This window comes from Cryptomeria japonica, chromosome 9 (assembly GCF_030272615.1).
Source record: "Cryptomeria japonica chromosome 9, Sugi_1.0, whole genome shotgun sequence".
NCBI lineage: Eukaryota > Viridiplantae > Streptophyta > Pinopsida > Cupressales > Cupressaceae > Cryptomeria > Cryptomeria japonica.
Window position 1 is genome coordinate 494,462,045 of NC_081413.1, and position 288,358 is coordinate 494,750,402.

A 288,358-nucleotide genomic window follows, 5' to 3' on the forward strand; every position below is an offset into this window, starting at 1 on the left:
GTCAAAAGTGAAGTGATCTAGAATTTAAGGCATGCTCCGATACAATCATTTCAGAGTAAGGCCACACGAATGAAGTGTAAGGGAGACAGTTTGTGGTAATGATGGGTAAGATTTTCTTGGCTTTAAAACTGAGTAGGTGTCATGTCGATATTATTATTTTCTTGAGAAGGTTTTGAGAAGGAGTTTTGGAGCGGGAGAAATAGACTACGATAGGGGTTTTCAAAGGACAGAGGAAGGTATGTTCAACAACTTTCTAAAATGTTGCAGTTTGTTTTAAAGATCTGGGTATTCTGTTAGTTGTTTGTTTCTGTTGCCACTTTCCTTCTTTGCCTGGGATTAATTGGAGAAAATCACGAGCTAAACATGAGGCCTATCTTGCCCAAATTTATGAGCTCGTCTTCCCTTGTAAGCTCTTTACTGGAATTAGGTGATACAACATTAGTCCAACTGGATTTAGATGATTTTCTAGAAAGAGCCTGGAACCCAGCCACAGATCTTATGATGAGAGATGTTGCATAGAGCGGGTTATTGGCCGCATTTCCCGCAGCTTCTCCTTGCCCTGAATTAGTTTTAGAATGTATGAATCACTATGACAAGGGTAATAGATGCATAAGGCAAAACAATGGTGAGGTTTTGTTATCCATAGATAGACAGACAGTAATGGCAGCTATGGGTATCCCACATCGGGAACCCTATGAAGATTGGATGATTAGAAAATCCTATGGAATTTTCTCCGAGAAAAAGCAGTATTACAGAACTGTTATTGCACGGAATTGGCTTCTAAAATTCCAGAAAGGAGGTTCAAGGCTTCCGAGACCTCTAACCCGTGGACATTTAATTCCCGCAATCCGGGACTTGGTAATATTGTTGAGCAAAGTAAAGGGTAATTCCCACTCCTTTTATTGGGAGGACTGGATGTATTTCTTCATCCAGGTCACTCTAGATAAAAATCGATTCCTTGATTGGGGAACTGTTATAGCGGAAAGGTTGCACGAAGGTTTGAGTAATTTCCCTGGGATGGCAAACTTCCATATATCATCGTACCTGTTATATATGCTTGCTTGTGTGAGAGAATGGTCTGGACTGTCCCATGCAAAATGGATTCAAGGCATAAAGATTTATGAGTATCATCCTAATTTGAATTTAAAAGGGCATGTTAATGACTATCTACACTAGAATGATATTTTTGTTGGGAGGTTGACCTGTGAATTACAGGGTACCTTGCATAGGAGGATGTCTGCAGAAGCCATTGAACTTGTTAACATTTATGGCAGTTTCTTTACATAGTTTAGTCACTTCACTTACCTAAGGGTTGGAGGATTTAAAGGTGAACCCTTTAGGCTACCCAGGTATGTTTCAGACTCCTGTATTTTGATCGAAGTTTCCAGGCGGCTTGCTTATGTCGCAAAGGATTATGGTGAGGACTCAGACACAAGTGGGATTTTCCCCATTGATTTAGGCCATTACAATTGCAGGTCTGTCTCTGATGCGCTGAATCTTGAGCTCGAATTTAAAAGGTTTCATTTGAAGACCTTTGTGAAAAGAGATAATTTTGATAGTAAAGGTTTCATTGCTCAATATGTGAAGAAGATGGTGCCTGATCAGCATGTTCCTCAGTTGGAGGATTATTGGGAGGGTTGCCAGGATGAATTTGAAGTAAGGAAAAGGAGTTGGTCCAAGTTAACCTTGAAGCAAATTCATGACATGAAATTACCATTGGATACTTCAGGTGTCACTACTGATGATGAGGATATACTTGACTCTGAGTTTCTGAAGTGGGTACATAATGAGCCTCTTCGAGAGGTGGATTGGAGTAAAACGATGGAGGATAGTATTCAGACACGCACTTTCAACATAATTCGAAGGACAAAAAATTGGCTTAGGAGTTGCCGATTCCAACTGGCAAGAGCAACCAGTTCAAGAAGCAAAAGTGGGAAGAGGAATACCGCAAGCAAAACTTCTATTTTAACTAACATTCCCGTTTCTGTTGCAGGAAAAAGGCATGCAAGGATTAAAGAAGAGAAACTTGACACCGAGGTTGAGCTTGCTATTGGTGGTCGAACTACCAGGTCAAGGTCCAAGAAGAGCTTTCAGCTGCTGGCTCCCCATCTCATTCTTGATCTAGACACAAAGGAAGCACTGTATGATATGGCATCCCCTGTTTCTGATACAGACAAGGTTTCAATTGGCGTAGACACTACTTGCCAGGATCCAAGGACACTTGATATCCAGTCTCATGCAGACAGTGCCACATTGCCACCCTCAGCAGGATTTCCACCCATGCCATCTAAGGAACTGACTTTGGCACCCAAGTTGTTGAGTGATTCAATCACCAGGAAAAGGAATGTGGTTCCTATTTCGGTATCAATGGAGGATGCTATGAGTAAATGTCTGGGAAAATCTACAAAGCCCAAAAAACTAAAAATGGAGGTCATGCTTGATTTCGACGAAGGCACGAAGCATTGGACCACAGACATTGCCAAACCCGCATCCGACAAAGATGCTATTATTGCTTCAGAAGCAGACTATGCTATTGAACGAGTTGATTTGGGGGTCGGAACCAGAGCCGTAGATGTGAAACATCTGGAGACTTTGACTAAATGAATTATCTCTCATACTTGGAAAGATGAAAGAGATAAGGCTGAGTTAAAGCAAAATTTAACGCAAATGGCTCAGTATATTCATACTCTGCAGAACAGCCCATTACCATTGTCTCAAAGTTCAGGACCATTTAGCCCAAAATCACCTAGTAATTAGAAATTCTTTGATGAGGTTCAACGAAATAGGTTGATTGCCAAAGTTTTCTCAAAATGGCTCACCTCGATCATGCATCAAGCGACCAATTACATAACGGATTTAGTCCAAATCTTCAAAGATGCTAATGAAGTCACCAAGGCATTGGATTCCAACTTAATCTCATGACAAAAAGAGAAAACTAAGTGGGCAATGATTTCAAAACAGATGCGCGATATTCAGCGTTATGTTCTGATGAGTTTTCTTGCTGAAAATCAAGTGCTAGGGTTAAATGAAGATGTAATGTTTATTTGCAAAGAGAGTATTGAATGGCACAACTAGATTATTGAACAGGGTCATAATGAATCAGCCAGTTTGTGTGGTGAATTAACAACTTTAAGGGCGACCATGCAGAAGGATTTGCACTACGTGGATGTTCAATTGCTTAAAGAAGATAGCAAAACCCTGGAAGATACCACAGAGATGATTAACCAGTTCAGTAGCCACATTAAACAAATCAAAGTGGAGAAATCCTTGGCTGTGGAAGATTTCATGAGGATTTCCAAAGTGGAGTCGATGCTCACAGTTTGTCTTGATCACCTGGATTCCCACAGAGACAAAGTGCAGATGGTGAAGAGAAAGAAGGAGCTCTGAAAATAGAGAGTAATTCACATCTGTTTGCCACACGTAACTGTAATTCAAGAATTTTCAAAGGTGCAGCGAGAGTGGAGTGCGGCGAAGGCGATGATGGTGTCTGTCCAAAACCCCAACCCAAGCGATCACATCAGGACCGAGCAGACGGCATGACTAGCATTGTTATCAGTTGTTTGCCAGCGAGTCTAGTCATTTCCCTTAGTTTCGGTTATACAGTTAGGGTTGTTTTCTATTAACTCGTATGAGTTAATTTTACTTTGGCTAAAAACTATTGGTCTGGCGACCTATATATATATTTTGTAACGACTTTGAAAGGGTACACTAAGTTTTTTAAAAGACTATCTTTTAAATTAGCTAAAAATATTATGTATGTAGAAGGTGGATATTCATCAATGAATGAAAATCTTGTTAACAGTTCTCTTTGATTTCAAATTTGTGCGTTTGTTGTTTTGGAATTTGATTTCTGTGAAAATCTATTTCAAGGAAGAAGTTGTTATACTTTCTATGTGTGCAGAAGATTATTACCGAATTTCAACTTTAAAGGCTTTTCATTTTGTTTTAGTGTATGTGTGAAGTTTGTCGACTTTATATAAAGAGTTATATATGGATTAGTGTTTGCATTCATTTTGTATTGACTAGTGAATGCAATTACCTTTTAGTGCTTTCTAGTGAAAAGCATTCTATTAATTGTGTGTAATTCGGAGTTGATTGAATATTTATTAGAGGGAGATGTACCTTAATTCAGAGGTTAATCAAATATTATGATTTTCCAACTGATTGGTAGGGAATTTGTCTTTCTTTTCGTGAGCCATAATGTGCAAGGTTAAATAAATAAAGAGAGACAAATCTGTTTACCAACAGATTTTTGGCGACTCTGCTGGGGAGAGATAAGAACAATTAATTTTAAAACAAGGTCGTCATTATAGTTATGCTTTGTTCTTCATAAATGGTATTGCCTCTTGAAGGGTTTTTGCCTATTCTACAACCAAATTTAAACTGGGTACAAGAAGAACAAAGTAACATTACCTCTGAGCTGGATACTCTAGCCTGGAGGCATAGAGGAAGTTGAGCCGAGTATGACAAAATAAGTGCTCTTCTTAGCACAATTGAAAGACAAGCGGATCGACCTATGTTAGTCTTTGAAAGGGTAGTTGTTCCTAGGGTTTTCTTTATTCATGTCCCTGATAATCAATTATAGAATCCCAGATGTTTGTTACCCTCATTGTTCCACACCGGACTCCAGGCCATATACTAGATCGCAAAGAAGGGAGGGTGTTTCTGACCCCGTCTTTGAAGAACTACAGAATTTAACTTACCAACCTACCTTCTCGTCTCAACGAAGGGCAAGAAGTAGACCTCCATCCTCATTACCATCATCACTTGCATCTCCAGTTTGCCAAGCTTTGGTCCTGCATGGTGTTGCCTTACCAATTTCATTTAACCTTACCCCTCATAATATCACGCTCCCAATGGCAGCCAGTAACCCATGGGGGGTAGCCGTAGACCCATTGAATTTAGGTTTGAACCTTAACCCCTTGCCAAAAGCTGCTAGGGATCATTTACCTAAATTTAGTGGGGATGGGACAGTCACTATAGATGAGCACCTGAATGCTTTCAGTGTAGCCTGTGGAGTAATAGCAGTTCAACATAAAGACGTGGCTATCAGGCTGTTTATTCAGACATTGACAGGAGTGGCGACTGACTGGTTTTATCACTTGTCGAATAGTGTGATAACAAACTAGTAGGATCTAAGGACAAGATTTGAAGCTAGATTTAAGGTAGCTGAAGACGAACACTCCCTCCTAGCTTAGTTATCCCAGTTGAAAAAGGAGCTTTCTGAATCCATGAGGGACTTCGTAGCAAGATTCGATAAGATCCTACACAAGATCCCGGTTAACCAAAAACCATCAGATGATAATCTCAAATGTTTCTTTATCAATTCTATGCCCTCTGAAATAAGTTTCCTGATTCGTAGGCAAAGGGTTGCAGATTTGAATGTCGCGAAAACTCTCACAGTTGAATTAGAGGACGATTTGATCACTATGGGCAAATGGAAAAGAGAAGTGCAAACATCTAATGCCCAACCAACTACTTCCTGAGATCCTATTATCCAACGGTTAATGAATGATGTAATTGCCCTTAAGAGGCAAACTCTTAAAGCAAGTACTTCCTATTCCCAACCATATCAAGACATTCCTAGGAGATATCCTAATCAACGGGGAGGAGGTGGAGGAAGACAATTACAACTACCCCTTGTACAGCAAAGACTTGCTATTGAAGCACCACCCCCCAAGGTAAACTCTTGTGTGTTTCATTTAACTGACGAACATGATGGTTCTTCGTGTCCAGAGATGGTTCATTTTTCCCAAATGATCAGAAAAGGAGAGACAATCTTAGAAGCTGATGAAGGAAGTTCCCAAAGTATGCCTAGCGACTCTGAAATTCATTATATGGAATATGTCTCCGACTCAGAAAGGGGAGGAAACATGTTGGTCTCTTTGGAAGATTCCTCATACGCAATTCTTACAAGAACTCAATAGAATTTGAAATCTCAAGATGTTGTAACACCCATCCACAACACTGTGAAAGGAAAGGAAATTTTGACCCGTCATGGAGGTATATCAAAGGTTGTTCAAGAGGTTGCTTCTTCGAGTTCTGATTCTTTTACTAACCCTTTTGATATCACTAAATTTTGCAAGACATCTTGTGTTCAGATTACTCCGGCTGAGTATTTGAAATTAAACCTGAAGGAGCTAGATAGATTGGTTGAATTTGTCAAAGGGAATGATGCCCATGCCTTAGAAAGTGAAACCCAAACACTCGTGAGTAGTGATTCTCAAGCACATGATAATGTTAGTCCTGCTTTAGTAATCCCTGAAGGCTCATCAGAGACTATTCCTATACAATCTGATTTCCTTGAACCCAATTTTGAAAATAAACAGAACCTTTCTATGTGTCCTTATATATTAATGGGCACAAGTTGAGTAACTGTATAATAGATTCAGGAGCATTTGACAATGTCATGCCCTCAGCCATAGCAAAGGCTTTAGGTTTAACCCTAACAAAGACCTTTGGCAAGTGTTACTCCATGGACTCCAAGCAGGCTCCTTTATTAGGGCAAATTAAGGATGCGCAGGTCGCTTTAGTAGCACACCCTGACAAGAGAATCAAGTTGACAATCCTAGTGGCTGACATCCCTGCTAGCTATGGCATGTTGTTGAGTCGCACCTTCTGTAAAGACATGGGAGGGGAAATTAGGATGGATTGGTCACAAGAAATGATCACAGTTGGAAAACAGAGAGTCCTTTTGCACCCTGAAACAAAGGCCAAATACACAGTTTTTCCCTCAGATGATCCGAAAGCTCAAATTTTGTACCAGGATTGTGGCTTTGGTAATTACATGATATCAACTGATCCTCAAGACGAGAGTATGTTAACGGATTCAGGTATGTCTGATGCACTTTGGTCTATGGAATTTGATGGGAGTTGTTCATCTTCTGGATCAGGGGCCGGAGTCATATTGATACCTCCCCACGGAAAGGTCATTCCTTATTCTTTCAAATTGGAATTCCAAAACACGAATAATACGGCTAAATATGAGGCCTTGTTATTAGGTCTAGCTGAAGCGAGGAGATTGCAAATCAAAAAGTTGAAGGTGAGAGGTGACGTTGAACTTATTGTTAAACAAGTGAGGGGCCTATTTGTTGTCAAAAATGAGAGATTGAGACATTATAGGAATCATGTTTGGGATGAGATCGAAGCCTTCGATGCTTTTTCAATTGAGGCCATTCCCAGGGAGTTTAACTCGAAGGCTAATTCTTTGGGGGTATATGCAGCCTTGTTGGTACCACACTCAGATTTCACAACCGACACTTACTTTGGTTAAGAACTATTGGTCTGGCGACCTATATATATGTTTTGTAATGACTTTGAAAGGGTTCACTAAGTTTTTGAAAAGACTATCTTTTAAATTAGCTAAAAATGTTATGTATGTAGAAGGTGGATATTCATCAATGAATGAAAATGTCGTTAACAGTTCTCTTTGATTTCAAATTTGTGCATTTGTTATTTTGGAATTTGATTTCTGTGAAATTCCGTTTCAAGGAAGAAGCTATTATACTTTCTATGTGTGCAGAAGATTATTAGCGAATTTCAACTTTAAAGGATTTTCATTTTGTTTTAGTGTACGTGTGAAGTCTGTCGGCTTTATATAAAGAGTTATATATGGATCAGTGTTTGCATTCATTTTGTGTTGACTGGTGAATGCAATTACCTTTTAGTGCTTTCTGGTGAAAAGCATTCTATTGATTGTGTGTAATTTGGAGTTGATTGAATATTTATTAGAGGGAGTTGTACCTTAATTCAGAGGTTAATCAAATATTATGATTTTCCAACTGATTGGTAGGGAATTTGTCTTTCTTTTCATGAGCCATACTGTGCAAGGTTAAATAAATAAAGAGAGACAAATCTATTTACCAACAAAGCCCAAAACTCAAACATCCAAATTGACCTTGAAAAGCTGGCAGGGAATTATGAGAGTCTCGATCCAAGCTGGATAGATTCATTTATCAAAGCTCTAAGTGGTACTGGTATTGTGTTGGATCAGAATCATAAGCCTCCTTATGATTCTAACATTTTTGTTCCATGGGTTGGGGATACTATTTCCTTGCTGTCATTTTGCCTGGGATTGGAAAATGATAGGGAAGTGGGTGCAAGCCTTCTTGAAATGATTTATAATATCCATTGTGCAGGTCAGCCAGTAAGATATAATTTTATTGAGCACATTGTAAAATCCATGCAAAAATGACTACTAATGATAAAAAAAGGATCCTGTAAGACATTTAGGTTCTCATCCTACTTGTGCTATCTCCTTCTATCCAAGTATCGTGCAATATTCGAGACCAACAAGCTTCAAATTATGAGCTATAAGATTGATGAGAAGACTGGGAAGAGAACAGAGTGTCCAATATATGATTGGACACAAAAGATAAGGATGCATGATAACAGAAAGAACTACAACCTTTTTGTAGACTTCTTTTTGGCACCAATGTATAATGAAATTACAAGCACTCCAATGCCTAGGTTGTTTGTGTCTTGTAGAGATTACATTCAACTCGGAAGTCAAATATAATTAGCTGACTGGTTCTTCATGGAAGAATTCACTGTGTTAAGGTTTTATGGATCGGTAGTAAAATCATACAGACTTCCAATACATGTGACATAGAGGGTATTTGCATTAGAGTATGTACGGAAATTGGAGAGCACAGATAGGCACTTCCATGGTCAGCAAAAGAAGAGAATATTCCCTTCCTTGCCTTTCTCATGTGGAGGGTTCACATTTGAGAGAAAAGCATTCAATGTGGCACATGATTTTTTGACAGTTTTTAACTTTGGTTATGAGGGTCTTTGGCAGTGTGATCCAATCGGTGTAGTTCAAGCAAGGCTTAAGAAAAAGGGGAACTCTTTAGCATTATGTCAACACGAAAGTAAACCATTGCTAGAAAAGCTTATAAACATGGACTCCTAGGATGAGGTTAAAAAAGAGATGGAGGAAATTGCAGCTGACCATAACATTTCAACAAAAGAAATTTCATCACAAATTATGGCCTTGCACACACAGAGGACAACAGAGGAGGGCCAGGGCATCCAAAATAGGAGATCCTACAATTTCTACCTAAAATCTGCTAATCCATCTAAGAAAATTATTCCCAGATTAATTCTGCACGAATGTAAAGAGAATAATTGGACTCAAACCAAAATAAATGATTTTTGGACTATGAGGAGGAATCTCGGTGAACCAAAGACAAGTACAAAATTTGAGAGCATCGATGAGGATGCAGAGTTTAGAAAATTGTGGAATATGGAGCATGGCATGACTAAAGATGATGATGAGCATGAGGTTGAGCCCCCTCCAACAACTACTACAGTCCCAAAAATATTAGGTGGAGTCAATGAGTCCATGAAAGAAAAATATAGCAAAGGGGCAAACATTGTGGAAAAAATGGGTTTTGAAGGTGGTGGTCTAGGTGCCAAAGGAGAGGGAATTTGGTATCCAATTCAGGTACAACTTCCATCACAGTCAAAATCAAAAGGTCATATTAAACCATTCATTGGAATTGATTCTTAAGATTCATCACGGATAAGTACTACTCATTACCCTCAGGGTCCACTTACATTTGTTTCAGGTTCAAATCCACAACCACCACCACATCATGGTATTCCTATTGGTGGTGAATCAAGTGCCACTGCCACTGGTGGTGAATCTGGGGATAGTATTCCTATTATTGTTCAGTCAAGTGCCGTTGTAATTGGTGGGGTTGGCATGGGTACTACTACTGATACTAGTTGTCTTGGTGTTGGACAAGGGCAACCATAAAATATCTCTCGCAAGAGGCCACTAGAGGTAGATACTCAATCTCATACTATTGAGAATCCTATATCAAGTGCCATTGACACTACAAATCAATCATTTGCAGCTTCAGATCACACACCTCAAAATTTTATGAAAACTACACATGAAAGTGTCAGTGGGAGTGGGACATGATCATGAACTGTTGTTGGTAATCCTAGTCAAGCATTAGTTAAAACCACAGGAATAAGTGGAACTGGAGCCTATGGTATTCCTATGTCACCTTTCAAACATTCAATTGTTTCAGCAAGCCCAGATTTTCAATTTCATGATTACTATGAAAAATATGAACACACAACAGAAGCAAATAAAGAAAAAAAGAAAGCATTTCATAGGGTTTCCATGTTTGAAGTTGTAAACAAATAGCCTGCAAGGAATAGGGTATTTCCAACATATGACCCACAGAAAGATATGATGGCATGGTTGTTATGCCCCTGGCCCCATCTAAAGATAAAAATCCACCACACAGTTAGATAGATCCCTCTCAATTTCAAGTTAGCACCCTCCAAATGGATTTTTCCAAAGTACATAATGTGGACAAAATTAGTGTGTCAAAAAGAACTAACGAAGTGGTCTACACTTCACTGCTAAAGGTGGAGAGAGAAAAAAATAAACTGGAGAAACAAATAGAAAAGTTACAAGCAGACCTGGAAAATGAAAAATCAAGGAGGAAAGCAGCAGATAGCAAGTGCAATGATTTATAGAAAAGGATAAAAAATTTGGGCTCTGCAGTAGAAATTGCAGAGCAGGAGAAGATAGATGCAGAATTGAAGGACCTGACAGAAAAACTGGCTAAAAGCAGTAAAAAAATTGTTGAGGAAAAAGCCAGTTTTCAAAAATTATACAAAAGTTATGAGTCTACTGCCGCCGAAATGAGAAAATTACAGGACCTATTGGATCATGGGAAGGAAAAAGAAAAACATTTGCAAGAGGAAGTATAGGAAGAAAGAAAGAAATGTGCACAAATGAAAGAAGACCCGCACAATGCAAATGATAAAATAAAAATTTTGGAGGATAGATTGAAAGATAATATGAAAAATACAACGAAGTATATACAAGAAAACATTTGGCGACAAATAATGCAGAGGAGTGACAAGTTGTGTGAATGGTTTCAATTGAATGAAAGTATGAGACTAATTTATATAAAAATCAAAGGGCACTATGAGAAGAGCACACATGTTTATTCAAAAGAGGATATGGCAAAAAAGATTCTGAAAGTAGTCTACAGTTCTAGTGACAGCTACTTGGCATCCAAGGGAATTAAGAGTTGCATTGATGCTATAGTTAAGACATCATCTATCATTCAAAAATGCCAGAAGCTAAGGGAAACAATAGAAGTTATGGAAAGTTGTGGAAAAAAGATAGTGAAGCTGCAAGAAAAGAACAATTATTTGATTAAACTTGGTTTGCCTAAGCTTGTTGACACATCAAATAAATTCATTGGAGAAGAAGCTTACAAAAAAAACATGGAGATAAAAATGAAGTCTGATTTAGACTTGCTTCCAAAGGACACAACTTCCCAAATCTTTCTGGAATTCATCCAACCATTTACAACTCTAAATTCGGTATTGGATGTGTAGACACCTAAAAATGGTCAACGCTTGCGGAATCGTACTTTAACATTTGCGCATTGCCTTATTTTAGGGTTTTTTGCGTCGCATTAACATTTCTCCTATGTCACGCACTTGGTCTTTATCATTTGCGAGCATTGAGTCCTTCTGCATTCTTCAGTTGTCTTGCTTTCGAATTTGGTCTTGTCGATAACAATCTTCAGTCATGATTTTGGTCAATCTTATCCTGTCGCATCTATGTGCGTATTCATTTGTCATCATTTTGGACATCGTCAATCCTAATTAGGGTTTTGTCCTCTTATCAATCTTGTCATCATGCGATCGATTTGTCATCGATTCTTGTCTTTTGATCAATTTGTCATCAATCTTGTCGTCTTGTGATCTATTTTGTCATCGATCCTTGTCTTCTTGTCAATTTTGTCATTTTGTGATCGATTTGTCATCGATCGTCATCTTTCTCAATTTGGATCAATTAGTCACTGTCCCTCATCAATTGGCGCATTTATCAATCACATCATTTATCAGCATTGGTGTTTTATCAAGTCAGAATCATGATCAAATCGAATCGATATCAATTATCCTTTGTCAAGACCTAATTGTCATCCTTGCATTTCTAATTCATCTTTTAGGGTTTCATGATTTTATTCATTTAACCCTGTTTGTCATTTCTCCCTCTAGGTTAAATAATTTATTTATTTATCCTAGGTCTTCGTGTCACAATTAAATGTTTAATTTAATTGGCTAACTAATTATTCCTCTTTTTGCGAATTAATTAATAAATGACAAATTATTAATTGATTTACCTAATTTCTCCTAATTCCTAATTTTTCATCAATTTCTAAATTCCCTCTTTGTGAATTAATTAATAAATGAAAAATTATTAATTAATTCAGTAAATTCCTAATTTCCTCATTTTCTAATTTCCTAATTCCTATTTTCCAATTTTCTAATTTTCCTAATTTCCAATTCAATTTCCTCCTATTTCTCTCCTAATTTCATGGGAATGACATTTCAATTTGTCATAATTTGTCATAATTGACAATCAATCAATTTTGACATAGAAATTTGTCATAATCTTGTCATGAATTATCAATCAATCAATTTTGCATAGAAAGTGCAAATTTGTCATAATTTGTCATAATTGACATTCTTGATTTGCAATTTCCATTTGAATCTCTTCATGCTAATTTGATCTTTCCTCCAATTTGTCTATAAATTGGATGATTTTCTTCAATCCCAACTAATCACTTTGTCGAATCAATCATGCTTCGAGTATTCTTGCGCTACTATCTTGTCTACTTGCTTTCATCTCATGTGTATGCACTTGTAGGTGAGATCCACAAACAAAGCTATTTGAAGAAGAAAGAAGGACAATGGAGCCACATGAAGGAGACATTCAAGTCTGCATTTGGTTTGCTTAAGTTTTCAATCTTGAATATCTTGTTTTCATATCTCTATTGGATGTAATTAGGATTGTTATCATTGCAATTGAGTTTTCGTGATTGAACGAGTCCAGTTTGCTATTGCTTGTGATGATTTCCGATTTCCTAGCTACAGGATGAAAGAGTGATGTCAAGTAAATCTTCTAAATATGGAATGTTGACGAAGTTGGAGTTGACTTTACATAGTTTACAGAATATTGACCTTCCATCAGACGAAGAGTGGAGCACCCTACAAAAACTAGCATAGAATTCTTAAGAATCATAGCATGTATTGCACAATTTTCTTCTTTTACTCTTAATTTCAAGGTTTTATGTTTTTTCTGTTTGCTATTTTGCTAATCCAGCCTATGAATCTATGATGCACTCGCTATTGCTATTTTGCTAATCCAGCCTATGAATCTATTTTATGAATAGGAAAAAAACAACACTTGCTATTGCTATTTTGCTAATCTAGCCTATGAATCTATGATGCACAGTGCAAAACTTCAGCCAGTAAATTTGTATTCTCAAATTCTCCCTTGCTTTAACATTTATGCATTTCTCTATTTTTGATTAGTAGGCTTTAGGCATTTCTATTATCTATGTTTAATTTGTCATGGCGTGAATTAATATTTAATTTTGAACTCTGTTTTTTGAACAGGAGACATCAAACATGTAGCAGATGTTAAATTGCTAATACGGTCTGTGATGGCCATATAAATCTGTGTTGAGTTTGTGATTTTGATGTTCAGTCTTCATATGTTGCAAACTTGCAATTCGACCTGAAGCTATTGTTGCTCCCTTGTTTCTATAAAAGGGAATTCAAGGTCATTTGCAAAGGGTTCTAAAACTTTTTATTCACTTTTGCATGGACATTGGAGAATCACACAGGAGTTGTTGTTTCTCTCTTGTTTCTATAAAAGGGAATTCAGGGTCATTTGCAAAGGGTTCTAAAACTTTGTATTTAGTTTTGCAATTTGCATGGAGAATCACACAAATTGGTGTATTACTATTGAATGAATTGTATCATATGGCTACATTTTGAAAGAATTAATGAAAATCTTAAGTTCTCGACATGTGTATTACTATTGGATGAATTGTATCATATGGTTCCAAAATGTATCACACAGATTTAAGAATCAAACATGTATAAATAAACAATAAACATCTTTGTATCAATAAACACATTATGGTTTTTTTTTTATTATGCTATTTTAAATCTGGAAATAGAAAGTTGAAAAATACAATTACAAATCAATATTAAATTCTAATTGCAAAAAGTAATATGCTTTTGTAATATGAATGATGAGATACAGTAATAAGATTAATAAATACCACTCTCTTACAGTTGCCATTCATCCTCATCAAATTCAGAGTTTTCTTGATTCTTGTCTGTGGTTTGAGTTTCTTCACTCTGAGTCTGCATACCTTCGCCGAACTGCATCTCAATGCTACCAGTAGGTCCAGTACATGGGGCAATAGTCCCACTGACACTTTGGTTTGAAGTGTTGCCCAAACCTCTTCTTTCACATTTGGACCTCCAGATTTGCAGTGCCCTATCATAAGGAAAAGTGTGGACGTCATACCTAGATGTATAGAGCCTCAAGCAATTTTCCAAATTTTTGTCTAGTTTGTTTCTTAGCTTTGATTTCAGGAACCCCAAAGCACTGAAAACTCTCTCATCTTCCACTGAACCCAATATCATGGTAAGACATAAATCAACAAGCTTCACATATTTTGGCATTGAATCACGTAACATTTTGTTCTCAGGTATAGTTTTCCAAAGCCTTGTTACTGATCCCTCTTCACGGGGGTTCTCCATTTTGGCATATTGTTCTGTCATAGTGTATGCAAAACGAGATGATTGCTCTCGAAGATGAGTTTCGTCTAATATTCCATTTATAGTTACTCCATTCAATTCTTTGGATGTGCAAAATTGTTTTATCAAAATCAATGGCTTACTTCAAAAATTAGATGCAATGTTGAGGCTCCAATAATGAGGAAACATAATAGACATGGCTTTGAGAAGGTTGTCAGGAGGGAATATGCTTCTAATTTGTGAGGAAAGATCATATTCAATTTTATTCACAGAAGTAGTTACAGTCTCAACAATCTTGTCGAAATCTTCCCTTGTAACTATTGCTAGTTGCTTCCTGGGGCGCTTTCCTAGTTCCTCGAGGCTGACCATGGCATAGAAGTGCATTGGTATCTCAACTCCCCGTACATTGGCACATACCTCCCCATCTGCACCGATTTATAAAAAGTTATCAGGATTGTTCAAATCTATGAGTGTCCGCCATTTAAATTTTTTTTCATCAGATAGTGTTTGTTTGATTTCGATAGAGATTGTTGAGGGTCATGCATGCCATCTTACGCAACGTAGCATATTCTGCAATATATAGAATTCTTTTTTGGGCATCCTTCATAATATTCCTCATTTCCTCTAGCATGGGCTGCTAAAGTTAAGAGTGTCTCTAAATTACTTAATCTGCGAAGAAGTTCAGGAAATTCCGGTTGATATGATTCGTCACGAGTTGTGTGAAATAGTCCAATCAAGGATAGATATTCTAAAAGAACTCGATGCGCTGGACCATCCAAAGAGATCCATTTGGTATCTTTATCCTTGAGAAGCTTGTTCCCATCAGTTATTCCATCAACAAAGTGTTGAAATTCCATAAATCGCTTGGGACTTCGACATAAGTGTGAGTAGAGCTCTTTGATTAAAATTTCAATTTTTTTAACCGAAGGAAACTTGCTCACAATTCCAAAAGATAGATTCATTCTGTGAGCCATGCAGTGAATTGCAGTAATGTATGGTGCAAATGAAGTTTCAATCTTTGTACAAAGACCATTCATGTGACCTTGCATTACTGAAGCTCCATATGCTCCAACACAAACCAATTTTTTGGCTACCATCATGTCATCCATACCTCCATATTCAATTAAACTTCTCTTTACTAGTTGAAATAAATTTTCTGCTATCGCACTCTCCTTCATTTTAACAATAGATAGTAGATGAGGTTGGCGAGTATGATTCTCTACAGTATAAACATGCATGGATACCCATGAAGTATTGTCTATTGCCATAACTTCGTATAAAGAAAATGCAATAAAGTTTGACTCTCTTATTTTTTCCTTTACATCTTCTTTTTCAACCTCAGCAAGACAACTTGCCCATTCCCATCCACTGTTTACTGACCAGTGTCTATTAGGATAGTTAGGAACTTTCAAAAAGTGTAATAAACCACTAATTGATGGGAAATCTGTCATAGCACGCCCTCTGCTCAAAATATAAAAAGCAACGCTTAACTGAACAACTTTTCCTAGTTGTTCTATTTGCATTGCTTTTCCAAAAAAAACTCCAATAAAACCTTTAACTTCATCAGGCTTCGTCTGTATTTTCTCATGAAAATAATAATCTTCGGCATTCCTCACATGCTTACATTCCTCCTTTGTTTTCCATCTTATCACTGATTTTTCAACCCCGTCTATCATTTGTTTTTCATAAACTTTACTCATATGCTTTTCTATGCTGTCAAATTTTAGCTACAACCTAATTTCCTTGTTATGTTTCCAAGTGCAAATCTTACACCTGCATTCTATTGGAGGCTAGCCTTCAAATGGATTCTCCATTGGTTCAATGAATGGATACTTTGATGCCCGATTAATTTGAAAATTCCTCACTGACATATCCCACTCCCGATCCTTTTTTGATTGTGGTTCACCCTTTTTTGATGTGGCTTTTCTTTTCCCCTTCCGTGCATTACCATCAATGGCATTATCACCCAAGTCGATTATATCATTCCGACTAACTTGGGTATCTACTAGATAATCTTCTTCATGATCATCCTGATTTGAGATATCAGGTTCGCCGCCGTCTTCAACATGCAGTGCAGGTGGCGAATTTTGTACTTGTACTTGTGATGATGTACCTTCCTGATTTTCACCACAATCTTTTCCAATGCCAAAGTATGAAGACAACATTCTGCTTTTTGTTGGCCTCTCCTGGCCTTCTCCACATTCAGATTTCCTACCCCTCTTCCTGTTCGACATCTCCAATGAAATAAAGGTTGCCAAAAAAATATCAATTTGTTGAAGAAGTAATAATAGACTATAATGTATAATATACCACTTCAAAAATATGATTGCTCACCTTTAGGCTTCAGGTCACTAGCAGTCGCCAATGCAGTCAACAACAATGATTTTCCTTGGTCTGAAACTTCGCTATTGATCAGAATTCAGAGCCTAGAACCCACCAGATTGTGTTGAGGTAGATATGATCTTTGCATGTATTTATACCAATCCTTATATGGTGAATTCCGCGGGAATTTTATATGGTATACAAATATTTGGCGAATCCCGCGTAACTATAACACTACTTATGTAATTTTTGAGGTGATTATAGGTCGTCCAAATACAACTTATGTAATTTTTGAGTTGATTATAGGTCGTCCAAATAATAGGCAAATACAATATAGTTGGCGAAAGTTGGGGTGAATGGAGACATGCGTCGGCAAGATGTCGGGCGAATTGGGTCCCCCTGGCTAATAAATCTTCACATGCCTATAGGCGAATTAAGGTCATCTATTAAGGCAACCTCAGAGAGTGTAGGCGAAACAATTAAATTTACCGTGTGTCCACCATATATTGTATTGGCGAAATCATCGCATAGAAACATTTAATTGCATAAAACACATGGCAATCGAGCCGTGACTTTGACGGAAATTGATAATGTTCTGGCGACATAGCCACCCCCAGTTGGTACAAAATATTTGCCATTTCCGACATGGCCGACGTGAAAAATTTTCCATTGGTGAATATTTGCCACTAAAGTAATCTTTGGTTTTCCTATCACTGTTGTTAAAGGCACTGCTTCAATCCATTTAGTGAAATATTCAGTAGCAGTCAAAATAAACTTATGTCCATTAGAAGATGAGGGATTTATCTTTCCTACCAAATCAAGGCCCCATTGGGAAAATGACCATGATCATGTCATAGGATATAATTCTTATGATGGTGCATGAATGAGATTCCCATGGATCTAACATTGTTTGCATTTCCTAGCATATGTGAATGAATCTCTCTCCATAGTAGGCCAATAGTAACCCATATGAAGAAGTTTCTTAGCCAATGTTAAACCACTCGAGTGTGTTGCACACATACCTGCATGAAATTTGTTTAGAACTTTCTCAGATTCTTCTTGTTCAAGACATCTCAACAAAGTACCATCTAGACCATGCCTATATGGGATATCTGCAATAATAGTATAGTGAGAGGACTGACAGATAAAATTCCTTCTCTGATTGTGGGATAAGTCAAGAGGAAGGATATTCTCTTTTAAATACTGATAAGTTTGACCATATAAGGATTGACAGGTTCCTAATATATGGCAAATTCTGTAGATATGTTGGGTTTGAATGGTAGGGGTTAAGATATCTTCCACGAGAAATTTGTAACGATGTTGATTCTCCTTATTTTGCAAGAGAGATGCTATTGTAGCCATCACATCTACTACTTTATTTTGATTTCTTGGAATATGGGTGAATGCTATTTCTTTAATTTGTTCTTTAAACTCCTCTACCAGTTGTTTGTATGGCATGAGCTTATCATCCTTAGTTTGATAATTATCATTTATTTGGTTGATGATAAGCTGTGAATCACCATAGACATGTAGTTCTTTGGCATTCCATTCAATGGCCATTTTGAGCCCAATAGCCAATGCTTCATATTCTGTAGTATTGTTAGTGCATGGAAACCACAGTCTATATGATTTCGGAATTGTGTGTCCCTGAGGTGTGCTGAAAAAGATTCTTGCACCTGATCGATATTGTGTATAAGAACCATCAAAGTACAATTCCCAAAAGTTTGTACTTACTGTCAAAATATCTGCATCAGGAAATTCAATGTGCAAAGGCATGTCGTGTTGTAAAGGTGCATCAACCAATTGATCAACGACGACCTATCCCTTGATAGTTTTTTGGTCAACATACTCTATATCAAATTCACTCAGTATCATAACCCATTTGGCTAATCTTCCTGTCAAGGTTGACTTGCTCAACAAATATTTGAGTGGATCTATCTTTGCTATTAGTTTCATAGAATGAATCAACATATAATGTCGCAACTTCTCAGTTGCAAATACAACTGCTAGACATGTCTTTTCTATTGAGAAATAATTTAATTCATAGCCAACAAGTGTTCTACCGATATAATACACTGCTCTTTCTTTTCCTTCTTCACCATGTTGAGCTAGGAGAGCTCCTAATTTTACATTTGTTGCTGAGATATAGAGCAACAATGGTTTCCCTTTGGTTGGTGATACCAATACTGGAGAACTCATAAGATATTCTTTTATTTGCAAAAAATCTTCTTCACAGTTTAGATCCAATTTAAATGGAATATTCTTATGTAGAAGATGGGTGAATGGAAGACATCTATCTGCTAACTGAGAGACAAATCTCCTAATTGATTGCAATATTCCTTGTAAAGATCACAATTGACTTATGTTCCTAGGTGACCCGATCTCAATGATGGCTTTGACCTTTTTAGGATCTACTTCAATTCCACGAGCTGATATAATGTACCCAAGAAGTTTTCTAGAGGTTACCCCAAATGCACATTTCTTTGGATTTAATCTCAAATGATACCTTTCCATCCTATCAAAAATCTTGCTTAAGATGTTCAAATGTTCTTGTCTTGTATGAGATTTTGCAAGTATATCATCTACATAATCTTCCATAAATGTATACATCATATCATGAAAAATTGTTGTCATATCCCTTTGATAAGTCGCTTCTGCATTCTTAAGCCCAAATGGCATAACATTCCAGCAATAAGTTCCCCATGCACAGGTGAAAGCTATTTTTTCTTGATCTTCAGGTGCAATTCTTATTTGATTATATCCCGAAAAACCATCCATTAATGAAAACATCTCATGCCCGGCTAATAAGTCCATAATTATATCAACGTTTGGTAGTGGGAAATCATCTTTTGGACATGCTTTATTCAGATCTCTGAAATCCGTACAAACTCTTATGCTTTTATCTGGCTTTGAAACTGGTACAATACTTGAAACCCATTCTGGATAAGCAACAGGTCTTATTAAACCCACATCTAATAGTTTCTTCAGCTCGATTTTTACAAGAAGAGCAATGTGTGGATGCATCTTTCTTAGCTTTTGCTTAAATAGTTTTGCTTTTAAATCCACATTAAGATGATGCATGATAAGATCTGGATTAAGTCCTGGCATGTTTGCATAGGACCAAGCAAAATTTATTTGTCTTTGCTTAAAGAATTCCATATATTCTTTCCTCTCTTCATCTGATAATGAGGCAGCATAATGAAGTATTTTAGGATCCTTTGATGTACCAATGTTTATTGCTTCTGTTGGTTCTATCAGAATAGCAGATCTCTCCTGAAAATATGCAGGAAAAATGTCAAACTTTCCATCTTCTGGCGCCTCAAAGCGGTTTTCACTATCAGATACGTCCTTTATTTTCCCTTTTGATTGATCTAGTGTTGCCATGAAATGGTTTTCAACAGTAGGTCTCTTTCCTTGTTTTATTTCAATTTTGTGACTCGAAAGTTTGGCATTCTCTTGACTACAAGAAACATTACTTGATTCTGCAATGAAAGATATCTTAGGTGTGATGGGTTCGATAACATTAATATACACGACTAAGTCATGATCATTGGAAAAGATATTTAGTTCAAGGTTTTCTAAATTATCCCACTCAATTAGTTCAGGATGAAGAAGGGGTAAATCATAATTAGTGTCATCATTAGGTGCTTCAAAGTTCATGACATAATGATCATAATTTGGCATAGAGCAGGTAATGTCATAGATTAAATGATTTTGAGAATTGTCTCTCCCAAGCGTCTTCCAATTAGTTCTAACAAAATCAGTATTAGTATTTTGTGGTTCACACTCAAATAGTTCTTCAACTGACGTTTGTCCCTTAAACGAATGGATTATATCAACACACACCTCTTTAATACTGCAAATTCCTTCTTGATTGACCTCATTTGCATTTTGGAGTTGACATACTTGTGTACATGATAAAGAGGATTCTTTTGCTAGATTTTGTCTCCTTTCAAACTCAACTTCTTTTGGACTAATAGTCAATCCTACTTGACTATCTCTTAATTCTTCTATGGTTCTACCACATCTTAATGCATCTCGTTCCTCATTTGATGAAAATCTTATATTTCTAGATGCTTGATCTATCCTTGTTGGTACTTCTTGTGGTGTTACTTCTTTGTCTTTGTCATTCCCTTTCCTTTGTTGTTTTGCATACGCCTCTTTTCTCTGAACTTTGAATTCTTCCCGTCTTCTTTCTAATTATATCTTTTGTTTTGTATTAAATAAGTCTTCTTCTATAATAGTTGTTTGTTCTTCATTGTTTTCCTTACTTGACGTACTAGATAAGACATCTGGACCCCATTAATACTCATTTGAATATGTCTCTGAACCATGATCTAGGACTACTCCACTATACCATACAGGAATGTTGCATGGTGCAAAAAGTTCTCTAATTTCTGCCATCTCTATTTTTACTGCTTCTGGAATATCTTGTTCAGATTTTGCATTTGTTTGTATTTCCAGAACTTGTTGACAAGATTCTTCTTTACCTTTGATGGTAGTCTCCTCTTCTTGTTTTTCTTGTTCTTCTTGCTTCTTTTGTTTATTGGTTACTATTTCTACTACTTGATGTAGCTTTTCTTGCCATTGTTCTTCTTTAGAGACTGATTTCTTTCTCCACTTTTGTTGTTGATGATTATGTTGCTTTTGATTGGATTTTAGATATCCAATCCTTGATTTATCTTCTTTGGATTGCGAGTGTGGATAAATAGGTTCTGAAATACCTTGATGTCACTTACCAATTGGTCCTTTTCCTTCATATCCCATTTTTTGCATGATTTCATAACCTTTGCCATATTGTTTTATGGGAATATTAACTTCTGCTACTACTGCTATAGTTTTATCTTCATCCTTGTACAACCAACCAAGAATGTCTTTGTCTTCATTTTCTTCTTCAAGAGTTCCAATGCTAACAAATGTTCCTTTAAACATATCTTTTGATCTTTCTGATGTCTTTGATTGAATATTTGTAGGCTTTCCATATGACTTAGGGGAAAGTGGAAAATTATGCAAAGAATATTTTCCCATTCCTTCATCATTTAATTTGAGCTTTTCCTCAAAGGTTTCCCATAACTTTTCTTGAATTTCTTTGGTATGATATACCGATTCTCTGTTATGGGGAACTCTTGTATCTTGTGTTGGCTTCAAATTATTGCAATATTGACTAGAATCTGCAATTATAGTGATCTCTTGTCCTTCATGAGGAAATTTTACACATTGATGATATGTTGAAGGAACTACTTGCATTTTGTGAATCCATGGTCTTCCTAGAAGAATGTTGTAAGAGAGGTTCAAATCTAGAACCTGACACAATGTATTCCTTTCCACACGTCCTATGTTGATTAGTAACACAATAGTTCCTTTAGAAGAACGTTCTACTTCATAATAAGCCTTAATGGTTATTTTCTTCTTCAGGTCCACTGCATTTTCTGAATATCCCAAAGCTTTTATCAAACTTAATGCACAAATGTTTAAGCCAGCTCCACCATCTATGAGTACACGTTTGACACAAGTTTTATTAATGGTGACTTCAACATGTAAGGGAGAATTGTGAGGATGTTGTAAGGATGTGTCATCATTTTCAGAAAATGATAAGCAATGAGGAGCTATAAGGTGTCCTACCATGTTTTGGAACTGATCTATACTGTTGTTTCCACTAAAGCTTTCTCCAATATTTCCTTATGCATAGGTGAAACCTGGAGAAGTTCCAAAATTGATATTTGAGTGGGTATTCTTTGTAATTTCTCTAGTAAATTGTATTGTTGTGAAGTGGATGTTGGGTCTTTTGTTATACCTGGAAAGGTAACCTTTTCTTTGCTTCTCATAATAACATTGATTGGCTCTGAAGATGGATTATCTATAACAATGATAACATTTACCACATCATCATACGTATAAGTGTAATTCACTTTGGCTTTTCCTTTGTCATCTTTTAATTGGGATGGTTCACCTTTGTCATAATTCGGAAGTGGAGTTTTGAAAGCTAGGTGTGATTCATTTGTCTTGTGGCTATCCACTGTGATAGTTCCATTATCAATTAGATCTTGGATAAGGTGCTTCAATCTTTGACAATCATTTGTTTGGTGTCCTTTATTCCGATGGTAATTGCAAAAATGATTTTCATTCCACCAATTTGGCTTGACTGGTGGTTCATAACTTCTTGCTTCTGGTAAAACAATCAATTTGTTGGCAAGCAGAGTTTTTAAAGCTGATTCCAATGGCTCTCCAATGTTTGTGAATTTCCTCCGAGGATTGGAGAAGAAGGATTTGGTTTTATTATTTTCTGGATTGCTATTGCTTGGGAATTGACTTGATAGATTAAAAATTGGTTGTTGTTGTTTTGTAGCACTATTATCATCATTTCCTCCATTGCTGACATTTCTATTCTTTGACCAGAACTTAGGTTTGCCATTGTTGTTGGAATTATTGTAAAGTTTTAGCTCTTCTTTCTTTACCATCGCGTTCTCTATTTTTAGACCATTCTCAATCATCTTGGCAAAGGAGGGAGGACATTGCATTCTTAGTCGATAACTCATTTCACTAATAATATTATCAATGAATATGTCCATTTTTTCTTGATCAGGCACATCTCTTGGATACCTATTAAACATGCATTTCCATTGTTGTAAGAAGATCATAAAAGATTCACCATTCTTTTGTTTAACATTGCATAGATCCAGCATTGTTATCTCATTCCTTATATTGTAGGAGTATTGTGAAACAAATCTATTCACAAGTTCTTCAAAAGATTTGATTCCGGATGGTAATCTTGAAAACCACTCCATTGATTGTCCATTTAAACTCCTAGGAAAAAGACGCATAAGGTAAGTTTCATCGTGGGCAAATTCCATGCTCATAGTACAAAACTCCCTAATGTGATCTCGAGGATTGGATTTTCCATTGTATTTGTCATATTTAGGGATCTCGCAATGTTGCGGAAATGGTAACATATTCAATTTTTTATCGAAAGGATACGGGCATATATCTTCAATGAATACTTCTTGGAGTTTGTTCCATTTTGCATATCTTGCATCTGTTGTTGTAGAGTTTGTATTTGTTGAGTAAGGTTTAACAACGAATTATCCACATAATTTCTCCTTGTTTTTTCGTAAGTTCTTTTATCACTGCGCTCTTTTCTTGTGTCATCCCTTTATTTTCTTGTCTCTTCATGACTTTATTTTTTCACACCTTCGTTATTTGGATCATCTATGTTTTGGGTGTTACTTGCCTCTGCATCTTGTTTCAAGCTTTCTATGTTAAAGTCTTGTGGTAGTTTAGCTCCATATTTTGCCAACATCAAGAGATATTTCTCTTTTTGCTTTGCCAACAATTTTTCCATTAGCCTATCAAATTTGAAATCTTTCTCAAGGTCTCTAATGGTGCTATTGACTGCTTCTTCGTCAACAATGGTATACCCAAAAGTTTGGAATACAGGATTATCTTCTTCCTCCATTTGTTTTTGTTGTTTTCTCAGTTGTTTGTATTGAACTCTAGTCCAAACTAGCATGTGATTATTTCAAAAAAATTGAAATTTCCAAAGAACAAAGTCAATAGGTGATTATTGGTTTAGGAAGATATGCTTTGTTATTTTTATTGCTATTGTTTGTTCATTGTGATAAAGCGTCTCTTTGTTGAAAAGCACGTCCTTGCAAAATTTCTCCGTCAAACTCTGTACCGCAGCCATGTAAGTAGTGACGAAAATGGTGTAGGAATGTCCTATGTTTTAATAAGATCTTGCGATTGATATACAAGAATCTTATTCTTTTCTAAGTAGCTTTATAACTGGGTTTTCTTTTCTTAAGGTGATACTTAAAAGTAATATAAGCATCTGACAATTTACAAGTTTGTTTGATTCCAATGTTGGTGCATTTCTGATTTTGATATAACCTAGGTTCAAAATAGGAAAGATATATCCATAATTATGAACACATGATAAATTGATCAAGCTTCGTGATAGAGGATTTGATTATCCTGATGAGAGACTTGACAATGATGTTGATTTTTTTTGCACTTAAGATGTTTGAATCAATAGCTTGTTGAATGTTTATGTTTATAGAAACCTTTTGGGAATAGCCTGTTGGATTAGTGATCTAGTTGTTGAGCTAGTTTGAAAATACATGATGGTTTAGAGACAAATCTACTGAAGAAGTATTTTGATACTGATGTTTGGACACTTTAGTTTGATCTGGTGTTTCACATATTGGAAAGCATTTGTATTACCCTTTTGATCAATTTTTCCAAAAATTTGTTGGATTTTTCCTCACTCGTAGATGATAATTTTCTTCAAATTTTGACCATTTGGAACATGTTACAGGCATATAAGAGACAATGTTTAATAAACAAAATGCACAAGCAAGTACAAATCTTATGGCAGGCTGAGACAATAGTTGTTGAATCTCACATGGAGTTTCCCACAAGGCTACGCTATTCAAAGAGGATATTTAGATGCTTGACCCCACTGGCTCCACCCTCGGCACTCACTTCTCTCGGGCAGCCAAGCACCAGTTTCCATGAAAACTCCCCATGGCAAACTTTATATCTCTACTAAGAATCGTATGTGTGTGAGCCACTTTAGAGGTCCGACCTCCTGCGCCAACAACAATAAGGATTTTGGCAACTAGTACAAGTGGTTTTTAGTAAAGGCTTCCGATCATGTGGCCATGCATGTGGCACTTTCAGCTCTGTAAATACAAAAGGTTCCCAACCTATAGAGGTTATGCTCCATAGGTTTTATGGGGAAACATAGTGTCGGTATGAACTTATCAACACATGTTGTTTGGAACTTTCGTCACAAAGACGATTTATTTAGAGTGGATTGGAAGGACTTGATATTAGCCCGTTTCTACTTTAGGCCGTTCCCCTCTCACTAGCCCCCTCAAGGCAGCTCGGGAAGGCAAGCCCTCTAAATGATTCAATTGTTTGAAAGTAAAGAAAGCATAAAAGAGTGGGTTTGGCTTTTTGATCACCCAATTAACGGGAGATCATATACCTACCACTTTCAAGACACAAAATATAAGTGTTCTTTTTAACTTTCTATAGCAATGTGATCTATCCTCTATTTGGAGATGTTGCTCCAACAAGCATGGTGTTTATTTTAGCCTTTTTAAAAGTCTACGTGCAATTATTCTAGAGAAGGTACTCAAAATGCAAGTTGCATGCTATCAATTTATCCCCTTAGTTAGACTAAATGAGCAAGACATTATATATTACTTTCCAAAATAGGGCTTTTCATTAACTAGGTGAGGAAATGCATTAAATTTGCCTTAAACACAAATCCTGCACATGCATGTCAGTAGTTTGAATTTTTTTAGCTCTCAGACATTCAGACCTGCAAGAAAATTATGTCAGTTGCAAACAAAAGCGCTATTCTAAAAAATGCGTTATCTTTCACCTCAAAAGTGCTAATATTTAGAGCAAAAGCGCTAACCTGCCCTACAAAAGCGCTGCTCCGTGGACTCAAAAGCGTGACTTCTTTAACAAGTGCGCTAACTTAGAGGACAAAAGCGTTAACTTGTAATGCAAATGCGTATATTTTCAGAAAAAAACGCTAACCTACATGACATATGCGTTAACCTGCAATGCAAATGCGCTAACCTGTGATGCAAATGCGCTAACCTGTGATGCAAATGCGCTAACCTATTGAACAAAAGCACTATCAAAATTCACACATACGTGAATCTGCATTACAAATGTGTTAATTTTACTTTTGTGAGATTTTTAAAGGTATATGTGAAGTCCATGAGCCCCACAATGGGCGCCAAAATGTGTCGACTTGAATTTCATCCTCAGAATGCTACCTGTAACAAGTTAGTTTCACAAAATACCAATGGAAATGCTACAAGAAATCCAAATTCAACTAATGAAACTACATGAAATAAAAATACTAATATTACCTTCATGGTTAATGTCGCATTGTGTCCTAACTCCAATGTTTCTGGTTGTAGATGGTGTGCTCTCAGACAAGCACTGATAGCTTCCAAGATGACATATGTAGAATGGACTGATAAATCGATAGTTCACAAATGCTATGATATGCAATACTACATGATTATACTAAAATGATTATCCTAAAATGCTAATTGCTATTTGCTTCAAGATTAAAACTCACAGATGCATAAGTTTTACACATGATTTGACTTGCAAATTCACTTAAAGTCTAACTCTCTCTCAACTGAAGCTCTTGATTTTATAGACCTTGAGAGGATAAGATGATGTGGCTCAGATCAACGGTCATGATCAGATCTACAGATTTGGATGGCTATGAGCAAAGGTGAAGGTTGAGAAAAAGGGGGAAGGAGAAGACAAGTGTCACTCATCTCACCTTGACTGAGTTACTAACTGAGGGAATCTAGGGATGGTTGGAGAATATTTAGGCATGAGAGGACAAGTGGATTCAAGTCCTTCCTAAGATGTAGGGGGTGTTGGAGAGAATATAGAAGGAGGTTATGAAATATGTGTACGTACACAATATTTCATTAAGTTTGGAGGTTGGAGATAAATGATGAATTAATATTTAAGAAATATTAATTTCCTTAGCCACATGATGGATGAGTTGGCAAAGGGAAGATGAAGTGGAGATGGAGGGTGAGTTGGATTAGAAAGATTAAATAATTTAAGAAATTATTTAATATTTGAGACTATAGGATAGGAGAATAACCATTAAATATTAGATATTTAATTGATTGAAGGACATAATTAAATATTAGATATTTAATTAACTTGATTAGAAGGATAATTAAATATTAGATATTTAATTAATTAGAGGAGTAGGATAGATGAATTAATTAATAAAATATTTCAATTAAATTAATTAATAGAAAGACACGAAATGAATTAAATAAATTAATCTTTTCAAATTAACTATTTAATAGAAGAAGAATTATTAAATAAATATATATAATATTTATTTAATTGGTCATAGCCAATTTTATGTGTATACAGAAATAATAGTTGATAGGATAACCTCATGGATGGGGCCATGGTTATCCTGGGCTGGTAGGTTAATGATGACAAAGGTTGTGATCTATATCATCCCAATTTACTTGATGTCTTGTCTCCCACTTGCAGTTGAGGCAACAAGAAGATGAACCAATAAATGAGAATATTTTTGTCAAGGGAATGAGGATAAAATCAAAATTTATTAAATAGCTTAGAATAAATTCTACCAATCTAGAGAAGCAGGAGGATACAAAATAAAAACTACAAAATAGATCTTTAGGGGCCAAACTAAAGTGGAGAATGCACAAAGAACTAGAAGGCAAGTGGGTGAAAATTCCTCAGCATCATTATCTAGAGAGTAATGAGGAGTCTAATATCCTCACGACCATAAATTCTCTAAGAGGATCAAGGATTTGGAACTTCATGCATGAATGTCAATCACTAATAATTGATTATCTCACTTGGGATGTGCATGATGGGTAGACTGCATTATTATAGGAAGACTCTTGGCCAATTCAGAATAGTTTGGACAAGATTTTGAGGGTAGATCATGTAACCAAACAAGCATTGCAACAGAGGTGGGGCAAACATGTCAAAGATTATGTTTCTAAAGAGTGGAAAGATGAAGTGAGATATTGATCATGAAAACCATTAGATAATTTAGGTTTTCTTATGGAGGAAGTGAATTTGAGAGAAGGTAGAGATTTCATCTTGTGGAATGGCTCAAAATAAAGACAATGTAATGTAAGAGATTAATACAATTGTTTGGAGGGAGAGAGAATAATTTGAGGAAACAAAAATTCTGATCAAACTTTTCTGGAACCTACCCAAAGCTAGGACTTTCATATGGGTTTCCCTTTAGAAGAAAATATTGACAACAAAAAAATTTAAGAGGATGGGCATTAGTGGAGCTTCCAAATGCCCTTTATGCAAGAATAATGAAGCATTTGTGGATCATTTATTGTTAAAATGTCCTTTCTCTCAAGATTTTTGGAGATGGTTATATGCAATATTACGGTCAATAAGTGCTCTTTTGAATGACATCATGAGTTTACTCAAATATTGGCCATTATTGAAAGGACAAGTTATGTTTGTTGGTCTTTGGTTCTAATATTTGAAATATGGAAAGAGAGAAATAAAATAATGTTTTAGGACAAAGAGATGGATTTCGTGTCTTTGTTAAATAAGGTCGAAGCTACAATTGTTGTGGTGATCAATGATAGGGTTAGGGAACAAAACCTCAAGGACCTTTGGCTCATAGAATGGGATGTATATATAAGAAAATAATGATTTAGGCTGAAAGGTTCATAAGGCAGTGGGTCCTAGGGATAAGACACTCAACACTTAAGGAAGCGGGCAATTTGGCAAGCTCCTCTCGAAGGGTGGTATAATCTAAACTTTGACAGGGCGTTACGAGGCAATCCAAGGGTATTTTGGAGCAAGATGTATAATCAGGAATTGAAGAGAAGAAAATATCTATAGGATAGAAATCTCTTGGATTAGACTCTAATAATGAAGTGGAAATATAGTCTCTAATCAAGGGGCTTAGAAAATGTTGGGATTTGAAATTAGGTAAAGTAATGGTGGAAGGATACTCATGCGCTATCATAAATGCGATAGAAAAGGGAACAACGCAAAATTAGAAATTGAATGCTCAAGTAGCAGTTACTTTGGAAATATAAAATGTTAGATATTGGCTGATGTGTTGTAATTGATGTGTTGTCATTGATGTCAACATATGTAGAGATTGTTGATGAGGAGATTGTTGGAAAGTTTTCTGTTTATTCTAGTGTTGCAGTTTGATTGGATGAGTTGGTTTAGCCTGTGTATTGTAGATGAGTTGATGTGGTTTAAAGGGTTTCTGGTATGTTGTTAGTAGATGGTTCATTCCCATTTGTAGTGGTATGGATGATGATTTGATCAAGTTATGAGATCCAGTATTGAGGATGTTATGTAGTTATTTGTGTTATTTGGTATTCTGGTTTGTGCTATGCATTGGTCCAAAATTGCTATATCTTTGGTTGTGGATGTGTGGAATATGTTATGGACATTGATGTGTGTCCTTAGTTAGCTTGGTTCATGATTTGGATACCCACAAGTGAATCTTTCAGGTTGACAGTTAGTTATGTTGATGTTCTTGAGCTCCAGTAGAGAGATGATGATGGTTCTAGTGATCTGAGTTGTTTCAGTTGTTGTGATGCAATTCACATTGCTTGTGAGTGTATTTTGATCATGTTCTATGTGTATTGGTGGTCCACATTGATTATTGTGTGTGTTATTGAATAATTTCCTTGTCTGGGGATGTTCTTCATATTATGCGATATTCTTGATGGTTGTAGCATGTTGCGAATGATCGAGGTGTAATTGTTGTAGATGTTTCTTATTTGCAGTATTGATTTGGGTCCAAACTATGTCTTAGTTGACATTGCTTTGGTCCGCATGTATTGTTTTAGCATGTGAATATATTATTTTGTAATTTGTATTGAGGGTTTAGTTGACCTTGAAATACAGGTTGAAGGGTTTGTATAAATAGATGAATAATCATTGAAAGTGATTATGCTATGTGTGAATATTGTATCAATCATTCAGTAGCAGGGAAGATGTGTGAAGTCATGCGAAGAAGTGTGTTGTAGTAAAGATTTGACTATGTGCTTAACCAGAACTGTACTCAAGCATATGGAGATTCTATTTTCATAGTTCGTGTAATTTGGATTGTAGTTCGAATATTTTTGTAAGTCAGCGAGTCTTTTTGTAAGGCAATGAGCCTTCCCTTAAGGTTGTAGCCTTTCTAGGTTTCTTATTTTGAGTAGTGAGCTCTAGGCAGTGTGCCTAAATGCACGTGTATTCCCATTGTGATATTCACATTTATACCTAATAGGGTATTAACTCATTATGGGTAGGTTCCTACCGTGGTTTTTCCCTTAATCGGGTTCTCTATGTCAAAATTCTTGGTGTTATGTGTGGTAATGATGTGGTGTTGTTTCATGCTTTAATTGTTAATCATCATATCTATTTTATGGTTTAAGTTGTTGAAGTTTTGGTGAAAATTGACTCACCCCCCCTCTTAGTTTGCTCCATTGTTGCCAACAATTGATATTAGAGCTAGATCCTCTGGAAGAAGCTTGACTGCTTGAGGAGATCCGGGATAGCAACCTTTGCTTTCAAGAAGGATAGTTTGAGATTTGATGGAAATAACTACACTCTTTGGAAGAGCCAGATGCAAGTTCATTTGAGATGCATTGGAGAAGAGTATTGGAAGATCACTAAGAATGTTTATAATGTTCTGCATAATGGTCCTACTACTCTAGATGAGATAAAGGAAGAAAAATACAATATTAGAGCCATGGAAGCATTGTTGAGTGCCTTGTCAGATTTTGAGATGACTAATTTGATGGATCTTGAAATCGCTCATGAAATTTGGATAAAGTTGTAAACCTTGCATGAAGGTGACAGTCATGTGAAAGTTGCTAAGTTGCAGAGCTTGAAAGGAAACTATGAGAACCTGAAGGTGGGTGAAGATGAGAATATTACTTCTTTTATATAGAAAGTGAATAAGCTTGTGTGCAGAATCAGATTTGCCTGTGGAGTCCTTCAAGAGTCTGAGATTGTTGCTAAAGTGTTGAGATCCTTACCTCTTGCTTACAAGCATAAAGCCACTGCTATTGATGAGATCTGGACTGTGACAAATGTGACAAGAGATATGTTGGTTGGTAGGCTTGTTGCTTTTGAGTTGAGTGAATTTGGAGACTCTCTTCCTAAGACTGAATTTGCATTCAAAGCTACTATATTTGGGAAGCAAAGATATGATCTAGGATAAAGTTCTACAAGAGTATCTAGATATGAGAAAGAGATGAAAGAGATGGAAGATGAAGAAAGAGAGCTTGAGGAGCTTGAAGCACTTATTTCTAGAAGATTGCCTAAAGGTGTTGGTAAGTATGAAGGGAATTACCTATTAAATGTTTTTCATGTAATAAGATAGGACATTTTGCATCAAGGTGTCCAGAAAGAGATAGAAATCCTAAGAAGCCATTTAAGTCGTATATGCCTAAATATTAGAAGAAGTGTTATTATATTGTTGATGAAGGTGTGACAGATGATGAGTTGGATAAGGGCAAGTCAAGAGATGAATTTGTGTTCATTGATATCAAGGAAGATGATTCTATAACTACAGATTCTATAGGATGCACTAATAAAGAGAAAGCTTTAGTTGCTAAAGTTGAGGAGAAAGATGAATGGTTAATTGATAGTGGTTTCTCTCATCATATCACAGGTGATAACAGTAAATTTGTGAACTTGGAAAGGTATGACGGTGATATAGTAAGATTCGGAGATAACAAAGCTTATGTAATTTGTGGTAGAGGTTCTATTTCTCTTGATGGTAAGCATAATACGGATGATGTGTTGTATGTTGAAGGTTTAAATCATAATCTTTTGAGTGTTGGTCAGTTGGTTGATAAGGGATATAACTTGCAATTTAAGAATGGCAAATGTGAGATCTTGAATGGCTCTGGAATTGAGATTGTATCAGGTACAAAGACTAAAGGTAACATCTTTCACTTGAATGTTGGTGGTAAAAGTTGTTTGATTATTTATATTGACGATAGTTGGTTATGCCATAAAAGGATGTGTCATGTAAATTTAGATTGCATAGTTGAGATAAGTTCTACTTAGGCAGTGAGAGATCTACTGAAGTTAATAAAGCCTTCTATCCTGTATGTAAGGAATGGAAATTAGGAAAATAGACAAGAGTTACTTATAAGAGAAAATAGTATAATTCTAATGGATTATTGGATCTTGTGCATACTGATCTGTGCGGTCCTTCTAGAGTGAGAAGCTTGCAGGGTGACATGTATTTCATGTTGTTGATTGATGATTATTCAAGGATTATGTGGGTTACCTTCTTAAGGGAGAAGTCTAAAGTGTTGGAGAAGTTCAAAATTTTCAAAGCTAGAGTTGAAACTGAGATTAGAATGAAGCTGAAGTGTCTAAGATTTGATAGAGGTGGAGAATTCACTTCCAGTGAGTTTAATGCATAATGTGAATAGCATGGAGTTAAGAGATAGTTATTTGCTCCTAGGACACCATAGCAAAACGGTGTTGTGGAGAGGAAGAATATAACAATTAAAGAAGCTTCTAGAACCATGATGATTGAAGGAAATGTTCAACATGTGTTTTGGAGAGAAGCTATGAGTACTGCAGTATACACTCTTGACCAAGTAAACGTCAAAAGCGATACTGGTAAGACTCCTTATGAATTATGGTTTGGTCATGCTCCTACTGTTAGATATTTTAGAATTTTTTGGTAGTAAATGCTATATCAAAAGAGATAAAGATCTTGGAAAGTTCAATGCTAGATGTGATGAAGGAATATTTCTTGGTTATTCTACTAAAAGAAAGGTCTATCGGTGTAACAATAAAAATTTGAGAAAGATGGTTGAAAGTGCTAATGTGAAGTTTGATGAAGGAAATATAAGAAAGATTAGATCTTGCAGATATGATTCTAATGATCGGGATACCAATTCAGATAAAGGAAAGCCAATGAAGACCCTAAGTCAAGTTTAAAAGATAGAGAATCAAGGAGAAGTTGCAGATGTTAATGCAGAAGAAAGAGTTCAAGAACCTGGAATTCAAGAAAATCCTAAAACTCCCAGGTATGTAAGTTTGAATCATTTAGAGAATTAAATTATTGGTGATAAGAACAAAGGTGTGATGACTAGAATAAGAGTTGTTGAAGAAATTTGTTTGATTTCTAAGATTCGGCCTAAGAATGTTGATGAAGCTTGCAAATTGTTAGGGTTTAGGCAGATCCAGAGCAAATACAAATTAACAATTATATGCAGATACAAACACAAAAAAAGAAGAAAAATGCATAACACAGATAACACAGAGATTTAATATGGTTCACCCAATATGGGTTACATCCACCAAATAGAGTCGTCCAATCTTTTTTTATTATCCAGTAAATCAGTACAACATCATTACAATGCCTTTACATTCCAGCCACTTATAATAAGTGATTTTTAGGGCAACACTCAAAGGCAGTTATTTTTAGGGTTTTCTTACAACGTCGGTTTTTCAACAAAAAAATGATGTTAACTTGAAAGCTTCAAACAAGGTAAAATGAGGTTTCTTTTTAAGCTCCCAAATGAAAGACGAGGTTCATTTTAATGAGCACCAAAGGAAAGTGATGTTCAATTTTAACCCCTTTGCAAAAATTGAAAAATTGTGTTGTTCTTTTTTTAGAGCCCAAATGACAAATGATCCTAATCTTGCAAAAAGAAAGGTTTGATTTTGTTGTTCTTTTTATAACCTTGAGAGAAGGAAAAATGTGGTTCTTTTTATAGCCCCAATGAAATGTGAAGTTCTTTTTAGGTGCACCAAAAGAAGGTTGTGTTCTTTTTAACTTTGCAAAAGAAAGAAGAGATGAATTCTTTTTAAACCAAATTTGAAAAGCAAGTAAAAAAACAAAACTATTTCTCTTAAAACCTGCAAAACCACTATTAAAACCTGCAAGAAAGATCAGTTAGCAACTTGCAAAAACCAAATGGTGGGCTAGACAAGCCTAAATTTTAAACCCTGTTACAAATTTCTTTCCTATTTTGTATGCGCCACATGAATCTACAAACGCGCCACATGAAACAATGTGTGTACCATAAAAATCTACAGACATGCCATAGAAAATACCGTATGAACCACAAGAAACAACATATGCACCACAAGAAACAACATATGCGCCACAAGAAACAACATATGCACCACAGGAAACAACAAATGCACCACAAGAAACAACATATGCGCCACAAGAAACAACAAATATGCCACAAGAAATAGCATATGTGCCAGAATAGGTTGCTTATGCGCTACACAACAAAATATATGCGCTATAGAAAAGAACAAATGCGTTAGAAGAAAGTGTATATGCGCTAATCCAAGGTAATGCGTGTTCAAAATTTTTTGTAGATCATCCTGCAAAAAATAAAGTTAGAAATGGGGTTCGGGCCCCACGGCGGGCTCCAAAAATGTATGCTCAGATTGTGGTACCTGAAAGAGAGACACAAACAACACAAACACACCAATGAAACATTGCATTAGAGATTAGAATCAACAAAACAAGTTAGTCAATCAAAAACTCTCAAAATCATCTCATTGTCCTCTATCTCCAAGGATCCTTTAGATTCAATGTGGCTCTCAGCTTGGAAGAGAACTTGATCTTAGGATGACTACTCAAAGAATGAGAGATAGTGTATGATCTAAGATCTAAATGAATGCAACTAAGATCCTAGTGGTGATTTTGATATGGATATGAAACTATGATATTGAGATGGTGCAAGATGATGAGATTGATATAAAACTAAACTAGCATGAAAATGATATATTAAGATGATATTAGGCTATCGTGGAAATGAAACTAACATGATATATTACTAACATGATATGCAAAACATGATAAATCTAGGCTATGATGCTACTAAATGATCTAATTACTACTTTCAAAGAGAGGCTAAAATGCTAAATGTTATGTGACTATAGTGTAGATGCACAAAACTTGGATGATGTGTAATGGAGGAAATGGGCTCTATTTATAGAAGAAATGATCAAATGGATGGTCAAGATTGAGTAATCTTAACAAGGGTCGGGATTAAAAGTTATCCATCCATGTGAGTTTTTCAATCCAATCTCAGGTTGACAAGTGTCACCATGGGGAGGCTTGAGGGGATGTTAAGTAAGCATTAGATTCTTATTAAGCTTTGAGGGTTAACCTTAAGAGGATAAGCCATTGCATAAAGCTATTATCCAAGGATGAAGGTTGTTGTCCAAGAGTTAAACTCTTGTGCAAAGTTGGAAGATGCCCAAAGGGATAACCATCATGGGCTAGGGTGATGTCTTGTAAGAGGCATTAAATTCTCTTTGAAGACTTTGGAGGTTAACTTGTTGGAAGGTAGACAAGTGTCAAGGCTTTTGTAAGAGCCTTACAAGTTTGGAAGACTCAACAAGTTAACTTGTTGAAAAATGTAAAGTCTTCAACACATTTTGAAGACTTTCCCCAAATTTAGAGAAGTGACTCCCTCAAATTTAGGGACGTGACATGATTGGAGGAATTTAGGCTAGTTAAGTGGGATTTGAGGACTTCTAGTAGAATGATAAGGAGGCTAATGGAAAATGTAGGAGAATGCAAGTGGGATAAATAGGAATTTTATATAAAAAGATTTATTTCAACTAAAATTAATGCAAGTGAGGGGATTTTACAAATAAATATTGATTTATTTATTTGCAGAAAGGATTTTAATTAAATGTAAATTCATTTAAAATGGTGGAAGGGAATTTAATTAAATAAATAGAATTTATTCAATTAATGGAAGAAAGGGGATTTAATCAAATAAATAGAATTTATTCAATTAATGGAATAAAGGGGATATTAATTAAATGTTGTATTTAATTAATGGTTAGATAGAAGAAAAGGGGATATTAATTAAACCTTAGTTTAACTAATAGGGTGGATAAATGATAATTAAATAAATAAAATTGATTTAATTAAGTGTACAAGTTTTAGACGTCTACAAATAATTTTGAGTATCTCAGAGTGAAGTTAGGGGTAATTGCCCCTCCTGATGAGAAATAAGGTGCATGGATTTGCATCAGTCCAGTGAACTTCATAGAGATATTTTTTGCTCTGGATTGATGAGTGTGACTGCTACTCAGTTGGAGTAGTTAGTGTTAGTGTTGGAGATTCAGATGTTCAAATTTGTGGGGAGAGAAGCCTCATTCCTAAGCCTTTCTTATTGATGTCAAAGGGGGAGAGAAGCATGTGAAAAAGTCTGTAAGAGTGTAGAGCATTTTTGAGATTTGATTTGTTTGTCAAAGGGGGAGCTGATCCTTGTGATTTTGAGGGAAATTGCTGAGAGTTGATTTCTTTCTTTGCATTGATTGTTTCTCACATTCATATGTTGTCATCAATGCCAAAGGGGGAGATTTTTAGATATTGGTTGATATGTTGTCATTGATGTCAACATATGTGGAAATTGTTGATGAGAAGATTGTTGGAAAGTTTCCTGTGTATTCTAGTGTTGCAGTTTGATTGGATGAGTTGGTTCAGCCTGTGTATTGCAAACGAGCTGATGCAATTTAAAGGGTTTCGGGTATGTTGTACGTAAATGGTTCATTCCCATTTACAGTGGTTTGCATGATTATTTGATCGAGTTATGATATCCGATATTGAGGATGTTATGCAGGTGTTCGTGTTATTTGGTATTCTAGTTTGTGCTCCGTATTTCTCTAAAATTTCTTTATCTTTGGTTGTGGATGTGTGGAATATGTTATGGATATTGATGCGTGTCCTCAATTGCTTGGTTCATGATTTGGATATCTACAAGCGAATCTTTCAAGTTGACAGTTAGTTATGTTGATGTTCTTGAGCTTCGATAGAGAGATGATGATGATTCTGGTGATCCGAGTTGTTGCAGTTGTTGTGATGCAATTCATGTTGCTTGTGAATGTCTTTTTATCATGTTCTATGTGTATTTGTGGTCCACATTGATTATTATGTGCGTTATTGAATATTTTCCTTGTCCGGTGATGTTCTTCGTGTTATGCAATATTCTTGATGGTTGTAGTGTATTGTGAATGATCGAGGCATAATTGTTGGATATGTTTCTTATTTGCGATATTGATTTAGGTCCAGACTATGTCTTAGCCGACATTGTTTTGGTCTGCATGTATTGTTGTAGTGTGTGAAGATATTATTTTATAATTTGTATTGAGGGTTTAGCCGACCTTGAAATACAAGTTGAATGGTTTGTATAAATAGATGTAATAATCATTGAAAGTGATTATGCTATGTGCAAATATTGTATCAATTATTTAGTAGCAGGGAAGATGTGTGAAGTCATGCGAAGAAGTATGTTGTAGTAAAGATTTGACTCTGTGCTTAACCAAAACTATACTCAAGTATATGGAGATGCTATTTTCATAGTTCATGTAATCTGGATAGTAGTCTGAATGTTTTTGTAAGTCAATGAGACTCCCTATAAGGTAGTGAGCCTTTCCTGAAGGTTGTAGCCTTTTTTGGTTTCTTATATTGAGCAGTGAGCTCTAGGCAGTGTGCCTGGATGCATGTGCATTCCCATTGTAATATTCACATTTACTCCTAACAGGGTATTATCTCATTGTGGGTAGGTTCCCACCGTGGTTTTTCCATTAACTAGATTTTCTACATTAAAATTATTGGCACCATTATGTGTGTTATAAATGTGGTGTTGTTTCATGCTTTAATTGTTAATTACCATATTTGTTTTATGGTTTAAGTTGCTGAAGTTTTGGTGCAAATTGATTCACCCCCCCCCCCCCCTCTCATTTTGCTGCATTGTTGCCAACATAAAAGAAATTCAATATTATTACGTTGGATCATGTTCATAAGGAGGGAAACAAAGAGGTAGACAACCTTGCCAATTTGGGTGTAGATGGGGTAGAATTGTATGTAGACACCCTAAATTCAACTACTCAAATTTATTAAATAAATGTTCTAATCAATTCGAGTTCATATTAAACTTTATTCTTTTCACTATAATAATTAATAAAATTATATTTAATTAATTATTACCTCCTACATAATTAATTATGTTTCCAAATATTCTTCTAAATTTTGATTAAATTTAATTAATTAAAGTCAACTTTAGCCAAAATTCCTCTAAACTCAATTAGTTAATTAATTCCTTAATTAATTAAATAATTCCTTGATTTCTAACCTCATTAACATTTCTTCTAATTTTTAATTTATCCCAAGCTCCTAAATTTATATGTGACAAGCCTTCATATATGCTTGCATGCACATGTCACTTTCCAACTGAAAGTCACCATTTGACCAAATATTTTATTTGGTGCTCTCATATGTGTGATATTGTTCTTCCGAAACTCTTTCCTCTTTTCTCCATTTGTCTCATTTCCTCTTCTACACCTCTTTCACTTTGCCACTTGTGTTTACAATTATCATCTCCTTGTTCTTCCTAAGATGTGCAAGCACACCTCACCCTCTTCTCGACGACAAGTGTTCTTCTCAATGTCTCCACCTTGTGACACTTGTCACAAGGCTAAGCCTTCATTCCATGTCATCTCCTCTCATACAATCTTAGCCCTTCATGTCACTTTGAATTTTAGCCCTCCATTTCTCCACCAAAATTCTATAAATGATCACTTGCAATTATACTCTTATTATGACCAAATTTCCATTCTATAATAATTATTCTTATGTTATTTTCAGAGCAATATGAAATCCTATAAACGAAAAGAGAAAATCAAGTGGAGTAGGGTGCCTTCACTTTATCTCATTATGGAGGAATGAAGGTATATAGCTTGTGTATTTGTCTTTTGATTCCATGTTTTATGCACTAGCTGTAAGTATATTTTCATTAGATTTATTTTGGCATGCCCAATGGGACCCACATGCCTTTGAATCTAACTAGGAATTTGAGTTTTTGTGAAGGTTTTACACTAAATGTTGCAATTCAATGATTCCACTTGCGCATTGGTCCATGTGTTTCTAGTTCGACATTTGCGCCTGATTTTTATTAACTATTTTGTTTGCAAGTTTATTGATCATTAAGACAACTACCATAACATTAAAAATTGTTGTTTGTTGTCTTAGGTTTTATAGCAGGTTCAAGTAAATTAGTTTTCTTTAGTTTTTCATTTTATACAAAAATTTGTGGTTGTAGGTTTGATTGGTTTTCTTGTAACTGTTGTGCTTCAACGATTGTGACTACACTTCGGTGCTTATGATTGTGGTTCAACACATACGCCCTTTGTAGAGTTTGGTTTTTTGTTTTAACATTTCTAATCACATTTCAAAATAGTTTAAAACAAGAAAATGTAATCTGCTATTTATTGTTTCTAATTTTTTGTTGTTTTTATTATTTATTTCTGCTATACATTTCTATTTTGGTACATGAGCCTTTCAGTGCATGAGCCTGCACTTTGGTGCCTTCGTGTGTGCTATTTTACTTTCTAATTTGTGGGTCACTAATGATATGTGTAGCCTATCTATGTTGGCCAATGCAATATTTGAAAAACTACTGGCCTTTGGTTTTGCAAGTTCATTTGTCTAAGATATTGTTTTTTCCACTAGCATTGTTGTACTAAAGTTAGAGTAATGGGTAAATTAAGTTTGTTTGTCGTGTTTGGAAAGTAGTAGGCTTATGCTCTCCACTTGGGAAAACTTGGGTGACCAAAAGCATTACTTACTTTCCACTTTATGTTTAGATTAGATTATAGGTGTTGTGTATCCTCTCCCCTCACCTTCGTGGATCTTGGGTGAAGGAGAAATACCAACACCTTTTTTTTTGAATTAGGAGGCCTTCTTGGAGATTTCATCACCCTAAGGGATGACCTTAACCACACAAACTAACAAGTATATAAATGGGTGAGAATGAAAGTTGTAACCCAATCTATGTCACATTGTAATTAGTGCAATCTTGAAGCTTGGGTGATACCAAGATAGGGGTATAGTGATGGTCTGAGGACCTTAACTTATGTTCCCAGCCCACACTTGTGATGGACTAGTGTTCACATTTTGGGCCTCATGTGCCTTTGTATATAGAGGACCCCCTAGAGAACTTATACAAACCTAGAGCCTTCGCTTGTTATTCTTGTTGTGCACCATCATTGGGAAGGGAAAGTGCTCACATTATGTCTCTATGTGATTGAGATAGAGTTTACTGTGGGCAAGGCTTGGCCTCCAAGGTAAGAGGTCTATGATGTTCCATGACCATGCATTCTCTAGCTATCCTTCACATGGTAATATGGAACTAAGGGGATGAATGTTACCATTCTTCTAGAGTGGGGGCAGATATTAGCCTTGTGAGTCTACAAGAATACACATGCCCACTTGAGCTTAGGGAAATGAAAAGTGTTTGGCATGTCTTCATGTGTGAAACCAATATAAGTCAACCAAGTATTACCTTTTAAACAATCAAGAGTTGACCATTATGTTTGTTTTTTAAATCTCTTGCCAAGAGAAGACACCAATTTTTCCTCCAAACTAGTCTAAATTGTCAAGTATGTACTTTGACATTTATGTCTATATTTTGGTGCATATGCTTGTAAAACCTCGCCTGTGCTTTTTTATGCAAGATCTGGGATTCAACACTCGTGCATTTGATTTTTTATGCCTGTACTTTGACAAACTTGACAATCATTGTCCCTCAATTTTTTTGAGAATTTACAATCCTTGACGTCAAACATAACCATCAATGACCCTAGGAAGACCTATCAGACCTATAACCACCCAAAACCTTAGGATAAATCTTCATTAGCCAAATCTCCCAAATCTACCCTAAAAAAATTGTTACCCCAAAATTATTTTACATTGTTAACTACATTCCTCCATACCCCTAGAATATTCTTAGACACCATAATACCAAAGTCTCCCTAGAACATCCTTAGGAATCCATAACCTATTTGCAGCAAAATCCTCTTTTTCCCAACCTTCATTTTGAACATAAAGATACCAACCAAATCAAAATCAATCCTTTCATCAATCAATCATCCAAAAATCCCGAATCCACCAAGGTCAAAATTTAGCAAAAGTTTGGTTAGACCCTTATCCCTTATAATCTCTAGCTAGTATAGTGCTTGAGAACTTGCCTATCTTAAGTATTATATTTAGTTAGCCCTAATATTTTGGATTAATTAGCTTAGGAATTTGACTCTCCTAAGCTAGTGACATTCAAATGTCTCCTATCCTATTTTTCTTGGGAACTTTCCTATCCCAAGTAGAAGAAGATAAAATCCCAAAACAATCCCCTTTACTAAGTATCTAGACATTATCGATCTTATTTTAAGCTTGGTTTATCCAAATTCAATCCCAAAATCATGCATCCATAAAAATTCCTAAAAGTCCCAAAACAATAAAAATCCTAAAAATCCACAAATCTATATTCCTAGTCCAAGAGTTTATGTTATCAACCAAAATCCAATCCTTAGTTAGCATCCAACCCCAACCAAACCTAACTTAGTTACCCCCAACCCCAACATAACCAATCCATATTCACCTCCACCTTGACTTAGACCTTCAACCTTTCAAAAAACCTCAACATTAATTTAACCTTAAATTATATCCATTTCCAACCAAGACAAACCATTCACACACCTTAACCCTCCAAAAAATTTAACCAACCATAAATCCAACATCCAAACACATCCCTCAACCATAACACACTAGGGTCATCATGTATGGCATACACAAATGCTCAAAAGAAAAGACTCATGAAATAGACAAGACAAATGAACTCCCTTTTAGGATGCCTAGCATTCCAAGTCCACCCCAATCACCTCACAGAGACCAAGCTTTTGTAGATCAACATGAAGTCTCCCCTACATTAGCCACATTATTACAAGATGAGTATAACCAAGAAATAATAGAAAAGTGTATAATTATCAACCAAGATGCATTCCTATTATAACTCATCCAAAATGGGTCTAGACTTCCACAAGGTTTTGACATGTCACAACTCACTAACACATGTCAACCATCCAACATAGAAGGTAAATCTAACACTCCCCACCCATTAACTCATAACACAATCCACAACATCCCCAACCCACCTTTACATAGCAACATATCTTTAAACACCACACATACAAGTACTCATCCAACCATACCTTCTACACCTTCAAACAACACAACCAACTTCATTCACACTAGTCTCCCACCCATAACTACTACACATACATCACAAACTTCCCATACTAACACCAATGCCAACACAAACACAAATGCAAACACTCGCACATATTCCTACCAATATATACCATCCTCACAACCCACTTCAATTCATACCCATAAAAATGTCCAACCAACAAAACACCCATAACACATACATACCCCTTCCTTATCAACAACATATCAACATTCGCACACCAAACCTTTCCCAAGAATTGTAAGACATGAAGAATTTACAACCTACAAGAAGGACATTCAAATAACAACTATTCATTCGAAGAAATATGTCCTTACCCTTTTGACAAATCAATCACCACGGTCCCTTTTCCTCCAAACTTTGAAATTCCCAAATTTGATTAATACAAAGGAAACAGTGATCCCAAAGAACATGTCAATAATTTTTTTCATAGCATGCCAAGAAGTCTCCTACAATGACGTATACTTAAAGAGACTTATCCCAAAAAGCTTAGGAGGACAAACACTATAATGGTTTACCAACCTCCTACATAGCTCAATATCCACATTACATGGCTTAGTAGAAAAATTTATTGCACATTTTTCATACAATATCAAACATGACGTATCCATGCAATGCCTGTGCAACACAAAACAACAAAATAAGGAAACCTTTGCCAATGTATTACAAAGATGGAGACATCTTGCTATTAGTTTCCCTTGGCCTATTCTTGAACAACACTTGGTGACTATATTTATCCAAAATCTAACTCTAGAGTTATCCTTTCAACTAAAAATGCAATGTCTTGACAACTTTGAGGAAGTCATAAAAAATGGAGTACATATGGAAAGAGCCCTAATTGTCAAATGATTAATTAAACCTTATCACAAAGACAACAATAGTTTCTCATTCAATTTCAAACATAAGATTTGGGATAAATGTTGTTAATTATTGTATGATTGATGTCAAACATGTTCAAACCATACACATACCATCTAATCCACCAAACAAACCCAATCAACAATGCAACTCCACCCTACTAACCCATCAAAACAAAAACAACACTAACATCACCATCCCATGTAGACAACCTTGACAAAACAACAAACCAAAACATGAATAAACTTATCTTGCCAAACCTATTCAAGTTGTTTTTGGAAAACTAGTCCAAGTAAACCTAGTCCAATATCCAATCACCAAACCATACGATGAAAACCAACCAAAATCCACATGGTACAAAGATACCAAATTTTATGAATACCATTACATTAAAGTTCATGATATAAAGAAGTGTACAAATCTCAAAAACTACAGTCAAGAACTTATTAATAAAGGTGAAATCAAAGTTGAGTGACACACATCAAATACAACTTTAATGGCCAACTTAAGATTTACAACAATCCATTTCCTAAGCATGGTAAATAAAAAGTCTCATCATCTTAATCGTCCATACATTATGATTATGTGAACACCATTTCGTCCTTTAATTTCCTTATAGGCCATGTTGAATAAGTTGATAATCATGTGGCCACCCTCACCATCAAAATAACCAATTGCTATTTCACCACCTGAAGAGGGAAAGTAATTGTCCAAGGGGCTTCCTCTCGTTCTTCCACAAGACCAAAATCCCAATACAATCTCCTTGATCACCTTGGTAATACTTCTACACAAATATCCATCCTCAAACTATTTTGAACATCTCCCGTTGATAAAGAAATTCTTTAAAAGGATTTACTTGAGTCTCGTGTTGTTGATAATATAAATGCTTCCCAATTCCAAGCCCTCATAGGGAACCTTGCCGCACAACACCACATTGTCTTTACCAACAAAGATATTCAAGCCACCAATCCATCCCACAATAAACCTTTTCATATCAAATCCCTCATTCAAAAACATAAGATCAAATGAGTCCTTATAGATGGTGTATTAGGCCTAAACTCATGTACATTGAGATTAAAAAACAATTGGGATACCCCGATGTTATCATTGATCCATAGAAAAATATAGCAATAAAGGCTTATGATGATGCTGAGAGATTCCAAGGGAACTATCACGTTGTCGCTCCAAGTTGATCTAGTTGTGGTTGAAAATACTTGTCAAGTATTATACCTTGATCTCCCCTATAGTATACTCCTTGGAAGACCATGGGTTCATTCCATGCAAGACATCCCCTCCACTTAACATCAATGCCTAAAATTCCCTTATAATGGAAGATAAATCACCATTCCTACTAATCTCGACCGCTTCCAATATTGAAAACACCTTGAAGGAAATCACATCAATCATTGTCCACTTAATACTCCTGCTTCAACATCCTCCATTGATCCCACAAAATTTGCCTCATCCACCCAATCAACCCAGCCCAAGATTAAGGCTAAGATAGTTGACAAAGGATGTAGAGAGTACGATCTTCAAAATGCAGTATATGTCTATCATCTTCCACTTTCTCCAAAATCCTATTGTCACCCTAAATAATTGGACATCCAGAAAAATCTAATGGTACAATTCAAAGACACTAACTTTCAGCAATGGGGTCCTTTAGATGAAGAAAATATTGAAGAAGGTGTCACCTCTAGGCTTTATAGCTAAGAAAATGAAGAACTAGTTAATATCCCTAAGGAAAAATATCCCAAAGTATTTCCTATTGTTGAACAAATGGGATATCAAGGAAAAATATTAGGAGCTAAAGACCAAGGCATAAAGGAACCAATCACACCTATATCAAATCCAAATATTAGAGGCTTGGTTTATACCCTAGAACCTAAGTTGATCCTCGCTAGTTCTCCACAAGCTTCTTTCAATGTTGACGATGTTACAAGCTAGGGTTGTCATTGCACCAAAAGATTGGCCTGTCAATGCCCGATACAACCACTAGACTTATAGAATCCACACGAGGTTGTTAAACCATGTCATGAATCCCCGTGAGGGACCCTGGACCACTGCCAACAATCCCCCTCCTAGCGTCACTCGTCGCGGCCTGCGTGATTTGAACCTATGACCAAGATTTGATACCACTTATTACAAGCTAGGGTTGTCGTTGCACCAAAAGATTGACTTTTCAATGCCCGATACAACCACTAGACTTATAGAATCCACAGGAGGCTGCTAAACCATGTCGCGAATCCCCGCGAGGGATGCTGGCCCATTGCCAACAAACGATACCAAAGAGGAGTTTTACAAAGAACCTTTTGAATACCTCATTGAAATATTTTCCTCCATCCCCATTTGCACTATCATGCCATCCACCCCATCTAAGTTCCAATTTGTATACCCTAAGCTAATTGATTGGGATCAACAAGGACCACCTGCTTTAAACATATGTGAAAATGACAAAGCCATATTATAATTGATGGAAATCTGAAATTTAGTTGATTGCAACAAAGAATACATAATCCAACTCAATGAGGATGCATACTTTGGCAATCAGATCAACTCCCTTAGACACACAAAAAAAATTCAAATAAAGATGAAGAGGTTCGTAGTGAAAACCTCAAAGAGGAATATCAAACACACAAAAAAGTAAAAAAAAAAGATGTATCTTCTAGTAAAAACCTAACTCGGGCACTAAAATGAGGAAGTTGACTTGCCTCTCATAGTATCTCCACAATAAGAAAGGTCATCCATACTAATTGAAGAAACTGAAGAGGTCAACTTAGGCACCAATCTCGAGAATCCTAAGATCACGTTTATTGACAAATCTCTTAGTGATCAAGAAAAAAAAATGATTGAATTTGTTGAAAGTGCACAATAAAATTTTGCATAGTCTTATTCTGATATGCTAGGACTAGGTTTTGAAGTTGCGGTTGACCATGTTCCAGTCTATCCAAATGCAAAACCATTTAAGCATAAATTGAGAAAGATGCATCCACACATAGCTCTATTGGTTAAAGAAAAAATTCAAAAATTATTGGATGTAGGATTCATATGCCCTGCTGATTAGCTAGAATGAGTCTCTAATATTGTATTAGTTGGTAAACCAACTAGGGGCATCCACATCTGGACAGATTTCAAGGACCTTAATAAAGCATTTCCTAAAGATTATTTACCATTGTCTAATATAAACATCATTGTTGACTTAACAATAGGACATGAGATGCTTTCACTTATGGATGGATTCTCTGAATATAACCAGATAAAAATTGAACCTAAATATCAACATAATTAGCTTTCACAATACCATGGGGAGCCTTTTGCTATCAAGTCATGCCTTTGGATTAAAAAATGATGGGGCCGCATATCAACGTGCAATGATTGTCATATTTTATAACCTCATTCATGATATCGTGGAAGACTATGTGGATGGCCTCTGGTAAATCTAAAACAAGAGGACACATTCACTTACTCAAGAAATTCTTTGAGAGACTTGAGAAATATTAAGTATTTGCTTAATCCTAAGAAATGTGTCTTTTGGGTCACTTCTAGAAATATTCTATGTCTCATTGTATCAAAATGAGGCATTGAGGTGGATCTTGCCTCCTAAAAATCCTCAAGCAATTACACAATCTACAAGGAAATCTTCAGGTGATCCATCGATTCATCGCCTAGCTAGCAGATAAGTGTCAACCATTCACCCATCTACTTCAAAAGGATACTAAGTTTTAGTGGGATTGTTTATGTCAAAAGGATTTTGAAGGAATATCTTGCATCACCACTTATTTTTATGCCTCTTGTTCAAGGACAATCACTCCTTTTATATATTTCAGAAACAACCATCACATTGGGGCCACTTTTAGCACAAACATATGAACATGGCAAAGAAAGAGATATCTATTACATCAGTCACACTTTACAGGGATATGAGCTAAATTATACACCTCTAGAATGAGGATGCCTTACAGATGTATTTAATACTTAAAAACTCAAACACTACATGCTCAATCATAAGAAAAAATTGATTGCCAAAATAGACCCAGGACCATCCATTAATCAGAGAATTCCCTGATGATGCCATTTTGCCCATCACACGAACAACTCAATATAGAAATTATACTTTGACGGATCTTACATTCAACATGGCTTGAGGGAAGGTATCATATTTGTCACATCTCAAGGGGATTATATACCAAAGTCCTACAAGATCACATTCCCTTGGACCAACAACATAGCCGAATATAAGGTTATCAACACAAAACTCATCATAGCTATAAAATGGAAAAAAAAATGATCAATATATCTATGGTGATTCCCGATTAGTCATTAAGTAGATCAATGATGAGTATCAAACTACCGATGATAAACTGCTCCCCTATAAAAAAAAATAGTGGAGGATTTCAAGCAATATTTCACTTCAATAAAAATTTTGCAAGCAAATAACAAACTAGTAGATGCCATGGTAACCATTGGGTCTTTATTAGAAATACCTTACAATAGTCATAAGTGTGAATTCCTAGTTGAGCATCTCTTAATTTCAACATATGACATTCCAAAAATAAAAATGGTATGCAAAATTGTTGGTCCTAATTCTCCTCAGTATCAAGACATCTTTCCTACTTGTGTGAAAACACCATCATGCCCAACCTTACCAAAAAAAATCAAAAAAATATTATTCAGATTGTTCCTCTCACTACACTATCCTTGGTGATACCCTCTATCAAAATAAATTTGATGGATCCCTCTTCAGTATCTAGATAAGGATGAGACTCAAATAGCAATACGCGAGGTACATGAAGGTATTTGTAGGGCACACTCTAGTAGTATTACTCTTGCAAAGAAACTCCTTAGAATGGGGTTAGTATTGGGCTACAATGGAACAACATTCCTACTACTTTGTAGGGAAGTTCTTCCCATGTCAACATCATGACAATTTGATACATGCACCCTCTTGATCATTGCAACCAATTATTGCAGTTTGATCCTTATCTCAATGGGGGCTTGATCTCATTATTAAAATCTACTCTGCTTCATCCAACAACCATAAATTTATAATAACTATGATCGAATATTTTACAAAATGGGTAGAAACCATCCATATTACCTTATAACTAGCAAACAAATAATAAAATTTAACCTTAATTATATCATAGGGCGTTATGACATTCCTTTGTCTATCATAACTAATAATGGTAAACCTTTTAAAAATCAATATGTCCATGAGACTTGCCAACAATTCAATATCCAACATCGCTTATCCACCCCTCATTATTGACAAAGAAATAATCAAGGCGAGGCTTCACATAAAACCCTTATTAAAACCCTAAAAAATACAGTTAATGAAGTACTAGCACCAATATCTTAATCCTACTCTATGGGCTTACCATACCAACATCCACACCCCTATCGAAGCCATACCATACTATTTTTTGGTTCCAAAGTCATCCTTCACTAAGGGTTTCACTTCATCATATCCTCCCTAAGGAATAATATCAGGTTGCAGGACTCCAAGAGCTACAATATGAAAGGTGCCTCAATACCTTAAACCATCTACATGCATATTAAAATCACCTTCATCTTAGCTACAACAAAAATGTCAAAAATAATTAGTTTTAAGTTGGGGATGTTTTGCTTAAATAAAACCAAATAAATCTTCAGGATCAAGAAAAGAAAGGCAAATTTGAGCCTAATAGGTTACGACCCTTCATTGTCACCGCCAAGTATGGATCAAGGGCCTATCATATTTCTACACTAGAAGGAGAATCCTTGGATGAGATTATGAACATCATCCACCTCAAAAGATTTTATGCATCATCCTTGGGGCACCCTAGTCGAGTGAACATCCTCTAAAATTCAAGATTACCAAATTGAGTCAATACATTGTGGATGAATTTAAGAAGCTGAAAGTTAATTTCTCTAATAGAAATGATGAAGTCTCTCAGAATAAAATAAGTGATATTCAATAGTATGAAGAATTCTCTAGTGACGAGTGAAAAGAAAGCCGATTAAGGTGCTGGTCAAAAACCAGCGAAATGAAAATATTGGTAAATCCAAGGTGAATGATAAGGTTCAAACTAAGGAGAAATACAAAGATATGAGACATGTAGGTTGGAAGTAGACAACCCTATTACTTTTATAAAGGAGAAATTTGAGACTCCTCCTTTCCTGTTCATGCTTAGAATCTTCAGTAAAAAATTGCACAACTATTTGATTGATTTTGGAGCATACACTAATGTCATGCCTTTATCTATCTGCAAGGATTTGGGACTTACCCTAGCTAAATCAAGTAGGAAAGTGACTTAGATAATATTTAGGTGGTAGTCATAGGAGAATTGAATAATATTCATATGCAACTATATTTAGATCCACATGTGCAATTATACATAGATATACAAGCTATGGATGTTCTAGATGGGGAATGGATGTTACTAAGAAGAAATTAGACAAAGTTCCTCAATGGATACCTTGTAATTAACTTTTCACACATGTGGCTCCCTTGGAGAGGAGTTTCAAATCAAACAAGGATTGATAGCAAACCAAGGATGAAGCACAAATCACATAGTACAAATAGCATAATGAGATCCTTTATGCGAATGCTAATCAAGGATTGTACAAGCTCGAGATGAACAAGATTGAAGAAGTTATATTAGTACATTTCTCCAAGCCAGTTTGAGACTTGGAGAAAATCCCTAAAAGTACATAAGTATATGTAGAGGAAGAATATTATGACCTCTCTCCTAAGGAAGAGGAGAGAATGTTCAAAAAATTTAGAGATTGTTTTCTTGTGTATAGAACAAGGCAAGAAGCTAGGTAGGTTGATTTTAATTTAAGGTTTAGTATTACCTAATTGGTGTAGGGTACATGATGCTGCACATTCAAAACTATTATGCTTACTATGTAAAATCATTGAAGAAATATGTCTTGATATCTTGAAAAATTAGAATGGTATAACGAGAATCTAAGGACTTTTTGATTGAGATAAAATAAGACAAATTGTACAATTTACAAGGAGAATGGTACAATTACGAATACTATTACAAGGAGAATGGTACACAATTGGAAAGACTTTTTGATTGAGATAAAATAAGATCAAATAGGAATAGAAGTATAGAAGGAGGTAGGTGCAAAAAGATAAATTTGGAAACTTCTAACAAGGAAAATAATATTTTCATTGGGAAAGTATATACACTGCAGAAGAAAGATGGCATCATAAAAAATATGGAGTTTCCAGATGTAATAGCATAAAGTTGTGAAAACTCGAAAACTTATGACACATTGATTATTACACATACCATCCCACTCAAGCTGGGAGCAAAACGTTTCAGGCAAAGACAAAGGCTTGTTAATGCTTTATTAGAGCCTCTAATTTATCAAGGAGAAAATAAGATAATAACAATTCTAATTATATTCCTAGTCAGATATTCAACATGGGTCTAACCTAGTTCCAGTAAGGAATAAAAATGTAGAAATTAGATTATGTGTTGATTTTTGAAACTTAAATCGAGCTTCAGAAAAGGACAACTACCTCTTGCCATCACTAGATGAAGTGCTACAGATTGTTAATGGATCTCAAGTGATGTCTTTCCTAGATGGATATTCAGGTTATAGGAAGGTGATGGTAGAACAAGAGGACAAACTTAAGACATGACCTTCACTGCCAAATGCAGAGTATTCTCTTATTAAATAATGCCTTTTATATTGATCAATGTTGAAACCACATTTCAAAGAGTCACGGATATTGCTTTCAGAGATCTAGTTGGGAAGTGTATCATCATTTACATGGATGACTTAACAATATTTTCCAAGACCATGTAAATGATTTAAGGAAAGTATTTCAAAGGTACAAACAATATGGTATTTCTTTGAAACCTAAGAAATGCATCCTTGGAGTTACAAAAGGAAAGTTGCTTGGACATGTTATATTCGAGAAAGGGATTTAAATTAATTCTGATAGAATCCAAGATATCCTCAAGATCTATCCACATGTGAGAAACAAATAATTGAAGTTGTATTTTAGAAAGATCAATTTTGTAAGGAAATTTATCATTAGACTCATAGAGATGGTAAAAAATTTGAGCAACATGCTAAAGAAGGGTGCAAAAATTGAGTGAACTCTACAAACAAAGAAATCATTTGAAGAGATCAAGCAAGCTATTTATTAGGCCCCGTTAAACATCATGTCATGCTTATTAACACAAAATTATGTGAACTTACAACAATAATAAATAATTCATAACATCACCATAGGATAGTAGCAAAGATGCACAAATCAGCAACATGAGAGAATCATGTAGCACAAGATTTATGTGTAGAAATTCTTGCAGCAAATAACTCCACTAAGAAGAGAGGCCAAGTATGCATTATCCAAAAATAAATGTGAATAAATTCACTTCTATTCTCCTTTTTTCTTCCAACATGGAAGCGCATGTGTACCTATGAACAACCTCTTTATGTCTTTACCTATCTTTGTTCCTACAGAGCACCTCTACATGCAATTGTTCCTAGATAACTTTCTACATCCAAAGAGTTATTTATAGACATGACAAGAGAACTCAAATTCCAAACAAGATGTAAAAAAAACACTATATATTCCAAACATCCCCAAACCTTGGATTGCCTCTGTGAAATGGAAAAGGCACTGTTTTGGCTCCAATAATTTCCCTCTTACTTGGGTACCCAAACATGAAAAATAAACATTACATTAAATATAATTAATGAAGGAATACCAAGAGAATTTTGCTGCCTCCTCCAAGTGCCCACTTGGGTAATCCTAATGGTAATTCATTTTTCCTCTTCACATGTCATTAATTATCATATTATAGATTCTCCACATGTGGGGAAAATAACATTAAATAACTAGGTTCACAATCAAGGTTAACTACTGCTAGTGGAACCTATCACCCCTTACAAATGTATGACAAACAATAGTGAGAATAAATATTACAAATTATTTTCCCAGTACACACTAAGTGCCTTAAGAAACTATTGAAGGATGTTGAAGTTTCATGACATAATATTTACAAGGTAGATGACACATTTCTTAATCCTAATAGGTATAATCTTACTACTATGAGGGGCGGATTATGTAGATGCATGAATTAAAGGGATTTGATGGGGGAGGTATCTAGGATAAGGGATGAGGTTTTGGAAAGTATTTTGATGAGAGTATGATTGGGGGATGTTTTTAGGACCAACATTGGCACACATCGTGATGGATGTTGAATGATTGGAGGAGGATTGGATGGATGTTGTGGGGGTGATGGAGGAGTGAGGATAGTGAATTTTTGCCAAAATGGATTTAGGAGATGGAGGATGGGGTTGTGTGGTTTTATTATTGGAAACTATGGATGCCACATTGGATTTTTCTTTTAGATGCAAGGCAACCTTTTGTTTTGAGATCCACATGGGTTTTTATTTTTTCCAGAGTAGGCCTTTGTGACCTTTGGGATTCATTTCACTGTTGGGTCATCTTTTTATTATATTATCATGTATTTTTTTATGGGAAATGAAAATATTTAGAGTTTTGTGGATGTTTGGCTCTAGGAAAAAAATATTTTTCATCCAAATTGCTTCCAATACCAATGATATAGGTGTGAAAAGATTGATCGGGTGGAAAGAATATAAATAAAGTGATGGGTATGAGATGTTAGATGGGTGTGCCTTTTTTTATTTTAGTTTGGGATTATGGGAACAATATGTTTAGGGTGTTTAATAGGGATAGGGGATGGTTGGATAAGTAAATGAGTGGAATAAGATGAAGGATGGCATTTTGAGATATAACGGTCCAAAATTTAGCATGGAGGATATGTGATGTTGTATTTTGGGATAAAGTGTCCCAAGATGGACTTAGAGGATGAAGGAGGGATAGTAATAATGGGTTTAAGTTGGTATGTTGGGGGAGGAGGGGAGGCGCTAAATGGTATGGAGGAGTGATGGGAATAATCCATGGTGGTTTGGAAGACGTGCTCTTGGGTTTCACAAAGGTTGTACCAATATTTTTATATTGTGAGCCTTCAGATATGTATCCAAGTCCTTGTGAAAATGGATTTTATTTTATATGGATGACCTCCAAGATTCCATGCTCAAGTAGGTTTAATCATTGTCCTCGATATTTCATGTTTTTGAGTATTCAATTTAAAGTAGGATGTTTATTATATTGGAAGCAAGATGTGAGTCTAGTATTAGGTTTAGGAGGATGCGTAGTAGATATGAGTCATTATTTTATTGCAATAGAACCACCATGGGTCAAGGTAAGAGGACCAAGAGGATAAGGTGATGGTATTGGTATAGTTTGGATAGGAGGAGGAAAGGTACCATGGAGTGGATAAGATGGGATTATAGATATTTATTTGGATGTGGGGGTGTTAAGGGATCACAAGAGGGGTTAGGTGAGGTAGTAGGATCATATTTTGGTTGAGGGGATGATAAGGGGATTCCATGGGATGCTAAAATAGATTTGGATGGGGGGATATTTTTTAATGTTGTGGAATAAGTTATTAGCATGTTTGGACTTATGAGGATGTGTAAAGTGGAAAATTGAACCCTAGTGATTCCCAACCTAGGAGAGAGAAAGGAAATCACTAGGATGATTTTTACTTGGGAGATACTTTACATTTAAAAGAGGGGTTGAATTCACTATATCCAAACCTTAGAGTGAATAAGGATCTGAATACTAAGTGAATTGCAAGGGTGCAATGCAATTTACCCTCTTTTATAAGTGGAAGAGTTGACTTGTTGACTATGCAGATAATGAAGACAAGATGGGTGAAATAAGGAGCTATCGATTCAGGATAGCATTGTAACTTTGGATTTGAGGTATTTAGACTAATATGGAGCTACCCTACAAATTTGGGGAAAATTCGTCGAGACCGGGTTGAATTTGAACCTAGTACTTCAAAAAAATCCGTGAGTCGAAAAGGTTTTTTCTGTCTCTGCAAATGAAGCCTAAATCTACAATTATAGTTGTGCACCTACAACCTACACATAGAAAAGAAGGGAAGAAGGGTTGTGGATAGGGGTTTGCCTTATTCAAACCCTGATTGAGGACTCAACCTTGAAAGAAATTAATTGCAAATGCTTAAATGTAAATAATAAAAATGTATACCTTGTAGATATATAATTGTTGATGATGGTTGCTTTGCTTCTTAAATGTAATCACAAGTGTTGCATGAAATGACATGTAACATGAGAAAACCCTAACACACACATGCTTGCAAATGAATGTTGTAATGTTTCTCCAATGGATGAATGAAGAATACACGTGAAGAAGAGGACTTGATGGATGCTTGAAGACTTGAATGCTTGATGATGATAATGAAGGCCTCCTCTTGAATTTTGCCTATGCAAATGAGAGGACTAAATCCCTTTTTATACTTGCCTAGGAGAATAATTTTCATCTCACTGAAGGTTGACATGGGGGAGATTAAATCCCGAAGAGAAAAATAGGGTCAAGGGTCAGATGGGCCCATTTTGGGGCCACACAAAGAGGGAGGACAAGGGTGCCACACCCTTGTCCTAAGGAGGACCAGGGTGCCATGCCCTGGTCTTGCCATTTTTGGGGCCTAAAACAGGGTCTAAACAAGTTATAAAGTGTGGAAATGAGGCCCAGTTCCATGGTGGAGGCATAGATGGGTCCTGATCAAGCATGGGAGATGATATCGCCAAGGTAAGGGGCCTAAAACATAGTAAAAATTGCAAGGGGTGTAATTTTATGACACTACATTTAGCCCCCACTATAGCGGGAGTATGGCTTATGCCAATACTATTGGTAAAGTAGAAGAAAGAGAGATGAAGATGAGAGATGCAGAGCAAGATCACAAGGAGTATAGGACATCACTAATCTTGAGGAACAAAGTCCCCAATCTTAGGATCTTAACTCACTCAAACATATGAAAGAGTGCACAAAACAAAAAGAACAAGACAAACAAAACAAGACAAAGCACAAAAGACACACGACAAAAACAAAACACAAAACCACAAACCAACTAGCTAAAGAGACCTCGATACTCAAATGTATCAACAACTAATTGAAACATAAAGACAAATGCCATCACATAAACACAAATAATCACATAAAAGAGCAAAGCTAGCATCATCCATGAACCATCAATAGTAAAACTATAAGTTCATGGGAGGAAGAAGAGAGAGAACATGAATACACACTTTGGTGATCCATGAGAAGAAAGGCGAACAAAAGGAACCATGGATATATTGCCCCTAGAATTAGGTGATCCATAGAGAAAAGAGGACATGGAAAACTAGCCCCTAAATTTTGTCTAGGTGATCCATGGAAGGGAGGAGGGTGAGAACACTGTTAGTTCCACTCAACCTTGTGCATGTGTGTGCAAGTGAGGTTTGAAGCACCTCATAGGAGTCTATGCCTGAGTATGCTACAACCTGTATAAGATGTATAGTACAAATGTTAAGAAAGGTGTGACATCTTGTTCTAAGAGACTATGCTCTAGTTCCAAGAATAATCACCTTGTATAAGAGAAAAGTGGCGACATCTCGCTCTAAAAGGTTGCCCTCTGGTTATGAGAATATCCCACTATATACAACAGAAAAGTGGAAACATCTCTCTCTAAGAGGTTTCCCTCTAGTTCCGAGAATATCCCACTATATGAGATAAAAGTGGCGACATCTCGCTCTAAGAGGCTGCCCTTTGGTTTTGAGAATGACCCATTGTATAAGGGAAAAGTGGTGACATCTCGCTCTAAGCGGTTGCCCTTTGGTTCTGACAATGACCCAATGTATAAGGGAAAAGTGGTGACATCTCACTCTAAGAGGCTTCCCTCTGGTTCCGAGAATGACCCACTGTATAAGGGAAAAGTGGCAACATCTCGCTCTAAGAGGCTGCCCTCTGGTTCTGAGAATGACCCACTGTATAAGAGATACAATGCGCGAGAGAAATATAATATAAAAGGAGAAGTGTGGGTGCTCCCCCCTTAAGATGTCAACACAATTAAATGTTGATGTCTTAAGGAAAGTAGAACAAGGATACCTTCTTTCGACAACAAGAAGATTTCCAACATGTAACAACGTCCTAAATCCAAGCAAGAGAGGAAATTCTCTTCAAGCAAGGGTAAGTTAGTTGAAAATAAATATGTTGCTATAAGTGTAAAGGAGATCCTTGGAGAAGAAGAGATCTTTGTGCAAAAGACATCTACCTCCAAGAGGAGTTGTCTTAGACAAATACAACATATTCTAGAATAAAGCAAAGAAGAGAGCAAGAATTCAATCCTTCCTCCTATTTCTAAGTGAAAGGGATTCTTGATGAAGGATGACTCACTTTTATCCCAATGGGGATGGGTGAATTTATTATAGATGTACATTACCAAGTGTGAAAGATATTGTAATCAAGGACTTACACCTCTTGTATAAGAGAGAACCCTTGAGAAAATAACAACAATGTCACACAAGGAATGACATCAAGTAATAAAACTCGCACCATTTACAAAATAGGAAAGAGTGGATCCGTAGAGAAAGAGAGAGGGAGAGAGATCATTGCCCCCAAAGTGTAGGAAAATGAGAAGAATTACATAAATTCTAGAGAGAGATTTCTCATAAGAGATGTACTGTTTCAAGCAAGGAATACATTCTAACCAAGGAATATACATGCACTCGCATGAAGGATAAATCCATTCAAGAAAGGACATAAAGTTATGAATAACACAATAGAAGAGGTAATTTGCAAAGAGGGGGAAAGAAAGAGGTTCACAAAAGTTCTCCAAGGAGAGATTGTTCATAATAGACGTACCGTTTCAAGTAAGGAGAAGATCCCACTCATGGAACAGACATGCGCTCGCATGAAGGAGAACTCCATGCAAGAAAGGACATCAAGTTTATGAATAATGTACTCCATAAAGAAAATAGTGAAACCTTAGAAAGAGGAAAAGGAATATTCTTTCCCCCCAAGCATAGAGGCAAGAATAAATAGACTATTACGTTGCTCACTAAGTATGATTGCACCTGAAATTGTACCACCATAAATGACAAGGAGCCCCCAATAGGTAGGCTAACTGTGTCACATAGTGAGGAGAAACATAATAAGAACTTGAATGTTATTTCAAATGATCATGATGAATATGCCATTCATTGTCAGATGTTATTTTTAACATGCCTGAATCAATATAATGTTGTATTTGTGTTTTCAAAGCTTGACACTCATTTGTAGAATGGCCATGGGTTTGATGATATTTACAAAAAGAAGAATTTTAAGAATGTTTTTTATGTTTTCTTCTTCATTTAGGACAAAGAGGAGATATTAATTTGGAATTTAGAAGATTAGTCAACACATTTTCTTGTTGTAACTCAAAATTAGAATGAGAAGGTGTGGATTTACAAGACAATGGAGAAGAAGATGTTGCCAAAGGAAATTGTGATTTCTCATGACTTTGTCGCTCACATTCAAGCATTTGTCCATTGCATCCATGTGTATGTTCAAAAGAGGGCTCACTCTTAGGGGGAATTGGATTGAAGTTTAAATAGGCCCAATCAATTTCAAGATTTGTGTTAAGAGAAAAATTTGGAATATGAAATTCAGGCATCTTAGACTTTCTAGAAAAGGTAGGAGTGAAATCTAAGGACCCCCAATCATCCTCTAAGAGTCCTTGTTTAGGAACTTATTTGGTAGGAGATTGTGTATTTGAGTGAATTGAAGAGAGGATTGTAGGAACTAAGAAAGCATATGATTCTTCACTTATGTTCTCATCAACTACCTCATTAGTATATGTGTAAGGCACAACATGATAATCAAGAAGAATTTTTGGTTTCCTAGGAACATGAATGGAAGTGATTTGATTTTTGTTAGGCTCTTAATTTTTGGGAGAGAGAGCATTATGATGAGAAATAATATCATCCTCTTGTTCTAAGGTATCTTTATGTTCAAGACAGTCATTAGGAAAAGGAATATCATATGTAATTAATGCTTCATCTTTAGAGGGAAGATCATGAAAAGAAGGTATGGTATCACTAGGATAAGTAGCCATAATATCATCCTCTTGTACCAAATAATCTTTATGAGGGAGGTACTTTTTAGGAGAAGAAGGAATACAATTCTCCAAGGTTCACCTTTAGGAGGGAGATCTTTGAAAGAAGTGTCCATATTCCCTTTTTGCACCAATGTGACCTCATTAATAAGATCAATTTTGGGAGAGGGTAAATCATAGGTGTGAATGAAAGGGAGAACTAAACTATCATCATATGCATGAAAGGGAACATCATGAACATCTTTAATGTAACTTGAAATTGAATTAGCAAAATAAGATAAGAACTCCATATGCACTTATGATCAAACAAAAAACTCATATGTTATTTAACCATAATAATGTTCACCCCATACATGCATAGAAAATTGAATAAAGGAGGGAAAATTATACGAAAAATGATTATTCAATTAAATGAACAAATTGATTGAAAGAAGAATAATGCAACCTCCTAGGAAATTGAAATTTAAAAAAAGGATTATGTAAAAAAAATAACCTCTTAATTTAAAATTATCCAAAAGAGATTGAATTTTTAAAATTAGGGCCTATGGGATACCACTTAATTTCAAATTTAAAATGGACACAATTAGGGCAGATTATAATGAACCACTTAGTTCTAAATGTTTCCTTGAAAGTTGCAATGTTGAAATTGGGAAATGTTTTCGATTTTAGAGGGATCAAAACTTGACAAAATCAACCAATTTTCTTGATTTAAGCAATTAAATACAATCATAACAATCTCCCGAAATTTCAGGAAAAAAGCTAGGGGGTTGAAAGTGCACCTAGTCCTCCCAACTTTTTCGGAAATTTTTAGGGATCAAAATTCGACAAAATCAACCAATTTTCTAGATTTAAGCAATTAAATATAGTCATAATAGTCTCTCGAAATTTGGGGAAAAAAGCTAGGGACCAGGTTGAAAATGCACTCAATCCTCCCAATTTTTTCGAAAATTTTCAGGGATGAAAGCTACGATGATTTGAGAGCTAACCCCAATAAATTGATTGGTTTTACAATCTCTAGATAGGTGAAATTAAGGTTTGAATGTCAAAACTGGACCCTATTAGGGTTTTGAAAAAGATAAGAAATTGAATTGCAATTTTGAAAAAGGTCAAACCTAATGAATAGGGCCACCTTATATAATATTTAGAAAACTAAAATTGGTTGAGATTGATTGAAATTTGCACAAAATCCAATTAAATTTGAAAATTAGGGTTTTAGGACCTAACCATTAACTTTTGAAATTTGTAATTTTGGGAAAAGGAGGGAAATTAAAAATTTGAATTTTAGGCAAGAAAATAAGTATGAAAATAGTCACAAATCTGAAAATTAAATGTAAATCCAATTTTTGCACAAGTTCAAGTTGATGCTTGAAAATCAGGGTTTTGACAATTAACCACTTAATTTTGTAAATTTGGTTTGTAAATTGAACGAGACAATGAAATAATTGAATTTTATAAGCAATGTAATTTTCAGATCTAAGACAATAAAGAGTAACTTTAAAAAATACAAGCATGTAAGACGTCGGGTTCACTAAAATGTAAAGTGGAAAATTGAACCCTAGTAATTCCCCACCTAGGAGAGAGAAAGGAAATCACTAGGACGATTTTCACTTGGGAGATACTTTACATTCAAAAGAGGGGTTGAATTCACTAGATCCAAAGCTTAGAGTGAATAAGGATCTGAATACTAAGTGAATTGCAAGGTTGCAATGTAATTTACCCTCTTTTGTAAGTGGAAGAGTTGACTTGTTGACTATGCAGAAAATGAAGACAAGATGGGTGAAATAAGGAGCTATTGTTTTGAGATCGCGTTGTAACTTCAGATCTAAGGTATTTAGACTGATACGGACTTTCCCTGCAAATTTGGGGAAAAGTTGTCAAGACCGGGTTGAAGTTGCACTCGGTCCTCCGAAAAATCGGCGAGTTGAAAATGATTTTTCCGTCTCTGCAAATGAAGCCTAAATCTGCAATTACAGCTGTGCACCTGCAACCTACACACAAAAAGGAAGGGAAGAAGGATTGTGGATAGGGGTTTGCCTTAGTCAAACCTCGGTTGAGGAATCAACCTTCAAAGAAAGTAATTTCAAATGCTTAAATGTAAATAATGAAAATGTATACCTTGTAGATCTGCAATTTGTTGATGATGGTTGCTTTGCTTCTTGAATGTAATCACAACTATTGCATGAAATGGCATGTAACATGACAAAACCCTAACACACACACATGCTTGCAAATGAATGTTTTAATGTTGGTCCAATGGATGAATGAAGAAGACACATGAAGAAGAAGATTTGATGGATGCTTGAAGACTTGAATGCTTGATGACGATAATGAAGGCCTCATCCTGAATTATGCCTATGCAAATAAGAGGACTAAATCCCTTTTTATACTTGCTTAGGAGGATAATTTTTATCTCATTGAAGGCCGACATGGGGGAGATTAAATCCCAAAGAGAAAAATAGGGTCAAGGGTCATATGGGCCATTTTGGGGCCACACAAAGAGGGAGGAAAAGGGTGCCACACCCCTATCCTAAGGATGACCAGGGCACCACGCCCTGGTCCTGCCCATTTTTGGGGTCTGAAACAGGATCTAAACAAGTTATAAGGTGTAGAAATGAGGCCCGGTTCCATGGTGGAGGCATAGATGGGTCCCGATCAAGCGTGGGAGATGATATCACCAAGGTAAGGGGCCTATAACACGGTCAAAATTGCAAGGGGTGCAATTTTATGATGCTACAGAATGATGCTATGGGAGATGAGTGTTGGTTATAATCCTCTAATGGAATGGATGGAGGTATGGGGGATTCATGAGGTTCATAGGATTGATGTTAGATAATGCCAAGTCTATGAAAATGTGATTTGAGTTGTATGCCTTTAATGAGTTTGATGGTGTTAGGATTTGGGAGAGGAAGGATAGGTGTGGGATTGAGAAGAGTCTCATTGGTGGTAGCCTTACATGGTTGACTGAGGTGACATGAATTCACAACTTTAGGATGTGGACATTGTGCTCAATTCTTTGTAACCAGTACTTAAAGGAATCATAGAGTGAAAATTGTAAAAGGTTTAGGCTTAGATGAAGGATTAAAATTATATAGAGGATTCAGATTATAGTTTGGAGGATTAGAAATAATTAGGAGATTAGGATTGTGAATTGGAGGATAAGGACTATATAGAGGATTAGGAGTAGATAGAGGATAATTATGAGGGATTGTAAATTGGATTGAGGTAGGAGGGAGTGTATGACAGATTAATGTTAGTAGGAGAATTAGGATTATATGAAGGATTAGGATTAACTAGATGATTGAGATCAAATGGAAGATTAAGAATAACCAATGTTGATGCCTAAATTTTAACTACCTAATGAAACTTTACTCTACCCCATTCTATCTAAACAAACAAATATTTACTATTTATTTAATTCATCATTTATATTTATCCTTCACCATTAATTAAATAAATTTGTATTTATTTAGTTAAGTTTAACTTTCACCTCTATCCCTCATACTTAGTCAAATAAATTTATATTTACTGCATTATGTTTAACCGTATTATCTAAACTCTCCAACTAAATCAATCAATTAATATCTACTTAATTAATTTATTTAGGGTAATTAACCTTCATTACTATTTTTCATAATTTTTAATTCCACTCCACTCTCAACCCTTGTCCATTGAAACCTATCCATTGAATCCATCTACATAGATCCAAATCTAAACTTGCCATCATATGAGAATCATCTCTATCCCTCATGCTCGCACATTTTTATCATTCAAAGAGAACCTCATAGCCATCCTACCTCATACACATGTCATAAGGTAGTCACCTTTTTTCCTCACGTGTCCCTTTCATGAGCTTCCCCATGTATTCTCATGCATGTGTGAGCACACCTAGCTCTAACCTCCAATCCTCTTGTGACACTTGTAAAAAATATATAATTTTAATCCATGTCATCTCTCTCATTCATCCCTATCCATCCATTTGACATATTATCTTGGCCATTGATATTATCCATAAAAATTCTATAAATGAAGGCCTTTGCTCTAATTTTTATCATATCCTAACTACATGTTGTTATAGTTTCTATTCACTCTTATCCTAACATTGTGATATCCCATTTCCTATTCAATCCTCATCCCAACACCATTGTTCTACATTAAGAAATGAAATTCCTCCATAAATATAACATAAAAGGGAAAATCAAGTAAAGGTGGGTGCATTCACTTCCACTCAATCCATGAGATGAAATGTAAAAGGCAAGGTAACATTGTTAATTTTATTTATATTGTGTATTTATTTCTTCTACTAATTTTTTATCTCCTACTAAAGGATTATGTTTACTTGGGAAATTAGGAATAACTAGATGATTAGGATTATGGATTGGAAGATGTATTCGAGGATAATGGGTTGATGGATTTTTATTGGGGGCAAAGGTGACGATGTTATTAAACAAAGATGGAGGTTGGCATATGATTAAGAGATAAGATGGGGATATGTATATTAGATGAGGTAGATATGTGGGTGTGAGATAAGAGGGAGACGTGGATGGGGGACATAATATATTTCCCTTGTCACTGATAGGATAAGCATTAATATTGGTCATGCATGGAGGCATGATGGAATAGCTTGTGTGAACCATTTCTTGGTCAAAAGGCATGGGTGAGTGGTGGAATCTTTTGGAAATCTTCCTAGCAATGATGGAATCAAGGGCATCAATTTTATACTCATCTTGATCAACAAGACTTTCATCATCATCGGAATGGGGTGGAGTTCAGATAATTTTATGACTAAGGAACTCATCAAAATAAAATTGAGGCATAATGATCATTTGATGAGTTAGATAGGGGACAAAAGATGAGATTGGATGGATTAGAAAAATATGGAAGAAAATATCTTGATATTCACTTCAATATAAAAATATCATAGACAAAACTTAATGATATAATTAGATTTATACATAGTGCTGAAAGTTGTATTTGGATTCAATTACGTTTGTTTTTTTCCACCAATATTTTGGATCACACTTCGTGATCCATCACCAGGATGTTAGATAGGGTTAAATTACTAAATCTCATATTAGGATCTAGATTATTTGTGAACACTACCATATTAGTGAGAGTGGGGGTGAATTTGATGAATACTAAGAGGGGGGGGGGGGGGTGAATTAGTATGCCAAAAATATTTGCACTTAAACACTTTGCAAGACTAACAGTAAACTGGTAAAACAATTTAGCAGACAAACCGGTTAACAAACATGCAAATCAAATAGCTAATAATGCATTCACTCACAGAAGCACAAACACCATAACACAAGAGATTTTGACGTGGAAAACCAAACGGGAAAAACAACGGTGAGATGGAACTCACAAGTAACTATCTGCAGAATAGGAATCAGACTGGTTAAGGTCTTACAATGTTCTTTACCAGAACATATCCTATTAGGAATCTCAATCCTTGTTAGGAGATAAGTTCGATTAAAGACTACCTTGCTAGAGGATTTTAGATCCATAGATGTGAACCACCTTGTTAGAGGATTTACAAAAGGCTTTTGGGCCTACCCGGTTAAGGGCTACAGACTTGTCAAAGATGTGAGTAATCAACAAGTGTTTGATCTAGCTAGTAGCATAGACTACTTGGTTAGATCCTTGGTAGCTCATTCCTAATGCACTCCAGCATTACTTCAGTCTTCTACACATTCATATTCTCTCCAAATCCTCAATCACCTTAAACCCTAGCAACAACATAAACTTTCGCTATATCCACATCAACAACCTAAAACTCTAGACATGATGTCCTTATAAAGGAATCCGATTTCATGTCGGTCCAATAGGATTACATAACAATTTCCTAGGTTCAATGAACCTGGACATACTTGGTACCACGACACAAAAAGGCACCGTTTAGGTGTCGACACCGTCAAACAATTGGTGGATGGTAACTCATCACAAAATGTTGGTTGGTAACTCATCACAGAGTATTACCGGTTCATACAAAATGTCGGTTGCCGGTTTGACAAAAATGAAGACTCGTAAAAATGTGTTATGCTGCTTTAGTCCCTCGTACCGCTTGGTATCCACGAACTGCTTGGGGTTAACATGTCGCTTCAGACCGGGAAACACATTCTGCAAAACATCAATAGTCTAAAGACTATAATACAACATACCGGTTGTGCTCTAACTCATACATATAAAGAGGATCTTAATGCAAGTGTGTGTCCATCAATGACAATCACAACATAAACATCAAAAATGCCAACAATCTCCCCCTTTGGCATTGATGGCAACACTTGGGAAAATAAAATTTTGACATCTAAGTGTTTTACAACAAAATCATGCCATTTGCAAAATTGCTCCCCCTAAGCATATACACTATCCCTTTGACAATACAATGTATAACAATTTTGCATATAAAGCATTCAAAATTTTGATTACCAGATACTTCTCCCAAATAGAGTTCTTCTCCCCCTTTGCCAACAATGACAAAGTACAACCCTGTTTCCATTTGATATTAGAATAATAAAAGTTTATGACAATAGTGAATGATACTTGTCAAAAATAGATTTAAAGTCCTATAAGAATTGTTTCATCGACAAAGACCAGGACTCAAGTAGGGAGGTGGCTACTTCTTTTTCTGTTTGCATCTGGGAGACATGTTCTTCCATGGCACCAATTGTGCTCATCTCCTGTGTAACTATTAAGGTATCCAGGTTCAGATAGCACTTCTGAAGAATTTGTAGTCGTGGGAGTAGAACTAGTTGTAGCTCCTGCAAATCTCTAGACCGGGTGCTGATCTCTTGCTCCATTTTTGCTGACTGGATGTGAAACTGGTGAACGGTTTGCCCGTAAGTTGTAAAGGAATCATAAGGTGGCTTGAATGTGCTCATGTAGGATTGCAAGTCCGTTTGAAGCTTTTGCTTCTGAGTTAGCACATCATCATAGAATAGATGGGGTTGGCAGATCTTGCTGAGTAGCAGATTCCCCTCATCTAGAGCGTCCCTTATATCCTTTTGTTCTTTCTTCAGTTTAGATCAGAGCTCATTCAACTTCTTCACCAGAGCTATATTAAGAGCTTTTTGATGCTCCTTTTTGACATTTGCCTCTGCTTCCTCTTCTAGGCTCTGCACTTAATCATCCACTACTATGCATAAGAGCTTAAGTTTAGCTAGTGATGAATCGGTGTTGGGAAGATTTGTACCGAGTATCAAACCGGTAAGAGTTTCCATAGTTGCTTGAATTACATCTTGCGCCTTCTTCCTTCGAATGATTTCAAGGTGCTCTTGAGCTACCTTGATGCTCTGCATTAGCTCCATTTCACTTGTAGAATGGACATCGATAGGACTGGTGAGATCAGCTGGTTTAGCTTGACTCTCGGTTGCCTTCGGAGTCTCCATCTGGGTGCTCTTCTCCACTTCTTCTGCTTTCTTCTTCTCCACTTCTCTCCTCTTCTCCGCTTCCTCGTCCTCCTCAGCCTTTTTCTTTTCTGCTTCCTTCTTCTTCTCTTGTTCCTTATCTTCCTCTTCCTTCTTCTTCCTCTCTGCTTCCTTCTTCTTCTTCTCCTCTTCATCTTTCTTCTTTTTCTCCTCTTCATCCTTTTTCTTCTTCTCTTCTTCATCCTTTTTCTTCTTCTCTTCTTCTTCCTTTTTCCACTTCTCTTCTTCATCCTTTTTCTTCTTCTCTTCTTCTTCCTTTTTCCGCTCCTCTTCTTCATCCTTTTTCTTCTTCTCTTCTTCTTCCTTTTTCTGCTTCTCTTCTTCATCCTTCTTCCTCTGCTTGGTCTCTTCCTTTGTCGTTTCCTGTCTGTGTTTGACTTGCTTATCAACCTGTTTAGCCTGTTGCTCCTCTCCTATTGCCTCAGATGGTGTTTCCTAAGTAACATCCTCTATGTCCAGAGCATCGACATCAATAATGTTGATCGGTTCAACAACCGGATTTCCTTCATCATCAAATATTTCGTCCGGTTTGGATATATCCAGTTCTTTTTCAGCTTGTCGGTTGGCTAGATGCACTTTGTGAGATTGGACTGCAGTTGTCATATAGTGATGAGTGTCTTTTTTGACATCATCAACTCTTCCTTCTAACGGCCAGAGTCTTCTTCTTCTAGTGAAGAAGAGTCCTTTATTTTGGTCAATAACATCAAATAATTCAGAATTTGATAGGTCAGGAAAGTATTGTGCAAACACTTTCTCCGTAATTTCCTGTTCCTTTTCTATGGCAATGCACCATCTATTATCTAATGACATATATAAAGAATCCGGTGTCTGAGACTTAATCTCTGAGGGCGACCGGTCATTAAAACATAAGTACTGAATTATTTCCTTTTCATCCACTTCCTTTTCATCATCATTAAAGTCATCAAAACACTCAATTAAGTCATGTAGCACTTTTCTCCTAATATTATTTATTGTTCTTTGACAATGTGTCAAAGGTTTATAGGAAGAAATATCTATATTTACCGGTGCAGGTGATGCTAGTTCATTCTTTGTCTTTCTCTTTGCTTGACGTGTTTTCTTTGGCTTTTCCTTAGACACAGTTTCTTCTGAGTCTGGAGAGGTATTCCTTGTCTTCCTCTTTCTCTCGAACACTTTAGCCGGTGTTGCTTCCGGTTTCTTCTTGGCTTGTGACTGCTTGGTCACTTTTGGAGTTGCAGTAGTAACCGGTGCAGATGCTGCAGGCACTGCCTTTGCCTTCTTCACTGCAGGTTCTTTTCCTTTCTTTGCAGAGGGTTCCTCAACCAGTGTAACCCTTTCCAGATAGGTTCTGGTCCTCTTTGCCTTAGGATCAAGAGGTGAGGCAATAAGGGTAGAGGCATACCCTTCTAGCATATTGTACATCACCTCATAGCCCATTGGCTCCACTTCTTCCTGTCTAGGCTCAACAACCTCCATTATGCATTGATCCACCTTGATGGTGAAACAGATATCATCCTCATATTTCTTGACGATGTCACCATATATTCTCATTCTTTGGCTCATTTTCTGTCCGAACTCATCAAAATACTTGTTCAGAACATCAGGGTAACCGGTTCCAATTGCTTCAATGCTTTCCTTGATTTGCTTGGTCACCGGTTGGTCAGCAGACCACTGGACATCTCCTACTCCAAGAAAGTAGCCTTGGAAGTAGAAGAACAACCCAACCGATAGTTGCCCAAACTTGAACCTTAGTGCATTATCCTGTTTGATCAACTTTAGATTCAACAGGAGTTATCTCTGCATACCAGTGCACAGATCAAATGATGCATCCTCCTTTATCATCCGGTAAGCGGCATTTACCACTGCAGTAGATACAAAGTTAATTCTGCTGGCTGAGAATGTCTGGTATCCAATCACCATACATGCATACTTCACCAGATCATCCTTGATAGAATTGACTGCCATGCCTCATGAGTCACTCATTGAACCAGTGAGCTTGGACATTTCAGTTTTGCTTACCATCCTTAGGGTTGACACTTCCCCTGTGTTGTAGAATATAGTGACTGCATGAATTGCCTGTGGCATGATGTCATGCGTTCTCTCTAGGTACATCTTATCACCATGGACTCTGCTCAGAATGATCCTTATATGATCCTCTGTGAAATCCTCCAGGAAGTAAACAACATTGTGGAGCTTCTTTTTCTCCAAAATATTAAACTCCGATTTGATCTTCTTATCCTTTCCACAAAATAAACCTAACTGGGAGTGGATAGCTAGAGACCCTAGGTCTTCAATCTTGCAATCTATGTAGTCGAAAATTCCCTCTTCTACTATCACGCCAGTCGGAACTTGTGATAGGGCATTATACTTGGACTTTTGTTTAATAAAACTTGCAGACTCGACAGATGCACTAGAACTGGTATGAGATGCAGAAGCCATGATAGAAATTTCAAGAACTCAAGAAATACCTTTTGAAACACGTGAATTTAGGGCTTGCCGATTCTCCTTCACTTCACACTCCGTCAGTTGCTAAATCACCACTTTGTGTTCTCCACTTGACCGTTTGCAGTTTGAATTTGAATCTCCTTCACAGTTTCTCAATTTCTCAAAATCTCAGCTCAAATCACCTTTTCATTGCTCTGCTCTTTGAAAAACTTTTCTTCGCTCGAAAACTGATAGTGAGAAATGATTTGAAAAATCCTTTTAATCATATTTCTCACCTACCATAATTAATGCTCCTCAATTAGGGCGTAAACCCTAATTTGCCTTTTTACCATTTCCGATCTTCTACTAGACGACAGGTATCACATACTGGTTAAGGTCTTTTACTGGTGTAAACTGGGGGTTCGAAACATTTCGCCGTTTGCTCCCCCTAAGCTTTTCTGAAGCTTAGTTTGTTGGTTCCGTGATTTCCACACTAGGTGCAGAAACTGGTTCCTCTTGTAACACCGTTGGTTTCTTCTTCCAGGTTTTGTTCATGTCCGCTTGAACAGTGTCAACATCAATGTTTCCTTCCAGAGTGACCGGTATATCATCAGATATGTCCTTTCTTGATGTACAGAATCTGGCAATGTGACCCAGTTTGTTGCAGTGATAGTAGACCAATCCAGGTGCTCTCCAAGGTCCATTGTTCATGTTTCCATTCTTTCTTTTGCATGTTGCAGCAGTGTGACCATGACCATGACCATGACAGACCATACAATTTGCTCTCCATCATGTTGCCGCTTGATAGCCACCGCTTCTTGGCTGATGATTGAAGGCATTAAACTGATTGTGATTCTGGTTCACAAAAGGTTCAGGACCAGCTCCTTGGGTCCTCTGAGGATATCTTCCAGTGTTATTCATAACAGACCTGCATTCAGATGCTCTATGCCCATACTTGTTGCATGCATAACAGTTACCATTGAATCTATAGGATCTAGGCTTATCATTTAGGAAATAAGGAAAATTGTTGTAAGCCTTACTCCTACACACATTTGCAGTGTGTCCTTCTTTAAGACAGTTAAAACAAACAGGTTTAAACTTTTGCTTACCTTTATCCTTTGATGCTGGTTGTTTCTTTGATGTTCCAGCATTTGTACCAGAGGTCTCACCTTCCTCATGACTAGAATAACCAAGTCCATTGGTATTCTTGACCGGTTTGGCAGATTCAAGCTTTTGCTTTAGCTTGACAGTGCTCTTGTTGAATTTAGCAAGTATTTTCTTTGACTAAGGGAGTTCTTTGGAAATAGCAGCATTTGTTTCCAACAGGTTTTCATTCTCAGAGATGACAATGTTTAGTTCTCCTTGCATGTCTTCCTTTTCCACTTTGCTTGCATGGAGTTGAGCAGTTAGGGCACTGATCTCTTGTTTCAGCTTGGAGATCTCATCATCTCTTTCTCTCACCAGATCTTCAGCTTTCCTCCAGTTCTCAAGCTCTTGACACATCCAGATAGTTAGTCCTTCCAATTCCTTTCTCAAGTTGGAGTTTGATTTGTTCAACTTATTTACTTATGCAATTAGGGCTTCCATGTCTGCTTCATCTAAAGAACTATTTTCAGATAGCTCCATCAACTTTTCTGCATGTTCTCTCCTTTATGCTTGAGATGCCTTGTATTTGACCATAAGATCATCATAGGCTTGCTCAGACTGAGTGATTCGGTGGGTAAGTTCCCTAAAAGTGTATTCCCCATATCTCTTTCCAAGTGGTTAAACTTATAGAAAGGTTGGCTCTGATACCAATTGATGAATACTAAGAGGGGGGTGAATTAGTATGCCAAAAATCTTTGCACTTAAACACTTTGCAAGACTAACAGTAAACTGGTAAAACAATCTATCATACAAACCGGTTAACAAACATGCAAACCAAATAGCTAATAATGCATTCACCCACAGAAGCACAAACACCATAACACAAGAGATTTTGATGTGGAAACCCAAGTGGGAAAAACCACGATGAGATGGAACTCACAAGTAACTATTTGCAGAATAGGAACCAAACCGGTTAAGGTCTTACAATGTTCTTTACCAGAACAGATCCTGTTAGGAATCTCAATCTCTGTTAGGAGATAAGTCTGATTAAAGACTACCTTGCTAGAGGATTTTAGATCCACAGATGTGAACCACCTTGTTAGAGGATTTACAAAAGGCTTTTGGGCCTACCCGATTAAGGGCTACAAACTTGTCAAAGATGTGAGTAATTAACAAGTGTTTGATCTAGCTAGTAGCACAGACTGCTTGGTTAGATTCTTGGTAGCTCGTTCCTAATGCACTCTAGCATTACTTCAGTCTTCTACACATTCATATTCTCTCCAACTCCTCAATCACCTTAAACCCTAGCAACAACATAAACTTTCGCTATATCCACATCAACAACCTAAAAATCTAGACATGATGTCCTTATAAAGGAATCTGATTTCATGTCGGTCCAATAGGATTACATAAAAATTTCCTAGGTTTAATGAACCTAGACATACTTGGTACCACGACACAAAAAGGCACCGTTTAGGTGTTGGCACCATCAAACAATCGGTGGATGGTAACTCATCACAAAATGCCGGTTGGTAACTCATCACAGAGTATTACCGGTTCATACAAAATGCCGGTTGCCGGTTTGACAAAAATGAAGACTGGTAAAAATGTGTTATGCTGCTTTAGTCCCTCATACCGCTTGGTATCCACGAACCGCTTGAGGTCAACATGCCGCTTCAGACCGGGAAACACATTCTGCAAAACGTCAATAGTCTAAAGACTATAATACAACATACCGGTTGGAACAAATATCGGTTGTGCTCTAACTCATACATATAAAGAGGATCTTAATGCAAGTGTGTGTCCATCAATGACAATCACAACATAAACATAAAAAATGCCAACAAAATTAGCATATGTTAAAATTTGATTAGAGTTAACTTCTTACTTTATCATTCATTTTATCAACTATATGTATGAAAGAAAATAACTGAAACCACTAAACCAAACACACATGAACACCAAGATTTTTACATGGAAAAAAATAGGGGAAAATCACAATGAGAATCAAATTCATAATATATATAAAATTGATTATAGAGTTTAGGCCAAAGGCCAAGGAGCTCATTGCTCTGAAAGATGACTTGCAAGATAAGGCACAAAACCTTGGGGAAAGATATAGTAACTACTTGCACGTGCACTGAAGATCACTTCTTCAAGGCAAGATATAATTATTCTAATACAAAGCTATCAACAAGATTGAACTATAAAAAGAGCATCTACCAGAATATTGATAAGAATTCACAATTTAGTTCACATCAAAAGCTATCTTCATCACTACTTTATTGTACATCCGAACCTTTTCACCACTTCACAATGAATTTTCACATCACATACTAATTGTTCATCCATCCACACAATGAATCTGACCTTTATATACTATTCGCAACCTCAATAACACTCATTAGGTCAGCCTAATAGGATGTAATGTGTTCATACATAACCATCGACCCCAAAACACTCTCTAATACAAATTCAGAAGGCAAATAAAATGTGTGAATATTGACACCATGTTGGCACACCTTCTAGATACTCCCAATATAGGTCTCATGTACTTGCATGCTATTTCACAGACCAAAAACACATAAATTGGTCTCAAAAGATGAAACTATTAACTCACACTAATAAAAAATAATTCAAACTTTAATTCAAACCAACATCAAAACTTGCAGACAACTAAGGAAGCAACATAATACATCAGGGAATCTTAATCAACTATCCACAACACTTCACCCACTGTAAGTCAAGGAATGCAACGTATTCCTCCACACCACTGAACCTCAATTATATCAATCAGAACTCAAACATAATTAAATCCAATTGTAGATCACTTATCCTTTTGAAAACTAAGATATAACAAGAATGTACATCTACAAACACTGCTCTAAAATCGTATAACTATCTGATGCATATCCACTACATACTGGACCAACCCACATGACAAACTATTCACTGGAACCGTCATGCATAATTGAAACATCGTACCGGTATATAAAAACACCACAAAGCTCTAAAAATACCATAACACACCATAATTTGTTTCCACAAACATCTATACACCTACTCCACACAACAACATGTCTTTCGCACCAACTTACAGTAACTACTCATTTCAGAACCATCTCTGAACCCAAAGAATGACTAAGTATCTCTTCCAGACCAACAAGTTTAACATCAATGACAACCAAAGCTCAGATTTACAACAATTACAATAATATTTGGAGTTGTATTAATCTCATATTAGGATTAGGATTAAGCTCAAATTAAGTGATTTTGTATTGATAAGAGGAGTCAGATGACATAAGATAGAAAAATTAAATTCATGTTTTTGGACTTTTCTATGTTTTAGTAAATCACAATTTGGAATTGTAAAAAGATCATATTAGGATTGGTATTTAGCTAAAATTAGGTGATTTTGCATTAAGCTCAAATTAGGTGATTTTGTATTGAACCAAGAGCAATCACATTTTGGAGGCTTTTAGTGAAAAATTTGTGTTCAAGACTATCATCGTCCCTTGAAATGTTTGTCATAGGATTGCTTTTCAATGAATTGAAACCAGAGTTATTGGAGACTTTTCTAATGGAGTATATTTTTCTCCAAATGGGTTAGAAGTTACAACCTTACCAAGTTGGGGTATGAAAATCAACAAGTTATTTATAGTTTGACCCAAGTTTGAACTGTCCAATTTTTGCAAGGGAGATGGAACTGCCAAAATGTAACACGAGTGCTTATTTTAAGACACAACCTTTAAAATATAGGAAGTTTGGTCCTAGGAGTTAGGTAGGACATAACCACCCAAACACATGACAAGGCCATCCAAAGATATAATAAACTACCCAATATAGATACATGGTTGTCTAAATAGACTTGGATGGATATTAATAAGATATTGAGTAGATAAGACTTCCCACATATAATACAAGGCTGCCCCAAGCATATACAAGGTATCTTAAATACATGTGCATGTATTTTAACATGATGTTCAGTAGATAGGACCTCCCAACATAGGACAAGGCAACCCCAAACATATACAAGGCCACTCCAAACATATACAGGGCCTCCTAAATAGATATTGATAGATTTTAATAGGATATTTAGCAGACAAGACCTCCCAAACATAAGAGATGGCCACCCAAACATATACAAGGACTCCTGAATAGATATGGATTTATTTTAACAATATATTTTACAAACAAGACCTCCCAAACTCAAGACAAGGTTATCCAAACATATACAAGGCCTCCCAAATAAAAACAGATGGATTTTAAAAGGATACTAAATCGGTAGAATAGATTCTCAAACATATAGAAGGACTCCTAAGTAGACATGTATGGGTTTTAACAAGATATTAAGTAGATAAGACCTCTTGAATACAAGATAGGGTTTCCCAAACTTATGCAAGGCCTCCTAAATAAAGATGGATAGATTTTTGACCATGTTTATTTAAAGAAGGGGGATTTGTATTAAAATGAACTAGAGGGGAGATGCAATGATTGGATGAAGGGAGATTGATGTTATCTATTTTGATTTGGATGAGGATGAGATGGGAGATTAAGGTGATAGATAAGGTGAATTAGGAGAATAGTCTATTAGAGAGATTGTGCTTGATGTAATTGTTAAAAATAATCAACCAAAATACAAATGAATTTTGATTTGAAGGATTTTGGATTAAAGGGAGTTGCATGAGTTTTGTCAATGAAGACAAAATACACTCACCCACATGCCTATGATTATATAAGTGGACATGTTTTCTTGTGTGGGACCACATTAGAAATTAATATACTAAAACTACCCACCTATGAATGGATAACGAGGAATATTTGCATACATTTGAAATCCATTATCAAAGGTGGCCAAAGGCATTACCTTAGTTAGTTCCATTTCACCACATGCAAGTATATAGTGGGTAATTTTAGGGTATGATGCACATCCCTTGCACCACACTAGAAAGTAGTTGATGGTCTTAGGCTTATTTTTACAAGATAACTAGGGGAATCCTATGAATTAAGTGAGTATCTACATGCATGATATTGGGATGGTCTCTCCTCTTCTCTTCACCTCACAAGTATCAACAGATCAAGGATCCTGGTGGTTAACCGAGTATGATGATGGTCAATCTTAAGGTAAGACTTTCACTTTCCCTCCTTTATATACCCCACTATAAAATGTGGTTGAGATCATTCCTCTGGGTGATGAAAACCCTAAGGCCCATCGAAGGGAAAGAGTCAATCTTGAAGATTACATAAGGCACAAGGAGAGAGCATGTGTGGTACTAGTGCTCTTGGTTTCTAAACTAAACAAAGGAAGGAGTATATGACTTTTGATCTCCAAGATTAATCAATGATGTGAGGGGAGAGAATGTGTCCTATAGGATCTCAAAAGAAAGCACACAGTTTCTCCCCCCCCCCACTTTAATTAATATGCCTAAGATTAGTGGGAAATAGATCTTTAACTAATGGGTCTACAAGACAACCATTAGTAGTTTTAGTACTTTGGTCTTTGAAAAGTGTATAAGTTGCAAGGTAGAATGTTTGAAGCAACGCCACAACCAAGCTAAATATTAGTAGTTTATTTCCTCAAAATGAAATCAAATATTGAAATATTTCAAGGGACAAAACCACCTAAATGTAGTGATGCAGGAGCATCGTTCTAGTTCTTATCGGTTGGGCAGTTTTTAGTGGAATTGTTTGAGATCGTGACATTTCTTCTTGTTTGAGTGTTTAGCATTGTGGTTTTGGGTTTATTCCCTTATGTTCATGATCTTTATCGTGTTCAAGTTTCATAGCATTTGGATTTGTTTTTGGTGAGATGTGGATTCTGGTATTGGCCCGATTGATATGTTCTTACCGGTTATTTTGGTAGTGTGTTGAGTGAAGTGGAATCGGGTTACGGTTGATCTCCGTGACTTGCGGATCATTGAGGATGTTGCTTTGGGCCTTGGCCGGTATTTTCGAAGGTTCGCACATTGTTCTATGTTTTTGGAGATTGTTCTTAGTGATTTGAGCCGACATGTTACCGTTGCACATTTCATGAACTGGTTGGTCTTTGGGCCGACTTGATTAAGTTGTAATTATTTGTGGATGGTATATTTGGAGGTTTGTGAATCATTTGAGGATAGAATTTGGAGGATAGAGGACAAAGTTTATAGATTGAGCAAAGATGTAGAACCGACGAGATTTTGATCTCATAGGATTGAGGCCGGAAGGTTGAGGTCCGGATTAGGGTAGAACTGGTAGACTATTCTAGAAGTCGATTTGATATGAGGATAATCTGCAGATCTTGTAATTGTGTTGTAAGCATTATTTGTATCCTAGACTACGATCCAACATGTGCCATGTGTAATCCTTCAGACTGCAATAAGATTTATTCAAATTGTTTACCAGTTATGTATTATGTGTTGGTACCGGTTGTTCTTTCTATTGTTTCTAGCATCTTGTTACCGGTATATCTTGCATGGTTTATGTGTTAGGCTGTAAGGTTGGGCTATCTTTCATTGGATCTCCCTGCCTTGACTGTGTTAAATGGTATCAGAGTTGGTTTGTGAACCTGTTGTTGGAGGAAGACCCGGTTATGCACCGATTGGTTGGAGAGAAAGTTGAGGCACCTTGTGGACTTGTTCAGATCGCCAATCGTGAGGCAGAGAAAGGTTTGCAGGTAGACTGATGATCCTAGAGCTTGAGCTTAAGGTAGTTAGTGGGTGGAGACTTGGGGTAAGTGCAAGAAGTTGTGTCCATTTTTTGGCCAAAAAGTGGAAGTTTTTTCCCTTTTTTTTTTGATTTCATCCCGTTTGACCTAAATATTTGAGGCACTTAAAGAACGAATCTTGAAAAAATTCAGTAATAGAAAATGTAATGCTCAAAGTATACTTTCCAAATATGTAATTTATTTTAATACCCAGATCTTAAAAATGAAGTTTGAATAGGCATTACTAAAACCTATAGTTTAAAAGTCACTTTTCAGGACCATACCATGCCCGTGTCTGACAAACATAATTTGACCTAAATGAATTTTTTTTTATAAATCCTTTTGGGAAAAGATCTATAACTCACTCACCTTTGATGAGAATATTTTTTTGTAATTTTTTTCTGCATTTTTTTTTTTGTTAATTTTTTATTGGGCATAATCATTGTTTTGAAAAATTCTTGTGTACGACAAGCATAATTTGACCTAAAATTAACATTTTATGATTTTTTTTTAAATTGTATAGAATTGTCTCTAGTTTGATGCCATATAATTTTTTTTTCAAAAAACTTAGAAACAAAAAAGTTATTAAAAAACCAAAAAACCATGTTATTTCGAATTTATAGACCTCTTTCATTAGTAATTATTTAAAAAATAAAAATATTGATCAATTTTTTTAAAAAATTACATATTTAGAATCTAGACAGTCTCTACTATAATGGGTTTTTATTGTTTAAAAAAAATTTGAAAATTTGGTGTTCAAATATATTTGAATTTTTTAGAAACAGTAAACGGGATCCCGTTTCGGTTTTTAAAATAATTAAAAAAATGTTTAGCAAACGGGATCCCATTTCTTTTTTTTTTAACAAACAAACAAACAAACTATATATACATGAAATATTAAATTTAAGTTTAAGTCATATTTCCCTTTGTCTTTTTCCTTTCTTATACTTTAAGTTATATTTTATGTATATATTAGTAGGATGTTTGAGAATGGTTTCAGATCTCTAAGAGTTATAATATACAGATTCTAGATTTTAGAAGATCTTATAAATTGTGATGTAATAGGACCTATTATGTCATAATAAGTCCCATTGGTACATAATAAGTCCTAATGTGTCATGATAGGTCATATTGTGACATAATACGGCCTATTACGTCATAATATGTCCTATTATGTCATAAGACCCCTCAAAAGGACCTATTATGACATTATACCTCTTAATAGGAACTATTATGGCTTAAGACCCCTTAGTAAGACCTATTATGTCATAATAGGTCCTATAATGTCATAAGACCCCTTAAGAGGACATGTCATGTCATAATAGGTCCTATTATGTCATAAGACCCCTTAAGAGGATGTATTATTATATTATACCCCTTAGTAGGACCTATTGAAGGGTATTATGACATAATAGGACTGATTATGACATAATAGGACCTATGATGACATAATAGGTCATATTATGTCATCATAGGTCCTATTATGACATCATAGGTCATATTATGTCATAAAATCCCTTAAGAGGAACTATTATGACTTTATACCCCTTAGTAGGACTTGTTAAGAGGTATTATGTCATAACGAGACTTATTGTGACATAAGAGAACCTATAATGTCATAATAGGTCATTTTGTGACATAATAGGTCCTTTTGTGTCATAATACCCCTTAAGAGGACCTATTATGACATTATACCTCTTACTAGGTCCTATTATGACATAAGACCCCTTAGTAGGACCTATTATGACATAACAAGATCGATTATCATATAATAAGACCTATTATGTCATATAGGTCCTATAATGTCATAAGACCCCTTAAGAGAACCTGTTATGTCCTAATTGGTCCTATTATGCTATAAGACCCCTTAAGAGGACCTATTATAACATTATGCCCCTCAGTAGGACCTGTTAAAGGGTATTATGTCATAAAAGGACCAATTATGACATAATATGATCTATGATGATGTAATAGGTCCTATTATGTCATCGTAGGTCCTATTATGACATCATAGGTCATATTATGTCATAAAACCCCTTAAGAGGACCTATTATGACTTTATACCCCTTACTAGGACATGTTAAGGGGTATTATGTCATAATAGGACCTATTGCGATATAATAGGACCTATAATGTCATAATACAACCTATTATGTCACAATAGGTCTCATTGTGACATAATAGGTCCTATTATGACATAATATGACTTATTATGTCATAATACGACCTATTATGTCATAATACGACCTATTATATCATAAGACCCCTTAAGAGGACCTATTATGACATAAGACCCTTTAGTAGGACCTATTATAACATATGTAGAGAAATAAGTTGGTTGGAAGAGAGAGATGGTATGTTTAGATAGAGTTGATGGGTATTATGTCACAACAGGATCTATTGTGACATTATAAGACCTATAATGTCATAATATGACCTATTGTGACATAATAGGTCCTATTGTGACATAATACGACCTATTATGTCATAAGACCCCTTAAGAAGACCTATTATGGCATTATACCTCTTACTAGGACCTATTATGACATAAAACCCCTTAGTAGAACCTATTATGACATAATATGATAGATTATCACATAATAGGACCTATTATGTCATAATAGGTCCTATTATGTCATAAGACCCCTTAAGAGGACCTATTATGGCATTATACCTCTTACTAGGACCTATTATGACATAAGACAGACCTTAGTAGGACCTATTATGACATAATAGGGTTTATTATCACATAATATGACCTATTATGTCATAATATGTCCTATAATGTCATAAGACCCCTTAAGAGGACCTATCATGTCATAATAGGTCCTATTATGTCATAAGACCCCTTAAGGGGACTTATTATGACATTATACCCCTTACTAGGACCCGTTAAAGGGTATTATGTCATAATAGGACTAATAATGACATAATAGGATCTATGATGATATAATAGGTCCTATTATGTCATCATAGGTCCTATTATGACATCGTAGGTCATATTATGTCATAAAACCCCTTAAGAGGACCTATTATGACTTTATACCCCTTACTAGGAGTTGTTAATGGGTATTATGCCATAATAGGACCTATTGTGACATAATAGGACCTATAATGTCATAATATGACTTATTATGTCATAATAGGTCCCATTATGTCATAATAGGTCCCATTGTGACATAATAGGTCCCATTATGTCATAATATGACCTATTATGTCATAATACGACTTATTATGTCAGAAGACCCCCTTAAGAGGACCTATTATGACATTATACCTCTTACTAGGACCTATTATGACATAAGACCCCTTAGTAGGACCTATTGTGACATATGTAGAGAAAGATAAGTTGGATGAGAGAGATATATGGTACTTTTAGAGAGAGTTAAGGGGTATTATGTCATAACAGGACCTATTGTGACATAATATGACCTATAATGTCATAATACGACATGTTATGTCATAATAGGTCACATTGTGACATAATAGGACCTATAATGTCATAATATGATTTGTTATGTCATAATAGATCACATTGTGACATAATAGGACCTATTGTGACATAATAGGTCCTATTGTGACATAATACGACCTATTATGTCATAAGACCCCTTAACAAGACCTATTATGACATAAGACCCCTTAGTAGGATCTATTATGACAGAATAAGATCGATTATCACATATTAGAACCTATTATGTCATAATAGGTCCTATAATGTCATAAGACCCCTTAAGAGGACCTAACATTATACCCTTTTGTAGGACCCGTTAAAGGGTATTATGTCATAATAGGACCAATAATGACATAATAAGACCTATGATGATGTAATAGGTCCTATTATGTCATCATAGGTCTTATTATGACATCATAGGTCATATTATATCACAAAACCCCTTAAGAAGACCTATTATGACTTTATACCCCTTACTAGGACTTGTTAAGGGGTATTATGTCATAATAGGACCTATTGTGACATAATAGGACCTATGTTATGTAGGTAGGGGGTAAGGGGAGGAGTATAGAGATAGCAAAGAGAAAGATTAAAGAGTTAAGGACGTGAGAGAGAGGTAGAGACATAGTTTTAGATTTTGGGAGAGAGGGGACAAAGTGAGATAGAAAGGAAAAAAAGACAAAGAGAAATGTGACTTATATATAAATTTTATATTTCATGTATATATAGCTTGTATTTTTTATTAATTTTTTTTTTTAAAAAAAATGGGACCCCATTTTGTTTTTGAAACGGGATCCCATTTTTAGATCTAGGCTCGGGATCCCGAAGCTAAATGGGATCCTGTTTCAAATTTTGGCTCGAGATCCCGATGGGAAACAAGATCCCGTTTCGTTTCTCACGCGTTCCGTGAGATTTGCCTTTTTTTTCTAAGTGTAAAACTTCCACACTAAGTGGACACAACTTTGTGCACTTACCCCTCGAACATATCGTCGATCGAGGCAGTCTGCAGTTTGGACCAGTAGATCGTCGCGGAGAAGCAACAAGAAGCTGTAGTTAGATCGTCGAACCCCCTGAGGTAGTTGTAAGTACCTACTAGCAGATCGCCGAACCAAATCAAGTGATGGGACCCACTTTTCAATTAACCCTAAGAGTCTGATGCAGGAGCATCGGTCTAGTTCTTACCGGTTGGGCAGTTTTTAGTGGAATTGTTTGAGATCATGGCATTTCTTCTTGTTTGAGTGTTTAACATTGTGGTTTTGGGTTATTCCCTTATGTTCGTGATCTTTATCATGTTCGAGTTTCATAGCATTTGGCTTTATTTTTGGTGAGATGTGGATTCCGATATTGGCTCGGTTGATATGTTCTTACCGGTTATTCTGGCAGTGTATTGAATGAAGTGGAATTGGGTTGCGGTTGATCTTTGTGACTTGTGGATCATTGGAGATGTTGCTTTGGGCCTTGGCTGGTATTTTTGGAGGTCCGCACATTGTTCTATGTTTTTGGAGATTGTTCTTAGTGATTTGAGCCGACATGTTACTGTTGCACATTTCATGAACCGGTTGGTCTTTGGGCCGACTTGATTAAGCTGCAATTATTTGTGGATGACATATATGAAGGTTTGTGAATCATTTGAGGATAGAAGTTGGAGGATAGAGGATGGATTTTAGAGATCGAGCAAAGATGTAGAACTGGCGAGATTCTGATCCGATAGGACTGAGGCCGGAAGGTTGAGGTCCAGATTAGGATAGAACCGATAGACTGTTCCAGAAGCCGATTTGATATGAGGATGATATGCAGATCTTGTAATTGTGTTGTAAGAATTATTTGTATCCTGGACTGCGATCCATCATGTGGCATGTGTAATCCTTTAGACTGCAATAAGATTCATTTAAACTGTTTATTGGTTATGTATTATGTGCTGGTACCGGTTGTTCTTTCTGCTGTTTTTGGCATCTTGTTACCGGTATATCTTGCATGGTTTATGTGTTAGGCTGCAAGGTTGGTTTGTCCTTCATTGGATCTCCCTGCCTTGACTACATCACGTAGAGCAATATCACCCAAAATAGACAAAGCCACCAAAGCTTGGAAATTTTACCTTGATCACAAGGCTACCTAAATAGGTCATAGGGTTGCCCAAATAGAGTCTTTTGAACAAAATTAAATTTAATTACCAAAAAGTTATTTTTTGATTAGTTTGGACAACATATAGATCTACAAAACTAACTTTTATTAGTAAATAAAGAACAATCATTAGCAAAATTGTAGAGAAAATAAGTTTAGAAAGTGAAGCTAAACTTTGAACACCTTGATGACATGACCACCCACACATAGTACAGGGTCACCCAAACACAAAATAGGGTTGTCTAACTGGATCAAGCTTGGCCAATTGTGACTTGCACACCATAAAACTCAAGATAATTTTTTTTTTGATTAATGATAAAAGGGACATGGGTCCCATTGGTTTGTGCCAAAATGTGTACATAACATTTGTAGCTTAACTAGAGTAAATCAAAGCAATATTAACATAATCTACTCAAAACATAAACATGACTTAGATTAAGCATAAAGATTAGTAAACATTGAATTTTTTTTTTAAATATATTACCAAAACCAACCCTTGTTACACTCGAAAATGGTTGTTGTGCTCATAGATGGTTAGATATGAGTGCTTGTATCAATTGCAAAAGGATTCCTTCAAGATCATGTACAAAAATGTTGGCTTGAGGACACTTTATACAATTTTGGCTTAAGGAATGGATGACTAGGACCAAAAGGTGAGATCGATGTTTAATATTGGTGGAGGTCCATAGGGACATAAGAAGAGGACAAGTGTCCTCATGTGGTTGGAGGAAATGGAGTAAGAGGGATCAAGGGGAGAATCAAGGGTGGAGATTCTCTATAAGAAGATTGGAGGGTTGAGATTGAAAGAGTACTTTGGAGTACCCAAGAGGGATGAGTAAGTACTTTGACCCATATGACATGTGGGAATGTGAAGCATTTGAGGGGTTTTGATTAGGATTAAGTTGTGCAAATGAATGATTAGGGCATTAAGTGTATTAACCCACTTAATGAAAAGGTGGAGCTAATAGGAAGTTAAATAAATAGAATATTTATTTAATTCTTTGGGATGAGGATGGGGATTCAGATAAATAAATAATTAGATTTTATTACTTAGGACTACAAGAGGAATATTATCTAATAGTTTAGGCTAGAGATAGGTGCATGTGAACAGTATTAATTGATCTAATAATAATATATAATTAATAAAGGGATGAAAGTGGGGTAATCAATTGAATTAGGGTTGTGTTCAATTAATTATAAAGGAAATAGTTAGGTCATGATGATGTATCAAATTTAGGCGTTTAAACTAAAAAATTAGAACAACAATACAAAAGGGTGATGCGAAGATCTATTACGAGAACCATTGATTTAGAACTTATTGCAAAGAGTCAAAGAGTCAAATGCTATCAAAATATGTTGAAGAAATGCAATTTCACAATAGAGGTAAGAGTGGTTCTAGAGTAATATGTGGTGTATTAGTAGATGTTTGTGTATTTAAGAGGTGAAGAAATGGTTTAGGAGTGTTGTCTTGTACATTTAACACACAAATTTTAAAGTTCGGTGTAGGAAGCAATATATAATGACTACAGTGGGAAGGGCATTAGTCACGACCAATAATTAAATTTAAATTAAAAACTTGTAGGATGAGATCTACGAGTGTGGAAGATAATTGAGTTAGATCTATGAGATGAAACTGAACTAGAGAAAAAAACACATAATTTGAAAAAGGATAAATATTAAAGAACGATTTAATTTTATGACTAAATTGAATAAATGAATAAAAAAGAACATCAAACAAATCAAAATTATATTCTAAAATAACAATTTAAAACATTCATACAAACTAATATAAATAAAAAATAATATAAATATTAAAGATACACATTTTATCATTACAATATAATTTTAATAAATACTCTTTATTTAAACATTTATAATAAAAACCACGTTAATAAACAATCACAAATATGTAAACCCAAATAACTATTCAGCTAGCTTCTCTAAATAAATTTAAACATACATTAGTATTTTTAAATAAAAGAAATGTTGAATTTGTATATATATTATTTATACTTTTATGGAGATTTTTGGTTTGGTCTTTTCATATGTTCGCTTTAGTTTTGTATTTTCCTCAATACTTTACTTTTTTAAAAGGACAAAGAAAAATAGACAATTCGATCTTTGGGACAGAGATATTTTGTTTGATATTGCGGCAGTCTACTCGGATTAAAATATATTATTATTGAATTTCACATCCACACGCTACATGTGGGGTAGGCAATCGTTTGTTAGTCCCACAAAACATTTTGCACATTTGTCTAGTCTAAACACCTAGGAGGGAAAATTGAACTACTCTTAAAAATAATTAGCATTCACAAATGAGTAAAAACAATTTTAAAGTGTTAGTTTATTTTTGGTTATCTTCTGTTTTAGTTGTTATATGGACGAGATTATTAGCAATTTTGGATTATTCTATCGTTGTAGGTGGTTTATGTTTTTGATGATTAAGATAGGGATTGGTTGACAGCCGTTTGGCAGCTGTGTGTGCTAGTTATGCTCTCTCAGGCTTGCTGTCTATTCCCCACCAACCCCATTGTTTTGACTGCTTTATTATCAAAAACAATTTTAAAGTGTTAATATTTTTAGTGCAATCATTCAATTTAACTTTTAATTAATTTAGCTAATCAAAAAACATAATTAAAAATTTAAACACCAATTCTATAGTCTAAAATTTATATTATATTTAATAATTTAAGAAAAATCATTTTTTTTTCCATTGGTTACAAAAGGTTTAAAATTCAAAATTTTTAAAGAAAAAATATATTTCTATGCATATTAATGACTCAGTAATTCATCCGTACTATGTAATTATAGGTAATTATATGGCTTCTACGCCGCACAGAACCAAAACTTAAAAAAGAAGTTATGCATTTATTGTTTTATCCACCCATTTTTAATTTATTTTTAGTTCCCATATTCATAATGCGGTCATTTTTTACTTTGACTAAATTTTTCTTTTATATTAATTACTAGGGGAGATTAATTTGTTGTTTAAATAAATAATTTTTTGTGGTTTATAAATGTAAATATTCTTTCTTTAATATTAGAAAATAATAATAAAAATATTAGTAAATGTTTATTAATATCATAAAGTTTGTATAAATCAATATCTTTAATTTTATTTATATGTGTGTACATGTATATGTATGTATATATATGTATATATATACATATCAAAGTTTAAACAAAATAAAAATTGTTAAAATTCTTTCATTGATAAAAGTAAAATAAATAGTTGTATTATAAATACTTCCACATAAAAAGTTAGTAATTTTTTTTTGTATTCTAATATATTTTCTTTGAATGTTATTAATTGATATATAAATTAAAACTAACAAGTGCTACTTTTTATTAGATTTAAATATAGATACTTAAGTTTTAAATGTGGAAATCATAAGAAGAACCAATCAAATATAAAATAAATAATTTAAATGTGTCTTAAATATAATGTGTAATAAATTATAGAACAAAATAATTTTACCCACATAAGATAAACAACCACACTACTTTAAACTTCCAAATTTAGAAAAGTAATTATCATCTAGCTTTAATTAAATTTTTAAATGTCTTTTCATAAATTTTTATGATTTTTTAAAGATTTGGATGAAAAATTTAGAATGATTGCTTTCTATTATTTAAACATTTAGACATCATATAGATAAAATGAGTTAAATAATATTATAATGTAATTATTAAGATTATTTAATTTTAATAGTCTTAATGATGAAATTAAGATTATTTAATTTAAATAGTCATAATGATGAAATTTCATATTAGATAATGAGCATATAAATTTTTTGAATAGAGAAAAATTAAAAAAAAATTGAATAGAGAAAAAAATAAAAGATATGATGATAATTAATTATTTTGGCAGATACTATTGCATCCATCCAATTTAACTTTTTAATTAGTTTAGCCAAACAAAATAAAAAATAAAAAATTTGAACATCAATTTCTATAGTCTAAAATTTATTTCATATATAATAATTTAGAAAAAAATTAATTTCTTAATTGACCTCCCACACCTCTTTCGTGTACCCATTGCACACCAAGATGCAACTGCTACTTCTTAAGGGCTGGCGAAGTGGGGATTGCTTGTGGTGCATCTCTCTCTCTCTCTCTCTCTCTCTCCATCTTCATCTCTACTTTTATCTACTCTAAACTAACCACACTAATGGCAGGAACATAATGCATTGCGTCTCTTATTTAGAATAAGAGTTGAGCATATATGTATTTGATACACATTAAAATGGATTTAGAGATGTATTTTGAAATTAATTTAATGTGAAGATATGATGGGGATGTGATAGAAAAGATTAATATTTAAAATTCACGATTGGATTTTCTATCAAAGTTGATTATATGTAAAGAGTCTAAATCTTTGGGACTTAATTATCACAATACTTGCCTAATCGAGCTCTCTCACCCATCATGTTGGCATGAGGGCCCCTACTATTTGCTAGGGCTCTACAGGGTGGGAATGTCAAGAGAACCTTAGCCCCCCATCCCCCTTTAGAATAGTAGTGTGGCCCCTTAAAATAGTAGGGGCCCGTAACCCAAAATTAATTAACTCGTTAGAGTAAGCCATTATTTTGCAGGGTGATAAATGCAAATATAATTGTTATTCTAGCAAGCTGATAAATTGGAGGACTAGCAAGCTCCCTACTATTTTATAGGCCCTACAATTTTCTCTAGGGGGGACAATCTCATCCTATACAAAATTTGATCTTTGCTACTTACAATATTTGTTCACTTATTGGTAAATGAGGTAAAAAATAGTGGTAGTGCTAAGAAGCATCATGAGGCTTGCTAATATATGTTTTAGAATTAAAAATTTCCTTGTACGCAAAGTTTCTGTTGGCAACAATGCAACAAACTGATAGGGGGGGGGGGGGTGAATCAGTTTGCACAAAAACTTACTGCAACTTAAACCACAAATCAGATTTGATAATTAACAATTAAAGCATAAAACACCACCACATCAATAAAACACATAACACCAAGATTTTTGATGTGGAAAACTTGGTTAAGGGAAAAACCATGATGGGAATCTACCCACAATGAGATAATACCTTGTTAGGAATAAATGTAAATATTACAATGGGGAATGCACATGCATTCAGGCACATTGCCTAGAGCTCACGACTCACATAAGAAACCCAAAAGGGCTACAACCCTTAGGGAAGACTCACTGCCTTACAAGAAGTCTCACTGACTTACAAAAGCATTCGGGTAACAATCCAAATTACATGAACTGTGAAAATATCATCTCTATATGCTTGGGTATAGTTCCGGTTAAGCTCACTGTCAAATCTTCTCTGTTACACACTTCTTCACATAATTTCACACATCTTCAAATTCCAAATCCCCAAATTCTAAATTTCTTCTAATTTCATCTAAATTCATTCAAATTTAATTCTTCTATTTCTTCTAATTACAAATACATGTGCTACGAGTCTTCTTAAGATTGGTAGACCTGTTTTGTAATTTGCTTCTGTTATTTTAATAATAGTTTTATGTTTTTGTTAAAAATAGAGGTTTTGGTCACCAAAAGAAAATTTTATCCCAAGAATACAACAATACATGTAGACCAAAACAATGTTGGCTAAGACATAGTCTGGACCCAAACAACCACCACAAATACACAACACCTCCAACAATTACGTCTCAATCATCCACAACATGCTAGAATCACCAAGAATGTTGCATAACACGAAGATCATCACCAGATAATGAAAATATTCAATAACGCGCACAATAATCAATGCAGACCACCAATATGTATAGAACACAATCTAGAGATATTCACAAGCAACATGAATTGCACCACAACAACCACACTAGCTCGAATTTATAGAATCATCATCATCATCTTTCTACTGGAGCTATCATAACTGATTGTCAACCTGAAGGATTCGCTTGTGGATTTCCAAATCATGAACCAATCAAACTGAGGACACACATCAATGTCCATTATACATTCCACACATCCACAACTAAAGATATTACAATTTCAGAGCAATACGAAGCACAAACTAGAATACAAAATAAAACGAACAACTGAATAACATCCTCAATACCGGATCTCATAACTTGATCAAATCAACATGCGGACCTCTGAAACTTGGAATGAACCATCTACAGACAACATACCAGAAACCCTTTAATCTGCATCAGCTCATTTGCAACACATAAGCTAAAACAACTCGTCCAATCAAACTACAACACTGGAATATACATAAGAATATGTTGACATCAATGACAACACATCAACCAATGTCCAACAATCTCCCCTTTGGCATTGATGGCAACATATGAATGCAAAAAACAATCAATGAAAAGAAAGAAATGAACCCTCAACAATCTCCCTAAAAATCACAAGGATCAACTCCCCCTTAGACAAACAACTCGAATACCAAATCTCAAAATGCTCTTCTCTCCCACAGAGTTTTTCACATGCTTCTCTCCCTGTTTGACATCAATGGAAATGGCTCAAGAATCACGATTCTCTCCCCACAAATCTGTACATCTAAACCATTGAACACAAACACTAACTACTCCCCCTGAGTAACGACCTCACTCATCAATCCAGATCACAAGATATCTATGTGAAGTTCACCAGACTGATGCAAATCCATGAATCTTAGTTCTCATCAGGAGGGGCAATTACCCCTAACTTCTCTCTGAGATACTCAAAAGTATCTTTAGGCAAAGGCTTTGTAAAGATATATGCAATTTGTTCCTTTGTAGATACATACTCTAATATGAATTCTTTCTCATTCACCTTCTCTCTCAAGAAATGAAACTTGATATGCTTTGTTTTGGAATGCAAAACCAGATTCTTTGAAATATTGATAACACTTGAATTATCATAGTATATAGCAATAGGCTCATCATAAATAACTACTATATCCTTCAACATCTACTTCATCCAAATTATTTGAGTACAATTTTTAGCAGCAACAATGTATTCAACTTCTACAGTAGATAAAGAAATAGCTTTTTGCTTCTTACTTTCCTAGGAGACCAACTTCTTACCCAAAAAGAATTCACTACCTGCAATACTCTTCCGGTCATCAACATCACCTGCCCAATCAACATCTGTAAAATCACTCAAAGTAAAGTCATCATTCTTAGGATACCACAAACCAAAATCAACTGTCCCTTTCAAATATCTGAATATCCTTTTTATAGCAGTAACATGAGATTCCTTAGGACCAGCTTGGAATCTAGCAACATGACATACAACATTCATTATGTCAGGTCTAGTTTGAGTCAAATACAACAAACCACCGATCATAGATCTATATCTGGTCTGATTAGCTTTTGGAGAATCATCATCTTTTTTCAACTTACATTCGGTCACCATAGGTATACTAATTGGCTTAGATTCTTCAAAAGAAAATTTCTTCAACAATTCCTTCACATAGACTAAGATATGAAAATACCTTTGATGCACTGCAAAAAGGATGTTAGGAACATAAGACAAGTTATTCATTAGTGTTATTAGTATCAATCATAAATGAAATACAAAAGAAACTACAATCCTAAGCATGCATATCAAGAGAGATATCAAACATATTATAGAAAGCATACAAAAATGGAGGAAAGACACTAAACCCTCCCAAATGCTCTCCAAAATGCTCATAACTGCTCCTCCCTTGTTCCTCTCCTCTCCAAGTTCCACATGAGTGTAGCCCTCATCTTTTTACACTACTATGGATGTCTTATGAAGATTCAAGATTTATGAATAATGAAGATAAAAGACTATGAAAATGCAAACAAACTAGATATGAGAAAATGCCTAATTAATCTATATTGATTTTAGCCAAAATAACAATTTAGATATGTTTTGCTCCTAAATGCTCTCTCAATTTTACTATAGATTAGATGCATACAAGATTTCTGGATCTGGATATGAAGGAAATGGGCTCTATTTATAGGAAAAACAAGGCAATGGATGGTTGAGATTGAGTAATCTCAACAAGGGTCAGGATTGATGGGTTTATGACCCATGTGAGGGCTTTCAACGCAATCCTAGGATGACAAATGTCATCATGAGATGGCTTGAGAGGAGAGGGAAGAAGCATTAAATGCTTGAGATGTCATGAAGATTAGCTTGGGAGGTAAGGTTAGGCTTGAGTTGAATGAATAAAGCCTTTATCCAATGGATAATGCTTTTATCCAATGGACAAACTCTTGTGCAAGAGTTAGTGTGGATAACCATGGTCAAAGCAATGAATGCTTGAAGAGATCCATGAGTTACATGGGGTTTGAGTTAGAGGAAAAGTCTCTAACCATGTGGGTGAGTTGAGTTTAACCATTAATGGTTATGTAAGAGCCATAAATGGTTTGGAAGGCTTTAGGGGTTAGCTTGCTAGAGACATAAAGCATTTAATGTTTTTCAAAGACTTTGGAGGCTTTGAGAAGTGACTTCAAGTTGCTTAGGTATGTGAAAATAATTAGGGAGAGTGATTAGGCTAATTAGGAATGGTTTAGAAGAATCTAGAATGGGTTTAGGATGCAAGTGGGTTTGGTGGGTGAGAGAAAATAAGATTTTAATTAAAATAAAATTACTTTATTTCAAGCAAATAGGTGCAACTTGCATTTGTAAGAGAATGCAAGTGGGGGGGGTATTTTAGGGATTTAAATAAGTATTTTATTATTTATTTAAAAGAGGAAAGGGGGTTAAATTAAATAAATATGTTCTTTATTCATTTAATTGATTTAGAGTGTGGCTTAATGAATTAATTTAAATAAATTGAATAATTTATTTAATTAATAGGAGAAGATTTTGAGGATGAATTAGTTAAATATTAATTTAATTAACTGATTATTGATGGTTAAATAATCAGATAAATATTAAATATTCATTTAATTAAGTGGATAGATTTATGTGACTACATTTGCCCCTCTTTGAGATGGTGCGGTTTATTGCATTGTTTCAAAGAAAGAAAAATAGGTGTGAAGAAATGTGCCCCATAAATGTTAATTTAGTGGGTGGTATGCCCCCTCAAGAGATGGGCCAAAAAATTTCAAAAAGCGGGCAATCTCTCGAAAAAAGAACGAGAAGTGGAGGGGAGGTAGAATAGAAGAAATGAGCAATAATGGTAAAAAAAATGGGAGAAAATGGGGGTAAAATGGAGAAATGAGAGGCGTTGGAAGTTTATAGGGACCACGACAGTGAGCGGGGTGAATTAAGGTTAGGGCTGGAGGGTATATAGGGGGGGGGGGTGTTAAAACAGGTTCATTTGCACATATCTCCCTGACAGTTTGGAGCTGTAATAGTGACTTTTGGCGAAGGAGTGAGCAACGGTCATCATGCTTGTGCCTATAGCAGATCACCAACTAGAGCAGATCCGTTGATTCCAGCGGCCAGATGACTACGGACCAACGGTATGCAAATTTTGAATTTTCCTTTTTATGCATTTTTGTCATGTTTTTCCAAGCGTCAAAGTCCAAGCAAGACAATAGCGCTATTGTGTCGCAGTGGCGCTATTGCATAGTAGTTGTAGCACCATTGTCAAGTTTAGTGCCAATTGAGTCATAGTAATAGTGTTGTTGCACTTTTTGCACGATCGGGTAGAGGTTATAGCGCGTTTGTTTTTCTAGCGCTGTTGTATAGTTAGATTAGAGCATTTGTTTTTGTAGTGCCGTTGTGCACAAGTTGTAGCGCTATTGTTAGCAGAGTAGCGCGATTATAGTAAAAATGCCCCAGTGTTAGAGAAAATATCTCCTGACGCCTGTGTTTGATTGATTGACGAGTTGTTTTGATGAATCATAGCAACCCCATTGAGACTAGGTCATTTGTGATAAATGCCTATTGTAGTCTAGGTTTGCCATGATCGATTACCTTTTGAGACTCGAAGATACTTGATCAAAGTATCTGTTGATAGTCTAGGTTCAAACTTAAGAAATTTTGTAACAAAACAATTGATGTGAGTGTTGATATGTGTAGGAGGATCTTCCCATTTTACAGATGCGGGAGAGGCATCCTGCCGTACAGATGGTGATGGCGGAGGAGGAGGAGATGGAGGAGGAGGAGATGGGGGAGAGAGAGGTGGTGCAGGAGGTTTTGGTGGAGCAGGAGGAGGTGGTGGTGGTGGGGGTGGGGGATTTGGGGGTGGGGATGGATTTGGAGGGGGAGGTGGTGGAGGAGGACGATTACAAAGGAGAGGTAGAGGTAGGCAATCATTGCGACTATCACAGGGTCCACTTATATAGGGAGCAACTAGAGCAAGAGGTAGGGATGGTGGTGGGGGAGCGGAGCCTATGGAGATGGGAGAGGGAGCCACAGGTGGATGAGGGGATCTTATGGAGATGATGATGAATCAATGATGAACAGTTTGTACCAAACCGGTACTGAGAGGGGGGGGTGAATCAGTATTGAGAGAACAAAATTTCCTTGAATCGGTTTGACTGAGAACACTGCACTTGACTGGTAAGCAATAACACCAGTCTAAACCATATTACTACCAGTTCAACACAATGAAAGACATAAACCGGTAACTCAGCTTTCCACACAATCTAACATCTTATTTCCACTTCACCCATATGCATACACAAGTAATACTTCAATTAGAAATGTATAGATTGGTTCAACATGCTTTACCGCTTGACAAAGAATAACAAAGCATCACATGAAAAGCATCACATATAACACACATATTTTTCACGTGGAAACGCAACTGGGAAAAACCACGGTGGGGCTGAATACCCACAAGCTGTTCTTTGAACCCTTTTGAAGTCCGCTCTGTTAGGAGCCTGGTCCGGTTAAAGACTTTACAATAGGTTCTGTTAAGAACCTATCTTGCTAGGGATCACCCAGCTAAGGGTTAAACCCTGTTAAAGGTTACCTTGTTAGAGGATTTTAAGAACTCAATGATTTTGAGTCACCCTGTTAAAGGATTTACAACAAGCTGGTTAAAGCTACCCTATTAAGGGATTTTCCAACTGTTGAAGTGGTTAGAGGTCAATAGGTATTACAATGATTTGGTAACAACACTCAATGCCAATGCAGATCCACTTTAGTTCCTTCCTTCTGCAATCACACTCTATAGGTATCTATTCTCTTATCTGGTCTGGCAAGAATCACATATCTCTGCACTTGGATACACACACAACATTTGCCAACAAACTCAACATGAAAAACAACATCAACTTTATAGGAAATAGATAGGTCGGTAGCATAAACCCTAAACCCTAAACATTTAGGTTAAGCAATTCAGTCGGTTCAATCCTAACCATTGATCATATTGCATTGATTACAACAATCTTGAATAGATCTCAAGATGTTCTCCAACATTCATTCTTCACCGCTTCTTGGAGGCTGATAACCCATCATGCGTTCTCCATTGTTTACCAAGACTTTGCACAATCCCGAGGTAGATAGGATCAATTTCCTTCATGCAAGATCCTTCACATGCACAAGGCTGTCATGGCAACACAATTTGTTCTTCATTACAATGCTAACTCATCACACAATGTCATTGGTTGAATCACACAGGCATAGGACACTTCAACCGGAAACCCTGAAGCTAAGAATACCAACCGGTAGTCATACCATATGAAACCTTGATACAAAAAATTCTATATACTGGTTCTCATTCCAACATACCGGTTCAGTCGGACAAATATACCGCTTCACTTTTTCACATATACTGGTTCACAACATCATACTGGTTCTCTTGCAAGTTGCTTACTTCAATATACTGGTTTACTCTTCAACATATTGACATCAATGACAACATACAATATCATCATGTCATCATACTCTGCACATATGCCAACAATCTCCCCATTTGGCATTGATGGCAATATACAAATATATCTCTCTGCTTCACATCTTCTCTCCCAATACTGCAGATATCTTCTCCGCTTCACATCTTCTCCCCCTTTGACAACAATGCCAAAGTGAAGGCATATACATCTATGTTCTACTGTGCTCCCCCCCTAAGGAGTAGCATCCTTCATCACACCAATACTGAAAATATATATCAGTGTAAGTCCTGACTGATGTGGAGCACACACCTTTAGTTCACCTCTTGAAGGGGTAGCACCCCTAATTCACCTCTCAAATAGGTAAAGGTAGCCTTCGGTAGAGGCTTGGTGAATATGTCTGCTAACTGCTCCTTACTGGAAACATGGTCCAGTACAACTTCTTTGTTCTGAACCTTTTCCTTTAAGAAATGATACTTAAGCTCAAAGTGCTTGGTTCTAGAATGTAAAACTAGATTCTTGGAGATGTTAATCGCACTTGTGTTGTCACAAAATATACTTACCGGTTAAGATACATGAACTTTGAAGCCATTTAATAATGCTTCATCCAGATTGTCTAGGTGCAGTTCATAAATGCTGCAACATACTTCGCTTCTGCTGTAGACTGAGAGATACAACTCTGCTTCTTACTCATCCATGAGACTAGTCTACCACCAAGAAAGAATGCACCATCGGTTGTGCTCTTCCGGTCGTCCACATTACCAGCCCAGTCAACATCTGTAAACACTTTCAGGTTGAAATCATTACTGTATGGATACCACAATCCATAGTCAATAGTTCCCTTCAGATATCTTAGAATCCGCTTGACTGCTACCAAGTGGGATTCTCTTGGACTTTTTTGGAACCGTGCAATAATGCCCATTGCATGTACAATGTCCGGTCTGCTATGTACTACATAGTGCAATTTACCAATCATTGATCGGTATTCCTTCTCATTTACCAGTACCGATCAATGATTGGTAAGCAATAAGACCTTTACCAATTTGCTCTCTTCCATGCCAAAGGTCTTCAACACCTCTTTGACATATTTGAACTGAGTGATAAAGATTCCATCTTTCATTTGTTGAATCTGTAGTCCAATGAAGAACTTAATATCCCCTATAAGTGACATCTCAAACTCCTTTTTCATCTCATTAGCAAAATCATGACTCATCTTGTCATCTCCTCCAAAGATTATGTCATCAATAAATACCTCACAGATCAAAATCTGATCTCCTTCTGACTTCAGGTAGATATTACTATCCTCACTTGTTCTCTCAAATCCAATCTTCACAAGATGGGAGTGCAAGCGTTCATACCATGCTCTAGGTGCCTGCTTTAGTCCATATAAGGCCTTATAGCCTACACACCATGTCACTATCTTTTGATAGGGCAAACCCATCTGGTTGCTCTATATACACCTCCTCTTCTAGTATTCCATTCAGGAATGCAGACTTTACATCCATTTGATATACTTTGAATCCCTTGAATGCTGCATATGCAAGAAGCATACAAACTCCTTCCAATCTGGCTACTGGAGCAAAGGTTTCTCCATAGTCTTCTCCTTCTTCTTGGGCATATCCTTTACACACCAATCTGGCTTTGTTTCTAACCACTGAGCCATCTCGATTCAACTTATTTCTGAAAACCCATTTGGTGCCAATGACATTTTTATGCTCCGGTCTGGGTACCAAAGACCATGTACCATTCTTTTCTATCTGGTCAAGTTCCTCTTCCATTGCCTTGATCCAGTCTTCATTTTTATGCGCCTCTTTGAATGTTTTAGGCTCAAATTCAGAGATCATGCAAGAGTTTTCTCCGATCTTTCTACTTGTAAGAATTCCTGCATCCTTGTCTCCTATGATCTGTTTTGGATCATGATTCAACTTTACATACCTAGGAATGATCTTAGTTGTTTCCTCTTTCTTTTCTTCTTCATCCTCATCTTCACCAGCATTAGCATCTACCAGTGTAGGAGCACTATTACTGGTGCTAGGCTATTTTGCAACCGGTTCCCAGAAGGTTACTACCAGTTCATCTCCCACTTGCTCACTGTCGGTTACTTTAGATTTCTTAGAGGTTTCATCAACTCTAACATTGATGCTTTCAACAATTCTCTAAGTCCCATTGTTGAAACATTTGAGAGCCTTTCTCTTTGTGGAATACCCTAGGAATATTCCCTCATCACATTTAGCATCAAACTTGCTCTGATGTTCACTCCTCTTGATATAACATTTATTGCCAAACACTCTGAAGTAGCTTACCATTGGTGTCTTACCGGTCCAATGCTCATAAGGTGTTTTATCCTTACCCTTTTTGATGAGTACCCGGTTCATTATGTAGACTGCAGTGCTCGCTGCTTCTCTCCAAAAGGTGTGAGAAACCTTCCCTTGGATCAACATAGTTCTAGCTACTTCAACCACAATCCGATTGTTTCTTTCTACTAGGCCATTCTGTTGTGGAGTCCGGGGGGCAGACAGTTGCCTCTTGATGGCATTCTCTTCACAATATTTGTTGAATTCACTGGAAGTGAATTCTCCTCCTTGATCAGTTCTTAAGCACTTAATCCTCTTACCGCTTTCTTTTTCTACAAGTGCTCTGAAGGCTTTGAACTTTCCAAAAGCTTTAGATTTGTCCTTCAAGAATGTGACCCACATCATTATTGAGAAATCATTAGTAAGAATCATAAAATACCTATCTCCCTGCACACTCCTAGTTTTCATAGGACCACACAAATCAGTATGCACAAGATCAAGTAAATTTTCTGCAGTGAAAGGTTTACCTTAAATGTTGAGGAAGACATTTTTCCTAGTTGACACTCTCTGCACAAAGGATTCTCTGGTTTGCTCAGCATAGGCAATCCTCTAACTGCCTTGATCTTACTAGCCTTCACAATATTATCAAAGTTTACATGGTAGAGTCTCCTAGGCCACATCCAACTATCCTCAAACTTAGCCATTAGACATGTACTGACATTAGCATTTAGCTGAAATAAGTTACCTTTGGTCTACATACCGGTAGTCATCATTTCACCATTCTTTCCTTTGATTTTGCACACTCCATTTTTGAACTCCAGAGTGACTCCATTATCATTCAGTTGAGAGACACTCAAAAGGTTGCGTCTGAGACCTTCTACCCAATACACATTGTCAGCACTGCTTCTTCCATTCAGAGAGATGGACCCTCTACCTTTTACCATACATGGTGCATCATTACCAAAATGAACCACACCACCATCACACTCTTCCAGAGATAGAAACTTACTCCGGTCACCAGCCATATGGTGAGAGAAACCACTGCCAATAATCCACTCATTGGAATTATCAAAGTGGGAGACAAGTGCCTTCTTGTCTGACACATATTCCTTGATAGCTACAAACACAATATCTTCATTTTCTTCATCTTCTAATTCCTCATCAGTGACACCTTCATCAAATCCTACAAAACAATTTCTCCGGTTTCCTCCTTTGAACTTTGTGAACCTCTCTGGTTTATCCTTGTTGTCACCATTAGGGCAGTTTACAACAATGTGTCCTATACGGTTACAAGATAAGCATTTCAAAGGAAGCTTACCTCTATATTTACCGGTTCCCTTGGGAAGTCTCTTGGAAAGAAGAGCTTCAAATTCCATCAGGATCTCCTCATCATCCATTTCTCTACTTTGTCTTGGTTCACCACTGGTACTAGCTTCTTTGCCTTTTCTAGATGGTGCAACAGATGCTCTGAAGGCTCATTCAGTCTTCTGAATACTGCCATCATAATTATTTAGCTCATAAGCTATTAAATTTGCAATGATGGAGTCCAAGGATACCTTTGTCTTGTCTACAGACCTCAACTCCTGAATAGAAACAACCCTTATCTCATAGACTGGTAATAAGGATCTCAAAACTTTTCTAACAACAGTGGTATCTTCCATTTTACCACCTACACTCTCGATGTCTCCAACAACAATTTTGATTTTTATTTCATATTGTTGAATGGTCTCTCCTTCAACCATTCGCATGTCTTCAAACTTTCCCCTAAGGCTTTCTTCCTTAGCTTGTTTCACATGCTCATCACTGCCATAGATATTCTCAAGGGCATCCCATACTTCTTTGGGATTCTCTTTATCCTCAACATCAATAAACTCAATGTTAGATAAACTATTGATTAGGGCTTCCATGACTTGCCCATTCTCTTGAATCTCTCTCTTTTGATCATCGGTGAGAGTATCGGTAGGGATAACATAAGCATTCTCAATATAGCTCCAGTGTTGAGCACGCATGCTTCTGATGTATATCTTCATTATGTCCTTCCATATTTTAAAGTTATCTCTATTGAACTTTGGACCTTCCCTCTTCATCATTAGAGTAGGATCTTTACCTCAAGCAGTTAAGCTTACAACACAGAGGACCTAGAGGATACTCTGATACCAATTGATGAATCAATGATGAACAGTTAGTACCAAACCGGTACTGAGGGGGGGGGGGTGAATCAGTACTGAGAGAACCACATTTCCTTGGACCGGTTTGACTGAGAACACTGCACTTGAATGACAAGCAATAACACTAGTCTAAACCAGATTACTACTGGTTCAACACAGTGAAAGACATAAACCGGTAACTTAGCTTTCCACACAAGATAATATCTTATTTCCACTGCACCCATATGCATACACAAGTAATACTTCAATTAGAAATGTAAAGACTTACTAGTTCAACATGCTTTACCGCTTGACAGAGAATAACAAAGCATCACATGAAAAGCATCACACATAACACACATATTTTTCACGTGGAAACCCAACTGGGAAAAACCACAGTGGGGATGAATTCCCACAAGCTATTCTTTGAACCTTTTTGAAGTCTGCTCTGTTAGGAGCCTAGTTTGGTTAAATACTTTACAATAGGTTCTGTTAGGAACCGATCCTGCTAGGGATCGCCCAGTTAAGGGATGTTTAAAATACCCGGTTAAGGGTTAAACCTTGTTAAAGGATTTTAAGAACTCAATGATTTTGAGTCACCCTGTTAAAGGATTTACAACAAGCTGGTTAAAGCTACCTTGTTAAGGGATTTTCCAACTGTTGAAGTGGTTAGAGGTCAATAGGTATTACAATGATCTGGTAACAACACTCAATGCCAATGCAGATCCACTTTAGTTCCTTCCTTTTGCAATCACACTCTGCAGGTATCTATTCTCTTATCTGGTCTGGCAAGAATCATGTATCTCTGCACTTGGATACACACACAACATTTGCCAACAAACTCAACATGAAAAACAACATCGACTTTATAGGAAATAGATAGGTCGGTAGCATAAACCCTAAACCCTAAAAATTTAGGTTAAGCAATTCAGTCGATTCAATCCTAACCGTTGATCATATTGCATTGATTACAACAGTCTTGAACAGATCTCAAGACGTTCTCCAATGTTCGTTCTTCACTACTTCTTGGAGGTGGATAACCCATCACGCATTCTCCACCATTTACCGAGACTTTGCACATTCCCGAGGTAGATAGGATCATTTTCCTTCATGCAAGATCCTTCACGCACACAAGGCTATCGTGGCAACACAATTTGTTCTTCATTACAATGCTAACTCATCACACAATGTCATCGATTGAATCACACAAGCATAGAACACTTCAACCAGAAACCCTGAAGCTAAGACTACCAACCGATAGTCATACCATATGGAACCTTGATACAAAACATTCCATATACCGATCCTTATTCCAACATACCGGTTCACTCGGACAAACATACCGCTTCACTTTTTCACATATACCGGTTCACAATATCATACCGGTTCTCTTGCAAGTTGCTTACTTCAATATACCGGTTTACTCTTCAGCATATTGACATCAATGACAACATACAATATCATCATGTCATCATACTCTGCACATATGCCAACAGATGGGAGGAGGAGTGATAGGTGGAGGAGAGGGAGATCTACGAAAGTATATGATATTACACTTGCAGACTCAACTGACAACAATCGAGGCATGGTTGGAGGATAGGGATGCAGAGATTGCAGCCATGGATGTCTATCTATTTGCACTGGAGGCTGAGTTGATTGTAGTGATGCGAGAGAGAGATGATCTAGTGGACAGGTTGAGGGAGTTTTAGCATAGAGGATGAGTTGTAGCAAGAACACATGGTCCGACTGGGGAGGTGCTGAGGGAGATGTGGCGGGCTTAGGAGGAGATAGATTACTGGCGGGGATTATATGAGTAGATGGTACCGAGTAGTCAGCGGGCATTGAGCTATTCCTAGATGCGGCAAGTGAGAGCAGAGCGGTCTTAAAGGGTTCAAAGCAGTGGTGGTGTTATGGGTCCTCCTCGGCGAGATGGTGAGGGTGGAGCAGGGGGTAGTGGTGGAGCAACATTTGGCTAGAGTGCTATTTGAGAGTTTCTATGCACTTGTTACTTTTGTTATTTTTGGACTGTGACTTGGATGGCTCTTGATACCCGGTATATTTGGACATCAGTTTACTCTGATACATGTGTGCTTTTGGGATGGGATATATGATGCGATATATGAGGAGTTCCCGTGTTTTGTGATGATATGATATGCATATATATGATGACATGTATGTTTTTATGCAGGATGATGAGTATGAGTTTATGCTTAGATTCATGCTATGGATGGTTTGCTTTCTATATGTACATGGTGATGATATGATTTCTATATGCATGCTATGGATGATTTTGCTAATCATGTGGATGCAGGTAGAAGATGGATGATGCTTTTGTAATGATATTAATGTGATGTAATGACGATGTATGCTAAATGATGAGATGAGATGAGATAAAATGATATTTGTGATAGATAATACTTGCTTATGTTGATGATATGAGTTTTTGATGCATGTTTTTAAGATGAATCTAAGTGAATCTAAGTGGATCAAATGTTTATGCAAATGTTTATGTATGCAACTAGATGAATGCACTTAAATGGATGAATAAATGTTTATACAAATGTTATGTGTGTGTCTCAGATGAATGCACTTAAATGGATGAACAAATGTTTATACAAATGTTATGTGTGTGTCTCAGATGAATGCACTTAATAAATAAATGTACTTCACTGATTTACATGAATGCCACTAAATGATAATAAAATAACTACACCTTAATGCAATTAATATAATAATGAATGCATCTTAATGAATCTAGATGAAACTAAATGGGTTAAAATGCACCTACTAAATGAGTCTAAATGAAATGTCAATGATAATGACATGAATGCACTAAATTTAGAATGAATGTTCTTGATAAAATGTAAGTAGATGAGGATAAATGAATTACGCAACTAAATGATGATGAATGATTGTGTATAATTTAGATGAATGCAACTTAATGATTGAGATGAAACTTAGACGAAGTGCATGTACATCAATGACTAATATGTAAATAAAATGAAGATAGATGAATGAAATGATTTGAAAGGGATTTAAATGAACTTAAATGCACTTAATGCAACTAAATGAAATGACGAAGTGCATGTACATCAATGACTAATATGTAAATAAAATGAAGATAGATGAATGAAATGATTTGAAAGGGATTTAAGTGAACTTAAATGCACTTAATGCAACTAAATGAAATGACGAAATGCAAGTAAATGAGAACAAATGCACTTAATGTTTTAAATGCGCTAATTGTGATGAATAAATCAATGCAATTAAATGAATATCTAAATGAATCTAAATGCAACTAAATGATAATGAACTGAATGCATGTTATGCAACTAAATGATAATGCCATGCCTTTCATGATATATGAATGCAAGTTGGTGATAATGTGTAGATGTGGAATGAAAATGTGAGATGATGTATCAGAGAAATCCGTCATGAATTGGTACCCAAGACAAACTATATTAGGTGCTTTCTCATATAAGCTTGAATTACTTGCATGCAAACAATATATATGAATAATGAATGAGAAAATGGATGGGTGATATGCAACGAAATGCAATATATACAGATGAGATGAAATGACAATCCATAGAGTATTTATAGTGCTTTATTTTCCTCATAGAGCATGGTAGTATCGTTCTTGGCCGAGGTAGCAGGAACCGAGTTTGAGCATTTCACCTATAAGAAAGCATTAAGGAAAAGTTACCCTCCATTCTGGTTCATGCGCAAATGGTCGAGGTATACGCTGTAGTCAATAAGCCATAGTGATCCATGACTGTATTTTGCATATGATCATGTAGCTTAGTGAACTTCCCACATAGACACCATTAGTACATGCCCCAAAATTTCATTCAAATAATCTGCAGATAACAAACAAAACAATATTTAGGAACCATCCCGGCTACTCTAATCACTTCAAAAGGTTGTGTGTTCGATTCACGTCTGGTTAACCAAATGATGCACTGCAAAAAGGATGTTAGGAACACAAGACAAATCATTCATTAGTGTTAGTAGTATCAATCATAAACAAAATACAAAAGAAACTACAATCCTAAGCATGCATATCAAGAGAGATATCAAACATATTATAGAAAGCATACAAAAATGGATGAAAGACACTAAACCCTCCCAAATGCTCTCCAAAATGCTCATAGCTACTCCTCCCTTGTTCCTCTCCTCTCCAAGCTCCACATGAGTGTAGCCCTTAGCTTTTTGCACTATTATGGATGTCTTATGGAGATTCAAGATTTATGAATAATGAAGATAAAAGACTATGCAAATGCAAACAAACTAGATATGAGAAAATGCCTAATTCATCTATATTGATTTTAGCCAAAATAACAATTTAGATATGATTTGCTCCTAAATACTCTCTCAATTTTACTATAGATTAGATGCATACAAGATTTTTGAATTTGGATATGAAGGAAATGGGCTCTATTTATAGGAGAAAAAAGGGCAATGGATGGTTGAGATTGAGTAATCTCAACAAGGGCCAAGATTGATGGGTTTATGATCCATGTGAGAGCTTTCAACCCAATCCTAGGATGACAAATGTCATCATGAGATGGCTTGAGAGGAGAGGGAAGAAGCATTAAATTCTTGAGATGGCATGAAGGTTAGCTTCGGAGGTAAGATTAGGATTGAGTTGATTGAATAAAGACTTTATCCAATGAATAATGCTTTTATCCAATGGACAAACTCTTGTGCAAGAGTTAGTGTGGATAACCATGGTCAAAGCAACAAATGCTTGAAGAGACCCATGAGTTAAATGGAGGTTGAGTTAGGGGGAAATTCTGTAACCATGTATGTGAGTTGAGTTAACCATTAATGGTTATGTAAGAGCCATAAATGGTTATGTAAGAACCATTAATGGTTTGGAAGACTTTAGGGGTTAGCTTGTTTGAGACATAAAGCATTTAATGATTTTCAAAGACTTTGGAGGCTTTGAGAAGTGACTTCAAGTTGCTTAGGAATGTGAAAATAATTAGGGAGAGTGATTAGGCTAATTAGGAATGGTTTAGAAGAATCTAGAATGGGTTTAGGATGCAAGTGGGTTTGGTGGGTGAGAGAATTAGGATTTTAATTAAAATAAAATTACTTTATTTCAAGCAAATAGGTGCAACTTGCATTTGTAGGAGAATGCAAGTGGGGGTTAGTTTAGGGATTTAAATAAGTATTTTATTATTTATTTAAAAGAGGAAAGGGGGTTAAATTAAATAAATATGTTCTTTATTCATTTAATTGATTTAGAGCGTGGCTTGATGAATTAATTTAAATAAATTGAATAATTTATTTAATTAATAGGAGAAGAGTTTGAGGATGAATTAATTAAATATTAATTTAATTAATTGATTATTGATGGCTAAATAATCAAATAAATATTAAATATTCATTTAATTAAGTGGACAGATTTATGTGACTACAATTGTTAATCTTTATGGTTTATTAAATCTCCCTCCCACATCTACAAAGTTGGCCGTTTAGGTAGTTGAATAATTTTGACCTTCATGAGCTCTATGTAATGAAGCTTCATGTGCTTGTAATGGCTAATACTATTTTAGAATATATTTATTTGTAGCTTAATATATCTCTAATTTTAATCGCTATTATTATAGACGTGTAATGTGTGGAAAATTAGGAATTAGTGTTTAAGATAATAAAACCACTAAATAGCCCAATTAACCCACATACATTGAAAAAGGATTGAACCCACTAGATCTAGGCTCAATCCTAGTGAGGAAAGAGATTAAAATTCTGATTGGATTCAATGGGGTTTAGGGTTGATTAATCATCTTTCTAAGTTGAATTTGACTGATTATGAAATTAGGGGAAAATGAGGGATTATTTAAGTGACCTAACGAAAACAGTAAGCTACAAATTTCCCATAGAGCCTCTAACCAATGTTTTCAAAAAATGAGATGTTTAAAACCTATCCTCTAAATTTTGGCCTAATTTTTTGAGACCAGGTAGCACAGATCCACCCCGGTCCTCTGAATTTTCCAGTGTCGAGAGATGACTTGTTCGTCACTATTGATTCTACTAAATCATTCGAGTATAGTTGTGCACCTATTTCCAGCACTAAAAGAGAAAGGGAAATATGTTGGGAATAGGGGTTTTCCTTATGTCAAACCCTCATTTTGGAATTAACCATGAATGAAATAATGCAAATAGTGAAATAAATGTTAGGGAGATATAGCTCAGATCTATAGTTGTTTATGATGATGCAATGCTCTTTGAAAAAAATTCACAAATATTGAATGTAATGGCATGACAAACACATGAACATGAAAAACCCTAATCAAACACACATGCTTGCATGAACATTGATGTAATTTTTCTCTATAATAATTAGATGATAAAGATTCAATCTTGAAACTTTGAAGATGCATAATAATGAATACTTCATAGATGCACAAATTCTAGGGATAGATGATGGATCTTAAAATGAATTGATAGAATATCTTTATATAGGGTTCCCTAGGTAATTTACTGACTAGGTCGACCTACAATGATCATGTGTAGCCCCGTGAATTAAATTCTAGTAGGGAGATACAACACTTACCCCATTTCAAATTGTGTCCCCTTTGAGAGGGACCAGGGCATTTTGGGGCATCCTAGTCCATACCAAGGAATTCCATGCCCTAGAATTTCTACAAAGAGGACCAAAATAAGTATCCAAGGGGGTGGGCATTTCATAGTGAGACCCACCAAAGGGTGTACAAGACATCAAAGTTGGATAATCGGGTCTGAATGGACCTAAAGAGGGGTTGAGGATAGGACAAACTAAAATGGGAGAACACACATGAGGTGTAAATTAGACTGTTGAAAATTTATGACACTACAACATCTATGAATATATGAAGCATTATTTTGATTTCTCTATTTTTTTAATCATAATTGGAGTGTACTCAGGGGGGTCCAGTTGAGGTACACTTTACTCCATTTGTTTATATTAATAGAGTAGATATTTTAGTTCATAGTTAATAAGTCAATTGACATTGAACAATATTGGCACAACCTAGGTAATAACATGATGTATAAAAAAATTCTTACTCTTAATGCAAAACAAAAACCTGCTCTCGCTCCTGCTTTGCAACTTTTGAATTTCCTGCACATGGAACCTACTTTAGGGGGACTCTGCCCCTCTCCTCTTGCTCCTCCTTTCAATCTTAATAACACTCCCATGTCATGTTCTAAAGTTCTTACTATGGAGGCTTCTATGGTACTTGTTGGGGACTCGATGGTTTCTCCAAACATTCCCATGACATCTGAAAATGCACTACTTGCAAATGCCACCCAACTTGATGTTCAACCCAAGAGCGACAATGATGATAGTCTTGTTGTGATTTAGAATATAGAGAATGCACCTCCAAAGGGAATCTTGAAACCCAAGGGGTGGAAAAATATGCTTATGAGGGAGAGTGTGCTACATAATATTCCTGAAGTAACCCTAAGTTATCTGCAAATAGAAGAAGGAACAACTATTGTGTTTCTTGATTTTGTAGTGGACTGCATTGTCTCAACCATCAACTTCCTTTGGTGGGCAAGTTTTTCTCCTTTTGTCCATCCATTGATATGGTCTGCAACTTGGTTGATGCTAAATGGAAACTTAAGGAGAGCGTGATAGCCAATGCCATGTTGGGTGGGCTCTCTCTTTTCAGATTTAGAATCGAAGAAGAGCTCATTGTCATTCTTACTTAAAGACCATGGTCCTATGACAAACATTATTTGTTAATTTATGGATGAAAGTTGGGGTTTGATCCTATTCCAGATCTAAATAAAATAATGCAAATGTGAGTATGCCTCTTGGGTTTCTTGCTTGAATTCTGAGATGAACGGATCTTTAAATGGATTGGCAACACCTTTGGTCATTATGTGGCTACTGATTTGGTGACACAAGCTAAGAACAATTTAGTATTTGCATGATTTTGTGTGAATGTGGATATTAACAAAACTCTCCTTAACTTCATTAGTTAGGATGTTGAACTCAAGCTATAGTTTATGAAAATGCTATGATTTTCTAGTAGAATTATTCTAAGTCAAAAAATTTGATCTCTTAATGTAAAGGCCCTCCTAAGAAGCCCCAAAAATTGAAGGAAAATTTGTTCCCATGGGGGAAGCTTTGAAGGATACAATTGTTTTTGTTAGGATAACCGTTGGACAACTGAGAGAGGCGGAGGCTGAATCAGCTGTCAATAGATTATAAAACTTTAAGCACACAAAACCTTTTACCAAAATAGTAGATATAACAATCAAGCACAAACGTAAATCACATAATAATTACCATCCATCCACAATACAAAATACCAATATTTGTACGTGGAAAACCTGGTAAAGGAAAAGACCATGGTGGGAAGCCTACCCACAGTCAGATAATACTTCTGAAGTAAGTATTTGATTACAATAATAGGGGCCTACACATGCAGGAATGGCAACAACCTAGAGCACACTACTCTTCACAAAAAGAGGCTCATTGACTACAAAAGAAATCCAGACTATAATCTAGAAAGATGAATGAATTGCAAGAATAACATCTCCTATGCCTGAGTACAATTCTAGTTAAGCTCAATATCGGAGGTAGTAAACCTCTTACACAAACCCAATTCGACACCTATGATCGATCAAAACCTCTGCATATGATTACAATTTTATTCGCACATAGATAATCCCACAACCCACATGCCACAATCTACAAAGAGATCTGACATCATATTTATACCAACCTGAGACCTAAACAATTAGGTCGGCCACCTAAAAGATAATATAATAAATTTGTTACATAATCTCGCAAACTAATGATAAACCAAGTCAGCCTAAGACTGAAACAACATAAACCAATCAATAAATCCAACCGGTAACGCCTCGGTAGCATCAACCAACATGTTACATAAATCAGTCCATAACCTAATAGAATAAGACCAGACCCATAATAGGTCCTCATAAGCCAAATGCAACACCATCAATCAACTGGAACATGAACATGATAACCATTAGCATCCTGATAACCTTCTAGAAGCCGCATCAACACCGCTTATTGGATCTGTTGTTCTCAAAAAATGAGTAACCCAAGTTCACCTGCAATTTATCTATGAAATAGCCAATTTGAATCAATGAAATACTTTAGGACTTGGACAACATGACAAGGATAAAAATCCTTCTACTCTTCAGGCTTTGCAAAAACTAAGTGGGTGTACCTTTGATGCATAGAATTAGACCCATTACACACAAGACATCATCAACATAAAGCAAATGAATCTCAATAGGCTCAATAACAAGGAGGTTATTGCAGATGGGCTAGATCTACATTGACATCTCAACTAAATTGGAGCATGAGATAGGAGGAACATTACCACAGAACAAAAAGAAAAAGATATTCTGATTTGATTTTAAAATTGATGTTTTGATAATCCTTCAACATTACAAAAGACTAGTGCCTTATCCTGGCCACAGAGTCATACATAAAACTAGAAGAGAAATATCAGCTACAAGCTACTTTCACCATTAAATTTTCATGTATCAATGCATTACATTAATACAATCCTCTGCTCTATCACAAACTCATACTTACATATCCAATATACACATTCAAAATCATTAATGCTGGGTTTCAGGATTTAAATCCTTCCTTGAAGGATACCCAAAAGACAAACATTACACTCCTAGAGAAGATTGAAAGAGAAAAATCCAAATTATCTTTGATAAGATGAAACTGTATAAATCTAAATGCCATTTTGGAGACAATTTTGTGGAAACTCACAAATGCCTTGCATATGTGTAAACCTGCAAACTGAAAAACAAGACCTACAGTAAAGACAACACTGGAAACCCAAAAGAAACACACTGTCATTTGTAAAAAATGAAAAAATGCCATCACTGGAACTTGCAATCTCAGATTTCTCCCTTGGAGAAATCTTCCAAAACCTTGGAACCCTAACAAATGAGAAGAACTCAGAATATGAAGAAGAGGGAAAAGACCAGATTTGCATCACAAATTGCCAAGTGTCCTCTTTCCCCAACTGGAAATATTCTTTGCATCATTCCCATGGAAACCGATCTCAAAATATTTGATATATGTTGGAACCAATAGCAGAAACAAAATCCTCATTCCGAGAGCTTTCCAACGATATAAAATATGCCTATATTTGGGTAAAAAATTACGCCTCAACCATTAATCTTGGATGTACCTTGCACAACCAGTCATTTAATTTTTTGCAATTTTTACAATGGTTGGACTATATATTTAATTTTGATTTTTTTCCATGCTGTGTATCCATCCATTCCATGTGTCAGCTCCTAGTTCACTCGTGGGTACACTTGAGCGCCACCTGACCTGCTCCACCTCACCTTGAGCTAGACCCGCCACTGGACCTGGGCTCGCCTTGTTGCCAAGTCGCGATGGGTAATCGACGAGCAGTTTCCCATCACTACGCTCTTTAATCTATCTCTTTGTTGCAAAATTTGGTTTCCTTGAGATGTGTGCGCATGCGGGGGGGGGGGTGCATTGGTCATGAGCTGTCTTCTTGTCAAAAGCCTTCGTGCTATTAACACTTGATATGTGTGGGGATTTTAATTTAAATGCAAAAAATGCCCTCCCTACAACCAATGTGGGATAACACTCCTCTCATGCCTACCGGTCAGCACTAAAAGCTCCTACCTAGAAGCATCTCATCTTTAACCACACTTAAAATTTGATAGATGCCTATACGAAGAACATCAGCCATTGCATAAGATTTTTTATGTAAAGTAGACTTCTTTTTTAATGCAAGGCCCTGTTTTTTCCCCATCTCAATAATTCCAACTCTCAATGGTAAATTCCACCTGATGCTTGCAGGCCCCACTAAACGCATAGACTGGATGTTGCTCTGTTTGCCTAGGTACACCTCAACAATAAGAAAGCACGATAATAATGTAGAAACAACTACACCATTATAGCCACTCAGTTGAGCAACTCCAAATCTATTTTATTCACGCGAGCAAGACGTCAAAGAAGCTACGGTTCTTGTACACCATGAACAAAGTTGCAAATCATTAAAGGCTTCTCCATAGCACCATCTGCTACGCTACATTGAATTTAGCATTTCACATGCCAATTGCATTTGCCTGAAGTTACTAAAGCCTTATCTCATCTCCACCTCACATGCAGGCAAGGAAGAATGCTGCCAAGGGTCGTGGATACTAGTATGAAGCCTACCAATTGCACATTGCGTAAAAATTTTGAATGGCCTTTTCAACATTGGCCATTTACCTTGCGTGGAGGTGGAGAGGATGCTAGCAAAAAACTTTGAAACATTGGCGCCTACATACACCAAATGCATTGGTTCTAAAGTTTCTAAACGCCTTCTTTAAATGGTCCATTTGGTGCACACTGTCGGATCATGGTGGAAAAGGTCGTTGAATTGATGAGAACTAAGATCCTCATTCACTACGTTGCTTAAAATATCCTTGAAGCTTTTATTCTCTATGATATCAATCAAATGTGTGTTGAATGTAATCTTTTCTCTAGTAATTGGTCAGCATCCAGTAAAGCACACTCTACTCTCATCTGATCTCTCATCCTCCTTAGAGATTTTTCTTTAACTTAAATCATATAAACATATGGTTTAAATAACAATTTAAACCTTGATTGAAAAGACACCGTGAAGCTACAAGTTAGGTCAGGCCCTAAAGTGGGCCTGACTAATTTTTTTTTTCGTTTTCATTCAACTGACCCTTGAAATGCCTCAGGCACCTTGAACATACCTCTGGAGTTGATTTGCACAATTTTCTGATCATTAAAACTCAACTTGCAACTTTCAGGCACTTATGCCCAAAACACTGAAATGGCCTGAGGAACTGGCTCTGAAAACTGATTAAAACATATTTCTATATCCCGTGATCTGAAGAACATACTATCTGGTATACCGACTATCGCCCTGCAAAACCATTCCTCATGACGAATCCCGGGTGATGAGATATTAATGCACAAAGTTGTTTAAATGTCTTTGTCAGCATTTGAACCTGATAAAATCCAAGTGGAGGGACCTCAAAGTGCACACATTAAAATATCAAATGGTCTCCATGGATCCCCAAATCTAGGGCATAGAGACTGTGTATACACCTAAAAAATGGTCTGAAGATAATTAATTAAATAAGCAATTATTTAATTAATCCCCCTTCCCAATTTAATTAAATTCATTAGGCAATTTGATTAAATTCTCCCTTTCATCTACTTATTAATAAATCTAAGGATTTATTTAATAGGTTCATTTCCATAGTCCCCTTTGATTAATTAATTCAAATTAATTAATCTTCCCCCCATTTCAATCAACTCTTCTAATCCTCTAATTAATTAAAACAACTCAATTTATGAGTTGTTGAGAATTAATTAGTCTTTTCCTATTAATTAAATTTTTAAATTCAAATTACCAAATTACCCACATGCCTCCTAATATTCTAACCTCCTTATCCTAACCCCCTATGGTGTGGATATTTGCTTCTTGAGACACATGGCACTTTGGCCACATGTCTCCTCTCTTGGACATTTGCCCTTTTATGAGCAAATCTCCTTGACACTTGTCACCACAGAGATGACAAGTGTCTCTTCCTCCAACCTCTTCTCCAACCTCCTCGAATTTCACCCTTGATATCTTCAAACTCAATGTTGACTGTTGATTCCTGCCACCTCACCCCTGGCCTTGGAAATCCTATAAATATCCCTCATTTTGGAGCAATAAGGATCCCATCTCATTTCATCTTGTGCAAGGCATATCATTTGAGCATTGTTTTTATAAGAAATTGCATCTTAGATTTAGTTTAATTTGATCATTTTCTAGCATAATTGTTGAATAATGTATCTTAATCAATCTCTTTTCTAGCTTAGTTGCATCATCATCATAGCTTAATCATGCATATCATTAGCTTAATTAGTCTCTTGGATCAATCTAGCATAATCAATCTCATCTTTTCATATCATTATTATTTCAAATCCTCTGTCTAGGTGTAGTCAAGTCACTAGGATTGCTTATTCAGATCTGAGAGAAAATACATGCCCGCATCTCTTAGGAGGCGATAGGTCACTTTGTCATGGTTCATATTTGTTTGCTTATTATTTGCTAACCATGCTTGTAATGATCTATTGAGTGTTATGTGTTGCAGCTACAAGTATCACACTTCATAGGAATGACACTTTGAAGTACAAGGAAGACCATGGAATGCTCAGTTTGACCAGAAAGCTAATAGGGTGCAAATGGTGAGCTCATGAAAATAGCCACTTTAACAGATGTAACAACGAAAGTGTAGAAAACTTAACAAAATGGCTCAAGAAATCATCTTGGAAAACTTATCAAACGGATTGGTAGGATCTTCAAATTGGAAACACAACTTCTCCTTCATATTAACAATAGCCTAGAATAAAAATTTTGACATGAAATTCATCTGAGCATCTTTTACACATATGCAAAATGGTGCTCTGACTAGCTGTTAAAATAGGGACTTATGCAAACAACATAAACTACAAAAGAAATGTGTTAACCAAACTGAGCAAATGGATTCATAGGGACTTGAAATTTGGCATGTAGGCACACACATATATGTAGGAATCAGGGGTACACTTAAATTGATATGACAATCCACTGGTCATGAAATGTAAAGTCTCAAATTAGGCCACTTGGTAAAATCTGAATTTGTGCATAGAACAACTTTCAGTCCACCCCTTGAAATGGGTACTTGAGAAACTAATCTAAATTGAAATTTGAAAGTTGTAGAACACTACATTAGGCCAAATGAAAGGTGTACAACAAGTTTCCAAAGATTTACCTCTTAATAATCAACTGGCTTCATTTTATAATTCTTCAAACTAGGCCACTCAAGTTGATGAGTCAAGTGCCATTCTGAAAATGCAGGAGAATTTTTTTCAAATGGGCCTCTCAAAATACTCAAATTTTATGAGTCCCAACAGGATCCATGAAAATATCTTCAACAAAGCTCTATCAGTAAAACCCTTATCGATAACCAAAAGGCTTACTAGAATAAATGATAGCATCTGGATCATCAAATCTTGAACCAACTAAATGTTATATGCATAAGGAACATATGAATAACCAATGCAAACCAATTCCAATAGCCAAAAGATACCGGAGAAGATCTCCAAACTAACATCATAATCAAACCACTCTACCGGAACTCGGTAGATAGTAAAACAACTAGTGTTGACATCAATGCAACACATAATCAATTCGTCCAAATTGCCAACAATCTCCCCCTTTGGCATTGATGGCAACACTAGATGTGAAAAACATCCAAGTGCCAAGAAATGCCAAAAAATTCTCCCCCAATGGAAGATATCCAACAATCTCCCCAAAATGATATGACAATGAAGTTTTGAACCAACAGACGGAACTCCCCCTGCGAATGATATCCCTGTTAAGTTGTGTTTTTCACATAAATATCTCTCGCCCTTTGACATCAATGCCAAAAATCTGACATAAACATCAAAGAAAAATCATAAATTCTCTAAACCACACAGCTGACTACCCCCCTGAGTAGTAGCGCGAACACATAAATCCAAAATGAATTATAGTTCTGATAATGCATGTCGGACTGATGCCAATCAACATCACTCAAGTATCTATTAGACGGGCAAAAACTCCCAATCTATCTCTGAAGAACTCAAATTATTCCTTAGACAAAGGTTTAGTGAAGATATCTGCAATATGCTCTTTAGTGTTCACATAAACCAGTCTGACTTCATTTTCTTCCACCTTCTCCTTCAGAAAGTTATACTTGATAGAAATGTGCTTTGTCTTGGAATGAAATATAGGATTCTTTGATATGTCAATAGCAGTAGAGTTATCACAGTGAATAACTACCAGTTTATTACAATCTACCTTTATATCCTTCAACATTTGTTTCATCCATATAACTTGTGTACAGTTAGTAGTAGCAACAACATACTCAGATTTAATAGTAGATAAAGAAGTACATGATTTTTTCTTGCTGATCCATGAAACAAGTTTCTTTCCAAGAGAGAAAGCTCCATCGGATGTGCTCTTCTAGTCATCAACATCTCCAACCTAGTCTGCATATGTATATGCACATAGTGTAAAGTCATCATTTTTAGGATACCACAAACCATACTCAGTTGTTCCTTGCAAATACCTGAAAATCCTTTTCACCGCACTCTCATGATTCTCTCTGGGATCACTTTGATATCTTGATACAATACAAACTGCATTCATTATATCCGGTCTAGTCTGAGTCAAATATAACAAACCTCCAATCATAGATTTATACCTTGTAGGATTTATCAGAGTTGATGCATCATTCTTTGTCAATTTCTCACTTGTAACCATAGGAGTACCAACCGGTTTAGTATTTTCCATACCAAATTTCTTCAACAACTCTCTAGCATACTTAGTTTGACAGATGAAAATGAGTATGAGTAATCTGCAAACCTAAGAAAAATTTCATCTCCTCAATCATAGACATCTCAAATTCATTCTTCATATTATCAGAGAATTCCATACATAACTTATCCTTACATCCAAAAATGATATCATCAACAAAGACTTCAACAATCAATATGTCATCATTAGTGATCTTATAATATAGGTTACTATCAGCATTAACTTTAGTGAAACCAAGCTTCAAAAGATATTTGTCCAATCTAGCATACCAAGCTCTAGGGGCTTGTTTCAATCCATATCAAGCTTTTCTTAACTTGCAAACCATGTTTTTGTCATCTGTAAGTGAAAATCCATTAGGTTGCTCAATATAAAATTCCTCTTCAAGATCTCCATTAAAAAATGCACACTTAACATCCATCTGATAAACCTTGTATTTATTATGGGCAACATAAGCAAGAAATAATCTCATAGCTTCAATCCTAGCTACCAGAGAAAAAGTCTCATCATAATCAATTCCTTCCTTCTAATAATATCCTTTACATACCAATCTAGCCTTATTCCTCACAACTTGTCCATCCTCATTCAATTTATTCCTAAAGACCCATTTAGTTCCAATAATATTCTTATTTTTAGGCCGGGGAACTAAAGTCCATGTGTTGTTCTTTTCTATCTAATCTAATTCCTCTTCCATAGCTCTCATCCAACATTCATCTCTACAAGCTTCAATAATTGATGCCAGTTCAACTTGAGAAATTAAACATACCTCATCAGGTGTTAACCTTCTTCTTGTTATTACTCCTTTGTTCTTGTCTCCAATGACCTGATCTTATGAATGATTTAACATTACATATCTAGGAGTCTTCTGACTTTCTATTTCTCTGCTCTGATATTCAATTACTATTTAATTTTCTGATACTGCTGGGGTAACTAGTTCAACATTCTATTTTGGTACAGGTGGAACTGGTTCAGTTATGATCATCTCCACTTCCAGTTCTCTCTCATAAGTTCTGATTTGACCTTTGTACTACTCATCCTCCTTGACATTATCACTCTCCATAATTCTCTGCAATCTTTTTTTATAACATCTATATGCTTTACTTTCATTAGAATAACCAAGAAATATCCCTTCATCACATATAGGATCAAACTTTATAAATGGAATCATCTTTTAATTTATAATTTACTTCCAAATATTCTGAAATACTTAACTATAGGTGTATGACGAAACCATAACTCATAAGGTGTCTTACCGGTGTCTCCTTTCATATGAACTCTGTTGAATGCATATACCGTTGTGCTCACAACTTCTCTCCAATAGATATGAGGTAGATTAGCTTCCATCATCACATTTATAGTTGCATCCAAGATAGTTCTGTTCTTTCTTTCCACAACACCATTCTATTGAGGTTTCCAGGGTGTAGACCACTGTCTCCTTAACCCATACTTCTCACAATCACTGTTAAATTCACAAGATGCGAATTCACCACCCTGATCTGACCTTAAGCATTTAATCTTCAACCCCATCTTTGACTCAACTTCAGCTTTAAAGATTTTAAAATTTTCAAAAGCTTCAGATTTCTCCCTTAGAAAAGTAACCCACATCATTCTAGAATAGTCATCAATGATTAGGATAAAATATCTATCACCCTGAAAACTTTTTATTCTAGTAGGACCACACAAATCCGTATGAATAAGATCAAGAACATCATTAGATTTGTCTTATATACTTTTAAAAGAAGTTTTGACTTGCTTTCCCATTTGACATTCTTTACATACCAGATTATAGGGATTCACAATATTAGGTATATCTCTAACAGCCTTAGTTGAACTGATCTTTACAATGCAATCAAAATTCACATGACACAACCTCTTATGCCAGAGTCAACTCTCATTAATTTGTGCAATCAAACATGTCTTCTCACCGGAGTTCAAATGAAAGATGTTACCTTTAGTCTGAGTACCGGTTGCAATCTCCAATCTAGATCTGTTGATGATTTTGCATTTTCCATCCTTGAACTGTAATTGAAATCCTTTATCCACCAATTGTCCTACACTCAAAATATTATGCCATAAACCTTCAACATAATAAACATTATTAGTGTTATGCTTACCATCCAATGATATAGTTCCTCTTCCTCTGATCATGCATGCTTTGTCATCTCCAAATCTAACCAGACCACCATCAAATTCTTGCAAAGATAGAAATGTCATGCCCAAAATTTAGGGAAAAAACAGAATGATTTTTTTTTAAAAAAATACTAATTAGTTAACAAGCTCGCTCACATGACAAGCGTTATTGAAATTTCCATAATTATATTCGAGCTAATTCTGAAACGAACCAAGCATCGATAATTTGTTTAATTCTAATTGCGGAAAACTAACTGGTTTAATTTTATCTCCACGAGATACCTAGTCATTAAGTTTATTAAATCAATCATGCTAAAGAAATAGGAGAGGAAAATTAATTCAATCTCCAATATGACTATATAGTCTAAACAACCATATTTAAATTTCTATTAATTACTTACTCCAGATTATAACCAGAATTATATATATATATATATATTTATAATTAAATACTTACTCCAAAATATAACCAAAATTATATATATATATATATATTTATATTTACATATATTTATATATTTTAATTCTTTTAAAACCAATAACTTTCCAAAATAATAATCAATATTTTTCCAACCCTAATTAGGGTTCTATTTTTTTATATGTATATTAACAACTCTAAACTATCATGTAAAATTTTATTTCATTTACCCTAGCCCTACCCGGGCTAGGGTTTAATCTCTTTATTTTTTTGTTACCACTAAAATTCCACAGGGCCGAACAACGGCGACGGCCATTTTTTTATGCAGGGTTTGAAGAAGGTGAAGGGCCGGGGCGCCACTGTGTGAATGGACAGTGGCGGCGCGGCACCACTGTGTGTCCACACAGTGGGCGCCGCTTGCGGCTCGCACCACTGTGTGTCCACACAGTGGGAGCCGAAGCGGCTCGCACTGTGTGTTCACACAGTGGGCGTCGCGCGGCTTACACTGTGTGTACACATAGTGGGGTCCGCGTGGAACCCAAAATTTCCCCCCTTTTTTTTTAATTTAGTTTTTTTTTTTTTTAAATATATTATATATAAATATAAATATATATATATATATATTTATATTTATATAAATTTATATATACAAAAGTTTTAAGGGTGAATATATATAAAAATATATATATATTTTTTAAATAAGATTTACATACAAAATTTTAAACAAAATAACAAAGGGAAAACAATATGTAAATCAAAATTTCATGTGCACAAATAAATGTATATGTATATATATATATATATATATATATATATATATATATATATATATATATATATATATATATATATATATAATTGGTATATAAACTTAGGCTCTTTTATTTATTTATTTTAATTGCTGATAAAAGAAATTGAAGTAGATTTTTTGCTAAACTTTTATTCTAACACATTTTTTTTCTTAAAATACACCATACTATTATGAATAAAACACATTCATTGATTTTTCCACTAATAAAAAACAATTACTTAAAACACCCTTATTCTTTTCAAATACTTAGGATCTTTCAGCAAAATAACTCATACTTTTCAACAAGTAGAATATAGATACAATTTATTTGAAAACTAATTTTTCCATAATACAAAGAAGCTTTTGCATGCAACTCAAGGAGGCTTTTCTTTTTCTGAAACAAAAACAGAAGTAGAAATAAAACAAGCTTTTTTTTACAACTCTAAGATATTTTGCAAATTTTACAGGATGTTTCTTTGTTTAGCTACAACAATAAACCTCAAGTCTATTTTCAAGAATTACAACTTGCCTCTCATTTCTATGAATGAGGGTATACTTCTGTATCAAATTTAATCAAATATTTGCAAATGGATTTAAGTATCTTCAACAATAATCTTCTGTATCTTTTCATGGTTCCTATTCTCTTCTCCTGACATTCCTGCATAATAGAAAACACAAATATGATCACAGAGTGCTCACCTCCCAGCCTAGGCTAACTGGTAGCCACCCCCGAGCTCGGAGAACCAATTCCTAGATGGGTAACAAATAGGCAAACACATAGAAAGCAAATACATACAAAATTTTCAGACACACTCCCAACTTGGCTTCATAGCACCACACTTTGGTGATGATCTTTTCAAAGGGTGGTAGTGGACCAATACCCTGAGGAGAACTGCAAGTATGAAATAAACAAGAAGCCACCTCATGGCACAATAATAATATCAAGAATCTCAACCCCTTATTCCTTATGCCCCCCAAAGGCATTCTAGCCTTATTTCCCTCCTTATGACCCCCATTGCACAAACAGGCCATGCAACAAGGGTCACACAAAGATCCCTTGTGATTGTTCTCAAAAGAGAGTCTCTCACTCGAGGGTTGTCACTGCTACCACCCACAAGATCCTCTTCTCTCCCAAGAGTAAGAGGTCTTGAGAAAACTCCCAAAACACAAACAAATCATAATGCAAAAATACCAAATGAATTTCAAAAAAAACATTCAAGAACATAGATTTCTTACACCAACATACTTCCAGACATAAGCAGGAAGAAGACATTATAATGAATAATAGAAACCAACCTTAATCTGCCCAAAGGTATTATGATATTTGAGGAAGAGCTGCCCAATCCATGAATCCTTTTTCCTTCTACCCTTAGTCAATTTTTCTATTCCATCCTATTATTTTCTTTTCAAAATTTCTCTTGTCTCCAAAAATGGAGAGTGGGTGATTACCCTCAAAATCTCAAAATCTTCCTTAAGAAGCTCATTCTCTGAGTTCTCACAAGTTTCTAAAAAAAAAAAAAAGGAAAGAAAGCAAAATGCAAAAAGACTCTCATTACAAAAGGAAAAATCTTAATTAGATTTAAACTTCTAATTTTCAATTTTCGCTCAACCCAAAAAAGCCAATTTTTAAAGTGTCAAAAAGATCATTTAAAAGCAGAAACTTGCCTAAAATTACCCCTAACCCCTAGGTATACCTTATGGGCTTTAGGAAACCCTATTAAACTACCCCTAGGTGTTCATTTAACCCATTTTAAACCCCTCTGAAGTTTATTTTCGGGTCAAACATATGTTGACCACCCCAAATATTATATTCCCAAAGTATTTATGACAACACATTATTTTATTAAAGAAAAACTATAATTAAACACTTTCCCACCAAGAGACACAAATAAAACATTTAAATTTAAAATCCACACATGTGTCAAGTGACACAAATAAAACACTTTTACAAATTAAAATATGAAATTGTCTCTTGTGGTTTTTACACTTTAAATTTAAATAACACTTAACACTCATGCAACATATACTGTTACGAATAAAATACAACACAAACGGGGTGTTGTCTCTCCAAATCGACAAACCCTGGCTTACGAACATACATAAGTCTAGGTTTTGGTTCTCCGTAATTTCCATGGTCACATGGTAAATTCCCTGCGCATCTCATTTTACACATTAGTACTTCCAAATTATCCATATATAATAAAATTCAATAATATAACAATACACATCATTACTTGCATACAATTTTCATCTGCACAGATTAAATACATCTTTTATCAAGCAAATTCTCATAAGCAATTTCATCCCAATTCACATAAACTTAACCATACATCATAGTTCAATATTCAGGGTAAAGTCCTGTAAATTCAATAACGACATCTATCATTGCAATATCATCCTATCTAACAATTCATGCAGTGTTCTATCTCATAAAGCATATAAGTAAAATCATCAAATCATAGCAATGTTATCCAAAACCTGAAATCATATAAGTTCTAAGTCTCAAAATGTATCAAAATAAAGTATCCATAATAGTCTAAAAATAAAATCCACTGAATGTCAGACTGAGTCGAGGTGAGGCCTCACAAGAAACTTCCTTTTATCTCAAGGCATATGATATGAACATCCATTGTTTATCACCCATTCATCCTTGTCTTCAATTTGAGCAACAAGGGCCTCTTCCTCATTTTGAATGATAGGTGCCAGAGCATCTTCCTTGATAGCCAAAAATACCCATTCCTTTCTACTACCGGATACACTAGTTGAATCTTGTGCCGGTTCATCATTAGAATCAGTCACACCTTCCTCATCCACATAGTAACATTATTTGTCTTTGTTCCTCCTGTACTTATTCTTGTTCTGATAATCATGGTTAGGCCTAAAAGATCTTTTAACTTTCTCCTCAAATCTTGAATTCCTCTCAGGACATCTAGATGCAAAATGATCTATCTTATTGCATGCAAAACATTTACAAGGTGATTTTCCTTCATACTTACTTCCTGTCAGACCTTTAGGTACTCTTCTAGCAAATAGGGCTTAAAGTTTCTCAAACTCACTGTTTTCTTTGTTCATTTGCTCCAGTTCCTTCACATATAAAGCTTTCCAATCACTCTGGTTGGTTGATGATGCAAATGTATGAAAAACATATTCAATCTTTGTAGCTCCTTGACGACCAAATTCTTCAAGCTCAAAAGCAGATAAATTTCCAACCAAAGTATCCCTGTTAACATAAGTGTTAAACATTGTTCTCAGCTCATTAATTGTAGTAGCCTTCATCTTGTAAGCCGGTGGCAAAGCTCTCAATACTTTAGAAACAATATCATCTTCACTCAGAGATCTACCACAACATTGAATTCCCATAACAATTTCATTAACTCTTTCCACAAAAGCAACAATCCTTTCATCTTCTTCCATTTTTCAGGTTCTCATACCTCACCCGGTAACCATCAAATTTAGCAATTTTAACAATAGGGTCACCTTCATTCAGAGTCTCCAACTTATCCCATATAGCCTTTGCAGATGATTGGTTAGTTAATCCTATTATTTGTTGATCAGAAAGTCCACTCAAGAGGGATTCTCTAGCTCTATAGTAATTTTCAATGTTCTTATCCAAGTCTGCCGGAGGAGGATTGCTAGATGCCAGATTATAAGAAGTATATCATTTCTTAGTGATTTCCCAAATCTCTTTCCCAATACATCTCAAATAAGTCTCCATCTGAATCTTCCATATTCTATAATTTGTTGAATCAAGCTTAGGGGTGTCTCTCCAGAAAACATCTGTAGATGAACTATTAGTTACCATAGGATCTTCCTTAAGCATTTAAGCTTCTGCAGAGAGCACCAAGCTCTGATACCAATTGTTAGGATAACTGGTGGACAATTGAGAGGGGGGGGGGTGAGTCATTTGCTAATAGCTTATTAAAATTTAAGCACACAAAACCTTTTATGGGAATGCATAAGCAAAATACTAGAATAACAGATATAACAATTAAGCACAAACATAAATCACAGAACAATTACCATCCATCCACAACACAGACACCAAGATTTGTACATAGAAAACCTGGTAAAGGGAAAAACCATGGTCGGAAGCCTACCCACAGTCAGATAATACTTCTGCAGTAAGTATGTGATGATAATAAGAGGGGCCTGCACATGTAGGAATGCCAATAACCTAGAGCGCACTTCTCTTCACAAAAAGAGCCTCATCAAGTACAAAAGAAATCCAGACTACAATCCAGAAAGATGAATGAACTGCAAAAATAACATCTCCTATGCCCAAGTACAGTTCTAGTTAAGCTCAATATCGAAGGTCTTAAACCTCTTACATGAACCCAATTCGATCACCTATGATCGATCAAAACCTTTGCATATGATTACAAATTTATTCGCACACAGATAATCCTATAACCCACATGCCATGATCTACAAAGAGATCTTACATCATATTTATACCAACCCAGGACCTAAACAATTAGGTCGGCCACCTAAAAGATAATATGATAAATCCATTACATAATCTTGCAAACCAATGATAAACCAAGTCGGCCTAAGAATGAAACAACAAAAATGAATCAATAAATCCAGCTGGTAATGCATCGGGAGAATCAACCAACATGTTACATAAAATGAATTATAACTTAACAAAATAAGACTGGACCTATAATAGGTCACCATAAGCCAAATCCAACACCACCGATCAATTGGAACATGATAACCATCAGCATCCTGATAACCTTCTAGAAGCCGCACCAACACCACTTATCGGATCCATCAAAAGATCTTCAACAAAGCTCTGCTAGTAAAATCCTCATTGGTAAAACCCTTACTGGTAACCAAAAGGCTTGCTAGAACAAATGATAGCATCTAGATCATCAAATCCTGAACCAAGTGAATGTGATACGCATCAGGAACATATGAATAACCAATCCAAACCAATTCCAACAACTAACACATACTAGAGAAGATCTCCAGATCAACATCATAATCGAACCACTCTACTGGAACCTGGTAGACAACAAAACAACTAGTATTGACGTCAATGACAAACATCAATGCAACACATAATCAATTCCTCCAAATTGCCAACAGTTTCTCCTTAGGTGGAGGAACCTGATAATAAGGCTTAGGGGGAGGATTTTGGCAATGACTATTCTTTCACAGAGGGAATTTTGAAAATCATGGAGACCCCAACAAATCTATCAAACCCTCAGAGGGTGGTAATATATGTACTCTTTCTAGTGAGGTTCACGTTGAAGAGGGATGAATCTCAATCCCTTCCAGACCTAGTATGCAGGGGAATAATGTGCTGTCTCCAAAGCCTTTAGCTCTTAACCATGTTTTTTTTCCAAAGCTTCTGGGTTCTCCCCTTATCAAAAGACCTATTTTTCATCAAGTGCCTCCTCTAGTGGCTTATTGTCACTAGCTTACAACTTTCATACCCAACTCAAGGATAAATAATGGAAAATACAAAAGAGGAAAACAAGACACAAGAAGATAAATGTGGTGGTGGAATAAAAAATTGGTTGACCATCCTAGAGATTAACAAGGTGAAATGGAGTTATAAGGGAGATTGCCAATGGAAGGCAAGGAACCCTATAATTTACCTCCAAAATCTATAAAAGAAGTTTCTAACCTAGAATGAGAGGCATTAATAGCCCCAAAAAATAGTATGCCTTGCAAAATTACCTTCTAGAGAATAAAATTGTCATCTTGTTACTTCAGGAAGTTAAAATGATTGTTGCTACTTTTCATAATGTTGTTGATCATATTTGGTCAAGCTCCTACTTCTTCATGAGTGATGCTACCAGTGCCTCTTTTGAGTTGTCACTATGTGGGACCTTCAAAATCTAAGGGGAAGTCTCCTCTTCAACTCTGCTAACAGTTTTACTATAAAGCTTACTTCTACTCAAGTGTCATAGTTTTTGGTGAATATTTTGCCCCAAATAGTCATTTTGGTAGAAAAAATATCTAGGAGGATATTTGTCCTCAATTTTTGGTTGCTCTAGATGATTATTGGAGAGTTTAATTCCTCTCTTCCCTTCAAAGAAATTGGGAGGGTTGTTGGGTTACTCAAACAACATGTCATATTTGGCTAATTTTGTCAATACAATGAGAATTATTGGTATTGAATTAAGGGGTTAGATTTTCACTTGGTCCAACCACATGAAAGGGAACAATCTCTTACAAGTTAAGGTGGATAGGTTTTTGGCCTCCTCCAATTGAGGTTTAGGCTATAACTCCACACTTAGGGCCCTTCCTAGAATGGTTTTTGATCACAACCCTCTTCTCCTACAATGGTTGGACAAAGACACAAGTGGACCCATCCTCTTTCGTTATAAAATTATGTGGTCCTCACACCTAAACTTTAGAATTGTATTCAAAGCTGGTGGAATATCCCTATCCAAGGTACTACTATGTACAAGGTGTGTTAGAGACTATCATAAGGAACAAAGTCAAAGGCTGGGATAAATTCACATTTGGGGATATTTTTAAAAAGAAAAAGGAGTTTGACACCATATTAACAATGATAGAATTACAAATTGCTAATGTAGAGTGGTCTAAAACCCCACACAAGGAGGAGGAAGCTCTAAGAGGAGAATGGAAACAAAACTTGAAGGGGGAAAAATATTAGAAATAGAAGTCCTAGGTTCAATGGATGAAAGAATGTAATAGGAATTCTGCCTTCTTCTATCGATCGACTCTCAAACATAGAAAGAGGAACATTGTCTAGTCCTTGGTAGATGAGTTGAATAATACTACTTTAGATGACCTTTAGCTAGGGGATATGACTTCTAGGTACTTTTATAGTACGTATAGAGATAAAAAATCAATTCAAACCCTATTTTAGAAGATCAATTGTTACAATGCGTGCCTATGAATTTGAGTCAAGATGAAAATGCTTAAGTCATGACACCTAGTACTAAGGAGGAAGTCAAGTTTTCTACATTCTCTATGGGTGCTTTTAAGGTACCAGGATTGAATGGCTTTACCTTAGCTTTCTTCCAAGAATTTTGGGATATTATGTGGTATGGCATAACAATGGAAACTAAGTACTTCTTTCGCAATGGTAAGATCCTTAAAAAAATGAATAATTCCTATATTTCTCTAATTCATAATGTCTCAGACCTGTTGCGAGTTTTAGAAGTCAAACCTATCAGACCCAGTAACATAGTCAATAAGATATTTTATAAAGCCTTGGTAAATAGATACAAAAAATTGCTTGAGAAGATGATTAATATGAGTCAAAAAGGGTTTGTCCTAGGTAGACAAATCCTTTGTTGGGTAAAACTGTGTTTCAATGTAACTTAAGATTTGATCATATTCTGGAGGTTTAGTTTACACCTATTGAATGTCAATTAGGGGTCGTAGGCTGATGAAAGATATTGGGGCAATTTACCAAAGGGATGAAGATAACAAGTTAGGGGGGTGAAATGCAAATTGCAGGAAAAGAAAAGGGAATCTAAATCAAGAACTTCAATACAGTCTTATAAATCAAATACTTATACCATTAACTATGAAAGTTTATTTAATGAAACCATAAAACATACTAAAACTTGAAATTGAAAGCACATTCTTAACTTAGTATACAATTAGAAAACATCATTACTCTTACTCACACTTAAACCATTTATAAAGTAATTTCACTTATTCTCACTTAGATTCCTCGAAAGACACTGCTGAATAACATTATAGGAATTGGGACTTCAGTTATGGAAGTTGTAGAGTGAATGGTGACAGGAAGTGGTTTGTGATAGGAAGTTAATGGTATTGTGAGGAGTTGCGACAGGAAGTTTATTGGTCTACAACAGAACTGATGTACCTGTGACAGAGTGTAAAACTGCAGCAGGGAGCAAGGAGTGACGATGAATTGTGAATGGTATGTCGAAGGGGAGTGAAGAAAGATGATATCTAAAATCCAATGCAACAATTGAAATCGTCTTTCGAAGTAGTACTTTTATCCTAAGAACAAAAGAAACTATTCAATCCTTCAAAGATAATTATATTCACACCAATCTATATCCATGCATTCATGAAAAGGTCACACAACAGATTTAAAGGAAATTGACAACACGATCTCACCAAGTTTCCCGAGAGGGGGCCCTTCCTCTGGTTCACGCGGCAAGAGACTAATCAACACAAACTGCTACAGGAAGTCCACTTCACCAATTCGATAAATTCATATGATAGAAAAAAAAGTTTTAGCGGAGCTTTTTAATAATATATTACACCATCTTATGATTACATATCTACTTATATAGCTTCAAAACATCTAACTGAGTTATTATGACCGATAACTTTTACACACTAAACTTGGATAAGTATATCTTTCAGTTTGGGCCGCAGGCCACAAGTGTTTAACCACAAAATATGGTAATAATAGCATATAATTTTGGCCGCTTGGCTCAAAAGAGCTTTCCCAAAATGAAGTAACAAAACAACGACCTCTAAACCTCTAAAATACTTTGTCCAGCTGTGTGGCCAACTGCATCTCAACTCGTTCACCTGTAGTTCCTGTAGCAAAACAGAGCTAGATGTATCATTTTCTCAAGCGATTGATGAAATTGGGAAATATTCTACCATCTTTAAAGTTATGCTAGATATATCTTATTTCACTATTACTTAACTCGCAACAAGGGACTTATGAACAGGAAAATTTAAGTAAAAGAAGGGAGAAAATGACAAAAAACAGAGCATATTTGACACCTATCATCCTTGATGCTGCAATTTCAATGCTTGAAATCATTCACTCAATGTATAGATGCCACCATCCTGAATGGTCCTTAATCTTGACATTTGTAAGACTTATATTTTCTTTTCAAAGTCCTAATGATGCAGGAGCATCCCTGGTTCACAAGAATCTTGCATCAACCAAAAACATTTTCCTTTCTTTTTTATTTTTCTGTTTGCAGTTCAGTTTTCTTTTTGTGTCCCAGTTTTGGCTCATCGGATCTTGTGGAGTTGGATTCTAATTGAAGACTTGATCATCTTTCTTTCTTTCAAACCATATCTCATTTGGATCACTTCCTGGCAAGATATCACTACTGGTTTCTATTATAGTTTCTTGTTACCGGTTGTTCCTTTGTTACAGGTTGCCTGAGACCTATTTTGGTGATCTACTAGAACCCATTCCGAAGCTTGCAGAGCCTTGAGCATTGATCTTGATGTTTCTTGGCATGAGGCCAACCTTCTATGTTTCATCCTTTGGATTTTCTAAAAGAATCTCTTGGCGGAGGCTGACCTTGTTCATTTGCACGTTAGGTCTTGTTCTTCGGGTTTTAATCCCTTTTGGGCCGACTGGATCTTTGGATCAATATATATATATTTGTAATCATGCTTTAGAATGTAATCAATTAGTCAATCAGAGTATTAGATAGATAGCTTGTGCCTAGAAGATAGATCTTTCGATTCAAGGTTCCGATTGTGACCTATTCTACCAGGCCTGTGTGTCGGTATGTTGTAACCCGGTTGGATGCAATCAAATTTCATGCAATACAATTATCTGTTCTACATTGCCTCCATTATATCAGTGTGTTTCCATTTTGTTTACTCTTGCTGACTAGTTCAAATTGATCTCCTTGAGGTCCCTCCTAACCGATGACTGCTTCAAGTGGTATCAAAGTGAAGTTTCGTTCTGGAGGTTGCAGGTCCTAAATTTTGTTGTAGGGTGGCGGATTGTGGATCCGACCTGCAATTGCATAGGACTAGCACGAATCAATAGCATGAAGAGGAACTAGGAATGGTGGAGTGCGTGGGAATATAGACCTTGCTGTGATGGAGATGATGGGAGGAATAGCAGCCCGGTTAGAAGCTGTGGAGACAACCCAGAGAAGAGGCTGACATATTGAAGATTTAAACGAAGATGAAGGAGAAGAAGCCCTGGCATAACAAGTAAACCTATCGGCAGATGATTCAGATGAAGAAAGGTTTTTAAGGGTTTTGAGTAGGGTGAACACTAAACCTCATTTTACCCCACTGAAATATGATGGGAAGTTAGATTCAGATGAATTGATGGATTGGATCTCGAAGATGGAAAAGAATTTTGATTTTGAAAACACTACAAAAGAGAGGAAGGTGAAATATGCCTATACCTGGTTGAAAGGTCATGCATCTCTTTGGTGGGAGCATTTGCAAGTTGATAGACAAAGAAGAGGTAAAGAAAAGATTAAGACATGGGATCGAATGATTGCTAAGTTAAAATGAAAGTTTGTCTTGATAAATTATCAAGTGGATTTGTTTCAGAAGTTGCAGAACCTGAGACATAAGGAATCTAGTGTGAATTAATACACTGAAGCATTTTACAAATTGAATATCAGATCCAGACATGCTAATGATGAATTTGAACAAATTGCAAGATATTTGAACAGATTGTGGATGTCTATATAAGATGAACTCAGTATGATCAAATTAGAGAGTGTTGAGGAGGCTTACCAGTATGCACTAAAGGATGAAGAGAAATTGAACAAAAGACATGAGTAGAGACAGAGAGGTAGACGTGGAAGGTTTACTAGAGGAAGAGGAACCGGTATGGATCAGAACAAGGACAAGGAAGTGAGAAAGGAAGGTTATTCATACCAGAAGGATAATAGAATTTTTTACTAGAGGAAAAAATTGGATGGTTACCAGAATGAGAATTTTGGAAGACAAGACAAGAGAACATTCAAAGGAACCTTCTTTAAGTGTGGAGGAGAAGGACACTGTGCATTTGAGTGTAAGAAGACAAAGGCTACTAGAAGAGATGGTGAATAAGTTGAAATTGGAGAGGTTGAAACCCCTTAAGCCTTATCAGATAGCATGGATTCAGGAAGAACATAAGTTGTTAGTAAGTGAATAGTGTTTGGTAAAATTGAAAATTGGGAATTATCATGATGAAGTTTTATGTGATATTATGCCTATGGATATTTGTCATCTTTTATTGGGAAGACCTTGGCAGTTTGATAGATAGGCAATACATGATGGGAGGAAGAATACATACAATATTGTGGCCAATGGGATGAAGCAAACCTTGTTACCTTTGGAGGAACCTTTGAAGGGTGAATTCTATACAAATACCATAATCTATTTAGTAGATAGAAGGAAATTCATGGATGGACTGAGACATGAGAATGTGTGTTTTGCCTTAATTCCTAAGAAGACTGAGAGAACAAAGCCAGAAGGATAACACCCGACAGAGATAAGAAATTTGCTGACAGAATATGGGGACATAATTTCAGATAATGTACCTGATGGATTGCCACTTGTTAGAAGTATTAGTCATTGCATGGACTTGGTTCCTGGAGCTAGTTTGCCTAACAAAGTTGCACACCGATTGACACCGGTAGAGAATGAAGAACTAAATAGATAAGTGCAAGAGTTGTTGAAGAAAGGTTTGATCAAAGAGTATCTAAACCCTTGTGCAGTACCAACAATATTAGCACCTAAGAAGAATGGAGAATGGAGGATGTGTACCAATTCAAGAAAAATAAACAAGATCACACTGAAATATAGGTTTCCTTTGCCTAGGATAGATGACATAATGGACTATTTGAGTGGAGCAAAATACTTTACAAAGATAGATTTGAAGAGTGGATATCATCAAATCAAGATCAGAGAAGGTGATGAGTGGAAGACAACATTTAAGACAAATGAAGGACTATATAAATGGTTGGTGATACCTTTTGGATTGACTAATGCACCGAGTACTTTCATGAGGCTGATGAATGAAGTACTAAAGAAATTCTTGGGCAAGTTAATTATTGTGTATTTGGATGACATTCTGATTTTTAGTAGAACAAAAGAGGAGCATTTGTTGTAGTTAAGACAAGTTTTACAGAGGTTGAGAGAAGAGAAGTTGCTGATCAATATCAAGAAGTGTACTTTCATGAAGGATGAGTTAGTCTAGTTAGGATTTGTGATATCTGAGGATGGTTTGAAGATGGACCCTAAGAAAGTGAAATCCATTATTGAGTGGCCTACACTGGAAAGCATTGAAGAGGTAAGATCATTTCATGGATTGGCTACTTTTTAACGGAAGTTTATCAGAAATTTCAGTTCAGTTTGTAACCCTATGAGTGAGACCATGACAAGAGATCAGAAGGAATTCAAGTGGACCACCAGAGAAAACAAAAGTTTTGTATTATTGAAGTAAAAAGTGTCTGAGAAACATATGTTAGCTTTATTGATTTCAATAAGGTATGTCAAGTGGATTGTGATGCAAGTGGAACAACAATAGGAGCGGTTTTGAGTCAAGAAGGGACAACAATAGCATATTTTAGTGAGAAATTGAATGATGACCAAAAGAGATATTCAGTGTATGATGAGGAATTTTATGCCATAATTCATGCCTTGAAGAAATGGAGACACTACTTGTTGCCTAAGGAGTTTGTGTTGTATACAGATCATCAAGCTTTGCAGTATTTGAACAGTCAGAGTAAGTTGAATTAGAGACATATGAGATGAGCAGAATTCTTGCAGAGTTACACCTTTGTGTTGAAGCATATAAGTGGGAAATCTAACAAAGTTGCTGATGAATTGAGTAGGAGAAGGAATTTTTGACAAAGATGAGAGTGATAGTATTAGGTTTTGAAGGTTTGAAGACCTTGTATGATGAAGACCTAGATTTTGCAGAACCTTGGAAAGCATGTAGAGAACTGGTTATGGTGGATAGGAGAAAATGGTTGGATTATTTCATTCAAGATGGGATGTTATTCAAGGGAGTTTAGTTGTGCATACCTAAGAGTTCCATGAGAGAGAACCTAATAAAAGAGAAACATGGTGGAGGTTTAGCTGGACATTTCGACATTGACAAAATAGTTGCATTGGTGAGTGAGTAGTAATTTTGGCTCCAGATTCATAAGGATGTTAAGAGATATGTGCAGAGTTATAGAGTTTGTCAAGTTGCAAAAGGTAGTGGTCAGAATGTGGGATTGTATAAACCTTTGAAATTACCAACAAGACCTTGCGAGGATGTAAGAATGGATTTTGTACTTGGATTGCCCAAGACACCGAGAGGGAATGATTCTATATTTGTGGTAGTGGAAAGATTTTCAAAGATGACTCATTTCATACCTTGTAAGAAGACATCAGATGCATTACATGTAGCAGACCTATATTTCAAGGAAGTGGTGAGATTGTATGGATTACCTAAGAGCATAGTTTCAGACAGAGACACTAAGTTTGTTGGCTATTTTTGGAGAACACTTTGGAAGAATATGAAGACAAATTTGAAGTTCAGTTCTACTTTTTATCCACAAACTGATGGACAAACATAAGTAGTTAACCGAAGTTTGGGAAACTTGTTGAGATGTTTAGTGGGAGATAAAATTGAAAGTTGGGATTTGATCCTTGCACAAGCACAATTTTCCTATAACAATTCAGTAAATAGAAATATCAGAAAAATACCTTTTGAGATTGTTACCAGAGTGCATCCTAGAGGAATAGCAGAATTGAGAGACATTAGCAGTGAAGACCAGAAGAGTTTAGAAGTAGAAGATTTTGCAGATCACATGGAAGCATTGCATATTCATGTTAAACAACATTTGGAAGACATGAACAACAAATATAAAGAGAAGGTAGATGAGAAGAGGAGACATAAAGAATTTGAAGTTGGTGATGAAGTGGTGGTCTATTTGAGGAAAGATAGATTCCCGGTTGGAACTTATAACAAGTTGCATATGAAGTGAAGCTACCAGATAGTCTAATTATTTCACCTATATTCAACATTGCAAATCTTCATGAGTACCATGAACTAGAATTCAGTGAGGACAGTGTTATAGACTTGGAGAAATAATTGTCTTGGAAGCAACCATATCAGATTGAAGAGATTTTGGATAGTAGGATTGGGCGTAGTACCGAGAACAATTAGTACAAAGAATATCTTGTGAAGTGGAAGAGCAGACCAGTTGAAGATTCATCTTGGATTTCTTAGGAAGATGTAGACCATGTTGGTTTCCCTTTGACCCCAGAAAAGTGAGAGGCTCACTTTTCATTAAACCCAAATGTCTGATGCAGGAGCATCCCCGGTTCACAACAATCTTGCATCAACCAAAAATATTTTCCTTTCTGTTTTGTTTTCTGTTTGCAGTTTAGTTTTCTTTTTGTGTGTCCCAGTTTTGGCTCATCGGATCTCGTGGAGTTGGATTCTACTTGAAGACCTGATCATCTTTCTTGCTTTCAAACCGCATCTCATTTGGATCACTTTCTGGCAAGATATCGCTATTGGTTTCCATGACAGTTTCTTGTTACCGGTTGTTCCTTTGTTACCAGTTGCTTGAGACCTATTTTGGTGATCTATCAAAACCCATTCCAAAGCTTGTAGAGCCTTGAACAGTGATCTTGATGTTTCTTGGCATGTGGTTGACCTTCTACTTTTCATCCTTTGGATTTTCCAGAAGAATCTCTTGGTGGAGGTCGACCTTGTTCATTTGCACGTTACGTCTTGCTCTTCGGGTTTTGATCCCTTTTGGGCCAACTGGATCCTTTGGATCGATGCATATATTTGTAATCATGCTTTATAATGTAATCAATTATAATCAATTAGAGTATCAGATAGATAGACTATGCCTAGAAGATAGATCTTTCGATTCAAGGTCCTGGTTGTGACCTATTCTACCAGGCCTGTGTGCCAGTATGTTGTAACCCAGTTGGATGTAATCAAATTTCATGAAATAAAACAATTTGTTCTGCATTTCCTTTATCATATCAATGTGTTTCTATTGTGTTTACTCTTGTTGACTAGTCCAGATTGATCTCCTTGAGGTCCCTCCTCACCGGTGACTACTTCACCTAAGGAAGATGGGGTTTCAATTTTTTTTTATAGGTGATCAAGGAATGTTTAACCATTGTGAAATACTCTATTTTAGTCAATCAAGCTCTCAAGGGCTTCTTTGATGCTAAAAAAGAGCTTAGGCAAGGGGACCCTCTTTCCCCTTACCTTTTCATAATGGTGGCTAAAGTTTTGGGTAGGAACTTCCTGAATATGGTGGAAAATAGAATTTTGCAGGGTGTTAAACTAGCTTCAACTATGCCACCTTTTATTTTGTAGCTACTTTCATAATGTTTTCATCCATTATGTGAGGTATGCTATACATAATATCCACAATGTGCGAGTCACCCTATATTGATCTCCTTAGACTCTCAATCAAAGTGATGAACTCTCTAGCCAAAAGGTCCATATAAAAAAAATTGTTGAAATCCTTTCAATTCATTGTCTCGCTTCTTCAATTATTTGTCAAACACTTGAATTGCAAGGCCATCCTCATCATGAGAATGTGTGTTAGATTAAGGGATAAATGATCTCCTAAGTTTCTTGGTGGGAACAAGTCAACTCACAACTTAGGGTCAATGCCAACACTACTTAAAGCACATGAAGCCATGAGTCAGTAACTTCTCATAGGAGCCTCACATTTAGAACAATGAATTAAGAAACTCACAAGTATAAGCTTCAACAACACACTTTATGCTAGAAAGAAATGGAAGAAAGCTAGAAGAAGAAGGAAATGTTTAAGTTTTTAGTGTTTTTTTAAATTATAGATAGTGTACAAAACAAAGATACATCATGATGAGCAAAATCCCCATCACTCCAAAATATGAAGAACCTTACCACTGTGTATGCTAAAATTGATCATTGATTCAACTAGAAACAAAGGGAAATCATGAATCCCTATCTAATCAAAGAATTCCAAACAAAACCAATGAAATAACACAATCAAGCAATAGGAACATGAAATCTATCAATAAAAACTCCCTATTCCATGATCGCATGTAGCTTCCATTGTTCTTCTCTTCTTTGTGGTATGATGGCTCTGAAATATCACGTTGGCAACCTACAAATGACACAAAGATTTAAAGTTCATGATTGTTGAAAATGAAGATTGAATGATCAATTTATAGATTTTTGGGTGAGATTGATTGAAAGGTGGAATAGATTGATCAAGAGGTGGAACTTAGGTGAGCTAACGTGCTGATTGATAGTTGAACTTCTGATTTGTAGGTGGAACTCAATCGATTGAATAGATAATTGAGTTAACTGATTGAGAAAAAAAATGATTGAAAGATGAAAAAGAATGATTGGAGAGAATTAAAGAAACTGAAATACTTAACTGAATGAAAGCTGATTGAGAGCTTTTTGGAAAAAAGAAAAGTGGAAGATAGAAATAGAGATTGAAAAGATAACGATTTAATTAATTAATTAATTAAATTAATTAATTTAGCATGTGCTTGAGCTTTGACTTTGATTTTCAATTTAATCTTTGCATGAGATTTAATTCAAATATTGAATTTATTATAAATTCAATTTGTTATTTGAATATATTTAGAACTTGACTTTGATTTTCAATTTGATTTTTGAAATCATGCACATGTATTTGAAATTAGAAGAAATTAATTAGCTAATTAAATAATTTTAAGAAAGTATTTAATTATTTAGAAATTGAATTTAATTAAATAATATAGACTATTTAAATTTAAAGAATTAAATCATAATTATTTAAATAATAAATATTTAATTAATATTTAGAATAGGGTTAATTATTAAATGATTATAAATAGAAATTGAGAATGAATTTATCTAAATAATAAAGATTATTTAAATTGAAAGATTAAAATCATAATTATTTAAATAATAAATATTTAATTAACCTTAGAAAATGGTTTAAATGATTAAAGGATGATAGAATCGAAATAGAATAATTAGTAAGATGATGAAGAAATATGAAATTAGAAGAATAAGATTAATTAATTTAATTAAATAATTAAATAATTATTTAACTAATTGGAGGAATAATTAGTACATGATCAATGAGACATTTTTAGGTGTTTGCATTTGCCCCTCTTTGAGACAATGTTAGAATGATGTTGTTTCAAAGAAAACAAAAAATTTCCTGCCCCAGTATGCCTGAGTAATGGAGGTAGGATGCCCCCTTGAGAGATTGTTTATGCATTAAAGTTATGAATGATCTCTCGAATGAAGAAGAATGTTAGATAAAAGATGAAGGATGAACCAATGGTTAGTTTTGATTAAAGACATAGACAAATGATGAGAAAATGATCTTGAGACAAAATATGAGAGAATGAACCTTAGAATTAAAGAGAATGAAATATGAGAATTAAAAGCATTTGAGGATGATTGATATGAGATGATGGATTGAAATGATAGACTGAAAATGAAGATGATGGTTTTCACGAACTTTTGTGCCTTTATTCATAACGCAATATATATTCATCACCAAGCCTTATTATGTAACAATGGAGCTTAACACATCAGGGTATAAGGAACCAAGATGTAAAGATATCTCATTGAAGAAATAAACACGTAGTAGACAAGGAGTGAACCCTCCATTCTGGGAATAATTATAGGGGTCAAGGTATGTGAGATAGTCACAAGCATAATTATCCTTGACTTTTTCATAGGATATTTGCCGAATGAACGTACCAAACACAAACACCCACTGGAACTATTTCCCCAGAACTTCATTGGTCCACACCACAAACAAAAAACAAAGAAAAAGGATCATGCTTATCTCAGATCCTCTAGTCACTTGTGGACATCCTTAAGTAGCATAGGAACATGACCTATCACCAAATGATAAAAGATAAAGACTTACTAGGACAAAATCCAGCAGCCATACTGATCCGTGTCTTCATTTTGATTGTTTTATGTGATAGTTGATAATGTCTGATATCATAAAGTTGCGGACCCCGTTTAAGACTGACCTGTTTGATTTCGAGTGTATCCATCTCTGTTTAAGACAAGATAATGATCACTTGGTATGGATATTTGATATGATTGATAAGATAGTTTGATCAGTTGATTGCAGATGTTTGACTGGATAGTTGTATCCTTTGTTAACTTCATGCGAAGTGTTTTATGGATATCTGCTAGGGTATTTGTTTCTTGCGAGACATTTTATTGCAAGTGTTTTTGATTGAGTTTTTTTCGATTGTTTTTGTTTTTTTGGATTTGAATGTTTTTGGTTGATTTTATTAGGACTGTATATGAATGTTTTTGGTATTTTGTGCTTTTCATTATTTTCAGATTTTTGTGTTTTTCAATGTTTTTGAATTTTTCAAGGACTATTTGATTTTTAGGATTTTGTGCTTTTCATTGTTTTTGGATTTTTTCAGGACTTTTTATGATTTTTATGATTTTTTCAGCTATGCCCCCAGTATGCAGACCTATATGACATGATGATTTGTAGAATGTATGTGGAGACAATGAATTTTTAGCCATGACCTATGTTAATGCAACATTCATGATGAATGCGCATTTCCTATTTGAACAAGGATGATTGTATTTGTTTATCATTTTGTAATACACCAATTGAATTGGAGGTACAAAACATTTCATAGATAAGTGGTCAAACGATTCTTAAGGTCCCTTGGAACATCCAAATTAACACACTACTTGACTAGGATTTACAAATGGAGACATGGAAAAATTCCCCATTGGCTCTTGAAACTTTGATCTTCTTTTTCCCATGTGTGTGCAAATGAGTTAATTTTTGCTCTTGTGTTCACTAAAGATCCTTAGCATCCTGTATGACTAGCTACATGGATTATTCTAACTTCAAAAGCATTTGGAATAGAGCCTCACTGCCAACAAGCTTTTAGACCTCTGATGAGGTTATAGACTATAATCTCTCAAATATTGCTCCATTGCTAGGAGACGTTCATAGCCCTGATGGAGTTACTCGCATGTTCCCATAGTCAAGCTTTTTGTCGTACTTGTATGCATGATATTTCAGTTATATATCATTTCTCTTTTGTGTTGAGATGAATATTTGGCATAACACTTTTTCTTTTTCATTTTCTTGCCTTAACTTGTAAGTAATGAAACCTACTTGGGTGTGACAATTACATCAACACTGAAGTAGAATTTTAGATTTTTCATTAGTCATATGATCAACTAGGTGTCTTGAATGAATTAGAGATTATGTTAATGTGTTTGAGATATAACAATTGATAGATTTTGGGTTAACAAGTCTCAAATAGTGAAATCACTACCCAACTATAAGTAAAGCGTTGTCAGAGGGTAATGTTGAAAATGAATGACCTTAGGATCTCAAATACTTCATGTCCTAATATCTAAGAAAGGAGACGACCCTTGTTTCTCTTGAATGCAAACAAATGATAAACTTGGATAGTTGCCTTGTTTTAATGATGCTGTTATATGCAAATGTAGGAATTTTATGAGTGTAATGCATTTGAAAAAGAAGCTATATGTGATGCAGCTCTTTGAATAAAATAAGATGCAATGAGGAAAGGAAAACCTAAACTAACCCAACCCTTAGATATAGTATCATTTAAGGTGCATGTTGTTCGTAGGGTCAGGGAGTTTTGTGTAGGTAGTTCATTGGTCTTTGTTTGAAGAGTAAGATAAATATGTCTTTTCCAATAGGATATAAGGACTCAACTAAGTGTACATGTTCAACATCTCCAATGTTGATTTCCTTAGTTTTTGGATTTTGTGGATCATCAGAGGGAAATCCATCTTTGGCACCCATGAATTCAGCTATAGCCTTATCATTTTCAAAGCAATCCAACTTTGGTAGATTCTCTTGCCCCCAATCTATCAAATGTGCATGTATGAGGAAAATAGATTATGGTTGTGAAGTTGTGACCACATTGGCATGTGAAAATGGCACACATACAATCATTGATAAATTGTTCTTTGCAGTATTGGGATCATGAGGGGGACTAGGAGAAATGGTAAGTTCATTTGAGAGGGAATCTTGTGAGAGACATGGAGGATTATGACATGGAGATGAAGGGATGGAGGGATATTGATCAGGATTTGGAGAAATAATGGGATCTTGCTTAGGACATGAAGGTGAAGGAATACTTTGATCTTGAATTGGAAAGGGATTATAAGGAAGGATGGAAGGGATGTCCTGATTTTTCTTAGGAGGTGGATGTTGGATGGGACTTGAAAGGACACTTTGTTCTTGAGACAAAAGGGTATCATTATGAATGGAATAGAAAGGAGCGAGGGGATAATCATAAGATTCTTGGTCGGTGGGATCTTGATAAAAAATTGGGTAGGATGGAAGGGTTTGTTCTTGATCTTTATTTGTTTTAGGACTCATTTCTTTTGATTTAGGATCATCCTCTTGAAACGGGGGAGGAGTTTAGATATGCATGAGAGATTCTTGGAATGTTTCAACATATTGGCTTGCTGAGAAAGTATTTTGAATGAGACTCTTTGAAGTGGGTTTTCTTGGAAACGGAATATATGGTGGTATTGGATCTTGATTTTCTAAAGCATGAGAAGGACTGGTATCATGACTTGGATTAGATTGGATTTGTATTATGGATAGCCCTTGGGAGGTTACATTATTGGATAAAGATGGTGTGGACTACTCTTGTGTGACTTCAGGGTATGAGGAAATGGTGGAAGATATGGAGGTCACTTGAGGTGCAAAGTATTGATGGGAAGAGTCATTGCTAGACATGGGCGGATGACCTTGTTGCATGATAGGTGAAACCTTGACCATGTTAAATTGATGTCTAAAGGGTGACATGTTTCTAAATATAGTTGCATTCATTTGGGACACCCTTGGTGGTGTATTTGAAGACATAGGAGGATATTCGTAGACATGTGATGTGATTGAAGGAAAAATTGATTTTGTAATTATGTGTGACCTTGGTAGTGGCTGGCTTGTTTGCACAATTTGTGGTGCTGAGAGTTGTGTTGTTTGTTATGTTGGTTTTTGGACTTGCATTTTTGGATGTGTTTTCTATTGATATTGGCTTCTCATGTTTATTTGTATGAGAGTAGTTGGTATGTCTAATTTCATGATAAGAGCTTGCATAACAAATGGCTCTAAGTTCATATTGGGATATCCAAATTCCTGAAATAGTTTGAACATCTGGGATCTAGTATCTTCGCTTTTTTAACGTTTCGTTGAAAGATCTCTATTTCTCGAGCTAGTTTCTCTTCAAGTGATGGAGAAATAGGTATGAAATTTGTTTGTTCTTGATAAGTTTGATGCATGTTCTGGGACATGTATATGTCTGATTGAGATAATTGATTGTTTGGTTGCAATAACATGGTCCCACGAAAGTTGGAAGTTTGATAAGGGTAATGTTGTCTTCTAGAAGTTTGAGAGAATGTTTCAACCATTGCACTATATGCTATTTTGTTTGATTTTTGAAGTTTACCTAGATGAAATGAAATACTACTAAGGGATGAAAGTGCAACTGTACATTTTTTTTTTTTTGATTTTAAAAAATGCAACCTATGCTTTTGAATTTTTTTGACAAATTGGATTAAGGAAAGACAAGATGAAATGCTAAAGAATGACAATGCAACTTTGGACTTGGACTAGGGAACACCCTAATTTTGAAGATAATGCAAAATGGAGATAATGATTTGACCCTCTGTCTTATGAGGATGAAGACTATGATAGGACTTATGCAAAGATTATGATGACTATGCAAGGACTTATGCAAATATTATGATGACTATATAAGGAGTTATGTGAAGATTATGATGATGTATGTAGGAACTCCATGAGGAATAGATGAAGACTATGCAAGAACTTATGCAAAGTATAGACATAAATGAGGACTATAAAGAGGATGATAATGAAGACCATGCAAAGACTTATGCAAAGTAAGGACATAAATGAGGACGATAATGAGGACTATGTAAGGACTATAATGCAAGGACTAATGCAAAGTAAGGACGTAAACGAGGATGATAATGAGGAATATGTAAGGAGTATAATGCAAAGATTCATGCAAAGTAAGGACATAAATGAGGACTATAATGAGGCTGCTACAAGGACTAAGGACTCTAAGAACACTTATGGTCACATGTATGAAAAATTTTGGACTTTGTTGGATTGTCTGATGTTTCAAGATAGACTCTGTTTGTGGGACAAGTCTATTGTTTTTCAAATCTGAGAACGTTGTTTGAAGATAAGTATAGCTGGATGAACTATTTTTGACAAACTCCGAGAATTCAAAGATACGCAAGGTAGGGCCTAAAATAACCCAAATACCGACTCAATATTGGTCTGTCATAATGATACACATAAAAACATAGAAGACAATCTTAGGCTGGATAGTGGAAACCGTTTAATGGGGCCCCTATAGAAAAATACCGAAACAAGATGAACAAATAAAGAGTCTGGCAACACTGGCTCTAGTCCATGACACACACTTCTCAGGCATGCCATTCTCTCTTACCCTGAAGATCCGAAGATCTTATCAATGAGGATTTTTTGTCTCATCATGCAAGGTATCTATGGGGTATGAACCGCACACCTGGAACCAATAAACGTGGGATTTGGGCTACTAAGTTGGTTCTTATTGTAAGTTTTGAGGGGTCCTGATCCAACGACGGTTTCTCAGAGAAAGCCACTTAAGACTTTAGTTAAGCTTATCGGTGTAGGGAAGGCCCCCACATACGTCGAATCCACTCAACACTCTAGCCACGTGACCAGTATATTTGTATAACGGATCGAAAAACCTGCTCGAGAGTACGTTGGGAGAGATGATATCCCCAACGCATCCCAATTGGAAGTACCTCTATGGGGTGATGAAATACCCAGTCAAAGATACCCCTCATTACTAAAAAGAAAAAATGGGTGTCGTTATCACCTTTCCCTTTCTCCCAAGACCCCAAAGGCGAGTGGAAAGGTAGTTAATGCAACAATAGGTCCAACCCAAACATAATAAAAAGTTCTTTCTCTTAAAAAAGAAAAGTGTGAGTTATTCTATTGATAAGCCTGATTCACATTCATTTAAAAAACCCAAACTTAGGTGTGAGATACACACATGCATGTCAATTTTAGAACACCAAACTGAAGTGTGAAAGCATGCATGTCAATTTTAACTAGATTTATTTTAAGCCCCATATTGAAATGTGAAAGCATGCATGTCCATTTTAACCAGATTTATTTTAATCCCCAAATTGAAGTGCAAAAGCATGCATGTCCATTTTAACCAGATTTATTTTAAGCCCCAAATTGAAGTGTGAACGCATGCATGTTAGTGATTTCTAAAAATATTCAGTAATGACCTGACCTTCTCTGTGATTTTGCCACATGCTGCAAATAGAGAATCAATAACCCTAGAAAACACACAGAAAATAATAAATCAAACTCTTCATTAAACGAATGCATTATAATACCTATGCGAATGCGTGATTATATGTGGGCGATTGCATGATTATGTGTGGGTGATTGCATGATTCTATGTGGGCGATTGCGTAATACTGACAGAGCGAATGCATGACAAAAAGACATACAAGACAAGGAAAAATTAAGAAAGCTTAAATTTGATCAGGAACCTACAAAATAGATTGTCATGCCTTAGTAACATCTCTCATCAAAATTTATATATTAATCAAATCATATTTCACGGTGTATGAGAGAACTAGGCTGTTGTATCTATCAATAGCTGGTTGGTCCTCTAGATCTTGTATCTTCTTTTCTGCCTTTAGGATTTGCTGATGACATCTGGCTTGCCTCCTTTGTTCCTTTGTCCTCCTAGCACCTGAAACCTTAAAGTGTACCTTACATGCCATAACATGTCATAATGAAAGCATCAGATAAGGGTAAACGATATTCAAATTTAACAAATTTCATATAGAATTTAGACAGAACAGAGGATGGAAAATGAGAAAAGTAAGACAAACAAAATGTATAACAGGTCCGTTGAATGCATATTAGGTTTTGGGCAAGTGCGTGATAGGATCTAGGTGATTGCATGATGGGGTCCGCACGAATGCGTGACCCTGCATTGTCAATTATGTGATCCTATCTATGCGATTGCATGATTCTGTATACTCGATTGCATGAAAATTGAATCCACTTTGCAATCCATACAAAACCTGCTGTAGGACCTGCAAAAATCACACAGAAAACACAGAGGGTTGATTAGCTATTGATTCACGTCGGGTTCACCAAAATGTGTATGCTAAAATTCATCATTAATTCAACTAGAAACAAAGGGAAATTATGAATCCCTATCTAATCAAATAATTCCAAACAAAACCAATGAAATAACACAATCAAGCAATAAGAATATGAAATCTATCAATAAAAAATCCATATTCCATGATTGCATGTAGCTTCCATTGTTCTTCTCTTCTTTGTGGTATGATGGCTCTCAAATTTTGCGCTGACAACCTGCAAATGACACAAAGATTCAAAGTTTGTGATTATTGAAAATGGAGATTGAATGCTCAATTTATAGATTTTTGGGTGAGATTGATTGAAAGGTGGAACAAATTGATCAAGAGGTGGAACTCAGGTGAGTTCACATGCTGATTGATAGTTGAATTGCTGATTTGGAAGTGGAACTCAATTGATTGAATAGATAATTGAGTTAATTGATTGAGAAAAAAACTAATTGAAAGATCAAAAAGAATGATTGGAGGATAATTGATTGATGACAAAGAAAGATTTATTTAGAAAAAGATAACTAGAAGATAGAAAAGGAATGATTGGAGAGAATTAAAGAAACTGAAATAGTTAACTGATTGAAAGCTGATTGAGAGATTTTTGGAAAAAGAAAAGTGGAAAAAGAAATAGAGATTGAAAAGATAATGATTTAATTAATTAATTGAGCATGTGCTTGATCTTTGACATTAGTTTTCAATTTAACCTTTGCATGAGATTTAATTCAAATATTGAATTTATTTTAAATTCAATTTGTTATTTGAATATATTTAGAACTTGACTTTGATTTTCAATTTGATTTTTGAAATCATGCACATGTATTTGAAATCAGAAGAAATTAATTAGCTAATTAAATAATTTAAAGAAACTATTTAATTATTTAGAAATTGAATTTAATTAAATAATATAGATGATTTAAATTGAAGGAATTAAATCATAATTAATTAAATAATGAATATTTAATTAGTATTTAGAAGTGGGTTAATGATTAAATGATTAGAAATAGAAATTGAGAATGAATTTATTTAAATAATAAAGATTATTTAAATTGAAAGATTAAAATCATAATTAATTAAATAATAAATATTTAATTAACCTTAGAAAATGGTTTAAATGATTAAACGATGATAGAATCGAAATAGAATAATTAGTAAGATGATGAAGAAATATGAAATTAGAAGAATAAGATTAATTAATTAAATTAAATAATTAAAGAATTATTTAACGAATTGGAGGAATAATTAGTATATGATCAATGAGACATTTTTAGGTGTCTACAACTACATAGCATTTCTATTAAACTTACTATCCATAATAAGTAGAGACAAAAGAGAATTAAATGTGTGTATTATAGGTACTCCCAACAACCTTTTACATTACTATGGCATAGGTCTCACAATAGTCATACTCATATGTACCAATGAGAAAATTTATTATATCTTCAAGATCCATATCTTTAGCTATAAGCTAATGGTAGTTTTTGTTTCCACATTTATCTCTAGGTTTGTCTACACTACGAGGCTACTTGATATTGTTATTGTCAATGAAATCCTTTAGAATTTTAAGCTCTTCATTGTTAAAATGATCTCTTCCATGTGGGAATAAATAAACACTCTTTATCTTTGTTTTGTATGCAGTGATAAGTCCTTTTGGTAAAATCATTAATATATCCTTGGGAATATCCATAATTTCTAAAACTTGCAACACAATATAAAGAAAGGTGAGTTCACTTTGTACTCAGTAAGAAACCTTCTTTTTCCTTGGAAAAATTCCTCATTTCTTTTTTTCCGAATAAATAAACCCCTCAGTAGTCAAAGCTAGCTAAAATGCATTAAGTTCAATAGAAAAACATTTCACATAACCAATAAGAATTTTAGACTAGTTGAAACCATTCTTACAATTCTAAACGAGAAGAATATCCCAAAAAATAAGTTTATTGGCAATCAAATAAGTGCTCAAAAGTTGAGAATCAAATAAACCACAAAGATAAAGTATATTGATAATCAAATAAGTGCTCAAAAGTCTTGGGTGCACTACAAAGTTCACATATGTTGTCAAGGATACACCTAGATTACAATTCATGACTAACATCTAACTTCTTGAGAAGCAACAACCACCTAAAACTAGCCTTTTTGGCTCACCTAACTTGGCGCAATACACTCTAACCTAGTAGACAAAGCATTCTTAGTCCAATATAAGTTCCAAAATTTGTTTGACCACACAAAAATAACACTCATATTTGTTAGCATATAGTAATTTTTTTATTAAAAATATTACCATCATTCCAAGAAATCAAATCAAACAATTCAGAATCCTTGCATAAGGCAAGGGGATGCAATGAATTTCAAGGAATCCTTCAACACAAATAATTTTCTTTTGTGGGACTTAGGAATATCATATTCCTTTCTCAATTGCTCCCAATTTTTTCAGTTCATTATTCTCAAGAATATCTCTGAAAACATGAATCCTTTTATTAGCCCAAACTTTTGTAAAGCACCCTTAAGTTAGTGCAAATGGCTCATCATTCCAAATTGAATTCCATTAGATGCATCTACACTCAACATAGGATTTCAATATGAGGAAAAGGTCTCACGATTTTGAATAAGATGTCTGACTTTATTCCAATATTTCCAAATGCTACTAAAAAATGGTGATCAATTAACCTTAACTTTAAAATTATTAAACAAAATATCATACACATGCAGTTTATTCCAAGATTTACCCCTTTTTGGTTTAAAGAGAGCCAAATTATTTCTAATAAGAAATTTCCAAGGCTCATCACCTTTATAGACTTTCACAATCCATTTAATAACTAAAGGAATCCCCTAGACCTTAAGGTTCCTAAGCCTCAGGCCACACAAAATTTTAGGAAAGTAACACCAAGCCCAATTGAGTGATTGTCTTCCACCCTTGCCGAAACCATTAAACCAAATAAATTCTCTCCAAATTTTTATCAACTTTTCAAAATGGTAAATGGAAAAAATCCAAGTGGAAGACAAAAAAATAGCATGGAAGGCCAATTTTTTTTGAACTATCTGGATTTCACCTACCAAAGAGTGGAAATGAGTTTGCGATATGTGGTGTTTTTTCTTAATTTTTAGAAATAGAGTCTATGATTAAGAATAATTAACTTCCTTAATAAGGACTTTTTATTCAAATTGGGATGGTTTATTTCTCTACTCAAAATGGAATAGAGTAGTTTTATGAGTGTTAAGCACCTTAAGTCTAATTTTTTTTACAGAGCCTTTTCCACCTTTGGACTTGCTAGTGGATCTCAAATTTAGAATAATATATCATCAAATGAGAAATCGGATCTCAATGGGCCTAAAGTTGAAAATTGATTATGGGCTAACAATTTGATTCTAAGAGGACAAATGGTTTGGAGATATGCCCCTAGTTAATCATCCCAATTTCAGAGTTATCAAGGATATGGATTAGGTTCTATTTGGTTCCTAAGTTATAGACTACATTTCACCACACATAACATGAAAAGACATAACATAATGTTTCTAGCATCAACTACATTTACTTAATTCAACTTCCATTGTACAATAGCTCTTGCAATAAATTATAATTCCACTCTTAACAAGGGAGGATAATTTTGTCTACCCTAAAAACTCGAAAGGTGACTTCTCGATTAAATTGGCTTATAATATACTGTTAAAGGAGGGCACCCATACAAGATTAAGGAAGAAAGTATGGAACCCTCAACTCCTCCCTAAAATGAATTTTATTTCTGGTGGGTGGTGGTGCATAATAAGATTCTCACTTGTGATAATCTCATTAAGAGGGGATTTCAACTCCCTAATAGATGCATCCTTTGCAAAAAAGAGGAAGAATCCATCCCCCATATCCTTTTACACTATCAATTTTCTCATGATTTTTGGGGTTAGGTTTTCCAAAAATTGGTAATGTGATAGTCTATGAATATGCACCCCCAACCCTTACTTTGGATTGGGTGTACCCATCTTAGCATCCTCTAGTGGGGGAACTTTGGAGACAAATATTACCACACCTATGATGGAGTATCTGAAAGGAAAGGGATAATAGAATCTTTAGAGAGGAGGAAAGAATAGTGGAAGAGTTGTTTATAAATTTTTCCAAACTTCTAAAAGATAATATATCTATCTATATATGGAGTGCCCCTCTTAGTCTCCCTTGAATTTTGATGATAAATTGGCCAAGAATTGGAACCTGCCCAGCTCTTATGCCAAATTCAACAAATCTAAAAGGATTGAGAGAATGAATACACATTGGCACCCCCTTGGTCCGGATGGCACAAACTGAACTTTGATGGGGAAACTAGGTAGGGATTGGTTGTTGCAAGAGGAGAAATTTGATCTAGCATGAGTATCTTAGTGGCAACTTACATATGTAGTCCAGAGGAGGGTACTAGTAACCAAGTTGAGGGAATGACACTTCTTTAGGGTTAAATATTGCCTTCTCAATTGGCATCAAAATTGTGGATATTGAGGGAAATTCAAAGCTCATTATGAATTTTATCAAATGTGATAACAAGGCAGGATGGACCATTGATGGGATTATTAGATATGTTAACAAATTTCTCCTAGGGCTTGATACTTTTAAAATAAGGCACACATTCATGGAAGGAAATAGAGTTGTGAACATCATGGTGGCTTTGAGCTTGGTTATTGGAAACCTTAGATGGTGGAGATCAAGGGAGTGTCTACCGACTAATATTCAAAGACTCTAGATCCAATCAACGTGTTGAATGACAAAAAACTGAGAGCTTTGGATTCTAGGTGTCATTCTTTGATCACTTTTTTTGGAACAAAAGATGGAAGTAATGATAGAAAATTTAAATTATTTGGGTGCGAGATAGATCACTAGAGTGTATGTTAGAATCCGATCACCAAGTCAATGCTAATTGACCAAAACATACTCCAAAACATGCAACACATCAAACCAAGCATATTCCATTGATCCAAACATGTCGGTAGCATCCAACTGATAGTCCCTTCTGCTGGTAACACTAGTTCTTCTACTGGTAACCAAAATCTGTCCGTCGGTAACCAATCATAACAACTAGTATTGACATCAATGCAACACATAATCAATTCCTTCATATTACCAACAATCTCCCCCTTTGGAATTGATGGCAACACTAGATGTGAAAAAGAAAACATCTAAGTACCAAGAAATGCTAAAAATTTCTCATAGAATATATAACAAGGAAAAACTGAAAAATCCCAGCAACTCCCCCTAAGGAGTGCAGTCCAATTTGAAATTGATCTGAAGCTCTATCCCATATGACATATTATGACATTATTTTTCACATATAACTTTTCCCCTTTGACATCACTGCCAAAGATATGACATAGATATCAAATCCTGCGAATCTCAAAGATGACTATCCCCCCCGAGTAGTAGCACCACTACATCAATTTGGAGCAAAGGATAAAGCTGATGATGTATACTGGACTGATGCACTGCTCCATAAGTTAAGTTTCTCCCCGAGGGCTAGATACCCCTAACCCATCTCTCAAATATTCAAATGATTCCTTAGACAATGGTTTAGTGAATACATCTGCAATCTGCTCTTTAGTGTTCACATAAACCAATTTGACTTCCTTTTCTTCCACCTTTTCTTTTAGAAATTTATATTTTATTGAAATGTGCTTAGTCTTAGAGTGAAATATTGGATTCTTAGATATGTCAATAGCTATAGAGTTATCACAATAGATAACTACCGGTTCACTACAATTTACCTTGATATCCTTCAATATTTGCTTCATCCACAAGACTTGAGTGCAATTAGTTGTTGCTACAACATATTCAACTTCTACAGTAGATAAAGAAATGCATGACTTTTTTTTTCCGATCCATGAAACCAATTTCTTTCCAAGAAAGAAATCTCCACCAGAAGTTCTCTTCTTATCATCAATATCTCCTACCCAATCTACATCTCTATATGCACATAAAGTGAAGTTATCATCTCTAGAGGACCATAAGCCATATTTTGTTGTTCCTTGCAAATACTGAAATATCCTATTTATTGCACATTCAAGATTTTCTTTAGGATTACTTTGATATCTTGAAACAATACTTACTGCATTCATAATATCTGGTCTAGTCTGAGTTAGATATAACAAGCCACCAACCATAGACTTATACCTTGTCGAATTTACCAGTGCAGATTTGTCTTTGATAGATAATTTCTCACTTGTCACCATAGTAGTACTTACTGGTTTGAAATTATTCATACCAAACTTCTTCAACAATTCCCTTAGATACTTAGTTTGACAGATAAAAATGCCTTTGTCATTTTGAGTAATCTACAAACCTAATAAAAATCTCATCTAACCAATTATAGACATTTCAAATTCATTCTTCATATTATTAGAGAATTTCATGCACAATTTATCTTCACCTCCAAAAATGATATCATCAATAAATACTTCAATAATCAAAATATCATCATCAGTGATCTTGTAATATAAATTACTATTAGCATTGCCCTTAGTAAAACCAAGCTTCAAAAGATATTTATCCAACCTTGCATACCAAGCTCTAGGAGCTTGTTTCAATCCATATAATGCTTTTCTTAACCTGCAAACCATATCTTTGTCATCTATTAGTGAAAATCCAATAGGTTGCTCAATGTATACTTCTTCCTCAAGTTCACCATTCAAAAATACACATTTAACATTCATTTGATAGACCTTATAGTTCTTATATGCTGCATAGGCAAAAAATATTCTAACAAATTCAATTCTAGCTACTGGTACTATTAGGAACCGGGAAGGACAATTGAGAGGGGGGGGGGAGTGAATTAGTTGTCAATAAATTTCAACCCAAAACAAATTATTCCAACTTAAAACTCAGTGCGGTAAAATAGATTAACAGTTATAGTATTACCGGTACAACTTAATGCATGAAACAAAAAGAGAAACAACATCCACAACACATGACACAAAGATTTTGACGTGGAAACCCTGTAAGGGGAAAAACCATTGCGGGAAACCTTACCCACAATTAGATGGTACTACTGCAAATAGTAAGTGAATACAATAATGGGGTCTACACATGCAAAAAGGCCAACCACCTAGAGCTCACTGCTTAATCACAAAATTAGGAGTCACACTGACTACACAGTTGGATGGTTAAATCTAATAATAATGTACTACTTAAATTTAGCATCTTCAATGCCAAATCCAGTACTAGTTTAAGCTCTGCACATCAGGACCAAACACCTTCATGACCTTTAACAACCTTCCTTCAACCTTCAAATGATATCTACATGATTCACACAAGGATCTGCTTATTTTCGTTCTTCACAATGATCTCAACATTTACACACACTCTCTTCCAAATAAGATCTTACAATTATTTATACAAAACCTAAGACCTAATGGTTAGGTCGGCTCCTAAAAGATATTACATTTAAATCATTTACAAACTAAGCCTTGGTGCAATATAATATGTCGGCCTCAATACATTTACACATTATTCAATCAATAATTCATTTCCAAATCATGCCGTGCTGATCTAGAACATGTTTTCCTATGCCGGTTCATAATCTAGACCTATCTGCCGGTTAAGGCTAATATGTGAACCCGATCAAACCAATATGCAAAACGCCAAATGGAAACATCCAATCCATGTCTTCAACATAACCAAATGATCTCCAGATGATAACAAGTCATCACCAACTTCTTGAGCTGCCGGTGAAACATATACCGGTAACTGTGCATAAGCCAATATCCATACTGGGACCAAAACATGTCGGTTCATCAACAAACCAATATAACCAGAGTGCCAAATCAACAATGTAGACCTCCAGAAAGATAAGTGTTGACATCAATGACAAAAACAATGCAACACATGATGAAGTCATCCATAATACCAACAATCTCCCCCTTTGGCATTGATGGCAACACTAGATGGAAAAACATCTAAGTGCCAAAACAAAATGCCAACAATCCCCTTAAATAGATCAAGACAAAGTTCTGTATCAAAAAAAGAAACAGTATAATCAAAACCAAAATACATCTTCAAAGTACAATGTTTTTCCATAGACATCTCTCCCCCTTTGACATCAAATGACAAAGAAGTTAAAAATAAAAACTAGAACATAACATACAACTAACTACTCCCCTTGAGCAGTAGCTCTCCTTCATCAAGTCAGAAAAAGGTTTTTCTGTTAATCCTTGCCGGTTTGATGCTAATCTGCATCATTTAAGTCTCTACCGGTGGGGTGATTACCCCAAGCTTCTCTCTGAGATATTAAAATGTTTCCTTAGGCAAAGGCTTTGTAAAAATATCTGCAATTTGCTCTTTAGTGTTCACATAAACCAATCTCACTTCATTTGCTTCAACATTTTCTTTCAGAAAATTATACTTAATAGAAACATGCTTTTTTTTAGAGTGAAATACTGGATTTTTTGATATATCTATTGCTGCTGAGTTATCACAGTAAATAATTACCGGTTCTTTTCATTTTACCTTGATATTCTTCAACATTTTCTTGATCCATAATACCTGAGTGCAACTAGTTGCTGCTACAACATATTCTACTTCTGCTGTAGATGATGATGTGTAGCTTTGCTTCTTGTTGATCAATGAAATTAATCTTTTGTAAAGAAAGAATGTGCCGCCAATGGTACTCTTTCTGTCATCCACATATCCTACCCAATTTGCATCTGTATATCCACATAACTCAAATTTGTCATCCTTAGGATACCATAAACCAAAATTTGTTGTGCCTTGCAGGTACCAAAAAATCCTTTTTACTGCAGTTTCATGATTTTCTTTAGGATTGCTTTGAAATCTTTAAACAATACATACTGCATTCATTATATCAAGTCTGGTTTTTATTAAATATAGTAACCCTCCAATCATAGATTTGTACTTTGTCGGATTTATAGGACCTGAATCATCCTTTGATGTCAATTTATCAGTTGTAGTCATAGGAGTGCTTATGGTTTAAAGTTTTCCATTCCAAATTTCTTCAAAAGTTCCTTTAAGTATTTTGTTTGACAAATGAATATACCTTTATCTGTTTGAGAAATCTACAAACCTAGAAATTTGTTTATCTCTCCAATCATAGACATTTCAAATTCTTCTTGCATCTTATTAGAAAAATCTTTGCATAGCTCTTCTTATCCTCCAAAAATGATATCATCCACAAATACTTCAATAACCAAAATTCCATCATTGGTAATTTTGTAATACAAATTACTATCAGCATTACCTTTTGTGTATCCAAGCTTTAAAAGATATTTATCCAATCTAGCATACCAAGCTCTAGAAGTTTGCTTCAATCCATATAAAGCTTTTCTTAATCTGCAAACCATATCCTTATCATTGGTTAATGAAAATCCATGAGGCTGCTCAATGCAAACTTCTTCTTCAAGATCTCCATTAAAAAATGCACATTTTACATCCATCTGATAAACCTTATAGTTCTTGTGATCTACAAATGCAAGAAATAGTCTTACTGCTTCAATTCTGGCTACCGGTGCAAAGGTTTCATTATAATCAATTCCTTCTTTTTGAGAATAACCTTTACAAACTAATCTTGCTTTGTTTCTGATTACTTCATCGTCTTCATTAAGTTTATTTCTAAATACCCATTTAGTTCCAATTATAGTTTTGTCCTTATTCCGGGGAACTAATGTCCAAGTATTATTCTTTTCAGTTTGTTCTAATTCATCTTCCATTGCTTTTATCGAATGTTTATCTTTACATGCTTCAACAATTGATGCTGGTTCAACTTGAGAAATTAAACATAGATATTCATTTGCCAATCTTCCTCTTGTCATAACACCTTGATTTTCATTTTCAATTATCTTATTTTCTGAATGATTCAATCTTACATACCTGGGTTTATTCTGATTTCCATTCACAGGCTGCTGTTCTTCAGTCAGAGTTGAGTTTTCTGATGATGCTGGTGTGATTGGTTCTTCATTCTGTTATGTTGTAATCTATGCCAGTTCATTTATAATCATTTCTACTACCAGTTCAGAACCTATAGATCTTGATTCTCGTCTAAAATGTTCATCTATCTTCACATTAGTACTTTCAATGATTTTTTGCAATCTTTTATTATAAAAACTATATGCCTTGCTTCTAGTTGAATAACCAAGAAATATTCCTTCATCACTTCTAGGATCAAATTTTCCAATAGACTTATCTCTCCTAATATAGCATTTGCTTTCAAATATTCTGAAATATTTAAGAGTAGGAATATGACCGAACCATAGTTCATAAGGGATCTTACCCATTTCATCTTTGATGTGAACTCTGTTGAAAGTATAAACTGTTGTATTTAATGCTTCTCTCCAGTACATATGAGGTAGATTTTCTTCCATCATCATGGTTCTTGCTGCATCTAGTATAGTTTTGTTCTTCCTTTTCACAACTATATTCTACTGGGGTGTCTAGGGCGCTGATAGTTGTCTTTTAATTCCATTCACTTCACATAATGCATTGAATTCCCTAGATGTGAATTCTCCTCCTTGATCAGATCTCAAACATTTGATTTTCTTACCGGTTTCATTCTCTACCATTTCCTTGTATATCTTGAATCGTCCAAAAGCTTCTGATTTCTCCTTGAGAAAAGTAACCCAACACATTCTAGAATAATCATCAATTATTAGCATAAAGTATCTATCACCCCAAGGACTTCTTGTTCTTGTTGGACCACATAAATCATTGTGAATTAAATCAAGAATATTATTGGATTTCTTAGAAATGCTCTTAAATGATGTTCTAACTTGCTTTCCCATTTGACATTCCTTACATACCGAATTATGAGGTTTCACAATCTTAGGTAAATTCCTTACTGCCTTGGTTGAACTGATCTTTACAATGCAATCAAAATTCACATGATAGAGTCTTTTATGCGATAGCCAGCTTTCATCAATCTGAGCAATCAAACATGTCTTATCGCTGGTATTCAAGTGAAAGATATTACCTTTAGTCTGATTACCGGTTACAATTTCCAATCTAGTTTGGTTTATGATTTTGCATTTTCCATTCTTGAATTGTAATTGAAATCCTTTATACACTAACTGACCAAGACTCAAAAGATTATTCTTTAAACCTTCAACATAATAAACATTGTCAGTATTGTGCTTACAATCCAAAGATATAGTGCCTCTTCCTTTGATTAAACAAGCTTTGTCATCTCCAAATCTTACTTGACCTCCATGATATTCCTGTAATGATAAGAATTTGCTTTTATCACCAATCATATGATGGAAGAATCCACTATCAATGATCCATTCATCCTTTTCTTCAATTTTTGCTGCTAATGCCTGCTCTACCGATTTGACAACAGGTGTCGGTTGATCTTCTTTTATTGCAACAAATGCCCATCCACTATCTATTGGATCTTCATTAGAATCATTCGTAACACCTTCATCTGCATAGTAACATGACTTATCTCTATTTTTCCTAATTTTGTATCTCTGATATTCAGAGTTAGGCTTATATGTTCTCTTTGCCTCATCTCTTAGTCTTGAATGTCTATCAGGACACCTAGACGCCATATGACCAACTTTATTGCAATTAAAACATTTGAAAGTTGCTTTACCTTCATACTTAATTCCTGCTGGACCTTTAGGCATCTTCCTTGCAAATAGTGCTTCAAGTTCTTCATTTTCTCTTCTGACATCTTCAAGTTATTTTGCATAAAGTGCTTTCCAATCATATTTGTCAGATGATGATGATGATGATGATGACGCTGATGCTTTGAAGGCTATATATCAGTCTTGACTATAGCAATAAGACCAAATTATTCAAGCTCAAATGTTGAAAGTTTTCCAACCAGAGTATCTCTAGATACTGATGCATTAGGCATTGTTCTCAACTCATTAATAGCTGTCACTTTCATTTTGTAAGCTGGTGGCAAAGCTCTTAAAACTTTAGAAACAATTTCATCTTCACTTAAAGATCCTCCACAACATTGTATTCCTGAAACAATTTCATTAACTCTCTCCATAAATGCAGAAATTCGTTCATCCTCTTCCATTTTTAAATTTTCATACCTAACTCGGTAACATTCAAGTTTTGTAATTTTGATAGTAGAATCTCCTTCATTCAATGTTTCCAGTTTATCCCAAATAGCTTTTGCTGTAGATCTATCTAATAATCCCATGATTTGTTGATTTGATAATGTGCTTAGAAGTGCTTGTCTTGCTTTGCAATCATTCTCCAAGTCTTTAGCTAAGGCCGGTGGATTAGGGTTATTTGGATTAGGAGCAACATAGCCATTCTTTGTAACATCCCATATATCTCTTCCAATGTAGTTCAAATGTGTCTCCATTCTCATCTTGTATATACCATAGTTAGCTCCATCAAGTTTGGGATTGTCCTTCCTGAAGATATTTGCTGCCATAAGATCTCTTCAAGTTGTTAGGCTTCTGTAAAAAGAGGAGTAGGCTCTAATACCAATTGTTAGGAATTGGGAAGGACAAATGAGAGGGGGGGGGTGAATCAGTTGTCAATAAATTGCAATCTAAAACAAATTATTCCAACTTAAAACTCAATGCCGGTAAAATAGATTAACAATTATAGTATTACCGGTACAACTTAATGCATTAAATAGAAAGAGAAACAAAATCTACAACACATGACACATAGATTTTGACATGAAAACCCTATAAGGGGAAAAACCATGGTGGGAAACCTTACCCACAATCAGATGATACTATTGCAAATAGGAAGTGAATACAATAATGGGGTTTGCACATGCAGAAAGGCCAACTGCCTAGAGCTCACTTCTCAATCACAAAATTAGGAGTCACACTGACTACACAGTTGGATGGTTAAATCCAATAACAATGCACTTCTTCAATTTAGCATCTTCAATGCCGGATTCAGTACCGGTTTAAGCTTTGCGCATGAGGACCAAACACCTTCATGACCTTTAACAACCTTCCTTCAACCTTCATATGATATCTGTGTGTTTCACACAAGGATCTTATTATTTTTCATTCTTCACAATGATCTCAACATATACACATACTCTCTTCCAAATAAGGTCTTACAATTATTTATACAAAACCTAAGACCTAATGGTTAGGTTGGTTCCTAAAAGATATTACTTTTAAATCAATTACAAACTAAGCCTTGGTGCAATACAGCATGTCGGCCTCAATACATTTACACATTATTCAATCAATAAATAATTTGCAAATCATGTTGTGCTAATCTGGAACATGTTTTCCTATGCTCATTCATAACCTGGACCTATTTGTCAGATAAGGAAAATATGTGAACCCGATCAAACCAATATGAAAAACACCAAATGCAAACATCCAATCCATGTCTTTGACATAAACAAATAATCCCCAGATGATAACAATTCATCACTAACTCCCTGAGCTGGCGATGAAACATATACTGGTAACTATGCATAAGCCAATATCCATACTAGGACCACAATGCGTTGGTTCATCAATAAACCAATATAACCAGAGTGCCAAATCAACAATGTAGACCTCCAGAAAGATAAGTGTTGACATCAATGACAAAACCAATGCAACACATGACAAAGTCATCCATAATACCAATAGGTACACATGTCTCACAATAATCTATTCCTTCCATTTGAGAATATCCTTTACAAACCAGTCTAGCCTTGTTTCTTACAACTTGACCATCCTCATTTAGCCTATTTCTAAAAACCCATTTAGTTCCAATAACATTCTTATTTTTAGGTCAGGGAACTAAAGTTCAAGTCTTATTCTTCTCCATTTGATCTAATTCATCTTCCATAGCCTTCAACCAATTTTTATCTTTGCAAGACTCAATAACAGACGTCGGTTCAATTTGAGAAATAAGACATACCTCTGCATTTGCCATTCTTCTTCTTATCATGAATCCCTTATTCCTGTCTCCAATGATTTGATATTTAGAATGATTTAATCTTACATACCTTGGTGTTTGCTGAACTTCAGGTTCTATGTTCTAATCATCAGTCACAGTTGAATTTTTTGATTGTATGGGTGTAACTGTCTAAGTGTCTTGTACTGGTTGATGCATTGCCAGATCAGTTACGATCACTTCCACTACCGTTTCTCTGTCATATGATATAGATTGATCTCTGTATTGCTCATCCACTTTCACATTTACACTCTCCATAATTTTTTGCAATCTTTTGTTATAACATCTATATGCTTTGCTCTGAATTGAATATCCATGAAATATCTATTCATCCATCTAGGATCAAAATTACCAATTGAATAATCCCTTTTGATATAACATTTACCTCCAAACATTCTGAAATATTTAAGAATAGGTGTATGTCCAAACCATAATTCATAAGGAGTCTTACCAGTTTCACTTTTGATATCAACTCTATTGAATGTGTAGACTATTGTACTCACTGCTTCTCTCCAGTAGATGTGAGGTAATTTGGCTTCCATCATCATGGTTCTTGTTGCACCCAAAATGGTTCTATTCTTCCTTTCAACTACTCCATTCTGCTGAGGAGTCCAAGGTGCAGATAATTGTCTCCTAATTCCATTTGTCTCACAAAAACTGTTAAATTCATGAGATGTGAACTCACTGCCTTGATTTGATCTCACACATTTGATTTTCAATCTAGTTTCTATTTCCACCTTTGCTTTAAAGATCTTGAATTTCTCAAAAGCTTCAGATTTCTCCCTTAGAAAAGTCACCCACATCATTCTAGAATAACGATCAATTATTAGCATTACCTATCACCTTGAAAGCTTTTGGTCCTTGCTGGACCACATAAGTCAATATGAATCAAATCAAGCACATCATTAGATTTATCATGTATGCTCTTAAAAGAAGTTCTAGCTTGCTTTCCCAATTGACATTCCTTAGATACCGAATTATAAGGCTTTATAATCATGTATATCTCTAACTGCCTTTGTTGAATTGATCTTAACAATACAATCAAAATTAACATGTCACAATCTCTTATGCCATAACCAACTCTCATCAATATGAGCAATCAAACATGTCTTATCATTGGTGTTCACGTGAAAGATATTACCTCTAGTTTGAGTACCGGTTGCAATCTCCAAACTAGTTATGTTAATGATTTTGCACTTTCCATCTTTGAACTGAAGTTGGAATCCCTTATCCACCAATTGACCAACACTTAAGAGATTATGCTTTAAACCTTCTACATAGTAGACATTATCAGTATTATGTTTTCCATCCAGAGAAATAATACCTCTACCTTTGATCATACATGTTTTGTCATTGCCAAATATGACTTGATCACCATTGTATTCTTGTAGGGATAATTTTTTTCTTTTATCTCCAGTCATATGATGTGAGCATCCACTGTCAATTACCCATTCATCCTTGTCTTCAACTTTTGTTGCCAGGGCCTTTTCTTCATTCTTGATGACCGGTTCTGGTTCATCTTCCTTTAAAACATAGAACACTCATTCCTTTCCACTGCCAGATCCACTAGCAGAGTCTCCTACCAGTTCATCCTCTGAGTCATCACTTACTCCTTCCTCATCCGCTATGTAGCATAGTTTTTTTTTCTTGAATCTATATTTGTTCTAATTAGGCTTAATGATTTCTTAACTCTTTCTTCAAATCTTGCATTCCTTTCAAGGCATCTAGATAGAAAATGACCAATCTTATTACATGCAAAACATTTAAAAGGTGCTTTTCCTTGATACTTACTTCCTGACGGTCCTTTAGGTACTCTTCTAGCAAATAGGGCTTCAAGTTGCTCAAATTATTCATCATCTTTCCTCATATCTTCCAATTCTTTTGCATATAGGGCTTTCCAATCACTTTTATCAGCAGATGATGATGCATGAAAAGCAGGTTCAAATTTTGTATCTCCAGAGGGTCCAAATTCTTCAAGCTCAAAGGCAGATAATTTCCCAATTAGAATGTCTCTGTTAACTGAAGTGTTTGCTATTGTTCTCAATTCATTAATTGCAGTAGCCTTCATCTTGTAAGCTAGTGGTAGGGCTCTCAAAACTTTAGAAACTATTTCATCTTCACTCAGAGATCCTCCACAACATTGAATTCCCATGACAATCTCATTTACTCTTTCCATAAATGTAGCAATTCTTTTGTTATCTTCCATCTTCAACTTCTCATATCTTACTTGGTAACCATCAAGTTTAGCAATTTTGACAATAGGGTCACCTTCATTCAGAGCTTGCAATTTATCCCACATAACCTTTGGAGATGATCTATCAGTCAATCCCATGATTTGTTGATCAATGAGTGCACACAAGAGGGCTTCTCTTGCTCTGCAATCATTTTTAATATTTTTGTCCATGTCTGTTGGAGCAGGATTCCCAAATGTCAGATCATAAGGTGTATATCTTTTCTCTGTGATCTCCCAAATATCCTTACCAAGACATCTAAGATGAGTCTCCATTCAGATTTTCCATATCCCATAGTTTGTCCCATCAAGCTTAGGGATTTCTCTTCTAAAAATAGTTGACGGTGGATTTGAATTATTAGCTGCCATAGGATCTACCTCAAGTGGTTAAACTTCTGCAAAAGAGGACCATAGCTCAGATACCAATTATTAAAATAACTGGTGGACAACTAAGGGGGGGGGGGAGAATCATTTGTTAATAGATTATATTAATCAAACCACTTTATAACCTTTAATCGGAGCATATAAACATTAAATACTGGAATATCAGAAACATATATCGGTAAGCAATAAAACTTAAGAATGAAACAAAGAATCAACACAATGCAACCATACCACATAACACCATGATTTGTACATGGAAAAATTGGTGAAGAGAAAAACCATAGTGGGAAGCCTACCCATAGCCAGATGATACTTTTGTAGAAAGTATGTGATACAATAAGGGGTATGCACATGCAAGGAGGCACACTGCCTAGAGCCTACTTCTCATTACAAAGGAGTCTCACTGACTACAAAGAGGTTATAACCACCTGAATATAATCGGACAACAATCTAGAAGAATGAACTGCCATTGATAACATCTACCATGCCTAATTATAGTCTCAGTTAAGCTCAATACCGAAGGGCTTTGACCTCTTACATAAACCCAATTCGATCACCTATGATCGACAAATTCTCCTTCGCATATGATATTTCATTCCATGACCATTGACACCACCACCATGAGCTACAATGAGATATTACATGAATTTATACAAATCCTAAGGCCTAAACTAATTAGGTCGGCCACCTAAAAGATATTACAATAAGATCATTACATACATCCACATTACAATGATATTCCATGTCGACTTTAGACCAAAACAACATTAACCAATCCATAAATCATTCTAGTAACGTGTATAGAACATGTAACATGATACCGAGACATAACTTGGATAGCTACCAGACCTAATTTGGGTCCACCACACCAAAGAGATGTCTCCAATCAGTCAAGGCACAAAAAAAGATCATATTCTACATCTTGAATTCCACCTAGAAGCCGCATTAACACCACTTATGCATACTGTCAAAAATTCTCAGTAAAAGCTTTGCTAGTAAAACCTTAAACCCTTACCGGTATAGGCTTACTAGAGTCTATGATAACATCCAATAACCAAGTCAATACCAACTGACCAAAACATACTCTAGAAACATGCAACACATCAAACCAATCATATTCCATTGATCCAAACATGTCAGTAGTATCCAACTGATAGTCCGGCCTTTTGCCGGTAACACTAGTTCTTCTACCGGTAACCAAAATCTGTCTGCCGATAACCAATCATAATAGCTAGTGTTGACATCAATGACAAAAAATCAATGCAACACATAATCAATTCCTTCATATTTCCAACACCTTTCAATTATTACAACACCATTGGTAGGAATTTAACCAAGGCATTTAATTTCAAAGCGAAAAAGTTTTTTTTATTAGATAGCTTTAGATTGTTGGAAAAAGAAAGAGCTAAGTATCTAGTTCTCTATGTTACTGTGATGACTTTCACTATGGGTGGGGACAAGGTAAGAATTGAGCCTAGAACTCACATTGGGTTCAAAGGGAACTCCATAGTTTGGCATATCTTTAGAGAGTGAGGGATGGCCCCATTCATTAAATGCATAAATGGGTACGAAAAACCTATCTATCTAGTTTTCTATGTCTTGGGTAGATATGAGGGTTACTGTGGGTGGTGTGTCATTTGAGATCAATAACAAAGTCATTAAGAGAGTGATGGGTCTCTTCACTAGGGGGAGAAAATGGAAGAAGAAAAGAAGGGTTATAGACAGTGATAGCTTAACCCAATAATTTGGGGAAGATGAGGAATCGGTTAGGCTACAAGAAGGATTTGCTTGGGTCAATTTGTTAGATCCATGGAGCAAGGTTTATCTAATGCTAATGAAGTTTTTAACCTATAAGGAAGATTCAAGGTGTATTACTATTACCATCATCCTCTACTTAATCATTTTTGTAACCATAATATGCTCTCTCTTCCATTTTTTTTGCTAATGTCTCTGAAAAGTTTGATTCATGATACTCTATATTTGGCTAAAAATCAAGACCAAAAACTTATACTCCTCCAACAAGGCCTTATTTTCCGCTTGTACCACTTCCACCCGTCTCTTTGCCCTCCTAAATAGCTAATGGTTATTGTCGAGTGTGTGAAGTAGGGTACCTATAGCTGAAACACAAACACTCAATATATCATTACAAGCATGGTTAGCAAATTGAAATCAAATGAAAGATAAACCATGACAAAGCAACCTATCGCCTCCTAAGAGATGTGAGTGTCAATTTTCTATTAGATCAGCTTGAGCAATCCCAGTGACTTGACTACACCTAGACGAAGGATTTAAAAGGATATGATATGCAAGATAGATGAGTGTATGATTATGCTAGATTGATCCAAGAAGATAATTAATCTAATGATATGCATGATTAAGCTAGAATATGATCAAATTATCTAGATCTAAGATGCAATTGCCCATAATAATAATGCTAAACTAGAATGCTAGAAATGATGTGCTTATAGTAACAATTCTTAAATGATATGCAAGATAGGATATTCCTATAATAACAATGCTTGGGATGGGATCCTTTGTGCTCTAAAATGGGGGATATTTATAGGATTTCCAAGGCCAGGGTGAGGTGGCAGGAATCAACGATCAAGATTGAGTATGAAAATATCAAGGGTTAAATTGGAGGAGGTTAAAGAAGAGATTGGAGGGATAGACACTTGTCATCTCCGTGGTGACAAGTGTCAAGGAGCCTTGCTCATGTGAGGGAAAGTGTCCAAGGGAGGAGACATGGGGCATAAGTGCTATGTGTCTCAAGGGAAGAACATCCAACCCATAAGAGGTTAAGATAAGAAGGTTAGGATGTGAAAGATAGGATAGGATTAGCTAAACCCAGGATTAGGTGAAATGACTTAGGTTAGGGGGGTGGTTAGAAGTTAGAAGGCATGTGGGTAATTTGAATTTAAAAATTCAAATAATATGAAAAGGCTAATTAACTTTCAACAACTCATAAATTGATTTGTTTTAATTAATTAGGGGATTAGAAGAAATGAATTAAATGGGGGGAGATTAATCAATTTAGATTAATTAATAATCAAAGGGACTATTGAAATGAACTTATTAAATAAATCCTTAGATTTATTAATAAGCAGATGTATGGGGGAAATTCAATCAAATTGCTAATGAATTCAATTAAATTGGGAAGGAGGATTAATTAAATAATTGGCTATTTAATTAATTATCTTCAGACCATTTTTAGGTGTATACATTTTTCCCCTCTTTGAAGCGAGGTGTGATGACGTGTTGATTCAAAGAATAATCTCAATTTGATGATGTTGATGTGATATTGGGTCGATAAGATTCCCTAGACATTGATTGATAAATTGTGATACGATGATGCCCCCTCGGGAGATCAATTGAGATAATCAACCTTTGGAGTGTTTGAATTTTTGTAAAATTGATTTCTCGATTATAAATGATTTGATTTCTGCAATGTTGATTGATGAAAGTGCGAGTTCTTCGATCACTATGATGTGGTTTCGGATGTGATGATTGATAGAGGTTGATTAAATTGATAAGATTGATTAGATTGATGAGATTGATATCAAGTCTGGTTTCAGGAATGAGACCTCCTGTATAAGACAAAGATGATCAAAGAGTCTGGTTTTAGGAATGATATATCATGTATAAGACTTGATCAGAATGTCTGGTTCCAGGAAAGATACATCTTGTATAAGACATGATATAATGGATCAGATGAGATGAATTGAAAAGATTGATTGATAAAGAACTGACATTTTGTTGATATCCTATTGCAGGAAGATTCAGATGTGCTGATGTTAGTGCATTCGAGGGAATGACATAAAATTTTCTTTGGGTTGACAATATCTGGAGAGAGATGTGTCATCGATTTGATTGTGTATATACCTATGATGATACATTGATGATTCCAGAGATAAATTTTTGGCCTTAGATAAGATGAGATTTTGTGATCCCATGCAAGAATGAAATGCAAGCTAAATGCAAATGCAAATGAAATGCAACGATCTGACCAGTCATTGGGTTATTGCTTTGTTTGTGTCATGATTGAGCTTTTTAAAATATGGGAAGTGAGTGCAAACATCGATGATATAATTGAACCATGATGACCTGAGCACTACTTTCCTAGATTTTGATATTGCAAGTTATCACAAGAATCAAGGTATAATTGAACCAAGATGACCTGAGTGTTGCTTGCGTAAAATAGGTAGTATTAACCATTTCTATATGCAAATTGGAAATGTCTTTGATGATACTCCGATGATCATATCCTGAGACAAATTTGAAAATATTAATGATTAATGTACAAACAATAAACAAGAAAAATATCATGTTCCATCCTTGTTCCTCTAGTCAAAGACATCCTCGAGTCACTTAGAAATCATGATAGGAAAAATAGAGATATATAAGTTGAAACAAAGTGTTAAAATCATTAGGCAAAAGATATCATCCATTGAAAGTGTGTGTCATGCTTAGACTGACATGTGATAGCGTGATGGTTGATATTTTGATCTTGTGTTCAATATTGAATGTGTCTCAATTTCACTTGACAAGAGTTATCTAACTATTGTTCTACCTGTTTGATTAAGCTCAAAACAATAAATTTTTTTACCCCCATCTAGGTGCAGGATTTTGCCCCAAGCCTAGAAACAAACTTATTATGATATACCCAATGATCCAAACCATGGTGAAAGATCAGTTGTGATGCCTGCATATGTACAAAGGCCTTATTATGGATATGAACAATGCTGATGGGAAATGAAGAGCTTTTGACAGATAGCGCCTATTGCCAGGTTTTTACCATCTGTTTTTTATAGCACTTTTTATCATATTTGATTTTTTTCTCTATTTTTGTATTTTTTGATTTTCCACTGTTTTTTATTTTTTTGCTTTTTCACTGTTTTTGATTTTTCTTCTTTTTCAAACATAAAACATTTTCAGATGCATGTTATTGATGGGTTCCTTGAGCCAATCCCTATCCTGTGTTGATAGCTAATATGCTCCTGACCCAAATACTATTGTGACCACAAACAGACCCAACCAGTTTGGTTCAAACTTCCCTTTCTTTTCTCGATCTGTCTGGTTGCATGGATTTTCCTTTAGTACTAGTTCTCTAACTTGAAAGGCTCATGGTTTGACCTTGTGATTATAACTTCGACCCATTCTTTGCTGATATACCTTTAAATGATCAAAGGCATTTTTGTCTTCGTTCATGGATCAATTCTAACTCTTGTAGTTTAGATACTCGTTGTTCTTCATTTGGGATAAGACCTTTTAATGATATTCATAGAGAAGGTATCTCTACTTCTATTGGCAGTATCGCTTCTGATCCATAGACAAGAGAGAATGGTGTGGCATCTGTTAGTGTGCGGATACTGGTATGGTAGGTCCATAGAGCAGGGTTTAATTGAATATGCCAATCTCTGCCAGCATCATTCACTGTCTTTTTGAGGATTTTTAGAAGTTTTATTTGATGCTTCTGCTTTTCATTTCCTTATGGATAGTAGGGTGTGGAGAATCTATGTTGGATCTTGAATTTCTCACATAGCTCTTGTACATCCTAATTCTTGAATGGTTTCCCACTATTAGTGATAATAGTCATTGGTATGCCATAGTGACATATGATGTAGTTCAAGATAAATGCAAAAAATTGTTTTCCTATGGTATTAATGATAGGTACTACCTCAATCCACTTTATGAAATATTTTATAGCTACAAGGATGAAATTGTGAGCATTGGATGAAGGGGGATTTATCTTTCCTACTAGATCAAGACCCCATTGGCAAAATGGCCAAGATGTTGCCAAAGCATGAAGCTCATGTGTTGGTGCATGAATTAAATTTCCATGGATTTGACATTGTTTGCATGTTTTAGCTATTTGAAAAGAATCTCGTTCCATAGTTGGCCAATAATAGCCCAAACATATGAGTTTTTTCAAAAGGGTAATACCACTTGAATGAGTGCCAAAAATTCCATTATGGAATTCATTTAAGTCCTTCTTAGATTCTTCTTGCTCGAGATATCTTAAGAGAGTACCATCCAGACCTCATTTAAAAAGGGTATCCATGACAAGAGTATAATGGGAGGATTGGCTGATGAAATTTCTCTTTTGGTTCTTTAAAAAGTCAGGAAGGAGGATATTATCTTTCAGGTATGTATAAGTTTGGCCATAGCGGGAGGAATCATGCCCAAAAAGGTGATAGATAGTTTGGGAATTAGGACAATTATGTGCAGGGTAAAACAACTCTTCCACCAAGAATTCGTAACGCTCTTGATTTTCCTATGTCTGAAGTAGAGAAGCAAGTGTTGCCATGGCATCTGCTGCTTTGCTGTCATTCCTCAGAATCTGTTCAAAAGTTATTTCGACAAAGTATTTCTTGATATCATCAACCATCTTCTTATAAGGAATTAGCTTTTCATCTTTTGTTTGATAATCATCATTGATTTGATTTATGATAAGCTGAGAATCTCCAAAGACTTGTAGTTGTGTAATGTTCCATTCTATGGTCATCTTGATACTTGTGACCAAAGCTTCATATTCTATGGTGTTATTGGTACATGGAAAGCTTAATTTGTACGCCTTTGGAATTATATGACCTTGCGGTGTAATGAATATAATGCCTCCTCCTGATCCATGTTGTGTATATGAACCATCAAAATATAATAGCGAAGTCTTTGTGGTGACCGTTAGGATATGAACATTTGGAAATTCAATGTGTAAAGGACGACCATCGTGAAGCGACGCCTCTACTAGTTGGTCTGCAATGACTTGCCCTTTGATATCTTTTCTGTCTACATACTCAATATCAAACTCACTCAGGATCATGATCCATTTTGCTAATCTTCTTGTTAATGTCGCCTTGCTAAGAAAATACTTCAATGGATCAATTTTAGCAATCAGCTTGATGGGATGAGATAGTAGATAGTGTCTCAATTTTTGAGAAGCAAACACTACCACCAAGCATGCTTTTTCTATTGATGAATAGTTAAGCTTATATCCCACTAATGTTTTGCTGATGTAGTAGATGGCTCATTCTTTTCCTTCATTATCTTATCGTGCGAGCAAAACTCCTAATGATACTTCTATGGTTGATACATATAGTAACAATGGTTTTCCTAGAATTAGTGACATTAGGATGGGTGGTTGCATGAGATAGGTCTTGATATTGTTGAATGCTTCTTCACATTGATGGTCCCACTTGAAATTAACATTTTTATGCAAGAGATGAGTAAATGGTTGACATTTATCTGCTAGCTGAGAAACAAATCTGCCGATTGACTGCAATCTTCCTTGGAGTGATCAGAGTTGACTGATATTCCTGGGAGATGTCATTTCCATAATTGCTTTGACCTTGTTTGGATCTACTTCGATACCCCTAGCTGAAACAATGTGTAGACACCTAAAAATGTCTCATGGATCATGTACTAATTATTCCTCTAATTAATTAAATAATCTTTATTATTTAATTAAGTTAATTAATCATATTCTTCTAATTTCACATTTCCTCATCATCTTATTAATTATTCTATTTTCCTATTCTTTAATCATTTTGATCATTTTCTAATATTAATTAAATAATTATTATTAATTAATCGTGATTAATTCCCCAATTTAAATAATCTTTATTATTTAAATAAGTTACTAATTATTCAATTTCTATCTCTAATCATCTAATCATTCAGCCCTCTTCTAAATATTAATTAAATATTTGTTATTTACTTAATTGTGATTTAATCCTTTAAATTAAATAATCTTTATTATTTAATTAAATTCCATTTCTAAATAATTAAATAGTTTCTTTAAATTATTTAATCAACTAATTAATTCTTCAATTCTAAATCCCTAAATTCTAATTTCATTTAATTTCACATTCTTCTAATTTCTTCCAAATTCAAATACATGTGCATGATTTCAAAAAACCAAATTGAAAATCAAAGTCAAGTTCTAAATATATTCAAATACTAAATTGAATTAATAAATTCAATTATTTGAATAATATCTCATGCAAAGATTAAATTGAAAATCTAAATCTAAATGCAAGCACATGCTAAATTAATTAATTCAATCAATTAATTAATTAAATAATTTATCTCTCCAATCTCTATTTTTCATCTTTCAGTTAGCTTTTTCTAAATTTAGCTCTGTGTCATGCTCTTTATTTCCTCCAATCATTCCTTTTCTTCCTTCAGTTAACTCTTTCATCAATCAGTTGACTCCATTAATCTATTCAATCTATTTAGTTTCACTCCTAGAATCCGCAGTTCAACTATCAATTTTCGTTAGAGCTCACCGGAGTTCACACCTCTTGATCAATTTGTTCCACCTTTCAATCAATCTCATCCAATTTTCTATAAATTGAGCATCCAATCTCCATTTACAATCACGAACTTTGAATCTTTGTGTCACTTGCAGGTTACTAGTGCAATATTTGAGAGCCATCATACCACGAAGAGGAGAAGAGCAATGGAAGTTCTACGCAGTCACGAAATAGGGAGTTTTTATTGATGATTTATAATTCTTATTTCTTAATTGCGTTAGTTCATTGTATTGTTTGTTAAATTCTGATTAGGACAAGGATTCGTGATTTCCCTTGTTTCTAATTGATTACTTTGCTAATAGAAGATGAATTTTGCATCCCACATTTTGGTGAACCTGATGTGAACTAACAACAATTTAACCTTTTATGTGTTTTGTGTAATTTTTGTAGATTGTGCGGATTATTCATTTTTTTTGCAGGTTGCATGAATTTTGAGAAAAGATTTTCCGTCACTCATTTGAGCTTACATTGTCAGGCAATCGCATAGACAGTATCACGCATTCAACCCTTCGGGGTCACGCATTTGCTCAGACAGGGTTACGCAATCACCCTGTCCAGATCACACAATCGCCCTTTTGAAATCACACATTCACAGGAATCTGTTCTGATTAATTCTATCTTAAAATTGGTTAATCTAGGATCAAATTTCTTTTTATTTCATAATTTGATTAACATTGTTTAAGGCAAGAAAAGTTCAGTTCAAGATTTCAGGTGCAAGAAGGATGAAACAACAAAGGAGAGAAGCCAAATGATATCAAAAAGTTCTCCAGGCAGAAAAATTGATACAGGATTCAGAGGAACAACTGGCCTTAGATAGATATAATAGCCTAGTTCTTTCTTATATAGTTAAATATGATCTAATCAATATTGAATGGATAATGAGGGATTTGGCTAGGGCTTCACAATTGGTTTCGCAGGTCCTGATCAGGTTTAGTTTTCTTGTATTTTTCTATTTTTTTTTTTGTTGTTTGTATTCTGTCACGCAATTGAGCTGTTAGTGCTACGTAATTGATCAGACACCGTCACACATTCGCTCTATCAGAATTACACATTCGCTCTGTCAGATTTACGCAATCTCTTAGGTAGTATCACGCAATCACCTCTGTCAAGTTTTGAGTTTATGTTTTTTGTTGGTTTAATTTTACTACTAATCTTTTGTTTGCAGCCTGTGGTGGATTCATAGAGAGGATTAGAATAGTAATTTTGCATGCATACTTCACACTTCAATTTTTAGTGCTTAAAATCAACAACAATTAAAAAGGACATGCATGTATAATCTCACACTTCAATTTTTAGTGCTTAAAATCAACAACAGTTAAAATTGACATACATGGATAATCTAACACTTCAATTTTTAGTGCTTAAAATCAACAACAGTTAAAATTGACATGCATGGATAATCTAACACTTCAATTTTTAGTGCTTAAAATCAACAACAGTTAAAATTGACATGCATGGATAATCTCACACTTCGTTGTTGGTGCTTAAAATTAATATGGGCTAAAATTGACATGCATGCATCTTACACTTGATTTTTGGTGCTTAAAATCAACAAAATGGTTAAAATTGACATGTATGCCTTCATACTTGGATTTGGTGTTTAAAATTGACATGCACATGTGTATCTAACACCTAAATTTGGGCTATAAAATGAACGTGAATCAGGCTGCATTAGATTAAATCATTTTTCATTTTCTTAAGGGAAAAGAACTTTTCATTGTGTTTGGGGTGGACCTACAATTGCACTAACTGAGTTTCTACCCACCATTGGGCTCTTGGGAGAAAGAAGGAAGGTGACAATGACATCCAAATTTTCTTTTGTTCTACATAGTGAGGGGTATCTTTGACTGGGGATTTCATCACCCCACAAAGGTACTTCGAATTGGGATGCATTGGGGATATCATCTCTCCCAGCGTACTCTCGAGTGGGTTTTTTGAGCCGCTATATAAATATAATGGTCAGGCGGTTAGAGTGTTGAGTGAATTCGACGTATGTGGGGGCCTTCCCTGCACTGATAAGCTCAACTAAAGACTTAAGTGGCTTGCTATGAGAATCCGTCATTGGATTGGGACCCCTTGAAATCTAATACTAAGAACCAATTTAGTTGCCAAAAATCCTACATTCAGTGGTTCCGGGAGTGCGGATCGTACCCCATAGATACCCCTCATGTACCTTACAGTATGAGACAGAAATCCCTTGGTGATAAGATCTTCGGATCTTCGGGGTAAGAGAGACTGGCATGCCTAAGAAGTGTGTACCGTGGAGTGGAGCCAGTGTTGCCAGAATCTCTATTTGTCCATCTTGTTTTGGTATTTTGCTGCGGGGGCCTCACTGAATGGTGTCCACTATCCAGCCTAAGATTGTATTCCGTGGTTTTTTATGTATCATTGTGCTAGACCAGTATTGAGTCAGTCCCTTGGGCTATTTCAGGCCCTATCCCACGTATCTTTGAATTTTTTGAGATTGTATAAAAATTGAGTCAGTCAGCTATACATACCTACCAACAATTGCTCTCAGATTTGGAAAAATACAAAACATTGTCCTACACATGAAGTTACAGAAAATAAAGTCCATTTTGAAACCAAAACTCAAAATTCCTTATATACTTGTGACCCTAGGCAGTCTTTTACATAGTCTTTTGCATAGTCCCACTTACGTCCTCATTATCGTGCTACGTCTTTTGCATAGTCCCACTTACGTCCTCATTATCATCCTAAGTCTTTTTTGCATTATCATCCATATTAGTTACATTATCACATATGTCTTTATCTAGACCTCATATATGTCTAAGTCCATTGTCAATTATAGGTTCATAGCATGTGCATTCATGGGTCTCCCATTTGATGGTTTTCTCCCCTTTGAGCAACCTAATCTAGTTCAAAACAACGGTCAACGAGAAATCATTGGTGGTCTATCTAACTTAGGTTGGGATTTAAGAAGAAGTGCACCTCAATATATGGGAGTCATACATGAGATAAGCATTCAGTCTAGGATTTCCTATATAATTGATAGAGAGATTGAGGCTGAACAACTTCATCAACAAATGGAAAGACTTGCATAAGAGAAATCTAGAAATGCTAAAAAGGTCTCACATCAAAATCCTCAATAGAGTCTAGTATAGTCTTGCATACCTCATATTTACGTCTACAGTCTAGTGTTAGTCCATCATCTTGCATAGAACCACCTTCATATAGGCAATTTTAGATGCCCGTCATAGGGTCGTAGAAAGCGAAAGGAATAATGGACCCGAACAACACATAGTCTATAAACCCAACTTGGAACATGGACATGTCAACAGGTCAACACTCAGGTACACAGACAATGTCCACCATAAACGAATTACAACAACATTTGACAAAAGAAGAAATTGAGTCTGCACAACAAGACCCACATGTCCTCATGATCTTAGATGCACTTATACATAGTGATAGGGACAAGTATCTTTCACTGTTAATACAAAATGGGGCAAAACTACCTGAGGATTTTGATGTCACAAGGATTTTACCACTAGGGAAAACTTTAGGTCAAGATAATAGTCAAACACCACCTTTGACACAAATACAAGCAACGACTTCCAGTTTTCCTCAAAACATACCTATCCAAACAAATGTCAACACAAGTAAAAAATTTGAAACAAGTGTGTCATCCTCAGCGATCAATGCTAGTATACCATCACAAAGCATACCAATAACATCAAATGTCTTAGCACCTAGTGCAACCCAACCTCCAATTTCCTATTCCATGGGATCCACATATAGTCAACAAAATTCAAATCTAGGTATTTCCAATACTACAAGTACAACTCAACCAAACATGGGTCCACATATCAACTATTTCACATTACCTAGTGGAATGCACAACACACAAGGTTATAATATTGGTACCTTCCAACAACCTCCTACTTATGCAACCACAAATCCTTTTGTGGGACATACACAAACACAAGGTATACCTTTGACACCAACATATATTCTGACACAACAATTACAGAATTTGCAACAACAAATGACAACCATGCAAACTGGTAACGATAAAAAGAACTACACAATGCAGGACTTACGTCCTTATCTATTCAATCACACATTATACATGCCACCTTTCCCACAACATTTTGAAACTCCTAAATTTGATAGATATCGTGGGAAGGGTGATCCTAGAGATCATATTAGAGAATTTTTTACGGCATGTATAGAAGTTGCCTCAGAAGATACTTATCTAATGAGACTATTTCCTAAAAGTCTGGGAGGTCCGACTTTAGAGTGGTTTTCACATTTACCACCAACCATCACATCATGGGGAGAATTAGCTGAACAATTTATAGCAAACTTCTCGCACAACATTGACACCCAGGTTACTTTGGTGGACTTATGTGCCGCTAAACAATACAAAAATGAAACATTTGCATCCTTCATACAACGATGGAGGGCTCTCTATAGGAGGTGCAAGACAATTATCCCAGAAACAAAGCAAGTGGATATGTTTATAGAAAATTTGATTCCTAAGATTAAATATCTGATACAAATGCAATGTCTAACCACATTCAAACAAATAACAAAAAAGGCTCTGTAATGGGAGAAGGGATTAATAGAACAAGGTCTTATTAAGTATGGCAACACCAACAACAATGACAAATCTAAGTTTTGGTCGAAAAACAAAAATGTGACCAATGACGGTATTGTAGATGCCAAAACGATAAAAAGAACTCAACCCATTTTATCCTTAGGAATGAGTCAGTCAACAAATCCACATACAGGGAATAACATAACATCAGCAAATGGAAATGCTACACAAAACACGAACACAAGATACCCTAGGGTAAACGCTCCAAGAAGAAATTACACACCTTTAGGAGAACCAATTGAGTCGGCACTCAAAAAGTTAATACAGACAAACATGATCACTTTACCTAAAGTAAGAGTGTATGAACTAGGTCCTTTCAAACCCACATGGTGGAATGATAATTATTTTTGCGATTATCATAGGACTAAAGGTCACAAAATGACAAGTTGCTACAAATTGAAAAACTTGGTCCAAGATATGATAGACCAAGGGGACATCACAATTGATACTGATAAGACCTCAGCAAACACAAATTATACGATTTCCAAGGATCCTTTTGTTAAGCATGACAAGGGAAAAGCTACCACATTAGGTACCCAAGACAATATGGCTAACTACACAAAGGTCTCACACATTAGGTACCCAAGACAATATGGCTAACTACACAAAGGTCTCATACAACTATACTATTCATGCCATTAGTTCAGGAGATACAACAAACAATGATTCACAAGAAACACCTGTTCAAGAGGACCAATATCAAGATACTCATAGAGATGATCACCAAATTTGCATGATATCTGAAGCACCAAAGTATGATGATGATACAAATATTTTTCTCAGAGACTGGGGACATGATCTACCATCTCACTCAGGTTGGTTTGTAGATGAACTCATTGGACATATTATGGATGTCAAACACACACATCGAGACTATGAAGAGGGATTTAACATAAATCTTGATAAAATAGCCTATGATACAAATGATACAACCGCTACAATCACAATTACTCCGAGAGACAGAGACTATGCAGTGGTTACTCGTAGGTCAAAGGTAACTTTAGAAGGGATACCACAAAATCAACCACCAGTAGTAGGGACTTACAATGTAGTTGAGAAACTTAAGAAAACTCTGACACATATATCATTATTCGAACTATTGCATATTTCACCCAATCATAGAGCTATACTAGACAGAGAATTTCAAGATTCAGTAGTGGACAAAGATATATATGAAAATGCCTTCCAGTCTATGGTAGGAAGTCTAACACAAGGCACACACATTGCATTAATAGAACAAGATATTCCTAGTGATAAATTGCTTCATAATGACCCACTACATCTAGAAGCTTACATTCATAAGAAAAGAATTAGACGAGTACTCATAGACGGGAGAGCCGGTCTCAACATTTGTACTTTAAAACTGGTCAAAGCACTGGGATATTTTGAACTTCACATTGATTCTTCCAAAAGGATAAATATCAAGGCTTACGACGATGAAGAATGTCCATCTAAAGGCATTGTAACATTATCTGTACAAGTAGGACCAATAACAATAGAGGTCGCTTTTCAAGTCTTGGACAGAGAACTGGGATATAAGATGTTATTGGGCCACCCATGGATCCACACCATGCAAGCAGTACCATCCACATTTCACTAGTGTGTCAAATTCCCATACAATGGTATTGAAATCACCATAAAGAGTGATCCAAATCCATTTCAACATTGCAATTATTTGAAAGACAGTGTCGATAATCAGGTACCTATCAATTAGGCCGCACCTCTCACTACACAGCTGGAAACATTAAAGATCACAAAAACAAAAAAAGATATGCCTACAACATCCTCCTTACAAATAAGGGATATGGGTTGTGGAGAGTACTCTATTGCAAATACTTTAAATGGGAAACAATTGTCTCTTTCTCCTAAGTCCTTTGGGAAACCTCACACTACAGTGCAAAAGAAAGACAAAGGAAAAGAAATTGTCAGATACACAAACTCATGCTCTTTCATTAGATGGGGTGACTTGCAAGAAGAATCCCTGAATGAAGATGTTAAACATTGGATATATAGAGAAGAAGATCATTTGACAAAACCCAGAATACATACAGATTAGTATGGTAATGGATTCAAAATACTCCAAAGACATGTATATGATGGTACCACAGGCCTTGGGTTACAGAAACAAGGAATACTAGAACCTATTGTTCCTAATGATAATCCAGGAAATCAAGGATTGGGATACAAGCATGTACAACATATCACCGAAGCAAGACAACATACTCTGGATATACTAAATCGACCAAGCAAACCATCAGATTACATATCACAAAGGAATTTGTCCACACAGGTGCTTCCATCTTCATCTCAAACAGGTAATCAAGTACCTACGTCACCAAGCACAAAATCAGACGGGGAAGACATGAGACAACTCTTGCAAGAACCTACCATTGAGTTACAAAATGATATAGTTATTGACACAACAGTACAGGCTAATGTGACAACAGAGGCAGGATTACCCCCACCCCCTGAATCCCACCCATGGTTATTGTCACTACTTGTACCACAAGAAGCAACTCAAGCTCAACCTAACGAAATAGATGAAGAAAGATTGCAAAGGCTTATACCAGGCTTAAGAAGGGTCACTAATGGGCAAAGAAGACCAATCAATCTACAACAAAATTAGGGATAGGAACAAGAAGAAATAAGTGATGATAACTCATATGATGAAACATATATTGAAAGTGAGACAGATTCTCATGATTACGAATTCTTATCACTCCATGATTCTAGCCCACCAGAAAGTGTAATATTATAGAATCAAATAAGGCTTATACAGGATGAAGATACACAAAGCCAGTCAAACAATCAAGTCTTCATGTTATCCAAGTCTACTAAAGAAGGGAGTAATGATTTACCCCTAGTACATTCGCACTTGATTGATTGGGGGCAAGAAGGAAAACCAATGCTGGATTGGGAGTCAAAGAGGGATTTCCACAAGGTGATCATAAAGCAGGGTTTTCTATAGACCTAAATAGAACAACATACTTTGGAGAAGAAATTACTTCTCCAATAGAAGATAAGGATCAAACTACCCATAATGACAAAAGTGACTTGGGTAATCTTCCCATGGAAAGAGAAAGTTCAACATTGCTTACAGAGGAAACAAAAGAAGTAAACATAGCAGAAGGTGTAACATCCATTTGGAAAAATCACTGAGCAAAGAATAAAAAGGCAGATTCATTCATTTTTTCAAGCAACAACCTATCAACTTTGCCTAGTCCTATTCAAACATGCCAGGATTAAACCCTGAATTAGTGTTGCATCACTTACCATTGATACCAGGAGTTAAACCTTACAAGCAAAAATTGAGAAAAATGCATCCAAGTATCACATTACTGGTTAAAATAGAACTACAAAAGTTGCTGGATGTAGGTTTTATTAGACCTATTGACTATGCAGAATGGATATCCAAGCTGGTACCTGTGACTAAGCCCACAGGAGGCATAAGAATCTGTACTAATTTTTGAGATCTAAATAAAGCTTGTCCTAAGGATGACTTCCCGCTACCCAATATCGACATGATAGTTGACCTAACAACTGGAAATGAGATGCTATCCTTAATGGATGGTTTTTCAGGATACAACTAGATTAAAATTGCACCAGAAGATCAACATAAAATGGCCTTTACATGCCCATGGGGAACGTATTGCTGGAATGTGATGCCATTTGGTCTTAAAAATGCCGGAGCAACATACCAAAGAGCCATGACAACGTTGTTTCATGATATGATCCATAACATAATAAAAGATTACGTAGATGACATATTGGCTAAATCACAAACCAGAGAAAGTCACCTTGCAGTTCTTACATAGATATTTGATTGGTTGGAACAATATAATGTCAGATTAAACCCGAAGAAGTGTGTGTTTGGCATAACGATAGGTAAACTGTTAGGGTTTATAGTATCAAATAGAGGAATTGAAATAGACCCTGCTAAGGTCAAGGCAATCATTGATATGCAACCTCCGTCAACACTTAAACAACCTAGAGGATTACAAGGAAGACTGCAATCTATAAGGAGATTCATAGCACAATTGGTAGATAAGTGTCACCCATTCCAGTATTTACTCAGGAAAGGAGTTACTTTTAAATGGACAGAACAATGCCAGGAAGCTTTCCAAGCTCTGAAAGATTATCTTTTGAACACACTAGTGTTAATATCCCCTACTCCTATTGGTATTTTGGTATGGTTTTGTCATTGATGTCAACACCTACTAAACTCTTATCAACTTTGGCACTTTGGAGAATCAACAACATTCACCGACAAGCAAGTGACTCATGTACAGTCATCGGTATTTGGTACACCGACAAGATATAATGATCACCGACACTTGGAATGATATGGAAAACACATGGTTATGTCAAAAACATCATTTGGACATCTTGTCCTGGAGTTTTGTTCATTGGTATATTCATAGTTGCATATTTGTTGTTACCGACAAATAGGTCTAGGGTTACACCAGAAGGTTTTTCTTTTCCAGATCAACATGGCACGCTATGGAGATGATTAATTATTGTTGTAAATGCATTAAGCCGACATGTTCAATCGGTTATTGCATTAGATATTATATTGTTTGTAAAATGTTTTTATTGTAATATCTTGTAGAGCCGACCTACTAAAATTGGTCTTAGGTTATGGTATAAATGTAAGATCTTATTTGTAAGATCAGATGTGTAATGCGAAGAAGGTTTTTTGTGAAGGTATATGCGAGATTAAGCAGAGCTATACACACACACATCATTTGAAGGTGAAGTTAGATTTTTGTGAAAGCATATCAACATTAAACCGGTACTCAATCCAACATATGAAGATGCTATTTTGTGTAGTACATTCTTATTGGATTTAACCATCCAACTGTAGTCAGTGTGACTCCCATTTTGTGATTGAGCAGTGAGCTCTAGGCGGTTGGCCTTTTTGCATGTGCAGACCCCATTTCTATACACTTACTATCTACAGTAGTATCATCTGATTGTGGGTAAGGTTTCCCACCATGGTTTTTCCCCCTACAGGGTTTCCACATACAAATATTGGTGTTATGTGTTGTGGATAACTTTTTGTTTATGTTTCATGCACTAATCCTTACCGGTATAGCAATTAACTATTAAAACTGTCTACCGACATATTGAACTGGTTTACCGATATTAAGCATTAAGTTGGTTAAATTGTTTTTGGTTTAAATTTAGTTGACAACTGATTCACCCCCCCTCTCAGTTGTCTCCAGGACCTAACAATTGGTATCAGAGCCTAGTCCTCTTTTGCAGAAGTTTAACAACTTGAGGAGATCCAATGTCTACTTATTATTTCAGGAAGGACAATCCTAAACTTGATGGAACCAAGCATGTGGAAGATCAGAATGGAGACACATCTAAATTGCATTGGAAAAGACATCTGGGATGCTACAAAGAATGGTTATACTGCTATTGTACAAGGCTAGCCTAGTCCAGCTAACTTGACTAAAGATGAAGAAAATGATTGCAAAGCAAGAGAAGCACTTTTGAGCGCATTATCAGATCAACAAATTATGGGACTATCAGATAGGTCTACTGCTAAAGCTATTTGGGATCATTTGGAAACACTGAATGAAGGAGACTCCACAGTCAAATTTGCAAAGCTTGAAAGCTTCCGAGTCCGGTATGAACATCTAAAAATGGAAGAAGATGAAAGGATTTCTGCTTTTATGGAAAAAGTAAATGAATTTGTTTTGGGTATTAAATGTTGTGGAGGAACCTTAAGTGAAGATGAAATTGTTTCAAAATTTTAAAGAGGATTACCACGGGTATATAAAATGAAAGTCGCTGCTATAAATGAGTTAAGAACAATGCCTAATACATCAGTTACTAGGGATACATTGATTGGGAAACTTTCAGCTTTTGAAATTGAAGAATTTGGTCATGTTGCTACTATAAAGATAGATTTGGCCTTTAAAGCATCAACATCATCTGCTCCATCATTTGACAAATCTGATTGGAAAGCCTTTTATGCAAGAGAACTTGAAGAAAGTAGGAAAGAAAATGAAGAACTTGAAGAACTTGAAGCACTATTTGCAAGGAAAATACGTAAAGGTCCAGTTGGAAGTAAGTATGAAGGTAAATCACCCTTTAATTTTTTTAACTGCAATAAGATTGGTCATATGGATTCAAGATGCCTTGATAGACATGCTAGACTAAGAGAAGAAGCTAGAAGAACATACAAGCCTAACCCTAAATATCCGAGATATAGATTTAAGAAGAATAAAGACAAATCTTGTTACATTGCTAATGAAGGTGTGACTGATGATTCTGATGAGGATCCGACAGACAATGGATGGGTTTTTGTTGCTATAACAAAAGATCAACCGACACCTACTGCTCAACTGGTAGTATAGGCGCTAGCAGCTAAAGTCGAAGTAAAGGATGAATGGATCATTGATTCAGGATGCTCACATCATGTGACATGAGACAAAGGTAAATTCTTGAACTTTCAAGAATACAATGTAGGCTTAGTGAGTTTTGGAGATGACAAAGCTTGTTCAATCAAAGGTAAGGGTACAATATCTCTTGATGGCAACCATAACATTGACAATGTCTACTATGTTGAAGGATTAAAGCATAATTTTTTGAGTGTTGGTCAATTAGTTGAGAAAGGATTTTAGTTACAATTTAAAAATGGAAAATGCAAAATCATGAATAGAACTAGTTTGGAAATTACAACCGATAATCAGACTAGAGGTAATATCTTTCATTTAAATAACAATGAAAAGACATGCTTAATTGCACATATAGATGAAGGTTGGTTATGGCATAAGGGACTCTGTAATGTAAACTTTGATTGCATGGTAAAGATCAGTACTACTAAGGCATTTAGAGATTTACCTAAAATTGTCAAATCTTAGAATACAGTATGTAAGGAATGTCAATTTGGAAAACAAGTTAGAGCTAGTTTCAAAAGTATTGCAGAAAAATCAAATAATGCTCTTGATTTGATTCACACTGATTTATGTGGTCTAGCTAGAACTAAAAGCTTACAAGGTGATAGATATTTCATGCTAATTATTGATGACTATTCTAGAATGTGTTGGGTTACTTTTCTCAGAGAAAAATGAGAAGCCCTTGGAAAGTTCAAACTGTTCAAAGCAATGGTAGATCAGATCAAGGAGGTGAATTTACATCTAAGGAATTTAATACATTCTGTGAAGTGAATGGAATCAGAAGACAACTATCAACACCTCGGACACCACAACAAAATGGAGTTGTTGAAAGGGAAAAATAGAACTATCTTGGATGCAGAAAGAAGTATGTTATCAAAAGCAAACCTACCACATGTATATTGGAGAGAAGCAGTCAGTACAACGGTCTATACATTTAACAAAGTTCACATCAAAGGTGAAACTGGTAAGACCCCTCATGAACTATGGTTTGGTAATACTCCTACTCTTAAGTATTTTAGAATTTTTGGAAGTAAATGTTATTCATCTAAGAGCAAGGCATATAGATGTTTCAACAAAAGATTGCAGAACATTGTTGAAAGTACAAATGTAAAGATTGATGAACAATTCAGAGGAACTTCAAGGTATATAGACTCTGAACCGGCAATAGAAATTTTGACAAATGAACCTACTCTGAATACACCGGTACAGAATGAAGATCTAGTTACCCCGGTATCATCTGAGGACTCCATAGTAATTGAGGAACAACAACAAACCAAGACACCCCAGTATGTAAGACTGAATCATTTTGAAGATCAGATAATTGGAAACAAGTTTAAAGGAGTTATGACAAGAGGAAGATTGGCAAATGAAGAGGTATGTCTTATTTCTCAAATTGAACCATTATCTGTTAATGAGGCATGTGAAGATAAATTTTGGATTAAAGCTATGGAAGAAGAATTAGAACAAATTGAGAAAAACAACATGTGGACATTAGTTCCCCGGCCTAAAGATAAAAATGTAATTGGAACCAAATGGGTATTTAGAAACAAACTTAATGAAGATGGTAAGGTTGTCAGAAATAAAGCAAGACTAGTGTGTAAGGGATATTCTCAGAGAGAAGGAATTGATTACAATGAAACCTTTGCACTGGTAGCTAGAATTGAGGCAGTTAGATTATTTTTGGCTTTTGCAGAACACAAGAAATACAAAGTTTATCAAATGGATATTAAATGTGCATTTTTTGAATGGAGATCTTGAAGAGGAAGTATACATTGAAAAACCTGATGGATTTTCTTTGACAGATGATAATGATATGGTTTGTAGGTTAAGAAAAGCTCTGTATGGACTAAAACAAGCTCCAAGAGCTTGGTATGCAAGATTGGATAAGTATCTTTTAAAGATTGGTTTTACTAAAGGAAATGCAGACATCAATTTATATTATAAAGTAACTAATGATGACATCTTGATTATAGAAGTATTTGTTGATGATATAATCTTTGGAGGAGAAGATGGATTATGTAAGGAATTTTCTATTAAAATGTAGCAAGAATTTGAAATGTCTATGATTGGAGAAATAAAATTCTTTTTAGGATTGCAGATTTCACAAACTGATAAAGGTATAATCTTGAGTCAATCCAAATACTTAAAAGAGTTACTAAAGAAATTTGGGATGGAGAACTCTAAACCAGTAAGCACACCTATGACAACAAATGACAAATTATCACAAAGGGATGAATCTACACCTGTTAATCCAACTAGGTGCAAATCTATGATAGGAGGTTTACTGTATTTGACACAAACCAGACCTGATATTATGAATGCAGTATGTATTGTTTCAAGATTTCAAAGTAATCCTAGAGAAAAACATGAATCATCAGAAAAAGGATTTTTTGGTACTTACAAGGCACTATAAATCTTGGATTATGGTATCCTAGAGATGAAAACTTTGAATTATGTGCATACACAGATGCAAATTGGGTAGGAGATGTGGATGAGACAAAAAGCACCACCGACAGAGTATTCTTTCTTGGAAACAAATTAGTCTCTTGGTTAAGTAAGAAACAAAGTTGTACATCTTTATCAACAGCAGAATTAGAATATGTCGTAGCAACAACTAACTGTACACAGGTACTATGGCTTAAGCAAATGTTGAAAGATATAAAGGTAAAATGCAAGGAACCTATTACTATTTATTGTGATAACACTGCAACAACTGATATATCTAAGAATCTGGTATTACATTCTAAAACAAAACATGTTTCCATCAAACTGAATTTTCTAAGGGAAAAAGTTGAAGCAAAAGAAATAAAACTGGTTTATGTGAATACTAAAGAATAGCTTGTAGATATTTTTACAAAACCTTTGCCTAAGGAGACTTTTGAATATCTTAGAGATCAGCTTGGAGTCATACCACCATCAGTAGAGACTTAGACAGTTGATGATTATCATGAACCGATAGAATTAACTGAGATATATTCTTACTTCGGCTTTGATGAGGAAGCTACTTCTCAGGGGGAGTAGTTGGTATATTGAATTGATTGGTATTTTGTATATGAACTTGGTTTTATTGTAACTTTGTCATTTGATGTCAAAGGGGGAGAGATTGGTATGGAAAAACTTTGAAAAACACAAGGAAAACACATGTTGCTCCCAGGGGGAGAGACTGTTGTTTAGGAGAGATTATTACTCTCTGTATCTGTATTTTGATTTTTGTTTATGATCTTTTTAGAGATTGTTGGTTTTTGGTACTTGGCATTTCTGTTTTGGCACTTTGATGGTTTTTCCATCTTGTGTTGCCATCAATGCCAAAGGGGGAGATTGTTGGTATTTTGGTATGGTTTTGTCATTGATGTCAACACCTACTAAACTCTTATCAACTCTGGCACTTTGGAGAATCAACAACATTCACCGGCAAGCAAGTGAATCATGCACAATGATTGGTATCTGGTACAATGACAAGATATAATAATCACCGACACTTGGAATGATATGGAAAACACATGGTTATGTCGAAGACATTGTTTGGACATCTTGTCCTAGAGTTTTGTTCATTGGTATATTCATAGTTGCATATTTGCTGTTACTGACAAGTAGGTCTAGGGTTACAGCGGCAGGTTTTTCTTTTCTAGATCAACATGGCACGCTATGGAGATGGTTTATTATTGTTGTAAATGCATTAAGCCGACATGTTCAATCAGTTGTTGCATTGGATATTATATTATTTGTAAAATGTTTTTATTGTAATATCTTGTAGAGCCGACCTACTAAAATTGGTCTTAGGTTATGGTATAAATGTAAGATCTTATTTGTAAGATCAGATGTGTAATGCGAAGAAGGTTTTTTGTGAAGGTATATGCGAGATTAAGCAGAGCTATACACACAAACATCATTTGAAGGTGAAGCTAGGTTTTTGTGAAAGCATATCAACATTACACCGATATTGAATCTAGCATATGAAGATGCTATTTTGTGCAATACATTATTATTGGATTTAACCATCCAACTGTAGTCAGTGTGACTCCCATTTTGTGATTGAGCAGTGAGCTCTAGGCGGTTGGCCTTTCTGCATGTGCAGACCCCATTTATGTACACTTACTATCTACAGTAGTATCATCTGATTGTGGGTAAGGTTTGCCACCGTGGTTTTTTCCCTTATAGGGTTTCCACGTACAAATATTGGTGTTATGTGTTGTGGATAACTTTGTGTTTATGTTTCATGCACTAATCCTTACCGGTATAGCAATTAACTATTAAAACTGTCTACCGACATATTGAACTGGTTTACCGATATTAAGCATTAAGTTGGTTAAATTGTTTTTGGTTTAAATTTATTTGACAACTGATTCACCCCCCCTCTCAATTGTCTCTGGGACCTAACAACTCTAGGACAACCTCTATTGTTATACATATCAGCAACGAACTTAGCTCTGGGAGCTCTATTGGCACAACATGACAAAAATGGAAAAGAAAGAGCCATTTACCATATAAGTAGGACTCTGATCGGCTATGAGCTTAATTATACCCCCATAGAGAGAGCATGCTTAGCAGGTATCTTTTCATCCCAAAATCTTAGACATTACATATTGAGTCATAAGATACAACTCATTGCATGCTTTGACCCACTCAAGTATCTATTGAGCAGAGCAACACTGACTGGGCGATTGGCTAAGTGGGTTATGATCTTGAGCAAGTTTGATATAGAATACATAGTCAGAAAAGCCATCAAAGGACAAATCATAGCAGATCAATTAGCAGAGGCTCCTATACAGGACAATCATCTGTTGTTGATAGACTTTCCAGATGAATCTGTGTTTACATTAACTGCCTCAGTAATGTGGAAATTATATTTTGATGGGTCATATACAAATCACGGATCTAGAGCAGACATTCTCTTCATTACTCCTCGAGGGGATGTTATACCTAAGTCATTTAGGATCAATTTCCCATGCACCAACAATATGGCTGAATATGAAGCTCTTCTCATAGGGCTTCGTACAACTGTACAATGGAAAATACAAGAGTTACAGGTCTATGGTGATTCACAGTTAATCATCAACCAGGTGAATGATGATTACAACACGAAGGATGACAAACTCATGCTTTATAAAAAGTTAGTCGAAGATTACAAGGAGCACTTTAGCAAAATTACCTTCGAACAAATCCTAAGAATACAAAACAAGGTAGCGGATGTAATGGCAACCATAGGATCTCTTCTGAATATGCCTGCTAACGAAACACAGTTTGAGTTTATCATAGAACAATTAATGCTACCTGCATATGAGACTCCCTTATCAGACTATGTATGTGTAATTGTGGGTCCAGAATCATCTTGGTACAATGAAATATATACATATTTACAGACCCAATACATGTCACCGGATTTGTCCAGAAATCAAAAGAAGACCTTTATTCATTAGGCATCTAGATATACCATTATAGCTGATACTTTGTATAGAAAGGGTTTTGATGGAATTCTTCTCCGATGTCTGGATGAGAATGAAGTGTTGGCATTTTTGATGTTTATGTTGTGATTGTCATTGATAGACACACACTTGTATAGAGATCCCCTTTATATGTATAAGCTAAGAGCTCAACCGGTATTTGTTCCAACCGGTATGATTGTATTCTAGTCTTTAGACTATTGGTGATTTTGCAGAATGTGTTTCCTGGACTGAAGTGGCATGTCGACCCCAAGCGGTTCGTAGATCTCAACTGGTAAAAGGGAGCAAAGCGGCATAACACATTCTTACCAGTCTTCATTTTTGTCAAACCGGCAAACGGTATTTTTGTATGAACTAGTAATACTTTGTGATGAGTTACCAACCCACCGATTGATTGACAGTGCCGACACACTAATGGTGCTTTTTGTGTCGTGTTACTGAGTATGTCTAGATTCATTGAACCTAGGAAATTGTAATGTAATCCTATTGGACCGACATGAAATCAGATTCCTTTAAAAGGACGTCACGTCTAGGGTTTTAAGTTGTTGTTGCTGTTGCTAAAAGGTTTATGTTGTGCTAGGGTTTAAGGTGATTATTGAGTTGTTGAAGCATGATCTTATCTGAGAAGATCAAGTTGTAAGTGAGAGAGATAGAGAAGACTAAAGTAATGCTGAAGTGCATTAGCAGCGAATTATACTGGATCTAATCAAGCAGTTTGTGCTATTAGATAGATCAAACACTTGTTGATTACTCACATCTTTGACAGGTCTGTAGCCCTTAACCGGGTAGGCCCAAAAGCCTCTGTAAAATCCTCTAACAAGGTGGTTCACCTCTATGAATCTAAAATCCTCTAGCAAGGTAGTCTTTAATCAGACTTATCTCCTAACAGGATCTGTTCTGGTGAAGAACATTGTAAGACCTTAACCGGTCTGGTTTCTATTCTGCAGATAGTGACTTGTGGTTTTTCCCAGTTGGGTTTCCACGTCAAATATCTTGTGTTATGGTTGTATTACTTTTGTGGGTGAATGTTTTATTTGCACTTTGGTTTGCATGTGTGATAACTGGTCTGTCTATTAGACTGTTTTACTGGTTTGCCTTTAGACAGTTTAAGTGTTTTAGTGTATTGATTTTTAGCATACTAATTCACTCCCCCCTCTTAGTATTCATCAATTGGTATTAGAGCCTACCTTTCTATAAGTTTAACCACTTGGAAAGAGATATGGGGGAATACACCTTGAGGGAACTTACTCAATGGCTCACTCGGTCTAAGCAAGCCTATGATGATCTTATGGTCAAATACAAGGCATCTCAAGCAAAAGGAGAGAACATGCAAAGAAGCTGATGGAGCTATCTGAAAGTAGTTCTAAAGATGAAGCAACTATGAAAGCCGTGATTGCAGAAGTAAATAAGCTGAATGATTCAAACTCCAATCTGAGAAAGGAGTTGGAAGGATTGACTATCCGGTTTAGTCAAGAGCTTGAGAACCGAAGGAAAGCTGAAGATCGGGTAAAGGATAGAGATCATGAGATCTCCAAGTTGAAACAAGAGATTAGTGCACTGACTGCTCACCTTCATGAGAGTAGGATGGACAAGGAAGATATGGAAGTAGAATTGAACATAGCCATCTCTAAAAATGCAAGTCTAATGGAGACAAATACTGCCATTTCCAAAGAACTCTTTGAGTCAAAGGATATACTTGCTAAGTTTAGGAAAAGTACTGTCAAGCTAGAGCAAAAGCTTGAGTCATGTAGACCGGTAAAGAATACCAATGGTCTTGGTTTCTCTGGACATGAGGAAGGAGAATCCTCAGGAACAAATGCTGAAGCATCAAAGAAGCAACTGGCACTCAAAGGAAAAGGTAAGCAAAAATTCAAACCTGTTTGCTTTAACTGTCTTAAAGAAGGACACACTGCCAATGTATGTAGGAGCAAAGCCTACAATAATTTTCCTTATTTTATCAACAATGTACCTAGATCCAATAAGTTCAATGGACAGTTATGCATGCAACAAGTTTGGGCATAGAGCATCTGAATACAGGTCTGTCATGAACAATACCCAAAGATATCCTCAGAGGACCCAAGGAGCTGGTCCATAATCTTTTGTGAACCAGAACCCTAACCAGTTTAATACCTACAATTATCAGTCAAGCAACAATGGTTATCAACCGGCAACCAGATGGAGAGCAAACTGTTGGACTTGTCATGGACATGGTCACACTACTGCTACATGCAGAAGGAAAAATGGAAATATGAACAATGGACCTTGGAGAGCACCTGGATTGGTTTTCTATCACTGCAACAAACCGGGTCACATTGCAAGATTCTGCAGAAGCAGAAAGAGTATATCCGATGATATACCGGTCACTCAGAAAGGAGAAATTGATGTTGAAAAAGTTCAAGCGGACATGAACAAAACCTGGAGGAAGAAACCAACAATGTTGGAAGAGGAACCGGTTTCTGCACCTAGTGTGGAAATATCAGAACTGACAAACTAAGCTCCAAAGAGGCTTAGGGGGAGCAAACAACGAAATGATTATGAATGCTCGGTTACACCGGTAAAAGACCTTAATCGGTATATGATACCTGTCGTTCGGCAGAAGACAAGAAATGGTAAAAGAGGAAAATTAGGGTTTATGCCCTAATAGAGGAGCATTAATGGCAGTAGGTGAGAAACATGTATAAAAGCATATTTCAAATCATTTCTCACTATCTGTTTTCGAGCGAAGAAAAGGCGATTTGAGCTAAGATTTCAAGAAATTGATAAATCTTGAAGGAGATTCAAATCAAGTTTGCAAGCAGTCATGGAGAACACAAAGCGGTGATTTTGAAACCGACGAAGAATGGAGTGAAGCAGAATTAGGAAGCCCTAAATTCACATTGTAAAGGTATTTTTTGTATTCTTGAAAATACTCAACAATGGCTTCTGTATCTCATACCAGTTCTAGTACATCCATTGAGTCGGAAAGTTTTATTCAGAGAAAGTCCAAATATAATGCCTTATCACAAGTTCCGGTTGGAGTCATAGTTGAAGAAGGAATTTCAGATTATATTGATTGCAAAATAGAAGACCTAGGGTCTTTAGCTATTCACACCCAGTTAGGTTTATTTTGCGGCAAGGACAAAAAGATCAAACCAGAGTTTAGTATCTTAGAGAAGAAGAAACTCCATAATGCAGTATACTTTCTAGAAGATTTTACGGAGGATCATATCAGGATCATTTTGAGCAGAGTCCATGGTGACAAGATGTACTTGGAGAGGACGCATGATATCATGCCTCAGGTAATTCATGCAGTCATCAGTTTTTGCAACACAGGGGAAGTGCCAACCCTAAGAATGGTAAGCAAAACCAAAATGGCCAAGCTCACCAGTTCAACAAGTGACTCACGGAGTATGACAGTTAATCCTATCAAGGATGATCTGGTGAAATACACCTGCATGGTGATAGGCTACAGAACATTTTCAGCTAGCAGGATTAATTCTGTATCTGTTGCAGCCGTAAATGCTGCTTATCGGATGATTAAAGAGGATGCATCTTTTGACTTATGCACCGGTATGCAGAGGCAACTCCTATTGAATCTAAAGGTGATCAAATAGGACAATGCATTGAGGTTTAAGTTTGGACAACTACTGATAGGGTTGTTCTTCTATTTCCAAGGCTACTTTCTTGGAGTAGGAGATGTCCAGCGGTCTCCTGACCAACTGATAATCAAGCAGATCAAGGAAAGAATACAAGCCATTGGAACTGGTTACCCTAAAGTACTGAACAAATATTTTGATGAGTTCAGAAGAAAGATGAGTCAAAGGGTAAGGATCTCAGGTGATATAGTTAAGAAATACAAAGATGACATCTATTTCACCATTCAGGTGGACAAATGCTTAATGGAGGCTGTTGAGCCTAGAATGGAGGAAGTGGAGCCAATGGGCTATGAAGTTATGTATGATATGCTGGAAGGGTATGCCTCAACCCTTATTGCCTCGCCTCTTGATCCAAAGGCTAAAAGGACCAGAACCTACTTGGAGAGGATTTCACCAGTTGAAGAACCATTGGTTAAGAAAGGAAAAGAACCGACAACAAAGAAAGCCAAAGCAGTGCCTGCAGCATTGGCACCAGCTACCACTGCAACTCCAAGAGTGACCAAGCGGTCACCTGGAAAGAAGAAACTGAAGGTGACATCGACAAAAGTCTTTGAAAGAAAAAGGAAGACGAAGATAAATGAACCAAACTCTGAAGAGACCGAGTATGATGAAAAGCCAAAGAAGGCCAGACAGACAAAGAAAATGAAGAAGAATGAACCGACAACATCTGCACTGGTAAATATTGATATCTCCTCATACAAACCTTTGACACATTTTCAAAGGACAGTTAAGAATATTAGGAGAAAATTACTTCATGATTTAGTAGATTATTATGATGATTTTAGTGATGAGGAGAAGGAATAAGTATTACAGGAAATCATTATTTATTTGTGCAAAAATGACCGGTCGCCATCAGAGATTAAATCTCAGACACCAGATTCTTTATTTAAAGCATTAGATAATAAATGGTGCATTGCCATTGAAAAGGAACAAGAGATTAGGGAGAGTCTTTGCACAGTACTTTCCTGACCTCTCAAATTCAGAATTGTTTGATGTGTTGGATCAAAATAAAGGAGTCTTCTTCACAAGGAGAAGAAGACTCTGGTTGTTGGAGGGGAGAATTGATGATGTTGAAAAAGATACTCATCAGCATATGGATTATGCTATCAACTCTCACAAAGTAAGAATGGCTAACCTCCAAGAGGAAAAAGAACCGGTTGTATCCAAACCGGACGAAGTTTTTGATGAAGAAGGAAACTTGATTGAAGAACCAATCAACACTATTGATGTCGATGCCCTGGATGTAGAAGATGTCACTCAGGACATACCTTCTGAGGGAATAGAATAGGGGAAACAAGATGAACAGGGTGGTGAGCAAGCTAAGAACACATCAGAAGTGGCTAAGGAACATGAAGAGAAGAAGAAGAGGGATGAAGATGAGAAAAAGAGAAAAGAGGAAGAGAAGAGAAAAGAGGAAGATGAGAAATGAAAAGATGAAGAGAAGAAGAAGCAAGAAGAGGAAAGGAAGAAGAAAGAAGAAGAGGACAAGGAAGAAAACAAGAAGAAAGAAGAGGAAGAAAAGAAGAAGAAGGAAGAGGAAGAAAAGAAGAAGAAGGAAGAGGAAGAGAAGAAAAAGATGGAAGAGGAAGAAAAGAAGAAGAAGGAAGAAAAAGAGAAAGAAGAGAAGAAGAGGAAACAAGAAGATAGGAAAAAGAAAGAAGAGGAAGACAAGAAACAAGAATAGAAGAAAGAAGCAGAGAAAAGGAAGAAGGCAGAAGTAGACAAGGCAACGAAAGCAATGGAGAGCACACAGATGGAGACTCCGAAGGCAACCGGGAGTCAAGCCAAACCGACTAATATCTCCAGTCCTATCGATCTCCAATCTGTAAGTGAGTCAGAGCTTATGCAAAACATCAAGGTTGCTCAAGAGCGCCTTGAGATCATTTGCAGGAAAAAGGAACAAGACATAATTCAGGCGGTTGTAGACACCCTTATTGGTTTAATCCCCAGTACCAATCTTCTTGACACTGAATCATCACTAGCACAGCTCAAACCACTATGTACTATAGTGGATGATTAGGTGTAGAGCCTGGAAGAAGCAGCTAAGGCAAATGCCATGAAAGAGGACCAAAAGGCTCTTAACATTGCTCTGGTGAAAAAGATGAATGAGCTTCGGTCTGAACTGCTGAAAGACCAAAAGGACATAAGGAATGCCTTGGATGAGGGAAACTTGCTACTAAGCAAAATCTGTCAACCTCATCTGTTCTGCGATGATGTGCTAGCTAAGAAGCAAAAGCTTCAAATGGACTTATAATCCTACTTGGGCACATTTAAGACACCTTATTATTCCTTCGCAACATATGGGCAAACTATTCACCGGTTCCAGATCCAATCAGCCAAAATGGAGCAAGAGATCAGTACACGATCTAAAGATTTGCAGGAGCTACAACTGGTTTTACTTCCACCTCTGCAAATTCTTCAGAAGTGTTATCTGAACCTGGATGCCCTGACAGTCACGTAGGAGCTGAGCACAGTTGATGCCATGGAGGAACAGGTATACCAAATGCAAATAGAAAAAGAAGTAGCCACCTCCTTACTTGAGCCATAGTCTCTATCCATGAAATAATTTTTGCAGGACTATAAATCGGTTTTTGACAAATATTATTCATTATTGTCATAACCTTTTATTCTTTCAATATCAAATCGAAACAGAGTTATTCAGCGATACTTTGTCATTGTTAGCAAAGGGGGAGAAGTATCTGGTTTTGGTTTTAAAATTTTGATCTTCTGATAAAGGGGGAGAAGTACTCTTATCTATTTTTGAGAAGAATAGGGAGAAGTATCTGGTTTTGAAATTTTGATATATGCTATATGCTCAAATATCTCTATGTTTATGCTTTGTATGCAAAATTGCTATACATTATATTGATTAAGGGATAGTGTATATGCTTAGGGGGAGCAATTTTGTTAATGACATGTTTTTGATTGTAAAACACTTAGATGTCAAAATTTTATTTTCCTAAGTGTTGCCATCAATGCCAAAGGGGGAGGTTGTTGGCATTTTTGATGTTTATGTTGTGATTGTCATTGATGGACACACACTTGTATAGAGATCCCCTTAATATGTATAAGCTAGGAGCTCAACCGGTATTTGTTCCAACCGGTATGATTGTATTCTAGTCTTTAGACTATTGGTGATTTTGCAGAATGTGTTTCCCGGTCTGAAGCGGCATGTCGACCGCAAGCGGTTCATAGATCTCAACCGGTACAAGGGAGAAAAGCGGCATAACACATTCTTACCGGTCTTCATTTTTGTCAAACCGACAAATGGTATTTTTGTATGAACCGGTAATACTCTGTGATGAGTTACCAACCGACATTTTGTGATGAGTTACCAACCCACCGATTGATTGACGGTGCCGACACACTGACGATGCTTTTTGTTTCGTGTTACTGAGTATGTCTAGATTCATTGAACCTAGGAAATTGTAATGTAATCCTATTGGACCGACATGAAATCAGATTCCTTTAAAAGGACGTCACGTCTAGGGTTTTAAGTTGTTGTTGTTGTTGCTAAAAGGTTTATGTTGTGCTAGGGTTTAAGGTGATTATTGAGTTGTTGAAGCATGATCTTATCTGAGAAGATCAAGTTGTAAGTGAGAGAGATAGAGAAGACTAAAGTAATGCTGAAGTGCATTAGCAGCGAATTATACTGGATCTAATCAAGCAGTCTGTGCTATTAGATAGATCAAACACTTGCTGATTACTCACATCTTTGACAGGTCTGTAGCCCTTAACCGGGTAGGCCCAAAAGCCTCTGTAAAATCCTCTAACAAGGTGGTTCACCTCTATGAATCTAAAATCCTCTAGCAAGGTAGTCTTTAATCAGACTTATCTCCTAACAGAGATTGAGATTCCTAACAAGATCTGTTTTGGTGAAGAACATTGTAAGACCTTAACCGGTCTGACCTTAACCGGTTTGGTTTCTATTATGCAGATAGTGACTTGTGAGTTCCATCTCACCGTGGTTTTTCCCAGTTGGGTTTCCACATCAAATATCTTGTGTTATGGTTGTATTGCTTTTGTGGGTGAATGTTTTATTTGCACTTTGGTTTGCATGTGTGATAACCAGTCTGTCTGTTAGACTGTTTTACTGGTTTGCCTTTAGATAGTTTAAGTGTTTTAGTGTATTGATTTTTGGCATACTAATTCACACCCCGCCCCTCTTAGTATTCATGATGAAGCACATCTTGCTTTAAAAGAAGTCCATGATGGAATATATGGGGCTCACCAAAGTGGTCTGCCATTGTCAAAGAAATTGCTGAGAACTGGGTATTACTGGCCAACAATGGAAAAAGATGCTTACAAGTATGTATAAAAGTGTAAACAATGCCAAATGCATGGAGACCTTATTCATGCACTAGCACAAGATCTTTAGCCCATGACATCACCGTGGCCATTTTCACAATGCGGATTAGATATAGTTGGTAAAATTAACCCTACTTCTTCTAATGGGTACAAGTTTATCTTGACAACCACTGAATACTTTACTAAGTGGGTTGAGGCGATTCCTTTAACATACACCACTAGAAAGAAAGAAAAATTCATGCTCAACTACATTATATGTAGATACGGAATTCCAATGCACTTTGTTACAAATAACGGGCGTCCATTTAAAAACTAGGAAGTGAAAGAGTTGTGTGACAAGTTCCACATACAACAAAGATTTGCCACACTATATTATCCACAAAGTAATGGGCAAGCAGAGGCTACAAATAAAACATTATTGAAAATTCTTAATAAAGTAGTCACTGACACAAGACAGGACTGACATCTCCAGTTAAATCGCGCTCTTTGGGCTTACAGAATAGGTGTACGCACACCTACAGGAGCAACACCATATTCCTTAGTCTATGGGACAGAAGTGATACTCCCCATTGAAATAGAAATACTGTCTCTAAGAGTCTCCTTACACAACATCATATTAGAGGAAGACTATAGGGTAGCAAGGTTACAAGAACTTGAAACCCTTGATGAAAAAAGACAAACAATGTTTAACCATCTACAAGGATATAAAAATAGACTGAGATGAAGTTATAATAAACGGGTCCGCCCACGAACTTTTCAAGTGGGAGATCTAGTACTTAAAGAGAATCAAAGGAACTTCGCAGAATGAGAAAGGCCAGGGAAATTCAAACCTAATTGGCTAGGTCCTTTCATTGTAACAAGGGTCATAGGCAATGGAGCCTATCATTTGGCTACCATGGAGGGAGATCCAATCTCTGACCCTATGAACAACATGCACCTTAACCGATATTATACCTAAAGGCTATGTAGTTTAGATTTTATTTTCTGCATTGCATATCATACCATTTAAAACACTGCATTACATGTAGTTTCCTTTTTTAGACACATCGCATTCTTAAAGTTTCCACATTTTCATATAGAAGCATCAATAAAACAAGGCAGTTGTTCAAGTTTATCATCTGTTTGCATCTAAGGAAAATAAGGGTCATTCCCTTTTTTAGATATTCTGACATGAAGTCTTGGAGGTTCTAAGGTCATTCATTCTCAACATTACCCTATGATGATGCTTTACTTATGGTTGGGTAGCAATTTCCCTATTTGAGACTTGTTAACCCACAATCTATCATTTGTTATATCTCACACATTAAGAAGATCTCTAATTCATTCTAGACACCTAGTTGATCATATGACTAGTGAAAAATCTAAAATTCTGCTTTAGCACCATTGTAATTGTCATGCCCAAGTAGGCTTCATTACTTACAAGTCAAGGCAAGAAAAAAAAAAGAAAAAAAGAAAAAAGAAAAGAAAAAGAGCTACGCCAAATATCCATCTAAAGGCAAATAGAGCAATGATATATAACTAAAATATCATGTATACAAATGAGATAAAAATCTTGACTATGGGAACATACAAGTAACTCCATCAGGGTTATGAATGCCTACTGGCAATAGAGCGATATTTGGGAAATTACAGTCTATAACCTCGTCGGAGCTCTCAAGGCTTGCTAGCAGCAAGGCTCTATTCGGGATGCTTTTTAAGTTAGAAAAATCATGTAGCTAGTCATATAGGATGCTAAGGATCTTTAGTGAACATAAGAGCAGGAATTAACGCATTTGCACACACATGGGAAAAAGAAGATCAAAGTTTCAAGAACCAATGGGGAAGTTTTCCGCGTCTTTATTTGTAAATCCTAGTCACTAAGTGTGTTGAGATGAATGTTCTGAAGGGCCTTAGAGATCGATTGACAACTTATCTAGGAAATGTTTTGCACCTCCATTTCAATTGGTGTATTCAAATGCAAAAACAAATACAGTCAACCTTGTTCGAATAGGAAATGCATCTTCATCCTACATGTTGCATTCACATAGGTCATGTCAAAAATTCATTTGTCTCCACATACATTCTGCAGATCATCATGTCATACAGGTCTGCACATTGGGGGCATAACTGAAAAAATCCAAAAAATTAGGTAAAGTCCTGAAAAAATCCCAAAACATTGGAAAAATCAAAATTCAAAAACAATGAAAAACTCAAAATCCAAAAACAATGAAAAACTCAAAATCCACAAAAAATCGAAAACCACAAAATCCAAAAACATGGAAAAACTAAAAAATACCAAAAACATTCAAATGCGATCCTGAAAAAAATCAACCAAAAAACATCTGCAAAATGTCCTTAAAAAATCATCCAAAAACATTCAAATATCGATCTACATAATCCAAAAACAACGCAAAAGCTCTTGGAAAAGAACTAAAAATTGAAAATTAATCAATTAGAAAAACTTGCAATAAAATGTCTTGTGAGAAACAAATACCCTAGCAGATATCCAACAAACAATTTGCACGAAGTTAACAAAGGATACAACTATCCAGTCAAACATCTGCAATCAACTAATCAAACTATCTTATCAATCATATCATATCGATATCATTGTGATCATTATCTTGTCTTAAAAAGAAGAGGATACACTTGAAATCAGACAGGTCAGTCTTAAACGGGGTCCGCAACTTTATGAGATTAGACATTATTAACCATCACATCAAACAACTGAGAACGAAGGCACAAGGTCAGTATAGCTGCTGAATTTTGTCTGGGTCAGTCTTTATCTTTTTATCATTTGGTGACAGATATTGTTCCTATGCTACTCAAGGATGTCCATAAGTGACTAGAGGAGCTATGATGGGCATTATCTTTTTCTTTGTTTGCTGTTTGTGGTGTGAACCGATGAAATTCTAGGGAAATTGCTCTAGTGGGTGTCTGTGATAAGAGCCTTCACATCAAGGTGAAATCACCACACATACCTCAACCCCTAATGGAATTCCCAGAATGGAGGGTTCACTCCTTGTCTGCTATGTGTTTGTTTCCTCAATGAGATATCTTTACATCTTGGTTCCTTATACCCTGATGTGCTAAAGCTTCATTGTTCAATAATAAGGCTCAATGATGAATATATATTGACGCAATAAAATATGTGACACAGGTTCATGATGTATTCAATTTCATTCTTATTTTCATCTCATTTTCTTATTGATAGTTTGTTGGTTTCTCATCTTCTGTCTAAAATCACATTCTTTCTAACATTCTTTCTATCATCAATTTTTCTCTCTATCAATCTGACTAACATTTCTTCAATTTATATCTGAGTTATAATTGGTTCAACCATTATCATACAAAAAGCATTCATTTCATCATTATAGAGTTCATTTGCATTCATTATAGAGTTCATTTGCATTCATTATAGCATTTAGTTCATCATTATAGAGTTCATTTGCATTCATTATAGACTCATTTTCATTCATTTGCATTCATTTACATCATTACTACATACATGTGTTACCATTACATTTAGAATCATATAGAATTCAATTAGATATGCATCATAAAACTCATAAAGCATACATGGAAAGCAAAAAAAAAAATACATACATCATTGCCAAAACCCGCATGGTATATATAACTCAAAAATGATAATGTGTGTGAATACAATAAATAAGCCCAAAGGCTCAGATAACATGATCAACGAACACTGCCTCTATCAGTAGGTGGATCCTATCCACTAGATCCTAGCCCAAGATGTCGAGGTGGTCCCATAACACCACCACTGCTAGTCCATCGTGAAGTAGATCTACTCGATCTCCTCCCCATGTATGCACTAAAGCTAGGCTCTCTCTGACCCTCAGGAATGACTCTCTCATATGCCTGCCGATAATAAATAGACTCCTGCGCATCAGTGAAATACCTATCTGCCTGGTCGCGTGCACCTGTACCTGCTCTAAAAAGATGATCAAAGGCATCCATAGTGATCTGACATTGTTGCACTGCCTCATCTCTCTCTCCCTCTGGAGATGATCTCTCTCAGCCTCAAGGGCACCATAATTTGCACGGTAGGTGTCTCGCTCAATATCTCGTCTAACGACCTCATCCTCCAAACTTTGGACCTGAGCTCTAAGAGCCTCCAGCTCATCATCAACCTGTCCTCTAACATCCTTAGCACTAGGCACATCCTCTAGCTCTGGCATATCCTCGTCATCACCTCCATCCTCGCTACTCGATGAATCAAAAGAATCATCGATGTCATCACTACTAATAGACTCGGTGTCTCAACCAATGTCTACATCCTCATCTCCATCATCTCCTCCATCTCCTCCCTCATCTCCCCCACCTCCTCCATCTCCCCCACCTCCTCCCTCATCTCCACCATCTCCTCCATCAGCTCCACCCTCTCCTCCTGTGGCTCTCTCCCCTGCATCTATCCTCAACCATTGTCTAGGGTGGTGAATCTGCTGTGCTGTAATCGGAACAACAGGATCAGTCAAAGGCATTGGCTTGTGCCTAGAAAACCATGCATCGTACTCTATCATTGTCCCTAGATCCGCTCCATCCCAACCCCAGAGTAATGGTTGCAGAGAATCAAACTCCGCAGAAGCAACATGTGGCTGTATGCAAACACCCCAATCAGATACCTCTCGCGATACATGAGCAAAATAGGCAGTAACCACATGTGTCACCTGTACCTCACCGAGCTGTCTGAGAACCCACCTTGGAAGATACATCTTGATAATCCACTAGGTCTCAAGGTCCTCCCAATGAGATATCTCAGCTTTCGTCAGAAAGACAAATGAACTACATCATCAGGCCAACCGGGGCAATCTAAGTAAGGTCTCCAAATAAAATGCTGCAATATATCAAACTGATGTCTCTAGTACAAGGTGTTCCTTGAACCCGTGTGTTTGATACCTATTGTATACTTGAAGGCATAAGGCTCACCAGGCTGCAAGTCTACATGAATGATAGGCCTAGAAATAGAAATGTGCTCCCATGCCCATGTCTGAAGCAAAGTAACACCACAACTAATAGAATGGTATCCTAGATAGACTATACCATGCATCTGATAGTATAACATGGCTAAAAGACAAGGACCCCAAGCATATAGTCAACGATGCACAATCATATCATGGAGCACTCTGCCCCATCCAATTGGAAACCCATGACCTCGTCTGTCAGGTATTAGTAAACCACCGACAATACCACATGATACAATGGTCAGGTCATCATAGTCTAATTGGGCCCAAGAGATCTCATAACAGCCACTAATATGCAAATCCCAAATCTCACACTCAAAAAGTGCACATAGTCCGGCAATGCCATCCTCATGGTCATATATAACCCTCCAACCATGAATGGGAATACGCAGTATACACCATACATCCTCTAAGGTAATGGATGCCTCACCAGTCGGAAGATGAAACAAACATGTCTCAAAGTGCCACCGCTCTATCAAAGTTGTAATCATGGCCCTGTTGGCCGTAACCTTTGGCAAATGCAAAACATGGTATAGACCAAGTTGACGGATATGCTCGATCTCATCATCCGGTAAGTCAGCTCGGAGATCAAGTCCACTAGGTCTGCTTTGTCGACAGTATAACACTCCAATGTTCTCCTGCAACGAGAAAATGATCAAAATATCAGATATCAGATATCAGATCCAGAAAAACTTAAATATTTTCAAATGCAGACAAAAACTTACATATACAACGAATGCATAACAGATATGACTTATGCGGTACAAATAAGACTCTTGCGTAATGATTAAAGCTAATGCGTAATAAAATGGGTGCATGCGTAACGATTGACACTTATGCATAATGGTATAATGAATGCGACATGATTAAGGCTAATGCGTAACACTTAGGGAGCATGCGTAGCATTTAAAGCGTTTGTGGTACACTTAACACTAATGCATGAAAATCGACAAGCGATTGCGTAGCGGAGAGCAAAAAGTGATCATGGAATTTTTTTGGAAAAACAGGCATAAAACAGACATAAAACAGGCAAAAATTAGGAAAAAAATTGGAAAAATACCATGCCACCGATCCCAAGAGGTCTCTGATATGAACGTATTGGGTCAGACAGGTGCAATCGAGCTCTATAACCAGTTATGATGATCAAATACTCAGAACAAAACACACAAATTGTAAACCAAGGAATTACCAAAGTGCAAATGAGCAAATGAAAACCTAAAAATCTCTATTTATAGCTCAAAATTAGGGTTTTTTGACACCTCGACGCCCGTGGTCCCCGCCAGCTTCAAACACCTCATAGCCTCCTCAAATGATCTCGAAATCACATGAAATTCCACACGCTTGCTCATTACACTAATATCGAAAACATGGTCTCAATTTTGGAATTTTCCGACCACCTTTTCCGAGGGGGCATGTTTACACTATACAACAATACCAAGGCATACTGGGGTAGATTTTTCGTTTTCTTTGAAACAATGTCATTCCGACTTTGTCTCAAAGAGGGGCAAATGTAGACACCTGAAAATGTCTCATGGATCATGTACTAATTATTCCTCTAATTAATTAAATAATCTTTATTATTTAATTAAGTTAATTAATCATATTCTTCTAATTTCACATTTCCTCATCATCTTATTAATTATTCTATTTTCCTATTCTTTAATCATCTTGATCATTTTTTAATATTAATTAAATAATTATTATTTAATTAATCGTGATTAATTCCCCAGTTTAAATAATCTTTATTATTTAAATAAGTTACTAATTATTCAATTTCTATCTCTAATCATCTAATCATTCAACCCTCTTCTAAATATTAATTAAATATTTGTTATTTAATTAATTGTGATTTAATCCTTTAAATTAAATAATCTTTATTATTTAATTAAATTCCATTTCTAAATAATTAAATAGTTTCTTTAAATTATTTAATTAACTAATTAATTCTTCAATTATAAATCCCCAAATTCTAATTTCATTTAATTTCATATTCTTCTAATTTCTTCCAAATTCAAATACATGTGCATGATTTCAAAAAACCAAATTGAAAATCAAAGTCAAGTTCTAAATATATTCAAATACTAAATTGAATTAATAAATTCAATTATTTGAATAATATCTCATGCAAAGATTAAATTGAAAATCTAAATCTAAATGCAAGCACATGCTAAATTAATTAATTCAATCAATTAATTAATTAAATAATTTGTCTCTCCAATCTCTATTTTTCATCTTTCAGTTAGCATTTTCTAAATTTAGCTCTCTGTGTCATCCTCTTTATTTCCTCCAATCATTCTTTTTCTTCCTTCAGTTAACTCTTTCATCAATCAGTTGACTCCATTAATCTATTCAATCTATTTAGTTTCACTCCTAGAATCCGTAGTTCAACTATCAATTTTCGTTAGAGCTCACCGGAGTTCACACCTCTTGATCAATTTGTTCCACCTTTCAATCAATCTCATCCAATTTTCTATAAATTGAGCATCCAATCTCCATTTACAATCACGAACTTTGAATCTTTGTGTCACTTGCAGGTTACCAGCGCAATATCTGAGAGCCATCATACCACGAAGATGAGAAGAGCAATAGAAGTTCTATGCAGTCACGAAATGGGGACTTTTTATTGATGATTTATAATTCTTATTTCTTAATTGTGTTATTTCATTGTATTGTTTGTTAAATTCTGATTAGGATAGGGATTCGTGATTTCCCTTGTCTCTAATTGATTACTTTGTTAATAGAAGATGAATTTTGCATCCCACACAATGTATCCCGATAATTTACCTGAAGTAACACGAAAGGAAAATTTCTTGGGATTGAGCCATAGCTTATACTGTTCTAACCGGTCAAAGATCTTGTCCAGTATTCCTATATGTTCTTCTCTATTGTATGATTTGGCCTATATGTCATCCACATAATCTTCCATGAATGTATGCATCATGCCATGGAATATCATTGTCATAGCTCTCTAATATGTAGCACCTATGTTCTTTAATCCCAAAGGCATGACGTTCCAACATAAAGTACCCCATGGGAATGTGAAATCTATCTTTTCTTGATCTCCAAGTGCTATTTTAATCTGATTGTATGCAGAGAAACCATCCATTAGAGAAAACATGGAGTGTCCAACAGTTAAATCCATAATGATGTAAATGTTAGGCAAAGGAAAGTCATCCTTTGGACATGCATTATTAAGATCTTTGAAGTTTGTGCATACTTTGATACTTTTATCTGGTTTGGAAACATAAACGATGTTTGATACCCATTGCGGATATGCTACAAGTCTGATGAATCCCACATCAGTAATTTTTTTAGTTCTGCTTTGACAAGAAGAGTGATATGAGGATGCATCTTCCTTAATTTCTTCTTAACTGCTTTGGCTCTTAGACTGACATTTAAGTGATGCATAATAAGATCTGGATCCAACCTTGACATGTTTACATATGACCAGGCAAAATTGATTTGCCTTCATTTGAAGAAGTCCATATATTGTTGTATTTCTAGTTCTGATAGAGAAGTCGCTGGATGTAGAATCTTTAGTTGCTCTATTGTCCCAATGTTAACTGCCTCTGTTGGTTCAATTAATATGGATGACCTTTCTTGATAGTAATTAGGTAAAGTGTCAAATCTCCCATCTTTCAGCGTCTCGAGGAGGTTTTCACCGTTAGATGCATCTTTTCTTTTTACTTTTTCATGGTCTCATGTTGCCAGCAAATGATTTTCAACATTAGACTTGATATTGTTTTCTTTATTTTCACTTTTGCAACTAGGAGATTTGGCACCCACTTGACTGGAAGACACATGTTTGAAATTCCCAGTGAAATTTGCCGTGGGTTCGATTGCATTGAGATATAAGGATATGACATGGTCATTAGGAAAGGTATCAATGGTAGTATGTCTTTCATTTTCCCAGTCAATAATCTCAGGATGGATTAGAGGTAAGGGGTCCTCTGGTTGAGATGCTTCGAGGGTATTTAGGGTCATGATAGAGATGTCAAAGTTTTTGATATGTATTTCAATGTCTAGAACGATACTCTCATCAGAATGACCTCTTGCAAGTAGCTCCTGATTGTCCTCAATTAAGTCCAAGTCAAGCAAATGTGATTCTAATTCAAGTGGGCTAGTTCCTAACGTTTTCCCCGCATACGCATGAAATACATCGACTCCTATATTTTCTTCAAAGCAAATTTCTTCAATTGAGTCTTCAGAATGATAGGAATCCCATTCCCATTCATTAGAATTTGTCTCACTTGCAACCTACAATCTACAGATTTATTCATATAGTGTTTGATTTGTTTCTTCTATTTTTCTTGCTATATCTTTTCTTCTCTCATATTTAGCTTCTTCTGGATTGATATTGAGTTCTGTCAACCTTTCTATCAACTCTCCTTGATTTGTACTAGCTTCTTGTTTGATTTGATTAGGAGTTAATGCTGCTTGGGAGGTGCCTTTAGTTTTTTTTTTCCTGTTGATTAGAAGCTTGCTTCTTTTGCCATTTCATGTTTGCTTGTGCTTGTTATTTGGCAAATGTTTATTCCCTTTCAATTGCAAGTTGTTCTTTTTTGTTTTCATATTCATCTTGTTGTGAGCTAGAAGATGTGTCCTCTTGTAGATTAACTTGTCCATACCCTAAGCCGGATTTGTTTGTAGCCTGCTGAGTATGAGGTTGGACAAGTCTCAAGATACCTTCTTTTCTTTTTCCTATGGGACCTGTTCCAATGTATCCCATTTTTTGAAGAGTGTTGAATCCTTTTGCATATTTTTCAATGGGTATTGTGACATTGTTGATCTTCTGTTGGACTTCTTCACCCTTGTATAGCCACTGCAGCACATCTTTTTCTTTTGTTTCCTCTGATAAGGTCCCAACACTAACAAATGCTCCATCAAATATTGTAAGATGTTTCACAATTAGTTGTTGTTTAGATTTTGATGGTTTTCCATATGATTTAGGAGAAAGTGGTATTTGTGATAGTGAATAGTCTTTGTTCCCTCGATCTCTTAGTTGCATTTGTTTTTCCATGCTTGAGAAAATTGAGGCAAATGATTGTTCTTTGGATTGTGTGTTTGAAGATGATGCTCTTGGTATTATGGATGACTTTGTCATGTGTTGCATTAGTTTTGTCATTGATGTCAACACTTGTCTTCTTGGAGGTTTACATTATGTTCACCGGTATGGCTAGTGACTTATGCACAATCACTGGTATATGTTCACCAGTAGGTTATATTGTTCATTGGCAATGATGATAACTTGGAGATCATTTGGTTATGTCGAAGACATGGATTGAAAGTTTGGTTTTGGTGTTTTTCTTATTGGTCTAATCGGGTTGACAAATTTTCCTTTACCAATAGATAAGTCTAGGTTATGGACCGGTACATGTTATCTATTCTAGATCAACACGTCACGTTATGGAGATGATTTATTGATTGGTAAAATGTATTGAGCCGACATGTTGTATCACATCAAGACTTATTTGTAATAGATTTAAATGTAATATCTTAAGTGAGCTGACCTATTTATTTGGTCTTAGGTTCTGTATAAATGATTGTAAGATTTTATTGAAGATCGGGAGATATGGTTATGGTATGAGTGTATTCGAATATTGAAGAGCGAAAATAAGAAGATCCTTGTGTGAATCATGCAGACATTATTCGAAGGTTGAAGGAAGGTTATGAAATTGTTTTGACAGTCATGTTTAGAGCTTAACTAGTATTGAATCCAGTATTGGAGATGCTATTTTGAGTAGTACATTATCATTGGATTTAACCATTCAATTGTGTAGTCAATGTGACTCCTAATTTGTGATTGAGAAATGAGCTCTAGGCAGTTTGCCTTTCTGCATGTGCAGACCCCATTTGTATACACATACTATCTACAGTAGTATCATTTAATTGTGGGTAAGGTTTCCTACCGTGGTTTTTCCCTTACTGGGTTTCCACGTCAAAATCTTTGTGTTATATGTTGTGGATGTTGTTTCTCTTTCTGTTTTATGCATTAAGTTATACTTGTATTTGCTATAACTATTAATCTATTTTATCGACACTTACATTTGGTTTACCGACATTAAGTTTAAATTAGAATAACTTGCATTTGGATAACAATTTATTGACAACTCGTTCACAACTGATTCACCTCCCCTCTCCGTTTTCCTTCTCGAGACCTAACAATTAGTATCAGAGATAAGTGCTCTTTTTGCAGAAGCCTAACAGCTTGAGGAGATCCTATGGCAACAAATATTTTCAGGAAGGACAATCCAAAGCTTGATGGAACTAACTATGGTATATGGAAGCTCAGAATGGAAACACATTTGAACTGCATTGGAAGATATATATGAGATGTTACAAAGAATGGCTATGTTGCTCCCATTCCGAATCAACCTCATCCACCAACATTGGCTAAGGACATGGACAATGATTGCAAAGCAAGAGAAGCACTTCTGAGCATATTATTAGATCAACTAATCATGGGATTTCAGACTGATCTACTACTGAAGCTATTTGGGATAAACTGGAGACATTGAATGAAGGAGATACCACTGTGAAAATTGCAAAACTGGAATGTTACCGGGTTAGGTATGAAAATTTGAAAATGGAAGAAGATGAAAGAAATTCTGCATTTATGGAAAGAGTTATTGAAATTGTTTTAGGAATATGTTGTGGAGGATCCTTAAGTGTAGATGAAATTGTGTCTAAAGTTTTAAGAGCATTTTCGCCGGCTTACAAAATGAAAGTGATTGCTATTAACGAAATGAGAACAATACCTAATGCTTTAGTTTCTAGAGATACTTTGGTTGAAAAACCTACAACATTTGAGCTTGAGGAGTTTGGTCCTATTACTACTATAAAGACCGATTTAGCTTTCAAAGAATCATCATCATCATCATCAACATCATCATCATCTGACAAAACTGATTGGATAGCACTTTATGCAAAAGAACTTGAAGATATGAGGAGAGAAAATGAAGAACTTGAAGCATTATTTGCAAGGAAAATGCCTAAAGGTCCAGCAGGAAGTAAGTATGAAGGTAAAGCACCTTTCAAATGTTTTAATTGCAATAAAGTTGGTCATATGGCATTTAGATGTCCTGATAGACATGTGAGACTAAAGGAGGAAGCAAAAAGATCTTATAAGCCTAACCTTGAATACCAAAGATATAGATTCAAGAAAAATAGAGATAAGTCATGTTACTATGTGTTTACTCTAAATTTTGCTTTGGGGACAAACAACCTTATGGGAAATTTAGTGTTGGGGGACCAAATTGCGTGGGGAACACTGAATGACCTCCAGGATTGAGAAGCCGACTCTTCTTTGGGTTTTGAGGAAAGGGAAAGAAATAAATAATTTTTAAAAGTAATCCTAAACTACTAGGGCGATATGCGAGACTATTAAGAGACAATGAACCCACAGAAATTAAGAAACATACAACTTGTAGAAGTTCATTCAACAATCTACAAGTTCAGATAAAAAACATAATCAAAATAAAAAACATAATCAAAAGCAACAACCAGATTTACTTGAAAATATATGGAAATATTCATCACGCATTCATCAGATAACAAGTGCAAAAAACATAGTTTAATCATTGAAGTCTTGGATAAAATATTCCCAAAGTTATCAGAAGTTTCAACAACAATAGCACATAAAACACCATTAGTAGTAGGCCAAAAGAGTCATCATAAAGGCCATAGGCACAATCTGAATAATCTTTTTCTAGCAAGACCAAAATAGTTTTTTAAGTCTGGAAACAAAAGAAAACTACTACTTAGCAAACTGGACTGTTCTTTTTCTTTTCTGTGTTCTCCAAACCGTCTTTTTTTTTTAGGAAAAAGAACACCGCACTTAAAAAGGTCACCGCCTCTAAAAACAACTTCTGAAAATGCCAAAATGGCACAACCCCTTTTGAACAAAAAACATGGTGTGTCGCTACGGAGGCTGCACCCAGCAAAACAAACCCTGAAACTCCACTTTTCACCCGCAACGGATTGGAGGTTACCATGAACTGAAAAGATTCCGCCAACCGCGAACGGACTGCGGAAAAGGGCACAACCGCAAGAAACCGCTCACATACTGCGCTAATGAGTGGGCACGCCCAAAAAAAAACAGTCAGCATGCATTGTCATTTTTCACCCCCACGCTGCTTCAAAAACTGGATGCCAAAGATGAACCGAGGGAGCAACGCCGTGCCAACAAGTGTCCTACACACTCTACCCTGCTGGCAAAAAAAAAGGCGATCACAACCGAGCCTGCCAAAAAACTTAAACTTGGGGAAAATAAAGTGAACATTTCCTGGCGACTAATAGGGGCAATTCTGCCTGTGGAATAGAAGAACCCAAAATTATTGGTTTGACAGACCAAACTTCAAGCCACAATGGGATGGAAAAGATCAAAAGTTTGCTGCAAAGGCAACCACTTGTCTTCAGAGAGCATAACTTGCACTTCCAAATCTTGGAAATATTGATCCACGCAAATTACTTCATCCAAGGGCAGAGGTACAGGCTCTTGTTGGACTTGGTTCAGGAGAGCGGAGAGCTGGGCTAGAGGATGCAAAATACATTCCACCTCATTTATTGAAATAGGACTTACCAGCCGTGATAGGAAAACTCTATCCTGCTGCACATTCTTGATTTGCTGCAATACTTGCTCAATCTGTAGCACAGAACCATCCATAGGGAAAGGAGAAGGTAAGCATAGAGAAACAAATTTCTTGACACGCCGTTTAATGTCTGGTACTGAAAATTGCAAAGGTGCTAGAGCGGCTGACACCTGCATAATTATCCTGTGGCGGTTTATGAAGACATTAGTCTTTTTGATTAATTGTCGACGATCCGTAATCCCTTTCTCTCTAAGCTCCTCTTCTTGAGCGAAATAAAACAACTGAATAAGATTCTGGGCTATTGGGAACTTTAGACTGATGATAAGCATATAATTATTAATAAGGTGCCTAGCCTTGACATAGAGGGATTGTGCATCACTGAGAAATATTAACACCGGCTGCAAGGATGGGCAGTACTGCTTTACTTTTTCCCAATGGGAAACATACAACTCTGTCAACATGGTAGAGAAGTCTGGAGCAATCAGCTGCAGGGGTTGGAGACTCAGCAATCAAGATATCTCATTATCTTTCCCAATCATCTCCTATCGGAGCTGCTGGATTTTGCTTTGCTCAATAGCCACTTGATTCTCCAAGGCTAAGATTTTTTCTTCCCCAGTCCTGACGGCCTGCTGCAACTACAATGTATGATTCTGCTCCTACTGCAGAAGAGTCTCCAATTCTGAAACGCGTTTGCCGGATTGTTTGAGGCTAGTTTCTCTCATTTTCAGTTCGGCTTCGAAATTCATCCTCTCGTTCGATCGTGATACCTGGGCCTCACTCAGTTGACTGGCATAACCTTCTTTGAGAATGATTTCTTCACGCAATTGCATCTGAACCTGGGCAATGTCCCTGGAAGCAGCTTTCAATCATTGTATCTCAGAGTCTTTATCTTGCAATTTCTTCAGGGTTACATTTCTTGTCACTTCTTGGCCTTTTAGTTGGGAACCTACACTGTTAAGGGCCGACTGCAACTTTCCTTTCTCTGAATTAGCTTGAGTTAGCAGGCTCTACAGATGATTGATCTTTGATACCCGAGCCTTATCTTCCTTTCTTTGCTGGGAAAGGGAATCACGGAGGCTAACGTTTTCTACTTGGAGCTTTTATAAATGATGACTTTTCTTGATAAAGTCTGTGGACACTGCTTTAGAAGTTTCTTCCATCATTCCAACCTTGTCGGATGTTGTGGCACTTTGGAGACTAATGCCCATTGCTTGTAGCTCATAATCATCGGGCCTCATCTGAGATTCTGGCTTGTCAACCTTGGGGACTAGATTTGCAAAGTAAAGACAATCTCTTTGCTCACTGAAATGGGTTTGCAAGTGAGGGCGAGCACGATGAGCACCTTCCTTCTCCTTCCACTTATTGGTTTTATTCAAACTGATGATTCTATCACAAACAACCTGTTGCTAGAAACTATCCGGATGATCAATGGCTTGACCTACAAAAATTGCACCAAGAGGGACAACGAAAGGGAAATGCGAAAAAGGGGCAGCAAAAGAAGGTAGGACCGGATGAGTAACTGCCAGCGGGGAAAATAACGGGACAAAAGGGTAGCCCACTAATGGGAAGGAACTGACGGATGCCGCAACCATACTCTGGGGGGAAGACTCTTCAAAACCTAGCCTACGTGACATAGGGACTATTTTTGATGTGGGCGACTGAAAAGTTGTGGATATGGGGATTGCGCTCAGGGAAGGAACGAAAGCTTGTGTGAGTACCTCCTGGGGATTAACCGTCATACCCGCTAGGGCCAAAGTAAGAGTAGTAGGGATTGAGGTTTGCATTATGGGTGTGAGGGTAGTTGTAAGAACATCCAAAGAATGGGAAGAGGGGAAAAAGGGGCATACCTAATTAGCAGAAGGATGCAGCGGCTGAAGATCTGTAGATGTTGTCATTGATGTATTAGGTGCAACCCCTTCTGACCCACTGAGATATGGATTTTTCTTCGAGGGGCCCTCAGAAGACTATTTCTCGGACTGCTTCTTACTAGGTTGCGAACGAGGTCTGTGAGTTGCATTGTCTAAAGAAAGAGGGATTTCTGGCTCTCGCTCCTGCCCTTTGATATTTGTAATCCCAACTTCTTGCTGAGCAGCTATCTTGGGAGATGAGTCCCCGCGTGAGGAACTGTCACCTATCTCATCATTAGATTTATTTACTTTACTCCATTCCTGCTCAAAATGCTCATCCAGGGGTGCATTCCCAAGGCTAGCTCTAAGCTGATTTACTTCCTGACGATAGACCCAAAATTTTTCCCTTTTTTTTCCGGGCCAGGACAAAGTTTTCATGCCTTCCAACAATGTCCGAGGAATAGGCTTTGCGGGGTTGAACCTTTTTACTGGGGTATAAAATTTTAACCACGAGGGGTGATCCAAAATAGGAAAATCATTAGGATCCACATATTTACTTGGGTCATCAACCTGGGGGTTTGTACATTCCGCCCATGAGTCCCGAGGCTCATGCTTCACAACATTTTTCCTTTTGCTTAAGTAGCCATCAGGGTTGTAACTCCAAGAGTCATCAATTACCACGAAACCCAGTTGCACCATCTTTGAAGTCAGGGTTTCCTCAGCTACTTTTCTTCTTACTAGGGTAATTGGGCCAATGACTTTGTTATCCTTTGTAATGGACGTATCGTGCTTCCCAGTGCCAATCGCTTGTTCGACTCTTGCCAGCTGCCTTGCCATTTCTAGAGCTAGAGTTCAGTCAGTCACATAAGTAGGTAGTTGGAATGGCTCCTTAGAGAAACCATGCACGCAGATGAAAGAGAAATTAGGAACCATGAACCAGTTGCAAGGAGGGTGTTCATTCTGCATCCAGTTCAATTGAACCTGTGAGAAACGGGTTAGAGGTTCATTGGGAATCACTCCAAAATCCTTGAGCACGGGAGCCAAGAATGAATCTGAAAACTGGTAGGAATCATAAGAGGCCAGCAACAGAGGTGTCCAACAAGACACTGACATTACATTTCCCACCTCGTCAAAAGTGGTCACGTGCATGAATTGCACAAAGAAAGCTTCATTTTGATGCAGAAGCAGATGCACCAATACTGAAGAGAACCTGAAACATCGCAGCTTTTGAAACTTGGATAACTGCTTGACCATGGCCTTAGCGATAGTTGTGGAGAAGTCAAAGTGGAAAGGTTCTCTTTACTTCCTGCATTTAAAAAGAAAGCCCATCATGGAAGTTGTGATATCCTAGTCGTTATCACGACCACACAACCATGCCAAGGTAGACAAGATATCTCTGAGGTCATCTTGCTTTAGATCACTGTAAGACAAAGGGAACTTTGGAAGCCCCACTGACAAACTTCAGCTGAGGGCATTTTGATAGAAAGTTAACGCATCTCTCCTGGTGCTCCAAAATTCTTCCATGGATTTTTCCGAGAAAACCTCAGTATTTTCAAAGATTGGGGAGCATAGCATTTCCCTAATGGCTTCTGGAGATATGATCAATTTTAGGTGCGAGCCGCTGACAGAACATGAGGCGGGATCAAAAACCTCCACGTAGTCGGCCACGAGCTCAGGACAGTAGGGAACTACGAGGACCAAAGATTAGGGAGCACCACTCTTCCAGAAATGCACCATGACAGAATGAGGATCATTTCTGTGATGCAACATCCTTGAACAAGCGACCTCTCTAAGGCTTTTGGGCTGCTTTCGGACCTCAAGCTCATAGATATTTTCTAAGGAATCCAGAACAACCGACAAGTTCCGGGTCATCATTTTCCTTTTGGCCTTCGTCTTTGGATACTCCTTCTTTGGGGAATGACATGAGAGGAGTAAGATAGTTCCTCAAAAATATTAACCCAGAAACCTCTGGGAACAACTTTCACAGATGAATCCTCAGAATCCATCAAGGTAGACAATCCTCTTTTCCTTTTTGCTAGCAAACCAGAGGTAAGAGATGGAAACCTGCACATCTTCCTCTGGCCTCACTCTTCAACAAGAAAATAAACAGATTGATGACTAGGAGAACCTTTGAACTTTTAAATGCATAACATGCCTTGTTTTTTATGAAAGTTAAGGCTCGGCTTACATGCGTGCGAACTCAAAATGATTCTATAATCAACCTCCACGAATGAGGGGAGCCATCATTCCCACTTTCCTAAAAAACTACTTGGTTCATTTGGCGTTTCTCGGGAAAAGTTCCCTAGGCAAAAATCTTTCGATGATCGCGAGGATCAGTTAGGAATAATGGCCGCATGAGCTGAAACAGGCTAGTGGAGCTTTGGCATTTAAAGATGACGTACCTGAAAGTATGTATGGCTCTTTGTTTCCATCCATTCCTATTTTTGAGGTGACTAACAAGACGCCGATATCTTGAAAATAATCCTATTCGCGTGACATGAATTAATAGAGGTGTGACAGAGACATTGAAATGGGAAATGGGTAAGCTCTAGTTCCCGATTGCTTACCTACCAAGATTTTTGCTATAAATATGTCTTTTCAGACATTATTTCATCACAACGTGAGCTATAATGGTGGAGCTTTTGAAGAAATGGATACTCCAGTTCGGCTCGTTAGCAAAAAGGTGCAAGTCACTTTCCTGGGGAACATATCAGACCGGAGGCTGCAAGGGATGACGCGAAGGAAGAATCCATTAATAATTGCTGCCATCAAATGGATACTTGGGGAGGATTTCATTGGTAAGCCAGACCGATACCGGGTAAATACAGATATTTGCTCGCGCTTTGTGACTTCTCTGCTAGATTGCGGCCAGTCTGGGTTACTGACAACGCAGCTGACTCAAGCACTCTTTCCTTTAGACTACCTGGGAGGCCTTGAAGATGTAGTCGCGTATCATGTACCTTTCCTAGGACTCCCGATGGTGTTCGACTTAGAGTGTTTCATCTTACAAAATGAAGAAGTGAAGTGGTATCCACTTATCAATGGCTTGAAAACCATGTCATTGTCTTCCCGTAGGTATTGCGCTGAGCTAGTTGCAGAATTTCTCTTGCGAGTTCATATGATGGTCCCCATTTCGGAAGGCATAGACTAGTATACTAGATTCAGGGACTATATTTTCCCAAGAGTCCTAATGCCGGATCAACCTCTTAACTTGGTGGTTATATTCATGCACGGGGAGCCTGAGAGTTCTTCTGATTTAGAATGGCTAGGAGAAGAGGGGGACTCCGACACTGAGGAGGAAGATACTGAAGCTAGCCTCTGAAAATAGTGGCAAAACATGACTTGCGCTTGAAACTGCAAGATGTAAACAAAAGAGAGGCCGAGGGCCCGCACATTTTGCAACAAAATATGAAAAAGACTTAATATAATGATTTTACTTTTCTTTTTATCTAATCTCTCTCTCTTGATGCTTGCTGATCTGGAAATAATTAAAATAAATACACACCACACATATGCACATAGTATACACTATTTACTTGGAAAGGGAAAGGGACCCTTAATAATAAGGCTTAAGATGAAAACCATTAATCGGGATGGAGAGGGAGTCTCTATTCATGTCCTCTAACTAAAAAGAATTGAAACCCTTACATCCTATGATGTGGAAAGGACCCTCCCATAGGCATTCAAACTTGGTGTGCTGAATTGGTTTCACCATCCTCTTGTTGTACTTCAGAACAAGGTCTTTGAGGGAGAACGTCATATCAGAACTCTTTTTACTATCAAACCACCTTTTTATGACTTCTTGCCTGTCTTGGAGAGTTGTGAAGGCGGCCTCCCTTGCTTCCTCTAACTCCATAATCTCCGCTAGCCTTATGGCCCATGGGCCATTTTCGGCGATATCCATAGATTTTAGCAACTGTAATGCTGAAATTTTTAGTGACAAAGGAAAAAATGCATCTTTCTTATATACGAGCTTGTACGGGGAGGTTTTGAGAATTTGTTTGGGTGTTATGCGGTCGACCCATAATGCACTCCTTAGGTGATGGTGCCACTCCCTCTTATATTCCATGCCTATCCTCTTGATAAGTCGGATCAGGTTGTTGTTAGTAGATTCTGCCAGACCATTCCCTTGGGGGTAGTAGTTAGAGGAGGTTTTGAGATAAATACCTCTGCTAAGAGAGAACTATGTGACTCACGAGCCTGTGAAGGCACGCGTGTTATCTGATATAACAGTTTTTGAGGGACCGTACTGACAAGTTAGTTCTTCTAGGAAAGCCAACACTTCATTTTTAGATGAATTCCATAGGGGACTGACTTCAAACCATCTGGTGAAATAGTCGGTGGCGGTCAGGATCCATTTATGTCTGGCTAAACTTGGAGCATTGATCATCCTGAAAAAATTGAGGCCCCATTGAGCGAAGGGCTCTTACACTGACACAGGCCTGAGCGGCATGGCCGCTTACTTACCTCTCCCCATATAATATTGGCATTATTTACATCCTCGTACTAGAGCATGTAAATCTTTGAACATGGATAGCCAAAAGTATCCGTCTTGTGTAATTTTGATCACGGTTGTGGGTGCGGAGAAATGGCCTCCTGAGGGGCCATAGTGAAATTCTTGGAGGATTTTATCAGCTTGGCCTCATTCCACACATGGGAGTAGAACTCCATCAAAATTTATTTTAGAAAGAATTTCATTTATGAGGCAAAAACCATTTTGGATTCGATAGAATCTCGTCCTGGCCGGGGGAAGATTTTCAGGAAAGGTCCCTATCCTCATGAAAATTTTCCTTTTGTCAATCCAACTATCGCTGGGGTTGTTGGGCATAAACATAACCGTTTCTTCTGAGGTAGCTTCAAAACCACGGGGTTCACTATCCTACACTATATACTCACATAAGCCTCTCCCGTGGACTAGCTTTGTAGGCTTGATGTCAACATCGTATTCTAGGATCTTAGTGATCCAATTCGCTCTTTTTTCTATGATGTTGCCCTCCATGATGTACTCTCTTACTGCGGGATGAGCTACATACACTGTGGTCTTGTTGCAGGCAATGAAATGTCTAAATTTATTTAGTCCTTTTACGACAGCTAAGGCTTGCTTTTCCACAAAGTTATAGCGGAGTTCATAATCTTTGAGAGTTTTTGAATGGAAAGCTATAGGGTGCTCTCCTCACTTTTGGGTGTCCTTTTGAGTTAGCACCATGGCGATACTATGCTGACTGGAATAGACATACATAATGAAATCCTTTGACATGTCTGGTTAGATAACACTGGAGCTGAATAGATGGCATGCTTTATTTGGTCGAAGGCATTTTTGGCTTCAGTAGTCCATTTAAAATGTATATCTTTCTTAAGAATGAGGGTGATCAGTCTTATTATTCCAGCAAAGTTGAAGATGAAGCGACTGACAAAATTGACCTTTCCCAATAATGATTGCACTCCCTTTTTGTTGACCGGAAGGGGGAGCTCTTTAATAGTCTTGACCCAATCAAGGTCGATAGAGACGCCTTCTTTGGAAACTATATGCCCCAGCAACTTCCCTTGAGGAACCCCAAAGATACATTTTTTTTGGTTCAAGGAGATTCCAAATTCAAGACATTTTTGTAGGACTAACTCAAGATGATCAAAATGATCCTCCCGATGTTTGGAAAACACGGTTAGGTCATCTAAATATATCAAGATAATCTTATTAATTAGCTCTTTGAAAGCCAACTCCATGGCCCTTTGGAAAGTGGCCCCAACATTTGACAAGCCGAAAGGCATCTTTTGATACGCAACGTTCCCCACTTGGTGGTGAAAGTCGTCTTGTGTTGATCCTCCATTTCGACACTTACCTAGTTATATCCTAAGAAACCATCGAGCATAGAGAACATTTCTGATCCAACTACAGTGCTTAATAATTGCTCCATTGACGACAAGGGATAATGATCTTTAAGCGATGCTCGATTTGGGTCCCAGAAGTCCACACAGAGTCGAATATCTCCATTCTTTTTTCTTATAGGGACCAAATTTTATACCCATGTACTATGCTTTATAGGGTAAATAATCCTTGACTTCATCAGTTTCTTCAACTTCTGAGCCATGAGGGATTCAATCTTGGGATTAACAGGTCTCTGTTTTTGTCAAACTGGCTTATCTTAATTTGTGAGCTCGATGGTGTACTGGATGATGCTAGGATTGTAACCTTTTAAATCATCATAAGACCAATCCATGACACAGTCATACTTATCATAGTATCGAGCCAATTTCTCCCTGTCTTCGGAGGAAACACCTTTGCCCACTTTGAGGATTCTTCTACTTTCGACTGACATTTCAACGTAATCTCCTTTGTCTGCTGTGAGCTTCCACTTATCCTTCTTAACATCCTCACGATCAAACAAATTCTCTAAGGTGATCAAACCATTAGGGAGCTTGTTGGATTTTAACTGAATAATCTGGTTTCCGTAAGCTTCTTTAACCCTATGTTGTAGGTGGTCGGCAAACTCTCCGGAGCTTTGAATAAATAGAGCAATCTGCTCATCACTTTCAAAAACCTGCCAATGTGTATCATTATCAGGAATAGTCGGATGAACCATGATGTTGACTGCTAGGTGGCCGGCTAAGAGGTCTACAGCTGGATCAAAATGAGCTCCTATGGTCTCCATGTGATTTTCTTCAGTATTTAGTGTCTGGGGAATGTTTTTGATATTGAAAGCATCAAAAATTTCTATTAAACCCTAAACTCTGGAGCGGTAGGATCTCATACGAACATGCTTGGCATTGGATATCCCTCAAACTTGGTGTACTACTAATTCAGAATCACCGAGGACCTTCACCTTCTTAATGCCTTTTTTCTGCCATGTTCAAACCTTGAATTAGCCCTTCGTACTCTGCTTCATTATTCGAACATGCGAACTGCAGTTGGAAAGACCTTCGCATTTGATCACCCGCAGGAGTGGTGAGACAAAATCTAGCTCCAGAGCCCATTTTGCATTTGACGCCGTCGAAGTGTAGAGTCCATAGTGTCAAAAATAGCTGATCTTTGGAGAATGGATCCTTGGTGAGTTTTGGGATCAACTAATCCTCTTCCAAAATGCAATAAGTTCCTAGGCCAGTGGCATGGTAATTAGAGAAGGGATCATAGTCTATGAACTCATTTAGGAAAGATTCTTGTTCGGGTGGGACTTCCCCGATTACTTCTTCATATTCTAAAAGTTCTACCACCTTTCACTCATCATGGGTTATAGAGGTATGAGTAGGCTCAAAATTGATCAAGGCTTGGTCAGCTATATGCTCGGCGTGAAGGGGTTCTGAAAGGATCTTCATCTTAGTGCCATGTCGGGTACAGAGAATCAGGTGGGACCCATCCAGGGACCTATAACCTCCTATTCTAGCAGTGAAGTCTTGGGACAGACAAAGCCCAAAGACGGGATGGATATCGATGACCACTACTTCTTGAGATACTGTTATACTTAGACATGCAAATAAAGTCAAAGGAAGGCTTTTGATGAGACCTATCATCTGGAATTTATTCCCATCGAGCTGCATTACCCCCTTACTTAAAGGGTCATACTTAATGTTTAATACTTCGGTAATTTGCTTGGGCATGACCATGGTACTAGCACCATAATCTATCATGGAGTTATGCAAAAGTTTATTTCCAACTATAAGGGTAAGGTAAAAAGGACTCAGATTAGGTTTACCTTCTCCTTGTGCAGTGGAGGGTGAGTCTTCATTCATCAAAGCAGCAGGGGGACGTGCCTTGCTAACTGCTCGGTGGCAATCCATTCCATTCGTTTGAGAGAGCGGCGGGGCTACCGTGTTTGTATCCTTTTGATCATGGGACAATGCCTCCCTTAGCCTTTTTTTCTATTCTGGGATACTCAAGAGGTCCCAAAGAGAGACATGAGCTGGAGCTTCTTCAACTGCTCTACTACATCCAACATCGGGGGCATGAAAATCTTAGGCTCTTTCAGTTTGTAAGGGATGAACTCCTTCCTGGGATAGGTGGAACCGATGATTGGTGGTTTCGGGGGCCTATTCATAGGTACTAATCTCATATTGCTGGCATCCTCCCTGGTCAAATGCCTTTTAGAGCGAAGGTTGTAATCTGAATGCACCATAGGGGCTCCATCTTTTGGAGTTCCCCCATTAATAGTTAGTACTGTATCGTCATCCTCCATCCATGAAAAAAGCGTGTGATCAGGGGCGATTTCTGCTTCTTGTTGTAATGACATTCCTTGCATCTGAGCAACAAAAGCCGCATTATCCATGCCTGGGGATTCATACGTGGATTCATCCAGTATTATACCTAAGTTCCTTTGTTCTGTGACCTTTTGTTGCAAATTCCCCCTTGGGCAATTCCTCGGGGCATGAGCATTGTTGCATGGAAAACACCAAGAATTGGTATCATCCACCAACTTATTCTGACCTACAACCAATTCTCTACCACCACTTGGGTGGATGGCCTGTAATGGATTAGGGATAGGAACTATTTGGCTATTCGGCGGGAGAGATTTCTCAGCCTGATAATTAAGATATTGATAGGGAGGTTGGTTTCCTTGGAAGTTTTGCTGAAAAGGAGGCTTGGTAGGAGAGACCTGGGCCGTTTTTAGGTTGACAATTTCATTAGAGAAGGATCTTAAGATATGTTTCATATCATTGACCTCAGCAGCCAGAGAGGCGGTTTGGGGAGTAGCTTGAGGAGTGGGGAACGAGTACATAGACTATGGAGCAAAGGTGCTCGGGGCGATTTCTTCCATGAGTTTGGTAGATATTTCAGGGAACACTGGCATTGTAGGGTGAGGTGCGAGCTTTCCAGTGTCGATAAGGTTATTTTCAGCCCAAATCGCTAACCCAAAAGCTTGCAGAAGAGTGTTACCCCCTAAGGATTGAATCATTACTGATATGTTAGAATTGAAAGCTTTTAGATAAAATATGAAAGCCATATCTATCGGGGGGTGGGTGGACAATGGTATCCTTTGCCAGGTTCGCTGGAATCTCAGGTTGAAATCAGTTAATGCCTCTGTAGGAGCTCCTTTGATTGTAATGAGTTGGTGCATTAGGGATGATCTATCAGCTTTGTCTGAGAATCTCTGAAAGAAGCGGTCTCCCAACTAATCCCAGTCCCCTATAGTACTAGGGCCTAGAGATCTAAACCAATCTAGAGCTTTTCCTTTGAAAGATGCTACGAGCAACTGCAAAGCCACATTCTGCTTGGTGATGCCATGTATAGTACAAACAGTAACCACATCCTGCAGATGTTCTTCAGGGGTTTTATGACATTCTCCCGTAAATTTGGGAACAGCCTTTAGCGCGGCTGCTGAAATGGCTCCCCAAACTACAAGTGGAACTGGAGGAATGAGAGGGCTACCATTGTCCCATGTCATGAAATTTTGGGGAGGAACTTGTGCCATTGCAGCGTGTATGATAGTGGGGAGACCCTGTGGAGGTGAAACTGAGGCGGACTGGACAGTCACCAATGGAGGAAAAAGAAGATGAGGATGTATGGTCATTTGACTCCTAGTGACGAGCCTATGAATCATAAACTAGCTGGGATGTGGTATTTAAAATAATGGTCCCACCAGGCATGCCAGAAAAAGAATTGTTGACTCTAAATTTTGCTATGGGGACAAACAACCTTATGGGAAATTTAGTGTTGGGGGACCAAATTGCACGGGGAACATTGAATGACCTCTGGGATTGAGAAGCTGACTCTTCCTTGGGTTTTGAGGAAAGGGAAAGAAACAAATACTTTTTAAAAATAATACTAAACTACTGGGGTGATACGCCAGACTATTAAGAGACCATGAACCCACAGAAATTAAGAAACATATAACTTCTAGAAGTCCATTCAACAATCTACAAGTTTGGATCAAGAACATAATCAAAAGTCACAACCAAATTTAGTTGAAAACATATGGAAATATTCATCACGCATTCATCAGATAACAAGTGCAAAAAACATAGTTTAATCAGTGAAGTCTTGGATAAAATATTCCCAAAGTTATCAGAAGTTTCAACAACAATAGCACAGAAAACACCATTAATAGTAGGTCAAAAGAGTCATCATAAAGGCCACAGGCACAATCTGAATAATCTTCTTCTAGCAAGACCAAAATAGTTTTTTAAGGCTGGAAAAAAAAGAAAACTCCTACTTAGCAAACTGGACTATTCTTTTTCTTTTCTGTGTTCTCCAAACCCTCCCCTTTTTTTTAGGAAAAAGAACACCGCACTTAAAAAGGTCACCGCCTCTAAAAATAGCTTCCCAAAATGCCAAAATGGCACAACCCCTTTTGAATAGAAAACATAGCATGTCGCTATGGAGGCCACACCCAGCAAAACAAACCCTGAAACTTGACTTTTCACCTGCAACAGACTGGAGGTTGCCATGAATTGAAAAGATTCCGCCAATCGCGAACGGACTGTGGAAAAGGGCACAGCCGCAAGAAACTGCTCACATACTGCGCTAACGAGTGGGCCCACCCAAAACAAAAATAGTCAGCACACATTGCCATTTGTCACCCCCGTGCTACTTGAAAAACTGGATGCCAAAGATGAACCGAGGGAGCAACGTTGTGCCACCAAGTGTCCTAAGCGCTTTGCCCTGCTGGCAAAAAAAAAGGCGATCACAACCGGGCCCGCCGAAAAACTTAAACCTTGGGGAAAATAAAGTGAACACTATGCAGATGAAGGTGTTACAGATGACTCATTTGAAGATCCAATAGATAACGGATGCGATTTTGTTGCAATAAAAGAAGATCAACTGACACCTATTGTCAAACTGGTAGAGCAGGCACTGGTAGCAAAAATTGAAGAAAAGGATGAATGGATTATAGATAGTGGATGTTCGCATCATATGACAGGTGATAAAAGTGAATTCTTATATTTTCAAGAAATTCATGGAGGTTTGGTAAGGTTTGGAGATGATAAATCTTGTTTAATCAAAGGAAAAGGCACTATATCTTTGGATGGTAAGCATAATACTAACAATGTTTATTATGTAGAAGGCTTAAAGCATAATCTTTTGAGTGTTGGTTAGTTAGCTAATAAAGGATTTCAGCTAAAGTTCAAGAATGAGAAATGCAAAATCATAAACAAAATTGGATTGGAGATTGCAACTAGTAATCAGACTAAAGGTAATAACTTTTACTTGAATACCAATGATAAAATATGTTTGATTGCACATATTGATGAAAGTTGGTTATAGAATAAAAGACTCTGTCATGTGAATTTTGATTGCATTGTAAAGATCAGTTCAACTAAGGCAGTAAGGGATTTACCTAAGATTGTGAAACCTCAAAATCCGGTATGTAAGGAATGTCAAATGGGAAAGCAAGTTAGAACAAAATTTAAGAGCATTACTGAGAAGTCCAATAGTATTCTTGATTTAATTCATACTGACTTGTGTGGTCCTGCAAGAACAAGAATTCTACAAGGAGATAGATACTTTATGCTAATAATTGATGATTATTCTAGAATGTATTGGGTTACTTTTCTCAAGCTGAAATCAGAAGCTTTTGGAAGATTCAAGATATTCAAGGCAATGGTAGAGAATGAAACTGACAAGAAAATCAAATGTTTAAGATCAGATCAAGGAGGAGAATTTACATCTAGAGAATTTAATTCATTTGTGAAGTGAATGGAATCAAAAGAAAACTATAAGCACCGGAGACACCCCAACAGAATGGAGTTGTAAAAAGGAAGAACAAAACTATTCTGTATGTACCAAGAACAATTTTAATGGAAGCAAATCTACCTCACGTGTATTGGAGAGAAGTAGTGAATATAGCAGTTTATACTTTCAACAGAGTTCACATTAAAAGTAAAACCGGTAAGACCCCTTGTGATCTATGGTTTGGTCATATTCCTACTCTTAAGTATTTCAGAATATTTGGAAACAAATGTTATATTAGAAGAGATGAGTATATTGGCAAGTTTGATCCTAGAAGTGATGAAGGAATATTTGTTGGTTATTCATCTAAAAGAAAGGCATATAGATGTTATAATAAAAGGTTACAAAAATAATTGAGAGTACTAATATGAAGATAGATGAACACTTTAGAGGAGATTCAATATCTGTAGAACCGACAGTTGAAATGATTATAAATGAACTGACATGGATTGCATCGGTACAGAATGAAGACCCAGTCACACCGACATCATAAAAAAACTCAACAGTGAGTGAAGAACAACAACCGGTGAATGTAAATCAAAACAAACCTAGGTATGTATGATTGAATCATTTAGAGAATCAGATAATTGGAAACAAGAATCAAGGTTTTATGACTATAGGAAGACTAGCAATTGAAGAGGTATGTTTAATTTCTCAAGTTAAACCAACATCTATTATTGAAGCATGTAAGGATGAACATTGGATAAAAGCAATGGAAGATGAATTAGAACAAATTGAAAAGAACAATACTTAGACATTGGTTCCCTGACCTAAAGACAAAAATGTAATTGAAACTAAATGGGTATATAGGAATAAACTTAATGAAGATGGAGAAGTAATCAGGAACAAAGCAAAATTATTCTATAAAGGTTATTCACAGAAAGAAGAAATTGATTATAATGAAACCTTTGCACCGGTAGCCAGAATTGAGGTAGTTAGACTATTTCTTGCATTTGCCACTCATAAGAACTATAAATTTTATCAAATGGATGTAAAATGTGTATTTTTGAATGGAGATCTTGAGGAGGAAGTTTAAATTGAACAACCTGATGGATTTTATTTGACAGATAATAAGGATATGGTTTGTAGGTTAAGGAAAGCTTTATATGGATTGAAGCAAGCTCCTAGAGCTTGGTATGCTAGATTGGATAAATATCTTTTGAAGCTTGGTTACTCAAAAGGTAATGCTGACAACAATTTGTGTTACAAGGTTACCAATGATGATATTTTGGTTATTGAAGTCTTTGTAGATGATATCATTTTTGGAGGTGAAGATGGATTGTGTAAGGACTTTGCTAATCAGATGCAAAAAGAATTTGAAATATCTATAATTGGAGAGATAAATTTTTTTCTAGGTTTGCATATTTCACAAACAGATAAAGGTATATTCATATGTCAAAGAAAGTACTTGAAAGAAATTTTGAAGAAATTTGGTATGGAAAATTTCAAACCGGTAAGTACTCCTATGACTACAACTGATAAATTGACATTGAAGGATGATTTAGCTCCTATTAATCCGACAAAGTACAAATCTATGATTGAAGGTTTACTATATTTGACACAAACAAGACCTGATATAATGAATGTAGTATGTATTGTTTCAAGATTTCAAAGCAATCCTAAAGAAAATCATGAATCAATAGTTAAAAGGATTTTCTGATACCTACAAGGCACAACAAATCTTGGTTTATGGTATCCTAAAGATGAAAATTTGATTTATGTGGATACATTGATGCAAATTGGGTAGGTGATGTAGATGACAGAAAGAGTACCACTGGTGGTGCATTCTTTCTTGGCAGAAGATTGATTTCATGGATCAACAAATAGCAGACTTGTACATTTTATCAACAACAGAATCAGAATATGTTGCAACAACAACTAATTGTACTGAGGTATTATGGATTAAGAAAATGTTGAAGGATATAAAGGTAAAATGCAAATAACCAATAATCATTTATTGTGACAATTCAGCAGCAATTGATATATCAAGGAATCTAGTATTTCACTCTAAGACAAAGCATGTTTCTATTAAGTATAATTTTTTGAAAGAGAATGTTGAAGCAAATGAAGTGAAATTAGTTTATGTGAATACTAAAGAGCAAATTGCAGATATCTTTACAAAGCCTTTGCCTAAGGAAACATTTGAATATCTCAGAGAATAGCTTGGGGTAATTTCCCTACTGACAGAGACTTAGATGTTGAAGATTGGCATCAAACCGACAAGAACTAATAGCAAAATATTTTTCCAGCTTTGATGGAGGAGAGCTACTTCTCAGGGGTAGTAGTTAGCTAAATTTTAAGTTTTGAATTATTAACTGCTTTGGCATTTGATGTCAAATGGGGAGAGATATCTATGGAAAAAAAATATTTCTTGGGAGAGATTATTCATTGAGGGAGAGATATTCTCTTTGGATATATGTATCTCTGGTTCTGGTTTCTGTTTCTATTACAAAACTTTGTATTGATCTATCTTTGGGAGATTGATTGGTTTATTGGTTTTTGGCATTCTGTTTTTTTGACACTTGGATGTTTTTCCATCTAGTGTTGCCATCAATGCCAAAGGGGGAGATTGTTGGTATTATGGATGACTTTGTCATGTGTTGCATTTGTTTTGTCATTGATGTCAATACTTGTCTTCTTGGAAGTTTATATTATATTCACTAGTATGGTTAGTGGCTTATGCACAATCACCAGTATATGTTCACCAACTGGTTATATTATTCATCGACAATGATGATAACTTGGAGATCATTTGGTTATGTCAAAGATATGGATTGGAAGTTTGGTTTTGGTGTTTTTCTTGTTGGTCTAATCGGGTTGACAAATTTTCCTTTATCGATAGATAAGTCTAGGTTATGGACGAGTACATGTTATCTATTCCAGATCAGCATGCCACATTATGGAGATGATTTATTGATTGGTAAAATGTATTGAGCCAACATGTTGTATCACATCAAGACTTATTTGTAATAGATTTAAAGGTAATATCTTTAGTGAGCCAACCTATTCATTTGGTCCTAGGTTTTGTATAAATGATTGTAAGATCTTATTAAAGATTGAGAGATATGGTTATGACATGAGTGTATTCAAATATTGAAGAGCGAAAATAAGCAGATCCTTGTGCGAATCATGCAGACATTATTCGACAGTTGAAGGAAGGTTATGAAAGTGTTTTGACACTCATGTTCAGAGCTTAATCGGTACTAAATCCAACATTGGAGATTCTATTTTGAGAAGTACATTATCATTCAATTTAACCATCCAATTGTGTAGTCAGTGTGACTCCTAATTTGTGATTGAGCAGTGAGCTCTAGACAGTTGGCCTTTCTGCATGTGTAAATCCCATTTGTATACACATACTATCTGCAGTAGTATCATCTGATTGTGGGCAAGGTTTCCCATCATGTTTTTTCCCTTACCGGGTTTCCACGTCAAAATCTCTGTGTTATATGTTGTGGATGTTGTTTCTCTTTCTGTTTCATGCATTAAGTTATACAGGTATTGCTATAACTATTAATTTGTTTTACCGACACTTAAGTTTGGTTTACCGACATTAAGTTTAAATTGGAATACTTGCATTTGGATTATAATTTATTGATAACTAGTTCACAACTGATTCACCCCCCTCTCTATTGTCCTTCTTGGGATCTAACATATGCCTCCCTATTATGAGGAACAATGACCTCTTGAGCTAGTTTTAGATTAGTATAGTACTAGAATGGATTTGAATCTACTGAGATTGTGATTTACTGCCCATTGCAAGGAAATTTCAGGCCCTGATGATATGTTGATGGAATATCTTGTATGTTATGTATCCAGGGTCTTCCCAAGAGTATGTTGTATGATAAATATAAGTCTAGGACTTGGCATGCCATGTCTTTCTGCAAAGGTCCCACTCTGATGGGTAATATCACAATTCCTTTAGAGGAATCCTCTTCTTCATCATATTCTTTGATTGTTATCTTTTTTCTAGGGATCCACTTCCTATTCAGAATAACCTAGAGCATAGACAAGACTCAATGAGAAAATGTTTAAGCCAAATCCCCCATCTATTAGGACACATTTAATGCATGTCTTATGAATGAGGATTTCAATATGAAAGGGAGTGTTATGGGGGTGTTGCATGGACATGTTGTCTTCTTCGGTGAATGATAAGTAGTGAGGGGTTGTGAGATGTCCCACCATGGTTTGGAATTGATCTATATGAAGATCTTTGGACATAGTTGTATCTACTAATGCTCTTTCAAGAATTTCTTTGTGTGCAGGTGAAAGATTTAAAAGTTCTAAGATGGAGATTTGTGCGGGAGTTTTCTATAGTTTATCCACTAGATTGTATTGTTTTGAAGTGGATGACATGTTAGTTGTAGGACCCGATAAAACAGCTTTGGATTTTCTTCATGTGACAACATGAGAAGGTTCTTGATGTTGTTTTTCTTTAACCACAATCAAATTTACCACATTGTCATATGTATGAGCATAGTTCACCTTTGCTTTACCCTTACCATTATGTGTTGTTGATGATTCACCCTTCTCATAATTTGGAAGCGGAGTTTTGAAAACTATATGAGATTAATTTGTTGTATGTCCATCCATAGTTATCACTCTATTATCAATCAAATCTTGGATGACATGTTTCAATCGCTGACAATTATTCATTTGGTGTTCCTTGTTTCGATGAAAATCGCAATAATGGTTGTCATTCCACCAAGAGGGTTTCACTTGAGGTTCGTAGTTTCTTCCTTCAAGGCAAGTAATCAACTTGTTTGCGAGAAGCATCTTTAATGCTGACCCAAGTGGTTCACCGATGTTTGTAAATTTCCTTGGAAAGAAATTGTTGAAAGTTGATTTTTGGTGATTATTGTTTTGTTGAGCCATTGCTGAGTGATTGGATAAATTGAAAACTAGTTGCTTTAGTTTTATCTTTTTGTTATCCACTATCCCATCATTGACAACCTTTCAATTTCCATTTCAAAATTTTGGCTTATCATTGTTGCTGCTATTATTGTTATTAGGAGGATGAACTCCTTCTTTGTATAGCTTCAACTCGCCGTTCTTTACCATGGCTTCTTCCATTCTGGTTCCATTATCAATCATTTTTTCAAAATTTTGATGACATTGCATTTTTAGATTATAGCTCATTTGATCATTTAGGTTGTTGATGAATATATCCATTTTCTTGTATTTTGGCACTGTATGAGGATATTGGGAAGCTAACCGTCTCCATCTATGTAGAAATGTCATGAAAGGTTATCCACTCTTTTGTTTAGTATTACATAGGTCTATCATTGTGACCTCATGTTGTATGTTGTAAGAGTATTGTGAAACAAACTTGTCCACCAATTCTGTGAATGATCTAATTCCAGGTGGAAGTTTGGAGAACCATTCCATAGCTAGTCCACTTAAGCTTTTTGGAAATAATCTCATCAGGTACATATCCTCATGTGCAAACTCCATACTAATTTTTCAAAACTCTCGTATATGTTCTTGGGGATCGGTGCTTCCATTATATTTATCGTATCTAGGAGTTTCACAACATGTAGGAAATTGTATCATGTTTAGATTTATGTCGAATGGGTAAGGACAAATTTCTTGAAGTGAGTATCTTCTAACAGTTCCTCTCTCCATATCTTGAATTTGTGTTTGCAGCGTTTGTATTTTTTGTGTAAGAGCTGTGATGGGATTATCAACATGTTTTGTTCTTGTATAACCATGAGTTTGTGTTTTAGTAGGATCTTGATCTCTTCTTATATCATCTTGACTCTTTCTTGTATCCTCATTAAGTTTAGCCTTGTTGAGTATTTCTACATCATCCCTTTTGGGAATAAAAGTTTCCTCATTAGTTCTTGTGTTATCAGGGATTGATGCGTCATCCTTTTTGTGATTGGAAATCTCCTCATGTCATTCGTTATCATGGCAAGGGTCACTTATCCTTTGTCCTAAATTTTTCACATTAAAATCTTGGGGGAGTGTAGCACTAGATTTTGCTAACATTAGGAAATATTTTTCTTTTTCTCCCTCCAATATTTTCTCCATAAATTTATCGAATTTAGGATCTTGTTTGATTTCTCTGATAAGTTGTTATGTTATGTCTACTTCTTGTATTTCACTTTGGTGTTCCATGTCCCTATAATCTTTAGTCATTTCAAATGTTTCTATTTCCATTTCTATGATCTTTCATCTCTGTGCTCTAGTTAAAACGAGCATACACGTGTGTTGAATTTTGTGCAAGGATTCGATTGTCTAAGAGGTGTTTCGATAAGTAACCAATTGTCAATGTAGATATGATAGAGTGATATGACACAACAAGATAATTAAAGTATTTGTAAGATTTGTAAGTTTTTCAATCTTAGTTTGGAGTGCAATGATGATGATTTTGATAAAACCATGTTGAATAGGAACGATTTATCCTATGATGTGGGACAAGGTTATCCTGACCAAACTTTGTAGTTTCATGATAGAGGATGATAGAGCTGATGAGAAACTATGTTTTGAGTGATCAGTTTATCAAAGAGGTGATGATGCACTTTGAGATGTTTAGATCTTGAAGTTATTGAGAATGAATACTTGAAAATCTTGGGGTGTCTAGTTCTAGAATTTGATTTTTCAGAAGATAACTTGACCGATCGAACCAAGAAGAGAACACAAGCACAAAATGACAAAAAATAGGTGTTTATGCTCACTGTAAATTGACCAAGCAAACACGATAGATCTAAAAAAGACAGGTAGTAAGATAACTTTGGACTGATAGAGACAAAATTTCGTACGACAGTTTACCGAGTCTCAGACGATAATTTAGACAGTACCATATGACAAAGGCATAATCTCGTACGACACTTTCCACAGAACCGTATGACAACTGATAACAAAAATCTCTTGCTGATATGACTCGTACGACAATATAACCTGAACATGATGATAAACTAGCTTTCTCGTATGACAATTTAAGCAATACCATATGATAAACTGATGACAAAGAACCTCTAGTGATTTGACTTGTACGACAATTTAACTTGAACAGGATGATAAACTAGCTTTTTCGTATGACAAAATAGAAAGCGCATATGATTGAGGACAAAGCAGAGACAAAAATTTGACTTTGATAGATTTTTGATCAATGAAGTTTGATGTTTTGATTTTGTTTTCCAGTTTGTAAATGTCTAGGTTTCTATTTCACAGATGAAAACACAACAAACATGTGATATGATAAGTGACCTCTATTGGCATTTGCATGAAGATTGCATTAATGAAATTTTATATTGTCATTGATGTCAATTAACTGGTAATGATATTATTATAATGTTGTTTTGTAACCGGTAGGAAGAGCTAGTGAAAGAAACTATAATCGGTAGGTAGGTTTGTGGAGTGAACCGGTATTGCTAAGTATTGGAGAGTTGAACCGGCAAACATTAAAGGTTGATTTGATAAACCCTAACCAATTAAGTTTGGTGAATTGGGTATATTGGTTTATGATCTGATGATGAGCAGTAACGATTATGACACGCATGCATATTGTATGAAGGGAGTTTCAAAGTGTTTTTGGCACGTTGAGATAACAATTTTTTTCTAGGGAATGAGCAAGTATATTGCATGTAATGCAAAGCACGTGATGAGTTACTGAGTTCGATGAAGCAGTGATCAAGGAGAGGAAGAGGCTTTCTTGAATGATGTGTAGATATTGTTATGTAATCCAATGGTCATACTTGAATCGACTTGTTTGTAATCTCTATGAGAGAATTAAGTTTTTGTTGTGTTACTGACGTATTGATTTGTTTATAAGGTTGATGAGTTGTTTAAGAGTTGGAAAAGTTTTAGTTGAACGTGTGGTTTCCGAACTGGATGATGTATCTGTAGTTTGTGTAAAAGCAGATAGGAGCATGAAAAGGATATGAACAAGCAAGTGTAGTGCTATTCAAACATATTAGCAAACTCCTGTTGTTTTCTAACAATTACAACAGTAAAATCCCCTAACCGGGTAAGCTCTAACAAGCTTAGTGTTATTCAAATCCTTTAACCAGGTGGTCCATTAGCTTGGATTTCAAATCCTCTACCAAGGTTACTCCTCACGAGGTATTGCTTCTAACAAGGCATTATAGTCAATCCCTTAACTGAGTGGTCCCTAACAGGATTAGTTATTAACATGACTTTTTGTAAAAGCTTTAACATGCTTTGCTCCTAAGAGGGCTAACTTCAAAAGAGTTTAGATAGTTAACTTGTGAGTCTCATCTCACTGTGGTTTTTCCCATTTGGGTTTCCACGTCAAAAATATTGTTTCAAGTGGTGAATGTTTTTGTGGTTATGGTTACTATGGTTGATTTTCGTAACTACTTAATCCACTTTGATAAGTTATGATACGCGGCAACAATATGAAGTAAGGTTTTACTTATGTTAGTAAAAGTATTTGGATGTTTGTGAAGTTTCAAGTTGTTTACTGTTAATTTGTTGTAACAATCAACCACTTTATCTTGACAGTGATATTGTATTTATAGTTTAGTGGTTTACCTTGTCAGTTTAAAGTTTACTTTGAGAGGTTGATTCTAAGATTGATGAAGTTATTATCTATTTTTCTATCTACTGATTTACCCCCCTCTTAGTAGTTGACCAAATCCTTATTCTTTCATCATACCATCAATTGGTATCAGAGCATCTCAGTTCCTCTAAGGTCTAAGCCTAACAACTTGAGGTAAAGAACCTGTAGAACATGATGAAGAAGGAAGATCTGAAGTTTAATAGAGAGAACTATAAAATATGGAGTGAGAGAATGAAAATTTATATCAAGAGTCTAGGAAATCAATACTGGGAACATGTTGGTACTCAATATGTTGCACCAAGTGGGATTATGACTAATAATCAGAAGAAAGACCAATAAGAAAACAATCAAGAACTCGAGGGTATTATCAGTTCTTTTCTGATATGGAATATGTAGATGTCCATGGTCTAGAGACTGCATATGAGGTATGGAAGAAACTTGAAGAAATTTATAGCGGTGATGAACATGTGAAAATATCCAAGGAAGAGAGTCTAAGAAGAAATTTTGATGACATGCAGATGGCTGAAGGTGAGAATATACAACAGTATGGTCAAAGGATAAAAGAGATAGTTGGCGAGATCAAGAGTGTTGGTGGTAAAGTGGAAGATGCCACAGTAGTTAGTAAGGTGTTGAGAACCCTTCTACCGGTCTACAGTATCCAAGTTGCAGCTATTCAGGAGCTAAAATCTATTGACAAACTAAGGTAGCCCTTGACTCCATCATTGGTAAGTTTACTGCTTTTGAATTAAATGGTTATGATGGTAGTGTTTAAAAATCTGAGTCTACATTTAGAGCTTCAGTTTCTAACCCATCTATGAGGAAAAGTAGAGATGTCAGTCATAGTTATGAATCTAGATCTAGCAAATAAGTTGATGATGAAGACAATTTGGTTGAGCTTGAAGCATTGTTGGCCAAACGATTTCCCAGAGGTATCGGTAAATACAGAGGTAAACTACCTTTCAAATGTTTTTCATGCAACAAGATTGGACACATTGCAACTAACTATCCTAATGGTAATAATGAGCACAAGCGAGAGAAGTTCAAGAAATACAAGGGAAAAGGCAAAAGAGATTGTCTTATTATAATTGATGGTGGTATCATTGATGAAGAATCTAATGGTGATGCTAATGAAGACATTGTCTTTGTAGCCATTAAAGAGGAAACTTCTGATCAGAAGGCTTTAGTTTCTCGCATGGATAATTCTGATGATTGGATCATTGATAGTGGTTGTTCACATCACATGACCGGTGATCGAAGAAAATTTCTTTCTTTGATGGAATTGATGGCGGAGTTGTAAGATTTCATAATGACTCACCCTGCATGGTTAAAGGTAAGGGAACTATTTCTCTTAATGGGAAGAGCAGTGCAGATGATATCTACTGGGTTGAAGGTCTAAAGCATAATCTTTTGAGTGTTTCTCAACTCAATGACAGAGGATATCCACTGGAGTTTAAGAATGATATGTGTAAAATCTATGGGAGCAAAGGTGAATTGATTGCAACTAGCAAGCAGATTAAAGGTAACCTGTTTCACCTAAATCCTAAAGTCAACAACTGTTGAATTGCTTAAGTAAATGATAGTTGGCTTTGGCATAGGAGATTTTTTCATATAAATTTTGATAACATTGTTAAAGTGGGTAAGTCCAAGACAATGAGAGGTTTGCCTTAGTTGGCCTAATCAGTTAATGCTCTATGTAAGGAATGTTAGTTGGGAAAGATGGCATCCTCAACTTTCAAGAGAAAATCTTTTTCAGTAGAACATCTGTTAGATTTGGTTCATACAGACCCATGTGGACCAATAAGGACTAAAAGTATTCAAGGTGACAGATATTTCATGATCTTCACTAATTATTTCTCAAGAATGATGTGGGTCACATTCTTGAAGGATAAAACAAAAGCATTTAGTAAGTTCAAGGCATTCAGGGCCTTAGTTGAAAAGGAGAGTGGTAAGAAGATAAAGTGTCTGAGGACTGATCAAGGTAGTGAATTTACTTTTGTGGAATTCACTAGATATTTTGAAGAAAATGGTATCAAATGACAACTTTCTGCACTGAGGACACCACAACAGAATGGTATTGCAGAGAGGAACAATCGCTCAGTTGTTGAAGCTACTAGGATGATGTTGATAGAAGGAGGTGTAGAAAAAACTTTCTGGAGAGAAAGTGTCAGCACAACTGTCTACACTATGAACCGAATTTTGGTAAAAAGAGGTAAGGATAAGACTCCTTATGAATACTAGTATGGTAGATCACCTAATGTTAGTTGTTTTAAGATATTTGGCAGAAAATGTTTTATTAAGAGAGATGACTATGTTAGTAAGTTTGAGGCTAAAAGTGATGAAGGTATATATCTTGGTTATTCCACCAAGAGTAAGGCCTCCAAATGTTACAACAACCGAGCATGGAGAATGATTGAGAGCGCTAATGTTTGAGTGGATAAGTATCCCAAAGTCTTAGGGGAAACCAGTGTGGACAAAAAAGATGAAGATCCTTGCATTTTATTTTTGGATCTAGAACCTGTGAAACCTGATATTGGGAAAGAGGATGTTGTTGTACTAGTTCAACCAGAATAGGTAGATTCAGAAGAAGATGATGATAATGAAGAAGATGAACCTGAAGATAATGATCATGTTATTTCAAGGCATGTGAGACTCAATCAAAATCCTTACCAGATTATTGGAGATAAGGATGCTGGATTGTTAACCATAAGAAGAATTAGAGAGAATTCTTGCATGATCTCCACTATTGAGCCTAAAACTGCTAAGGAAGCATTTAGAGATGATCATCGGGTCAAAGCTATGGAGGAGGAGCTTTACCAAATTGAGAAGAGTAATACATGGACCCTAGTACCCAGACTGGTGAATAAAAATGTGATAGGTACTAAGTGGGTATTCACGAACATGCTGAATGAAGATGGTGTGGTAGTTTGAAACAAAGCTAGATTGGTTTGCAAAGGTTATGCACAAGAAGAAGGAGAAGATTATGGTGGAAATTTTGCACTAGTGGCTAGATTCGAAGGTGTTAGATCTTTACTTTCATTTGCAGTAGATAAGAGATTCAAAGTATATTAGATGGATGTGAAGTCAACATTTTTGAATGGAATACTACAAGAAGAAATATACATTGAGCAGTCAGATGGTTATGCTTTGATTGATGAAAAAGACATGGTATGTAAGTTGCACAAGGCACTATATGGATTAAAGAAAGCACCAAGAGTATGGTATGAAAGGCTTCATTCACACTTGATGAAGTTAGGTTTTCAAAGAACCAACAAAGACAACAACATATATCTTAAATCTAAAGGAGATAAGATACTGGTTAGTGAAGTGTTTGTAGATGATATCATATTTAGAGGCAATGATGACATGAGAAATGACTTTGCAAATTAAATGAAAAGTGTGTTTGAAATGTCTCTAGTAGAAGAGATAAAAATTTTCATAGGCTTGCAAATATAGCAAATGAAGAGTGGTATTTTCATCACACAGTCTAAGTATGTGAAAGAGGTATTAAAGGCATTTGGTATGAGTGATTGTAAACTAGTTGGGACACCAATGGTTACAGGATGCAAGTTGTCTAAGGAAGATGAAGCTGCATCTGTTGATGAAAAGGAGTATGGGTCAATGATTGGAAAATTGCACTATGTTGTTCACTATAGACCAGATATAGCTCATGCAGTTGGTCTAGTTGCTAGATTTCAGAACAATACAAAGGAAACACATTTGATAGCAACCAAGAGGATATTCAGATATTTGAAAGGCACTATTGACTATGGATTATGGTATCCATATGAAGGTAACTTTGACTTGAAGGTGTATACAGATGCAAACTGGGCAGGTAATGTTGATGATAGGAAAATCACAACCGGAGGAGCATTCTTTCTTGGAGGAAGACTTGTATCATGGAGTAACAAGAAGCAGAGTTGTATATCACAGTCTACTGCTGAAGCTGAGTATGTTGCAGCTTATATGAATTGTACCCAAGCTATCTGTACGAGGCACATTTTGGAAGGTTTCAAGATGAAGTTTATAGAACCTGTAAAGATCTTATGTGACAATACTAGTGCCATAAATATTTCAAAGAACACTATTTTGCATGCATGAACCAAGCATATTGAATTAAAGTATCATTTATCAAGGGAAAAAGTGCATAGTAAAGATGTGATCTTGGAGCATGATTCTACCAAGGAGCAACTTGCAGATATCTTTACTAAACCTCTGCCTAAGACTACTTTTGAGTATCTTAGAAGTTAGCTAGGGGTTGTACCCCTTCATGAGGTGAATTGAGCATGATGTAGAGTACATCAGTACCAGAGCTACTTGTAGAATTTTACAGTAGGATTGATGTAGAAGTGGAGTTACTCCACAGGGGAGCATCAAGTTGCAAGTTGTTGATGTTGAACAGTGAAGTTTGACATTGCATGTTTTACTTTCAATTTGGCATTATTGTCAAAGGGGGAGAAGAACTATGTGATTATGGGGAGAAGAATTGTATGATTGATAGATAGAAGATCTACAACCAGCTCCAAGTTGAAGACAAGGAGACTACATGGTAAAATGTAAACTAGGATTCCTATTCACAATTACAACAATAAATGGTATTGACATTTGTATTTTCGTTAATGCCAAAGGGGGAGATTGTTGGCATTTGCATGAAGATTGCATTAATGAAATGTTATGTTTTCATTGATGTCAATTAACTGGTAATGATATTATTATAATGTTTTTTTTGTAACCAGTAGGAAGAGTTAGTGAAATAAACTGTAATCGCTAGGTAAGTTTATGGAGTGAACTGGTATTGCTAAGTATTGGAGAGTTGAACTGGTAAACCCTACCAGTTGATTTGATAAACCCTAACCGATTAAGTTTGGTGAATTGGTTATATTGGTTTATGATCTGATGATGAGCGGTAATGATTATGACATGTATGCATATTGCATGAAGAGAGTTTCAAAGTGTTTTGGGCGCATTGAGATAATGGTTTTTGTCTAGGTAATGAGAAAGTATATTGCATGTAATGCAAAGTGCTTGATGAGTTACTAAGTTCGATGAAGCGATGATCAAGGAGCGGTCAAGGCTTTCTTGAATGATGTACAGAGATTGTAATTTGTAATGTAATTGAATAGTCATACTTGAACCGACTTGTTTGTAATCTCTGTGAGAGAATTAAGTTTTTGTTGTGTTATCGGCCTATTGATTTGTTTATAAGGTTGATGATTTTTTTTGTTTAAGTGTTGGAAAAGTTTCAATTGAGTGTGTGGTTGCCGAACTAGATGTATTTGTAGTTAGTGTAAAGGCAGATAACAGCATGAAAAGATCTGAACAAGCAAGTGCGGTGCTATTCAAATAGATCAACAAACTCCTGTTGCTTTCTAAGAATTACAGAAGTAAAATCCCCTAGCCGGGTAAGCTCTAACAAGCTTAGTGTTATTCAGATCCTTTAACAAGGTGGTCCATTAGCTTGGATTTCAAATCCTCTACCGAGGTTACTCCTCACAGGGTATTGCTTCTAACAAGGCATTATAGTCAATCCCTTAACCGGGTGGTCCCTAACAAGATCTGTTCTTAATAGGACTTTTTGTAAAAGCTTTAACATGCTCGGCTCCTAATAGGGTGAACTTTAGAAGAGTTCAGATAGTTAACTTGTGAGTCTCATCTCACCGTGGTTTTTCCCATTTGGGTTTCCACGTCAAAAATATTGTGTTAAGTAGTGAATATTTTTGTGGTTATGTTTACTATGGTTGATTTTCTTAACTATTTAATCCACTTTGATAAGTTATGATAACCAACAACAATATTTAAAAGGAGATGCTGGACAGAAAAAGCCTTGTGGATGCTAGCAAAAAAACCCTCTCGAACACTGTCACCAAAGTTGATAAAATTGAGGAGTGCCTAAAGAACATTGTTGAACAGAGGCTAAGTATTTTGAAGATCTCGGCCAATAACACCCACACCCTCATCAACAAGATGGATGACAAAAAGGAAATCCAGGACTTAGAACTGGAAGCTGAAGGAACAGGGGAAGCTCAAGGTCCCAGAACCCGCACCAGAGGCAAGAGGAAGGAAAAGAAACTGAACAAGGATTTGGAAGACCTGAAAGCTGTCAAGGCCACTTATGACGAGCTGGTGACAAAGGCAGAGGATCTGCTAAAGAAAATCGTTGTGCAACACATTCCCTATTTCTTTGTTGTTTTTTTGTTAAGCTGTTCTTTCTGTTTGCTGGTCTTTTGGCCAATCTTTTTGTCTGCGGACTCTTTTGTTCTGTTCTTCTCGGTGCTTTTTCTCTATCTTTGATGTAAAGGTTTCGGGTCCTGAAAACCTATTTTTTAATTAATTAGAACCAATAACAATATGAAATAAGATTTTACTTATGTCAGTAAAAGTAAATGGATTTTCGTGAAGTTTCAAGTTGTTTACTGTTAATCCGTTGTAACAGTCAACTAGTTTATCTTGACAATGATATTGCATTTATAGTTCAGTGGTTTAACTTGTCAGTTTAAAGTTTACTTTGAGATGTTGATTCTAAGATTGGTGAAGTCATTATCAGTTTTTCTATCTACTGATTCACCCCCCCCTCTCAGTAGTTGACCGGATCCCTATTCTTTCATCATACCATCAACCTCAAGCACAAGATGCAAAATCCTAAAGAAGTTGGTTGAGAGAGAAAACCTTTGCTTGCAAAATTAGATATACACCCAATAGATAATCAAAATATGGCCATTGAGTCTCATGCAATGGATTGTCAATGTTGTAATATCTGACTCCAAATGCTAATAGGGGCACAATATGACAAGTATCTTGGGAGAGTTACTATCTCTCTTGCATAAAGATTATCCCCGTTTCAGAGGTGAAACGGGTAGCTTCTATCTTAGGGTTTGTAATAAGGATTTTCATTTGGAATTATCCCTTGCAGTTACATAAGCGCGATTGAGGCCTGTAGCCCAATAAGGTACTGAAACAAGAAGTAGTCACACAAGCGTGATTGAGACCGCGAGGCCTTACTAAATGTACGATATGAGAGATCTCAAAAGAGAAAACTCAAATAATCCATCCTCTGAGACTTTAATCCCGAGAGGCCTATTTTTTAGAGTGAGTTGGAATGCTTAGGTCTAGTTGTACTCACTTGGGTCGTTCTCATAGGGTGATTACTTTTTCCCACTATGACAGGCCCGCTAAAGGTATTCAAATCTCAAACATAGAAGTGCTTCAAGGGTCAGGATTTCTGATTGTCCAAATGGACAAGAGCATACTCTCCTACCTTTTAGACAACTTCTCAAGCATAGAAAACAAGATGTTCATTAACCATTAGCAAAATAAGTGTTCCTAGAAAACTTAAGAATACACAAACTCTTGTTGATTTCCTTTGGCAACCTACAAAACCAATATGTTAGTAATCATGTTGTTTTGATGAATTGAATTTCTTTGACAATTGTCCTACAAAAATTGGTTAGGCTACTAGAAAACTCAAAATAAGGAAAAGGTTAGCATTAATAATAACCAAATTTAAGCACAAAAACCCTTGAATTGCAAACTGTTTGAAAACATAGAATCAGAAACTCGTACGAGTTTTCTCACCTGATCGTACGAGTATTCTCACATACTCATACGTATGCACAAAGAAACTCATACAATACTGTAAAGGCACTCGCAAGAGATTCTGAAATAGGCCCGTCCAGAAACCCAAGAGATGGAAGATTTGATGATGAGAGAGACCAAAAATGAGATTTACGACCCCACGGTGGGTGCCAAAATGTCATATTTATGAAGTAGGGTACCTGCAGCTGCAACACAAACACTCAATAGATCATTACAACCATGGTTAATAAATTGAAATCAAATTAAAGATAAACCATGACAAAGTGACCTATCACCTCCTAAGAGATGCAAGTGTGGATTTGCTCTCAGATCTGAATGAGCAATCCCAGTGAGTTGACTACACCTAGACAGAGGATTTAAAAGGATATGATATGCAAGCTAGATGAGTGTATGATTATGATAGATTGATCCAAAAAGCTAATTAAGCTAATGATATGCATGATTAAGCTAGATGAGAGATGCAATTAAGCTAGAATATGATCAAATTCAGCTAGATCTAAGATGCAATTTCCCATAATAATAATGCTAAAATAGAATGCTAGAAATGATGTGCCTATAGTAACAATGCTTAAATGATATGAAAGATGAGATATGCCTATAATAACAATGCTTGGGATGGGATCCTTTGTGCCTAAAAATGGGGGATATTTATAGGATTTCCATGGCCAGGGGTGAGTTGGCAGGAATCAATGGTCAAGATTGAGTCTGAAGATATCAAGGGTAAAATTGGAGGAGGTTGGAGAAGAGGTTGGAGGGATGGACACTTGTCATCTTTGTGGTGACAAGTGTCAAGGAACATTTCTCATGAGAGGGCAAGTGTCCAAGGGAGGAGACATGTGGCATAAGTGCCATGTGTCTCAAGGGGAGAATATCCAACCCATAGGAGGCTAGGAGCAGGTGAGGATGTGTAAGATAGGATAGAGTTAGCTAAACCCAGGATTAGGTGGAATGGGTTAGGTTAGGGGGGTGGTTAGGTTAGGTGGTTAGAAGTTAGGAGGCATGTGGGTAATTTGAATTTAAAAATTCAAATAATATGAAAATGATAATTAACTTTCAACAACTCATAAATTGATTTATTTTAATTAATTAGGGGGTTAGAAGAAATAAATTAAATGGGGGGAGATTAATCAATTTAGATTAATTAATCAAAGGGATTATTGAAATGAACTTATTAAATAAATCCTTAGATTTATTAATAAGCAAATGAATGGGGGAGATTCAATCAAATTGCTAATGAATTCAATGAAATCGGGAAGGAGGATTAATTATTAATTAATTATCTTCAGACCATTTTTAGGTGTATATAGTTATAGAAGTCCCTAAAGCCCCCAAATTCCCATGCTCTGACTTGCTCCCTGCGACTACCATTCTTGATTCCTTGGGACCAGAAAAAATAAATCCCTACAAATCCCCTCTACTACTAAAGCCCTATCTCGCCTTGGCTCCTCGACTACCCCCACCCTTGGAATTGTGGCTAAATATAAAATCTTGGCTACCACCCTTAACACAGGGAAGAAAAAGAAATCCTATAAAACCTCCCCCTTGGCTAAAAAACACAAAAATACCATTCAGGAAGTGGTTAGTGATGAGGAGTAGGGTGCCAAAGATGATAGCAAGAGTAGAAGCACTAATCGTAGATGCTCAAATAGGTTGGTCAATCATGTGGTAAAAAATATTGATGGAAAAAATTTGGTGGATTATGGAGAGGAATCGATTGATAATGAGCATGTCACTAAAGATGAAGATGAAGTAGAGGATGGCACATGGAAGGTGAAGAATTTAGATAAGCCAACTAGTAACAATTCTGAACAAAGTGGTAAAAATGAACCCTTGGACCTGATGCAAGAAACCATGTTGAAAGAAGTCAATAATCAACAAGGGGAGAGTGTGCGCAATTGTACCAATTTAAAGACCATGATAGAGGAATTAGAGGCCCTAAGGAAGAAGGTGGTGGACATGGAGAAAAAGTTGATGAATGTCTCTAAGTTCAACTTGAGCATGATGCACAACTTTGTAACTTCCCTATGTCTGACATGGAAAAAATGATTGGTTAAAGATGGTGAAAATGAAGGGAATTACAAGTAACTTTTCAAATTCCTTGTTGATGACTAGAGCCATGTTTTCAAATAACCACTGGTTGGTTGGCTTTATATTTATAGCCCTTTTGGTTTATGTTGGAAAGACTTTTAATATCATTTTACTATCTTTTTAAGACTCTTTGTTATTTTTTGTTGTTGTTGTTGTTGTTAGTATGTTGATGGTTAGTGTGTTGTAAGTTGTTAATGCTACCAATGGGATGTTAGTGTAAAGGGCCAATACCCTTGTTTTGTTACTTTTAATATAAGAAACATGATGCATATATTGTGCTAGCCCATTTCAAGTCTACAACCCTGCTCTAACAATTAAATGTTTCAATATCCATGAGAGATTTCTCAGTTAGATAGGTGATCTCCGAGTTTATAGGCTACATAGTGAATGATCACAATTGGATATAGGAAACTCTATAATGGTCAAGTATATTTTTATGTAATTTGAGTCTTTCTTAATTTTATGTTTAATTGATATTTTATCTCGTGATTAGATAATATTTTAGATTCTTTTATATAGCCTAACATGTTACTCTCCTCTACTTCTAGCATATATATATATATATATATATATATATATATATACCTTATTTAACTTTTTTTTAATGAAAATAGATTTCATAATGCCATTTGTGTTTCATGTATAAATTGTCCAAAGTATACTAAAAATTTGGTCTACACAACATGCAACTTATAAATTAAATATAAAGAGAGAATATTGACTAACCCAATAAAAAATGACAACGATTTCTTCTCAAACTAATATATATCAATACGACTTCATTTTATTTGAGATTGAACAATTCAAATGCCTATTCTAGATTGTAATAATTACTACGAATGATTTTAAAGGAGTAATACATTGGCAATAAATTGACATAATCAAATCAATTAGTTAAATTATCAAAAGAGTTCCTTAAAATCACTAACACTCCATTAGCAAATAATTCATTGACATCTAGCTTAAGAATCTAATGTTGAATCTAGATTTTTCAATAACATTTTTCCTATGTTCTAGACATGAACAAATTTTATGTATGCTAATTAGAAAGAAAAATTTCTCTTTTCAACAATCAAAATAATTGCTAGTTTCCTTAATGTTTTTTATGACGGGAAAAACAGGTTTTGAAGGGACCCGTAACCCTTTACATCAAGAACACATAATATAAATCATTTAAAGCCCATAGAGAAAAAAATCAACAAACAAAACCCTACAGGGCTGAGAGACAACAGATACAAACCAAAAAAACCGCCCAACCCGCTAAGACAACAAAAAGCCAACAAACTGCCAACACCAACACACCAACAGAAACAAAAGATCAATCTAAATTTTTAAGGTTCTGAGCAACTTAAGCACTCAGCTAATGCATCTTCTTGGTAGAATTCTTTAATTCTAGGATGTCCTGGGGAACTTCTGTGACTCTCTTCTTTAGGCTAGCTTGAGTACGCTTACCTAGAGGACCCGATTCTTTCGCACCAGTAGCCATATCCTTGTCCACATCCACTGCAGTCCTTTCATAATGAGATTTCTCTAACTTGCTAACCATGGTAGACATAGTTTTAGTAGAAACCTTAACGATGTTCTAACTTCTCTCCATTATGCCCCAGAGGGTAGCCTCGCATTTGGAAATTCTAGCCTCCATGTCCACAAGTTTTTTATCACAAATCTCCTTCACTTTTTGGGTAGCTTTCATGTTTTTAGCCATACAATCAGTCATGACTTTCTTTTCACTTTCTATCCATAGAGCACCCGTTGAGGCCCCCTCAACCACCTCCTTACTAGTACTAATAGGATGAGCACTAACAACAGCATGCGACATATCTCCAACACTCACATTAGCCTGCATAACTTCCATCTTGGAAGATAAGGAACACTGCTTGAGATTAATGTTCTTAATCTCATAAAACACCCACCTAAAAAGATGGAAAACGGCCAGAGAGTTGTTCTTGGCCATGTTGAGCACATCAAATAGGATCTTCTATTTGGGATGAAAATTTTGTGAAGTAAAATCCATTGATTCCAAGGAATTATGTTCAGAGCCATGGGAGGAAGAGGATGCCTCAAAATTGTGAGTGTGGTCTAGGGAGTCCTGATCATCAGAGTTGTCTGAAACCTTCAAAGTGGCCTTTTGAGCTTTATCCTTAGTTATTTTGCTTGAACCTCTCCACCAACATCAGGGGGACCCCTTACTAACACTCGAAGCAACCACCTTACGCCTAGTTTTATCTTTTTTGTTGGTGTGAGGGAGGAAATTGTCATCATTGTTGTCAGTCTCCCAACCCTCTGATTTTGAGTCCTCACTATCCTCAATCTCTTCTGTAATAAAGGGAGAGGGTTTGCTAGGGTTTTCAAAATCCCTAGCCTTCAAATTATCATAGATAAGAGAGGTTAAAACTTGGTGCAAAGCTGGATTAACATGGGGATTCTCCTTAAAATTAGCGATACTAGCACTCAACGAAGACAATAGATAAAATGGAAAAGACATTTTCTCATTGTGACAAAAATGATTAAGGAACACACAATGATACCCATAGATTTTGGTGAACTTTCCATCCAAAGTAAAAAAAACTCCATGGAGCCCCCTCCAAATCACCTTAATCTGATGTGGCTCAAAGTGGGTCTTGTTTGCTTTCACCAGGCGCTCACGCTCCTTCCCTTTCTTGGGGAATCTCTTCACAGTAGCATCATATATTTTTCTCTCTGTAAAATTTTATCCCCTCCATGGACATACTTTTCACTTTAGCTATGAGTTCTTCATTAATATTTCTCACCCTACCAAATAGATTCACCTTACCATCTTCCACCCCTTCACAAATTGCCTGGTAACACTTTGATTGTCCCCATGTAGTTTCTCTAGGAATGGCACTACTGCCCCCTTTTCCAATCTATGCCAAATGGTAGGGTTCTTCTTCCAGCTAGCATAATTAGCTAGCTCCACCCTGCGTCTCTTACCCACCATGGTCTCAAAACTTGACACATAAACAACACTACTCAATGAAACTGAGTCGGCTACAGAAAAACTAGACCCTCATGTTATTTGAGTCTACAGATTAAAATTTAAAATGGTGTGAAAATATTTGATTTACTTTTACAGGATGAAAGGATGTTAAAATCTTTAATTTGGTCATTAGTTAGAGAAATAGTAAAGTAAACATAATTGTCCAACTATTAGTACTTGTTTGAAACAAGAATATTTATTCACTTTCTTTACAATAACCCGTCTAATTTTAATTAGTTGTATTCAAATTTAAATTTTTAAGTGCACATAATTAATAACATGCAAATGTACTCTTTTGTACATAATTTTTTTGGATTAAGGCAAAAACAGGTTTTGAAGGGGCCTTGAAACCCTTTACATAGAAGATTCTAAAAGGCTTAGAATCAAAGCATTAGAAGATCCAAAACAAAATCAGCTGCAAAAGATAGAACAATACATAGAGTATCCTAGAAACCAACAAACATCCAAATGGGCAGACAAAATCAGCAAAGAACCAAAACACAGAACATACATCACAATTACATGAGACTCTTTAGGGTCTTAGCGACCTCTGCCTCCAGTAGGCTCATATTGTCAGCAACCATCTTCATCTCTTTGTAATCCATGCTTTGAGTCATAATGTTTTTCTTCATGTTGCCTTGGGTCCGCTTATAAGGGCCTTGATCATCCCGAGTCTTCTCATTATCATCAGCAATATTGATCATAAATTTCTCCTATTTCCCTTTGTTAAGATCATTCACCATGTCTTTCATGGAATCCGTCATATATTTGACAATCTTGTGACTATTGGTCATAATTGTAATGAGAGTGGCTTGAATTCTCTTATATTTCTCTTCCACATGGGTGATCCTATCCTCAAATCTTTTTTGCATTTGATCAATTCCCTCAACTTCTCTGTTGATTGAGTCCACCACTAATTTCTTTTCATCTTCCGTCCATTGCCTGTTACCTTTCTGATTTTCTTGAGTAGTGACCACATGAATAGCTTCCATATTTCTACCCAAGGCCCTTTGGTTGATTCTAACCTCTTTAAGCTCATGAAAGAGCCACTTGAACATGCTAAAAGTATCAATAGCATGGTCACATTATCATAGTCATCCCTCTTATCACTCAGCTCCACACTCTTCGCATGAAGGTCCTTGGTGGTATTTTGCGGAGGCCGTGAAGGGGGCTTCTCAAGGTTCTCGCTATCAGGCTTCATGAAATCCCTATTGCCACCTGTAGAGCCCTCATAATTAGCCTTATTACCACTAGACATAGGTGAATCCTTGTGATCCAAGGTGGATGAAGATGAAACAACCAATTGCTTCCGCACATTCTTAACCTTACCAAAAGAAGATTTATCCTTTAGGGAAATCTACAATTTGGCTTTTTTATGAGGGGGAGGAGAATCTGCCTTAGAGTCCGAGTTGGACTCCTTACCTCTTGAATCCCCAGTGCTAGTGTCATCCTTAGAAGATGTAGGTATATAATCAGATGGGGCAGGGAGGGCACAAAAATGGGAGTCAATAAGCACCATAAGCCCTTCATGGAGGGTAGGGAACCTAACAGGGTTCTTTTTATGGTCCCTAAAATTATCCCTCAAGTAGACATCAGATAAAAAGGAAGAGACACTTTGAAACCATGATGAAAGTGATTCAGAAGCACAAAGTGATGACTATAAACCCTAGTGAAATGACCATCAAGAGTGAAATATTCCATTATTACCTTGAGGAGTTTCTCCCAGAATTCCTTGATGATAGAGATGTCATAGTAACTCGTCATATTCTTCACCATCTTTGCCCTCTCCTCTTCATTTTTAGGGAAGTTTTGCATTGCCATCTCCATGTAGTTTCTATCCCTCTAATATTTCATCCCATCAGCTGAAAGGCCAGGGACCTGTGCAATCAAACTCTCATCAATTAGCACCTTGCGCCCATGCAGAGTGATAGTGCCATCTTTCCAATGCTTCTTGAAATAGGCCGTCACATCCTTATTTCTCCCCTTTAACCTCTCAACATAGGGGGTGACACCCCTTTTCTCCAGGAGACTCCATATTTTCTTATCCTTATTGAGTTGCACACAACTTGGAGGTTCAATTCTCTTCCTAGCCCCACTCATTCTTCTCTTCACTCTATAACTGAAGAAACTCATGACTTTTAGACTGAGAAATAAATCCCAAATGAATTCAATATCGAACCACAAATAATGTGAATTAATTTTGCAATAATGACACTGACCACTATAAAAACATGCCATATGCGGGAAGGGGCCGATCTTTGTAGATACATATCTAGTTATGACGGCAAAAGTAATCATAAATTAGCTGCCTCTACTTCTGTCATGAAAAGCAAGCATATAGAATTCAGTGTCCAATTTATCCTGATTTGACTAGTACTTCTCACTCCCTTATTAGCTAAGTTCTCAGCCACATAGCTGGAGTCCCTAAAAAGATGGGATATGAAGGATTGATCAAAAGAGTTAATTATTGACCTAGGCTTGTTAATCTAGACTTCGACATTCCAAGAGGGCTTCAATATACATCTAAGATAGTTAATAATATTTTTGGAATCACCTTCCACCCACACAAGCTTGTAGTTATGTTTTCTAGCTAAATTGAGTCCTTGGTATGCTCCTATGGCTTCAACAAGGTGGTTAGTCTGAATTGAGTCCTTTGTATATAATTTTTACTAATCCCCTTCTAAGTGTGATCTATTAAGCTAGTACTTCAATGTCATTTCAACAAGGTCATTCATCTCCTACTATCAATATATTGAGAAATTGTAGTTATCAAAAGTGATATATTAAGTATCAAACTATTGTCAAGCTATTTGCAGATTTTTTAAAATGGTAAAAATGTATTTATTCAATGGTTTTGGGGCCTTCAATGTTTGCGTGCCTCTGGAGGGACTATGCATGGATGGCGAAAATGTGTCTATATATGCCTAGCACCTGAAATTATCACCATAGTTGTAGGCAACAAATCATTTGTTAATCCAAAAAACATCACAACCTTTCTTTTCCCCACTAAGAACAACATCTACCTCATGTACAATTGAAAAATGTTAAGATATTATGTCTTTTAACCTCCACATATAACAAATATTGTAGTCTTTATCAATGGGTGCCTTTGTGGAGCTTATGTAAACCATATGCAACCTAACTATACTTTCTCAATAGCATAGTATGATACATCATGATGAAAGACTCTGTGAATGCATATTTGAATGCAAGAACTTGAGGTCTAAGATATTTTTAATCTAACTTGGACACCTCTCAAAAATAAGATGATCAATATCATGCAGTGGAAGTGAATAAATGACTAACTTTTCCCAGTGTGAAACCTTCCATACACATTAACAAATATAGCTTTAATTAATTTATGACACAAATTCATAGGTAGCAAATCTAATATTTGATTTGTTGACATATATGGAGGTTGCAAAGGTAACATTTGATCAAATTTATTGATATATCACATTCTTCAAAGATATTTCTCAATAGGTAAAATTTATTTTCTAATAAACTTAACACAAGATTTTATGGTGTTGGTTCCCAAACATGATTCACACTATCTAATGTAGCAACCAAGTTTCTCTTTCAATTATCTATGGTGGAGCCAACTCCAATACTCAATAATCTCTAGGACTTGGACTGAGTGACAAGGATTCTGACAAATCCTTCGACACTTTGGGCTCTGCAAAACCTAAGAGGGTGATTCCTTAGTGAATTTTCAAACTTTACACCTAAATTGCAAATAAGACTACAACAAAGTAGATAATCTCACATAAAAGGTTCAACACAAAGGGAGAATGATGCAAGAATGGCTAATTCTGCAATGATCCTCAACTAATTGGAGCATGAGATGACAACAAACATACACAAAAATGAAAAGATATTCGTTATTTATCAAGAAATATCAAGCCAAAGATGACGTGGAAAAAATACTAATAACAAGAGTAGTACTTAGCCTAGATCAGTGCCTTATCCCATTGGGATATTGGATTTATATAGTACATATTGATATATGGCAGAATGTTACCCTAGTACATAGATCTAAGATATTATTGCCTTACAATAAATCTCATTTTTACCTCAACCTGAAACTTCTTATCGAAATCCTTGCACAAGTCCTATCAATATGTAATTCTATTCAAGAATTTAATTAATCCATTAGATTAAATAATGAATTAGAAATTACACACACCACAACAATGAGCTGAATGAAAAGAAACTCTTGATTTATTTCATTCAAAATATGACATAATTGTACATTGGAGAGAAATAGATCTATGTTTTGTCCTTTTAAATTCAATTACTAGTTCTGCCAAAAATAATATACAATCCAAGGATTCAACAACTTCAAATTATTTGACATTGAAATATCTATATATTTTCTTTGTATCAGACTTCACAAATTGTTCTCAACTTCACCTATGACTCTCTACTAGGACTCATCTAGAACCAAAAATTGTAAAAACCAGAAAAAAGACCCTTAAATATGTCCTTGGATTCTCTTTTATGAAATAAGGGAGCGAACAAGCTTCAGGCCTGAGAAAACACATCTCACAAGCTAATTGGACCACTTGTGATTCTTGTTACAACAATATTCCTTAGTGGAAAAATATCCTAATTGTCTCTTGAAACATTTTTTACGCTTGGCCTTCTTAGAAACTACTGAAGATGATGCTGGTGCTGGCTCATGATGCTCTGGATTCACTTCTCGAGGTAATGACCGCTGCAAGATGGCAAAACTGGGAACCAAGTTGTTATTCATGACAATAAGTAGCTAACTGTCTATTTCTACCTTATTCTTCATTTAAGTACATTCTAATCCAATTATTATACTCCTCTTCTAATGGCCTTTCAAAATTCATAACCTCATTTTCCTTCGTCCTACATGGAGTATATTTAATGGCTACTTGGTTGGCTTCCCTCTCAAAAGTTTAAAAAAATGTGCCTGTATTGATGATCTTATCCATACTATCCTCAAGCATATCTATATCAAAGTTATCACATATTAATTCTACTTGAGAATTAATTACCTTCTCTACCTGTTCTTTCCATGACTACAATTGTTTCACATCACCACTCTCTTCTATAATCCCAAGCAATAGTTTATCTTGCAATTTATTGAAACTCTTCATCAATTATCTAATTTTCTTCTCTAGACTTTTTGGAAGAGTCTGAAATTCTTGTAATGATTTCACCAACAAATAGGTTTGTTGAATTGCTTGAGGTTTATCAACATGAAACTTGGAAGCCATGAACATTATTTTTAGTTCAATAGCTCTATGAACCCACTTGCCAAATAATGGTGTAGCTACCTCTTGATCCCTGTCAATATTCTTTATGGCTTCAAACAACAAAGAATATAATGAATGAATACTGTGTAACCTACTGTCAATCTTCTCATTTAAATGGCCCAAAGATGTATTCACGATCTCCTTCTTTTCTAAGACATCTCTTTCCTCTGTGTCTTTTATTTGGCGCTCCAATTCCTTTATTTTCTTAAGCATCCGAGGCTCGATCACTTCAACTGAATGTGTAGGCTCCTCAATAATTGGTTCCAATGTGGAAACAAAGGGTTCAATTTCAATTGAAGACTTAGAAGCTAACTTAGTGGGGGTGGTTGGAGGTGTTTTAGATGTTGAGGGAAACTCAAGAGGAGCTTCTAATTTCCTTTTCTATAATAGTTGAACTGTAGTTTCCAATTCAATATTCTTCTGTTGAACTTTTTTATACTCTGCCAATACATACTCATGTTTTCTTCAGTATTCCTCTCTATCTGCATTTTCCCTCTTAGTTTTTTCTTGTGCCAACCTTGCCACATTCACTATTAGGTCAGTTACTTTGACCACTGAAGTCTCTGAAGCTCTTTTTTATAATCAAACTTCCCCTCAAATTGGGGTTTATGTCTGCTATGCCAGGCCTTCTAGTCCCTTTAGTTAACTACCATATTGCCAATGTGGAATATTCTTGGCTATAAGAAGACCCTTGCAATGGCAATCTAATTTCCTCTTCTAAATTATATGTTGGCTGCTGATATTTTCTTATTGCATCAAAAGCTACAAAATCTGCAATATCACATTAGAGAAGAATCAATACCCTTGCTTGGTCAACAATTCTTCTTCCCTCTATAGGAATGATGGTCTTAAATTCTTTCATTAGTTGACTTTTAACTTCTTCAACTTCCTTATCACTTCTATTAGGATTTGGTCCTTCTTCTCAGCACATCTACTTTTATACTCTTCAACTTTAGTTGTCCAGACTAACTCTAAAAATGGCTGGTTCTGAACAAATGTCTCATCTTCCAAGAATCTGTCACATGCCTCTTTCCTTGTATCTTGAATGGTTTTTCCTTTTATTTCTAGTGGAGTAAGGTCCTAATCTAATGACCTTGGTGGAGATGGGATTCCAACCTACAACTCGTGATTAGTAAGAATGATCACTTTCTCCTCCTCTAGTTGTTGTGCAAGCTTTTCTTTAGGTTTGTCCATTTTTTGCCTCTTAGATGGAGGAGATGCAGGAAGAGGTGAAAGGCTTCTTTCGGGTGGAGATTCAACATCTATAATCACTACCCCCTTAAGAGGCCCATACTGAGGTTCAAGGGGTTTTTCTTGTTTCGTTATCCCCTTCCCTTTCCTCTTTTCCTCTTCTTCCTCTTCACTATCACTTTCATCTCTTACTCTTATGTAAATAACCCTCCCTCTCGGAGGCATTTCAAAAGGTCTCTCCTCCTCTGGTTCCCCTTCTTCTGGTGATGCTAATCTTTGTACTCGGGGCCTTTTTTGTGGAGTCTTTGACAATGGCCTTTGTTGGGGTGCTAATTTTGGAGGTTCATTTTGTATTTCTTGGCTGCTTGTTATCTCCAATTGCTCCAACTCATCCATTAGGTCATACATGACCTCATCAAAAATTTCTATCAAATAATCCATTTTCTTATAAAATGGTCTAAATATTATCAAGGGATCATTCTTTGGATACAATCTTTGGAATTTATCAAGCAAATTCTTATAAGCCATCCATATTTCTTTTCTAACCTCTTGTTTATCCAAATCAAATTCATTCATGATCAAGTCTTCTAGAAAATTGAAATAACGAGGCAATTGGGTTCCTTTGATTCTTTTTCTAGACATTGCATAAAAATCCTCTGGGTCACTGCAACTCTTTGTGCTAAATCTCAAGTAATAAGGAGAAAGAAATTTTTCAAAATGGACCCATCCTCCTTTAAGAATTACAAAATATGGGATTATAGTGTAATCAGGGAAAAATGTGCCTTTGCCTCTCTTTGTCAGCTCATCTTCATGTATGCAGCCCTATCGCCACATAACTTTTGTAAATCCTAGTTTAAGTGGAACATTGAAAGGCAATATATGTGGTTGTCCATGAAAACCATACACTCTTATAATTGTGCTCATAGAATAAGGAATAATATCCCCCCAATTATGCTCAAGTTTCAATTCTGACCATTTTTCCATTGGCCTAAAAAAATTAGACAACTCCACTGGAATCCTTGGTGGATTTACTATCAACCAAGCCCTAAGCCTAGATGTGAAGCAATTATCATAGCTTACATAGCTTGCATCCTTTTTTTCCCATGGCATATCCATGCTCCAAACTTGTACTGGCATGTTTTCTCCATCTACCACCCTTCTCAATTCCATTTCTTCTGCAAAGAAATCTGCATTTTTGTACAAGATCATATACATAAGCATGGAATACCAGTAGAATGAGGTAATAATGTCACCCTTTTTAATCTATAGCAACCCCTTATGTATCTTGTCTGCAAGGTATGCAGGATAGTCATGAATTAGTTTAAAATGGGGGCGGTGAATCTAAATCCCCATGTGCATATATGCTTTTGGGATTACTGTGCCTGGGTGGAAATCTAAAATCTGACACAGTGTGAAGAAGGTGGTCATGAAATAATGTGCAAAGGCATCAATTGGAAAAGGATCTTCAACACTTGGGCCAATATAATACTGAGTATCTGCCACCTTAGCCAAATGAGATGGGAGCAATCTTGTTCCTATTAAATACCTTGTCTTCTCATATTATTTTTTCAGTTCCTCCAATTCTATAGGTTCCAGGGATGCAAAAGGTTCATATAAGTCAAAATTTCCTGAAACTCCTCCCTCTGGATGCTCAACAAAACTTCTCCTTTGCATCCCCTCACAACCCTTGAGATTGGGTCATACTTATCTACCACTACTCTCAATAAATCCACATCCATGAATACAATAGGTAAAACTAATTTCCCCAAATCATATTGTCATGCCTATGAAAATGTGGCTATAGATTCCTCTGACCGAACCATAACTTGAACATGGTTAGCCTTGACATAGGCATCCTTGCATCTGGTATCTTATAAGCATTGTTGACTAAACCCTCACCCAGGGTATGTCAATGTGCAAACCTTTGCCCTTGGTATTTATCATTTATTGATGGCTTCAATTAGTCCAAGAAGTTGTCATAGAGATTCCTCCTTTAATATTCAATATTACTAGAGTGTGGTCTTTGGGGTGCCATTATGAAAACCTAGGTTTCTTGATTTAAGTTCTACAGGAAACATAGGCTTTTTCAAAAATCTGCATCTACTACAATATAACTAGGATTTTAAAATTCTAGTTCAAATTACCCACCCTAGTTTGTATCAAAACACTTTCCCTACGATTTGAAACCAATCACTATGCTCAGAAATTTAAAATTTACCAGAGAAGGCTACACTTTTGATTTATGATTTTCACACTGCAAACCCTAACGCTTTGAAAGATTGCAACAATTTCCTTTGGCTCTTGAAACACTCTCCACTCTCATTCGAATGCCTTTGGTAATTGGAAATGGCCAGAATTTGTTTCTTTAATATCCTTGTGTTGGCAGACCTCACTCCCCGTCTACCATTACTACTTGTGCTAGTGATGAAATGACTCCAAATATTTTTGAATGAGTTTTAATCTTCACCGTAGATCTGCCTCCATGCTGGTGAATCAAACAATCTTCTTTAGTCAATTTGACATTGACATCTGTGATGACATATGACCCCACCTTTGTCCAATAAGAAAACCCTGCATCAATCCACTTTACAACTCATCCCTATGGCCCCACCTTCAGCTCCAACCTCTCAACATGGACACGCGGCATCATCCCGTGATGTCGTGGTGGTTAACGCCCTTGTACCTTTTGATTTCAAGATCATGGGGACCATCTAATCAAGATAATCTTTAATCTATCTGCCTTGCTAACCATTTAGTTTAGGCCCCTAACGCTTGAGCACCATTTGATCATCTTTTAAAACATCTTCATCCATTTTCAGAACATGTAAAAAGATTTACCATTTAGTTGGCCAAGATTTAACTCATTTTCGCTTGCCTTTGGCAAAATAAGATATTAAAAACCTTTTTAATAATTTGTTTCAGCCACCCATTTCATGACACATGGAAGCTCTGACATAGATGGCGGCTCTTTGTGATGCCGCAATGAATATGATGGTTAGCAGAAGTCTTCACGGTATTGTAGGGACACTTAGCAAGGAACATAAAACACTTTAGTTATAAAAGTGACCACAGGAAGCCAAAGTTGGGGTCCAAGACTTAGGAGAAATAAAAAAATTAAAAGGGACTGGGGTACAAAATAAAATCCTAAGGACATAACATGGCACCTCCAACGAATCGATGACCCAAAGTCATTTTAAAACCCAAAAAGGTAACGACTAAAAAGAACATGCTCATGGCTTACAAACAAAATCTTGATAAATGAAGGAGAACCCTAAAACCTAAGCCATAAATGGTATATCAGAAACCCAATTTAGTCAGAGATAAACAAGTATTACTAGGCGATCAAAAATTTTCGCAGGACATATTTTGAAGTCTTATCAGTGGCTCTAGTTGGGGATGCTCATTCCTTTAGAATAAAGTGAGGATCTAGAATCTCAGGTGAAGCATACCACTTACATAGCAGACCAAAAAGGGAACAGTCCAAACAAGACTACCCAATAGAAAAGAAACCTACTCTAAACTATGTACAAAACCTACCACTACTGTTCAAGGAAAAACTTATTTTAAGTGAAGTAATGCTTCAAGAACTATCCTTGAATTGGCAGTTCAAGAATATCACCATTAACCTCTTGGAAAAAATAAGTCTTCTCCCCACTTACTCTGGATCACATATGGGCCTAACCAGATAGCATCAAACTTCCCATGTTTTCCTTTTTTATCCAATCTGGCATTCCACATCAAGACTAAATCATTTACTCAGGAACTCCTCACAGTTTGTCTTCTATCATATAAATTATTAACCTGCATTTGGAACTTAGCATTTATGGCATGAGCTTCCCTTCTAATTTCATCCAACTTGATTAGATCATCAACTCTTGGTTGCATATCACTATCAATATCATCATCATAAGATTGGACAAACTTGTACATTTCCATCAAGTTGTTTTAGGGTAACCATGCATGTATCCCATCAACTTGAACAACGTATTGCCTTCTTCACTGTTACCCTATCTTCCGTAACTACTAGTCTCAACTTTGAGTCCCAAGCCTTCTTATTCTTTTTAAGAATCCTCTTGATGATTTCCATCAAGCTTTTATTTCTCGATTCTGCTTGTCGATTGCCTTGTGGATGGTAAGGTGATGAATATGATATTTGAATCCCATGTTTTTACAAAAATATGTATATTCTTCAAACCTAAAATACATTTTATTGCCTGATACTATTCTTTATGGGCATCCAAACCTTGTCAATATATTACTCATCAAAAAACCAATCACAACCCTTTTTGTTGCCTTCTTGGTTGGAATTGCCTCAACCCACTTTATAAGATAATTAGTGGCCACCAAAATACAAGAACAATCACCACTTGATTTACATGTTATCTCACAAATAAAATCAACCCCCCATTGTTGGAATGGAACTTGTACATCAACTATTTTTAATGGTAGGTTCCTTGAAAACTTCAACTTCCCATAGAACCTTTGGCAAGCATCACATTTCCTTACTAGCTGATGTGCATCTTTAAACATTGTTGGACAACAAAACCTATCTCTTAAAACTTTGTGTGCAGTTGTATTGGCCATATAATGTCCTCCACAAACCCCACTATGCATTTCTGACAACAATTACTTAGCCTTATCTTGGTTCACACACTTTAGTAGCACACCTTCTATATTTCTCCACCAAAGCTTTCCATTAACTATAATATACTTGATAGCATGTAGTTTCAACATCCTCTTCTCATTTTCATTCATATTTTCAAGACATTTCATTTTCTGTAAGTAGTATATTATATTATCGTACCACTCACAACCACCCATATCACAAAGATAAGCTTTGTGTTCTTCTTCTATAATGTTTATCTGATTGGCATCCAAGTTAATTTTAGCCATTAATTTTGCCAATCCTTGACCCCTCACTAGCTTAGTGATCTGAATATCAATATTGAACTCTTGGATCATATTGATCCATCTACACCATCTTCCTGATACTTCCTATTGTGTGAAGATATCCTTTACTACAACATTGGGCACATAAGCAATTACTTTTTCTCCCATTAAATAGCTCCTAAAAGCCTTAACAACCTTCACTAGTGAATATGCTTGCTTCTAATTTATTTCATATTTCAGTTCTGCAGCTTGTAATGACTTACTAAAAAATGCAATTGGTTGTTCAAAACTCTCTGAGTTCTTTTGTAATAACACAACTGCAATAGTATGGAAAGATGAAAATGAAAATATTTGCATTGTTTGTTGTAATTTGGAATCTTCAATATTGGAGCATCTTTAAGAGCTTGTTTTATGTCTTGGAATGCCTTGGTTGGTTCTCCTTCCCAATCCAATTTTGATCCTTTCTTTAGCATCTTGGAAATTGGTCTACATATCTCTACAATGTTTGCCACAAACCTCCTTAGGAAGTTAACTTTCCCAAAGAATGATTGAATCCGTTTTACAGTTCTTGGCTAAGGTACTTTATCAATTGCGACGACCCTTTCTAGATCAATCCTTACACCATCTTTTGATACAATATGGCCCAATAATTTGCCTTCAGTAACCCCAAATTCACACTTCTTTGGGTTTAAAGAAATGCCATATTCTAAAGCTCTATTAAATTTTTTCTTCAAATGCTCACAATGTTCATCTTCCTTCTTGGAATAAGCTGTCAAATTATCCTGGTATACTCCTAGAAACACATTAATGAAATAAAAAAATGCAACATCCATTGCTCTTTGGAATGTTGCTCCTTCATTGGTAAGCCCAAATGGAATCCTTACATACACATATGTCCCCCAAGGTGTTGTAAATGCTGTCTTGTATTGTTCTGATTCTTTAATAATTACTTGATTATAACTTGAGAATCCATCCATCATTGACATAAGCTCATAGTTTGTGAATCTTTGTAACATTGCTTCCATATTTGCTAATGGATAATTATCTTTTAATAAAGATACATTCAAATTTATGAAATCAACACATAACTTGATATATCCATTATTCTTTCTTACAGGCACCAAGTTAGACACCCATGATGAATGTCTAATAGGCTCGATAATACCAGCATCTCTAAGCTTCATCAATTCTTTCTGCATCCTGGGTGCTAAAGTAGGGTTGATTGGTCTTTTCTTTTGTTTGAAAGGCTTGGCACCTTCCCTCAATGGAATCTCATGCTAGAATAAATCTTCTTGATAAGCCTTCAAGTCAACATATGACCATGCAAAAACATGTTTGTGTTTCCTCAACGGGTCAATCAACATTTTCCCGACTTTGGGTGACATTTTATTACCAATGTATACTTTCCTTGGTGTTCCTTCAGTTCAAAGATTAATCTCTTCCAACTCTTCAGGATGTGGAGTAGTAGTTGTGACCTTTTCCTTATCTTGATGATCAAACACTCTTTCCAATACAACTAAACCTTTTGGAATCTTGTTAGTCTTCAACTGAATTACTTCATTCTCAAAAATTGTTTCCTTTCAATCTTTTGTTTCTACAAAAGCACTGAAATCAATTTCTTGACCTTCATACGTATCTACATAGTTTAGAAACCTCAAGATATCATCGTCGTCATTAAAAATTTTCCAATTTTCAATATTATCAGGAATTGATGGTCTGATCATAGCCTCAACCTTTGATATTCTTGCAAAAGTTATATCATATGGCCTCAATGCTATGTTAGCCGGTAGGTCTGCCACTCCATTGTGACTTATTTGTATCCAATCAATACTGAATGCATTAATATTTTATAATTCATCCCATATAGTATTTTTGTACTGCTTCAATCTCTTATTCTTTGATGCATATTTGGATCTAACCTAGGATATGACTAACTCTAAATCTCCAACAACTCTAAGCTTCTTTATCCCATGTTTCTCTGCAAGTCTCAACCCCAACAACAATGCTTCATATTCTGCAACATTATTTGTGCATGTGAAAGACAACATGAAAGAAAATTTAAATGTTTTTCCACGGGGTGATTGTAACAACACTCTTGCACCTAAACCTTCTTTTGAACTATCTCCATCAAAGTACATAGTCCAAATGTCCCCATCCTCTGATGACTTTTCAATTTATTTATCAAGCGGTGCAGATCTTTCCTCATCCTTTCCTAGAATATCCTCAACTCTGAAGGCATTTATGTCAGTGTCAATAAAATAAGTCATATTCTGATCTGGGTCATGCTCAATCATATGTGGCACTCTAGGCTCTCTATCAATCTTCACATTCTTACCATCAATATAGAAAGTTGCATAAGACATGTCACACTGCAAACTTCCTCCCATAGAAGCACTCCACTTTCTTGATAACAACATCCCATATTGAGGTGGAATATCAACAACTATAACATCCATTGTCAATTCCTTTTTAGAGAATGGTGCAAGTCTGTAAGGAAATGCTTTGATATTCCCTATCATAGGTACCTCTCTTGTATCCTTATCATAACATTTTCCTTGAATAGTGTCAACATCTATACCTATAGTTTCCATAATTTTTACTGGCATAATAGTGTTTGAAGCCCCAAAATCAACCATATAATTTTTTAACTCCTTTCCATTAGTAATAACACTTAAAAATAAAGTATGAACATTTTTTGAGCACTCATTTACTATATTCTCAAGATACATTTGGGGAATTTGTGACACAATTCCCCCTAACTCTTTGTTTTTCTTTTTAGTTTCACTTCCCCCTTCTCATCATGATAATTTTTTACATGTTCAATTTTAACTGATGAAGCACTTTCAACCCAGGCCATGACGTTCTCCTTATGATCGTCAATTCTCATCATCTCTAATAAAGGGACTTTAATAGTAATTTGAGAAAGCAACTGCAACATATCTACAGGTGTGTAATCTGGTACAACATAAGACATGCCAAGCTTTTCTTCACTCTCCTTTAATTTGTTACTTTCATTGATTTGTTTCTACTTCAGGTCCTCTCTAGTAGGCTTAGAAGACTTGTCACTCACTTTAGTCTTCACTTTTAGTGAAGTGGTTTCCTCCTTAGGTTTTGAGACCTCAGCCTTCTTAACCCATGCCTTATTTTTGACCTCCTTTATCTTGACTACATCTTTTTTACTATCTTCTTTCACTTCTTTACCCTTATGTTTGGACTCTTTAACAAAAAGACCAGAAGGTTTTCCTTGATCCTCCCCTATTGTCCTATTTACTCAAATGGTAATTTATTTTTACTTGGGCAGCCATAGCAATTGTTAATTTGGCAATTTCCTCATCAGAAGGTCTTCTTAATAACACTATATCTTCACCCTGTTGAGCATTGCACCTCTGGTCATCAACATCACATTCTTCATCAAAAAATAATTATTGGTGGTATGATTCTATCCTCTGCCTCTGATCATCCACATCCAAATCATGAGACTCATCATCTGAATAACAATCTACCTCTTCCAAATAAGAAGTAATCATCAAACAATCCACATTATTGTCCTGAAACGCTTCATTATCTTCACCCTCCTGTGATTCTTCATTGACACCAATCAATTGTTCAACTGCACAATGCTTGGATGAATGTGGAGACTGACAAACAACACACCATGGAGTATCCTCAATTATATTTGTTGTACACTTTTGCAAAGGGTTAGGAGTCTGCTGCTCTTGCTTATTCTTCTGATTTTTTTGAACTCGCTTACCATCTTTCCAATTAGTATTATAAGGGTAATTCTGCAATCTTGGTGGTTTGTTAACTTTGTTAAATTGTTTCTCTTCTTGTCCATTACATTTCTCATTTTTTGCAGTAGTATACTTGATATCTTTCAAGGTACTAAGTATTTTGTCTAATTTGTCTTCATCCTTAGATTTTGATCCTAAAGACACCTCTATTTTCTCCTTATAACTCTTAAACAATATAGGATCCTCTCTTTTTCCAAGCTTACCATAATCTCTTCTATTGCTCTCAATGTTAACTGTCATCCTAGATGCACCTCTTAAGTTTGAGGATCCTTATCTCTAAGATGGTATGCCATATTTCCATCAAATGCATTGAAATAAGTTGTTAGACAAACATTTTCTTGCAACCTTAAAACCTGAAACAATTTATACATAGCCTTTTGAAAACTTATGTTGAAATCATTTACAACTTCATTATGTTATTGAACTTATTCAACATAAAACTTGGGTTAATTTTATCACCATATTGTTCTTCAAAACAATTTTCAAATTCCTCCCAAGAACTAATGCTTGCAACAGGTAATCCCGTCTGCCAATCTCTAGCATCTTCTGTCAAAGATTGCACAAATGGATTCATTACGACATCCTCATGCTCCACCTCATAGTTATTTAACTTATTAGTGAAGGCTTGTATATGCTCCTCTACTGTTATAGCATTATTTCCTTTAAACTTTCTTATTTTGTCTCTCAACTCATAGTGGAATGATCATATTGGTTACTAGTCATTAGTGTAAACCCTGTTTTAGGACCCAACAAAAATGGTGACTCTATTGGGGACTTTTCAATATCTTTGGTAAATAATTGAGCTATAATTGGTTTCCATATTGACCCATCTGAGTAACCAACAAAAATGACAACTTTGTTGGGGAGTAATGCATAATTGCATTTAGTTGTATTGTCCATTTGGGAAATTGTGTTGAGTTTGTATCGTGCTTCCGTGATTTGATGGTTGAGCCCATTTTGTGTTTCTGGTTTATGTTCTCTATTGAAAAGGGTTTTCTACATTTTTGTGAGAAAGACATTCCTATTTGTGAACAAGGTTCACAAATCTCTTTCAGAGGTTATTGCATATTGTTTTATCTGGTGTCCCAGAGTAATTTGGGTGGCGACTCTGAAGTTTCTATGCTAGTGCATATATTGTTGAATATTTCTAATAAATCTTTAAGAGATTTTGTCACTATGAGAAAATCTAAGAATACCGGAGGTTACATAAGGCTTCATCCTGAAGAAAGATTGGAAGAGCTTCCTGGAGCTCCACAAAGGAGTGGAATAAGAAGAAATGTAGAAAAAGGTCCCGCTCCCTCGTCATGGAAACCAAAGCATAATAACGCAAGTAAATCATCTTTGCATCCTATTCCTAAAATTCATGAAACTTATTCTAAGAGTTTTGAGTCAGATAGCTTGGGATTTTTTGATTATTTGTTTAACACACATGTGCAAGAAGAAGTACAAGAACATAATAAGGAAGTTTCTCAGGTTCAATATTAACAATAGAGAAGAAGTCAGAGTAGAAGTAGAAGTCATAAAATTAGTACTATTGGTGTACCTACTCCTCTTGGCCTCACAACAAAATTTCTTTATTGTTGCAAGGTGTGTGCCCTTGGTCTCCTTGTGTTGTGCAACATAGCGCTCAGGTTTGTGACATGGCTTAACTGCCTCCTGTGGATTCTACAAGTCTAGTGGTTGTATCGGGCATTAACAAGTCGATCTTTTAGTGCAACAACAATCACACTTGTAACAAGTGGTATTAGAGTTTGGTCATAGGTTCAAACCCCTCACTTGCACTGGTGGGGATTGTTGCAAGGTGTGTGCCCTTGGTCTCCTTGTGTTATGCAGCGCTACGCTCAGGTTTGTGACATGGATTAACTACCTCCTGTGGATTCTATAAGTCTAGTGGTTGTATTGAGCATTAACATGTCGATCTTTTGGTGCAACAACAACCACACTTGTAACACTTATAATATTGAGTCAACTCAGGAACAAGGGGATGCAAACCTAATAGATTTAGGTGATACTTCTGGATCTAAAATAACTTTGCCAGATCTTGAAGAGGTTTTTGGAGACATAGATACATTAAAAAAGGAACTCCAAGAACAAAGGAATTTAATAAAGAAAAAGAAAAAGGAGAAGGAATCCGAGGTTATAAATGTTGTGATTGAGAGGCATAGTTTAATGAGGCAGTTGGCTACACTCAAATCTTTGAATCAAGAAAAGATTAAGCCTAATGTTGAAGGTCCTATTATAAGAGAAATATTAGATAGGAACTTTGAACATGTTATAAAAGAAAAGTCTAAGAGCCATGTTGATAGTCAAAAGTTAGTAGCCCCCTTTTAGCCAAGTGCTCAAATTCCCAAATCAGACCAGGACAAAGGAAAGCAAAAGGTATCCAATGTTAAAATAAATGATAAAAAATCCTCAACTATGTCAGATCTAAATTATGGATTATCTCAAGATAATATTGAATTAGAAAAAGATAGGATAGAGAATAAAACTCTTGCAAAAGAGTTAAAAAGAATTGATATGGAAGCTTCAATAGAAGAAATGAAGAGGAAAATTCATTTCCTTAAAATATCATCATTAAATATTGTTTCATTATCTATTGGCCCATCTAATACTCAAGTTGTTTTTAGTTCAGTCCCTACAACAATAAAAAATGTTAATACAAGTACTTCTGCTCAAAATGTTCAAGGTACTCAGAGTACCGGAGTTGTAGTCACTGGGCAAGGAGGTCAAATAACCACTCAAAATAGTAGTCAGTCCCAAGCTTCTAAGGTACCTGTTTGAGTTACTGCTGGGGGTAACACTAGAAAAAAAACCCACAGGAACTAGTACTACAACCAATATTGGAGGACAAGTTGTTGATGGGCAATTCTAGAGAAGACCTATCCATTTAGAAAGGTATAGGCAATTGTGTTTTGATGGGATACCAGGACATCCTAACTCAATCCCAAATGAATTGAGGGACAAGATCAACAAGTTTGCAGGAAATAATGCTATCACTGGTGAAGAACATATAAGAGATTTCACAGATAAGTTAAATGACTATGAAATAGAACATGAGGATATTGTCATGAAACTTTTTGTATAGTCTCTGATTGAAGATGCTAGGGATTGGTACAGAGGATTGCCAACTGCAAGCATCAATTCCTGGGAAGAATTTGAAAGGAGTTTCAAAGAGTAGTATGGTGAAAAAACTAATGCAAGATTTATGTTGAATGAGTTTAACAATATCAAGAAGTCATCGAATGAAGCTGTCATTGATTTTAATATCAGATTTCTAAAGGCTATGCATAAATTATTTTAGGTTCTAAGGTTAGATGACATTGTTTGTCTAACTACATATGTAAATGCATTTGATGCAAAGATCAAATATATCCTTAGGGATAAAGATCCTCAAAATCTAAGAGATGCATTTAGGATAGCCATAAATGTTGAAGGAAATAGGAGAGCTTCAAGTAATCTTGGGAGAAGAGAGGATCCTAGATTATCCAAAAGTGGAAAAGAAAAGGTGGAGAAACCTTTAGGATCAAAACCAAAAGAAGAAGACAGACGGGATAAGGTGCTCAGTACCTTGAAGGATCTCAAATTAATTGTTGCAAAGAATGGAAAGAGTGATACACCAGAAAAGCAATAGTTTAATAAATTTAACAGACCTCCAAGATTGCAAGATTATCCTTACAACACAAATTGGAAGGATGGAAAGCCAATTCAACATCAACAAAAGAAGAAGTAGGAGCAACAGACTCCTGACCCATTACAAAAACAATCAATGAATTTTGTTGAGGATACACCCTAGTGTGTTTCTTGTTAATCACCTCATTCATCTGAGTATTGTGTTGTTGCACAATTTATTTCCACTAAGGATGAAGTGCAAGAAGAAGAAGAAGAAGAAGAAGAAGAAGAAAATTTTGAGGATGACAAGGTTGATTGTCTCATGACTACTTCTTACCTGGGAGGAGTGGAATACTTTTCTGATACCGAGACTCAAGACTTTGATGTAGATCATTAGTGGCAAAGGAATGAATCATATCAACAACATATTTTTTCTATTGATGAGTTCTATGTTGATGATCAAGTGTGTAACATTGAACAAGGAGAAGATGTTGTGTCCTTCAGAAGACCTTCAGATCAAGAGATTGCCAAAATAACAGGTGCTATGGTGGCTCACGTCAAAAGTAATTACCAATAGAGAAACATAACAATTGATAAAGATCAAGGAAATCCTTTTGGTCTATTTATCAAAGAACTAAAAAATAAAGGTAAGAAGGTCAAAGAAGACAAACCAAGGAAGGATGTAGTCAAGATCAAGGAGGTCAAGAAAAAAGATTGGACTAAGAAGGCTGAAATTATAAGGCTTAATGAGGAAGTTGCTTCACCTAAAGTGAAGATAAAGATAGTTAAAAAGTCTATTGCACCTATTGGAGAGGACCTGAAGTAGAAACAAAATGTTGAAAGAAACAAGCTGAATACACATGAAGAGAAATCGGGTATGTCTCTTGATTGCCAGATTACATACCCATTGATATGCTTCAGTTGCTTTCTCAAATTATAGTCAAAGTTCCTCTTCGAGAAATGTTAAGAATAGATGAACATAAGGAGAAAGCTATGGCCTGGGTCAAGGGTGTTTCTTCTTTTGCTAAAATGGAACACAAGAGTGTTTCTCATAATGTAAAGGAACAAATGAGTAAAAATGAGCCAAAGGATATAGAGCTAGAGTGAATGGTTTCTCAGATTCCCCAAAATTAGCTTGAAGATACAGTAGATGAGTGCCTAGAGAATGTTGATCCCTTCTTTTTTAGTGTTATCATAAATGGAGAGGTGATAAGAACTTATATGATTGATTCTGGAGCCTCAAATAATGTTATGCCAGTGAGGATGATGCAAGCCATGGGTCTAAATGTAGATACCCCTTAGGGAAGATGTTGTGCTATGGATTCAAGAGAGGTACCTGTGATAGGTATTATAAGGGCAATGCCTTATAAACTTGCAGCCTTCCCTGAGAAGGATCTAACCATGAGTGTCCTAGTTGTAGACATCCCACCTCATTATAGGATGTTTTTGTCAAAAAAGTAGAGTGCTTCCATGGGGGGAGTTTGCAATGTGATTTATCTTATGCAACCTTTTGTATTCATGGTAAGAATGTAAAAATTGAAAGAGAGTCAAGGGTGCCATATATGATGGTGCATGAAAAGGACTCAGATGAAGACATGACATTTTTTATAGATACATACATCAATGGATTGAAGACTCCCCAAGAGAAGAGAAAGAACAACCTACACCACTAGAAAAGGAAGTAGAGAAGTCATCAGGTGATGATAGCTTATTGACAATGTATTTTGATGGATCTAGCTCTAAGGAAGGCTCTGGTGCAGGTGTATTATTCATCTCACCTAATGGAAAAAAATTTAAGTTTTCTTTTACTCTATCTTTTGCATGTACAACTAATGTGGTAGAATGTGAGGCATTACTATTAGGTTTGAGATTAGCTAGAAAACATTGGATAAAGAGTCTCAAAGTCATTGGAGATTCTGAATTAGTCATATCTCAAATCAGGTCAAAGTATGCATCAAAAAATAAAAGGTTGATGCAGTATAGGAATGCTCTGTGGGATGAGATTGAGAATTTTGATGCATTTAGCATTAATTGGAAATAAAGAAGCCATAACAGGATGGTAGACTTGCTGGATAGCATTGCTTTAAGGTCCGAAGATATAACTTTCACAGGAATTTCAAAATTTTTGGTTCAAACCGGGCCTTTAATCCTTGACAATATTTAAAGCTGGCAAGTTTTCAATGATGATTATATTTTGAGGTTCCTAACTTGTGTAGAATAGTATGAGGGTTAGAAGATTGATTTTGGTGCCTTTGTACAAATAGAGGATGGAAAGGAAACAATCTTTGGGAATGAGGTAATTCAATTAAAGACAAATAAGATTCCCAAAGGCTTGGTTGCATTAGAAAGGGTGTTTGATAATCAGGATAAGGTGAAGATTGCTACTACTGCCCTACACCCTGAGGATTTAGAAGAAATTAACCTTGGAATAGAAGGAGCCCCAAAAAAGGTGTACATTGGAAAGAAGATGTAATTTAAGGTAAGGAAAATGTTGATTGATTTTTTAAGAAAACATAGACATGTCTTTGCTTGGTCATACGATGACTTAAAAACTTATAGGGAAGACTTGTTTCAACATGAAATCCTTTTGAAGGAAGGTGTGAAGCCTTTTAGACAAAAGCAAAGGCCAATTAATCCAACCTTAGCACCCAAAATGCATGAAGAACTGGTCAAGCTAAGGGATGCTGGAATCATTAAGCCTACCAGACATTCATCATGGGTGTCTAACTTGGTACCTGTGAGAAAGAAGAATGGTGATATTAGATTGTTTGTTGATTTTAGAAATTTGAATTCTTCATTGAAAGACAACTATCCATTGCCTTATATGGAAGCAATGTTGCAGAGGGTCACAAGGTGTGAGCTTTTGTCTATGATGGATGGGTTTTCATGTTATAACCAAGTAATGGTTAAAAAATCATAGCAGTTCAAGACAACACTTACTACGCCTTTGGGGACTTATGTTTATGTAAGAATGCCATCTGGGTTAACAAATGCAAGAGTGAAATTCCAAAGAGCTATGGATGTTTCATTTTCTGACATTATAAATATATTCTTTGTCGTATATCAGGATAATCTAAGAACATATTCTAGGAAGGAAGGTGATCACTGTGATCATCTTGAAAAAATCTTTAATAGGGTTCTTGAGTATGGAATATCTTTAAACCCAAAGAAATGTGCTTTTGGGGTGACTGAGGGGAGACTATTGGGCCACATTGTTTCAAAATATGGTATGAAAATTGACCCAGAAAGGGTAGTAGCAATTGATAAAATCCCTTAGCCCAAGATAGTGAAAGGTATCCAGCCTTTCTTTGGGCAGATTAATTTGTTCAAAAGGTTTGTTCCTAACTTTTCAAAAATCAGTAGACCTATTTCCAATCTATTAAAAAAGGTCGCAAAGTTAGAATGGGAAGGAGAGCCAACCAAGGCATTCCAAGAAATCAAACAAGCTATTAAGAATGAACCTATTTTGAAGGCACCTGATTATGGAAAACCTATGCAAATATTTTTGTTTGCATCTTTGGATACTATTCTTGCAGTCCTTCTACAAAAGAACTCAGAGGGTTTTGAACAACCCATAGCATTTTTCAGTAAATCTTTGCAAGCTACAAAGTTGAAGTATGACTTAAATGAAAAATAGGCTTATGCACTAGTAATGACAGTGAAGGATTTTAGGATTTATCTGATGGGAGAAACAATGGTTGCATATTTGCCTAGTGTTGCAGTCAAAGACATCTTCACATAGTAGGAAGTATCTAGGAGGAGATGTAGATGGATCAATAGGATCCAAGAGTTCAATATTGACATCCAGATCACTAAGTTGGTGAGAGGACAAGGATTGGACAAATTAATGGCTCAAAGCAACTTGGATGCCAATCAGATAAATGTTATAGAAGAAGAGCACATAGCTTATCTCTGTGATATGTATAACTATGAATGGTATGTGGACATAATATGCTACTTAAAAAAGATGAAGTGCCTTAAAAGTATGAATGACAACAAAAAGAGGAAATTGAAGTTGCATGCCATAAAATATGTTATTGTAAATGGAAAACTCTGGTGGAGAAGCAATGATGGTGTCATGTTAAAATGTGTGAACCAAGATCAAGCTCAAAAATTATTGACAGAGATGCATAGTGGGGTTTGCGAAGGACATTATACGGCCGAAATAACTGCACATAAAATATTGAGAGCTAGGCTTTGGTTGCCAACAATCTTCAAGGATGAACATTAGTTGGTTAGAAAATGTGATCCATGCCAGAGGTTTTCAGGAAAGTTGAAAATTTTCAGGAAATTTTCCATTGAAACTTGTAAATGTGCAGTCTCCATTTCAACAGTGGGGTATAAACTTTATTGGAGAAACAGCATGTAAATCTAGTGGTGGTCACTCTTGGATCTTAGTGGCCACATATTATTTTACCAAGTGGTTTGAAGCTATATCAACTAGAAAATCAACGAGTAAGGTGGTGATTGATTTTCTTATTGATAATATATTGACCAGATTTGGATGTCCAGAAACAATAGTCTCTAATAATGCCATGAGTTTTAGGTCAGAGGAATATGAATTTTTTGCAATAAGTATGGTATCTAGATCTCATATTCATAACCCTACCACCCACAAGGAAATGGATAAGTTGAATCAAGCAATATGATCTTGATAAAAATCATTAAAAGAATCCTGGAGAAAAATAAGAAAGCTAAGGTTGGCGATTTGGGCAGACAGGGTAACAGTTAAAAAGGTAATAGGATGTGCTCCTTTTGACTTGGTTTATGGTATACATGCAAGGTTGCCCCAAAATAATTTGATGCCAATGTATAGGTTTGTCCAAACTTATGATGATGATATAGATGATAATATGCAGCTGAGGGTGGAAGCTTTGATCGAGTTAGATGAAACTAGAAGAGAAGCTAATACTAGAAATGCAAAATTGCAATGATTTGGTTCTGATGTGGACTTTTGGGATAGAAGATAAAGGAAAACATGGCAAGTTTGATGTCATTTGGCTTGGCCCGTATCTGATCTAGAGTAAGTGGGGAGAAGACTCATATTTTCTCCAAGATATAAATGGTGACACTCTTGAATTGCCTGTTGATGGAGAATTCTTGAAGCTCTACATTTTTTAAAGTAGCCATTTTCCATGAGCATTAGATCAGGTCATGTATATAAGTAGAGTGGTTTCCTTTTCTGTTTGAGTTTCCCTATCCAGGTAACTTCCTTTTTGGTCTACTCTGCAATGGTCTGCTTCACCTAAGATTTTGGAATCTCGCATCATTCCTAAGTAATGATTGTCCCCAACCAGAGCGACTGATAGTCCTCAAAATGATTGTTCATTTTTTTTAATGTTTAATGTTCTTTGTTCTCGTCCTCATGCTTAGGGTTTAGGGTTTTATGTATTTTTATTAAGTCTTGGTTAGAACCCCTAAACTTGTTCTAATTTTTTATTACCTTTTTCACTTAAGTCTTAGGGTTGTAGTAACATTAGCGGGGCCATTTTATTTCCTAGGCATTAATTTGTTCGGCAATCCCTTATATTTTCCTAATTCTATGTTTTAATTTTCCCTAGGTGGGTCCCCTTTTAATTTTTCATCGGGTGCATGTATTTTCCTAAAGTCCAACATTAATATATTTTCCTGTGTCTTTGTTTAATGATCAAGTTACTAAAAGTTCCTACTATATGCACATTTTTTGATGCACGAAGATATTTTAATCTTGGTCAAGAAGATGCTCAGTTGTTAATTGGTTAAAGAAGGTGGACATCGTGACCGAGAGATAAAACTCAAATTGATCTAACGGTTCTCGCAACCCTACGACTGAAGATGCTCGAAATATATGGATTGTGGAATCATGACATGATGCCACGTGTCCAAGGCAGGCCAAGGTAAGCAGGAAGTTGGGGGTCGTTGACCAAGGTGAGGTGGTAGGTGAGTTGGAGATGCCGTGTCATACCTTTGATGGGCCTGCTTGCCATATGTGATGGTCAATGTCAGATGGACCATTGTTGTTCGTACGATTTTCTAGTGAGGAATTAATCGATGATGGAGATTCAAACTTAATTCAAATGCAGTTTCGAGTTGTTTCTTCACTCGCGCGAGCAGTAATGGTAGATGAAATGGTGACCCTTCGCTCCAGAATGGTAATAAAAGCATTTTCAGGCCATTTTCGACTCAAAAAGCGATCAAAGGTGATTCCTGAGTAGAAAAAGATCAGTGTGAGTCCTCACAGTGCAAAATTGGGTTTCATCTGGTGCATACGAAGTTGTAAGTCACTAAATCCTTCTTCTATGTTTTCAGAGTTGTTGAAAGTACGAATTCTATTAAATTATAGTGAAAAGGTTGTGAATTGCTCTAGGGTTTTTGAAATTTGGTAAAAAGGGGTGAAAATTCACACATGTTGTGTTGAATTTGATAGTCTCATGTTAAGCCATAGTTTCTATTTTCCTTCTGTGGGTAATTGTGTGAAGCCCTAGTTAAATAGGATGGCTCCCCTGCGAAACCACTCAGGACAGACAAAGTATCTAAAGAGAAATTTGTTTGATAATTTTCTTGATCAATTGAAGCCCTCGACAAATTATGAATATCGGGGGTAGAGACTTGTACAAGGCAAAACCCTAGGAGAAGGGTTAACTGACAAAGCATATAACATCGTGGATTCTAGGGTGCCAATGACTGGTGTGGAATTGTTTAAGTTGTGGTATGGACAGAGAAATTTGCAATCCTCATTTTCAAGTTCCTAGCAATATGACTTGCACATGTTAGTGGTGCCCAATGTATTCATGGATGTCGACCTCCTCAAAGATGTTGTAAACAGATATGACCCCATTTCTAGAGTTATAAGGATAAATGAGGGAGAAATTTTATTGACAATCAGGAGGGAGGAATTTCAAGATATTTTTTATTTGTATGAACCTTCTTAAACCTTGGTTCAGATAGATTTGAATGAACTAAAGGCAAAGTATTATAGAATGAAAGGTTTTATCAGAGCTAGCCTCCTTCCAGCTCATTTGGCAAAAGCAAGAGATACAACCTATCATATTAGTCCTAGTTTAGTAGAGCCTTTTCCTATTGGTGCTTTTGCCAAATATTTGCAAGCCATTTTCTTTTCTCTATGCCAGACTTTAGGGTTCAACCCTATTAAAGTCATGCCACTAGATTTTATGTAAATGGCTATACAAATTCAACATCTTCATTTTACAGTGGTTTTTGACTTTGCCCCATACCTTGAAGAGAAGATTCATGAGGGGTTGCAAGATATTAAGAATGGTGTATTTAGCACTCATTTATATTGGTATTAATTTTTAATGCACATGTTTTTATATAGAAATGCAAATTATTTTGAGGATACCATGAATCTCAAGGGAACAATTGACAATATTGAGGTATCGGGGCAGCTTTGGAGTATGGACATGTCTTGGAACAAGCACGAAGCAAGTTTTTTCAGGTTTGATAATAGTTTTGTTTCTAGACTGAGGCAAAGATTAACAGTGAATCCACCAAGGATTTCCATGAAAATTCATGATTTCGTAAGACCAAAGGAAAGGCTACTACTTTTGAAAATTGAGCACAACTGGGGGGACATTATCCCTTATCATGTTAGTACAATTATCGGAGTTTATGGTTTCCCTGGCTAGCTACATGTATTACCTTTTAATATTCTGTTGAGGTTAGGTTTTGCTAAAATACTATGGTAAATAGGTTGTATACATGATAAGGAGTTGAAGGGTAGATGAAAAGGGACTTTTTCCCTGATTATACTATCATCCCATACTTTGTGATTATAAAAGGGGGATATGTGCATTTTGACAATCTTTTTGCACCATATCATTTAGGGGTTAGCACTATCAGACATAGTGACCCGAAGGGGTTTTACAATGTTTTTCAGGGCAAGAATAAAAGGAAGCTCATTTCCCCATGAGCATAATTTCCTTGAGGATATAATAAGAAACAAACTTGATTTCATGACTTAGGATTGGAGGAAGGAGAAATAGATAGCTTTTAGGAAGCTATGGGCTATAGTAAAGAAAATGGATCCTAATTATGATCCAGTAAGAAAATTCACTCAATTTTGTGCCAAAGTAGATTTTTTCATGAACAATTTTGATGAACTAATTCTTGCAATAAAGGAAAAGAGAACCAGACTTGAGAAAGTTCACGACTGGAAAGTTGATGAGAAGCTTCAGTGAGTTGAATGAAACACTTCTACCAGGTATTGAAGATAAGAATGGGGAAATTAAGCCATTACAATTTTGGAAAGAAGAGGCATAAAGAGTCATCAACACTCAATTGGACTTGATTTGTGAGGATCTAGATACTGGCATACTAGAGGAGAACATAGACAAAATAATATGTACAAGAAAATTCTTTGAATCTTTTGAAAGATACGTGAATCAAGTGGCAGTTAAGTATACTCCATACAGAGAAAAAGCTGATGAGATTATGAATTTCAAATGGCCATCAGATGAAGAATATGGAAAATGGAGTAATACTTACTTAAAGGTGAAATAAGGAATGCAAATAGTTAGTTAGCTAACTATTTGTTGTGATAGTTTGGTAGACGGTTTTATCTTCTTGTAGCAGTTACCTTTTTAAACATGAGCAACAACAAGGTGGGCCCATATCAGACCTTCATCGGCAACAACAAAAGGCATAAAGTAATTGGAATTTCTTTTTGAAGTAGTTAGAGATTTTTTTCTTGGTTGTGACATTCCTTGAGGGGAATATTTTGTATCAGAATTATGGGTAACTGATCATTTTTTAGTGGCAGGTGTCTCCTTTGGCTGGTAGCTTGTTTTCTCACTTGTTTTTTATAAAAGAGAATACAAGGCCAAGAGATAGGGTTCCAAAATTTATCTTTGTAATTATTTTTTCTAAAATTTAGTCATCAGTTCCTGTAGTAGGTTTTAGGTGAAAATGAGCAAATTGTAAAGATTTTGCAAAGCAATAGATAAGAGTCTCATGTTTAGTTTTTTGTAGGTTCTTGAAGGAGTCATATGTAAATTGTTTTATGATAGAAAGAGCAAATTTATTCAAATTTTGAATGATCTATTTCTCTTCATTGTACAATCTTATCATATTTTGAATGAAATATAATCAAGGGTTTCTTTCATTCAGTGCATTGTTGTGATGTATGTAGTTTTTGTTTATTCTTTGATCTAAGGGATGAATTAAATGCTAAAACAAAATTGCAGAGTGATAGGGCTTGTTCAGGGCTTTGATAAGTAGTATGAGTTGGGACTGTAGATAAGAAATATTGTAAGCTAATATTATCCTAGATCTGAATGCTATTACATAATTTTTTTTATAATTTATTTATGTCTTTTGAACTCAATCGCCTAATGGAGTAAGGCACTAGCCCTAGCTAGTCTTAAGTTATTACAATCTATTTTATGCTCCGTTCATCTATATTTTTTGCAAACTATTGATTATTAGAATTTATTTCAGTATTATGTATGTTGTTTCATATTTTATCCATCTCATGCTCCAATAGGTTGAGGATCATTGAAGAATTTTCCATTCTTGAGCATTCTCCCTCTTTGTTGAGCCTTTATATGAGATTATTTGCTTAGTTTTGGTGTAATTTGTGAGTATGGCGCAAATATTATAAATTCACCAAGGGATCACCCTCCCGAGTCTTGCAGAGCCCAAAGTGTAGAAGTATTTGTAGAATCCTTGTCATAGTTGGTCCAAGTCCTTGAAGATATTGGTAGTTGGAGTTGGCTTCTTTATAGATAATCTGAAGAATCAACTTGGTTTCTGCCCTCTTGCAGTGTAAACCCTATTTGGGGAACCAACAAAGGTAACCAAGGATTCCATCGAAATGCAACTGTCTGTATCTCTCTAGATGGATAGGCCTTCTCTGAAACTACCCTCCAACATTTTGGCTACCAGTATTTGTTCCAGTTCATTGGGACTGAGTGGTGTTTTGAGGAATATTTTGACCCTCTTTCCCTTTGTTGGCAGTTCCTATAGAACTAATACCTTGGACATTTTGGCTAGAGACAATATCAATTTGTTGTGCCTGTTGGCCTAAACTAGAAACACCTTGAATATTGGATGGGCCAGCAGTAGATGAGGCATTATTTTGTGTAGACAATTTTAGGAAACTAATCTTCCTCTTTGTTTTTTCTATGGCAGCTTCCATCTCTACTTTTTCTAACTCTTTTTTAAGAGCCTTGCTTTCCTTTTTTGCCTTTTATAGTTCTATATCAGCTTGGGACAATCCATGTGATAGTTGAATTAGATCTGGGACATAAATAGTCTTCTGATCATTGATCTTTATTTCAGATAACTTGTGTTTACCCTTATCCACTTCAGTCTTATGGGCTTGAGGCTTAATAGGGTCTAATGGATTTTTTACGATCAATTTGGTATTTAGGTTTTTCTCTAGGAATATGTTTTATTTTCTGATCAAGGTTTTCTCTCAATACAGGACACTTAACACTTGGTTTTGGTTCTTCGCAATTCAAGGCCTTGAGTGTGGTTAACTGTCTCAACAACCTATCTCTTTCAATTAAAGCATTGACAACTTCAGACTCCCTTTCTTTTTCTTACTCTTTTCTTAACTTGATTTATTTTTGGATTTCCTTTCTCAAAGTGTCTATCTCTCCAAAAACTTCTTCAAGATCTGGTAAAGTTAGTTCAAATCCAAAGGAGTCATCTAGATCTATCAAATTCATATCTTTGTGTTCGTGAACTCTTTCAAATGATAAATAGGTATCTTGTCTAACGCCTAGAGGAGGAGGTACACCAGTCGTTCTTTCTCTTTGGTGACTTTGACTTCTACTCTAACCTCTTCTCTTTTCAGAGTATTGTACTTGTGTTACTTCATTAGGCTATTGTTGTGTTTCCTCTTGAACAAGTGTTTTAAATAATGAATCAAAAAATCCCATACTATCTAATTCAGAACTTTTAGGAACATGATATAAAGAAGACTTGCATTTGTATGCTTTGGTATCCATGATGAGGGAGAATTGTTGGTTTCTGGATCTCTTCTTGTCCAACTGTTCTTCAAAGTTTTTGGAAGCTCACCCGCCAATTTCTCTTCTTGATGTTGCTTCATGTGACTTCTGGTATTCTTTGCTTTACTCATAATGAAATATCCTTTGAATTTTTTTGAAGTTATTCAAATATACACATGGACTAGCAAAAAGACTTTATAATCATCACCTAAATAAGCTAGGGATACCAAATATCTGCAAATATTTGGTGATTTTCAAAGGATATTTGCAAATCTCATTTACGGGTAACATTGTATTCTCACCAATGACCAGAAACACTCTACATGACTAAAAATATGGATGATAGATACTAATCAACAGACTCAACCTTCAAACCACAGAGACACACTGAATACTCTATTCAAATGCATAATGGACGACAGCACTAAGTAATCTCAGAAGTCCCCAGCAGAGTCACCATTTTGTTGGCCCCCAAGCAAGATTTATGCTATCTGATGTATCAATCAAGTTGCTCTTTCAATTATCTATAGAGGAGCCAACTCCAATACTCAATAATCTCTAGGACTTGGACCAACTGACAAGGATTCTGACAAATCCTTCTTTATTTTGGGCTCTTCAAAACTTGGGAGGGTGATCCCTTAGTGAATTTGCAAACTTTGTACCACAATTGCAATAACACTACAACAAAGCATATAATCTCACATAAAAGGCTCAACAAAAAGGGAGAATTCTACAAGAATGGATAATTCCACAATGATCCTCAGCCAAATGGAGCATGAGATGACAACAAACATACATAAAAATGAAAAGATATTCATTATTTATCAAGAAATATCAAGCCAAAGATGACACAGACAAAATATAGATAACAAGAGTAGTATTTAGCCTAGATCAATGCCTTGTCCCATTGGGAGATTGAATTCACAGAGTGCATATTGATATATGACAGAATGTTACCCTAGTATATAGATCTAAGACATTATTGCCTTACAATAAATCTCATTTGTAACCAAACCTAAAACTTCTTATCGAAATCCCTGCACAAGTCCTATCAATATGTAATTCTATTCAAGCATTTAATTAATAAATTAGATTAAAGCATGAATTAGAAATTACACACACCACAACAGTGAGCTGAATGAAAAGAAATCCTTGATTTATTTCATTCAAAATATGAAAAAATTGTACACTAAAGAGAAATAGATCTGACTTTTGTGCTTTTAAATTCAATTACTAGTTCTACCAAAAATAGTATACATTCCAAGGATTCAACAACTTCATAGAATTTGACACTAAACTATCTATATATTTTCTCTATGTCAAACTTCACAAATTGTTCTCAAATTCACCTGTGACTCTCTATTAGGACTCATCTAGAACCAAAAATTCTAGAAACCACAAAAAGACCCTTAAACACGGCTCTGAATTCCCTTTTATGAAACAAGGGAGCGAACAAGCTTCAGGCCTGAGAAAACACATGTCACAAGCTAATTGGACCACTTGTGATTCTTGTTACAACAATATTCCTTAGTGGCAAAATATCCTAACTATCTCTTGAAACATTCTTTACGCTTGGCCTTCTTAGAAACCATCGAAGATGATGCTGGTGTTGGCTAATGGCACTTTGGATTCACTTCCCAAGGTAATAACTGCTACAAGATGCCAAAATTGGGAACCAAGTTGTTATTCCTAACAGTAAGTAGCTAACTGTCTGTTTCTACTTTATTCTTCATTTAAGTACATTCTAACCCAATTATTATACTCCTCTTATGATGGCCATTCAAAATTCATAACCTCATCTGCCTTCATCCTATATGGAGTATATTTAACGACTACTTGGTTGGCTTCCCTTTCAAAAGTTTTAAAAAATGTGCCTGTATTGATGATCTTATACATACTATCCTCAAGCATATCTGTATCAAAGTTATCACATATTAATTCTACTTGAGAATTAATTACCTTCTTTGTTTGATCTTTCCATGACTGCTATTGTTTAGCATCTCCACTCTCTTCCATAATCCCAAGCAATAATGTGTCTTGCAATTCATTGAAACTCTTCATCAATTCTCTGACTTCCTTCTCTAGACTTTCTAGCAGAGTCTGAAATTCTTGTAATTATTTCACCAACAAATAGGTTGGTTGAATTTCTTGAGGTCTATTAGCATGAAGCTTGGAAGCCATGAACATCATTTTTAGTTCATTAGCTCTATGCACCCACTTTCCAAATAATGGCGCAACTACCTCTTGATTCCTGTCAAAATTATTTATGGCTTTAAACAACAAAGAATAGAATGAATGGCTACTTTGTAACCTACTGTCAATCTTCTCATTTAAATGGTTCAAAACTGTATTTAATATCTCCTTCTTTTCTAAGAGAGATCTTTCCTCTGCGTCTTTTATTTGGTGCTCTAATTCTTCATTTTCTCAAGCATCTGAGTCTTGGTTGGGTCAACTAAATGTGTAGACTCCTCAATAATTGGTTCCAATGCAAAAAGAAAGGGTTCAATTTCAACTGGAGACAAGTTAGAAGCTGACTCAGTGGGGGTGGCTGGAGGTCTTTTAGATGTTGAGGGAAAATCAAGAGGAGCTTCTAATTACCATTGGTGCAATAGTTGAACTGTAGTTTCTAATTCAATATTCTTCTGTTGAACTTTGTTTACATTCTCATATTTTCTTTGGTATTCCTCTCTATCTACATTTTCCCTCTTAGTTGTTTCTTGTGCCAACCTTGCCACATTCACTGTTAGGTCAGTTGATTCCACTACCCAAGTCTCTGAAGCTCTTTTTATAATAAGACTTCCCCTCAAATTGGGGTTTATGTCTGCTATGTCAGGCCTTCTAGTCCCTTTAGTTAACAACCATAGTGCCAATCTGGCATATTCTTGGCTATAAGATGACCCTTGCAATGCCAATCTAATTTCCTCTTTTGAATTATACAATGGCTGGTGAGATTTCCTTATTGCATCAAAAGCTACAACATCTGTAATATCCCATTCTAGAAGAATCAATACCCGTACTTGGAAAACAATTCTTCTTCCCACTATAGAAGTGATGACATTAAATTAATTCATCATTTCACTTTTAACTTCTTCTTCAAATTCCTTATCACTTATGTCAGGATTTTGGTCCTTCTTCTCAGCACATCTACTTTTATACTCTTAAACTTTTGTTGTCCAAACCAATTGTAAAAATGCCTGGCTGTGAACAAATGTCTCATCTTCCAGGAATCTGTCATATGCCTCTTTCCTTGTATCCTGAATGGTTTTTCCATGTATTTCTAGTGGAGTAAGGTCCCAATCTAATGACCTTGCTGGAGATGGGATTCCAACCTCCAACTGTTCATTAGTAAGAATGATCACATTCTTCTCCTCTGGTTCTTGTCTAGGTTGTTCTTTAGGCTTATCAGTTTTCTGCCTCTTAGACATAGGAGATGAAGGAAGAGGTGAAAGGCTTCTTTTAAGTGGAGATTCAACATCTATAATCACTACCCCCTTAAGAGGCCCATTCCGAGGTTCAAGGAGTTTTTCTTGTTTCATTATCCCCTTCCATTTCCTCTTTTTCTCTTCTTCCTCTTCACTATCACTTTCGTCTCTTACTCTTATATAAATAATCCTCCCTCTTGGAGGCATGTAAACAGGTCTCTCCTCCTCTGATTCCCCTTCTTCTGGTGATGTTTATCTTTGTACTTGGGGCCTTTGTTGTGGAGGCTTTGAGAATGGTCTTTGTTGGGGTACTAATTTTGGAGGTTATTTTCCTATTTCTTGGCTGCTTGTTATCTCCAATTTCTCCAGCTCATCCATTAGGTCATACATGACCTCATCAAAATTTTCTATCAAATAATCTATTTTCTTATAAAATGGTTTGAATTTTATCAACGGATCATACTTTGAATCCAATCTAGGGTCTTTATCAAGCAACTTCTTATAAGTCATCCATCTTTCTTTTCTGACCTCTTGTTTATCCAAATAAAATTCATTCCTGATCAAGTCTTTTGGAAAATCAAAATAATGAGGCAGTTGGGTTCCTTTGATTCTTTTTCTACACATTGCATAAAAACCGTTTGGGTCACTGTGCCTCTTTGTGCTGACTCTCAAGCAATGAGGAGAAATAACTTTTTCAAAATGGACCCATGCTCCTTTAAGAATTACAAAATATGGGATCATAGTTTGATTGGGGAAAAAGGTGCCTTTACATCTCTTTGTCAGCTCACCTTCATGTATGCAGCCCAATTGCCACATAACTTCTGCAAATCCTAGTCTAAGTGGAACATTGAAAGGCGATATATGTGGTTGTCCATGAGAGCCATACACTCTTATAACTACGCTCACAGAATAAGGAATAATATCCCCCCAATTATGCTCAAGTTTCAATTCTGGCCTTTTTTTCATTGGCCTCAAAAAATTAGACAACTCCACTGGATACCTTGGTGGATTTACTATCAACCGAGCCCTAAGCCTAGATGTGAAGAAATTGTTAAATCTTACATAGCTTGCATCCTTTCTGTGCCATGACATATCCATGCTCCAAACTTGTACTAACATATTTTCTCCATCGACCACCCTTCTCAATTCCATTTCTTTTGCAAAGAAATCTATATTTTTGTACAAGATCATATAGATAAGCATGGAATACCAGTAGAATGAGGCACTAATGTCACCCTTTTTAATATGTAGCAACCCATCATGTATCTTGTCTGCAAGATATGGAGCAAAGTCATAAATCACTTTAAAATGGGGGTTCTAAATTTGAATCCCCATGTGCATATATGCTTTTTTGATTACTATGCCTAGGTGGAAACGTAAAATCTGACACAGTGTGAAAAAGTTGGCCCTGAAATGATGTGCAAAGGCATCACATGGTGTGACAATTTCACATATGGAAACTCACACAAATATAGCATATCAATATAATACACTCTTCTTATACAAATAATATGGAACACTTATTAGTTATTGCTAGGTAAATTTTACTGATGCATATTTTGTATTCACTTTTTTTCATTAGTTTAGTTAATGAACATAAAGAATTAAAAATGTTAAGCACAATACTATAGTCTACAATTAATTTTCTATTTTTAATAATTATTTTTGATAAAAAAGAAGTGTTCGGTAGGGCGCCAACCCTTTAACATAGTCAGAGACTATCCACAACACATTAACAACACCAAAATAAAATAGTTAAACCAAAAGAGAGTGTAGCAAGTAAAGAAGCTCAGGGGCATACCTTGAGTACAAAAAAAAACTAAAAAACCAACCTAAAACCTAAGGGGTTAGTTTACAAACCCCTATCATATCTATGATCTTTTCCCAGTCTTCAGAGAGGAACTTGTAAAGTTCCCTGCTAACTTTTTTCATCAGCTTCATCTTCAATAGTATTTTTGTAGAGAAGGGAAAGTGTAAGCACCGAACTTTGCAGAAGCTAGATGCAGAACATATTGATGCCAATGATTTGTTTATCTCTTGCATCCAACTTATTGCTAATTGCTTTAATTTCTTCCTCTAGGCTTTGAATTTCCCCATTCGGCCTCAAGCTGTCAATGTGTTTTGTCAGGTCATTGTTGAGGGTCTACGACATACCCACATTACGGTATGTGAGTTCTATATTCTCATTCTCCTTGAAATCCATGTCCTATCCGTTTTATTTTTAATCTTGTTTTTGTCACTCTTCCTTTCTTTACCTTCACCTTTCACAACAACCTCATCATGAATCTGGGTTGCCAACTTAGAGTCCATTATGATAACAGGCTCCATCTCTTCAAAAATATTATCAAGGGCCACTTTCTCTAGGATCTCAGTAGGGTGTCAATCATAAAGTTCCAGGAGGAACCGAGGTCATCCAAGTAAACAATATCTATTTTAATAGTGACATTCTCCACCCTCATGGAATCTTTTTTAATTTCACCACCATCACCCTCATTAGGATCTTCCTCAATATCAGTTTTGTAGGTTTCAAATTTCTTGTTAGTGGAGCCCTTAGAAGATAGCCTATGAGATCTATGTCTTCCACCCATGTCACCAATAGGGTCTTAACCATCCGACTCTTTAGAACAAGAATTATCAATGATAATTCATTTGCCTTTCCTAGTTAATTTGCCTTTTCGTTTAGAGTCAAAGGACTTCTTGTCCAACCTAGAGAAGGGGGGAGTACAAGTGGGAGTGTTAAGCTATGTAATAGTGATAGAGGTGGAGGGAATTGTAGTAGAAGTGAAATCCTCGCTAGAGAGCTGGAAGAACCTAGGCAGAGTGAATCCACTAGCATAAGCCACCAGAGGGTGAGAAGCAGGAAAGGGGGGTTGAATAAGCATAATGTTCCTAGGGGAAAGAGGGCCAAATGATAATTGTAAAGTCTATATATTAAGCCTTGGTGGAGGGGAATCATAGGTTTTCCTTTATTCTTGGGGTCAAAGGCATCCTTGATAGAACTCTCCATAGAATGGAGCAGGTAGAAGGGAAAGCAAAGCATGTCATAATTCCTAAAATGGTTCAACAGAGGAAAGTGATAATAATAAAAATATTGTGGCATCTCTCCAACATAAACTATTTCATAATTAAGAGACATACCATATCCCAGGGGTACATGAGCTCCTCTCTGGAAAACGCACCTTAAAGTTTGACTGAAGCCTCCTTTCCTTTGAAAAATCTGTTAAGTCCTTCACTGTTGGCGGTGTGGTTGTTGTGTTTCCATCTTCTCCCTTTCAGGGATAGACTAGTGGTCTGGGCAATGACTTCCTTCATGATCTCGAAAGAGATTCTTCCCACTATAACTCTTCTATTGTTCTAGGAAGCTGCAAAGTGCATAGAATGTTGTTCATCTTATCCTTTCAGGATTTCCATGAATTCTACCGCTTCGCCCTCAACATAGTAATTCTAGATTATGACATCCTTCTTGAAATCATTTGGATTATTCGGATCATAATGGACTGTATCCCCTCCCATGGCACACTCAGAAGTGGAGATAACTATATTTAGAGAAACCATGCCTTGTAAAAATAAAACTTTCCTTGCCATAAAATATTAGGATGTCATGCAAGTCTTCTATGAAACAATTTCCTCAGTAATTCTCCAAACAAAGAGGAGTGTGTGAAGTGTAGCCCCAACCTTCTGAAGAGAGCTTCAAAATAATAAGCACCGCCTCAAAGTCGGAGCATGAAAAATCATCATTAACAATACAACCACATGTCAAAAATCACCAACTTTCCGTCAAGACACATAGTCTTCCATATGAACCACATGATTCATTGCACAAGTGGATAGAATGATCATGTGATACAAGAGGCAATGCCAAATAATGATAATGGTATGAGCATTGAGGTTCGTGGCATAGATGGTAGTCCACCTAAGCTGACCATTGGTGTCATTAGGCAGGAGGTTGTGTCTTTTTGAATTTGAAAATTCCCTCCTCCAACACTCTTTTCCAGTTCGAAGGGAGGGGGGAAAAGAGCTAGTGAGGTGCATGTCTTGAAAATTGCATTGCTAAGCTCTCCTTCGATGAGTAGTCTTATACTGGAAGGCAAGGAGTTCTAGTTTCTCCAACATCTTAAACACTGTCCTTGGAGTCCAAGAGTCGCCATAACATCTACCACCCTATTACCTTCCCTATAGACATGGTTTAATAGAAAATAATCAAAGGTAGATATTGTTAGACTTGTGTGAATATTGTTGATATTGTTGTCATTGATGTCAAACCAGCTATCAGTTTGGACCAGACAATATATATAGCCCAAATTGGTCTGGATGTTGTATGTAGTCGGTATGTGCAGTTATTTTGTTATGGATAGATGTTGTTGTTATGGACATACATTATGATGCAGTATGATGGAGGTAATATAATGTGGTAATCTCTAGAAGATCCTTGTTCCAACATTTTGAGTTCTCATTGATCCCGGTATCAGTTATGTGTCCTGGTATTAGCTGTTTTGATCATATCAGTAGTATCTCTTCGAGTTTTGTGTTGTGTTATCCTTGGTACACGTGGAGCATATAGTTTGGAGATATTATTCTTAATTTTGATATAATGGGTCAGTATTCTTGGGCCCAAATGATCCTACCCCACTCTGGTAATCTCAACATATGCATTGGCAAATGAGGTATGTAAAGGGAAGTGTGTAGATATGTTGTGGAGGTTGACATGAGTGTCTTGCTAATGTGTTGGGCTTGGTCGACTCACTATTTTGTATTTGTGCCCTCTTGTATATAAATATATGTATGTATGTATGTATGCATGCATGCATGCATGTATATGTATATATATGCGCACACACACACACATGTATGTATGTATGTATGTCTATATATACATAATTATATATATATATATATATACATACATACATATATATATATATATATATGTATGTATGTATGTATATATATATGTATATATGTATATATATATACATACATACATATATATATATACATATATATATATACATATATGTATATATATGTATGTATATATGTATGTATGTATATATATATGTATGTATATACATGTATATATATATATTTGTGTGTATGTATATATATATATGTATGTATATACATGTATATATATATATATGTATGTATATACATGTATATATATATCTATGTATGTATGTATGTATGTATGTATGTATATACATACATACATACATATATATATACATGTATATATATATGTATGTATGTATGTATATACATACATACATACATACATACATACATATATATATATACATATATGCACACATATATACATATATATACATACATATGTATGTATGTATGTATGTATGTATATATGTATGTATGTATATGTATATGTGTATGTGTGTGTGTGTGTTTGTGTAGTAGCATATGGTATGGCATGGTATAGTAGTCACAATGTAGGAAAAGATGTGAGGAGTTTTCAACATCCAATTTATAAAGGACCCATTTGTTAGGGAATTGGAACCCCCTCTTGGAGAGGTTGTCAAGTGTGAGGGTTTTTTTGTGAAGGGTTGCCCACCAAAAGAAATTGATTTTGGGGATAAGGTGAGGATTCCAAATTGGCTTCCACCAATTTGGGGAGTTGTTGATCCTTAGGAGACTACAGTAGGTAGATTTAATAGAAAACATTCCACTTGAGTTCCATTTTTAGATAAATATATCCTCTATGGGGAAGAGGGGTAGCTTGATTGTATCTAGCATAACCTTTAGTTCACAGGAAACAAACATGAGATGGGGTTGATACCGGTAGTAGACAAAGATCTCTTTCCAAAGTTGCCAGAGAAGAAGTCACCAACCCTCAAGCCAAAGAACTTCATGGTGGAGCGATAAATCCTTCTAAGGGAGGGGGAGGAAACCAAGGGTTTATCTCCCAGCCAAAAGCCCTCCTAGAATTGAATATTTCTCCCATTTCCAGTGAGCCACCTCATGCCCTGGTTAACAATGTCTCTGCATTTGAGAATATTATTGCAGATTTTGGATCCCATAGGGACCCCATCCAGCTTCACGAACTTGTAGAAGTTGTCTTGGGTGAGGTATTTAGCGCGCATAATGTAACCCCATTGTCCTGACAGGTCAGCATCCAAGCAATTTTGGTCATAAGAGCCTTGTTAAAATGAGATATTTTCCTAATCCCCAGCCAACCATAGCATTTTGGGACACAAAAATTTGTCCCAACTTATTAGGTCAAGCCTCCTCTTTTCTTCCATGCCTATCCAAAGCAAAATCCTTTGGATTTGTTCTAATTTCTCGGCCATTAAGGCTGGGATTTTAAAAAGAGAGAGGAAGTACATTGGGATCCCTTGGAGGGAGGAAGCCAAGAGTTGAAGTTTCTTTGTGCTTCTTAGAAGTCTACCCTTTTACCCAACCATTTTCTTGTACATTATGTCAAGAATAGAGACCCAAAAGGAGTTAGAAACTTCCTTCAGAGTAAGAGGTAGTCCAAGGTATGTGCCTGAGAGGGACGCAATTTGACACCCTAGAATAGCGTTGATCTTGGTTTGGAGTCTTTCAACAATGTGGAAAGACTCAGATAGGAGTTGAGGAAAGTTTATTAGTTGTTTTAATAATTGTTAAAACATTATTTATCTTTCTTTTTTATTAGTTCATGTTGAGAATAGCCAATGCAAAAATCAAATTTTCATTTCTCTTTTTTCATAAATTACACTCCAAGACATTTAATTTGTTGAACCAAATATCAACTCTATTTAATAACTTGAATTACATGAACACTGTTATAATATTATAATAATCATTTTTTATTATAAAATGATAAGATAAATTAATATGAAAATGAATTTTGATTTTAGTAAAAGTACATTATTTATTTAAAATTTGAAAATATTTCTAACATTACTACATCTATAAATATAAAATTTAATATTTATTTTTAATCAATATGTTAGAAAATTCTTAATCTATAATAAACATTCTACAAACATTCCAAAAGTGACTAGATATAAACATATATTTTTTAAATTAAAACATGTGTAAATTTCAACTTTATAGCTTTTGTCCTGCTATACGAGTCTTAAAATAATTGTATTTAATTTAATTTTAAATTAAGTTATTTAAAAAAAAAATTATAATTAAATCATAATAGTATAGTATAGATTAGATGTAACGTATCTGTTTTATGATATATTTTCTGTCGTGAATAATATTATGTTTCTCTGAACATGTTTACATATTTTAGAAATGAAAATTCGCTATTATTCATATTTTCTTTTTAAGTTTTATAATATTAAATATAAAAGATTTTGATAGGTCAACTCCCAAGATATAATCTAAAATTATGAAATATGGAATATTGGTGTTTGTATATTTTTTAATATTAATTTGTATTATATATTTTCAAAATAGAAAATATAAACTGTTTTGAAAGCGTTTTGGTTCTTGATTGTTTTGGTTCTTGATTCTTAACTAATGGAAAAATATCATTTTCTTTTTTTTAGAAATTTATTTAATAATTTTAATGATAGATTTGTTATTTTTGGATACCAAAATTTATAATAAATTGTGGAAATTTAATATCATTAATATTTTTAATTTTAAGTTTTCGGACATGTAGTGTCGTGGTTTAAACACTTCGTTGTTGAAGCGGCCACCAAGGTTCAAATCCTTGCCTTGTGCTCACAAGGTCTTGTCCCTTCGCTGGGCCATTGCAGATTTGAACAAGTGAAGTGTGGGGATGAGGTCCCCGGTATATATATATATATATTTTAATTTTAAAATATATAAATTAAGAAGATACTAATTTTTTATTTTATTTTATTTTTTTAATGGTTTTGTGTAATATAAAATTTAAGTAAAATATGAATTATTTAAATATGTTTTAGATTTTAAATTGAAGAAACTATAAAATGTTTTTTTGTAGAATATGAATAAGAAAATAGTAATAGAAAGATATATTTTTTAGTGTTTGATGTAGTTATGTTTTTTATTTAGGTAAATGCTTTTGATTGGAGACACGAGAGAACAAATCTTTTTGTAAGAAATGTAAAAAACAACAATGACAAACAAGAACAACAAAGAGTATCAAGAGTCAAAATATGATCAAAACCACCACATTCCAATGAAGGGGAGAACAAATCAACTAGAAACCACTTTCTAAGGTAATTTAAATCCAAAATATTTTAGAAAACTTTGTTTTTAACTAGCATAAAAAACTAGCATTGGAATGCCTATTTGAATTGGAACCCAATAATTTGGTATGAGGGTGACTAGAAACCATATGATATAGATTTTCCATTTTGAAGGGTAAAGGATCGAGATGAAAATTATTAATCACAGCTGAATCCATAACTTTGTTGTAGTTATGTTATATTAGTTTCTCTACGTTAAATAAGAAGGAATATTGAACATGTATTTTACTTCTATATTTTTTGCTTTTGATTTTTGTGTTAAGAGAATGAATCTATGCATGATTTTGTTTGATTTGGTGTGGTGGCATCTTGCTACTATAGAGGTGTCCTATATGGTCACAATGAATCCTCTACAACTCAACAACTTGTCACTTGTAACAAAAATGGTCTATTTGGATGAGTTGGTGTCATAAGCACATTTGGGGGTTTGTTTTGGATAGGTTGAACAACAAAACTTCTTTGATGATTATCAAAACCCATAAATGTTTAAAAATATTTAGAAAATGAATTCCTTGGGAGTTGCACAATACTAATGTTAGAGTTATCTTGTATTAGCTAATAATTATTTATTTAATTATAAGTCTATTATACTCTATGCTTAAGCTAAACTTAGGCATTTAATAATATTGTAGGTATTTAATAATTATTCTAATTATTAAATACTCTTTATCCCTTTAGGGTTGCACATATTTAGGGTTTCATATTCTCCTTTCATAAGGATTGTATTGTAATTTTGTTTTCCATTCCCTCTCTGAATAATAATCTTTTTCTTCAGAGCCTTTATTGTGTTTATGTCTCCAATCTTCTCTTGTGACAGGTATTTTGCTTGCAGGTGCTCTTGGGATCTCAGAAGTTGTACTTTCTTAACTTCTTCATGGTATTAGAGCCTACATCTATTGCTGCTTGTTCTTGATTTTTTTTCAGAAGATTTTCTTTGGAGGCAAGGGTTTCAGTTTTTTTTTTCAGAGTTTTTTTAGTTTGGATCTGGGGTACCTCTTTGTTTCTAGGCACTTTGAGCTCAAACGGACCTCACCATTGAGCTTAGGACACCAAAAAAAACCCATTTTCATATAAAATTTGTCCAATTTGGACAAGTTTGTCTTTGAATTTATTTTATTTTATTTTGGCCCTTACATGCACATTTTTTGAGACACAAATAAAAAAACAATGAATTTTTTTTTTGGGGCCTTTTAATGGTGTGCCTAGGCCGCTCAAAATACCGCCAACTGCTGTCGGTTTATTAACCACCGCGACCAGCTTTACGGTCGGCGATTACCGCAAGCGGTTTCTTAACCCCCCCCCCCCCGCCTCCCCTCCCCTACTCAATGCCTCCGCTGCCCAACCTACTTTGCGCCTCCACTGCCCAGCCGCTTTGCTGCCCGGCCTGCTCCGCACCTCCATCGCCACTCTGCCCAGGTACCACCTCCCTACCACCAGTAGGGAGGGGTTTTGTTCTTTTGAGGGTTTTTTTACAGGCAGCTGGTTTTTTTGTCATAACTTGGGCAAACGGAGTCGGATTTTCAAATATGAATAGGCACCAGAAAGATCTTTTCGAGCTCTACTCAGATCTTGAGGTTAGATTTTTTGTTTTTTTCATTTTGTACCAGTATTTTTTGTCAAAGTCAGAGCTCTTTTTCTGCACTTTGGGAGCCATTACTTGGGCAAATGGACTCCGTTTTCGGAAAACGAATAGGCGTCGGAAAGGTCTTGGAGAGACCTATTCATATTTGTGGTTCATTTTTTCTAGAAAATTTACCAAGTACACAAGATATTTTCTAACGCAATTTTTAGCTCTTGTCTTTTTTTCTGGCTCTTAGATTGTATCGGGGTTTGGTTTTACATCTTGTGGGGGGTGTTATATTTTACTATTTTCTGTAATTTCCTTCAGAAAATCAGAACACCTAAATAAGACAAAACAAAAAAACCCCTTCTGCATCTTCTGTCTAGTCTAAAAGATGACTTAATTAAAAAAATCAAGAGTAGGTTTAGGTTCAGGTATAGGTAAACATGGCAGATTCTTTAGTTGAGATTCTTACATCCTAGAACTATCACCTTTGGAAAGCTCATATGACAAGGCTTCTTAGATCGAGAGGGTTGTGGTCCTGTTTGGATGTGGATCAGTCGTTGTTGCAGTGTCTTTTTGAGATTATTCATCACCAGAATAAGATGGATGAGGCTATGGGTGTCATCTCCTTACATGTTTCAGACAACATGCTTTTTCACCTTGATGGTTTGCTCACTCCTCAAGCTATGTGGTCCAAATTTGAAACTCTCTTTGGTACCATCAATGAGTTTAGAGCATTACAGATAGAGGCAAAGCTCTCTTCCTTGTTACCTGAGTCCTTTCCTCACATTGAGGACTTTTTGAACAAGTTTAAAACCACCAGATCTATCCTACACAGTTGTGATAAAAATAAGACACACAGAGTGTATCTACCCAATTCTCTCTAAGCTTCAAGGTCCCTATTAGATATTTGCTTCCACATTTTATTCTACTATGGATGCCTTGGGTACATGCTTCACCATGCCTACTTTTGATGTGTTTTGTGATCACTTGACTCATGAGCAGGCTCACCTATCTCAGTTGGACACTCTCAGAGGATCAAAACCGAAAGCATTGGTTGCTCAGACATCTAAAGAGAACAAGAAGCAGAAACCAAAGCCTAAGAAGGATTTAGTTGGAAGTGAGAGTCCCTCCAGGCCACCACCTCAGTCTGATTATAAACCGAAGTCCTATCCCAAACATGAGCACTCTTCTAAGTCTGGTGAGTTTTACTCCAAGACTAAGAAAAAATTAGATGAACTTTGCAGTTTCTATGGCAAAGAAGGTCTAGTTTCTCGTTGTTGGAAACAATTAGAGGCTTTGGAGGAAGCCATGCAGTAGCATCATATTTCTACTCCTCAGCCTCCATCTTCCTCTTCTACTGGGAAAGGACATGCTCTTTCTGCATGAGTTATTCCTTCTACGTCCACTTGGATTATTGATTTCGGGGCTTCTCACCACATGACACACTCAGTGCATCTTGTTACCTCACTTGCTCATAGTAATACTTTATAGATTGCAGTTGGTGACTCAGCATAACTTTTAGTTTCAGGTTTAGGTTTGGTTCCATTATAGGTGGTTGTTTTCAGGATTTTTTTTTGGTTCCTGACATTTCGACGAACCTCCTCTTTGTTTATCAGATTTGTCATTCTAGCTCTGGTAAAACCGTTGAGTTCTCAACACATGATGTGGTTATTAGAGAGCTCCATGATTTTGATTTGGTTGTGGCTATTGGCAATGTTGATCCTGATTCTTGGTTATACCGGTTTGATGGCTTTGAGAGTCCAGATGGTTTAGGTGTTTCTCTTGTAACACATGCAGATTCAGCGGGTAGACTTTGGCATGAGCGTTTTGGCCATGTCAATTGCAGATACTTACAATAGATGGGCACAGATGCACTTGTTATTGGACTCCCTCAAATATCCTACACTGGTGGTGTATGTCGAGGTTGTGCACTTGGCAAGCATCACTGTGATCATTTTCCTATAGGTAGAGCCACACCTACTAAGGCACCCTTGGATTTGATACACGGTGATCTTATGTCTTTTTTGACTCCATCTTTTTCAGGGTCCAAGTATGTGCTCACTTTCATTGATGACTTCTCCAGACGTACATGGGTGTACTTTCTTAAGTACAAGTCTGATGTCTTTGATTCATTTCGAGTCTTTAAGATATTTCTAGAGAAGCAGTTTGGTCTTTCTATAAAGAGGATATGCACAGATAATGGGAGAGAATATGTGAATCATGCTTTTACTAATTTCTGCAAAGCGCATGGTTTGCAACATCAGTTATCAATTCCTCACATCCCTCAACATAATGGTCTTGTTGAGCAAAAGAACATAACACTAAGAGATATGGCCGATTGTATGCTTTAGTCATGTTCTATGCAACCTGCTTTTTGGGATGAGGTAGTTAATTATGCCACTTATATTCACAATAGGATGCCTCATAAGGCATTGTGCCAGTTGACTCCTGAGGAGGCTTGGTCCCATGTCAAGCCTGATGTTTCTTCATTCCGAGTTTTTGGTAGTGAGGCTTGGGCATTTATTCCAGATGCTTAGAGGAAAGCCATGGAGAGGAAGAGCTGACCACTCATTTTTGTTGGCTACTATGAGGATGTTAAGGCGTACAAGTTATTTGATCTTGATTCCCGAGAGGTCTTGTTTATGGACGATGTCTAGTTTGAAGCACACCTTCCTCAGATGGATTCCCCATCACCAGCTTCTCACTAACTTCCTCCTCCTCCCTCTTCATCTTTTGAGGATTCCTTATTCTTTCATGATGATGCAGATGATGGTCCACCATCACCACCACCACCACCACCATCCGTAGCTCAGCCTTTGTCCAAGTGGGCCCGGTTTACAAGTGATGTTGTTGGTTCTATGCCAGGTGATCCTTCTAACACTTGTGGTACTTGTGAACAAACATCTAGTTCTAGTCTTCTGAGTCATGCCATTTTGGATGATCCTAAAAAAATTTCAGAGGTGACAGGTCACCCAGAGTGGGATAGGGCCATGGATGAGGAGTATTCTTCTTTGATGAAGAATCATACTTAGGATCATTGTACTATTCTGAAAGGAAGAAAGTTGGTTCGATGCAAGTGGGTGTATCGTACCAAGTATGTTGCAGATGGTTCTATTAATAATTATAAGGCTTGTCTTGTTGTGAAGGGGTTTTCTTAGGTGGAGGGTATTGATTACTCAGAGACCTTTGCTCCTGTCGCCAAGATGAATTCTATTAACTTTGTACTTTCTTTGGCAGCTTCACAGGGATGGACAGTTTTTCAGATGGATGTGAAGACTGCTTTCTTGCATGGAGACCTTTGTGAGGAGATTTATATGGAGTAGCCTCAAGGATTTGTGTAGGATTCCTCTTTGGTTTGCAAACTTTGACGTTCATTATATGGTCTCAAATAGGCTCCTCGGGCCTGGTATGAGAAGATGGACTCCTTCTTGCTCTCCACACTCTTTACACATTGTCATTCAAATCCCATAGTATATATTAAGCATGAGGGGGATGATATAGTTATTCTTGTGCTCTATGTTGATGATCTTATCATTACCGGTAGCTCATCCTCCTTGATTCAGGATATTCAGATAGCCTTGATGGAGTAGTTTGAGATGATAGATCTTGGCCTTCTGCACTATTTTTTGGGCCTTCAGGTTATTCAGTCTTCCGATGGGATTTCCATAATTCAACAGAAGTATTCTCTTGATATGCTTCACAGATTTGACATGCTTACTTGCAAGCCTGCACCCACACCATTTCAGTCAGGTGTTGTTTTGTCTACCACTTTTTCTACACCTTCCGTGGATCCTACCTTATATAGGTAGTTGGTTGGCAGTTTGTTGCACCTAACCCATACGCACCTAGATCTTTCTTTTGTAGTTGGTCTTGTCTCTTGGTCCTCCCATGATCCTCATGAGAGCCATTGGAAAGAAACCAAATGTATTTTAAGGTACATTTGGGGCACTACACAGTTTGGTATCCACTATACTTCAGGATCCCCTCACATTGTTGGCTTCATTGAATCAGATTGGGCTAGTGATGCTCAAGATCAAAAGTCTACTTCTAGCTTTGTTTTTTGCTTGGTTCTGGTCCCATCACATGGTCTTGCAAGAAGCAGTCTTCTATTGTATTAGCATCCACAGAGGTTGAGTACCGAGCCACGGTGTTAGCTAGTTAGGAGGTTTTATGGCTTCGACAGTTGATGACTGAGTTTGGGTTCCCTTCTGATAGTCCCACTATTCTTTAGTGTGACAATCAGAGTGCCATTACCTTTCTCGCAACCCACTAGAGCACTAGAGGTCTAAACACATTGAGATTCACATGCACTTCATCAGACAGTTGATTCAGGATGGCTTTGCCAACTTGGAGTACATTCCTACAGAGGAGTAGGTTGGTGACATCTTCACTAAACCTTTTGCATCTCCTCTCTATTTGTATTTTCCCTCTTAGTTGTTTCTTGTGCCAACCTTGCTACATTCACTATTAGGTTAGTTGATTCCACTACTGAAGTCTCTAAAGTTGTTTTTATAATAAGACTTCCCTAGAAATTGGGGTTTATGTCTGCTATGTCAGGCCTTCTAGTCCCTTTAGTTAACAACCATATTGCCAAACTGGTATATTATTTTCTATGAGCAGACCCTTGCAATGCCAATCTAATTTCCTCTTTTGAATTATAGAATGGCTAGTGAGATTTCCTTATTGCATCAAAAGCTACAACATCTGTAATATCCCATTCTGGAAGAATCAATACCCCTTCTTGGTAAATAATTCTTCTTCCCTGTATAAGAGTGATGGTCTTAAATTAATTCATCATTTCACTTTTAACTTCTTCTTCAACTTCCTTATCACTTCTATCAGGATTTTAGTCCTTCTTCTTAGCACATCTACTTTTATACTCTTCAACTTTAGTTGTCCAGACCAACTGTAAAAATGCCTGGCTGTGAACAAATGTTCCATCTTCCATGAATCTATCACATGCCTCTTTCCTTGTATCCTGAATGGTTTTTCCATGTATTTCTAGTGGATTAAGGTTCAAATATAATGACCTTGGTGGATATGGGATTCCAACATGCAACTCTTCATTAGTAAGAATGATCACATTCTTCCCCTCTGGTTCTTCTTTTGGTTGTTCTTCAGGCTTGTCAGTTTTCTGCCTCTTAGATGGAGGAGATGAAGGAAGAGGTGAAAGGCTTCGTTCAGGTGGAGATTCAACATCTATAATCACTACCCCCTTAAGAGGCCCATGTTGAGGTTCAAGGAGTTTTTCTTGTTTCATTATCCCCTTCGATTTCCTCATTTTCTCTTCTTCCTCTTCACTATCAATTTCATCTCTTACTCTTATATAAATAACCCTCCCTCTTGGAGGCATTTCAACAAGTCTCTCCTCCCCTGGTTCCCCTTCTTTTGGTGATGTTGATCTTTGTACTCGGGACCTTTGTTGTGGAGGCTTTGAGAATGGCCTTTGTTGGGGTGCTAATTTTGGAGGTTCTTTTCCTATTTCTTGGCTACTTATTATCTCCAATTTCTCCAGATCATCCATTAGGTCATACATGACCTCATCAAAAGTTTCTATCAAATAATCCATTTTCTTATAAACTGGTCTAAATTTTATCAATAGATCATACTTTGAATCCAATCTAGGGATTTTATCAAGCAACTTCTTATAAGCCATCCATATTTCTTTTCTGACCTCTTGTTTATCCAAATCAAATTCATTCCTGATCAAGTCTTTTGGAAAATCAAAATAATGAGGCAGTTGGCTTCCTTTGATTCTTTTTCTAAACATTGCATAAAAACCCTCCAGGTCACCCCTTTTAATTTGTAGCAACCCCTCATGTATCTTGTCTACAAGGTATCGAGCAAAGTCATACATCAATACAAAATGGGGGTGCTAAATCTGAATCCCCATGTGCATATACGCTTTTGGGATTACTATGTCTGGGTGGAAACCTAAAATCTGACACAGTGTAAAAAAGGTGGCCCTGAAATGATGTGCAAAGGCATCATATGATGTGACAATTTCACATATGGAAACTCACACAAATATAACCTATCAAAATAATACAGTATTCGTATACAAATAATATGGAACACTTATTAGTTCTTGCTAGGGAAATTATACTGATGCATATTTTGTATTCACTTTTTTCATTAGTTTAGTTAATGAACATAAAGAATTAAAAATATTAAGCACAATACTATAGCCTACAATTAATTTTCTATTTTTAATAATTGCTTTTGATGAAAAAGAAGTGCTAGATAGGTTGCTGACCCTTTAACATGGTCAAAGACTATCCACAACACATTAACAACACCAAAATAAAATAGTTAAACCTGAAGAGAGTGTAGCAAATAAAGCAGCTCAGAGGCATACCCCAAGTACAAAAAAAACTAAAAAACCAACCTAAAACCTAAGGGGTTAGTTTACAAACCCCTATCATATCTATGATCTTTTCCCAGTCTTCAGAGAGGAACTTGTAAAGTTCCCTGGTAGCTTTTTTTATCAGCTTCATCTGCAGTTTTGTCATAGAGAAGGGAAAGTGTAAGCACTGAATTGTGCAGAACCTAGATGTAGAACTTATTGATGTTGACAATTTGTTTATCTCTCGCATCCAACCTATTGCTAATTGCGTAAATTTCTTCCTCCCGCCTCTAAATTTCCCCATTCGGCCTCAAGCTATCAATGTGTTTTCTCGGGTCATTGTTGAGGGGTTTTGACTCACCCACATTAGGGTATGTGGGTTCTATGTTCTCATTCTCCTTGAATTCCTTGTCCTATCCTTTATTTTTTTGTTCTTGTTTTTGTCACTCTTCCTTTCTTTACCTTCACCTTTCACAACAACCTCATCATCAATCTGGGCTGCCAACTCAGAGGACATTATGATATCAGGCTCCATCTCTTCAACAATATTATAAGGGGCCACTTTCTCTTGGATCTCAGTAGGGTGTGAATCATCTGGTCCCAAGGGGGATCGAGGTCATCCAAGTCAACAATATTCATTTTAACAATGACATTCTCCACCCTCATGGAATCTTTTTCAATTTCACTACCATCACCCTCATTAGGATCTTCCTCAATATCATTTTTGTGGGTTTCAACTTTCTTATTAGTGGAGATATTAGAAGATAGCCTATGAGATCTATGTCTTCCACCCGTGTCACCAATAGGGTCTTCACCATCTGACTCTTTAGAACTAGAATTATCAATGATAATTCGTTTGTGTTTCCTAGTTAATTTGCCTTTTCCTTTAGATCCAAAGGAATTCTTGTCTAGCCTAGAGGAGGGGGGAGGACAAGTGGGAGCGTTAAGTTATGTAATAGTGATAGAGGAGGAGGGCATTGGAGGGGAAGTGAAATCCTCGCTAGAGAGCTGGAAGAACCTAGGCGAAGTGAATTCACTAGCATAAGCCACCAGAGGGTGAGAAGTAGGAAAGGGGGGTTGAATAAGCATAATGTTCCTGGGGGGAAAGAGGGCCAAATGATAATTATAAATCCTATATATTAAGAATTCATGGAAGGGAATCATAGTTTTTTCTTCATTCTTGGGGTCGAAGGCATCCTTGATAGAAATTTGCATAGAATGGAGCAAGTAGAAGGGTAAGCAAATCAAGTCATAATTCCTAAAATGTTTCACCAGAGGGAAGTGATAATAATAAAAAAATATTGTGGAATCTCTCCAATGTAAAGTATT